The sequence below is a fragment of the Pristiophorus japonicus genome, chromosome 15, assembly GCF_044704955.1.
Source record: "Pristiophorus japonicus isolate sPriJap1 chromosome 15, sPriJap1.hap1, whole genome shotgun sequence".
NCBI lineage: Eukaryota > Metazoa > Chordata > Chondrichthyes > Pristiophoridae > Pristiophorus > Pristiophorus japonicus.
The window spans coordinates 23323098-23558540 of NC_091991.1; the positions used below are offsets into that span (position 1 = coordinate 23323098).

The 235443-nt window shown below is 44.6% G+C and overlaps 2 protein-coding genes and 1 pseudogene across 7 annotated transcripts; 1 reads left to right on the forward strand and 2 right to left on the reverse strand.

Annotated features, from left to right (window-relative positions):
- The first annotated feature begins 106654 nt into the window (after window positions 1–106654).
- LOC139280647 (carboxypeptidase M-like) lies at window positions 106655–178604 on the forward strand. The gene is made up of 9 exons (XM_070900233.1): window positions 106655–106709; window positions 107054–107220; window positions 118490–118587; window positions 132462–132640; window positions 146276–146460; window positions 148619–148786; window positions 164961–165113; window positions 169478–169626; window positions 172916–178604. The coding sequence occupies exons 1-9, from the start codon at window positions 106672–106674 to the stop codon at window positions 173132–173134; spliced, it is 1356 nt and encodes a 451-aa protein (XP_070756334.1). The 5' UTR covers window positions 106655–106671; the 3' UTR covers window positions 173135–178604.
- On the reverse strand, window positions 118378–230001 carry LOC139280645 (E3 ubiquitin-protein ligase Mdm2-like). Of its 6 annotated transcripts, XM_070900231.1 has the most exons (14): window positions 229735–230001; window positions 228854–228974; window positions 228648–228722; window positions 227218–227351; window positions 218742–218791; window positions 214823–214890; window positions 214350–214440; window positions 210974–211134; window positions 208136–208264; window positions 207976–208059; window positions 203751–204078; window positions 193329–193406; window positions 172378–172491; window positions 119973–120048 (listed from the first exon to the last, which is right to left on the reverse strand). In XM_070900231.1, exons 2-13 carry the CDS (start codon window positions 228929–228931, stop codon window positions 172412–172414), a joined length of 1356 nt encoding a protein of 451 aa, XP_070756332.1. In that variant the 5' UTR covers window positions 228932–228974; window positions 229735–230001; the 3' UTR covers window positions 119973–120048; window positions 172378–172411. The 6 variants fall into 6 exon arrangements, with proteins under 6 accessions (XP_070756333.1, XP_070756332.1, XP_070756329.1 ...); XM_070900232.1 differs by lacking the exon at window positions 172378–172491 and having other exon boundaries at window positions 118378–120048; XM_070900228.1 differs by lacking the exons at window positions 119973–120048; window positions 172378–172491; window positions 193329–193406 and having other exon boundaries at window positions 199725–204078; window positions 229859–230001.
- Window positions 146967–147204, reverse strand: LOC139226045 (U2 spliceosomal RNA; annotated as a pseudogene).
- Window positions 230002–235443: the final 5442 nt, after the last annotated feature.

Sequence of the window (235443 nt, forward strand, 5' to 3'; positions counted from 1 at the left end):
CTGAGCCATACAGGAGGGCGGGTATTACGATAGCCCTGTAGACCATGAGCTTAGTGGTGGATTTGAGGGCCTGGCCTTCAAACACTCTTTTCCTCAGGCGGCCGAAGGCTGCACTGGTGCACTGGAGGCGGTGTTGAATCTCGTTGTCAATGTCTGCTCTTGTTGATAAGAGGCTCCCGAGGTATGGGAAATGGTCCACGTTGTCCAGGGCCGCGCCGTGGATCACAAGTCCGACTGTGGCAACTACAGAGGAATCTCCCTATTATCAGCCACTGGGAAAGTTGTCGCTAGAGTCCTCCTCAACTGTCTTCTCCTTGTGGCTGAGGAGCTCCTCCCGGAGTTACAGTGCGGATTTTGTCCCCTATGGGGCAAAACGGACATGATTTTTACAGCGTGACAGATACATGAAAAATGCAGGGAGCAGTATCAGCCCTTATACATGACCTTCAACAACAATGATTTGCATTGATATAGAAAGAAGAAAGGAAGACTTGCATTTCTATTGTGCCTTTCATGACCACCAGACGTCTCAAAGCGCTTTACAGCCAATGAAGTACTTTTGGAGTGTAGTCACTGTTGTAAATGTGGGAAACACACAGCCAACTTGCGCAAACTGCAATGTGACAATGACCAGATAAACTGTTTTTGTTATGTTGATTGAGGGATAAATATTGGCCAGGACACAGGGGATAACTCCCCTGCTCTTCTTCAAAATAATGTCATGGGATCTTTTACATCCACCTGAGAGGGCAGACGGGGCCTCAGTTTAATGTCTCATCCGCAAGACGGCACCTCCGACAGTGCAGCACTTTAACATTGCAATGTAGTCACTGTTGTAATGTGGGAAACAAAGCAGCCAATTTGCACACAGAATAGGCAGGGGCAGAGGTCGAGGGGGATTATAGGGCTGGAGGAGATTACAGAGATAAGGAGGAGCGAGGCCATGGAGGGACTTGAAAACAAGGATGAGAATTTTAAAAATGAGGCATTGCTTAACTGGGAGCTAATGTAGGTCAGCAAACACAGGGGAGATGGTTGAGTGGAACTTAAAGCATCTTAAAGAAGGAAAGAGAGGTAGAGAGGTTTAGGGAAGGGATTACAGAGTTTAGGGCCTAGGCAGCAGAAGGCACGACCACCAACGGTTGAGCGGTTACAATCAGGGATGCTAAAGAAAGAAAGACTTGCCTTTCTATAGCACCTTTCACGACCATCGGACGTCTCAAATCACTTTACACCCAATGAAGTACTTTTGCGTAGTGTAGTCACTGTTGTAATGTGGGAAACACGGCAGCCAATTTGCACACAGCAAGCTTCCATAAACAGCAATGTGATAATGACCAGTGTCATGTATCCTACATGGCTACTGTTGGTACTATCACAAGGTGTGCCACCAGAGGGCACAGCAGTGGGAGACTTGTAGGTTACCTGTACAGGTGTGCCTGGCCTAATATAAAAGGCAGGCCACCAGGTGTGATTCTCACTCTGGAGTGAACAAATAAAGGACTAAGGTCACTACAGTTCAAGTACAAAAAGAAACGTGCATTTATATAGGGCCTTTCAACACCACCATGCCTCATAGAGTCATTATTAGAGCATCTAAGGACACAACAACCAGATAATCTGTTTTTGTTATGTTGATTGAGGGATAAATATCGGCCAGGATACCAGGGGTAACTCCCCTGCTCTTCTTCAAAATAGTGCCATGGGATCTTTTGCATCCACCTGAGAGAGCAGATAGGGTCTCAGTTTAACATCTCATCCAAAAGACAGCACTTCTGACAGTACTTCCACAGTTCTGCAGTGGAGTGTCAGCCTAGTTTTATGTACTCGGCCGGGGTGTTACCGACCAGAACCTCCAGGTCGTAACCCCCTTTTGGCTTCATTGTACACAGAGTCTCTTTTCCCTGTTTCTTATCAATAACCATGACTTCTCCCTCTGCTCCCATGCCCACTGTGCCCCATAGACAGTGATTCCTCAAATCTACTAGGATCTGGCGAGCGATGATAAAATCAGCCCCCAAAATCCCTTTTCCCACCTGCTCCCAGTTCATCAGGACGCACCTCCATTGTGTTTGGAGTGCTCCTAAACGAACTGCGAGCGGGACTGAGAAAAACCCAGCCTTCTCATTACCTGTGAACCCAACTAGTTGATACGGCACCCCGTTTGATAGAGGTGAGGTTGCGGGGTCCTCCGAATGGACTATCGTGCTGGAAGCACCAGTATCCAAAAGGTAGGTACCCAATACACCCTCAACCTCCATCTTGACCCAGGGTCGTCCCCAGGGGTCGTATTCTAGTGGGCACAGGTATGCAGGCTGGGTCTGGGCTAGTCACGGCCTCTGTACTGGCAGGGTTGCTGGTGCTTCCCTGCCTGTTGCCGTGGCTACCTTCCCAGTCCCCTCCAGTGCTGTCCTCACTGCAGCTACTATCTGGTCAAGGGATGGTGAGGAGCTCGCTCCACTTCCCCCACTCTGGGCGGCTCCTAAAGAACTTCTCCCCCCATATCTCTTTACTGGGCTCCTGCAATCTCTTTTAAAATGCCCAGCTTTCCTGCACCCATAGCACACTCCCTCCTTATCATACGAGCGGCCACCCTCCTGGTGCCATTCCCTTTTGGGAATCGGGTTGGGTTTTACTTCATTTACCCGACCTTTGGAGGTTTTCTCCTCCTCCCCTCCTCCATTCCGTTGGACCAGTGCCAGTTGCCTGACCACTGCTTCCTCGGTGAGGTTGGGGTCCCGGGAATCGAACCACAGTTCTGCCCTGGCCTTGAGCCGGGGCAAGCAGTTTGCCACCAGCATCCTCAGCCAGCGGCCAGTCTGTACCGCGGAAAGATTCGCCCAGTCGAGGAGCTCCCCACAAACTGCGTGGTATACCACCCACAGCCTGTCCGCAAACGCCTGCGGGGTTTCCCCTGCGAGCTGCCTTGTCCTTTCGACCCGTTCGAAAGGACTGCCGTCATCGAAGCCCATAGCCTCAAGAACGGCCCTCTGGACCTCAGTAAATGTATGCTGTCCCCTCCGCATTCTGCCGGTAGGGCCTGGTACAGTTTGCTGTCCAGAGAGAAGAGCAGCAGCTTGGCTGTCTCTTCCTCGTCACACCCATTAATTCCCCCTGCCTGCATCACCTCCATGAAGTGGATAGATGGGTCCCCGCTGCGAGTGAGTTTGGCCAAATGGGCCACCATGGCCCTGAGTGATTGAACTCCATGGGGAATAATAAAGTCGCTCTCCAGCGCTCCCCGACCTTGGCCACCTCCCTGTGGAGGACCATACTTGCGCTGCCTGACCGGGCACATCCGCCCTGGTTCAGGATCTTTCTGCGCTGGTCCCTCTACCTCCGGCTGTCCCACCATACCCGGTGCAGCAGACAGTGCCTGGTCGCCTGATCCAGCCCTTAACTGACCCTCGACTGGAGCCTCACATCCCTGCTGCCAAACGGGACACATTGGTCCTGCCCCCAGCCCTGGGTATGCTACTACCTGCGTGCCCTGCCCCTCCTGGTACCCCACCGGACAAACCACCGGTGCCTCAGGAGGTGGTCGGGCGTCTCTTGTCTTTGGATTCTCCCCTACCCCCCAATACTCTCCTTTGTCCCCTGTGGACCCTCCGGGTCCTATCAGGGCGACCATCCCCTTTGCCTGGGATAGAGCGTGGGTGAGAGTTTTAATCCTCTCCTGGCAGGGACCGTGATCTGCAAACTCACTGCTACTGGCCACTTTATTAGCTGCCTGTACGTCTTTTAATTTATTCTCCAGTTCCCAAATTTTCTGGGTGTACCGAGAGTTCTGTTCCCGGAGGGACCCCTCACTACCCTTGGCCTCAGTGACCTGACACTGAAGATAGTCCCGGCTATTTCGGAAGGTCTCCTCCAACTGCCGGTTCCTTTGCTGCTCCCCAGCTAATTCGGCCAGCAGGTTGTCCAACCGCAGCCCGGATAGCAGAGAGCTCCTCTGATTTCTGAAGACTCTGTTCCAAGTCCTTCACCCGCTGGTCGAGCTTTCGGACTTGGCGGGTAAAGCAGATAAGCCAGATGGCCTTTTCCACCCTGTGGTTGTGGTCCTTCCCTGCTGTCCACTGAGCAGCAGCAGCCACTGGGCGCTCTGCCCGAGTGAGGGCTTGTACCCAAGGTTTGGTGAGGCTCACCTTGCCAAAAATGTATGAGGAAATTCTCTCCTCCATTTTAGTTTCCTCTCTTATCACCTCAGCTGTTATATTAACATCTCCTGTTTGCTTATGTCCCTTCGTGGTCGCCATGTTCTGTAAGGGGTTTTCACAGGGTTGTTGTTGTGCCTTGGGTGTCTCTCTCTGGGCTTCTGCCCTCACAGCTTATGCCTGGCCTGTGAGGTACCCTGAGTGCTGCAAGAGCACCCCTGGAGAGACTGTGTCCACAGCTTATGAAGGGGGTTTTGAGACTCGTGCGTCCCCACAGCTTATGCCTAGCCTGTGAGGCACCTGTGAGCGTTTTCGAGGCGCTCCTAGCTTCCCTTACACGGTTCTGACATAAGACTCATGATCAGGAGATGTAATACAATAGAACTGAGACAAGGTGATTCCAAGAGGAACTTTAGGCTTCCAATTTATTTGACAAGGTGTAACTCAACAAACAGCAATACACCAACAAAACAATCCCCCTAAATCCCACTAAAACGGACCCAACGAAAATCTTTACACCAGTTTAGCAGTACAATGCCCAACCTCCCACCTTTCCTGGCCTAACTGAGTTGGGAGTTCTGGGGACCAGAGGTTATACTCACTACTGTGCCTTCCGCAGTCTGGTGGTTTGTTTCTTCTATCTTCGGTGTCTTCGGACACTGGTTTTCCTTCACTGTCGAGAGGCTTGCTGGTTGTGGTTGTTGGATGACGAGGGCAGGGAAAATCATCACTTCTTTCTTCACTACGTCAGAATCCCCTTTTTTTATAGCCAGTTTATCCAGTCCGCCTCTCCTGCTGAAGTCGATTCTTCTCATTGGTGGACTTTTGATTTTGAAAAATGCAGCAGTTTTAGATTGAGGGTTTTTTTTTCCACTGATCTTAACCTACTCAAGGTTTGTGTGGGTGTTGATTGCATTGGCCTCCTGTAGCCATTATGCTAGTGTGGCCTGAGCCAGATATTTCTATGCCTGATGAAAAAGGTGTTGGAATATGTATGTGGCATTGTTTAAATGCTAATGTTTTCAAGGGGCAAGTTTCGAGGGTATACAGTTCCCAGACAATTTGATTAGTTCCAATGTCCAAACTGGCCCTTTTGATATTGACTCCACCCCTTTTCTTGCAGACCCAACATACATCTTTTTAAAAATCCCAAATTCGATTAAAGTTCGTAATTTCTTCCATGTGCACTTTAGGATTTCAAACTTTCTGGTAGATAGTTCCAAATTAAATTCCCTTTCCTATGAGTCCAAACACTGGGGGGGGGGGGGGTCTCCATGAATGCACCCCCTTTTATCCCCTGCAGGCCTTGTCTGCTCTTTTAAAATTCATTTGTGTCCCAAAGTTTTCCTTCCATCGGTTTCAATTCACAGCCCAGACTGATCCCACAGCCCTTTTCCTTCTGGGTAAAATGAGGGGGCTTTCGTCCTCCCCTACATAATGGATGTAAAAGATCCCACAGCACTATTTCAAAGAAGAGCAGTGGGTTAACCCTGGAGTTCTAGCCAATATTTATCCCTCAATCAACATTACTATAACAGATTATCTGGTCATTATCACATTGCTGTTTGTGGGAGCTTGCCGTGTGCAAATTGGCTGCCGCATTTCCTACATTTCTACAGTGACTACACTTCAAAAAGTACTTAATTGGCTGTAAAGTGCTTTGGGGTGTCTGGTGGTGTTGAAAGGCCCTATATAAATGCAAGTGTTTCTTTTTGTTTTTCTGTCATCCCAACTTACATCTACAGAAACAGGCCATTTGGCCCAACTGGTCTATGCATGAATTTACACTCCACAGGAGCCTTCTCCCACCCCTCTTCATGTAACCCTATCAACATATCCTCCTATTCCTTTCTCTCTCATGTGCTTATCTATTTTCCCCTTAAATGAATCTATGCTATTTGCCTCAACTACTCCTTGTGGTAGCAAGTTCCACATCTCTGGGTAAAGAAGATGCTCTTGCATTTATTGGTGGCTATATTTATGGCCTCTAGTTTTGGTCCCCCCACAAATGGAAATATCTCTCCACATAATCTTAAAGACCTTTATCAGCTCACCCCTTAGCCTTTTTTTCTAGAGAAAAGTGCCCCAGCCTTTCCTGATAAGTATATCCTCTCAGTTCAGGTATCATCCTTATGAATCTTTTTTTGCACCTTCTCCAGTGCCTTTATATCCTTTTATAATATAAACAGTACTCCAAATGTGGTATAACCAAAGTGCGATACAAGTTTAACTTGCACAAACTCTATTTTAGGTTCACAGTGGTAGAGAATCTGAAAAAACTTGCAGCTGCTGTGTGTGCAGTTTTTCCATCATGATAAAATTGAGCTGAAATATGTGCATGAGTGATCTTTTTTTAATCAGTTAGCTTCAACTGGACAAATTTGATGTTTATGAGAAAATTAGGGGCAAGGCAGGAAGTTTAGCGGCCATCTGGGACTCATATGATTTCATAGTGTCCGTATCTTCAATTACGTTCAAAAAGTGTTAGAAATTGAATGGAACAGCTGATTTTATTTAGACAAGTTAAATGGAATTTGTTAAAAACGGGTATTCAGCATTCCGGCCTTCTGTAATCTTTGACCCTGCTGCTGTCAACTCAAAATTTTGGCTTTTATTGATATTTGCTAATATCAGTGAATGCGATGGTGCTGTGTTACTGAGGTCAGTTTCCTTTTGTATGACAGCAACACCGATGTTTTATAAATATATTAAGAGCAAGAGGGTAACTAAAGAAAGGGTAGGGCCTATTAGAGGCGGGAGATGTGGGCACGGTTCTTAATGAATACTTTGCGTCCATTTTCACAAAGGAGAGGGGCGATGCAGGCATTGCTATCGGGGAGGAGGAATATGAAATATTAGATGAAATAAACATAGTGAGAGAGGAGCTATTAAGGGGTTTAGCAGCTTTGAAAGTGGATAAATCCCCAGGCCCGGATGAAATGTGTCCCAGGCTGTTAAATGAAGCCAAAGAGGAAATAGCAGAGGCTTTGACCATCATTTTCCAATCCTCTCTGGCTTCAGGTATGATGCCAGAGGACTGGAGGACTGCTAATGTGGTACCTCTGTTTAAGAAGCGAGAAAGGGATAGACTGAGTAATTACAGGACAATGAGCCTAACCTTGGTGATGGGAAAATTATTGGAAAAAATTCTGAAGAACAGGATAAATCTTCATTTAGAAAGATACAGATTAATCAAGGACAGTCAATACGGATTTGTTAAGGGAAGGTCGTGTCTGACTAACTTGATTGAATTTTTTGAAGAGGTAACAAGGATGGTTGATGAGGGTAGTGTGTATGATGTAGTGTATAAGGATTTCAGCAAGACTTTTGATAAGGAAGACTGATCATGAAAGTAAAAGCCCATGGGATCCAGGGCAAAGTGGCAAGTTGGATCCAAAATTGGCTCGGCGGCAGGAAGTAGAGGGTAATGGTTGATGGATGTTTTTTGACTGGAAGTGGGGTTTGGCAGGGCTCAGTACTAGGTCCCTTACTTTTTGTGGTATACATTAATGATCTAGACTTGAATCTCCTGGAACACCGTGGGCCACCTCGACCTGCGAGAGGACACCACCGCAGGTCAGGAGGATAAAAGAGCTGGAGCATGCCACTACAGCTTCCAGCGCAAATTATCCCAAGTGTGCGACGACTTTGAGGTGGGCGACTGGGTGACATGATCAAGGCCCAAGTCGCCGGTTAGAGTGTGGGCAGGAACATCGGCGGGGCCCAGGCACAGCAGAGGAGCGGGAAGGTTGGGGTGGATGAGCGGCAAGAGATCATGGCGGCGGTGCGGCGAATGATTGAGGCGGAGGAGCGGTGAGTGATCGTGGCTGAGATGTGACAAGAGATGAGTGGTGAGAGATCGTGGCGGAGGTACGGCAAATGTTTTGTGGTGGAGGAGCAGTGAGAGATTAGCGGCGAGAGATCGTGGCGGAGGAACGGTGGGAGATCGTAGCAGAGTTGCGGCAAATGAGGGTGCGGGGCTCAGAAGAGCCGAGGGCCCAGGGGCAGCACGGGCCAGCCCACACTGCGATTTGTGTGCGCACTAGGTCCGTGCAGCAGAGCAGGTCTCCAGTCATCCTGGTTAACCCTTGGCACTGGATAAAGGCCTAACTCTGTCAAGCCCGTGTGATGGCTGATGTGCAAGGGTCACCACACGTTAAAAAAATCCACACACAGGCATCTTCCACCCCTAGAGTTCAGGACTGGAATATCGGTCCTCCATTGAAACATCTGTGAATTCATCCCTTTTGGTGTGGAAGCAAGTCATCCTCATTCGAGGGACCGCCTATGATGATGATGATGAGACTTGAATATAAGGGGATGTGATTAAAAAGTTTGCAGATGGATACTAAAATCGGCTGTGTGGTTGATAATGAAGAAGAAAGCTATAGACTGCAGGAAGATATCAATCAACTGGTCAGTAGGCAGAACAGTGGCAAATGGAATTTAATCCGGAGAAGTGTGAAATAATGGATTTGGGGAGGGCTAACAAGGAAAGGGAATACACATGAAATGGTAGGACACTGAGAAGTGTAGAGGAACAAAGGGACGTGTCCACAGATCCCTGAGGGTAGCAGGCCAGGTAGATAAGGTGGTTAAGAAGGCATACGGAATGCTTGCCTTTATTAGCCGATGCATAGAATATAAAAGCAGAGAGGTTATGCTTGAACTGTATAAAACACTGGTTCGGCCGCAGCTGGAGTACCGCGTGCAGTTCTGGTCACCGCATTACAAGAAGGATGTGATTGCACTGAAGAGGGTACAGAGGAGATTTATGAGGATGGTGCCGGGAGTGGAGAATCTTAGCTATGAGGACAGATTGGATAGGCTGGATTTGTTCTCATTGGAACAGAGGAGGCTGAGAGGAGACCCCATTGAGGTATATGAGGGGCTCAGATATAGTGGATAGAAAGGGCCTATTTCCCTTAGCAGAGGGGTCCACAACCAGGGGGCATAACTTTAAAGTAATTGAGGGGAGGTTTAGAGGAGATATGAGGGTAAATCTTTTCACCCAGAGATTTGTGGGGGTCTGGAACTCACTGCCTGAAAGGGTGGTAGAGGCAGAAACCCTCACCACATTTAAAAAGCACTTGGATGTACACTTGAAGTGCTGTAACCTGCAGGGCTACGGACCTAGAGCTGGAAAGTGGGATTAGACTGGATGGGCTCTTGTTGGCCAGCACGGACATGATGGGCCAAAATGGCCTCCTTCCGTGCTGTAAATTTCTATGATTCTATGAACACCCAACGCTACCTCTCTACCATCACCTGTGATTCCATAACTACCTCTCTGTTATTAGACAGCCTCTTTCAGAGCATCCATTCTGCACTGTGGACCATCAGCAGTAGCAGAACTTTATACCACCACAATCTGTGACCTTGTGCCCTGGCATATTCTTCACTCCTCCATCACCATCGAGCCAGATGATGAACCTTGGTTCAAGAAGAGTGTAGAAGAACATGCCGTGAGAGCATCACACGTATCTGAAAATGTGCCAACCTGGTAATGCTACAACACAGAACTACATGCATGTTAAATAGCAAAAGAAGCTTGCTATTGGCAGAGCTAAGCAATCCCACAACCAACGGATCAGGTCATACCTCTGCAGTCCTGCCACATTCGGTTATGAATGGTGGTGGACAATTGAGCAACTAAAGGGAGGAGAAGCTTCATGAACATTATCCTCAATGATGGTGGAGCCCAGAAGGTGAGTGGAGAAGACAAGGCTGAAGCATTTGCAATCTTATTCAGCCAGAAGTACAGAGTGGATGATCCTTCTCGGCCTCCTCCTGAAGTCCTCACCATCACCGATGTCAGTTATCAGCCTATTCGAATTACTCCACATGACATGAAGAAACAGCTAAATACACTGGACACCCCAAAGACTACGGTTCCCAACAAATGGACATGGAGGGATAACTGAAGACCTGTGCTCCAGAATTAGCCATGTCCCTTGACTAAGCTATTCCAGTACACCTACAACACTGGCATCTACCCAACAATATGAAAATTGCCCAGGTATGGTCTGTCCACAAAAAGCAGGACAAATTCAATTGGGTCAATTACCACCTATCAGCCTACTCTCAATCATCAGCAAAGTGATGGAAAAGTCATCAATAGTGCTATTAAACGGCACTTACTCAATAATAACCGGCTCACCGACACTCAGTTTGCATTCCTCTAGGGCCATTTTGCCCCAGACCTCATTACAGCGTTGGTCTAAGCATGGACAAAAGATCTGAATTTCAGCAGTGCGGTGAGAGTGGCTGCCCTTTACATCAAGGCAGCATTCAACCTAGTGTAGCACCAAGGAGCACTAGTAAAACAGAAGTCGATGTAAATTAGGGGATATACTCTGTAGTGGGTATAAAAACGGGCAACTGAGAGAGAGAAACAGGCAGACTGAGGAGAGAGCTTCCTCAAGGTGGATCTCATGCTGGCTTTGACTTTGGTCAAACTCAAACCTCTGAGGTGGATCCCCCATGCTGACTTTGTCCTAACGCCACCACCAGCTCAGGATCTGTTCAGAGACCACCGTTCTGCCTCAATGTCCGTCCGTTCTGTTCCAAGGCCGTAGATCGTTCTCATCTGTCATGGGTTGTATGTCTACTACATCTATCTTAATCGCGTGTTGAATCTGATGATGCTTATAACTGCCGCTCTTCAATAAAACGCCTTACAACTCCTAAGACCCTTTGGGTAATCTGTGTGTGACCTCTGATCCGAATCTTACACCATGGACCCAACCTTCTTCAGCTGTTCCATCAATGACCTTCCATCCATCATAAAGTACTTTCTGTCTCATTTATAGACATCCTTCTGCCTCACCTAGATCTCTGTCATGTTAATGTAACTCAGTAATCCATCCATGTCTATTTGTATATGCATCTCGGATGCTGCTCAGGACTTGAGTTCATCAATCTTATTTTTACTTCCACCCTTTCTAAGGTGCTGCTCTGTTCCTCTTCCTTCCACCAGGCCTCACCACCTTTCATCTCCCTTTTGTCTGGGATCCCCTTTCCCAGCCATCATGACTCTACAATCTACCATCTCTCCTGCAAACATCCCATGCTGAAATCCCTCGTGAATGAGCCCACAACTTCTCTCTGCGCCTGCCTTATCATTCTTCTCTTGGCCCACCATGGGACCCACCACTGGCTCTCTGACAGCAACATCCCAAATTGTTCCATCCTGCGCTCCTGATGACCACCTCACCCTGCAAGGTTGTTGGGGATTAATCTCTCCAATATCATCCCATCCTGCTCGCCGCTTCCACTGCCATCTCCATGATGCTGCTGATAGGTCGATCACTGCCTGTCTCTATATATCCCCCCGAAATATTTCACGTACAAACAAGGCCCTTGCTATTCATGACCACATTGTGGATAATTGAATCGACATCCTGATAGAAGCATAGCAGCAATTCCTTGTTCCCCTCTGTCAATACTTTCCATCATTAGCCCCACTCAAAATGCAATTTAAACCTATTAGTTGATCTCCATGGTATTGCTCACAACAACATTTTTATAACATTAGCGATATATTATACTGTTTTTGCATTGGAAGAGAGAGAGGTGTGCAGAGAAATTATGAAATAGATACTAATTACTCTCCCGTGGCTTTGCAGTGTGTATAAAAAATAAAGGATTTTGTAGTGAGGGTGAAGTATCTTTCACTTTTCTGTCTTTAAGATGTGCACCTTCAAGGTTACTGAATACTTGTTTGGTGTTGGAAGGGAGTTTAGATGTCTAAATACTATAGAAATAAATAAATAAGATTATAGACAAGTGATAGCTCCGATCAATATCACTAAATTACATCTCAAACACTATGCGAAGTTGGGAAGTGGGTGAACAGGGTAGGCAACAAGAGACTAGAGGGACAGGGAAGAGAATTAGGCAGGAAGCAAGCGAGGTTCAGGCCATGATTTGTGGGTGGAGCAGGCAGCTTGTGCTTGTTGCAGGTGGACCTGGGTTTCAGGGAGTGGGGTGGGGGCGGAGAATTAGTGAGGGGTGAGACCTGAAAGCATTCAAATTAACTAGTATATGGAAGTACTTTAAGAGAGTACTTGGGGGCTGGGGTTTGGAGTATAAAGGCACTTGGAGGGCTCTGGAACACTGGTGAAGGGGGCATTTCAGTGTGTGCATTCCCAGAATGGGGCTGGGTTTTGGCAGTACAAAGATGAATGCAAGATGGGTCTAGCTGCACTAAGCACACAGCCAGCACGAAAAGCTAAGAAATATAGGCCTAGAAATTGGGTATCGCCCCGTTTGGGGGTGGTAATACTCGCGAGGCGTAAGACTTTGCGGCAGCTGCAGAAGTCTCGCCCTTCGTGATAAATTTGGGTTACCGCCTCCGAAAGGAAGTGGACCGCTGAATCAAGCACGGCTCAGCAGCGCTATGCACTGGGCCGTGTAAAATGCCGCGTACGAGGGGCTCTTCCCTGAATTAAAGGGAAGGGCCCAAGCTGTACACTCTGCAGAATAGGAACCCATCGACCTGGACCACCGGGGCGCAGGGGTGCCGTGTGATCAGTTCGGCACTCAACTGGAATGCCGGGCTGAGCAATCATGGCACTGACCCCGCAACCAAAGCATCACTGGAGCGGGAAGCAAAACGTCAGATTTTGTCCAGCAGCAGCCCGCCATCTCCCCTTTAAATTTTGCTGCGGTAGTGGCTGATCACCCGGTATGCATCCCCTGAAGCCGGCGCTGTTATCACCCGCTGCAGCTTCAGGGGGCGAAACCCAATTTAGGGGCCAGGGCACTAACGCGGCGATGCGCACGGCGATGATGTCATAATCTCCGGGCGCAGGAGATTGGGGCGCAACACTGTAGCGCCGGCGCTAAACTCTCACCGAATTTAGCGGGAGTCATTAGCGGTGCCGCGTCTGTTCGCAAAGTTATTTGCGCCCAGTTAGCGCTTCGGGAGGCGTAAATGTACCCAATTTCTCCCCCATAATCCCTAGGGTCAATTTTAACAGCAGCCAACTCTGCTAGCCGGCCATTAACTGGGGCCCAAAGGATCATTGCTGCTCTGGAAGAGGACAGATTTGGCAAAAAATAAATAAACTTTGCTTCTGTTTGCACTCTTTTTCACAATTCTCTCTTCCTTTCTCTCTTTGTCCTATTTATATCATTTAACAATACTATTCATTTATTTATTAGATTTTTTAAAATCCATTTTTCTCTCCAACTCACTTCTCTCCTCTCTTGAAGGCATCGATTCCTTAACGGGGTACATTTTTACAGCATCAGATGCCATCTCACTAAAGTGACCATTATTTCCCAACAGTGAGTTTGGGCAGGTTATTTTACCATCCACGGGATCAGAGGGGATCCAGATCCTGATGGCCATGTACACATGTAGTTTCCAGCAGAAGTAACTCAATAGAAATTAGAATTGGAACCCTGGGTCTTCTTTCTACTCTCTCGCACGAGGAAGCATAAACTAATTGTTGCACCCTCATCACCTCTCTGAGATCAGCGAAATCAACACCTGACCAACGAACCAAGCCTGGAACTTTCCAGATCTTTCTGACTCCATTCCACATTGTGCGGTGCATTTACCAACTGAGTCGTCAGGGGAAACGGCTGTTGTGGCCTTTAAAAATGTGTTCAAATTAAGGTTCTCCCATCTTCTGTATTCTACCTTCTACCAAGGTGCACTGCATTCATTCATTCATTCATCCCTTGGCAGATTTTTGTGAATGCCACTCTTGAGATGAACACTAGGGAGCGTACTGGAATTGTGCAGGGTAATTTACCATTTGATTTCCCCCCACCCTCCCACACAAAGGAAATGGAGTCTAAAAGCAGGGAAGTCTTACTACAGCTATATAAGGTATTGGTGAGGCCACACCTGGAATACTGCGTGCAGTTTTGGTTTCCATATTTACGAAAGGATATACTTGCTTTGGAGGCAGTTCAGAGAAAGTTCACTCGATTGATTCCGGGGATGAGGGGGTTGACTTATGAAGAAAGGCTGAGTAGGTTGGGCCTCTACTCATTGGAATTCAAAAGAATGAGAGGTGATCTTATCGAAACGTATAAGATTATGAGGGGGCTTGACAAGGTGGATGCAGAGAGGATGTTTCAACTGATAGGGGAGACTAGAACTAGAGGGCATGATCTTAGAATAAGGAGCCGCCCATTTAAAACAGATGAGGAGAAATTTCTTCTCTCTGAGGGTTGTAAATCTGTGGAATTCGCTGCCTCAGAGAGCTGTGGAAGCTGGGATATTGAATATATTTAAGACAGAAATAGACAGTTTCTTAAATGATAAGGGGATAAGGGATTATGGGGAGCGGGCGGGGAAGTGGAGCTGAGTCCATGATCAGATCAGCCATGATTTTATTGAATGGCGGAGCAGGCTCGAGGGGCCATATGGCCTACTCCTGTTCCTATTTCTTATGTTCTTATGTAAGGCAGTGCCAAGCTTGTGCTCTGTGACTTGCTCTGATGGCATAAGCAGAGATTGCGAATGTACTGAGAACTGAGCTAATCTTTGCAAAAAAGCCTTTCAAATACACTTTGGGCCTGTAATTTTGGCCTGGGGCATGGCGCAACTGGGGAAGATCTCTAGTCAAGGGATTGGCAAATGGGGCAGAATGAAGTTGTACCTGGATTCTGCCCCATTTCTGAGCTCCAACTATTTTCCAGTGTGGTAATGCCATAGGTGGATCTTCTGCCTGTCCTTCTTACATCAAGGGGGCGTTGGTAGGAGACCCTGGCTATCCCAGGAACGTCGCTCTTTATGCCTTTAAAAGACCTCAGTGGAACTCACACCAGCAGTTAGCAAATGTGAGCCCTGCTGAGAACCCAGAAACGACCTTAGACCTTGCCAGAAGTCAGCTAATCGATCTGGAGAGGGTCAATTATCTTACTGTACCAAAGTTTTGATTCTTGTTGCAGCCAAAGATCCCTTGGCCCAGGAAGGGTCTCTGGCTGCCCCATAGTGGAGTGGCTTTGTGACATTCTTCCTTCCTGCTAGCGGATCTGGGTGGCTACCATGATGTATCTTTATAGATGCGATGTGCCCAATCCGAACATACTAATGATCCCATTCCCAGGATTTGGGACAGGGTTGTCATACATGGCTGCAGTCCTCCTTTTCTGGCATGGAGTAGAGACCCTGGAATTTTGGCCCCACAATGTTAATTTCATATGGGAGCCTATATTATGGTAGCATAGTGGTTCTGTTACTGGGCTAGTAAACCAGAGGCTTGGACTAATGATCTGGTAGACATGAGTTCAACTCCCACCATGGCAATTAAATAAATCTGGAATAAAAAGCTAGAATCAGCAATGGTGACTGTGAAATTACTGGATTGTCATAAATATCCAACTGTGGTACACTAATGTCCTTCAGGGAAGGAAATCTGCTGTCTTTACCTGGTCTGGCCTATATGTTACTCCAGACCCACAGCACTGTATTGCCTCTTAACTGCCCTCTGAAATAGCCTAGCAAGCCACTCAGTTGTATTCAAGAAGGCAGCGCCCCACCTCCTTCTCGAGGGCAATTAGGGATGGGCAATAAATGCCGGCCTTATTGGCGACGCCCACATCCCATGAAAGAATAAAAAAAGTTACTCAAATTGTTTCTTGAAAATTTCATATTGATCTTGATTCTTTCGTTCATCTACTCTCTTTCAGGAGTTTAAACTAGTTTCGTTCAAAGAAGCTCCAATCGTGGATTTAGAAAGAACAGCCCTTTTCTCTTTTAGAAAAGAGTTATCAGGACTTCCTTGGTTTTGAATATCTAACAATTTAAATTTAAAAAGGAACTGTCAGTCATATTCAATGTGAACCAATCATAAAGTGTTGTTTATGTTTGACATTTTCCTCTCGCGCCAGCTTGTAACCGATGAAACTTACAGCATTTGTTTCAGAATAGGTTTGGTACAAGATGGCTAAGCTGCCTTTTCAAATCTTTAGCCTGTAAATTCCGTGATTTTGTAGAGGGGGGGGGTGTAAAAATAGTGTCAGAAGTTGTGGTGGGACTCAGACATACCCTGAGTTTCGGCCCTTGAATGCACCATAAATTCTGGTGGAAGTGTGCTCGGGTGGAAGATGCGACTTCCCCCAAAGTGCCGACTCTATGCAAATGGTTGGATAATGAGGGCATAGCCTAATCAATCAAAACGCTATCATTTGAGTCAGTATTACCTAACTCAAGCCTGTATAAAAGAAGCTAAAGTTACCTTCGTGACTTGCCAAACAAGGAGCGGTTGATCTCACAGATCATAGGGCTCAATTCTCCCCGGTCATTTGCGCCACTCTTTTGGTGCGTGCTGTTTTTTCTGCCGTATTTATTTTTTTCAAACTTTCCCCCTGCGATCTGCGTCGTGTAACTGACTTAGTTACAATTTTTCTAAGCCAGTTTTTTTTTACGTCTGCCCGCAGGCGGTGGCGCAGTGTTTCTGGGCTTAATACCAAGCTTATTCGTTCTAACATCTTGGGTACTGCGCACCTCTTGAGGGTGGGGGCATCAGCGTCAGGCGGCAAGTTGGAGGGCCCAGGCGGGAAAATTGGAGGGTCCGGCTTTGGGCTCTTCAGAGGCTGGTGTGGGGATTGGAGTGGGAGTGACAGTTGATTCTGTCAATGGGCGCGGGGTCTGGGCGTGTTCCCTTATTGCAGCAGATAACTCCAACATGCCATCCCTCATGCACCCTGGCAGTGTCTCAATGGCCTGCAACATTCCCTCCCTCATGGCCAGTGACGTGGTTTGCACTACCTCTGACATTCCCTCCCTCATGGGCACTATTCCCTCACTGATGGTCCCGGATATCATTCCCATTTCTCGTGAGAGTGTTGTTACTTCTCACAACAGTCCCGCTAACTCATCACTCACCCAACTGATGGTGTCCAGGAGAGATCGTGTAAGGTCAATGCTCTCCGCATTCAATGACATTATCTGAATCACATCTGTTAGATCCTGCATCTCAAGATAGCGTGGTCAAGCTCTCCTTCCCCTCCTCCCCATGGGTGTGCCTCGCTGTGCCACACCACTGGAACTCGCAGCCTGGGATGGTGGGGCCCTGGGTGTGCCTCGCTGCACCCCACCATTGGGACCCAGAACCTCAGAAGGTGGGGCCCTGCGTATGCCTCGCTGCATCACACCACTGGGACCCGCAACCTGGGAAGGTGTGAAACCATGGAATGTCCCACCAATACTCAAACCACTAGTCACGGAAGGGGCTGTCACCTCCATGAGTGGCACCTCCTCCAAAGTCAGTACAACAGTGGGAGCTTCATCCAGCTCCATCCCCTCCCCCTCACTCCCATGGATGGATTGGAAGATGTTCTCCTCTTCTGGCTCGCCCGCATCTGAATCTTCTTCTGCATCGTCAGGGTTAGCCTCAAGTTCTGCAAAATATAACAGAACAGTCAAATGGTTAGCAGCAGAGGAGGGGGCAGGATGGATGGCATGAGTAGGCTCACACATCGCAGGCCAGGCAGCAGGTTGATTTGAAGGGCCACGATGAATTTGCAGGACTTACCCTCTCCCTCGAGTATGGGCCCAGCTTGTGCAGTACTCCAGGCAGGACCCATCAAAGCAGTGACCCTCTCTTCCAAGGCTGTCAGTGGGGGCAGATTTGCCGGGCCTCCTCCTGTTTGAGTTCTTTCCCTTTTATTATGTGCCACCTTCACCTGCAAAGATGAAAATTGCAATTTTTTAGAGAGGGTGTCTTTCTGCTGGGTGGGACATATACAGCTGGTCACATTTACAATTGCACTGAATAAATGAAAATATTACTTACACTAACTACCTGACCATTTTTTAAATACTGGCCTCCAGATCTCGTGCTGTTCACCGCTGCGCTGTAATCTTCTGCAACTTGGTTCCAGCGTTTCATTTCTTTTGGTGGAACTTTTATGTGACCTCTGCTGGTGTCCAGTTCCTGCCATCTGTTCTCAATCACAGGAACTAGTGCTTCCACTTCTTCCAGTAAGAAATTCTTGGTCCTTGCACTGCGTTGCATCTTGTATAGCTGCAACTGCAATTTTTCCAATGCTTTCATGCAGCACTCCTTCTCTCACACACAACTGGCTCTTTAAAAATGGCAGATTGCCAAATCCGAGCTTTACTGAGCATACGCATCCATTGGAACGATGTCAAAAAGTAACTTTTTCCCGCGCATGCGCAGAAGGTGCGGCATTGTTTTTTGGTGCAGTCAGCAGGCTCCACCCTCGAGGCGACTGGACACGCTGCGCGGAGCCAAATTCGAATTATACATCGGGGGAAGTTTGGCAAAATATTTCTGTCTCATTTCTGGCCTAGAAAAACTGGCGTAACTCTGGCCATACGTCAGAAAATGGGCTTGGGGAAAATTGAGCCCATAGAAAGAAAAGAAAGACTTGCATTTATATCGCACCTTTAAGACCTCATGACGTCCCAAAGTGCTTTACAGCCAATGAAGTACTTTTATGAAGTGTAGTCAGTGTTGTAATGTAGGAAATGCGGCAGCTAGTTTGCGCACAGCAAGCTTCCACAAACAGCAATGTGATTATGACTAGATCATCTGATTTTTGGTGATGTTGATTTAGGGATAAATATTGGCCAGGTCATCGGGGATATCTCCCCTGCTCTTCTTTGAAATAGCACCATGGGATCTTTTACTTAGGAGATCTCGGTTTAACGTCTCATCCGAAAGACGGCATCCCCGACAGTGCATCACTCCTTCAGTACTGCACTGGAGTGTCAGCCTAGTTTTTTGTGCTCATGTTTCTGAAGTGGGACTAGAGAACCCATAATCCTCTGACTCAGAGGCATGAATGCTACCAATTGAGCCATGGCTAACACTATAGAATCATAGAAACTTACAACCATTCGGCCCATTGTGCCTGTGCTGACTCTTTGGAAGAGCAGTCGTACTTAGTTCCACACCCCACATTTTGTTGGTAACTCTATAAATTCCTCATCCTCAAGTCGCTGTCCAACTCCCTTTTAAAACTATTTATGGAATCAGCTTCCACCAGATTTTCAGGTAGCACGGTCCAGATCCCAACAACTTCTCCTCATCTCCCCTCTAGATCTTTTGCCAATGATTTTCACTATAACCTCTGATTATCGACCCACTCACCAGAAGGAACAGCCTTTTCCATCTACTCTATCAAAAGCCCTCAACATCTTGAAACCTCTATTAGGTTACCTCTTAACCGTCTCTGTTCCACGGAGAAGAGTCCTAACAGATTTGTGAGTGTCCATAAATTTGGGGGTAGAATATGGACCTCGTTGCAGCTTGTTTTATAAGCAATGAGGGACAACTTTGGGGACCAATGCCCAGTGCCTAAAGTACGCCTGAAAGAAGTCTGACCTGATATTGGGTCGGGCCACTTTTTAGGCCTGGACGAATATCTAGGCCATAACACTTCAAATCATTTTAAAACAAGCTGGCAGCTTCTGAAGGGCAATTAGGGATAACAGAAAAAACTTGCATTTATATAGCACCTTTCACGACCACCGGATGTCTCAAAGTGCTTTTCAGCCAATGAAGTATTTTTGGAGTGTAGTCACCGCTGTAATGTGGGAAACACGGCAGCCTCCGCCAGTGCAGCACTCCCTCAGCACTGCACTGGAGAGTCAGCCTAGATTGATGTGCTCAAGTCCCTTGAGTAGGACTGTAGAACACTTGTTCGGCAATAGTTTGAGTACTGCGTGCAGTTCTGGTCACCACATTACAGGATAGATATGATTGCACTAGAGAGGATACAGAGGAGGTTTACGAGGAAGTTGCTAAGACTGGAACATTTCAGCTATGAGGAAGGATTGGATAGGCTGGGGTTGTTTTCTTTGGAACAGAGGAGGCTAAGGGGAGATTTAATTGAGGTGAATACAATTATGAGGGGCCTAGATAGAGTAAATAGGAAGGAACTATTTCCCTTAGCAGAGGGGTCAATAACCAGCGGGCATAGATTTAAAGTAGTTGGCAGAAGGATTAGAGGGGAGATGAGGAAAATAATTTTCACCCAGAGGGTGGTGGGGGTCTGGAACTCACTGCCTGGAAGGGTGGTAGATGCAGAAACCCTCATCACATTTACAAAGTACTTGGATGTGCACTTAAAGAGCTGTGAGCTATAGGGCTACGGACCTAGTGCTGGAAGGCAGAATTAGGTTGGGTAGTCCTTTTTTGACTGGCACGGGCATGATGGGCCAAATGGCCTCCTTCTATGTCATAATTTTTCTATGATTCTATGAACCCACAACCTTCTGACTTACAGGTGAATGTGCTACCCACAGAGCCACAGCTGACACTTGGGCCATAAATGCTGGCCTTGCCAGTGATGCCCACACCTCTGGAATGAATTAAAAAAAACGAGGGTAGGTATGATCTCTGGATGAAGGGTTGTTGGAGTGACAGCACCCAGGCTAGTTTAATACTCAATTGGAAAGAAAATCAGGCAGGGTATAAATCATCATCATAGCGGTCCCTCAAACGAGGATGACTTGCTTCCACATGAGTTCACAGATGTTTCAATGAACATAAGAACATAAGAAATAGGATCAGGAGTAGGCGATATGACTGCTCGTGCCTGCTCCGCCATTCAATAAGATCATGGCTGATCTGATCATGGACTCAGCTCCACTTCCCCACCCGCTCCCCATAATCCCTTATCCCCTTATCGTTTAAGAAACTGTCTATTTCTGTCTTAAATTTATTCAATGTCCCAGCTGCCACAGCTCTCTGAGGCAGTGAATTCCACAGATTCACAATCCTCAGAGAGAAGAAATTTCTCCTCATCTCAGTTTTAAATGGGTGGCCCCTTATTGTAAGATCATGCCCTCTAGTTCTAGTCTCCCCCATCAGTGGAAACATCTTCTCTGCATCCACCTTGTCAAGCCCCCTCATAATCTTATACGTTTCGATAAGATCACCTCTCATTCTTCTGAATTCCAATGAGTAGAGGCCCAAACTACTCAACCTTTTCCTCACAAGTCAACCTCCTCAACTCCGGAATCAACCTAGTGAACCTTCTTTGAACTACCTCCAAAGCACGAATAAATCCTATCGTAAATATGGAAACCAAAACTGCACGCATGAAGGACCCGATGTTCCAGTCCTGAACTCCAGTTGAAAGGGTGGAAGATGCCTGTGCGTGGAGTTTTTTTAACGTGTGTTGACCGTTGCACATCAGCCACTACACGGGCTTGACAGAGCTAGGCCTTTATCCAGTGGCAAGGGTCAACCAGGACGACTGGAGACCTGTTAGTGCGCACACTTATCGCAGTGTGGGCAGGCCCGTGCTGCCCTGGGCCCTTGGCTCTTCTGGGCCCCGTACCCTCATTTGCCGCACCTCCGTCACGATCTCTCACCGCTCCTCTTCCACAAAACACTCGCCCCCGCACCTCCGCCACGATCTCCCGCCGCACCTCCACACCAAACATTCGCTGAACCTCCTCCATGATCACCCACCGAATCTTAGTCACGATCCCGCAACGCTCCTCCGTCTCGATCATTCGTCACAATTCCGCCACGATCTTCCCGCTTCCCTGCTGTACCAGGGTCCCACCAATGTTCCTGCCAAAACTCTAAATGCCGACCTGGGACCTGATCACGTCACTCAGTCACCCACCTCGAAGCTCAAGTTGGAAGTTGTAGTGGCATGCTGCTCCAGCACTTTTTGTAGCCCCGAACTGTGGAGGTGTTCTCTCGCAAGTCAGGGTGCCCACGATGTTGAAGGGCTACAAAAAGAGCTGGAGCGCCGGGCCTCTCAATATCAGGGTGTAAAACGGGTTTGCTGACTCACCATTGCCCATTTTACACTACTACCCAAGATCGGTTTCACTTTCCTTATATCGGCACACACTTCCTGTCTACAAATCCTTATTTTCTATTATCTTTACCCTTTTGTGTCAATTTTTTGCATTATTGATTCCTATTTCCACATTTGTAAACTGTCTACCCTGTAATTGCACAAGCCAACTACTTGGTGGCACTATATTAGCTTTTCCGCACCAATCAAACATTTGGACCTGCCATTTGAATTGAAATTTCTTATTTCCAAGATGTAAGGGGGAGCTTGGGGTGTGGGTTCGAATCCACACTCCCCTGAGGTTCTGTACGTGCGGTTTATGAGGATGGGTGAGTAATGAGGCACCAGACACAGTGGGTAAGAGTACAAAATGGCTAATGTTGTTTATTTAGAATAGTAAACACAAAGATAGAGGGCATCGGAAGAGGTCATAAAATAGCAGTAATGGCACAATCTCACTCAACAACACGAAAAATTCTCACAACTGGGAAGGGGAAGATAAGAGATTGAAACATTCCACTCACACACAACCCCACCTCCCACTTCCACCCTTCTTACCAATTCCTATCCTAAATTGAGTCTGTGAGGGGGTTTGGGCTACACTCACAATCCTATCAACTCCGGGGTTCTGGGGGCACTTATTCCAGCTCGGGGTCCCCCTGGGGTGGGTTTTACGTTGTTGGTCGGTTCGGTTTTCTTCCTCGATGTTGCGTCGGTTTCTTCTATTTGCCTCTCGGTTGGCTCCTAAGCAAAAAGCTGCTGGAGTTAAGCACACCTTCCCCAGAGCGAGGGTCCTGTGAAGAGCTGACTCAACTCCCCTTTAACTCAACTCCACCACAATGAAAACTGACTCCCACCTTCTTAACTCAACTCTACAACTCCATGCAAAAGCTGATTCCAACCTCCAACCTCCAAACTCCAACCTCCAACCTCCTTGTGTGTTTTTGCAGCTTTTTCTTATAGTCCATTCATCTTCGCACCAAAACTGCATGCCATTGTCTTGGGTCTTCCTTGAATAAAATGGAGTGTGAATGAATGGTAGTTCGATGTGTATCGATCTGTCTGGAATGGGAGATTAGCCACACCTCCTGTATTCTGTCGCTCGCTGATGGGGTGAATTGTTCACTATCTCAACAGAGGTGCCACTCTGTCTGGGCTGGCCAAAATGATTGCATCAGATCTGTGGGCTTTTGTTTAATTATTCAAACTGACACCCTTTGTGTTGCCTTGTGTATTACTGGGGAGATTTTGCCTGGACATGTTGCCTCTTCTGTGAGGGTTTTACACGAAAAGCTGGAGAAATGTCCTTTTAAAATATAAAGTTGCCTTGTATCCATTTTCCTGGAAGAACCGAATGTACACTCTTCCCCCTTACTGTAGCTGGCTCATCCCCCGTCCGGTTCCGTGCCCCTGCAACACTGTCTGTTACTGTACAGGGTAGCCAGAGTCCCAGCATCCTCCGCGGTTTACAGGTTGTTGGCTGCAGTTGGTCATATTAAACATGGCATCTTCCCATTCTCCCTGCCACATGTCTCTGTGGTTGGTTTTGCAGAACCATACAAAGATAAGAGTTTAAACAAATTTCAAAACTTATGGCTTTCACAATAACATAATTCCATTTGAATGCCTTTAATAAAATTTTTATTTGAATGATTTGGCGTCTGCCAAAAGCCTGGGCATGGATTTTATATTTCTGCCCAGAGCTGTGATGTTGTTCGTTGAATTCAGGTTGTGCAGTCTGAGCATGTGTGGTGTACCCAATTTCTGAGGAGCCATCAACAACATTCAGCCTGTTGAAGTGCTGGAATATTTTTCTTCAGCTTTAGCAGTTTCTGCTCTGTTGTTTTCCCAAATGTTAAAAATTTTATTTATGATGATTTAAAAAAAAAATTACACTAAGTTTTGTTTGATTTTTTTTTTACCCTATTGCTCCTGTTGCAGTAAGGGTGGGTTTGGCTCGGACTCCCATGTTACACTACATCCAATTTTAAGCTCCACTGTCTTCAATGTATTTCTTTAATGTAAAACTAGCATTTGACAGGAACCTGTCACGTTCCCGCCGGCCAGGTTAGGTTAAAATGATCCCCATAGAGGCCGTGTGTGTGTGTGAGAGAATAAGAAAAGAATTACAATATACTAATTATACACCTATTATAGGATTAGTTTGGGGTTTTATAAACTACACAAAGCATATTAGATTGAAAGTCTTTCCTCGTCCTAATTTTAGTACATTTTTTAAACAAAAGTTGAATTTCAAAACAAGGAAAGTCACTGTTTATCTCACCTCTGCTTTGTTGATAGTTAGAACATGTAAAAATTCTAATTGCTGACACCTATGAGACAGAGAGGGTGAGAGACAAAGAGGTATACAGATAGAGAAAGACAGGCAGACTGACCAAGGCCGGGGTTCTCCTCTGCGTACGTAGCAGAGAAGGCCGGAAAATGCCGCCTGAGCAGCCTGACTGGAAGTGACCTCCTTCCAACACAGAGACCTCCGCTGGCCACTCCGTTTCCACCCGCCACATGCCAATTATGGCAGGGGATTGTAGGGCCCAGGTCCCCAGTAGATTTCCCTCCTGTCACTCCTATTTATTGTTCTTTCCTGGGCTCACCATGGGGAAGGCAGCAGTAAGCCCCAGGAAGACCAGTAATAACCTTAGCTTTCCTTGAATGGAAAGAGAGGGCCATGTAAAAGAAAGACTTGCATTTATTGATAGAATGCCTTTAACAACCTCAAGACCGTCCCAAAGTGCTTTACAACCAATTAAATACTTTTTGAAGTGTAGTCACTGTTGTAATGTAGGAAATACAGCAGCCAATTTGCTCGCAGCAAGCTCCCACAAACAGCGATGTGATAATGACCAGATAATCTGTCTGCGTGATGTTGATTGAGGGATAAATATTGGCCCAGGACACGGGGGAGAACTCCCCTGCTCTTCTTCGAAATAGTGCCGTGGGATATTTTACGTCCACCTGAGAGAGCAGACGGGGCCTCAGTTTAACGTCTCATCCGAAAAATGGCAACCCTGGCAGTGCAGCGCTCCCTCAGTACTGCACTGAAGTGTGAGCAAGGATTAGGGGTAGTGACGGGAGTGATTGGGTGATAGGAAGACAAAGTGATAGGTGAAACACGAGTGACGGGGAATGGAGGGAAGAGAGCTGCTGAGGACTACATTTGTCTGCATCATCATCATAGGCAGTCCCTCGGAGTCGAGGAAGACTTGCTTCCACTCTTAAAATGAGTCCTTAGGTGGCTGAACAGTCCAATACGAGAGCCGCAGTCTCTGTCACAGGTTGAGGGAAAGGGTGGGTGGGACAAGTTTGCCGCTCGCTCTGTCCGTTGCCTGCGCTTGTTTTCTGCATGCTCTCGCCGATGAGACTCGAGATGCTCAGCGCCCTCCCGGATGCACTTCCTCCACTTAGGACGATTTTGGCCAGGGACTCCCAGGTGTCAGTGGGGATGTTGTACTTTATCAGGGAGGCTTTGAGGGTGTCCCTGTAATGTTTCCTCTGCCCACCTTTGGCTTGTTTGCCGTGAAGGAGTTCCGAGTAGAGCGCTTGCTTTGGGAGACTCGTATCTGGCATGCGAGCGATGTGGCCTGCCCAGCGGAGCTGATTAAGTGCGGTCAGTGCTTCAATGCTGGGGATGTTGGCCTGGTCGAGGACGCTAATGTTGGTGCGCCTGTCCTCCCAAGGGATTTGTAGGATCCTGCGGAGGTATCGTTGGTGGTATTTCTCCAACGACTTGAGCTGTCTCCTGTTCAAGATCAACGTCTCTGAGCCATACAGGAGGGCGGGTATTACTACTGCCCTGTAGACCATGAGCTTGGTGGCAGTTTTGAGGGCCTGGTCTTCAAACACCCTTTTCCTCAGGCGGCCGAAGGCTGCACTGGCGCACTGGAGGCGGTGTTGAATCTCATCATCAATGTCTGTTGTTGTTGATAAGAGGCTCCCGAGGTATGGGAAATGGTCCACGTTGTCCAGGGCTGCGCCGTGTATCTTGATGACTCGGGGGCAATGCTGTGCGGCAAGGACAGGCTGGTGGAAGACCTTTATCTTACGGATATTTAGCGTAAGGCCCATGCTTTCGTATGCCTCAGCTGCTGAGGACTACATTTGTCTGTAACAGACACTGGTAAATGCACCCTGTAGCTATCAGCAGTTTCTTTCCCTGCCACACCACCCATCATCTACCACCCAAAAGAAAAGAAAAGAACAAGGAAAAAGAATAAAAAGACAGCGAGGAAGAAAAGAGAGAGAAAAAGAGAAAAAGAACAAGAAAGAAAAAAAGAAAGAGAGAACAGCAACACAAAAGCAACAGGAATAGATAAGATGGAGGCTGTGGCCCGTAATTTAATCGAAGCTGCCATAACTTCACCACTAGCGTGGCGGAAACCCCACTAACGCAGATTTGCGCCGCATTTCTGGAGTTTCCTCCTTTTAATAATTTATTGCTCAAACTAACATGCATGCGAGGCACATCGTGCTTACAACTCAGATTTCGTTAGCAAAAATCTCTTGCAAAATTTAATGTCACATTATTTAAACTGGTATTACAGTTTATACCCACAAAATCACAAACAGATTCCTAAAAGTTGAATTGTCATAGCATTCCAAAAGTAAAAAAAAAAAAGATTTGGACTATCTGTCAACAAACAAGCTTCCCTTCCCACAACTTTGTATACCTTAGCGATAATCTTTCGAATACTGACTCATTGGTGACTTATGGAGTAGTAAACTTATGGAGTCAGGTACCTCGACGGCCATTGGTGGTCCTTTGGGCGGGCCGGGGCCTTCACCAATTTCAGCCCCAAAGAAAGGGCGCTAAAATACATGTTAACCAGGACGGCATTTTCCCTAAGGCCGGCCCTGGTCAGACCTGAGCATCTTGAGTCACTTAATTTGATTGACACGGATGGTGGTGAATGCCGCATTGTATGCACAGCCAAGAGTAACAAGGTAGCCCACCAGTGCCGATGGATTGAGGTGAGTGGAGGCAAAAAGTTCCTGTCGGGTTCTGGCATACAGTATGAAAGAGCGCTTTGGATCAGTGTGGATGCTTGTGGGCTTGGTGTTCGTTTCTCAGTTACAGAATGAACTCAGCAGATTGCTTGACTCAAAGTTTTGCCGCAAAATTTTGGGGCGGAATCTATTAAAGAATAAGACTCAAACACCCGTCTACATAAGTGGAAAACACACAAGTTTATTATACGTATACCGAGACTGGGCCAAGCCGGAGCTCCGTGTGCAGCCTGTCACCCCAGAACTCAAATTCTTGCTTGCCAGTATACAGAATTTAAAGCTAAAAGCCACAATCCGCGTGCATCACTTGTTCCATCAACTGACTACAATATCCTTTTGACACTTACAACGTCTCTAGTGATATTGGAGCTTTCCACTTGAGCTACGAGGCAGCAAAGGCTGTTATCCTGTTACTTCACACCTGGCATCACATTTCTTGACCATGGTTGCTATAACGGTCTGTTAGCCTAATTATACCCAGATAGTCTGGGTTGCGGTTTCGAGCAACTGCGCTTAGCTGTGTGCAAAGCTTAGCTACATGCTCTGTCTTTAATTGGTTCTTGCTTATTGTTACTAGGCAGACAAAGCTTGACTATATTTGCTGAGCCAGAAGGCCATACTATAGACGGATTCTAAAATCCTTCTTCACGCATATATTTCAATCATCAGACTGACCAAGAGCATCCTACATGTAGACAAAAAACATAGTGCAATTAAGAAAGAAAACACCAAATCACTGGAGCAGTTCTGATCCATCTGTACTGCCAGTCTGCAAAGCACCGTGATTGATGTTTCCTGTGCAGAAGTTGACCAGCATCAGATGTGTGAGAGAAAGAGGAATCTGTCAGAAATGAGAAAGAAGCAGAAAGAGAGCGATCAATCGGGGGACTGGATCAGCCAAGGTGAGAACTGTAAAGTCCTGTCCCCTCAGTACAGATTCACAGAGGCATATAGTGAAGTCAAGGTCACTCTGGGCCTGCACCTTTATTTCACAGCTCTGGAATGCTGCACTTGCCTGAGACCTGTCCTTATATACCTGTCTCTTGCAAGTGCACCCCTGGTGGTAAGGTATGCTGGTGGTTACACGTCATATCTTATTACAGTCATGTATAGCATGTTAGGATTCAGTTATATATAATAATGTAAGATACACGACAAGAACCAAGAGATATCAGACAGAGAAAGAGAAAGAAACCAGCAGAAGCAAGTTAGCTCAGAGTGAAAAAGAGAAAGTTTAATGAGCAGAATGAGCCAAAGAAAGAACGAAAGATTAAAAGGGGCCAACCAGAAAGGTAGGTCACTGCCTGGTTATGGTGCACAATGACATGCTTGCCTCAGAGGATTATGGGTGACAACAGATCAAATATTGTGTACAAATTTCAAATTGCTAGCTGTGGCTCTGCTCCATCTCTTAGCTTGAATAAATGTTTTCCACCTGCTTGTCGTTGCCAGCCATGGGGGAACCACTGAAGAAACCTAAGGGAGCTGACCCGAAACCTGCCCCGCTCATCATCGACAAGTTCAGATAAGGGGTCCTTCAACAGGCATTAGGCCCAGAATTGACATATTTAAGGGGCCTAACGCCTGATTTAGGCGTCTGCCTGGGACACCTAAAAGCACAGCCTCATAAATTTCGCAGTGGGACCAACACATGAGCAGGTTGGGCGCAGGCCGTCCCACTGCTAAATTGGTTTGTTTTCCACCCGCGTTGCCTCCAAAAAATGGGAACACACCAACTTCTACCCCAGAAAAGCAGTGGCATTAAAAGCCCCCGCAGTGCAGGAATAGAGAGGGCAATTGACCCGCTCCTCTTAACTGCCCCCACCCAGTTTCCAACGGGCAGGGCAGATAAAATTCCCGCCATGTCCTTGGGTGATGTTGTCAAGCAGCTGCATATAGAAGAGGAAGAGGAGGTGATCAACGATAGATCCAGCAGCAATGGTGCAGCGACAAGAAGAGGAGCCATTGCTGCAATAAAAGTAGAAAATGCTGGAAATTCTCAGCAGGTCAGGCAGGTGTGGAGAGAGAAACAGAGCTAACATCTTAGGTCAATGCCGAGCCTATTTCTCTCTCCACAGATGCTGCCTGACCTGCTGAGTATTTCCAGCATTTTCTGTTTTTATTTCAGATTTCTAGCAGCCGCAGTATTTTGCTTTTGCTGGCGATGCATTGGCTACGATTTGATAGACAGGAGTGGAACCAAGCAAGTGTAGTCCCACTGAGCTGGAAAACTCACTCTCGATAACCTCCTCATTTATGTCTACCCCATTGTCTTTGGTCTCCGCCACAAACTGTGTTCCCTGGCCATCGACTCCATCCCTCTCCCTGGCATCTGTCTGAGGCTGAACCACTGTTCTCAACCTAAATGACACATTTGATCCTGAAATGAGCTTCCGGCCACATATCCGCAGCATAACTAAAACCGCCGACTTCCACCTCAGTAACATTGCCCGTCTCCGCCCTTGCCTCAGCTCATCTGCTGCTGAAACCCTCATCCATGCCTTTATTACCTCTAGACTCGATGACTCCAACCCACACCTGGCTGAGCTCCCACATTCTACCCGACGTAAACTTGAGGTCATCCAAAACCCGGCTGCCCATGTCCTAACTCGCACCAAGCCCCACTCACCCATCACCTCTGTGCTCACTGACCTACATTGGCTCGCGATTAAACAACGCCTTGATTTCAAAATTCTCATCCTTGTTTACAAATCCCTCGATGGCCTCGCCCCTCCCTATCTCTGTAATCTCCTCTGAGCCCACAGACTCCCGAGGTGTCTGCACTCCTCTAATTCTGCCCTCTTGAGCATCCCTGATTATAATCGCTCAACCACTGTGGCCATGCCTTCAGCTGCCTGGACCCTAAGCTCTGCAACTCCCTCCCTAAACCTCTCTGTCTCTCTACCTCTCTTTCCTCCTTTAAGGCACTCCTTAAAACCTACCTCTTACACCAAGCTTTTGGTCATCTGCCGTAATTTCTTCTTAAGTGGTGTCAAATTTATTTGTTTTCTCTTATAACACTCTTGAGAAGCACCTTGGGATGTTTTACTACGTTACAGGCGCTATATAAATACAAGTTGTTATTGTTGTACTCCCCTTTGTAAAACATAACTTTTTTGATCAAAAGCAAATGTTTACATCTCTTCCCATTTATTATATCGGCTTTCTTGTGACTAAGAGTGACGACGTCTTACAGCTGTTGACCCTAAAATCCCGGGTCCATACGAACCTGCGCGGCCTCGCAAAAGCCGGTTTTCAGGGCGGGATGTGCATGCGCCAAAAACTGGCTGTTCCAATCTGTCAAGCTATCTCTTGATAGATCCTCCTCATCCCCACAGGAAGGACATTCATGCGGGTGTGATTGGGCTATTTGCCCATCTCATGCCCAGCAAATGTCCTTCAAACTCTTGCGCCTGGTGAAAGCAAGCGCAAAGCCTACTTTTACCAGCGTAAGAGTTTTAAAACATATGGAAATTACATTTTAAAACACATTTTTATGTTAAAAACCCTGTCCACTAAGGTAAGTTAATTTAAACCCTATTAAAACACTTTAAAAAAAATCCCCCAAAAATATATTTTTTCTAAAATATTTAATTAACTTTAATTTCAATTAATTTTAAAATTGTGACATGTTTTTTAATATATTATGTTGTGTTTGGGTATTTTAGGGGGTTATTCTCATTGATAGTAATGAGAACTCGGAGATATGGAGTTCCCATTATTATCTATGAGAATACTGTACCATGATTGGTTGTCCAGGACCACGTAACTCCAGCTTCTATGTCTGAACCTCGAAGACGAGGGAAAGAAGGCCTCCCACTGCAATCTAAGGCGCTTCTGGGACCACCAGGTACTTGCGTTAAAAATTTTCGGGTCGGAGATGTTCGTCCGAAGGAAGCCTCCAACTGGAATTTCAGGGACATTACATAGGGCCCTGGTGAGACCGCACCTGGAGTTTTGGTCTTCTTACCTAAGGAAGGATATACTTGCCATAGAGGGAGTGCAATAAAGGTGCATCAAACAGATTCCTGGGATGGGGGGATTGTCCTATGAGGAGAGATTGAGTTGACTGGGCCTATATTCTCTAGAGTTTACAAGAATGTGAGGTGATCTCATTGCAACAAACAACATTTTTACAGGGCTTGACAGGGTAGATGCTGGGAGGATGTTTCCCCGGCTGGGGAGTCTAGAACCAGGGGTCACAGTCTCAGAATACGGGGTCAGCCATTTAGGGCTGAGATGAGGATAATTTTTTTCACTCAAAGGGTGGTGAATCTTTGGAATTCTTTACCCTGGAGGGATGTGGAGGCTCAGTTGTTGAGTATGTTTAAGGCAGAGATCGATAGATTTTTGGATATTAATGGTATATGGGGATAGTGCAGGCAAGTGGAGTTGAGGCAGAAGATCAGCCAGAATCTTATTAAATGGCAGAGCAGGCTCGAAGGGCCAAATAGCCTACTCCCGTTCCTATTTCTTATGTTCTTAAGCATGTCTCATAGCCTTTTTATTGGGTGCTTCTCTTTTGATACTTCTCTCTGATGCTCCCCCATTAACTTTAGTTCTTCCTGTTGCTCCTCTTCTAAATTCTTCTCTTTTAAATGACCTGGTTCCCAATGCTGCCTCAGGGAGACACTTTTTTCCGTTACCATCAAACCGAGGAAGTTGCAGTCATGGAGGGAGAGAGAGCAGAGCAGTTTTAGATTGATCCAGCAAAGAGCTGGTACAGACACCATGGGATAAATGATCTCCTTCTATGCTGTAAACTTCAACATACTTTTTATCTGTTTCTGATTTCTCAAACATTTGCCATCTGTACACCTCCATACTGTTGGATTGCTTTGGGAGATTGCGGGAATCCCTCCTGAGAATCCCTTCTGTTCAACTAGTAGTAGGGAATGTGCCGTTTAAAGATTGATTACCACAGAGAAAGAAAAGAAAGACTTGCATTTATATAGCACCTTTCATGACCTCAGGATGTCTGAAAGCACTTTATAGACAATTAATTACCTTTGAAATGCAGTCACTGTTGTAATTACATAGAGCCTGAAATTGGCCAGCCCTGCGCTCGTTTGTTCGGCGCTATTTCGCCTTGTTTGACATTAAAAGGTGCTCACTTAAATTGGCCAAAGTTGTGCGCCGGAGGATTTGAAATACCGCTGAAAAGCAGCCTGCCATCGTGCAACGGCAAAAAAAGTGAAATCCTTTAAATTGGCCGTTCGGCGCACCCGTATTCTGGGCGAAAAAAACGGCAGGTAAAAAGCTGTGCTGCAGCTCCAGAAACAGTGGTAAGTACAAAGGCCCACAAAAAAGGTACGTTAACTTTTTTATTTTTCAATTCTTTTGAAGCGATTACTTAGGGGTCTTGTAAGTGTTTTGTGATTTTTGATTTTTTGTTTTTTGCAATTTATTTTCCCTGGGAGGGTGTTTTCCCCCCTCCCAGGGGCCTACCTTTTCAGCGGTAATCGGCCTCAGACTAAAGTTGGCGAGGACCGCGGTTTCCACCGCGAATCCTCGTGCAACGCCGATTTTTGCCATCAGGTGCATTTTGTTGCCAATTTTACCCCTTTAAAAAGTAACGGTATTTTTGCGCAAAATGCCCAAAAAATACCGCTATTGCCGAAAGACCAATTTCTAGCCCTAGTAGTATTACATAGAACTTACAGCAAGAAACAGTCCATTTGGCCTTACTGGTCTAAGCCAGTGTTTATGTTACACACAAGCCTCCTCCCACCTTACTTCCTCTCACCCTATCAGCATGTCCTTCTATTCCTTTCTCCCAGGAAATAAACACTTTTCCATGCACTTAAACACGAGTTTCGGATCATTTTCATTGTTGGCACTATCATTGAAACAGGATATGTGAACCATTGATAAAACAACAGTATAATCCAAATATTGCCCAAACCTCTGCTCTGGTTTTATATTATCACTGACATGTGAGAATCTGTATTTATGTTATTCAGTGACCTTTATAACTAATTCCTGTAACACCATCAGACTTTGTTTATTCCGTTCCATCTGCTTTATTCCTGACTCATTCTCATGTTTCAGTCTCTGCCTGCTTGTACATTTTCTATCATCATCATAGGCAGTCCCTCGAAATCGAGGAAGACTTGCTTCCACTCCAAAAGTGAGTTCTCAGGTGACTGGACAGTCCAATACGGGAATTGCAGTCTCTGTCACAGGTGGGACAGAAAGTCGCTGGAGGAAAGGGTGGGTGGGACTGGTTTGTTGCACGCTCCTTCCGCTGCCTGCGCTTGTTTTCTGCATGCTCTCGGCGAGGAGATTCGAGGTGCTCAGCGCCCTCCCGGATGCTCTTCCTTCACTTAGAGCGGTCTTTGACCAGGGTCTCCCAGGTGTCAGTGGGGATGTTGCACTTTATCAAGGAGGCTTTGAGGGTGTCCTTGAAACGTTTCCTCTGCCCACCTTGGGCTCGCTTGCCGTGGAGTTCTGAGTAGAGCGCTTGCTTTGGGAGTCTTGCATCGGGCATGTGAACAATGTGGCCTGCCCAACGTTAGTGTTCTTGATCAGGCCAACATCCCCAGCATCAAAGCACTGACCACACACAACTCTTTTTCTATATCCCTGTTCTATATCCCTGACCCAGAGGGCAAATCAACTGAAAGATTTGTTGATGCTCTAAATTACCTTTTCCTAACACAACATGTTAGTGAGGAAACTAGGGAGCGTCGATTACTTGTTTTAGTTATTTTTTGCAATCATCTTAAGGAATTACCAGACTCCCATGTGGGGAACATCTGGGCAAAAGTGACCACAATTGCTATGTATAAATAAAGAGTCTGACTGGATACTGTGAGCTCAAAGTAAAGTGTGACCATAGTCTTTTATTTCAGGTCTCCAGAGTGCCTCTCCAGCCTGTGAGGCCTCCTTAAGTACCTGCATTCCCAAGGGATTGTGGGATCCCTTGGGACTCCAGGGGATGAGCCCTCTTGTGGTTAAACAAGGTATTTACAGGTTTACATATATAACAACAACCCCCCCCCCCCAAAGTCAACAATGTAAATATTTACAAGGTGAGTCGATCTGGGCCTTTCTTTCCCTGATTGATCGTCTCGGTGCAAATGCTGGTTTTGGTGAATCGTTTGTTGAGCCCTCACTGGGTTGCTGTGCAGTTGGCCTTGCTGGGCTGCCTGGTGTGGTGAGTCCTGCTGGGCTGCTGCGGGTGATGGATTTTGCTTCGTGGCCAACCGCGGTGTCGGTTGCCACTGGTGTGTATGTTGGGGGGGTAAAAGAAGGTAGAGTCCAAAGTGGGTTGCTCTGGATAGTCGTGAATCTGAGTTTGATTTGGTCCAAGTGTTTCCGATGAGTAAGTCCATTTGACAGTTTGACCCGAAACACCCTGCTTCCCTCTTTGGCCACAATAGTGCCGAGAAGCCACTTGGGACCTTGTCCATAGTTCAATACAAATACAGGATCATTGATCTCAATTTCGCGAGACACATTTGCGCTATCATGATATGTACTTTGTTGAAGCCACCTGCTCTCTACCTGTTCATGTAGATCAGGGTGAACTAATGAGAGCCTTGTCTTAAGTGCCCTTTTCATGAGCAGTTCAGCAGATGGAATCCCAGTGAGCGAGTGGGATCCCTTGCGGTAGCTAAGCAGGACTCGGGATAGGCGAGTCTGCAGTGAGCCTTCAGTTACCCTCTTCAAGCCCTGCTTGATAGTTTGCACTGCTCTCTCTGCCTGACCATTGGATGCTGGTTTGAACGGGGCAGATGTAACATGATCCCATTGCGGGTCATGAACTCTTTGAACTCGGCACTGGTGAAACATGGCCCTTTGTCGCTCACAAGGACATCAGGCAGTCCGTGCATGACAAACATGGCCCGCAGGCTTTCTGTGGTGGCAGCGGACGTGTTTGCCGACATTATCACACATTCAATCCATTGGGAGTACGCATCTACAACCACAAGGAACATTTTACCCAAAAATGGGCCTGCATAGTCGACATGGACTCTGGACCACAGTTTGGAGAGCCAAGACCATAAACTTAGTGGTGCCTCTCTGGATGCATTGCTTAACTGAGAGCATGTGTTACATTTGTGTACGCCGGAGTCTAAGTCTGCATCGATACTGGGCCACCACACGTGGGATCTGGCTATTGCTTTCATCATTACAATGCCTGGGTGGGTACTGTGGAGGTCACTGATGAAAGTGTCCCTGCCCTTCTTGGGGACCACTACCCGATTACCCCACAGAAGGCAGTCTGCCTGTATAGACATTTCATCTTTGCGCCGCTGGTACAGCTTTATCTCTTCCTGCATCTCCAGAGGGACGCAGGACCAGCTCCCGTGAAGCACACAATTTTTTAGGGTCAGTAAGGGGTGCTGGCTCGTCCAGGTTCTAATCTGTCGGGCTGTGATGGGTGATTGCTCACTCTTGAATGCTTCCATAACCATGACTAAATCTGTGGGCTGTGCCATTTCCACCCCCGTGGTGGGCAATGGCAGCCTACTGAGAGCATCAGCACAGTTTTCTGTGCCTGGCCTGTGGTGGATGGCGTAGTTGTATGCAGACAACAGGAGCACCCATCTCTGGATGTGGGCCGATGCATTCGTATTTATCCCCTTACTTTCGGAAAAAAGGGCTATCAGTGGCTTATGGTCAGTTTCCAATTCAAATTTGAGCCCAAACAGATATTGACGCATTTTCTTTACCCCATAAACACATGCTAACGCTTCTTTTTCAATCATGCTGTAGGCTCTCTCAGCCTTAGACAAACGTTTGGATGCATAAACAACCGGTTGCAATTTCTCAGATTCATTAGCTTGTTGCAATACACACCAGACGCCGTGCAACGCCACATCACATGCTAGTACCAAACGCTTACATGAATCATACAACACAAGCAATTTGTTTGAGCATAACAATTTTCTAGCTTTTACAAAGGTATTTTCTTGGATTTTTCCCCATACCCATTTGTCTCCTTTACGCAGTAAGGTGTGCAGTGGTTCTAACAGTGTGCTGAGACCCGGTAAGAAGTTACCAAAGTAGTTCAAGAGTCCTAGAAACGGCCGCAGCTCCATCACATTCTGTGGCCTCGGTGCGTTCTCGATTGCCTCCGTCTTCGAATCGGTGGGTCTGATGCCGTCTGCCGCGACTCTTCTCCCTAGAAACTCCACTTCAGGCGCCAGGAAAATGCACTTGGAGCGTTTTAACCTGAGCCCCACGCGGTTGAGTCGACTAAGAACCTCCTCCAGGTTCTGCAGATGCTCGACTGTGTCCCGACCTGTAACCAAGATGTCATCCTGGAAGACCACCGTACACGAGACCGACTTCAGTAAGCTTTCCATGTTTCGCTGGAATATCGCCGCGGCTGATTGAATCCCAAACGGGCATCTGTTGTAAATGAAGAGAACTTTGTGCGTGTTGATGCAAGTGAGGCCCTTCGATGATTCCTCCAGCTCCTGTGTCATGTAGGCCGAGGTCAAGTCCAGCTTCATGAACATCTTTCCTCCCGCCAGCATTGCAAAGAGGTCGCCTGCCTTTGGTAGTGGGTATTGGGTTTCTCCCTGCAGGGAGAAACAATTGATAGTTACTTTGTAATCACCACAGATTCTGACGGTGCCGTCTCCCTTGAGGACTGGAATAATCGGACTGGCCCACTCGTTGAATTCGATCGGCGAAATGATGGCCTCTCGTTGCAGCCGGTCCAGCTCGATCTCTACCCTTTCTCTCATCATGTACAGTACTGCTCTCGCCTTGTGATGGATGGTTTGCGCCCCCGGAATTAGGTGGATCTGCACTTTTGCTCCTTGGAACTTCCAGATGCCTGGTTTGAATAGCGAAGGGAACTTGTTTAAGGCCTGGGCACACGAAAGCGCTCGGACCTCGTCCTAGTTCCAGCGTATCTTTCCCAGCCAGCTCCTGCCGAGCAGTGTGGGACCATCGCCCAATACAACCCAGAATGGTAGCTTGTACATCGCTCCATCGTAGGAAACCTTTACGGTAGCACTGCCGATTAGGGGAATCCGTTTCTTTGTGTAAGTTCTCAGTTTCGTGCGAATGGGAGTCAAGACTGCCCTTGAGGCCTTGCTGCACCACAATTTATCAAAAGTCTTTTTGCTCATAATGGACTGGCTCGCGCCCGTGTCCAGCTCCATTGACACCAGGAATCCATTTAATTTAACCTCCAGCATTATTGGGGGAAACTTAGTGGTAAATGTGTGAACCCCGTATACCTCTGCCTCCTCGGTCTGAGGCTCTGGTTCGTCGTGATCCGCCATGGATCTGTCCTCCTCTGCAACATGGTAGTTTGCAGGATTAATGGGGTTTGCAGCTCGCCTGCACATATGTTGGAGGTGTCCCATTGTGCCATTGTCCTTGCAAACGTACCCTTTGAAGCAGCATGAATGGAAACGTTGATTACCCCCACAGCGCCAACAAGGTGTTAATGGCCTTGCATTCATCACCCTTGATGGTGGACTCTGAGACATCTGCAGATGTGCAGCTGCACGCATGTGGGGCCTGCCCTGTACGTTGCGATTTGAAAACATCACTTTGTTCATAGTGCTTGTAGCAGCACTCGTGTGCTGAGAGATTTACTTAATATTGTCACTGGTGGCCATGAACGCCTGGGCTATCGCTATGGCTTTACTCAAGGTTACAGTAAAAAGTTTACGAAGTATCACTTCATGGCCAATGCCAAGTATGAAGAAGTCTCTGAGCATGTGCTCCAAATATCCTTCAAATTCGCAATGTCCTGCAAGGCGTCTTAGCTTGGCGACATAACTCGCCACTTCCTGGCCTTTAGATCTTTTGTAGGTGTAGAACCGGTACCTCACCATCAGAATGCTTTCCTTCAGGTTCAGATGCTCCCGGACCAGTGTGCACAAGTCATCGTATGATCTCTCTGTGGGTTTCGCTAGAGCAAGCAGATTCTTCATGAGGCCATACGTTGGTGCCCCGCAGACGGTGAGGAGACTCGCCCTTCATTTGGCAGCGTTCGCTTCTCCTTCCAGCTCGTTGGCCACGATGTATTGGTCGAGTTGCTCCACGAAGGTTTCCCAATCATCTCCCTCTGAGAATTTCTCCAGGATGCCCACTGTTCTCTGCATCATTGGGTTCGTCATCTGTATCTTGTCACCACTTTTTATGTATGAATAAAGAGTCTGACTGGATACTGCAAGCTCAAAGTAAAGTGTGACCGTAGTCTTTTATTTCAGGTCTCCAGAGTGCCTCTCCAGTCTGTGAGGCCTCCTTAAGTACCTGCACTCACAAGGGATTGTGGGATCCCTTGGGACTCCAGGGGATGAGCCCTCTGGTGGCTATACAAGTGATATACAGGATTACATAGATAACAACAATAATATTAGATTGAGTCTGATCAACCAAACAAAAAGGCACTAACAATTTAATGTTAGTTCTGGGTTTCAAGAGGGCTCATTTTTTTTTAAATGGCAGCAGATTTGAAACAAGTAGATTGGAAAACCTTACTGGACATGGAAATTATGAATGCTGATGAATAATGCAAAGCTTTTAAAACTATTTTAAGGTAGAAAAAAGCCATGTATGTCTCTTGGGCCAAAAGAACAGCACATGGTAAAACACAAATTAGGTAGCTAACTGATCATTGGCAAGGATTAATCAGACTTAAAAACAAAATTATTTTTACAAATTAAAAGAAAAGAACTCTCAGGAGAACGGAGACAGATACCAGGCTCAGCTAAAGGCAACAAAAGCTATCATTAAAGCAGTCAAAAGGTTCATTGAAAAGATGTGGATAACTGTGATAGCAATAGCAAAGTCTTTTTAACTATGTTAGGACTCAGAAGATAATAAAAGACTCCATATAGCCATTAAAGGATACTGCAGGACAAACTCTGGTGAACTCCCAGAACATGATGGAAATTTTAAATGGTTACTTTGCAGCAGTCTTCACTCTGGTAACAATGTTCAGTTACCATCAATACAATGCACAGTTAACACTAAAGTTGGGAATATCAAAGTGGATGCAGATAAAATCCAGTGAAGAATAAGGGGTCTGAAATATGATAGTGCTGCTGGGCTTGATGACATTCACCCAGAGTGAACAATCAAGTTTATGCAACCTGTGCTCATAATATGGGGCTAGAACCTCCACTTTCTTTGCATGCTTAATGCCCACGTAACGCCCATTTTACTGCTGAAATGATGTATAACGTCCATATATCGTCCATTCTGACACAAAATGTAAACTGATGGGCTTTTTTAGGAGACTTATTGCCGAGCGTTATTTTCCCAATGGGCTTAACGTCGAGAAAAAATATCACCGCCCGCCCACTTTTTTGGGGCGGAATCAGCAGAATGGGTGAATTCAACGCTCATAATATCGCCCAGCGTTACTTTCCACACGGAATTAACGCCGAGATTCAGTATTAACGCTCGGCCACTGTTTTTTGTCATAAAGAGCATTTTTACCCAAGCTAGCAGCCATGGAGCTCGCCCATCTTCAATTTCACCACCTCGCACACATGTCGCCCACAATATCGCTCGTTCAAAAAACCGCCACAAAAAGTGGAACGAACCAGAACGAACGCCAGCGGTGTGGCTGGCATTTGTTAAATCCCACTCTTATGTGAGGAGCTGATATTGGAAAGATTTGCCTGAAAGAGTACTGATGTGAGTGACAACGCGGACACACTGCTGTGTGTGTGGAACTCAGACATCAATGGTGCCCATCACCTTGGTGCCAGTTAAAGTTTACATTTATTGATGTTAAGTTGTATTTAACCCTTTCATGATAAGGAATCACCAGTGTGTAACGGTACAGCTATCTGAGACAATGCACAACAAGGTTATGTTCAATAACAAATGTTTAATACCAGCATTGGTCTGTAATCATAAGTATCACAGCCAATAACACCCAACCCCCGCCCACACCATACTTTCCCATCATTAACATAAAACACATGTTCAACATGTCCACCAACACAGAATACAAAGGCAAAGCAGGAGCATGGTCCCCAGCCCCCATACATTGCAACAAATTGCATACACCCAGATGGAGATATAACACAGCCATCACCTGCGCACATGCACCTCACTTTCCTCCCCGCCTCTCCTCCTTCTCCTCACCTCTACCCCTTCCCCTCCTCGCTCCACGGCGCCTGGCTGAGGATCTCCTCAGGCGGTGTCTCATTGCGGGGGATGAAGGCAGATGCGATGGTTGCATGGGTGGGGGCTGCCGAGGGGGCAACATTCTTTGATGCAGAAGCAGGATCTTGGTCCTTGCTCTCATCTGTCATTCGCAGTGGTGATGCGGAACCTAGGAGTGGAGTGCCGCGCTCGGGGACCACTGGGAGGCCTGTGGCAGCAGTGTTCCTGGCTATCGCATCCAGAGACTCTGCCATGCGTGGAATGTACTCGGTCATGGTGGCCAGGTGTCAGGATATGCCCTCCAATGCTTTGATGAGCTGGTCACCAATGTCTACAGTCCTCCTGATCAACTCTACCATCTCTCCGCTGTCATGTCGTGCTCGTGGAACAGACTTGCCGCGTCCACGAGGCCTCCCTGTGGTCGGCGCCGTTCTGGGGACAAATGGGGTGCCCTGTGGAGAGGTGCTTGGGGCTGGCACCTCCAGAGTGGAGGCGGGAATGACCAGAGGACCACTAGATGGCCTTGGGGTGGAATGGATTCTGGAGCGTGGCGATGCAGGTTCTTCGAAGTCTGCGCTCTCATCCGTCGAGAACAGACCCAGCGGATTGACGGGCGACAATCGGAGCTCCTCAGCACCTGATGTAGTAGGATCATCCGCTGACTCCTGCCCCGCGCCCCCACCTTCTGGCCTCTCTGGCCTTGCCTGGGGCCGCGCTGCTGGCTGAGCTGTAAGACACAAATGAGGTTATTAGAGGAGAAGGGGGTGCTAGAGTGACAAGGTGAGTCCAGCGCTACACACAACATATGCACGACCAAAGCACCACCGCTATCAAAATCATCACAGACATCACATTTCATGACCATCAACACATTGTGCATTGCAATGATTTTCATTAGGTCAGCATTATTTCTATGACACTTTTAAAAATCATCTATCATATATGATTGTTCGGATATGAGTGGGCGTGGCATCTATTGACTTTACATCACGCAATTGTGTAAGCTTTACTCACGTGGCATCACTTCAGCGTCTGCAGATGCGTCTGTGGCTGTCCGGGGGTGCTTCCCCACGAGCGCTAGCACTCGCTTCTCCATCTCTGTGTTGTCGCTGAGGATTGTTGACTCCCCATCCGTTCGCCTCTGCACGGACCTCATCATCGATAGCTTCTTCTGTAAAAAGTGACAGGGCGACTTGGTATGAGATCATTGCATGATATTATTGCTAGATACTGTCACAGACACTGATACAACATAACTGACAGGTGTAATCATGATTATTATGATTATTATCATTCTTTACCTAAAGACGTACACCGTGACCGCAGGCTTTGAGCAAAACATTCCTGGTAAAAGTGCAAGACGTCACATCTGCTGATAGTCACTCATGACTGTTACAAATCAAATTATATAATACATAAGTACATGTAAATCAATGTAATACTTACTCTTGCGGATCCCACAAGGTCGTTCCATCGTTTGCGGCATTGGTTGTCCTCGCGCATCTCGTTGGTTGCCGACGAGACCACCTCTGTTATCTCGGTCCATATCTTCTGGTATGCCTTTGGGGTGGGCTTCCCACACCCTGCCTGTGTCAAATCACTCCAGCGTGACTCGACCTCCTGCAGGAGGGAGGCATTTGCTTCGTCTGAGAACCTCTTGGCTCTTTTGCGGCCTCCAATGTGCTCCTCTCCCACCTCACTGCTCTCTCCAGCATCAGTCTCCACAGCGTGCTGTGATGCCTCCTCCGCTCCCTCCATTATGGGGCAAATTCAGTCAAATATGTGGCTGGTAACAGCTATTTTTTATTGCCTACTTGCTGTGAAGCTCTAAGGTCGCCCTCCTTACTCCCAAAGCAGCCATACCACACCCAGCCACGCCTTCAGTCCCTCTGAGCTCCCTCTCTCTCTGTCTCCTCTTCTGCCCATGTCATGGTGACCCTTGACCTCCAGAAACGCGGGAATCGAGCATTGCCATGCCGTTGCTAAGGACGGCCACACTTTATGACAGAAGGTCAAAAAAATTTACCGCTTACGGTAATGCCCATTTTCAAACATGTAAGCTTGCTGTTTTGAGAGTGGGCGAGAAGCCGGCGATCTGAAAACCCTTTTTTACCACCCACGGCGGAAATAACGCCCATTTTTGGGCGATAAGCACAAAAGTGGAGGTTCTAGCCCATGGTCCTTTAAATCTTTTAATAATAGCATAATACACCTGACTGGCCCTGATTTTAACTCCGGATGAGTCTTGGGAAGGTGGATGGTCAGGTGAGTTAAATGCCACCAGGCCAATTCCCACCGGAAGTGGCTGCCGACCTGTGAAAAATTGAGCGGCCATTAGGTGGCGGAATCAGGTGCCGGAGGTCTTATATTCGGGACACGGAAAGAAAGAAAATCTGTGAAGGACTTGGGGCCTGCATGTGACAGGCAAGGAAGGAGTGGCCAGTGGAGGCAGGAAATCCTATTCAGGGTGGTGAGGCATTGGTCAACCTCATTGACCGAATTTTCCAACATTCTTCAACAGTGTTTCTCCAACAGTGTGAGCAGCAGGGAGTCCGGGGACGTCGGAGGCCTACAAAAGGCCCAACGCGTCGGAGAGGCAGGAGTTGCGAGCAGCAGGGAGGCAAGAAGAAGTAGAAAGAAATCGAAAGGTGGCATCACAGCCAAGGGGGTAAGTGATTGGCTGGTGATTGGTAAGTAGTTTTTCTTTTTCTTTTCTATATCAGTAAGTAACCTTTAGCATTGTTGTTGCCAATTTAAGTTAATCTAAGGGTTAAGACATGGCTGGAGAGCTCGGACACGTGTTATGCTCCTCCTGTACTATGTGGGAAGTCAGGGACGCTTCCGGTGTCCCTGATGACTACGTGTGAGGGAAGTGTATCTGCCTCCAGCTCCTGATGGACCGCATTGCGGCACTGGAGCTGTGGGTGGATTCACTCTGGAGCATGCACGATGCTGAGAATGACGTGAATAGCACATTTAGCGAGTTGGTCTCACCGCAGGTAAAGGGTACACAGCCAGATAGTAAATGGGTGACCAACAGGAAGAGCAGTGGAAAGAAGGTAGTGCAGGGGTCCCCTGCGGTCATCCCCCTGCAAAACAGATACACCGCTTTGGGTACTGTTGAGGGGGATGACTCAACAGGGGAGGGCGACAGCAGCCAAGTTCATGGCACAGGAGGGCAGGAAAAAGAGTGGGAGAGCTATAGTGATAGGGGATTCGATTGTAAGGGGAATAGATAGGCATTTCTGCGGCCGCAACCGAGACTCCAGGATGGTATGTTGCCTCCCTAGTGCAAGGGTCAAGGATTTCTCGGAGTGGGTGCAGGACATTCTGAAAAGGGAGGGTGAACAGCCAGTTGTAGTGGTGCACATAGGTACCAATGATATAGGTAAAAAACAGGATGAGGTCCTACGAGATGAAATTAGGGAGCTAGGAGTTGAATTAAAAAGTAGGACCTCAAAAGTAGTAATCTCAGGATTGCTACCAGTGCCACGTGCTAGTCAGAGTAGGAATCGCAGGATAGCTCAGATGAATACGTGGCTTGAGGAGTGGTGCAAGAGGGAGGGATTCAAATTCCTGGGATATTGGAACTGGTTCTGAGGGAGATGGGACCAGTACAAACCGGACGGTCTGCACCTGGGCAGGACTGGAACCAATGTCCTGGGGGGAGTGTTTGCTAGTGCTGTTGGGGAGGAGTTAAACTAACATGGCAGGGGGGTGGGAACCTATGCAGGGAGACAGAGGGAAATAAAATAGAGGCAGAAGCAAAAGATAGAAAGGAGAAGAGTAAAAGTGGAGGGCAGAGAAATCCAAGGCAAAAAACAAAAAGGGCCACATTACAGCAAAATTCTAAAGGGGCAAAGTGTGTTAAAAAGATAAGCCCGAAGGCTCTGTGCCTTAATGTGAGGAGCATTCAGAATAAGGTGGACGAATTAACTGCGCAGACAGCAGTTAACGGATATGATGTACTTGACATGGCTCCAGGGTGACCAAGGCTGGGAACTCAACATCCAGGGGTATTCAACATTTAGGAAGGATAGGCAGAGAGGAAAAGGAGGCAGGGTGGTGTTGCTGGTTAAAGAGGAACTTAATGCAATAATAAGGAGGGACATTAGCCTGGATAATGTGGAATCGGTATGGGTGGAGCTGCGGAATACCAAAGGGCAGAAAACGCTAGTGGGAGTTGTGTACAGACGACCAAACAGTAGTAGTGAGGTTGGGGACAGCATCAAACAAGAAATAAGGGATGTGTGCAATAAAGGTACAGCAGTTATCATGGGCGACTTTAATCTACATATTGATTGCACTAACGAAACTGGTAGTAATGCAGTGGAGGAGGATTTCCTGGAGTGTATTAGGGATGGTTTTCTTGACTAATATGTCGAGGAACCAACTAGAGAGCTGGCCATCCTAGACTGGGTGATGTGTAATGGGAAGGGACTAATTAGCAATATTGTTGTGCGAGGCCCCTTGGGGAAGAGTGACCATAATATGGTAGAATTCTTTATTAACATGGAGAGTGACACAGTTAACGGAAACTAGGGTCCTGAACTTAAGGAAAGGTAACTTTGACGGTATGAGGCGTGAATTGGCTAGAATAGACTGGCAAAGGATACTTAACAGGTTGACGGTAAAGGATACTTAACGGGTTGACGGTGGATAAGCAATGGCAAACATTTAAAGATCACATGGATGAACTTCAGCAATTTACATCCCTGTCTGGAGTAAAAATAAAACGGGGAAGGTGGCTCAACTGTGGCTAACAAGGGAAATTAAGGATAGTGTTAAAATCAAGGAAGAGGCATATAAATTGGCTAGAAAAAGTAACAAACCTGAGGATTGGAGAAATTTAGAATTCAAAAGTGGAGGACTAAGGGTATAATTAAGAGGGGGAAAATAGAGTACGAGAGGAAGCTTGCAGGGAACATAAAAACTGACTGCAAAAGCTTCTATAAATATGTGAAGAGAAAAAGATTAGTGAAGACAAATGTAGGTCCCTTGCAGTCGGATTCAGGTGAATTTATAATGGGGAACAAAGAAATGGCAGACCAATTGAACAAATACTTTGGTTCTGTCTTCACGAAGGAGACACAAATAACCTTTCAAATATACTAGGGGACAGTGGGTCTAGTGAGAAGGAGGAACTGAAGGATATCCTTATTAGGCGGGAAATTGTGTTAGGGAAATTGATGGGATTGAAGGCTGATAAATCCCCTGGGCCTGATAGTCTGCATCCCAGAGTACTTAAGGAAGTGGCCCTAGAAATAGTGGATGCATTGGTGACAATAGTCTATCGACTCTGGATCAGTTCCTATGGACTGGAGAGTAGCTAATGTAACACCACTTTTTAAAAAGGAGGGAGAGAGAAAACGGGTAATTATAGACCGGTTAGCCTGACATCAGTAGTGGGGAAAATGTTGGAATCAATCATTAAGGATGAAATAGCAATGCATTTGGAAAGCAGTGACAGGATCGGTCCAAGTCAGTATGGATTTATGAAAGGGAAATCATGCTTGACGAATCTTCTGGAATTTTTTGAGGATGTAACTAGCAGAGTGGACAAGGGAGAACCAGTGGATGTCGTGTATTTTGACTTTCAAAAGGCTTTTGACAAGGTCCTGCACAAGAGATTGGTGTGCAAAGTCAAAGCGCATGGTATTGGGGGTAATGCACTGACATGGATAGAGAACTGGTTGGCAGACAGGAAGCAGAGAGTCGGGATAAACGGGACCTTTTCAGAATGGCAGGCAGTGAATAGTGGGGTGCTGCAGGGCTCAGGGCTGGGACCCCAGTTCTTTACAATATACATTAATGATTTGGATGAAGGAATTGAGTGTAATATCTCCAAGTTTGCAGATGACACTAAACTGGGTGGTGGTGTGAGTTGTGAGGGGGACGCTAAGAGGCTGCAGGGTGACTTGGACAGGTTAAGTGAGTGGGCAAATGCATGGCAGATACAGTATAATGTGGATAAATGTGAGGTTATCCATTTTGGGGGCAAAAACACGAAGGCAGAATATTATCTGAATTGCGGCAGATTAGGACAAGGGGAGGTGCAACGAGACCTAGGTGTCATGCTTCATCAGTCATTGAAGGTTGGCATGCAGGTACAACAGGCGGTGAAGAAGGCAAATGGTATGTTGGCCTTCATAGCTAGGGGATTTGAGTATAGGAGCAGGGAGGTCTTACTGCAGTTGTACAGGGCCTTAGTGAGGCCTCACCTGGAATATTGTGTTCAGTTTTGGTCTCCTAATCTGAGGAAGGACGTACTTGCTATTGAGGGAGTGCAGCGAAGGTTCACCAGACTAATTCCAGGGATGGCTGGACTGTCATATGAGGAGAGACTGGATCAACTGGGCCTTTATTCACTGGAGTTTAGAAGGATGCAAGGGGATCTCATAGAAACGTATAAGATTCTGACGGGACTGGACAGGTTAGATGCAGGAAGAATGTTCCCGATGTTGGGGAAGTCCAGAACCAGGGCACAGTCTTAGGATAAGGGGTAGGCCATTTAGGACTGAGATGAGGAGCAACTTCTTCACTCAGAGAGTTGTTAACCTGTGGAATTTCCTGCCGCAGAGAGTTGTTGATGCCAGTTCATTGGATATATTCAAGAGGGAGTTAGATATGGCCCTTACAGTTAAGGGGATCAAGGGGTATGGAGAGAAAGCAGGAAAGAGGTACTGAGAGAATGATCAGCCATGATCTTATTGAATGGCGGTGCAGGCTTGAAGGGCTGAATGGCCTACTCCTGCACCTATTTTCTATGTTTCTATGTTTCTCAATCTACTTCGCTGTGATCCTGCCCAGTGTCAGATGGGAATTTGGAGGGGAATTTACCTCCTAAACATCCAATAAAGTCAAAGACTGTTCGTTAAAAAAAATACATTTTAAGACTCAGTGCAATGAACAATGGATAACCCACTCGCCAGAAAACTGGCCAATTAAATGAGTGAAAACTATTTTTCAAGTGTTTATAGAATAATAATGGTGTAAACAATTGAACAATCCTGCTAAATATAACTAAAAGTATCAGTTAACTTGCTTAAACATTATTATAAATCTCCAACTATATTTTCCCCATTGGTTTCACCTCTTTCAGGAATCTGGGGATTGGTTTGTGCTCCTTTCCTGGAGTTTAGAATGTTCATCCGGGTCTTCCTTGCCTTTGTAGTCCTGCTCCACGATGACATGCAGGCCGTGATCCTTACCAATGGATCCATTACAGATCCAATCCACATCCGGACCGAGGTCAAATAGGGCTGCATCATCGCCCCAACCCTCTTCTCAATCTTCCTCCCTCGCGGCCATGCTCCACCTCACAGTCAACAAGCTCCCCGCTGGAGTGGAACTAAACTACAGAATCAGTGGGAACCTGTTCAACCTTCGCCGTCTCCAGGCCAAGTCCAAGATCACCCCAACCTCTGTCGTCGAGCTACAGTACGTGGACGACGCCTGCGTCTGCGCACATATGGAGGCTGAACTGCAGGTCATAGTCGCCGTATTTACTGAGGCGTACGAAAGAATGTTTACGCTAAACATCCGTAAGACAAAGGTCCTCCACCAGCCTGTCCTTGCCGCACAGCACTGTCCCCCAGTCATCGAGGACAACGTGGACCATTTCCCACACTTCGGATGCCTCTTATCAACAATATCAGACATTGATGATGAGATTCAACACCGCCTCCAGTGTGCCAGTGCAGCCTTCGGCCGCCTGAGGCAAAGAGAGTTTGAAGACCAGGCCCTCAAATCTACCACCAAGCTCATGGTCTACAGGGCTGTAGTAATACCCGCCCTCCTGTATTGCTCAGAGACATGGACCATGTACAGTAGACACCTCAAGTCTCAGGAGAAATACCACCAGCGATGTCTCCACAAGATCCTACAAATTCCCTGGGAGGAAAGATGCACCAACATTAGCTCCTCGACCAAGCCATTGAAGCACTGACCACACTTGATCAGCTCCACTGGGCAGGCCACATTGTCCGCAATCCATACAGGAGACTCCCAAAACAAGCTCTCTGCTCGGAACTCCTTCACGGCAAACGAGCCAAAGGTAGGCAGTGGAAACGTTACAACGACACCCTCAAAGCCTCCCTGATAAAGTGCAACATCCCCACCGTTACCTGGGAGTCCCTAGCCAAAGACCTTCCTACGTGGAGGAAGTGCATCCGAGAGGGCACTGAGCACCTCGAGTCTCATTGCCGAGAGCATGCAGAAATCAAGCACAGGCAGCGGAAAGAGCGTGCGGCAAATCTGTCCCACCCTCTCTTATCCTCAACGACTATCTGTCCCACCTGTGACAGGGACTTTTACTTGATTTGCATGTATTTTTCATATTGGACGGTTCAGCCACCTCAGGACTCATTCTAAGAGTGGAAGCAAATCTTCCTTGATTCCGAGGGACTGCCTATGATGATAATATTCCGCTTTCTACACCTTCATGCCACGAATGTGTTTCTATGACCTCTATTCCCTCCTCCCTAGTCTCAGGTGGACTCAGTTCTGGCAGGGATGTCTAGGTTGTTTAATTTTAATTTTTGTTGTAGAAAAAGATGGGTAACAGCAAAGCAATATAAAAGCAACAACTCCACTCAATCTTTTACATTGATTGGATGAATAAATCTGGATTACAGCACCAGCACTCAGTATTTAAAAAAATGCATTTGCAATGTACAGTTTTTTTTCAGGATCTGTTAACTTTGTTTTTCTCCACATGATCTTCCCAAGTCATGTGCTAATTGCGTCTCTCTCCAAAACGGTGCTGCAATTGCCAACAACGTGAAACGAAAGTAGATTTAACATGTGACTTATGTTTCAGAAGCATTTGATTTCATAATTACTATTGTAGCAGTTATTTTTTAAATAAAACTTTTACTTGATCTGCATGAATTTTTCTTTGAGGTTTTTCACTATCACTGCAAAAATATACACGACAAACCTTAACAAATATGCTGTTTTCTTGTACATGGTATCTGGACTACATTGTCAGAAATAATGCTTTACTTCCGCCCTGGGAAATATTCCAGATTTAATTTACATGATGCGATTTATCTATTACTCAGATATGGTCACAGTTTCTCATTCAATGAGTAACAATAACTGCCTTGTGGATTGGAAGTCAGTTAAAGTCCAGTTACAATTTTTTATCCTTCTTTGCTATGGTACTGCTCCTTGCATAGAAGCTATTTCACTTCAGAGCTAGTTCAGCTGTGATACTTCTAAATGATTGTACATCCCATTTACATTCATTACATGAGTGTGAAATTGTCATTTTGGCTAATGTAGCCCCTGATCTTTGGTGGTAGACCCATCAATTTCTATGATACTTTCTAGATCTAGAGCTTGCCTTGTAGGATATATAGGATCATCATGCATGCAGTGTGCTCCCTGAAACCTATGGGCCCGAATTTGGTCAAACCTAAGTTCTGTCCATTTACCGTTGCAGAGACTGCTAAGATCCTGATGGTACTTTGGGCAGAAGTTTGGTGAAAAAATGGGGGAAAAACACCCGTCAGAAAAAAATGGGCATTACACGGCAATTCTGGGCAGCAGCGGGCGGTAGGTCTGATTCTGGGCAGCAAATGCAATCCTCGACAGAGTAACTCCAAGGCTGGAGTCGGGCCCAGGGAGGGAGGAATCGCAAAAAAATATATATGTTCAACAAATAAAACGCAAAACATTACCAAACCGTCAGAGAGCCCTTTCAAACAAAATCGTTGCAAAAGCATTTTCAAAAACATCTCACTAACCTTTTCTTGCAGGTTTTCATACCTAGCATCCAGGTAAGGCCTGCTTCCATGCAGCGGTCTTTTGTCCTGCAGGAGCGGAGGACCGCACAGATGAATCTCTGGCAGGAACAGATGGGAGACTTTTTTGGGCGTTGCAGGCCGCGCACGCCAGCGGACGCACCCAGCAGTCCTTTCAAACCACCGGCGTGAGGGCCTCGCCAATCTCGCACGGAGAGGAGAGCACCGAAAAAACGGGGAGACGGCCGAGAAAACAGGGCGGCAGTCGGCAGTAGGGGGATCAAATTTGGGTTGGGTGACTTTGAGGTAAGAGTGTTTTATTCTTTGCCAGGTGTCATGATGTCATCCTTCCTGGCATTCTCTGACATGGTGATCGTTTCTGAGTGTGACTCTGAGCACCAAGCTATAGAAGGAAAGAGAAAAGAAAAATTTCAATGATATAGTGCCTTCAATGATTTCAGGATGTCCCAAAACACTTTACAGCCAATAAAATACTTTTCAAGCGTAGTCACTGTTATAATGTAGATAACGTGGCAGCCAATATACGCACGCAAGGACCCACAAACTGCAATAAGCTAATGACCAGATAATCTGTTTTGAATTATGTTAGTTGAGGGATAAACATTGGCCAGGCCACCAGGAGAAAACCCCTGCACTTCATTTAAATAGTGTCATAGAATCTTTTAAGTCCACTTGAGAGCGCAGTCGAGGCTTCGTTTTAACAACTTATCCGAAAGGTGGCATCTCCCACAGTGCAGCACTCCCTCAAAGGCCTTTGACACTGTCAACCGTGAGGGTCTATGGAGCATCCTCCTCCGTTTCGGATGCCCCGAAAAGTTCGTCACCATCGATTGCCTGCTCCACGACGACATGCAGGCCGTGATCCTTACCAACGGATCCATTACAGACCCAATCCACGTCCGGAGCGGGGTCAAATATGGCTGCGTCTTCGCCCCAACTCTCTTCTCAATCTTCCTCCCTCGCTGCCATGCTCCACCTCACAGTCAACAAGCTCCCCACTGGAGTGGAACTAAACTACAGAACCAGTGGGAACCTGTTTAACCTTCGCCGTCTCCAGGCCAGGTCCAAGATCACCCCAACCTCTGTCGTCGAGCTACAGTACGTGGACGATGCCTGCGCCTGTGCACATACAGAGGCTGAACTCCAGGACATAGTCGCCGTATTCACTGGGGCATACGAAAGCATGGGCCTTACGCTAAACATCCATAAGACAAAGGTCCTCCATCAGCCTGTCCTCGTCGCACAGCAATCCCTGCCCAGTCATCGAGATCCACGGCGCGGCCCTGGACAACGTGGACCATTTCCCATACCTCGGAAGCCTCTTATCATCAAGAGCAGACATTGATGAGATTCAACACCGCCTCCAGTATGCCAGTGCAGCCTTCGGCCGCCTGAGGCAAAGAGTGTTTGAAGACCAGGCCCTCAAATCTACCACCAAGCTCATGGTCTACAGGGCTGTAGTAATACCCGCCCTCCTGTATTGCTCAGAGACATGGACCATGTACAGTAAACACCTCAAGTCTCAGGAGAAATACCACCAGCGATGTCTCCACAAGATCGTACAAATTCCCTGGGAGGAAAGATGCACCAACATTAGCTCCTCGACCAAGCTATTGAAGCACTGACCACACTTGATCAGCTCCACTGGGCAGGCCACATTATCCACATTCCAGACAGGAGACCTCCAAAGCAAGCTCTCTGCTCGGAACTCCTTCATGGCAAACGAGCCAAAAGTAGGCAGAGGAAATGTTACAATGGCAGCCTCAAAGCCTCCCTAAAAAATTAAAAATCCCCACTGTTACCTGGGAGTCCCTAGCCAAAGACCTTTCTAAATGGAGGAAGTGCATCCGGGAGGGCACTGAGCACCTTGAGTCTCATCGCCGAGAGCATGCAGAAATCAAGCACAGGCAGCGGAAAGAGCGTGCGGCAAATCTGTCCCACCCTCTCTTACCCTCAACGACTATCTGTCCCACCTGTGACAGGAACTTTTACTTGATTTGAATGAATTTTTCGTACTGGACGGTTCAGCCACCTCAGGACTCATTCTAAGAGTGGAAGCAAATCTTTCTCGATTCCGAGGAACGGCCTATGATGATAATATTCCGCCTTCTACACTTTCATGCCACGAATGTGTTTCTATGACCTCTATTCCCTCCTCCCTAGTCTCAGGTGGACTCAGTTCTGGCAGGGATGTCTAGATTGTTTAATTTTAATTTTTGTTGTAGAAAAAGATGGGTAACAGCAAAGCAATATAAAAGCAACAACTCCACTCAATCTTTTACATTGATTGGATGAATAAATCTGGATTACAGCACCAGCACTCAGTATTAAAAAAAATGCATTTGAAATGTACAGTTTTTTTTCACGGTCTGTTAACTATGTTTTTCTCCACATGATCTTCCCAAGTCATGTGCTGATTGCATCTCTCTCCAATACGGTGCTGCAATTGCCTACAACGTGAAACGAAAGTAGATTTAACATGTGACTTAAGTTTCAGAAGCATTTGATTTCATAATTACTATTGTAGCAGTTACTTTTTAAATAAAACTTTTACTTGATTTGCATGAATTTTTCTTTGAGGTTTTTCGCTATCACTGCAAAAATATACACGACAAACCTTAACAAATATGCTGTTTTCTTCTACATGGTATCTGGACTACATTGTCAGAAATAATGCTTTACTTCCGCCCTGGGAAATGCTCCAGATTTAATTTACATGATGCGATTTATCTATTACTCAGTTGTGGTCACAGTTTCTCATTCAATGAGTAACAATAACTGCCTTGTGGATTGGGAGTCAGTTAAAGTCCAGTTACAATTTTTTATCCTTCTTTGCTATGGTACTGCTCCTTGCATAGAAGCTATTTCACTTCAGAGCTAGTTCAGCTGTGATACTTCTAAATGATTGTACATCCCATTTACATTCATTACATGAGTGTGAAATTGTCATTTTGGCTAATGTAGCCCCTGATCTTTGGTGGTAGACCCATCAATTTCTATGATACTTTCTAGATCTAGAGCTTGCCTTGTAGGATATATAGGATCATCACGCATGCAGTGTGCACCTTGAACCCTATGGGCCCGAATTTGGTCAAACCTAAGTTCTGCCCATTTACTGTTGTAGAGACTGCTAAGATCCTGATGGTACTTTGGGTGGAAGTTTGGGGAAAAAATGGGGAAAAAACGCCCGTCAGAAAAAATGGGCATTTGAGGCTAGAGTGTTTTATTCTTTGCCAGGTGTCATGATGTCATCCTTCCTGGCATTCTCTGATATGGTGATCTTTTCTGAGTGTGACTCTGAGCACCAAGCTATAGAAGGAAAGAGAAAAGAAAAATTTCAATGATATAGTGCCTTCAATGATTTCAGGATGTCCCAAAGCACTTTACAGCCAATAAAGTACTTTTCAAGCGTAGTCACTGTTATAATGTAGATAACGTGGCAGCCAATATGCGCACAGCAAGGACCCACAAACTGCAATAAGCTAATGACCAGATAATCTGTTTTGAATTATGTTAGTTGAGGGATAAACATTGGCCAGGCCACCAGGAGAAAACCCCTGCACTTCATTTAAATAGTGTCATAGAATCTTTTAAGTCCACTTGAGAGCGCAGTCGAGGCTTCGTTTTAACAACTTATCTGAAAGGTGGCATCTCCCACAGTGCAGCACTCCCTCAAAGGCCTTTGACACTGTCAACCGCGAGGGTCTATGGAGCATCCTCCTCTGTTTCGGATGCCCCCAAAAGTTCATCACCATCGATCGCCTGCTCCACGACGACATGCAGGCCGTGATCCTTACCAACGGATCCATCACCGACCCAATCCACATCCGGACCGGAGTCAACGCCCCAAGTTTCTTCTCAATCTTTCTCGTCGCCATGCTCCACCTCACAGTCAACAAGCTCCCCGTTGGAGTGGAACTAAACTACAGAACCAGTGGGAACCTGTTCAATCTGCACCATCTACAGACCAGGTCCAAGATCACCCCAACCTCTGTCGTCGAGCTACAGTATGTGGACGACGCCTGCGTCTGTGCACATACAGAGGCTGAACTCCAGGACATAGTCGACGTATTTACTGAGGCATACGAAAGCATGGGCCTTACGCTAAACATCTGTAAGACAAAGGTCCTCCACCAGCCTGTCCTCGCCGCACAGCACTCCCCGCCCAGTCATCAAGATCCACGGCGTGGCCCTGAACACCATGGACAACTTCCCATATCTCGGGAGCCTCCCATCAACAAGAGCAGGCATCGACGACGAGATCCAACACCGCCTCCAGGGCACCAGTGCAGCCTTCAACCGCCTGAGGAAAAGAGTGCTTGAAGATCAGGCCCTCAAATCTGCCACCAAGCTCATGATCTATAGGGCTGTAGTAATTCCCGCCCTCCTGAATTGCTCAAAGACATGGACCATGTACAGCAAACTCCTCAAGACGCTGGAGAAATATCACCAACGATGTCTCTGCAAGATTCTACAAATCCCTTGGGAGGACAGGTGTACCAACATCAGCGTCCTCTTGCAGGCCAACATCCCCAGCATTGAAGCACTGACCACACTCGATCAGCTCCGGTGGACAGGCCACATAGTTCGCATGCCAGACACGAGACTCCCAAAGCAAGTGCTCTACTTGGAGCTCCTTCACCACAAACAAGCCAAAGGTGGGCAGCGGAAACGTTACAAGGACACCCTCAAGGCCTCCCTGATCAAGTGCAACATCCCCACTGATAGCTGGGAGTCCCTGGCCCAAGACCGCCCTAATTGGTGGAAGTGCATCCAAGAGGGCACTGAGCACCTCGAGTCCCAACGCCGAGAGCATGCCGAAATCAACTGCAGGCAACGGAAAGAGCATGCGGCAAACCAGACCCACCCACCCTTTCCCTCAACAACTATCTGTCCCATCTGTGGCATAGTCTGTGGCTCCCGTATTAGACTGTTCAGCCACCAAAGAACTCACTTCAGGAGTGGAAGCAAGTCTTCCTCGATTCCGAGTGACTCCCTATGATGATGACAGCAATGAAGTCTCAGTCTAGATTTTATGCTCAAGTTTCTGCAGTGGGACTCAAAATCCAGAAGTTTTTGACTCAGAGGAGATAGTGCTATTACTGAGATACAACTGACACTGTGAATTAGAAAGAAAGAAAGATTATGGGCTGGAAATTCGGCGGTATTTCGGCGGTATTTCTTTGTGTTGGGTGGAAAACGGTGGAAAACGGTGTGGCGGTAAATTAATTGAAATCTTCTACCGGCGGTTTTGAAATACCGCTGGGGAGCGGACCGCCGGCGTGCAACATTGGAAAAAGCGCTTCCGCCCGAATTTGGTCACTGCGGTGACCCGCACATGGGAAAAGAAAATGCTGAGGAAAAACCTGTCGGAGCAGCCAATGGAACGGCGGTAGGTATGAAACCCTGCAGAAAAGGTAAGTTAAAGCTTTTATCTTTAAATTCTTTTGCAGCAATTCACTACAAAAGAGTCTTGTGAATGTTTTGCGATTTTTAAAATTTTGTTCTTTGGTAAAATATTTTTTGTGTTTTCCCCCCTCCCTAGACCCAACTTGCAGCGGTAATCGGTCTCGGACTAAAGTTGATGAGGATTGTGGTTTCAGCCGCGAATCCTCGTGCAACACTGACTTTTCCCGCCGGGCGGATTTTTTCACATTTGTTCATGAATCTTCCGCCTCGAAATCATAGCAGAGTCATAGCATTTTTTTTGGCGGCAAACCAGTGGTATCGGTGTTTGATGAATTTCCAGCCCTATATATTTTATATAAAAACAAAAGAATTAGGAGCAGGAATAGGCCATACAGCTCAATGGCTGATCTTCAACCCCAACTCAACTTTCCTGCCCGATCCCCATATTCCTTGATTCCCCTAGAGTCCAAAACTCTATCTATCTCAGCCTTGAATATACTCAACAACTCAGCATCCACAGCCCTTTGGGACAGAGAATTCCAAAGATTCACAAGCCCGCCAGTGAAGAATCTCAGTCTTAAATGGCCAACCCCTTATCCTGAGACTATGCTGCCAGTTCTAGACTCTCTAGCCAGGGGACCCAACCTCTCAGCATCTACCCTGTCAATCCCCTTCAGAATCTTATAGGTTTCAATGAAATCACCTTTCATTCTTCTAAACTCCAGAGAGTATAGGCCCAATCTACTCAATCTCTCCTCATAGGTCAACCCTCTCATCCCAGGAATCAATGTAGTGAACCATTGTTGCAGCACCTCGAAAGCATGTATGTCCTTTCTCAGATAAGGAGATCAAAACTGTACACAGTACTCCAGATGTAGTCTCACCAAAGCCCTATACAATTATCGTTGCCGAGAGCATGCAGAAATCAAGTGCAGGCAGCGGAAAGAGCGTGCGGCAAACCTGCCCACCACTTCCCCCAACGACTATCTGTCCCACCTGTGACAGAGTCTGTGGTTCTCGTATTGGACTGTAGAGCCATCTAAAAACTTATGTTAAGCGTGGAAGCAAGTCTTCCTCGATTCCGAGGGACTGCCGATGATGATGATGCAATTATAGTAAGCCTTCCTTACTCTTGTACGCCAACCGCCTTGCATTAAAGATCAACATGCCATTTGCCTTTCTAATTGTTTGCTGTACCTGCATGCTAACTTTCAATGATTTGGATGAGGGAACCAAATGTAATATCCAAGTTTGCTGATGATACAAAGCTAGGTGGGAATGTAAGTTGTGAGGAAGATGCAAAGAGGCTTCAAAGAGATAGAGACAGGCTAAGTGAGTGGGCAAGAACGTGGCAAATGGAATATGGTGGAGAAATGTGAAGTTATCCATTTTGGTGGGAAAAATAGAAAAGCAGAGTATTTTTTAAAAGGTGAGCGATTGGGAAATGTTGATGTTCAGAGGAACCTGGGTGTCCTTGTACATGAATCGCTGAAAGTTAACATGCAAGCAATTAAGAGAGCAAATGGTATGTTGGCCTTTATTACAGGAGGATTTGCGTAAAAGAGTAAAGAAGTCTTACTGCAATTACATAGGGCCCTGGTGAGACCGCACCTGGAGTATTATGTATTGTATACTCCCCAGTCAGAGGAAATATATTGGCCCAGAAATCCCGGTTTCTCCTTCCCGCGGGCGTTCGACTGGATTCTAGAAAAAAGAAGCGCACCTACCTGAAGCTACTGCGCCCAGGCGAGATCCTGGTCTGGAGGCCTCCACTCACTGTGTGTCGCAGCACGTGCACATCAGTACGTGCGCAGGGCTGGAGCTGGAGTCACATGGCTCTGGGCAGCCAATCAGTTATAGTATATTCTCATTCATAATAATAAGACTCCATAAGTTGGAGTTCCCATTATTATGAAGGAGAAACAGCCCCCAAAACACACATAGCCAATAATAAAAGAGAGAAAAAAATGCACAACATATTTTTATTAATTTAAATGAAAGTTATTTAAGTGTTTAAAAAATATTTATTTTTCCAATTTTTAAAAAAGTTTTTTTAATTACGGTTTAAAATAAACTTACCATTGTGGGGAGGGTTTTTAACAATAACGTGTTTCTAAAATTTTATTTTACAATGTTTTTGTGTGTTTTAAAACTCTTACACCTGTAAAAGTAGGCTATGTATCTGCTTTTATCTGGCGCAAGAGTTTTGAGAACATTTGCTGGGCAAGATATGGGTAAATACTGCAATCTTGCCCATGCGACTGTCCTCGCTCCAGCTTGACAGATTGGAAAAGACTGTTTTCAGTGGATGCATATTGTGCGCTGAAAACTGGCTTTTCCGATGCCTTCTCGGGTCCGTAGAAACTCCGTACAGACCCGGGAAGGCCGGAATTTCAGGGCCATTAAGGGAATCAAGGGATAGGGGTAGAATGCAGGCGTTGAGGTAGAAGATCAGCCATGGTCTCATTGAATGGTGGGACAGGCTAGAGGGGCCAAATGGCCTACTCCTGCTCCTATTGCTTATTTTCTTATGTTCTTTCTGTGTTTTCTGTACGAGGAAACACTCCAGTCCCTGGAGTGGGACTTGGACCCACAACCTTCTGAGCCACAGCTGACACAACTGACATCATTGTGGAAATATGAAGGAATTCATTCTATGAACTGCAGATGTGTTTATAATAAAACTATTTCAGGGAATAACAATCAAAATGCAATTATATACGTCAAGCATATGGAACAAATATACCATATCATATCCCAAATGTGATTTTCAGAGTCTTTACAAAACATTATTGGTAAACCTATCATAGAAACTTTGTGATATTGCTACCTTGTTTCTTAGTTATGAGTCAGGTTAAACAAAACATGTATAAAAGGCTTACCAGCAAAAAATATACTCCAAAGATATGTTGGCTCCTTCACCTAGAAGATTGAAATGTTTGGCTATCATTTTCTCTGGTTAACTGAGTGTCTTATTGTTGAACAGTTGACTATGTTTCGCTCCATAATGTTCCTTATTGTGTGTCATTTTTCATTCAGACTTGTTTTAACTCTTTGGTATGTACATGAATCACACAAAGTTAACATGCAAGTACTGCAAGGAATCAGGAAGGCAAATGGTATGTTAGCCTTCATTACAAAGGGATTAGGATATAAGTCTTGCTGCAATTATATAGGGTTTTGGTGAGATCACACCTGGAATACTGTGTACAATTCTTGGTCTCCTTACCTAAGGAAGGTTATACTTGCCTTATAGGGGGTGCAATCAAGGTTCACTGGATTGATTCCTGGGATGAGGGGGTTGTCCTATGAGGAGAGATTGAGTAGAATGGGCCTTTTTTTCCTGGAGTTTAGAAAATGAGAGGTGATCTCATTGAAAGATATCACATTCTTCGAGGGCTTGACAGGGTAGATGCTGAGAGGTTGTTTCCCCTAGCTGGAGAGTCTAGAACTAGGAGTCACAGTCTCAGAATAAGGAGAATTTGTTTCACTCACAAGGTTGTGAATCTTTGGAATTCTCTATCCCGGAGGGCTGTGGATGCTCAGTCATTGAGTAGATTCAAGACTAAGATTGATAGATTTTTGGACACAAAGGGAATTAAGTGATATGGGGATAGTGTAGGAAAGTGGAGTTGATGTAGAAGATCCTGAAGCCCCCTGCATTTCTTAGTACTTATTTTTTTTGTTAACTTCACGTGCAATAATGGCCCAAGGTTTTAACAGAATTATGTTGTGGACAATGATATTTTGGTACTGAGAAATGCATATTTGAATGTGATGTGTAGCAGAATTGCTTAATTGAAATTGTAAGTGGTGTAACAGCGAGAGAGAGGGATGATATGTGAGCCATAGGCTCTCATGAGCTCTGTATCCACTTTAAGAAGTTGTATAAAATGTCAGAATGAGCAAGACATGGCGATACAGCTGTAAGAAATCGTTGACCTTAATTGCCTTTAATCAGGAACACCTCCAAGCTAGGAAGAAGAAAAGGCAGGGAAATAGTTCAGTTGAGAAGAGGAAAAAGCGGAGAGTGAGAAGATGTATGCTGGAAAGTAATTCTTGTTATGGTTTTGTTCATTGCCGCACTTAAAGACATAACTGTTATGGGTGAATAAACCTCACTTGTTTTAAACTCTAGTCTGTGTGTCAAGTTGCCCGCTGGGTCGTGGGTCTGCTTCAGCTTGTTACAGTGGCTACAAGAATATAAACTCAACACTTAAATATAACTAACTAACATTTATAATAAGACTCTAGTTGCTGTGCCTGGTTCCTGCTATGAAGCCACTAATCAGATGAATTATTAGACCTCAAAAATCCGGCCCAACTCCATAGCCTCCAAACTGACGGAGAGCACGAAAGGACTGCTTGACAAAAACACCAAGCAAGAGATCTATGGTCAACAACACCGGACCGTGACCTTAATTCCTCCACAAGACCCCACCACCATCAGCGCAGAGGAAGTGAAGGAGGGTTTAGCCGCAATGAAGAAAGGGAAGGTGGCCGGTGCAATTGGTATTCCCCTGGAATTTCTTCATTAGCTATAGTTTAGTTGCTGGTGAAATTGTACACCAAAACCATGGAATCTGGATGCATCCCAAAAGTATGGCGGGTAGCGATAGTCATTGCCATATTCAAACCGGGCAAACAGACCAATGACCCGGAAAGCTACAGGCCAATAACACTCCTGTGCATGATCTACAAACTCTTGAACATATCATCCTTTGGAGAATCATCCCCCTCGCCAAGTCAGTGATCCCTGAAGAGCAAACATGATTCTGGCCTAAATGCAGTTACTGTAACCAGGTTTTGGCCCTTGCAACACACATCAAGGCTGGATCCAAGAAGAAATCCAAGACTGGCCTATGACACAGTCTGGATTAAAGGCCTGATGCTGAAGCCCGCAAGGATCATCCCCTGCCTCAAAACAATGCGTCTGCCATGGACGATGCTGAGCAGTAGGCAACTATTTGTGTGGCAAAGTCAGCTTGCTCCGGTTTCTGAACAATAGATCACCACAAGGCTCAGTACTCACGCCGACGCTCTTCAATGCCGACACAAGCAATACGCTGCCAACGAAGTTGTGCAAATTTGCGAATGCAGGTGACCTTGCAAACAGTCACCTTCAATGACATCAACTCTACCTTGAACAGGGACCTAAACACTATGAAGGAATATTTCTAGAAATGGAGGTTCAAGCCAAACCCCCATAAAACAAATGTCATTGCATTCCACTTTGATAACAAGAATGCTAAGCACACCCTGAAAGTGACCTTCTGTGGCAACGCTGTGCGACATGACTCCACTCTGACTTATGGCTCTGACCTATGACTCTGGCTAAGCTGTGGCTCAGTGGATAGCACCCTTGCCTCTGAGTCAGAAGGTTGTGGGTTCAAATCCCACTCCAGGGACTTGAGCATATAAATCTAGGCTAATGCTCCAGTGCAGTGCTGAGGGAGTGCTACACTGACGGAGGTGCTGTCTTTTGGATGAGGCGTTAAACCGAGGCCCTGTCTTCCCTCTCAGGTGGCATGAAAGATCCCATGGCACTATTTCGAAGAAGAGCAGGGGAGTTATGCCCAGTGTCCTGGCCAATATTTAACTCTCAATCAACATAACAAAACTGTTTATCTGGTCATTATCAGATTGTTGTTGGTGGGAGCTTACTGTGCACAAATTGGCTGCCACATTTCCCACATTACAACAGTGACTACACTTCAAAACTACTTTATTGGCTATAAAGCATCTTGAGACGTCCGGTGGTCGTGAAAGGCACTATATAAATGCAAGTTTTTCTTTCTTTAACTCGGAGTATTGCTGGACAGTACGCTAATCTTCCACGACCACCTGAAGAAAGTAGCCACCAAGACAAAGACAAGGGTCAACCTGGTTCAGAAACTAGGAACTGTAGCAGAGTACTGTGCACCAGAATTAGCCACACTCGACTTGTTGATGCCCAACTGAACACCATAGTTGCCTGTGCTGTCGCACATCGCTCCTCTGTCCATTCACCGTGATGCCGCCATCCTTTGGGAAGGCCAGTGAATCGTGGAAAACAAACATCATCCCATCTACCAGGATCTCAACAATGTCCCTCACCACCACTTGAAGTCGCGCAAGCCTTTTTGGAGCCTCGCCCTTAACCTTTGATAATGCGACTTCAACCCTGATGATGCTTGGAATGCCGAATGGACTTCACAAGAAGTCACAAACAAACACCTCAGGAAAGACCCGAAGTGGAAGTTCCCCAGCTTCAATCTTCTGCGAAGCTTATGGGCAACCCTGAACCGCAGATGCGCATACTTGAGGCACAAATGGAGAATTAAAAACTCTCCAGTGTGCGACTGTGGACACCCAGTACAGACCATGGAACATCTAACAACTCAATGATCGATTCACAAATATGAAAGGGGCATCACAGCAACACACTCAGCTACTCCTGACACAATTATCTGGTTCAACCACCTAAATGTAAAATTATAGTTGTTGCTCTACATCTACATCTACATCAGCCAGCAGTAGTACTGGTAGTAGTATTGACAATGATGTGCAGTTACTGAAGGATTTGAAAGCTTTGATAAGCAGACTTGGATGAAGTAATGAAGAGAGTTGATGAAGTTAGTGCAGTGGATGTTGTATATGTGGACTTTCAGAAGGCATTTGATAAAGTACCACATAATTCAGACTTAGTCGGAAAATAGAAGCACATGGTATTGAAGGGACAGTGGTATCTTGGGTACATAATTGGGTAAGGGATAGGAGGCAGAGAATAATAAGAACATAACATAAGAACATAAGAAATAAGAGCTGGAGTAGGCCATTTGGCCCTCTGAGCCTACTCCGCCATTTAACAAGATCATGACTGACCTTCCAACTCAACTCCACCTTCCTGCACTATCCCCAAATGGTGAATGGATGTTTTTCTGACTGGAGAGAAGTTTGCAGTGGGGTCCCCAGGGGTCGCTATTAGGACCATTGCTTTTCCTGTTGTATATAAGTTACCTGAAATTGGATACAGGGTTTGAAGTTTGTGGACGATACAAAATTTGGTAGCCTAGTAAACAGTTAGCAGGATAGTAGTAGACTTTAGGAGGACATAGACTGGTGAATCATAGTATCATAGAATCATAGAAATTTACAGCACGGAAGGAGGCCATTTCGGCCCATCGTGTCTGTGCTGGCTGACCAAGAGCTATCCAGCCTAATCCCACTTTTCAGCTCTTGGTCTGTTGCCCTGTAGGTAACGGCACTTTAAGTGCACATCCAAGTATGTTTTAAATGTGGTGAGGCTTTCTGACTCTATCACCCTATGAGGCAGTGAGTTTCAGACTCTGGGTAAAGAAATTTCCTCTCATATCTCGTCTATATCTCCCCCCAATTACTTTAAATCTATGCTCTCTGGTTGTTGACCCCTCTGCTAAGGGAAACATGTCCTTCCTATCCACTCTATCCAGGCCCCTCATAATTTTATACACCTCAACCAGGTCTCCCTTCAGCCTCCTCTGTTCCAAAGAAAACAGATCCAGCATCTCTAATCTTTGCTCATAGCCAAAATTCTCCAGTCCAGGCAACTTTCTTGTAAATCTTCGCTGCACTCTTTCTAGTTGTTATGTATGCAATAAAGGTTCAAACTGAGTACTGTTTAACTAAGCAAGGTACAATCTTGCTTCTGCTTTATTTTGGCCCAAAGTGTCTGACTCACAAAATAGCTGGCCTTTCATACCAGAGCAGCACCATGTGCGTGCTGCTTAGTGGCCTCCAGAAATGACACCATCTGGTGGCTATAAACAGCATGTACATACATGACACTAGTGTAATTACATCTTTCCTGCAATGTGGTGACCAGAACTGCACACATTACTCCAGCTGTGGCCTAACCAGTCTTTTATACAGTTCAAGCATAACCTCCTTGTTCTTATATTCCATGCCTCAACTAATAAAGGCAAATATTCTTAACCACCTTATCTACCTGCCTGCTACTTTCAGGGATCTGTGGATCTGCACACCAGGGTCCCTTTGTTCCTGTACACTTTTCAGTGTCATACCATTTAATGTGTATTCCCTTGCCTTGTTAGACATCCCCAAATGCATCACCTCACACTTATCCGGACTGAATTCCATTTGCCAGTTTTCTGCCCACCTGACCAGTACATTGATATCTTCCTGCAGTCCGCAGCTTTCTTCTTCATTATCAACCACACAGCCTATTTTAGTGTCATCTGCAAACTTCTTAATCATACTCCCAACATTCAAGTCCAAGTCATTGATATATACCACAAAAGCAAGGGACCTAACACTGAGCCCTGCGGAAGCCCACTGGAAACGGCCTTCCAGTCACAAAAACACCCATTAACCATTACCCTTTGCTTCCTGCCTCCGAGCCAATTTTGGATCCAATTTGCCACTTTGCCCTGGATTCCATGGGTTTTACTTTCATGACCGGTCAGTCATGTGGGACCTTATCAAAATCTTTGCTAAAATCCATATACACTACATCATACGCACTGCCCTCATCGACCCTCTTGGTTACCTGCTCGAAAAATTCAATCAAGTTAGTCAGACACAACCTTCCCTTAACAAATCCATGCTGACTGTCCTTGATTAATCCATGTCTTTCCAAATGAAGATTTATCCTGTCCCTCAGGATTTTTTCCAATAATTTTCCCACCACTGAGGTTAGGCTGACTGGTCTGTAATTACTTAGATTATCCATTTCTCCCTTTTTAAACAAATGTACAACATTACTAGTCCTCCAGTCCTCTGGCACCACACCTGTAGCCAGAGAGGACTGGAAAATGATGGTCAGAGCCTCTGCTATTTCCTCTTTTGCTTCTCTTAACAGCCTGGAATTCATTTCATCCAGGCCTAGGGATTTATCCACTTTCAAAGGTGGTAAGCCCCTTAATACTTCCTCTCTCACTATGTTTATCTCGCCTAATATTTCACACTCCTCCTCCCTCACTGCAAAGTCTGTATCGCCCCTCTCTTTTGTGAAAACAGATGCAAAGTATTCATTAAGAATCCTCCCCACGCCTTCTGCCTCCATACACCCCACACAGATTTTGTTTATAGTCTCTAACAGGTCCCACTCTTTCTCTAGTTATCCTCTTGCTCTTAATGTATTTATAAAACATCTTTGGGTTTTTCCTCATTTTATTTGCCAACATTCTTTCATGATCTCTTTGCTTTCCTGATATCTTTTTTAATTGCATCCTGCACTTTTTATACTCTAGAATTTCTGCAGTATTGAGTTCTCGGTATTTGTCATAAGCTTCCCTTTTTTTCTTTAGCTTACCCTGTATGTCCCTTGACATCCAGGGGGCTCTAGATTTGTTAGCCCCACCCTTTTTCTTTAAAGGAACATACTTGCTCTGTACCCTCAGGATCTCCTCCTTGAATGCCTCCCACTGCTTTGACACTGATTTATCATCACGTAGCCATTTTCAGTCCACCTTGGCCAAATCCCATCTCAGCTCAGCAAAATTGGCTTTACCCAAATTGGGAATTTTTTTCCTGGTCCACCTTTGTCCTTTTCCATAATTACCCTAAATCTTACTGAATTATGATCCCTAGCACCAAAATGATACCTCTTCCACCTGCCCCTCTTCATTCCTCAAAATCAAGTCCAGAACCGCCCCCTCCCTTGTTGGGCTTGTTACATACTGGCTAAATGAAGTTCTCCTGAGTGCATTTTAGGTATTCTACACCCTTTGTATCATTCACACTACTTTTTTCCCAGTTAATATTAGGGTCGTTGAAATCCTCCATTATTACAGTTCTATAGTTTTTGCACTTTGCAGCAATTTGCTCACATATTTGTTCTTCTATCTCTCTCTGTTTGGGGGCCTATAGTACACTCCCAGTAATGTGATCACCCCTTTTCTGTTCTTTAATTCAACTGATGTGGCTTGTTTGATGATCCCTATAATATATCATCCCTTCTCACAGCTGTAATTGTTTCTGTAGTGTCTCTGCATCTTGCTACAAACTCACAGAAGACATGTATAGATCAGACACGGTCACTCTGTGACCTTCACTTTATTCCCAGGACCAAGGAGTGCTGATCCTGGGTGGGACCTCCCCTTTTATACATGGAAACCCTGGTGAGGAGTGTCTCCCGCAAGCTCACACCCTGTGGTCAGGGTGTGCATTTCAAGGGTACAGGTACAGTGTGCATGAGTTACAGTTACATAACTATTGCCATTGCAAGATGGTGAAATACATGACAGTTTCTTTAATTAATACTGCGACCCCGCCCCATCCTTTTTTACTCCCTCTCTCTTTATCCCGTCTGAAAACCCTGTAACCAGGAATGTTGAGCTGCCATACCTGTCCTTCTTTCAGCCATGTCTCAGGAAGAGCTATAATATCATACACCCGTGTCTATCTGTGCACTTAGCTCATGTGCCTTATTCCCTATACTCCTTGCATTGAAGTACGTACCATTTAGTGATGCCAAACTCCCTTGTTATCAATTTTCCAGCCCTTGTTTCCTCTGTCTTCCAAATTCACTTTCTACTTTTCTGCTGCCCAATTCCTGCTTTGCTTCTATCCCCACTGAAACGATGCACCCTGTTGCCATCCCCCTGTCAAGCTAGTTTAAATCCTCGCCAACAACACTAGCAAACCCTCCCGTGTGCAGACACATGGCAGATTCAATATGTCATGTATCCTATATGGTTACTGCTTGTACTATTACCAAAGGGCACCGCAGTGGGAGACTTGCAGGTTATCTATACAGGTGTACCTGGTCTAGAATAAAAGGCAGGCCACCAGGGTGATCCTCACTCTGGAGTTATCAATAAAGCACTAAGGTCACTACAGTTCAAGTACAACGCATTCCCTCGTGGAGTCATTATCAGAACATCTAAAGACATAACAATTGGCGACGAGATTACGGACCTTTACGAGAAAATGGCTACCCTTGGCACGTTGCAGCAGTTCACTGATGGTGATGATTGGGATGCCTTTGTGGAGAGGCTCGACCATTTCTTCATAGCAAACGACCTGGAAGATGACAATCTGGCCACACTGGCCGATAAGCGCAGAGCTATCCTGGTAACCAGTTGTGGGGCCCACTGTCTATGGTCTCGTCAGGGACTTGCTGGCACCAGCGAAGACAACGACCAAGACGTACGAGTAGCTTGTAACACTGATCCAAGAACAAGTCAAGCCCAAAGTGAGCATCCTCACAGCCAGACACCGGTTTTACACCCACCGACGGCCCGAAGGCCAGGAAATCGCAAAATATGCTGCAGACCTCAGGAGGCTGGCGGCACCGTGTGATTTCGGCGACCACCTCACCGAAGCGCTGCGGGATATCTTTGTCATTGGAATCGGCCATGAGGACCTTCTTCGTAAGCTACTGTCTGCGGATACCACAGTCACATTTTAGAAGGCCATCTCCGTGAGCCAGGCATTCATGACCTCGACCTGCGGCTCTAGGCGGATGATTCACCCTCAGGATTCAAACCCAGCCTTTTAGAGGCTGGACTGTAGAACATGAACCTTCTCAGGGACGAAAGAACAGGCCCCGAGTCCCTTAACTCAGAGTCCGCCGAGGGGGGGCTAACCGAGCAGCTCCATGCTGGCATTGTGGAGGGAATCACAGGGCTCACCAGTGCCGTTTCAAAGACTATGTATGCAAAGGCTGCAGCACAAAGGGCCACCTCCAGCGAATTTGTAAAAGGAATATGACTCACTGTGTTGATGAAGAGTCTGCAGATAGCCATGAATCCAACGCGGTTTATGAAGCGATAGTCAGAAAGACAGCTCAGCCCCACGATGAGGTATATGGCATGTTTACCTGCACCACCGAATGTTCTCCGTTGAGGATGGAAGTCAAGATAAATAGCATTCCAGTCTTCGTGGAAGTGGACATGGGGGTGAGCCACAGTAATGAATCAAGAAGCCTTTGAGAGGCTATGGGACAATCAGGCTGAACAACCCAAGTTGGTCCCAGTTCAGGCAAAGCTGTGCACCTACACCAATGAAATTATCCCAGTCATTGGTAGTGCGGATATAAAGGTACTCCATGATGGCGCGATGCACAAGTTACCTCTGTGGATAGTTGCAGGTGATGGACCAACGCTATATGGAAGAAGGTGGACGGTGAAACATAGAAACATAGAAAATAGGTGCAGGAGTAGGCCATTTGGCCCTTCGAGTCTGCACCACCATTCAATAAGATCATGGCTGATCATTCCCTCAGTATCCCTTTCCTGCTTTCTCTCCATACCCCTTGGTCCCCTTAGCCCCAAGGGCCATATCTAACTCCCTCTTGAATATATCCAATGAACTGGCATCAACAACTCTCTGCGGCAGGGAATTCCACAGGTTAACAACTCTCTGAGTGAAGAAATTTCTCCTCATCTCAGTCCTAAATGGCCTACCCTTTATCCTTAGACTGTGTCCCCTGGTTCTGGACTTCCCCAACATCAGGAACATCCCACCCGCATCTAACCTGTCCCGTCCCATCAGAATCTTATATCCTTCTAAACTCCAATGTATAAAAGCCCAGTTGATCCAGTCTCTCCTCATATAACAGTCCTGCCATCCCGGGAATCAGTCTGGTGAATCTTCGCTGCACTCCCTCAATAGCAAGAAAGTCCTTCCTCAGATTAGGAGATCAAAACTGAGCACAATATTCTAGGTGAGGCCTCACCAAGGCCCTGTACAACTGCAGTAAGACCTCCCTGCTCCTATACTCAAATCCCCTAGCTATGAAGGCCAACATACCATTTGCCTTCTTCACCGCCTGCTGTACCTGTATGCCAACTTTCAATGACTAATGAACCATAACACCCAGGTCTCGTTGCACCTCCCCTTTTCTTAATCTTAGAAGATCCATTGGAGTTGGGAAGACTTCACCCCTCCAGCGATCGACATCTTCCGCGCTCAGAGGCAAAGCAAGCCCCCACCTGAGGTTGGACCCAGCACCAGAGAGCAGACCAGCACAGCATCCAAGGCACAGACCACCCAGCACAACTGCGTGGAGATGATCCAGCTGAGACGACCCGAATGCACCTTCCAGGCTCCAGTGGCAGGACTCAGGAGGAAGAAAATTGGATCCAAAGGCGACTTCCCAGCTTCGGTGGCAGAACCCGGGTAGAAGAGGATCACCGCAGTCGACATCGTGGATGGAGGCACGATAGCGCCCAAACCATGAGATGATGCGCTGAAGGAAAATATGGCGGCGGCCAGACCACGAGGTGCAGCGCTGATGGAGGAACACGTGGCACCAAACGGAGAAGAGGATTGGGGTAAAGATAGCAAGGCTCTCTTAAAGGAGGCCTGCAACCCACCACACTTAAAGGAATAGTTCCACATTCTCAATCAATGTAAGAGCAACTGTGAGTTAGATGTAAAATGTGTAATTGATGATCAGAGTTGTGTACATGCAATAAGCAAAGAAAAGTTGCGCGATCGCGATCAGAGCTACAGGTTATTTACAATGAGTAATGAAACGTTGTATGATATAGGATTTCAACTGCATTCAGTCAATGCAGCGGGCAGACACCCATCGGGAGCACACAGGTCCAGCGAGCTACCCAATGTAGTAGCCTGCGTCTCTGGGACCAAAATCATGCACCATGGAGTGTGGCCACAAGCAGCCAATACAAACAAGCTGCAGAGCAAGCGATCTCAGGAGGGCAAAGGCACCAGTATCAATACCCTGCCCCTGATCAGCTCCACCTCTCAGGCACACAATGGCACCAACTGCCACGAGCCTGAAAGAGCAAACTGTGCTAAGGTGCAGCCCCCAGACCCTATCGCCATCAAGGCCATACCCAGGAATGAAGGTTCACCCACAACAGTTCTCCCAAATGGGACCAGGATCAGCCAGAATCCCAAACTAAATAACACCCAGGCAAGCGAGTCAGCAGTTCCCTGCGCACTGCCAGACGACTGTTCCTCAGGGGACAGCAGCGACCTGGGGCGCAAGGAAAGGACCGGGAGGTCACAGGCATCTGTGAACCTGCTCGATGCTAGGTGCAATGGCAAAGGCCCCGAGAGCAGGCAACTGGATCCAACCGGGTTCCCACTGCCAGCACTGGGCATCGTGCCGCCACCAGACTACCTGGACACTATCCAGCAGTTCTGGCACTAGTTTGTCCTCATGCACCGGTGCTGACTCCTGTACCGATTCCAAATACGTATCAAAAATGTATCTCACCAGTCGAATGTACTTGCCTCATAACTGTACCACAAATGTAATAATGTAAATGCAAATTTTGTTTTCTGGACTTGAATGTATATGAATGTAATGAGCCACCGGCATAATCTATATGTGAGCAGGAGAGAATGGAGTGGTCATGGACACACAAACAGAAACTCTACTGCCAACAAAACACCACCCACTCACCCAAGATAGAAACCGACCCACCAAAGGTCAACCAGATAGAGCTAAGCCCAGAGCACGGTCAATGCAGAGGCGATTTGCAATAAAGGGTTGGGGGAGAGTGATGTCATGTATCCTACATGGTTACTGCTTGTACTATTACAAGGTGTGCCACCAGAGGGCAGAGGAGTAAGAGACTTGCATGTTGCCTGGCCTAGTATAAAAAGCAGCTCACCAGGGTGATCCTCACTCTGGGGTTATCAATAAAGGACTAAGGTCACTACAGTTCAAGTACAACACATTGCCTCGTGGAGTCATTATCAGAGCATCTAAAGACATAACGCAATGTAATGAGGATAAGTGTGAAGTGATGCACCTTGGGAGAAACAACATGGAGAGCCAGTATAATCTAAATGGTACTATTTTGAAGGGGGTGCAAGAGCAGAGGGACCTGAGGGTATACATTCACAAATCCTTGAAGGTGGCAGGGCAAGTTGATAAGGCAGTTAAGAAAGTGTGTGGGATAATTGGCTTTGTAAATAGGGACATTGAATAAAAAAACTAGGAAGTCATGCTAAACATTTACAAATCATTGGTTAGGCCACAGCCGGATTATTGTGTACATATCTGGGCACCACACTATAAGAAGGATATCAAGGCTTTGGAGAGGATACATAAGAGGTTTACCACTGTAATGCATTTGCTTCATGGGTTCTTTGCTTAAGAATTCATAGCAACACATTGCTATTAAAACTGGTTGGTTTATTAACAAAGGTTCAACAATTACAGTACAAGTTATTAGTTCATCCACTCGGCTCACAACTGCATACCTCATCGTGGTTGACCTAGACCCAACTGACTGGGGTTTTATTGAGTCTTGTGAACATCACGTGACTGGCTAAGCCACTCACAATGCAACAGCTCTACAACTATTTTGGTAGAACGTTAATTCAAGTGCCCCCCCTTTTGAAAGGGCACAAAAACCCCACAAATTAACTAAATTAACTAACAAACATTAAAGGAAACCTTGTCAAATCAAATTAAATTACAATTTTGTTCCCTGTTGAAATGATGCACTCCAGTCCCTCTGGTGCCCACCTCTCACGGAAGGCCGCGAGTGTACCAGAGGACACCGCGTGCTCCATCTCCAGGGACACACTGGCGCAAACGTAACCACGGAAGAGAGGCAGGCAGTCGGGCTGAACGACCCCCTCCACCGCCCGCTGCCTGGACCTGTTAATGGCCACCTTGGCCAAGACCAGGAGCAATCCTACGAGGAGGCCCTCCGACCTGCTGGCCCCCGCTCCACACTGGGTGCCCAAAGATCAGGAGCTTGGGACTGACATACGATTCATATGACAGTTTCTTAACCGATAAGGGAATAAGGGGTTATGGGGAGCGGGCAGGGAAGTGGACCTGAGTCCATGATTGGATCAGTCATGATCGTATTAAATGGTGGAGCAGGCTCAAGAGGCCGTAGGGCCTACTCCTGCTCCTATTTCTTATGTTCTTATGTTATCAACCCCTTCTGAGCTATAAGATTCTATGATTTTATGACTTTATCTCTGACGAAGACATCTCCAGGAATGTCTCCAACTGAAATTACTTGAGCCCAATATTCTGAGAATTTGAGGCAGAATAGAAGACAAACCAAAATATCAGAGAGGTAGAGAAGTTTTTGGAGCAAGAGTTTCTGACATTAATCGTCTGCTGAGAGATATAGGGACTGGCAGTGGTAGAGGAAACAGTGGTGACTATCCATAAGTCAGAGAAAGTGAGAAGAAATGCCCAGAGCAAATTATCCTCTCCAACAAGTTGGAAGAACTGGCTTCATGTGGGGAAGATAATGGGCTAGACTTTCCTTTGAGCCCCTCAACGCCTGATTGCCTGCTCAGAAAAAACGCTAACGTTTGGTGAGTAACGCTGGCGAGAATTTCCACTTGAATGTTTAAACTAATTAAAACTAATCGCCCGGTGAGAAAATGGGCATTGCACCTTTATTGTCGGCGGTTTTCTCAGCGGTTAAGTGGAAACTTCGTCAAATGGGCGGTTCTTACCGGAATGGACGGTAAGTATTTAAAATTTAGTCCGAGGCCGCAGTTGGACCTAGGGAGGGGGACATCTTTAAAAAAAGAATTTCAATTCAAAATAAAATAAAAACATAAAAAGCATTCCCAAGACACTGTTACACCTAATTGCCATTTTAAAATTAATAAAAAAATAAAGACCCTTTAACTTACCTTTCTTTGCAGGGTCCCTCCTTACTGCCCTGTTTAAGCAGCTTTTACAGAGCGGCTCTCTCGGCGATCTGGACGTCAGCGGTTGAGGCCAAACTTACGCCCTGGTGATTTTTCTCGCCATTGCACGTTGGCGGTTTGGTGCCAGCGGGCGTGTTCAGATATGGGCGATACCACTAAAAAACTTAGGGGGAAACTTTCGTCGGGCAGAAAAACAGCTGTACCGCCCAGAAAATTGCCGAGGGCCCGCCGAAGATGATAGGAAAATCTAGCCCAATGACTCTGGACAGAACAAAATTAAAGAAAGAACTTCCTTTTATGACTTCAGGGTGTTGCAAGGCACTTATCAGCCATTGAGGTACTTTTGAAGTGTAGATACTGTAAGTAATTATAAGGACCAAAGGAAGGTGCAAGAGGATATTAATAAGATGATAGAATGGGAAAAAACATTGCGGACGGAATTCAACACAGTAAGTGTGAGGTGGTACAATTTGGTTTAAAAAATATACTTTGAATGGGGGAAGGCTAGGTGATGTAGAAACGCAGAGGGATTTTAGGGCTTGGGTTCAAAAGACATTCGAAGAACCACCTCAAATGAATAAGGACATTTTTTTTAAGATTTTGGAATACTGGGTTTTATTTCGAGGTATAGAATATTTTTGAGTTGTAATTATGAATCTATATAAAACAGTAAAACTACAGGTGGAGAAGTATTTGCAATTTTAGGTTTCATACTACATAAAATTACATAGAATATATAACACAGTAACAGGTTATACGGCCCAGCTATGCCTCTTCATCTCACCCTGTCAGCATAACCTTCTGTCCCCTTCTCCCTCATATACTTATCTAGTTTCCCCTTAAATGCATCCATGCTATTCGTCTCAATGACTCCATGTGGTAGCAAATTCCACATTCTAACAACTCTCTGGGAAATAAGTTTCTCCTGAATTCCTTATTAGATTTATTAGGGACTATCTTATATTTATGATCCCTAGTTTTGGATTAGTATGCATAATTTCTTGCAAGTCATGAGAACAATGAATTTGGCAACAGTGCCAAGTTGAAATCCTATAAACATCCTATAACATAATCATGTTTGTACAGGCCAACAAAAGAGATTCTATCTTTATTTAAAAGTATGTAATTAACTTTTCTTTTAAAGTTATTGTTTACTGTACCGTTATGACTGCTTTGTTAGTTTTGAGTAATTATTTCTGTGTAGTTCTGATTATTCTTTTAATACTGAATGTGCAGTAATAGCACAAAGGATAAAATGTACCTTGTTAGATTATATCTGATTTAAAAATAAACTTCTTAATTAAAATGTAAATACTATAAGACTATAGCATTTTTTAATCTCATTATTCTGCCAATATTTATGCTTGCAAACTGTTCCAAGATGGCTGAAAACACTGCTTGACCATTTTTCAATGAAGCAAAATACTGTGTGGTCAAAAGACTTTCTCATGAGTTTTAACATCTCACAGATGCAAAGAGACATTTTCATAGGCAGTCCTTGAATGGTGATAAGGAATGAAAGACCTAACCATGGGAAGGATTTGTGTACGGGCCAGGAAATAAAAGAATGAGAGACCTATTCATGGGAAGGATTAATTTAATAATATTCCTTTGTTTTAAACCTAGACAATTACGCACACAGTGGGCCACCATCCAGAAAAACAGTATATAATGGCTGTAACAAATGCAGTCAAGAGAACTGGCAACGGTTAGTTGCCAAGTGAATCAAGGGGTTAAGTCTTACAATTGCTAACCACAGTCTGGTGTGACTGTCTTTGGGCTAGACTTTTCACTATGATCGCTGTTGCCCAAAAATGGGCGATATTTCTGCCCTTAGTGCTTTTATTTATTTTTCAGGATCGCTGGAATATCGGCCATTTTAAAAAACGCTGGTTTTGCCTTTTTAATTTGGGCGATAGCCTTAGCGATGTGAAATGGGCGATAGCGATGTATTTAGGCGTGCAAGGCTGGCGTCCATAGCAACGGCCGTTCTGCGCATGTGCGTTTTCTTTTCAGGCAAATAACTTTTCCCATGATTCAGGGGGTCAAGGGTCATCTGCGCATGCTCAGAAGGCAAAGGGAAGGAGAGAGAGAAGGAAGCTTTTGAAGGAGTGCTGAACGTAAGATGATGGAGATGTCCCACAAGGATTCGGGAGAAGTCTGCAGGAGATTGCAGGGAGAAGGAGGGCGAAAGCTTTCTCAGATGACACTAATAAGGCCTTAGTCAATGAGGTCGAGACACGGTGGGGCCAATTAACCTGGGGTCCGGTCCACTTTACCTGGACTGTGTGAGTCTCTCCGGCTGCTGTCAGTCACACAGTGACCCAGCCTGGACTGGGGGCAGAGCTGCCCTGGCTCACCGTCTGCCCTGGGACACTTTGGGACATTAGCTCTGGCTACACGGAGGTCTCTGAGCACAGCCCAGGGATATGGTGCCCCCTCCCATTACGGTCCTGTCATTGCCGAGTTCACCAGCGGTCCTGATCCCCTCCCCTCGGGGACCTCCATCGATTTCAATAAACTGCCTCCCTCCCCTCAGGCGCTGAATGGCACGGCCCGTGGATGGGGCCTTTCCTGGAGATTGTACGCAAAAAGTTTGGTGTCAAGCATTAGTTCCTAAACAAAATCTTATTAAATATTTTCTCTAAAGGTAGATGTTATAATCATGTATCCATTGGATACAAACCATATTGGCATCATCATCATCATAGGCAGTCCCTCAAAATGAGGATGACTTCTTCCACGCCAAAAAGGGATGAGTTCACCGGTGTTTCAATGAAGGACCTAATATTCCAGATCCCGAACTACATCTTGAACGGTGGAAGATGCCTGTGCGTGGATTTTTTTAACGTGTGGTGGCCGTTGCACACCAGCCACCACACAGGCTTGACAGAGCTAGGTCTTGGTCCAGTGGCGAGGATTAACCAAGACAACTGGAGACCAGCTCTGCTGCACGGGCCTAGTGCGCACACATATCATGGTGTGGGCTGGCCCGTGCTGCCCCTGGGCCTTCTCCTCTTCTGGGCTCCAAACTCATGCCTCTCCTGGGCCCTGATCACATCCCTCTATGAACTTTTGCCACTCCTTCGCCCCGAATTCACGCCGCTTCTGCTGTACCTGCCCGCACTGCAATCAGCGACCATCAGTATTAGCATATAACGTTAACGTTAATGATGAATAGCATGTGGGGTGACTAATTGTGGATTACAATATCTGTTGTGTTTCCGTAATAGTACCTAGTCAATTAGCTTATGTCATGCTCTTGCCACGTTTGCAGAGGAAGATATCTAAGAATCAGGCGGAGTGGAGGCGGACTGGAGGAGGGCCTGCTGAGCTGCACCCTCTCACTGATCTTGAGGAGCGTGCCGCAGCCCTTAGTGGGCAGACATAATCGTTCTGCCACCCATGGTGGTGCAGATCCCGTTGTTACACCATGTGAGTAATGCGCAAAGCAGCGGTAAACTAGTGGTAATTTAAAGTAATTTAATGCTATTTGATTATAATATATGAATGATGTAATGTTATGCATGCAGCTTCTGTACTCTTCTGTACTCTCATGTTAATCATATGTAATGTCTCTCGTTCACATTGATTGCAGTAGTGTTGCTCCTCATACATAAGCCTGCGCAGCGCAAACCTTCTCATGTCTCTCCTTCTCTTCTACTAACCTCAATTATGTTTTCCAGCTCCCCAGGCTCCCCAGGCACAACGGGAGGCCACTGGAGCAACACCAGTACCACTGCAGATCGTGCTCACCATGGGTGTCGAAGAGCAAACCGAGGAGGAGGAGGAGGATGATGAGCCTGAACTGTCATCTGTGGTACCTGCGACCACGTCATCCTCAACAGAGTCGTCCAATGCCCACGCCAACCCCGTGGAGGTTGAGTCGGCGAGGTTGGCACGCGCTGCGCCGGGCAGATGTCAACGAGGACATGGTGTCACTGTCGAGGGCGAGCGTCGACATAGGTCGAGAGTTCCTCCAGGCGCTTGGTGGGTTGACCGGCAACATTGCCACACTGTCTACCAGAATAACGGAGGGTACGGGGCAGATGATTGGGGCAATGGGGCGAACAACTGTCTCTGTCGATGCCTTGTGGCACGTAATAGTTTCGGGATATGGCACTGCACCCCAAGGTGCCGTACCACCAACCAGTACGGCAGATGCGAGACAGGAGGAAGAACTTCCTTCTGACTCGGAAGACGTTTGAAGACGTTTCTTCGCAAACGTCTTCTCCTTGATCCACTGAGGTCATTATGCTGACATCACCGCACCCCCCCGCCGGTCACCCCCCTCCCCCTCCACCCCCCACCGCCCCTCACAGCAGCAGCCCTTGAGGTGCTCTGCTGGAAGACGTCTTGGGGATTACGTTGGAAACTGAGGGTTACAACAACGGAGGGGGGGTGCGGTAAAGTTAGAGGAGGGAAGCATGGCCACTGGTAAGGGGGTGGGGCTTATATTATTGTTTCGTTCTTATTTAAAAATGTTGTTGATTGTTGACTGTTCGGGATGGTGGGAGGGTGTTTTTGTTATATTGTTGTGTAAAACATTTTGTTCACTGTTGGGGGTTGGTGGCGGGCGGGGGGGGGGGGAGTGTTATACATGTTTGTTAAAAAAAAATTAAAACCAGCTGTTAAATTATTAATATTTCTTATTTAACTTTACAATTGTTGTGAAGTGTCTTCTAATAACATAAGGTAAAACATGCAATACAAGGGTTGCAAACAATGGCCAGGCCAGGCCAGGCAAGGATGAAACGTAACCCGCAACTGTAACTGTCACCAACATAACTTCATGTAGAGCATTAATTTATGAGCTGCTGACGCAAGTGTTTTGCAGCTGCGTAACTACTGTTTTTTTCAGTGGTGTTGGTGGGGGGCTTGGGGGCATGGGTTCGTCGCCAAGCTGATTAACCCCCCCCCCCCCCGGTCCTTCTCCTACTCCTCGTCCTCCTCTTCCGCCTCCCCTCTCTCCTGAGGTGGACTGGCAGTCCCATCTGGCAATTGTTGTCCTATCCTGATAGCTAGGTTATACAACATGCAGCGCACCACAATGAACTCAGCGACCTGCTTAGGGTGGTATTGTAGGTTGCCTCCTGAGTGGTCTAGGCATCTGAAGTGTTGCTTCAGAACTCCAATTGTCTTTTCGACGATATTGCGTGTGGCTATATGGTTTTCAGTGTAGCGCTTCTCGGCTTCTGTCTGGGGCTTAGGCAGGGGGGGTCATGAGCCAGCTGGCTAGAACCTCCAATTTTGTGCTTATCACCCATAAATGGGCATTATTTCCGGCGTGAGTGGTAAAAAAGAGTTTTCAGATCGTCGACTTCTTGGCCATTCTCAAAATACCTAGTTTCCATTTTTGAAAATGGGCGTTACCGCAAGTGATATCAAATGGGCGGTAGCGTTAAATTTTTTTGACCTTCTGCTGTAAAGTGTGGCCGTCCTTAGCAACGACATGGCAACGCTCGATTCCCGTGATTCTGAAGGTCAAGGGTCATCATGACATGCACAGAAGAGGAGACAGAGAGAGAGGGAGCTAAGAGGGACTGAAGGTGTGTCTGGGTGTGGTGTGGTGTGGCTGCTTTGGGAGGAAGGAGGGAGATTTTAGAGCTTCACAGCAAGTAGGCAAACAAAAGGTAGCTGCTACCAGCCACATATTTGAGCAAATTTGGCCTATAATGGAGAGAGAGGAGGAGGCATCACTGCACGCTGTGGAGACTGTCACTGGAGAGAGCAGTGAGGTGGGAGAGGAATACATTGGAGGGCGCAAAAGAGCCAGGAGGTTCTCGGATGAGGCAAATGCCTCCCTCCTGCAGGAGGTCGAGTTACGCTGGGGTGATTTGACACAGGGAAGGTGTGGGAAGCCCACCCCAAAGGCATATCAGAAGCTATGGACCGAGATAGCAGAGCTTGTCTTGTCGGCGACCAACGAGATGCATGAGGGCAACCAAAGCCGCAAACGATGGAACGACCTTGTGTGATCCGCAAGAGTAAGTATTACATACATGTACTTATGTATTATATAATTTGATTTGTAACAGTCATGCGTGACTATCATCAGATGTGAGGTCTGTCATGTATTCAACTATCATTGTAACCCATGTATAAGCTGACCTAAGTTGTACACCTTGAGAACATTGACCACAAGGGGGTGAACTTGTGGGAGACACTCCTAACCTGGACTTTCAGGTATAAAAGGGGAAGCTCCACCCACCTTCATCACTTGAGGTCTTGGTAATAAAGGTAACTGGTCACTGAGTGACCTTCTCTCAAGTATGGGCCTCGTGTGCATTTATACTGTATAGTAAGGACATATCAAGGTCTTTCACTTTTACCGGGAATATTTTACTCAAAGCCTGCGTCACGGTGCACGTCTTTAGGCAAAGAAAGATAATTTTCATAATAATGATGATTACATCTGTCGGTTATGTGTTGTATCAGTGTCTGTGTCAGTACCTAGCAATGATATCACGCAATGATCTCATGCCATGTCATCCTGTCACCTTTTACAGAAGAAGCTATTGGCGATGAGGTCTGTGCAGAGGCGAATGGGTGGGGGGCCACCAGTCCCCAGCGACATCACAAACATGGAGGAGCGGGTGCTCACACTCATGGGGAAGCACTCCTGGACAGCTGTGGACGCATCTGCAGACCCTGAAGTGATGCCACGTGAGTAAAGCTTACACCATTGAGTAATGTAAAGTCAATAGATGCCACACCCACTCATATCTGAACAATCATATATGATAGATGATTTCTAAAATTGTCACAGGAATAATGATGGCCTAATGAAAATCATTGAAATGCAAATGTGTTGATGGTCATGAAATGCGATGTCTGCAATGATTTTGAGAGCGGTGGTGCTTTTGTCGTGCACATGCTGTGTGTAGCGCTGGACTCACCTTGTGACCTTAGCACCTCCTTCTCCTCTAATAACCTCATTTGTGTTTTTCAGCTCAGCCAGCAGCGCGTCCCAAGGCAAGGCCACAGAGGCCAGAAGGTGGGGGCGCGGGGGCCCGACTCGCTGGACAATCCTACATCTGGTGCTGAGGAGCTCTGATTCTCGCCTGTCAATCCTCTGGGTCTGTTCTCCACGGATGAGAGCGCGGATTTCGAGGAATCTGCATCGCCACGCTCGAGAAGCCATTCCACCCCAAGGCCATCTAGTGGTCCTCCGGTCATTCCCGCCTCCACTCTGGAGGTACTGGCCCCAAGCACCTCGCCACAGGACACCCCATTTGTCCCCAGGATGGCGCCGACCCCGCGGAGGTCCCATGGATGCGGCAGGTCTGTTCCACGAGCACCACATGCCAGCGGAGAGATGGTACAGTTATGCAGGAGGACTGTAGATATTGGTGACCAGCTTATCGAAGCATTGCGGGGCATATCCTGACACCTGGCCATCATGACTGAGTACATTCGCGCATGGCGGAGTCCCTGGATGCGATAGCCAGGAACACTGCTGTCACAGGCCTCCCAGTGGTCCCCGAGCGCGGCTCTCCACCCCTAGGTTCCACACCACCCTGTGAACGACAGATGAGAGCAAGGACCAAGATCCTGCTTTTGCATCAAAGAATGTTGCCCCTTCGGCATCCCCCGCTCACGTACCCGTCCAACCAACGCACCTGCCTTCTTCCACCCCCCCAATGAGGCCCTGCCTAAGGAGCACCTTGGTCAGGCGCCGTTGAGCGAGGAGGGGAAGGGGTAGAGGTGGGGAGAAGGGGAGGGGGGAAGGAAAGTGAGGTACATGTCCGTAGGTGATGACAATGTTATATCTCCATCTGGGTGAATGCAATTTGTTGCAATGTATGGGGGCTGGGGACCACGCTCCTGCTTTGTCTTTGTATTCTGTGTTGCTGGACATGTTAAACATGTGATTGATGTCAATGGCAGAAAAAGTGGGGTGTGGGCGGGGGTTGGGTGTTATTGCTTGTGATACTTATGATTTCAGACCAATGTTGGTATAAAATTTTTGTTATTGAACATAATCTTGTTGCGTATTGTCTCAGATAGCTGCACCGTTACACACTGGTGATTCCTTAATATGAAAGGGTTAAATACAACTTAACATCAATCAACGTAAACTTTAACTGGCACCAAGATGATGGGCACCATTGATGTCTGAGCTGCACACACACACAATTGTGTCAGCGTTGTCACTCACATCAACGCTCTTTCAGGCAAATCGTTCAGATTTCAGCTCCTCACGTAAGAGTTCGATTTTTAAAATGCCAGTCACACCGCTGGCATTCGTTCAGAACAGTTCCACTTTTTGTGGGTGGTTTTTTTGACGAGCGATATTGTGGGCAACATGTGTGCGAGATGGGGAAAGTGACGGTGGGCGATCTCCTGGCCGTTAGTTTCGGCAAATGTGCTCTTTACGTCTAAAAAAAATGTGGGCGGGCGCTATTATTGAATTTCGGCGTTAATTCCGTGCGGAAAGTAACGCTGGGAGATATTATGGGCATTGATTTCATCCATTCTGATGAATTCACCCAAAAAAAGTGGGCAGGCAATAATATTTTTTCCCGGCATTAACCAAATGGGGAAAGTAACGCTTGGCGATAAGTTTTCTAAAAATGCTCGTCAGTTTCCATTTTGTGCCAAAATGGGCGATTATATGGGCGTTAGAGGTCATTTCAGCAGTAAAATGGGCATTAAGTGGGCATTAAGCATGCAGAAAATGTGGAGGTTCTAGCACCATATCTTTTGTTCCCCGGCATCCAACTGTGGCCTTGTGGATGACTCTTAAACAGGTCAGAGACAGTGCTCTCACTCAAGATGTGTGCGTCATGGATGCTCCCTGGAAAATGTGCATTTACTGCCATGATTATTTGCTTGTGGTCGACAACGAGCTGCACATTCAGGGAGTGGAATCCCTTTCCTCTGCATCCTGTAAAGGTGCTCGCAGGGCGATGTGCAAATAGTCTATTGCTCCCTGCACCTTGGGGAAGTTTGCTATTCTCAACCCCAAAGCCCTCTCACTCTGTGCCTCCCTGGTCATGGGGAAGTTTATAAAGTCCATCCTGCATGTGTAAAGGGCTTCAGTCACCTGTCGAATGCAGCAATGTGTGGCGTGCTGAGAGATACCTCAACTGTCGCCAGCTGAGGCCTGAAAGGAGCCCGATGCGAAGAAGGAAAGTGTCGCAGTAACCTTAACCTCAATGGGCAGTGCGGTCCTAATGGTGCTGGTAGGCTGTAGATCTCCCTTAATTAGCTGGCATATCTCAACGATAATCTCCTTTCGGAATCGAAGCCTTCTAACGCACGTGTTATCGGACAAGTCCAGGTATGATCGCTTATCCCTGTAAATGCGTTGGCTGTAACATCTCCTCCTCCTCAGCAGTCTGCCACCTCTTTGATTGGGCACATAATGCTCTTCAATGAACCCTCTCCCATCTCTATTCTGCAGCATGTGAGTAGTCATCAATACTGGTTGAGAAATTACAGGCTCCATCACCATAAATCACTATAAATGCCCTAATCTGTCTTCTTAAAATGTCTTCAACAAATACAATGTAAACTGCAAAATAACCACAATGTAATTATATGATTGGCAAGATTCAAAAACGCCCTTAAAATCACTCACAAATTGCTTCTCCGCCCAACCACTTCAAGCAGCCTTTTATTAAAGATCCTCCGAGTTACAAAATGGCGTCCTTAGTGCTGAGTTAAGGTCAGGTGAGTGCAGCTTTTCTTGAGCGTCTTTTGGGGCGAGTGATCATTTAGGCGAATTATGGGTGAAATGCCAAAAGTAGCGTTCAGCGATAATCTGGGTGATAATCGGGTGCTAGTTTCCATTATAAACATTATTCTGGGCCTTGCACGAGGATGACGTCATATATATATTTTTTTAAATAGACCAGGCGATGCAGCTCATTCCTGTATGCTGAAAGTTGCACCGGCGATAAATGGGCTATAATCGGGCGCGAGTTTCCATTTTTCATCAAATATGGGCTGAATCTCAGCGCTTATATGGACGCTAAATGATGTGCCGAAAGTCTAGACCTTCATCGGCAATTTTTAACTTTTTAAAAAGAATTTTAATAGGCTTATAATAGTGTTGGTGTGGGCTAATTGTGCATTTGATGCCATCGTAAATTGCTTGTATTTCCTTTGATTATTTTAAGTAAAGATAACCCCCTGGAGAAGGGTGAGAAAAAGAAACATTCTGAGTCTGTGTCTGTTGTTTTTTCTGTCTCACAAGTTTGAACTCTGTAAAGTGAAGATAAACATTACAGACTAAAACCTGTCTTAGAAACATAGAAAATAGGTGCAGGAGTAGGCCATTCAGCCCTTCGAGCCTGCACCACCATTCAATAAGATCATGGCTGATCATTCACCTCAGTACCCCTTTCTTGCTTTCTCTCCATACCCCTTGATCCCTTTAGCCGTAAGGGCCATATCTAACTCCCTCTTGAATATATTCAATGAACTGGCATCAACAACTTTCTGTGGTAGGGAATTCCACATTCTCTGAATGAAGAAGTTTCTCCTCATCTCAGTCTTAAATGGCTTACCACTTATCCTTAGACTGTGTCCCCTGGTTCTGGACTTCCCCAACATCGGGAACATTCTTCCTGCATCTAACCTGTCCAATCCCCTCAGAATTTTATACGTTTTTATGAGATCCCCTCTCATCCTTCTGAACTCCAGTGAATAAAGACCCAGTCAATCCAGTCTCTCCTCATATGCAAGTCCGGCCATCCCGGGAATCAGTCTGGTGAACCTTCGTTGCACTCCTTCAATAGCAAAAATGTCCTTCCTCAGATTAGGAGACCAAAACTGAACACAATATTCCTGGTGAGGCCCTACCAAGGCCCTGTCCAACTGCAGTAAGACCTCCCTGCTCCTATACTCAAATCTCCTAACTATGAAGGCCAACATACCATTTGCCTTCTTCACCGCCTGCTGTACCTGCATGCCAACTTTCAATGACTGATGACACCCAGGTCTTGTTGCACCTCCCCTTTTCCTAACCTGCCGCCATTCAGATAATATTGTAAATCTGCCTTCGTGTTTTTGCCCCCAAAGTGGATAACCTCACATTTATCCACATTATACTGCATCTGCCATGCATTTGCCCACTCACCTAACCTGTCCAAGTCACCCTGCAGCTTCTTAGCGTCCTCCTCACAGCTCACACCGCCATCCAGTTTAGTGTCATCTGCAAACTTGGAGATATTACACTCAATTTGATCATCCAAATCATTAATGTATATCGTAAATAGCTGGGGTCCCAGCACTGAGCCCTGCGGTACCCCACTAGCCACTACCTGCCATTCTGCAAAGGACCCGATTATCCCGACTGTCTGCTTCCTGTCTGCCAACTAGTTCTCTATCCACGTCAGTACATTACCCCCAATACAATGTGCTTTAATTTTGCACACCAAACTCTTGTGTGGGACCTTGTCAAAAGCCTTTTGAAAGTCCAAATACACCACATCCACTGATTCTCCCTTGTCCACTCTACTCGTTACATCCTCAAAAAATATCAGAAGATTTGTCAAGCATGATTTCCCTTTCATAAATCCATGTTGACTTGGACCAATCCTGTCACTGCTTTCCAAATGCGCTGTTATTTCATCTTTAATAATTGATTCCAACATTTGCTCCACTACTGATGTCAGGCTAACGGGTCTATAATTACCCGTTTTCTCTCTCCCTCCTTTTTTAAAAAGTGGTGTTACATAAGCTACCCTCCAGTCCATAGGAACTGATCCAGAGTCGATAGACTGTTGGAAAATGATCACCAATGCATCCACTATTTCTAGGACCACTTCCTTAAGTACTCTGGGATGCAGACTATCAGGCCCTGGAGATTTATCGGCCTTCAATCCCATCAATTTCCCTAACACAATTTCCTGCCTAATAAGGATATCCTTCAGTTCCTCCTTCTCACTAGACCCTCGGTTCCCTAGTACTTCCGGAAGGTTATTTGTGTCTTACTTCGTGAAGACAGAACCAAAGTATTTGTTCAATTGGTCTGCCATTTCTTTGTTCCCCTTATAAATTCACCTGAATCTGACTGCACTAATCTTTTCGTCTTCACATATCTATAGAAACTTTTGCAGTCAGTTTTTATGTTCCCGGCAAGCTTCCTCTCATACTCTATTTCCCCCTCCTAATTAAACTCTTTGTCCTTCTCTGCTGAATTCTAAATTTCTCCCAGTCCTCAGATTTGCTGCTTTTTCTGGCCAATTTATAAACCTCTTCCTTATTTCCCTTGTTAGCCACGGTTGAGCTACCTTCCCCGTTTTATTTTTACTCCAGACAGGGATGTACAATTGTTGAAGTTCATCCATGTGATCTTTAAATGTTTGCCATTGCCTGTCCACCATCAACACTTTAAGTATCATTTGCCAGTCTATTCTAGCCAATTCACGTCTCATACCATCAAAGTTACCTTTCCTTAAGTTCAGGACCCTAGTCTCTGAATTAACTGTGTCACTCTACATCTTAATAAAGAATTCTATCATTTTATGGACACTCTTCCCAAGGGGCCTCGCACAACAAGATTGCTAATTATTCCTTTCTCATTACACATCACCCAGTCTAGGATGGCCAGCCCTCGAGTTGGTTTCTCGACATATTGGTCCAAAAAACCATCCCTAATACACTCCAGGAAATCCTCCTCCGCCGTATTGCTACCTGTTTAGTTTGCCCAATCTATATGTAGATTAAAGTCGCCCATGATGACTGCTGTACCTTTATTGCATGCATCCCTAATTTCTTGTTTGATGCTGTCCCCAACCTCACTATTACTGTTTGGTGATCTGTACACAACTCCTACTAGCATTTTCTGCCCTTTGGAATTCTGCAGCTCTGCCCATACAGATTTCATATCATCCAAGCTAATGTCCTTCCTTACTATTGTGTTAATTTCCTCTTTAACCAGCAGCACTACCCCACCTCTTTTCCCTTTCTGTCTATCCTCCTGAATGTTGAATACCCCTGGATATTGAGTTCCCAGCCTTGGTCACACTGGAGCCATGTCTTCGTGATGCCAATTATATCATAATCATTAATTGCTGCCTTGCAGTTAATTTGTCCAGTTTATTATGAATACTCCTTGCATTGAGGCACAGAGCCTTCAGGCTTGTCTTTTTAACACACTTTGCCCTGTTAGAATTTTGCTGCAATGTGGCCCCTTTTGCTTTTTGCCTTGGGTTTCTCTGCCCTCCACGTTTACTTTTCTTCTTTCTATCTTTTGCTTCTGCCACCATTCTACTTCCCTCTGTCTCCCTGCATAGGTTCCCATTCCCCTGCCATATTAGTTTAACCCCTCCCCAACAGCACTAGCAAACACTCCCCCGAGGACATTGGTTCCAGTCCTGCTCAAGTACAGACCGTCCGGTTTGTACTGGCCCCACCTCCCCCAGAACCGGTTCCAATGTCCCAGGAATTTGAATCCCTCCCTTCTGCACCACTGTTCAAGCCACGTATTCATCTGAGCTATCCAGCGATTCCTACTCTGACTAGCACGTGGCACTGGTAGCAATCCTGAGATTACTACCTTTGAGGTCTTACTTTTTAATTTAACTCCTATCTCCCTAAATTCAACTTGTAGGATCTCCTCCCATTTTTTACCTACATCGTTAATACCTATATGCACCACGACAACTGGCTGTTCAAAATTTCTTGCAACCGCTCCGAAACATTCTTGACCCTTGCACCAGGGAGGCAACATACCATTCTGGAGTCTCGATTGCGGCCGCAGAAACGTCTATGTATTCCCCTTACAATAGAATCTCCTACCACTATAGCACTCCCACTCTTTTTTTCTGTCCTCCTGTGCAGCAGAGCCACCACGGTGCCATGGACTTGGTTGCTGCTGCCCTGCCCTGACGAGTCATCCCCCCCAACAATACACAAAGCGGTGTATCTGTTTTGGAGGGGGGTGACCGCAGGGGACTTCTGCACAACCTTCCTTCCACTGCTCTTCCTGTTGGTCATCCATTCACTATCTGTCTTTACCTGCTGTAAGACCAACTCACTAAACGTGCTATTCACGACATCCTCAGCATTGTGCATGCTCCAGAGTGAATCCACCCACAGCTCCAGTGCCTCAATGCAGTCTGTCAGGATTTGCAGCAAGATACAATTCCTGCACATGTAGTCGTGAGGGACATTGGAAGCATCCCTGACTTCCCACATAGCACAGGAGGAGCATGATATGTGCCCGAGCTCTCCTGCCATGACTTAACTCTTAGATTAACTTAATTAGGCAACAACAATACTAAAGGTTACCTACTGATAAAGAAAAATAAAACTACTCACCAATCACCAGCCAATCACTTACCCCCTTGGCTGTGACGTCACCTTTCGATTTCTTTCTACTTCTTTATTTACCTTCTGCCATTGCAGCTGCACCAGCTGGCCTCTCCGACGCCTCCTCCCGACTGCCGCTGGGCCTTTTTATAGGCCTCTGACGCTGCCCCGGACTCCCGCCTCTCCGACTTAAAAAAGTCTTTAAAAAGTTAAGTCTTACAATACCAGAAATTTGTTCTGAAACTAAAAGATTTGATTTTTTGGGGGTAGAAATGTTCTTTAAATTTACATTGCAGGAGTATCAATTTGCTGAAAATATTTATTAAACAGCAAAATTGCAAGCTGTTGAAAGGATGTTGAGGCAATAGAGAAGGTACAATGCAGATGCACTAGAATGCTGTCTAGAATGAAGAAATGGAAATACGGAGAAGATCTTTAAATATTGGAGCTATTTTCATTAGGAGAGATTATGATGTGATTAGATAGCGATGTTTAAAATTATGAAGAGACTGGGTAGATTAAAAACAGACTGGTTCCAGTGGCTAATGGGTCTAGAAAGGGGGGGCAAACATAGATATAAGATTAAATGTAATTATTAGAGCAGAGAGCAAGAGAAACCTTCTTTCAGACAGAGGTTTGTAAGGCTTTGGAATGCACTACTGAAGTTAATAATTGAAACAGAGACTGTGTCAACATTTAAGAATGGGTTAGATAGGGAAAGGGGGAATAAAGTGATTTCAGGTCAGAGAAGATGTGGGAATAGGACTACTGCTTGTGTGGAGGATAGAATACTAGGGGGCCGACTTTGGTGGATACCGATGGTCCGCCGAGTTCCCAGTGGTATCGCGGCGGTCTGTTGTTTTTCACTGTCGGCAGACCGTCGAGACTCAAGGCTTTATCTTTGGTCATCTTCTTTTCGGCGGTCCGCTAATGTTGTGCGAGCGTTGTGCAGTGGGCGGTCTGGCAGAGTGGAGTCGAGCCGGAGAAAGGCTTTCCTCGCTCAACGGTGTTGCGGCGCACTGCGCATGTGCGGATTTTTTTTTCTTGTTGAGTTGTATTTCGCCGCGATTTCGGAAGTCAAGGTTCACCTGGGCATGTGCAGAGAGTGGCAGTGAGGAGAGACAGTGAGAAGGAGCAGTGAGGCACTCGAAGGCTGCTGCTTTGATTGGTAATATAATCATAATCATTCAGCAGACTAATAATATTATAAATCATCAAAACACTAATTAATATCATAATGGAACCCCTGAAAAAAATATTAAGCGCAGGAATATTGAGGAGGATGGGAGGTTGAGGGCTCCGGCCTTCGATGACACAGAGCTACCTGCCCTGCTGGAAAACATAATGCAGAGCTACTCTGTTTTAACAAAGGGTGGCCATGGAAGGCTGCACCCAAAGGTGTACAATAAAATATGGGATGAGATCGAGGAGGCTGTCTCCTCAACAAGCTGAATGGTACGGAGTGGAGAGCACTGCCGTAAGAGATGGAATGACCTGATGAGGGTTGCAAGAGTAAGGAATGATTTTAGTTATGGAGCCCACATGTGCCATGTACCATGTAAATGTCTGTGTGTATGTCTGTGTGTGTGTGTGTGTTTGTGTGTGTGTCTGTGTGTGTCTGTGTGTGTGTGTCTGTGTCTGTGTCTGTGTGTGTGTGTATGTCTGTGTGTCTGTGTGTGTTTGTGTGTGTGTATGTGTGTCTGTGTGTATGTCTGTGTGTCTGTGTGTCTGTGTGTGTGTGTCTGTGTGTCTGTGTCTGTGTGTGTGTGTTTGTGTGTATGTCTGTGTGTCTGTGTGTGTTTGTGTGTGTGTCTGTGTGTGTGTGTCTGTGTCTGTGTGTGTGTGTCTGTGTGTCTGTGTCTGTGTGTCTGTGTGTCTGTGTCTGTGTGTGTCTGTGTCTGTGTGTCTGTGTGTCTGTGTGTTTGTGTGTGTGTCTGTGTGTGTGTGTCTGTGTGTATGTGTGTCTGTGTGTCTGTGTCTGTGTGTGTGTGTGTCTGTGTGTCTGTGCGTGTGTGTGCGTGTTTGTGTGTGTGTGTGTGATGTTAAATGGATTGAAGATACTTACTTTGATTTACTTTCATCTATGCAGAAGAAGAAATCTGCAATAGCAGCTGATCAGCGGCGCACTGGGGGAGGACCCCCAATGCAAGAATCCCTCAGTGACATTGAGATCCATGCCCTGTCGCTCGTCGGGGATACCAACCGCGCCACCACCCAAATTGGAGCTGACCCAGGCACCACATAGGATGGTCAGTTCAATACAATGTGTTGCAGGTGTGAAATGTATTGTAATGTTGCTCTCATGTATCGCCATGTAACTTGATTGAACTGCTGAGCTCATGTGATGTACTGCAATGTTGGGGTATGTATTGTCTGTCTGTCTGTGATATGTCATGCAGTAATGTAGCAATGGTGGACATTTAAGTAAGACTGCGCTACATGGACTGTACTCCATATGTAACCCTGACCCCTCCCCTGGTGCCAAGCACTAATCTACTATTTTGTACTTCCAGAGTGGGAGGATTCAAACCACCCCTCTGCACACAGCGCAGAAGACCAACCCACTGCCTCCTCCTCTGGTGTCATGTGCTTTGCGACTTCACCCCTCACAGAGATCTTGAAGACGAAGAGGAAGAGGAACAGCACATCTTCCTCCAGCCAGTGGAGGTGGAGATTGATCTGGTGCCAGAGCAGGACAGACCAACGGCATCTGGCCGAGCTGAAACATTGTCCAGCACCAAATCTGTCTTCCTCGGATTCCTCAATTGCGCCGAAGATTTTGTGGGAACAAGCCGTGTGCAGCAGTAAGACACCCCCAGCATTACATCGCCTTTATCGCAGCGATGGAGGTTGTTGCAGCAAAGGTCCAGTGGTGCTGCCAGACAGATACGCGTGTACCAGGACATGGTGCATCTGTCACAGGACAGCGTGGACAAAGATCGCGAGTTGCTCACGGCCATGGCTACCATAGCCGCAAACATGGCGGCGCTCAACCAAGGACAGTCGGAGGACACGCCATGTCTCATCACCGTGAAGGAGCGAAACACTAACTCCACCGTTGGCATTCAGCAATCGATTGGACTGGAATATGGCATGGAACACCACTGTGTCATAGTGGTCGGGTCTATAGCACCTGAGGGTGGGGAGCTGCTGGCCCTGAAGCCGTGCCTTCCACATCAGGAGCTTCTCCTGAGCTCACATTCATTGCGTCTGCAACGTCTCGCCCCAAACGACTGCAGCAGCAGCCGGGGCGTACTGGTGAATGCCGGCTTGGTGCCACCACGGGGAGGTCTGTGGGCAGGGACACTGGCAAGGGGAGGGGCGAGGATAAGAAAGATGGGGCAGTACGCGGTCGGGGTCGCGGTCGTGGACAGTGATGTTTTCAGATACACTTAATTGTAAAGTTGCTTTGGAAAATATTATTGAAAGTTATAAAAAGTTAAACGTTTATTGAAAGTTGTTAAAGTTATTTAAAGTTGTAACAGTTTGTCAAAAAGCAAATTTTAAAGTTGTAACAGGTTTTCAAAAAGTAGTTAACGTTTTCAAGTTTTAAGTTGTAACACTTTTTCAAAGTAAAGTTTTACAAAGCTTGAAAATGCTTCTATATTTTTCCTATTTCTACATAAACTTTCCGATTGAATTTAACCACTCGTGTACAGTGTCAAACTTTTGGGGTGAGGTTAACAGTCAGCAGGGTCCAACACATTGTCCAGAATACGTTGAAGTGCAGTTCTCCACATTCAAGCAAAGTGTTCATTTATGAGCTATTGGCGTAACAATCTTGCGGTGGCGCACTCTCCTCGAGGTCTACGCTGTGGTGGTCAGGGTGCCATGGCTTCATCGCCAAGCTCCTCCTCATCCTCCCACCCCCTCATCTTCCTCTTCTTCCTCCTCTGTCCGCTGCACTCGCTCCTCAGGTGGTCCCGCAGTCCCCTCTGCCAATTCCTGTCCCTGCATGAGGGCTAGATTATGTAACATGCAGCACATCACTGTGAACTGAGCGACCTGCTCAGGGTGGTATTGCTGTCTGCCTCCCGTGTGGTCCAGGCATCGAAAACGTTGCTTCAATAATCTAATTGTCCTTTCAATAATATTACGTGTGGCTATATGTGAGGAGCAGTGTGAGGAGGACACAAAAAATCTGCAAAAGGATATAGACAGGCTAAGTGAGTGGGCAAAAATTTGGCAGATGGAGATTAATGTTGGAAAGTTTGAGGTCATGTACTTTGGCAGAAAAAAATCAAAGAGCAAGTTATTATTTAAATGGAGAAAGATTGCAAAGTGCCACAGTACAGCGGGACCTGGGGGTACTTGTGCATGAAACGCAAAAGGATAGTATGCAGGTACAGCAAGTGATCATGAAGGCCAATGGTATCTTGGCTTTTATTGCAAAGGAGTATAAAAACAGGGAAGTCTTGTTACAGCTATATAAGGTATTGGTGAGGCCACACCTGGAATACTGCGTGCAGTTTTGGTTTCCATATTTACGAAAGGATATACTTGCTTTGAAGCCAGTTTGGAGAAGGTTCACTAGGTTGATTCCGGGAATGAGGGGGTTGACTTATGAGGAAAGGTTGAGTAGGTTGGACCTCTACTCATTGGAATTCAGAAGAATGGGAGGTGATCTTATCGAAATGTATAAGATTATGAGGGGGCTTGACCAGGTGGATGCAGAGAGGATGTTTCCACTGATGGGGGAGACTAGAACTAGAGGGCATGATCTTAGAATAAGGGGCCGCCCATTTAAAACAGAGATGAGGAGAAATTTATTTTCTCAGACGGTTGTAAATCTGTGGAATTCGCTGCCTCAGAGAACTGTGGAAGCTGGGCCTTGAATAAATTTAAGGCAGAAATAGATAGTTTCTTAAATGATAAGGGGATAAAGGGTTATGGGGAGCGGGTGGGGAAGTGGAGCTGAGTCCATGATCAGATCAGCCATGATCTTACTGAATGGCGGAGCAGGCTCGAGGGGCTGTATGGTCTACTCCTGTTCCTATTTCTTATGTTCTTATATTCTTATTAGAAACATTGTAAGCAATACAGGCTGAGATAATGCAGGCCCCATTATAATTGACAGAGATCTCCTCCAATATACTCAGATCAGCAAATGTATTCCAAAAAGCCTTCTTTGTTTTAAACTGACTATTTCAAGTCACTTACTCCAACTTCAGTGCTCTCCTCCAAATGGTGCTGTTTCTCTCAGGTTTTCCTGATTTTCCTTGATGTCTCCCAATTTTTAAATAAACAAAATAACCTGCAATCCTTCTTTGCCTCAAAAACGCCTTCTTTGCTTTAAAATTGACTTTTTTCCTGCAAATACAACTGCTGCTTCTCCCGATATCCAAATGAATGCACCACGCACTCCGCCCACTTTCCGAAGCATAACAGCTTGTTTTCCAGAACGGTATGCTGCTGGCTGGTACGTTTGCGGTGAGTCACCAATGTTGGAGTTTTCGCCGGTAGTCAGGTCTTCAGCGTCGGCGGATGGTGCGCAAACCGCTCGGCGGTATGTCAGTCACCAAAGTCGCGCCGCGGCGGTATGTTGGTGGTATGCCGCTGTTTTCCACCAAACTTGCAATTCCAGGCGTTCTGCAGGCAGTAGTGGGCGGTATGTCCACCAAAGTCGGCCCCAAGGTTTTATGGCAAGATTTTCCTATTTCCACCTACATAACATTGCCCGTCTCCACCTTTGTCTCAGCTCATCCGCTGCTGAAACCCTCATCCATGCCTTTGTTACCTCTAGACTTCACTATTCCACGCACTCCTGCTGGCCTCCCACATTCTATCCTACGTAAACTAGAGGTGATATAAAACTTGGCTGCTTGTGTCCTAACTCACACCAAGTCCCGCTCGCCCATCACCCCTGTGCTTGCTGACCTACATTGGCTTCCGTTTAAGCAACGCCTTATTTTCAAAATTCTCTTCCTTATTTTCAAATCCCTCCATGGACTCACCTCTGTAATATCATCCAGCCCCACAACCTCCCGAGATGTCTGCACTCCTCTAATTCTGCCCTCTTGAGCTTCCCTGATTATAATCGCTCCTATTGGTGGCTGTTTCTTCTATTGCCCAGGCCCCAAGCTCTGGAACTCCCTGCCTAAACCTCTCCGCCTCTCTACCTCTATTTCCTCCTTCAAGACGCTCCTTAAAATATACCTCTTTGACCAAGTTTTTGGTCACCTGCGCTAATTTCTACTTATGCGGCTCGGTGTCAAATTTGTTATCTCATAATACTCCTGTGAAGCGCCTTGGGATGTTTCACTACTTTAAAGGCGCTATATAAATACAAATTGTTTTTGTTCAAGACCAGACTGGTGAAGCCAAATGGCCTGTTTCAATGTTGCAATTTCTCGGTAATATTATATAATTCACTAAAATATGTGCTTCTCTTTCATTGCAATTTTTGGCCATGACTGACACAAGCAATACATGTCATTAACGTAAGAAAAGTGCTTACTTTTTTTATTATAGCAGTGACTTTGATGACTTTCAATTAATATCCAATTGGATGGCTTAATTTATTGCCGGTGGAAGGTTACGATGCAATGCATTGTAACATGCAAGGTTAGCAGTTTGACAACGGGACTAGATCTTGAATTATTGACTGTGGATGGATGGAAAACCCGATTGTACTTAACTGCAGACAGCTGTCTAAAATGCCTTAAAGCACAAAAACTAAATTGGTCTTTCCCATTACCAAATAACCTCGTCATCTAACTTCTCCCAGATCTCTCCATTGTTACGCAAATTAGTTTCATTACTCCTTTCCACACAGCTGTCCTTTTGCTCCGCTGACCATATATGTTCATGCACGTGTTTCTATTTCAAGGAAATAATTGTTCTCAGTACGTCTAAAGTGACTTGATAGGACGCTGGATGGCCAATATTACAGCATGGGTGGAAGACCACCTGGTTATGACTCATTCAGAAATACAAAGTACCAGAACTTTCAAAATAATAGATACTTTGAGACAACTGCAGCTTCCATTCCTTTTAAAAGAATGAATGTAAGGACAATAGGATGGTCACCAAAAAGTATGAGTGATTACTTTTATTGGACTGCTTTCTTGCTCTTTTTCATTTTGTTGCTTTAAACGTCAGATTACACAGACACTCAGTTGTAGTAATGGCAGGACCAAGTCTTTATTTAAACTTTCACACTGCACAAAAACCAGTATGAAAGTTACTGAGACCTCGGGCTAGAAATTCGGAAAATAGCGCTATCGCCAGTTTTTTGGTGATAATTGCGGCGTTTTTTTAGCGCCGGAATACTGCTATCGCTGGGCACCGCAAAATTTGCCAAACGGTGACCAGCAATAGCGGTAGCGGTAAATCCAGCCTTGCACAATTGCATTTGTGCGCCGGAACCGAATTCACCAATCTGAAAAAAAAACCCGGATCTTCTGCACACGCACAATTGTTTTTTCTTCCGATTTTTCTCCCCCCGCAATTCTGGTGAGCTGTCAGGGAGCGCCCATGCATGCACAGTAAACCCAGGTCTCAATCTGCTATTTTTCAAATACCGGAGAAGATGCGGGATGAATGTAGCAGGCAGACAGCCAAGAAATTTAGTACCGATGCAAATGAGGCACTGATCACAGCAATTGAGAGTAGATGGGGGAAGTTTAATAGGAGGGGTCGAAGTCAACCTCCCCCCCCAGCTGTTATAAGGCGACTTTGGACCTGTGTTGCTGAGGAGGTTTTCTCATTCACAGGGACCACAAACAGTGCAGGAAAAGATGGAATAACCATTGCAGGGTCATGAGAGTAAGTAATATTTTTATTGATGCACTCCTTGATTACTTAAATTGTAAATCGACACATGTTGCTATAGGTAGGCTTAGTGCTGCACCTTATTTATCATGAATGATCATTACACATTATTAAGACTGCTTTTTGACAACTTAAAAGATGTTTTTGCACATCGATGTCTTCCTCATGAACCACGAGCAACTACCAGGGCCATTAAACAGACGACTGCATTAAATGCACACAGTATGGAATAAGTGCTTTGATGGCTATCTGTGTGTGCCACAAGAGCAGAAGGACACTCTGGTAACCATTCATATTGTCATTTTTGCAGGAAAGGTTGTCCTACAATCAGCATGAGCAGCGACACACAGGGGGTGGTCTGCCCCAACACATCCATTAACCGACCTGGAGGAGAGAGTGGCTGGTCTAATTGGTGCCTCCAGGAGGTTAACTACCCATGCGGATGTGAGCCCATGTTCAGAACTGAGGGTAAGTCCTGCAAAATTCCCGGGTTGTGTTGGGACAATGTGATGCAGTGTCTGTGGACTAAGATTGGGGCAATGTGATGCAATATCTGTGGACTAAGATTGGGGCAATGTGATGCAGTGTCTGTGGACTAAGATTGGGGCAATGTGATGCAGTGTCTGTGGACTAAGATTGGGGCAATGTGATGCAGTGTCTGTGGACTAAGATTGGGGCAATGTGATGCAATGCCTGTGGACCAGGGTTGTGGCAATGTGATATAGTGTCTGTGGACTCAGTTCGGGTAATGTGATGTAGTGTATCTTGACGACATATAATGCAGTAGTGGTAGTCCTTCAAAAAAGCCTGTGCTATGTGACCTTACTCATGTTACCCTGCCCCCTCCCCTGCTGCTAACCACTCGTCTGTTGTTTTCTATTTTGCAGCTGAGGATTCTGAGGTGCCACATCCTCCTATCATGTGTGGGTGGAGGAATCAGATGAGGGTCACGCTGAGGACGGGAGGAATAAGATGATGAAGCTGTTGTGGGGGGAGGGGGGGTGGTTGGTGTGGCGGTGGTGGGGGTGGAGGAGCCGATACAGTCACTACCTCTTTTAGCTGCGGCCACAAGTTCCTCAGAGGAAGTCACATTTGCAGGCTTTGTCCCATCCAAGGGTCCAAATCGTGTGCAGCAACGCATCCCCAGGGTACAACCCAGTATGTCATCTCTTCGGAGGTTGAGTCGGCAAAGCTGGTCTGCTGAAAGACAGGCAGATGCACACCTGGATATGATGGGCCTGTCAAGGGAGAGCATCGCGCTCAGCCGACAGCTCCTCGAGGTCCTGGGTGGCATTTCCGTCAACATTGCGGCACTATCTGTGGACATGGGGAGGGCATGTCGCAGCTTGTAGCTGTGACGCGGGAGAATACCGAGGCTGGCAATGCCAACGTGCAATTGATGGTCTCGACTTTTGGCACTGCAGTCCCCAGTGTCACACCACCCAGGCTGACAGCCCCTGTGAGTGGTGAGGCCGAGCAAGAGCCTTGCCACTCAGAAGCCGGGCCTTCCATACCCCGAGCTTCTCCAGGGGGTCCAATGGCATCTCCATTGTCTCTCCCCCAACAACAGCAGCGCTCTGTGCACCTTGCTGCACACTGTCTTGGTCCCAACGCGGGTAGGGGTAGGGGCAAGACGCGAGATGCGGGGGGAGAGGAAACAGGGGTTAGGATGAGAGGGGAGGAAAGGTGGCCACAGTTAAAAGACGTTGGGTGCAGGGGTTTTGTTGTTTTGTTGCTGTTTCGCTGTCGTTTTCCTGTTTTGGTTATTTTATAAAAGTTTTAAAAGCTTTACAAATTGTGTTCGTTTAAGTTTAAAATTGATTTAAGTTTCAAAATAAAAGTTTCAAAGTTTGATAAATTTACAAATGTTTCATAAATTTACACATATTTTATACATTCTTTTGTTCATCTTAGCCATTCTTGTGCAGTGTCTTATTTGCAGAATAAGAGGGGGAATAGTCAAAATGGTGGAATAGAGAGGGCAGGCAATGGTGAAATGTGCCATTCGCTCACTGTTCAAGCAAAGCGTTGAATTATGAGCTGCTGACATAAGACTTTTGCAGTGGCGAAAGCTCCACGAGGCTTCCCCTGTGGGGGGGTGGTGGCATGGTGTTGTGTATGCAATAACTGTTAGACTGAGTACTGTTTAACTCCAAGAGGTATGGCCTTGGCTCTGCTTTATTAAGGTCCGAAGTGACTAATATACAAAATGGCTGGCCTTTTATAGTTGGGCTGCACACACGTGCGTGCAGCCCAATGGCCTCCAACAGTGACGCCATCTAGTGGCTAGTGATCCCAAAAGTACATACATGACAATACCCCCCTCTGAGATATTAACACAGTCTTTTACAAATTGTGACGGTCCGGTGTTTTATGCTCTCGAGTTGACCGTCTCAGTTCAACTCCAGCCTTGGGTGAGTGTTCAGAGTCTGTGTGACTGGTGGCTGGGTGGCTGACCTGGTGGGAGTGGCAATGGCCATGTCAGGGATTGAAAGTCCATTTTCATTGAACATGTCAGTGATTGAAAGTCCTGATTCACTGATGACCACTGAGTCCTCTGATGACTGGGGGTAGGTTGGTTTGTCGTCGATTGTCTCTTCCTCCGACTGTTCCGGTTCGTCTGTGTGCCGCAGCTTTGTCTGATCCATATGTTTCCTGCATGTTTGCCCATTTTACAGCTTGACAATAAATACTCTGTTGCCCTCCTTGGACATGACAGTACCAGCGATCCACTTGGGACCCTGACCATAATTCAGAACATATACAGGATCATTTACAGAAATATCGCGTGACACAGCTGCGCGATCGTGATACCCTTGCTGACTTTGTCTTCTATATTCAACATTATTATTCAAGCCAGGGTGTATAAAAGATAGCTTGGTCTTAAGACATCATTAGTTCAGCAGGCGAGACCCCGGTAAGTGTATGTGGTCTTGTCCTGTAACTAAGCAGTATGCATGTCAGGCGGGTCTGCAGTGACCCTTGGGTTACTTGCTTCATACTCTGATTTATGAATTGGACAGCACGTTCTGCTTGCCTATTGGTTTAAACGGTGCTGACCTTACATGTTTGATAACATTGAGTTTCATGAACTCTTGAAACTCCTGACTAGTGAAGCATGATCCATTGTCGCTAACAACGATGTCAGGCAGACCATGTGTCGCAAACATGACACTGAGATTCTCAATGGAAGCTGTGGATGTGCTGGATGACATGATTATACACTCTATCCACTTCGAATATGCATCTACCTAAAAACATCTTCCCCAGGAAGGGACCTGCAAAGTCTATGTGGATCCTGGACCATGGTTTGGACGGCCATGACCACAGACTCAGCGGCGATTGCGCTGGTGCTTTGCTGAGCTGCATGCAAGTGTTGCACTGATGTACACATGATTCCAGCTCAGAGTCAATTCCCGGCCACCATACATGAGACCTGGCGATAGCTTTCATCATTACAATGCTGGGATGTGTGCTATGTAGCTCACGTACAAATTTCTCTCTCCCTTTTTTGGGCATAACAACACGATTGCCGCACAGTATACAATCCGACTGAATAGACAGTTCGTCTTTGCGACCAATGTAAGGTTTGGTCTCCTCGCACATTTGCTTGGATATGGCAGACCAATCACCTTTGAGGATATAACTCTTCACCACCGATAAAATCGGTTCCTGGCTGATCCAGGTCTTAACTTGTTGAGCCGTGACAGGGGTTCCTTCACTCTCAAAAGCATCCATAATTAACAATAGATCCGCTGGTTGTGGCGTTTCCACCTCCGGTGTAGGCAGATGGCTCAAAGCATCGACACAATTCTCGGTGCCAGGTCTATGGTGAATGACATAATCATAAGCGGATAATGTCAGCACCCACCTCTCGATGCGGGATGAAGCATTGGTATTGATACCTTTGTTTTCAGAGAACAGTGAGATGAGCAGCTTGTGATCTGTCTCCAGTTCAAATCGAAGACCAAAGGTATCTTTTTAACCCCATACACACAGGCTAGTGCTTCTTTCTCTACCATGCTGTAGGCTCTTTCCACTTGAGACAAACTTTTTGAAGCATATGCGACTGGTTGAAGTTTACTGTACTCATTAGCTTGGTTGGAGTACGCAACCAATTCCATATGACAAAGCATCACAGGCCAATACTAAACTGTTACATGGCTCATAATGTACCAGCAGCTTATTAAAGCAAAGCAGATTAGTGACTTTCTCAAAAACTCTGTCTTGAGACGCACCCTACACCTAGTTGTTGCCTTTTCTTAGCAGCATGTGCAGTGGTTCTAATAAGGCGCTCAATTTAGGTAGGAAGTTACCGAAGTAGTTGAGTAGACCCAGGAATGAACGCAGCTCTGTCACATTCTGCGGCTTGGATGCATTCTTGATGGCCTTGGTTTTCGCGTCCGTGGGCCTGATGCTGTCAGCAGCAATTTTCCTCCCCAGGAATTCAACCTCTGGTGCCATGAAGACGCACTTCGAGCGTTTCAATCTGAGTCCCACTTTGTTCAGACAATGTAGAATCTCTTCCAGGTTGTTCAGATGTTCCTCGGAGTCATGACCTGTGATCAGGATGTCATCTTGGAACACGACGGTTCTGGGAACGGACTTCTGTAGACTCTCCATGTTCCTCTGAAATATTGCAGCGAATTCCAAAAGGGTAACTGTGATAAATAAACAGTCCTTTATGCGTGTTAATGCTCGTAAGTCTCTTTGACATCTTGACCAACTCCTGTGTCATGTAGGCCGATATCAAGTCCAGTTTGGTGAACGACTTCGCCCTGCTAGCGTTGCAAACAAGTCATCAGCCTTCGGTAACGGGTACTGATCCTGTTTCGAAACCCTGTTGATCGTTGCCTTGTAGTCTCCACAGATTCTGACTGCCATCACTTTTCAGCACAGGAACAATGGGCTGGCCCATTCATTAAATTCAACCGACGATATGATCCCTTCATGCTGGAGTCTGTCCAGTTCGATTTCAACCTTCTCCCTCATCATATACAGAACTACCCGAGGGTTCCGGAGGGGGGTCATGAGACAGGTGGCGAGGCCGTAACCTTTATCCCCCAGCATCCAGCTCTGGTCTTGTGGCTGACACTCAAACAAGTATGAGACACTGCTCTCACACAAGATGAAAGCATCATGGATGCTCCCTGGAAACTGGGCATTTACTGCCATGATGCGCGGAGTATGGTCGTAAACGATCTGCACGTTCAGGGAGTGGAATCCTTTCGGTTTTGGTAAATCTCTGGATCCTCTAAAGATGCTCGCAGGGTGATATATGTACAGTCAGTGGCAGCCTGAACCTTCGGGATGCCAGCAATTCGTGCAAAACCTATAGCCCTCTCATTTGGTGCCTCTTTGGTCATTGGGAACTTTATAAAATCCATCCTGCTTCCGTACAGTACAGTAGTCAGCTGCCGAATGCAGCTATGTGTAGCGAACTGCGAGATGGAGCATATGTCCCTGCTGATGCCTGAAAGGAACCAGAGGCATAGAAGGTAAGTGTCGCAGTCACCTTCACCTCTGATGCTGTTGGTAGGCTATTGGTCTGTGTTTATCAGCTAGCATATCTCTGTGACCACCTCTTTTCGGAAGCGCAGTCCTCAAATGCACTGTACCTCAGATAACTGCAGGTATAAGCGCTGTTCCCTGTAAACACGTGGGGAGTAAGGCCTTCTCCCCATACTTCTGCGAGCTCTTTACGCTCAAAATGCTCTTGAATAAGCCTCCTTCCAGCTCGATGTGGCATAGAAAAAGCAGCCAGCAATAATGGCAGAGATATTATAACCCCCATTCTTTTAAATGTCCTTAAATAGCCTTAAAACAAAGTATAAACTCACAAAAACCTCAATGTGTAAAACGCAGGCTTCCTCCAAATCTTTTTATGCACTGAACTTCTGCTCCGTTTTTCAAGATGGCGTCATTAGTGCCGGGTGCGTTGTGGGTCCGAGCAGGTACGACTTGATTTTTTCAGGCGTGTTTTTGAGCGGGCAGTAAAAATGATGATATCGGCGAACTTTCCGCCCATGGTAATATTGGAGCATTGCACACCGATTGACGTTATAAAAATAGTAAAAAAAACGGGCAGGCGATAATATTTATTGCCAGCGCAAAACCGCTGCCGAAATTTCTGCTCAGAGGCTAAATTTTGAGTGCCATGTTTAGGGCCAAAAAAAGTACTTTTTCTGCTCTGCCATGGTGGTAAAACGGGCAAAACCTGCCGAATTTCTAGCCCATACACTTCACAAAACCAATGCATGCTCTGCGAGAAACACACTCCAAATTTAGTGTCTCTGCTCAAACAGTCTTCTCTCTCAAATCTTTATTCAAAATCAGGTCTTTGAACCCTATATTCCATGCATACTATCAATGGTACATCAAAAGTACATACAAATAATTAACAAACATCATGTAATTAACAGCAAGTAATTAATGACACAGCATATAGTATAATTCAAATAAATTCAAATAGGGATAGTTTATGAAAACATAAATAACACTAATGCCAAGTTACATAGTTATGAAACCTTAAAAGTGGTAGATTATACAGTATCGATGTCAATCAGTAGTTTTATATTTTAGCAAACTATTGTGCCTGGGCATTTATTCTTTTGATTTTGACTTTATAAAAAAAACTTCAGTGCTGCTTTGTGAAGTGTATGGGCTAGAAATTGGCTCAACAGTAGCTTTGAGTTATAAGGTTGTGGGTTCAAGTCCCACTCCAGAAACTTAGGGGCCGAAATTTGTGAAGGGCAAGGGTCGCCCAAGTGCGCCCAAAGGACCGCCGATGGCCGCCGAGATACCTGACAGTACTCTGGGCGGGGTTTTCGGCAAAAAGATCCTTGAAAGGGCGGCCGGCGGCAGAAGAGGTACTTACGCCATCAATCTGGGCGGCAAAGGGCGGGAGCCCTCAATCGCGGCGGCAATGGCACTTGCTGCCCAAGTGCCGCCAAGGATGGAGTCGGGCCCACGGAGGGTGGAAGAGCTGCAAATAAAAAGCATTAAAAAAAGCATCGGAAGACCTTCAGGGGACCCCATCAAGGAAAGTCGCTGTGAAGAAAATATAAAAAAATTGTTTACGAACCTTTTTTTTTCAGCTCTTCATGCTCACCGTCGCAGCGGGTCCACTGCCGTTCTGGTGCCGACTCCCACTGACTCCCGCCCGCACCAATCTGGCATCTTGGCAGGCGGGAGGTCAGTTGCGCCACTTGGCCGTCTGCCGACGTCAGCGAGCAGTTCCCGGCGGCTCTCTCCTCCCGTCCACTCCAGACCAAATCGAAACTGGCACTGGGCGCAACTCGAGGAAGAATGTCGGCGGCAGTCGGCAGTAAGGCCATCAATTTCAGTCTCTTAATCTTAGCTGACACCGCAGTGCAGTACTGAGGGAGTGCTGCACTGTCAGAGGTGCCATCTTTCGGATGAGACGTTAAACCTGTTTGTCCTCTCAGCTTGATGTAAAAGATCCTATTCAAAGAAGCGTTGGGGCTTTCTCCTGGTGGCCTGGCCAATCTTTATCCCTCAACCGAAACCAGATTATCTTTTCAGTTATCTCATTGCTGTTTGTGGGACCTTGCTGTGCGCAAATTTCCCTACATTCCCTACATTCCAATAGTGACTATATATTTTGTTGTCATTGAAGTACTGGGACGTCCTGGGGCCATGCAAGATGCCATGTGAAGGTCTTATTTCCTTCTAAATGAATCTTACAAGAATTTTGTTGACATCCATTGGGAAATTTTCAGCAGATTTGCTTCTTGCTGGTGGCGGTATCAGCTGTGTGCAAAAGCTTTCAATTTTCATTTGAGTTCAATTATAAAACTAAACTGTATCATCAGTTACAACAGAATCATCGCAAACTCCTAATGATAAACATAACTGAATACAGCTGAAACTCCCACTATATTAGAGTTTTATTGCACAGCTGGCTTGAAGGTGAATAACACACATACAAAGAGATATCACAGAGCACTTTACAGAGTGGTGAATAGTGAATGGACGGTGAAAGAATTAAAGGTGCTCAGAAGGAGACAAAAGAATGGTCAAAGACTAGCTTTTTGAAGAGAGGTGGCATGCTGAGGGAAATAGTTGCAGAGGGTGTGGGCAAGATGGATGAAGAAAAGACTACTGATGCTGGAGTGGAGAACAAGAGTTATGCTGGGGTTGGAGGACCAAAGAGCCCATGCAGAAACATATGACTGAAGGAGATTACAGAGGTAGGAAGAGGTCTTGCTATCACATAGGCAGCTGGGAAATAGGAGACAGTGGTAGGGTTGACCTGGGTGTCACCAGCATCATCGACGGATTGCCGGGGGATAGCATATAAATGATGAAGCAGAGGGGCCAAGGACAGAACCTTGGTGCACCACCGAGGTAACTGTTATGTCTTTAATACTCTTATGAATGACTCCACGAAGTCTAGTATTGTACTTGAGCTGTTGTGACCTTTGCTACAGTTGTACAGGGCCTTGGTGAGGCCACACCTGGAGTATTGTGTACAGTTTTGGTCTCCTAACTTGAGGAAGGACATTCTTGCTATTGAGGGAGTGCAGCGAAGGTTCACCAGACTGATTCCCGGGATGGCGGGACTGACCTATCAAGAAAGACTGGATCAACTGGGCTTGTATTCACTGGAGTTCAGAAGAATGAGAGGGGACCTCATAGAAACGTTCAAAATTCTGATGGGTTCAGACAGGTTAGATGCAGGAAGAATGTTCACAATGTTGGGGAAGTCCAGAGGTCACAGACTAAGGATAAGGGGTAAGCCATTTAGGACCGAGATGAGGAGAAACTTCTTCACCCAGAGAGTGGTGAACCTGTGGAATTCTCTACCACAGAAAGTTGTTGAGGCCAATTCACTAAATATATTCAAAAAGGAGTTAGATGAAGTCCTTACTACTAGGGGGATCAAGGGGTATGGCGAGAAAGCAGGAAGGGGGTACTGAAGTTGCATGTTCAGCCATGAACTCATTGAATGGCGGTGCAGGCTAGAAGGGCCGAATGGCCTACTCCTGCACCTATTTTCTATGTTTCTATGTTTTCTATTCCTGCTTTCTCTCCATACCCCTTGATCCCTTTAGCGGTGAGGGCCACATCTAACTCCCTTTTGAATATATCTAACGAACTGGACCCAACAACTTTCTGTGGTAGAGAATTCCACATGCCCACAACTCTCTGAGTGAAGAAGTTTCTCGTCATCTAAATGGCTTACCCCTTATCCTTGGACTGTGACCCCTGGTTCTGGACTTCCCCAACATTGGGAACATTCTTCCTGCATCTAACTTGTCCAATCCCGTCAGAATTTTATATGTTTCTATGAGATCCCCTCTCATTCTTCTAAATTCCATTGAATACAAGCCTAGATTAGGAGACCAAAACTGTACACAATATTCAAGCTGTGGCGTTACCAAGGCCCTGTACAACTGTAGTAAGACCGCCCTGCTCCTATACTCGAATCCTCTCGCTACGAAGGCCAACATGCCATTTGCCTTCTTCACCGCCTGCTGCACCTTCTTCAAAATAGTGCCATGGGATCTTTTGCATCCACCTGAGAGAGCAGATAGGGTCTCAGTTTAACATCTCATCCAAAAGACAGCACTGCCTCAGTTCTGCATTGGAGTGTCAGCCGAGTTTTATGTACTCAAGTCACTGGAGTGGGACTTGAACCCACATCCTTCTGACTCAGAGGCAAGTGTGCTGCTCACTGTGCCATAAGTGACGCTGACGCTGACACTGACGGGGGTAGAATTAGAGGAGCAGCAGCAACTTGCTCTTTCCTACTTCTGGATACACTCGAGAGAACTTCGGAGATACAATTGGGAAGTCCAGTGTACTCTTTTGTTAAAAGAAATCCCACCTCCACCATGTTTAAGGTTTTCTCCTTTTTTCACATCTAATTTTATCTGTTTTCAGATGTCTTTCAGATCAGGTGGATTATTTCAAAGAAGAACCTGCTGCACCTGCTGTACCTGCATGCCAACCTTCAATAACTGATGTACCATGACACCCAGGTCTCGTTGTACCTCCCCCTTTACCAATCTGTCACCATTCAGATAATAATCAGCCCTCCTGTTTTTACCAGCCAAGTGGATGACCTCACATTTATCCACATTATACCGTATCTGCCATGTATTTGCCCACTCACCTAACCTGTCCAAGTCACCCTGCAGCCTCTTAGCATCTCCTCACAGCTCACACTGCCACCCAGCTTAGTGTCATCTGCAAACTTGGAGATATTACATTCAATTCCATCGTCTAAATCATTAATGTATGTAAATAGCTGGGGTCCCAGCACTGAACCTTGTGGTACCTCACTAGTCACTGCCTGCCATTCTGGAAAGGACCCGTTTATTCCTACTCTCTGCTTCCTGTCTGCCAACCAGTTCTCTATCCACGTCAGTATATTACCCCCAATACCATGTGCTTTAATTTTGCACACCAATCTCTTGTGTGGGACTTTATCAAAAGCCTTTTGAAAGTCTAAATACACCACATCCACTGGCTCCCCCTTGTCCACTCTACTAGTTACATCCTCAAAAAATTCTAGAAGATTTGTCAAGCATGATTTCCCTTTCATAAATCCATGCTGATTGGACCGATCCTGTCACTGCTTTCCAAATGCGCTGCTATTACATCTTTAATAATTGATTCCAACATTTTCCACACCACCGATGTCAGGCTGACCAGTCTATAATTCCTTGTTTTCTCTCTCCCTCCTTTTTTAAAAAGTGGGGTTACATTAGCTACCCTTCAGTCCATCAGAACTGATCCAGAATCTATAGAATGTTGGAAAATGACCATCAATGCATCCACTATTTCTAGGGCCACTTCCTTAAGTATTCTGGGATGCAGACTATCAGGCCCTGGGGATTTATCGGCCTTCAATCCCATCAATTTCCCTAACACAATTTGTTGACTAATAAGGATTTCCTTTAGTCCCTCCTTCTTGCTAGATCCTCGTTCCCCTAGTATTACCACAAGGTTATTTGTGTCTTCCTTAGTGAAGACAGAACCAAAGTATTTCTTTGTTCCCCATTATGACTTCACCTGATTCTGACTGTAAGGGACCTACATTTGTCTTCACTAATCTTTTTCTCTTCACGTATCTGCAGTCAGTTTTTAAGTTCCCTGCAAGCTTACTCTCATACTCTATTTTCCCTCTCCTAATTAAACCCTTTGTCCTCCTCTGCTGAATTCTAAATTTCTCCCAGTCCTCAGATTTGCTGCTTTTTTTGGCCAATTTAGATGCCTCTTCCTTGGATTTAACACTATCCCTAATTTCCCTTGTAAGCCACGGTTGAGCCACCTTCCCCATTTTATTTTTACGTCAGACAGGGATGTACAATTGGTGAAGTTCATCCATATGATCTTTAAATGCCTGCCATTGCCTATCCACCGTCAACCCTTTAAGTATCATTCACCAGTCTATTCTAGCCAATTCACGTCTCATACCGTCGAAGTTACCTTTCTTTAAGTTCAGCACTCTAGTCTCTGAATTAACTGTGTCACTCTCCATCGTAATAAAGAATTCTACTATATTATTGGTCACTCTTCCCCAAGGGGCCTAGCACAACAAGATTGCTAATTAATCCTCTCTCATTCCACAACACCCAGTCTAGGATGGTCAGCTCTCTCGTTGGTTCCTTGACATAGTAGTCTAGAAAACCATCCCTTATACACTCCAGGAAATCCTCCTCCACCATATTGCTACCAGTTTGGTTTGCCCAATCTATATGTAAATTAAAGTCACCCATGATAACTGCTGTACCTTTATTACATGCATCCCTAATTTCCTGTTTGATGCCATCCCCAGCCTCTCTATGACCATTGAAACAATCAACTTTGGAAGGTGGCGAGGTTGAAGAGCTATGTCTGGGTCTTGTGATTGGAACAACAAACGTGAAGACATTAAACAGGTTAACGTTTCACATAGAAGACCTTTCTGATGAAAGGTCACCAACCTGAAATGTGAACTCTATGTCTCTCTCCACATGCTGTCTGACCTGCTGAGTGTTTGCAACATTTTCTGCTTTCATTTCATTCGCAGTAATTTGCTTTTAAACATAGGAGACAATATTATCGCCATTATTCATGCCATTTCTGCTGAAGGAGGTGACTCAACTTCGAGTACTCATCATCATCATAGGCAGTCCCTCGGAATTGAGGAAGACTTGCTTCCACTCCTGAAGTGAGTTGTTTGGTGGCTGAACAGTCCAATTCAAGAGCCACAGACTCTGTCACAGATGGGACAGATAGTCGTTGAAGGAAAGGGTGGGTGGGACTGGTTTGCCGCACGCTCCTTCCGCTGCCTGCGCTTGATTTCTGCATGCTCTCGGCGATGAGACTCGAGATGCACTTCCTCCACTTAGGGCGGTCTTGGGCCAGGGACTCCCATGTGTCATTGGGGATGTTGCACTTGATCAGGGAGGCTTTGAGGGTGTCCTTGTAACGTTTCCGCTGCCCACCTTTGGCTCGTTTGCGGTGAAGGAGCTCCGAGTAGAGCGCTTGATTTGGGCGTCTCGTGTCTGGCATGCGAACAGAATGCATACAGGACAGAAGACATGGTGACTTGCGAACTAATCACTAACAGCAACCGCAGATAAAACTGATGTCCTTATCTCTGAAATAAAGGCAGTTTGTGTGTGTGCGCGGGGAGAGACTCTCCGCTTTGTGTGTTGATTCGCGATCGGGTTGTTAAGGTGGAAACCTCTTGAATGGTATGTATTGGCTACTTCTGCTGTCAATCAAACGAGCCGGGTGCTGGTTGGTGCATGGCATCAGCGCATTTGGCTTTTAAAGAATCAGAAGCCCATCAGTAATGTGAGATGCATGTTTGCTTGAGCCTCTTCAGAAGAATAGCCAGGTAAGGGGCACTTTTCCTCAGTTACCTCTTGAGTGTGCTGACCTATTCATTCCTCATTTTAAGAAGGATTGAGATTTAAAGGTAAATGACAAGACTATAAAAGTTACAGATGTGTTTTTTTTAATTGTCAAAGTTCGAGTGAACTGGAGTTTGGCAGCGGGGAAGGCGCTTATTTATACTCTCGTACATAAGGAAAATACTGCGGATGCTGGAATCTGGAATACAAACAGAAAATGTTGGAAATCTCAGCGGGTCAGGCAGTATCTGTGGAGAGGAAGCAGAGTTAACGTTTCGGGTCGACGACCCTTCGTCAGAACTTATACTGTAACTTATATTTGTTGCAGGATGCTCCGCGGCGTACCGCTTCTGTGGATTTGCGGGATTATTCCCTACACGACTGCTCTGGAATTTGAACACCACGATGGAAAACAATTGGAATCGTTTTTACGTGGCATCAGCACAAAGTACTCCTCAATCACACACTTGTACAGTATTGGGACCTCTGTGAACGGTGGGTGTGTCGGCGAAGCGCTTGTTGCTTGGAATGAAATGCGTTGGTAACGGATGGAAACTGGTGCAATGTGCGAGATGATCAGTTCTCCGGTTCCTTTTTTTAAATTGCCTAATATTACCGTTATGTAATACATATCCTGTAAAACTTCTGCTTATTATTTAATTTAATGACGGACTATAGGGCATGTGTAACACACGCTGGTTTGTGCGTCAATCTTCTGTTACAAGTTTGAGGTTGGCTGCATGTGTCAAGTGGTCGCAGAGTGACTGTTCTTTGCAAAGTGCGTAGTTTCATAATCAAAATTGGTAGTTGCAAAAAAGTTGGTCTCTGATTTCTGCATACATTCAATATAACACACATTGCAAGGCGATGACTTCTAATGTATAAAGTGCTGTAAATCGATCAGTTTAAAGTTATGGTATACAATTAAGACCTTAATTTGCCATGTCCAATTTGAGTAGCATCAGTGGTGCAGTGGCAATTTTAGAAGTAGGCATAATGTACTGTACATGATTTTTTTTCTGTTACTGATATTTGCATTATATTTTTCTGATGACTACTTCATCAATTCTTATACATTTATCCACTAATATTACCAACAGTAACATCTAGGCTTGGGTCTCAATGGATCAATAATATCATAGTACAGTATAAAATAGTTTTTTTAATATAGTAACTTCTATATTAAAGTTATTTTATTTGTTGTTTGTACTTTTTGAACCAGAACTTAAGTATCCAAGTGGGTTTTCCCTGAATACCTTCAATTACATGCTGCCAATAAAGTGTGCAGACTGAGTTTAATGTTAAATGGCATTGAGGATAATAAAGACGAGAATCACTGTTAAGCCCTTTTTAAAAAAAAAAAGCAACAAAAAGACCGGCTCTAATTTGCAATGAAGTCACTTTAAATGGAGCAGCTCTGTGTCGGTAGTCTACATCAGTGATAGGTGTAGATTAAAGAAGAGAGGAGTAAGAATGTAAAAGAACCCCCAGCAGATTTCTATCTGTATATTACTACTGTGGTTGTAAATCATTGGGCAAATTAAACATTTCATTTAGAGGAAAATGTGCCTCAAAAAGAGTCAGAGTCCGTTTTAAGTACCTATGAAACCCATAGCAGTCGACGGGTACGAGCTTAATGGTAAATGAATTGACTTGTCGCGGATTAAGTTAAGCAATTGGTACTTCAGGATCAATGACACATAATAAAATGTACTTGTGTGATTCAATAGATTGAAGATACTCGATAGCAGGTGTCCAGATCATAGGCCGGAGATTATGTGCAGCCGACTAGCCCTTGCAATCCAGCCAATGATGCCCAGGCAACTCTGTTTTATTTGCACTTGTATTTCTTGTTGTTGATTTGTCCTTTTGAATTTTGTGGCCTGAATATTTGGAGCAGGCTGTTAGTGATGTTGCTTTATTGTTCAGTAAATTCTAACTCTGAATACTAATATATATTTGGGTGTTTCTGCTAGTTAGGTGTTGACTCATTTATTTTAAGAGGAATGTAGTATGAGCACATTAAGTGTTTGTATATGAACTTTGCTGATCAGAAAATATATCCCACCAGACAATTGGATAGGTTTCACTGAGTGTTTGTGTATGTGTGTGTGAGCGTGAGAGAGAGAGAGAGAGAGAGAGACAATTGAGAAAACAACTTGAATGTATATGGAACCTTTCATGCCCTCTGGATGGCCCAAAGCAGTTCAGTCAATTAATTACTTTTTGAAGTGCATTTACTGCTATTATGTAGGTAAGCATGGCAGCCAATTTGCAGACCGTAAGGTCTCACAAATAGCAGAATGAAAAACAAAATAGCCACCCAAGCTGTTTTGGTCGTGTTGGTTGAGGGATGAATATTGTCCAGGAGACCTGATTTCATCAAATTGTGTCACCGGAGCTATTATTTCCACCTGAACTGGCAGATTGGATAGGTTCGTGTAGTGGGTTATGGTACTGGACTAGTAATTCAGAGAACAGGAGTTTAAAATCTCACCAGGTCAGTTTGAGAATTTGAATTCAGTCCATATATTTAAAAAAATCTGGAAATAAAAAGCTGGCATCAGTAAAAGTGATCATGATGATGCCAGATTGTCACGAGAACCTAACTGGTTCACTGATGTCCTTTTTTAGGGAAGGAAATCTGCTGTCCTTGCCTAGTTTGGCCTATATCTAACTCCAGGCCCACACCAATGTGGTTGATTCTTACCTTCCCTCTGAAGTGCCCTACCAAGCTACTCAGTTGTATTGAAGCACTACAAATAATATAAATGATTGCAGCAGATTAAGATGGGCCATCACCACCACCTTCTGAGGGTAACTAGGGATGGCCGCATCCTGAGATTGGGGAAAAAAAGACAGGTGCTCAATTTAAAGTCTCGTCTGAAAGATGACATTTCTGACTATGCAGGACACCCTCAGTATTGCACTGGAGAGTCAGCCTAGATTATGAGCTTGAATCCTGGAGTAGGTCTTGAACTCTCCAAGGCAAGAGTTCAGGCAACTGAAGCAAAATGACAACTTGGCAACATGAAGCTGGGAGTTGGGGTTGATCTTTAAAAAGAAATAAATAATGGCTATTCATGATCTTAGAAATTCTTATATTCTTGCGTTATGTATGAGTACAGCTGTTCGAAGTAAGCACTTTTAGTAGTTGTAAAACTGATGCTGAAGGAAGGCAGTGTTTTTCTACATATCCTGTGTATAATGTATTCATCATGGTCTTGGCATTACCAGTCATGTGTTTGTTTTCTTTTTAATCTTGCACATTTTTGTTGCGGAAATGGGCTTTGATATTGGGATATATCAATATATTCATTTCTCACCCTATCTGCAAGCCATGTATTCTCCTGGGAGAGATGAAAAACTAAATTAAAAAAACCCAGGCCAATTAGGCGGAACAAATCTGGAAATTTCCTCTCTGACCTCTTTATAGATCAAAACTAATCCAGGAGACCATTCTAACTCTGATTGATTAATGTTGTACAGTACCTACCTTTTGTACAAAATGATCTCTGCCCCAGCCAGGAACAGGTCCAACTCTCACTTGAAGGAATTTAATGAATCAATGTTCACCACATGTGCCTTGGAGCGACCTAAGAGAGGCCTGGGGGGTGGGGGTGGGGGGGAATCTGAAAAGAAAACACCAAAAACATTCCCAATAAATAACTCACGCCACCACAACGTAAATCGTGCCAAAAAAAAACAATCACACTTGCCTCCAGTCGACATTACTTACCTCACTATGACTGTTACAGCTTGGAACGCCAGCTTCCACAGGCGTTCCCACCAGGGTGCTCTATGGGTTGGGCGCGATCCAAATATCGAGCTGGTGTCACAAACAGGGGCGTTGCACACTAGCTCACCACTTCCGGACGTTAATGCTCCGCGCTCCCTCGAAACCGGCACCAAATGTCCCGGCAGGGCAGTCCGCCCGCCAGAAAGTACTTAGCGCCACCATTGCCGCCCTTCTGGGGCACTAACTGGCTGCAGAAGACTGAAAATGCAGCCCACTAACTTAAAACAAACTGATCTTTTAAAAAAAAAATTCAGTAACATGTGGTTCTGGTAAGCTTGATTCTGTTGAGTTGCATTTTGAAGTCATGTTTCTGTCTCAGCTTCTTCTGTGTACCTGTAGAAAAAGGTGGTGCAAACCTGTCCTAATTATAGCTTTGTGGTATGTAGCATGCTTCTACAGTACTGACCTGGAACTGCTAATCAATGCATGCATTGGTATTACTGACACATGATGGAGAATAATGGAAGGATAAGGTGCTATAAATCCCAAGCTGAGGCCAGGCCTCCCACGTCCCTGCTCCTATTCTTGTCTGTATTTGCAACGTCAGTTCCTCATAAGTGAATAGAGGATATAGGTTTGTCAGTCTTCCTTGTGTTCTCAGTCACTCCTTAAGTGCTCTGTTCTGCAAAAACAGTGACAAGTGCTGAATTGACATTTGTGGCATGACCTACTCTCATAGCTGTATATTCACGTGATACCTCTAGATGTTGGGAAGAAAGAAGCATGCATCATGCAGATGCTGCATATGGATGAAGTTTGCGGGGAAGTGTACAGTTGAGGCTCCTACTGTGGCTTACCCAACAGCAGTTGGTGGAAACGGAACTCATCCTCTGATATTTTCCTGTGCTTCCAGTATATCAGCAGCAAAATTAGAAAAAAAAAGATTTGTTCCGTTAAGCTGTTGCACACGAATTTCCAGCTGTTGGCTAAGTGCCTAATAGCAGGCAGCCCATATTGTGTTAATTAGCTGACTCAGGCAAATGTGAGACAGCGGGCCAACACAAAAACTGGCCCCTCTGTGTTCCTTCTCCTGCTTCCCTTCTGGTGAAAAACATCAACTAATGCTATGAGTGGGTGGTGAGAATGTGGAACTGCCGACCAGAGTGCAGTTGAGGCGAATAGTATAGATGCATTTAGATAAGGGAATAGAGGGTTACGCTGATAGATTTTAGATGAGGAAAGACAGGAGGAGGCTCGAGTGGAGCAAAAACACCAAGCATGGACTAGTTGGGCCGATTGGCCTGTTTCTGTGCTGTATATCGTGTGTAACCTTGTGTAACAAACTTCAATATTTTTTCTCAACATCTAGCTGCTTGTTAAAGGTGCAATTGATGGTGCATAAATGACTGACCAGGTGCTCTAGATTTATCCACATTAAACATAATCTGCCATATTTCAGCCCATTTACACAATTAGTTCTAATGTCTCAAGATAACCAGTGTAGCTTTGAGCCACTCCAAACACCCTATTTTAGATTATGTACAAATGTAATGAACAATAGTGGTTTTTGAACAGATCCCTGTGGAAGTAATTACTGATGACTTTTTCCGAGGCAGGGTTGTATTTTCCGTTTATCCCCACCCTCTGCCTTCTGTGGTTTAGCCAATTCTCAATCCATCTAACCAGTTTGTCATTTATTCCATGAGTCTTGACTTTCCCAGTAGGAACTTAAATCTAAGTAAACAACATTTCTTGGATCAACTAGTTACCTTCTCACAGAATTCTAGTAGGTTTATAACACCATCCTGACTGCTCCTATGCTCTTTAGCAAAGGTCCCGTACATTTTTTTGGGTTATGCGGCCCCTTCTAAATGCCACCCATGCTCGGTTTTCCCATTTAAACACCGGCAAGCCGGCTGGGTGGGAGCTCCAGAGTGCGGCACGGTATGCAGCTTAAAGGGGATGTTGCTGTTTAGGTATTCATTTTCTGGCAACCCGTAGAATGACTGCAAATATATGGTTAGCCAGTCTGTCATTATTGGGCTCACGTATCACTTCTTTTAAAATATTGGAATTAACGTTTGCTATCCTCCAGTCCTTGGGTGTTATTCCGCATTTAGAAACCCTGAAAACTGACTTCATTTAGTATCTAAAGGATTCCAGGATGCAAATGGTCTAAGAGCCTTGGGGATATTTAATACTTCCAGTTTTTGCAGAACATATTTTTAATTGACCCATTATTGCAAAGGGGTTGGAGTACGAGTGTAAGCAAGTCTTACTACAATTGTACAGGACTTTGGTGAGACCTGGAGTACTGTGCACAGTTTTGGTCTCCTTACCTGAAAAAGGACATGCCTTGGAGGCAGTGCAACAAAGGTTTGCAAGATTGATCCCTGGGATGAGAAGTTGTCATAATGAGGAGAGATTGAGTAGATTTGGCCTATACTCTCTGGAGTTCAGAAGAATGAAAAGTGATCTAATTGAAACATATAAGATTCTGAGGGGGATTGACCGGCAGATGCATAGAGGTTGTTTCCGCTGGCTGGAGAGTCTAGTACTCGGGGGCATAGTCTCTGGATAAGGGATCGGCCATTTAAGACTGAGATGAGGAGGAATTTCTTCACTCAGAGGGTTGTGAATCTTTGGAATTCTCTACTCCAGAGGGCTGTGGATGCTGAGCCATTGAGTATATTCTAGGCTGAGATAGATAGATTTTTGGACTCTAGGGGCAATCAAGGGATATGGAGATCAGGCAGGAAAGTGGAGTTGAGTTTGAAGATCAGCCATATCGTATTGAATGGCGGAGCAGGCTCAAAGGAACAGATGACCTACTCCTGCTCCTAATTCTTAATGTTCTTGATGAGGAATCTGTATGGGGGGAGCTGCGGAATACCAAAGGGCAGAAAACACTAGTGGGAGTTGTGTACAGACCACCAAACAGTAGTAGTGAGGTTGGGGACAGCATCAAACAAGAAATTAGGGATGCGTGCAATAAAGGTACAGCAGTTATCATGGACGACTTTAATCTACATATAGATTGGGCTAACCAAACGGGTAGCAATACGGTGGAGGAGGATTTCCTGGAGTGTATTAGGGATGGTTTTCCAGACCAATATGTTGAGGAACCAACTTGAGGGCTGGCCATCCTAGACTGGGTGATGTGTAATGAGAAAGGACTAATTAGCAATCTTGTTGTGCGAGGCCCCTTGGGGAAGATTGCCCATAATATGGTAGAATTCTTTATTAAGATGGAGAGTGACACAGCTAATTCAGAGACTAGGGTCCTGAACTTAAGGAAAAGTAACTTTGATGGTATGAGACGTGAATTGGCTAGAATAGACTGGCAAATGATACTTAAAGGGTTGACGGTGGATAGGCAATGGTAAACATTTAAAGATCACATGGATGAACTTCAACAATTGTACACCCCTGTCTGGAGTAAAAATAAAATGGGGAAGGTGGCTCAACCGTGGCTAACAAGGGAAATTAAGGATAGTGTTAAATCCAAAGAAGAGGCATATAAATTGGCCAGAAAAAGCAGCAAACCTGAGGACTGGGAGTAATTTAGAATTCAGCAGAGGAGGTTAAAGGGTTTAATTAGGAGGGGGAAAATAGAGTATGAGAGGAAGCTTGCTGGGAACATAAAAACTGACTGCAAAAGCTTCTATAGATATGAAAAGAGAAAAAGATTAGTGAAGACAAACGTAGATCCCTTGCAGTCAGAATCAGGTGAAATTATAATAGGGAACAAAGAAATGGCAGACCAGTTGAACAAATACTTTGGTTCTGCCTTCACGAAGGAAGACACAAATAACCTTCCGGAAATACTAGGGGACCGAGGGTCTAGTGAGAAGGAGGAACTGAAGGAAATCGTTATTAGTCGGGAAATTGTGTTAGGGAAATTGATGGGATTGAAGGCCGATAAATCCCCGGGGCCTGATAGTCTGCATCCCAGAGTACTTAAGGAAGTGGCCCTAGAAATAGTGGATGCATTGGTGATCATTTTCGAATAGTCTTACTGACTCTGGATCAGTTCCTATGGACTGGAGGGTAGCTAATGTAACACCACTTTTTTAAAAAGGAGGGAGAGAGAAAACTGGTAAATATAGACCGGTTAGCCTGACTCCAGTAGTGGGGCAAATGTTGGAATCAATTATTAAAGATGAAATAGCAGCGCATTTGGAAAGCAGCGACAGGTTTGATCCAAGTCAGCATGGATTTATGAAAGGGAAATCATGCTTGACAAATCTTCTGGAATTTTTTGAGGATGTAACTAGTAGAGTGGACAAGGGAAAACCAGTGGATGTGGTGTATTTGGACTTTCAAAAGGCTTTTGACAAGGACCCACATAAGAGATTGGCTTGCAAAATTAAAGCACATGGTATTGGGAGTAATGTACTGATGTGGATAGAGAACTGGTTGGCAGACAGGAAGCAGAGAGTCAGGATAACTGGGTCCTTTTCAGAATGGCAGGCAGTGACTAGTGAGGTACCGCAGGGCTCAGTGCTGGGACTCCAGCTATTTACAATATACATCAGTGATTTAGATGAAGGAATTTACGCTAAGCTGGGGGGCGGTGTGAGCTGTGAGGAGGATGCTAAGAGGCTGCAGGGTGATTTGGACAGGTTAGGTGAGTGGGCAAATACATGGCAGATGCAGTATAATGTGGATAAATGTGAGGTTATCCACTTTGGTGGCAAAAACACGAAGGCAGAATATTATCTGAATGGCGGCAGATTAGGAAAAAGGGAGGTGCAACGAGATCTGGGTGTCATGGTACATCAGTCATTGAAAGTTGGCATGCAGGTACAGCAGGTGTTGAAGAAGGCAAATGGTATGTTGGCCTTCATAGCTAGGGGATTTGTGTATAGGAGCAGGGAGATCTTACTGCAGTTGTACAGGGCCTTGATGAGGCCTCACCTGGAATATTGTGTTATGTTTTGGTCTCCTAATCTGAGGAAGGATGTTCTTGCTATTGAGAGAGTGCAGCGAAGGTTCTCCAGACTGATTCCCGGGATGGCAGGACTGACATATGAGGAGAGACTGGATTGCCTGGGCCTGTATTCACTGGAGTTTAGAAGGATGAGAGGGGATCTCATAGAAACATATAAAATTCTGACGGGACTGGACAGGTTAGATGCAGGAAGCATGTTCCCGATGTTGGGGAGTCCAGAACCAGAGGACACAGTCTAAGGATAAGGGGTAAGCCATTTAGGACTGAGATGAGGAGAAACTTCCTCACTCAGAGAGTTGTTAACCTGTGGAATTCTCTACTGCAGAGAGTTGTTGATGCCAGTTCGTTGGATATATTCAAGAGGGAGTTAGATATGGTCCTTAAGGCTAAAGGGATCAATGGGTCTGGAGAGAAAGCAGCAAAGGGGTACTGCGGTGAATGATCACCCATAATCTTATTGAATGGTGGTGCAGGCTCGAAGGGCCGAATGGCCTACTCCTGCACCTATTTTCTATGTTTCTATGTTACAGATCACTTACTATGACTGGAATTTGTTTAATTATCTTTTATGAAAGGTGAAGAATCTATTCAATATATTTTGTATATCCTGATGCTCTGTAAACTTGATTCTTGTATTGCATTATTTGTTATTGGTGCAAATTAGCATATCAGATGATAACTGCTGCAGTATAAGTTCTTTATGTGTGTGTGTGTGTGTATATATATAAAATTCTTATGCATATAATGTTTGTGGTCACTATTGCTATATGGCATTTACAGAGAAGTACATTGGCGCAACTGGGTTCTCATTGCTTTCCTCCTTAGAATCCACCTCTTTGACTAAGCTTTTTGTTATCCTTCCTAATATCATCTTTGCCTTGGCATCTATTTTTGTCTGATGATACCTCTGTGAAGTACTTTGGGACATTGTTCTATGTTATCAGAGACGCATGTTGTTGTTTGCTTTGATAGCAAATTCTATGGGTTTCAATCATAAACAATCACAGTGAGTACTCCTGTTAAATAGGTGTTTGTGTAGTTCCACTGTGTGTTTGAATTATAATTGGCCCACAAGTAGAAATAAAATATAATGGTTAGCCTACATGCTGCTCTGGTTCAATTATTAGAAAAACCCAAAGGAAAGTTAAAGTTATAAATCTTTTTAGTGATGTGATTCCATTGTGGTTCGTTACTTTGGAAACTCTTTGTACTTTTACGATTGTGGAAACACAGCAGTGTTGTCACTTTTTCCCTTTATGGCAAATGATTCCTATTGAGACTCAACTGTTCTGGTTGTAAACCAATATTTTATTTAACTATATTCTACCCCTACTGCAGTAAGAAGTAACCTTGCAGTCAGTCTGTTATTTTAAGTAAAAACAGAAAATGCTGGAAATCTCAGCGGGTCAGGCAGCATCTGTGGAAAGAAACAGAGTTAACTTTTCAGGTCGATGACCCGTCATCAGAACTCTCTTTCTCTCCACAGATGCTGCCTGACCTGCTGAGATTTCCAGCATTTTCTGTTTTTATTTCAGATTCCAGCATCTGCCGTATTTTACTTTTGTATTGCTGTTATTTTAAATGCTCATTAACAACCAAATTGATTCTTATTCATAAAAGGGGTTTGAAATTTGTACACAATCTTGTTTCAATATCTTCGACAAATGGCTAAGGAGCAATTTATCTGTATTGCCAAGTATTGACTGATTAGCAACAGCAGATGGGATTGAAATTCTGGAAAGGGAAGTTCTGCTTATTTGTGTGTTTTTGTTCCAGCTTTTTAATGGTAACCAACAGTTTTTGTACATGGCTTCTTGCTTCCAAAAGTCAGTAGCAAATCTCTGCAAGGCGTCACTTACTTACTCTTTCCAGATTTGAGCTGGTTGAATTATAGTTGTGTGCAGGAAGGTCCATGATGTCATCCCTAATTTGTACTGAGTTATCTGCTCTCAGTCAGGGTAGTGGTCGGTGGCCCTGAGCTAAGATTCTCTTTCTTGATTGTCTTCGAGTGATTTTTTTGTTGTTGCAAGGAAGTATGGGAGGTTTAGGTGAAGATAGAATCAGGCTTGTCTATGATACCACCCATCGTTGAATTGACTTGTGGATCTGTCTCAACTCAGCCATGATGAATGCCTTGGGGGAGAGGGGTGGGTGGGGAAGGAATCTGTCTCCATGGGACCAGCTGCGATCAGCCGCTTCCGGTGAGAGGAGAAAATTGGATGTGGGGAAAAAGAACGACTATCCATTTCAAAGTTCATCAGCAGAAAGTGCTGTAAATACTCAGCAGGTCAGGCAGCACCTAGAGCGAGAGAGCGAGAGAGCGAGAGAGCATGTTCTGTTTTTATTTCAGATTTCCAGCATCTGCAGTATTCTAATTTTGGTCAAAGCTTATCAACATGGATTTTAGTTAGTGAAGAAAATCAGTCAGGGCTTGCATTCTGATAATGTCCAGTGATGCCTGCAAGAAATGCAAATGTATAGATGGCAGGTAAGAAGACGATCAGGCTAATCTCTGATGCCCTGCAGCTGAATAGCTGGCTAACAGTCACAGTCATCACCCACCTGAGAATACTGGCCAGTTGGGTGAACGATATCCTAGCCAAGAGTGAACATCTTTAAAGGAGGTGGGGGATAGAGCAAAATGTTCCTGGAGTTTTGAAGAAAACAAGTTGAAAGGCTGAATACCCTCTTTCTTCTCTTTTGCTCTCCTCCCCTTCCAGAATATTGTAAAAATAGAAATGTCTGAAAGACTGCATAAATTGAAGAGAGTTATCAGGGAATAGGCATATTTTGCTTCAGTGCACATTCCAGATAATGCCTCACTACGCCGCAATATTCCTGATTTATTAATGAGCTCTCAGCAACAACAACTTGGTTATACAGCACAGTTAATATAAAATAAAATCCTGGGATACTTTATTGGGAGAAGGGATGAGAAGAGGAAAAAAGTTTAAAGGAATGAAAAACTGCTGGAATTTGTTCGTTTTTTTAAAGAATAGGTCTTTATGGCCAAAAAGATTTGTGTTGCAAACTTTCTGGTTAATAAAGGTTTTTGTGTCTTTCTGATGTAGGTATTGATCTCTGGGTTCTGGCGATTGGAAAATATCCAAAAGTACACACTGTAGGCATTCCAGATGTGAAGTATATTGGTAACATCCATGGTGATGAGGTAACTTTTTTTTCTCTATGTAACCTATAGTGTTCAATTTATTTTACATCAATGTTTTGCTGGGATTAAGTGTATGTCAAAAATTTGGAAAAATTGCTTTTGACAAAAATAAATACAAATTATCACTCCAAAGTGGATTGACCAAAGTTAATTCCTTTTTAACACCTTTCTTTATCTAAAGACACTGTTACAACTTGGCATAGTCTACATTTACCTTCTAGCTAATACTGGAACAAATATTTAATGAAATAGTATAACATTAATTGGTAGCACAAAGTCTAAATCTGCTGTGCAAAATGTAAATAGCAGTTATGTGTTGCCACTCTCAGTTGCAGAAACAATTTAATTAGCTAATTTTCCATGAATGCCCTTAGAGCTTTAAAGGAATACATGTGGACTAAATTACTACTGAAAATTCCAGTAAATTATTTTCACTGGACTGTCTTGGAAACTACGTCAAAAGAAAGCTGTAGATTTAAAGACTAGAAATTCATTGACTTTGTGAGCGGGTTTTTGGTAGTTGCTGGATTATTTCTTCTGGTTGTTGCTGTAAATCTCTGCATTTTGGGTGCTTTTTCATACTTGTTAAAAGTTTCAATAGTCTACAGGGAAGGGTCTGGCTGTTACTAAAGTACTTTTTGGTGACTTAAAGGTTTAAGCACAAACCAATTGCTTACAGACATGGGGAGGGCATAGTAGGGTTTCCTCTTAGCATTGAGCATGACGGGGAGAAAATGCAGAGGCCATGCAGACCAGGACAAGCTGCTAGAAGAGGGATGAGGAGGAGGGACAGGAGGCCATATCCTTGGGTCTTTAGGGAGCAGATCCATTGGGAACAGATTGCTGGAGTGCTGTGGTGCCCTGGAAGCTCCTTTGCGCACTGGTGCAGAGCCATGATTGCAGGAATCTGCGCTTCCATGGCTGAAACACTCAGACATTTGGTGGATGTTGCTTGTGCTGCAATGGAAGCTGAGACATCGGCCATCAGATGCTGCATCCTGGTGGGCTCCACGGGTGTGTTGATGGAGGTGGCCATGTTGGAAAGGATGGGCTCCGAGCTCTGCGCAAAGCCCTGTACCAAGATGCTCCTTGACATTGAAGGCAGGCTTTCCTGCAGGCTACCTAGTTCACCAAGCATTTGGGTGTGTAGACCAGTCAGCCTTCTTCAGTAGCCTGACCCATTGAAGTCCTCATCTGAGTCCTCTGCAGCAGAACTAGTGTGCGACCTTGCCCTCCAGTGAGCTGGCATCTGCACTATCCTTGCCCCAGCCCTGGCTCCAGCGCACTTGTGCCCAGTTTCTTACCATGTTCAGACCCCACTATCCCATCCTCTAAATTACTTGCAGTGTCAGTATCTGAGCCGGTGGCTGCAACTGTGAAATCCAGTGACGGTGTTCCTTAATCTTCACTTTCTTTCTGGCTCTTCTTCCACTGCCTGGGCAAGTTTCAGTTCTTGAGTATCTGAAATGAAAAAGGGACAAGGGTTGGGTTGTGGTGAGAGGAGAAAGTACGGATGCATGCTTACACCATCAGCAACTTGTAGATCAGAAGAGATTGAGGGAGAAGCGGGATGACACAAGAAGGATTATGTGTGCAGATACCTTCCCCTTCAATGGCTTCAGCCTTGCTGGGACCATGACCTCAGCAATGGCCAGCACCGGCTCCGACATGGAGGTTAGAACATACAGGTGTGCCTCTTCCTCTCCGGTCAGTGAGTATCATGCAATATGTATGGGTGATGTGGCTATCATGGTTGAATAAATGGCGGAACGTGCAAGCTGTGAGATGTGAGTTTGAGGCTTATAACAGTGCTCAGTGTGTGGGGGTGAAATGAAGTGTATGAGTCCTGATTGATCGAGATTGTTGGTAGGTAGGTGATGGGGGTATGGTGAATTGAGCAGAGGCTGAGGCTAGTGGTGCAGTTGGTAGGATATAGCATTTGAAGATGCTATCACTGACCTTGACCACTCGTGTGAGATCATTATACTTCTTACGTTGCATCTGTGTTCTTGGAGCTATACACTTGGCATTGACCTCCTCCACTACCTCTTGCCACAGCTTTCTGAGCATTTGTCTGGAGGACATCCAGCCCCCCTGAGGGTAACCAGGACATCTCTCCTCTGTCCTACCTCTTCAACCAAGACCTTCAGTGCAGCGTCCGTAAACCTCGATGCCTGCTTTCTCCCATAGTCAACCGTGTTGATTGTTGCACAGTACATTAATCCCAATGATCGCAGCACCTCCAGCAGCCGAAATGCACCTTCCTCATTAAGTGGTGCAGGCGAGCTTTAAGCAGTGGTAGGCAGCAACAATATTGGGGCCCCTGCTGATACGTGCAGCCAATGGACAGCGCGGTTAGCACTGGCTGCGCACAGAAACATTATAATGAGCAGTCAGCACAAAGGTGATGTCCTGTCTGCATTCTACTGGGAGTAAAAAATGCGCATCGCGATCCCCGTACCCGTTTTCAAGAGCTAACCAATTTAACCCCCAATGTCTCTATTTATAAAGCCCAGAATCCCATAGTGCTGTATTAACTGCCTTGTTATCCTGTCCTGCCACCTTCAAAGATTTGTGCACAAACTCCCCCTGAGGTCTCTCTTCTTGCACCCACCCATAAAATTGTACCATTTAGCTTGTATTGTCTCTTCTCATTTATCCTTCCAAAATATATCACCTCACATATCTTTAATTCATTCAGGATTTAATTTGGCATAATGGGAGGATTATTTCCTTTCTGGATCAGCTCAGGATTTTGCTTCTATTCCTCACCTCGAAGACCATTCCCAACATTGATCACTCTTTGAAGAAGTTCTTCCTGATATATACCCTAAATTGTTTCATTAGTTGTAATTTGCTGCATCTTATCTTTGGCTTGACTTCAAGTAATGTGCCAGATTTACCTTCTGAATAATATTTAAACTGCTATATGACTTTCTTTATACCTCTTTACAAGGCTTAAAGACCTTCCAATTTCACAAGCCTTCCCTTGTAACTCAACCTTTTGATTCCAGGAATCAGCATGTAGAGGGGCTGGACAACAGGAAATATAGCATAAGATGTCATTCTTTGTCCCGCACTAATTTGCATATCCTCCGTTTTATTTTGATGGTCCTTGGCAGTGCCATTTTGCCAGGAAAAGTGGTAGAAAATTCAGCAGATCAGTGCATGGGTGAAGTGCAATCCTGGGCCACTTTCACCCATGCTTGTCACTTGTATGCTCATTTTCAGGCAGGTGGGAGCCTCTTTTATTAATACCAGTATATTTGCCATGATCGATTGCTGATTTAAAAAAAATATACAAGATGGGGGAAGAGAGAATTCAAAAAGGTTTGCTCTATGGAACCGTTTAATGACTACAGCTTGCAAATACACTGACAGTTTACATAATGAAATTGACTGAAATGCGTGACCAAAAATCATGACTGGAGGATGTAAACGTTGTTGGACGGAAGAGCACACCCTACGCAATATATATATATATAGAAGGACACTTTGTTTCCAATCGAATGGGACCTCCCCCGCAATCATTGACTTCCTTCAGATGATTGGCAGCAAATTTCATCCCCAGTTGCTCTTGGTACCCTGGGATAGATTTCATAATAATTAATTCCCCAGGAACAGCTGAATTGGCTTTTAACCTGCGTAGAACCTCTCTGTTAATGTTGCATTCTGTAAATCTGCTTGGATTACACCCATTAATGTAGGGCATGTTAACAGGAAGCTTATTTTAATGTTTTTGAAAGAAAACTGGGTTGGGCAGTTTTATAAGTGTAGACCATGCAGCTGCAGCAAGATCACTGGTCCATTACTTCAACAGTTGGATATGGTTGATCAGCCTCTAATTGTTCAGGCATATATATTATAAATTGACTACATGGCACTGTGCATTGGACTGATAATATTTTTCACTGTTCTACTCATTCAGCCTTATTTTAAAATGATTTTGTGATGAATTCCTTCTGCTCTATCTTTGGGTTAGGTTGGGTGGTAACAGCAAGCTCGACTGGGAATTATGCCTTTTAAAAGTTTACACTTGAAATTGTGGCCTCAGTTCTCAATCTTTAACTATCATCCATTCATAGGGGGGAAAAAAATCATGATTGACTCAGTGGTTGACTTTTAAATGCCTTCTGGAATGGCTGAGCACTTAGTTGGCAAGAAGAAGCCTCACACTAACTTCTTGGGGCCACTAGGGGTGGGCAATAAATGCTGGTCTTGCCAGCACACTCCCCTCCTGAGAATAATTTTTTTTTAAACTATCTGTTAACAATCAAAGCTGATTGATTAAATGTGAATGAATCAAAAAGTGTTAATGAGGAATGAGTTGTCAGCAGAAAAGGGAAAATCAAAAATCTGTTTTTTCCCCTAAAGCATTCATTTACAAACCAGCATGCATCATAAAACTGGCCAATCAAACTGTTCAAATTATTTCTGAACTATTTTCCCCTTAACTCAAGTGTGTTTATGTATATATCTATAAATAATATTTACAAACGATCAACAAACTTGCCTCAAAAAATTGGTTAGCTGATGTTGTAAATGGTTGCAAGAGGTTTCCCCATAAATAAAGCCCCTGTATTTTGAGCACGTTCACCCTGGGAGGTCGAGAAAAACATTTGTAATGTAAATTGGGAAAAAATGGTTTTGGAGAAGTAAGAACAAAAAGTTACTTGCATTTTGAGCAAGTTTTGTAAAGTAATCGGTAAATAACCTTACATACAGAAATAATAGTTGTATCAGTAAGATGCATATAATGGGCCCAACATTGCCCCAGCCGGCGCGCTGAAAAGAGCGCCAGAAAAAAGGGACCCCATCCTGGCCGCTCTTTGGAGTCCCCGGAGTCGTGGCGTGGCATGCAGTCTGGGGGGGGGAGGCGGAGCAACAGGCCAGCGCAGAAAGCACTGCCAGCACCCGTGTGCATGCTCAGTGAGGGCTGCGCACATGCTCCTGCCCTCCCGGCGCATCCTGAGGGCTGTGAGCAGGAACCGATGCTCACAGCCCCTATCCCCGTCAGAAGGGACGCCCGATCTCGCCGCACTCTATCCCCAGCCGAGTGGCCTCCCGCACTGGCTGGCCGGCCGGCCCGCTGAGTTCCCAGGTGAGGTAGGACTTTGGTTCTATTTTTTATTTAGTGGTTGTGTGTGCTTGATAGTTTTGATTGGGTGGGGCGGGGGTGGGGGGAAGGAGGAGAGTTTTGGGGGAAGGGGAGGAGGAGAGTTTTGAGGGGAGGGAGAGAAAGAGTGTATTGAGGGGGGGTGAAGAGAAAGAGTGTACTGGGGACTGGGGGGGAGGAGGAGAGTTTTTGGGGGGGAAGAAAGAGTGTTTTGTGGCGGGGGGGGGGAAAGAAAGAGTGTTTTGTATACCAGCATCTCTCTCTCTCTCTCTCTCTCTCTCTGGCTACCCCCGCCCCCTGTGACATCGCGGCCAGCAGCTCACATTTCTCTGGTAGAATTTACTTTATTTTTATTAGTATTTTTTAATTGTTTGAACTTTTCCTTACAATGTTTGGTGCTTGGTTGTTGAGGTCCTCTCCAGTTCCCTTCCCTCACTATCCCTGCCCTAATGTCTGTCGAATATGCACTGCTTTTCTCCACTGCCCGCAAGGTTTTTCAGAGCTAGCCACATACGCTGACCTAAGTCGATTTGGAGTAAGTTTTTGATGGCCAAAATTGGCGGAAGTGTCTAGGAACGCCCCCTTTTGGGAAAAAAAAATTGACCTAAAAAAAAAATCATACCTAACTGACTTACTCTGGAGCAAATTTTTTTGGGGAAATGGCATTTTTTAACTTACGCCAGAAAAAAACAACTTGCTCCAAAAAAATTGATGCAAGTCATGGCCAAAATTGGGCCCAATATCTTTACTTTATTTATTTGTGCAATTATGTGTTGTATTACTGTGATTGCCTAAACACTGTTGCATTTAGGATGTATTGGTAAACACTCCAGTCCTGAACTGCTGTTTTTTTCCCCCAAATAATACTGTGTTACAGTATTGAATTAACTCTCTCGTCTGTGTATCACAGGCAAGATATTCAAAGCTGGAGCCTTGCCTTCAAGTTTACAAAACATGCTTCTAATCTTGTATATATAACCTTTAATACTTATCGAATGAGATCAACTGGTTCAGCATCACACATACCAGTCTAAATGTGTTTTGACGGAGAGAACCTGCTAAAGGACAGATTTTATGCCAGAATGAATTTGAAGACTGTATGATGAATGGGCAATTTGTATAGATTGATGAACCATTATAAACAAAGCATTACAAGGGCTGTTCTCTTGCCAACTTTACAGAATACCATTTTCATAATTAAGGTAAGGTGACCATATTTTCTAAACTGAATCCGGGGACACACAGGGTGAGAACACAGCAAAGTAGCCAGGTCGTGTTTAAAGAAAACCGGCATGACGACTTTGTTGCTCCTGCTCGTGGAATACACATCGAGACAACTTTGCATCGAATCTCTAATCTTGTGTGTTCTGGCCATAGTGCATTACCATCTATACTCGTCCCTGAATAAGCTAACTTTCTCAATTTTAAATCTGTTCCAAACAGACTGAGATTTTCCATATAAGATGTGACATGCCCTCTGTCCCAGAAGGTTTCAGAAACCTCTTTAGAGAATTTAGAGCTTGCCTTATTCATAAAAAAAAACACGTGCACTAATCTGAGGTAAAATAAATCCACACACCCATCATCTCTCACCGAGCCCTCGGCTTCTCCCATGCATTTTGAAGGTTCTGCCCTGCGGCCAGTCACTATTGGCTGAAACACGAGGTCAGGGGTGACTCAATCCCCCAGAGTGCAGTGCGGCCCAAGCTATAGATCGGGACTTTTTTCTGCCATGTTGCATTGTGGGAAGGCGGGTTTACCTTCGTCGCCGACGTTTAACTGGCGCCTGGAATCCATTCCTGAGCTCAAACCAAGTGCGAATGGGCCAAGAATCCCCCTGGGGTTTCTGCACATTCGTGTTTTTAAAATTTTACCAGTTTATCCAAAAATAAAGTTAAAATACAACTCCTGCCGACCAGCGGACCAATTAATATGGCTTTACACGGGGATGAGTTTCCTGAACCGGGGACGTTGTTTGCCCGGTACCTAATCTGGGGACTGTTCCTGGAAAACTGGGATGTATGATCTGTCTATAATAAGGGTGCTTGAAGTTAGAGTTTGGATGATTGTTAAAAGATGTTGTCACCTTAGTTGTGCCTCTTCACATCCCTTTCCTCCTTAAAACTTAGCTCTTTTACCAAACTTTTGATTACCTTCCGCCCCCCCCCCCCCCCCCCCCAACACCCAATCACATCCTTTGGCTTGGTGTCCATTTTACTCATGTCTCTGTGAAGCACGTTGAAATATTTTTCTATGTATTCTAAAGTTGCTATATAAGAGCAAGTTGTTTTAGAAATTATTAATCCATAAGAACATAAGAAATAGGAGCAGTAGGCCATACGGTCCCTCGAGCCTGCTCCGCCATTTAATAAGATCATGGCTGATCCGATCATAGACTCGGCTCCACTTCCCCGCCCGTTCCCCATAACCCCTTATCCCCTGATCGTTTAAGAAACTGTCTATTTCTGTCTTAAAGTTATTCAATGTCCCAGCTTCCACAGCTCTCTGAGGCCGCGAATTCCAGAGATTAACAACCCAATTATTATTGGTTTACTGTGTCTAGCTTTCTCTTTTATAATTGTAAACGTTTTGATGGCCTAACCTGTCATCTTACACTTTATAATACGACTATAGGAGGTAGCACAAGGTCAATATGCCACTGGATCTGGGTGTACTGAAAGTGTTAGGCTAGGTGTTTATAGTTTCAAACCAAGAATATGTTCCCTGTCAGATGTTTTATATAAAACAAACTAAAATAGCTAAGTCAAAATTTGCTGTCTAATTTTAGTTTTTTAATCATAATAGGCAGATGCCAAGTCAAGTGGAAACACTGATCTGATACCTCATTCTTATTCCTCAAGAGCAGGCTATAATTAGAGGAAATGGGTGTGGTCATTTGTTTCATCCATGTGTTTTGGGTGTAACCTTAATTAAAAAGTGTAGTGATACTAAGTATTTAGTTGGTATTTTTGGTTTAAGAAAAATAGAATTGTATAGAAAGACTAGAGAGAGACTCAGGCAGCCCCATCTGGAAGGGAGTAAAACAGGCTTGCTGACTGTCCTAAAACTAGTTAAATACATTTTGAACATTTGTTTTTATTACAGTGTGGCTGCTATAAATCTGCTCCTTTTTATTATTTGACAACAGTGCTTCTCTGATGTATTGCTCAGTAAATTGTAAGGACATTCTAATCTGACACCAAATATGATTACAATGCAAACCTTTTTATTGTGTTAAACCAAATCTTTGACACATGCAATGTCTCTAAGCAGTAGACATACAGAGAAACAAACTTAACCCATTTTCCCTCTGGGTAGAGATATAACCTTTGTCAATTATTTCGATCTAGACTCGTTCTATAAATTATGGGAAAGCTCGCGATCTGTTAGGCCTCTGGTCATGCATAATGTCCTAGATGATTCATTATGTCCGGATAACAGTAATTATGAACAAGACCCTCAGAAATGAGCTAATTCCTGTCAAAACACAAGATGCCAACTTGTTAATCATTTAGCATGTAACTCGTCATCCTGAGCTCATTGTCTCGTTTCCTTATCTCAAGGCTGTCTCATTTCCCAATGTATTGACGAAGTTTGGTCTCACAGACATGAATCTCACATCCTGCATCTCAACAGTCAGCTAAATTTTACACTGATGTAACCTGAAAACATCCTGGGAATGAACAAATTAACCATTTCATAATTTCTAGCTACAAAACAAATCCACAAGAAATTTATAAGTAAGAAAGAAAGCAAAAATCCTAATCATATGAGATGAAACCAAATGCTAATCCTACATAGATATGTATACACAACTTGGGTATCTGCACTGCCTGAGTGATGATGATGTGGAAGGAACCAGGCTCAATCTCAAGTCTAGGCTAGGGAAGAGCTTAACAAAAGATCATTTATTGAGTGACCACCACTGAAAGGTGCATTTGGTGGATGTCAGATGAGTGTAGGATTGACCATGATGCCCCATATAATCTAATACGATCTACTATCCAGGATTTCACACAAAGAATAGTTACTTGGGTGACTGTGGCAAAAATCTCTGGAAATGTATCCCTGCGTGCATTGCTGAATTCAGGGGAGTAAACTAGGGGAAATAAATCATTGCCTCCTTTTTTGATGGCAAATGTGTTTTTGTTCACTGACCATTAGTTAGTTGTCTTTGTTATGATTTCTAAGCCCGAATCCCTCTGGAGTTGTGCCTTAATGAATGGAGCATCAGATCTGTCAAGTTCCAACCAGAACTGGCCAATTGCTACGTTACTCCACTTGATCCCAACAGTTTGCTTCCTCCAAGTCTTTGACGACTAAGCTCTGTGTTAGGAACTTGTGCCTCTGTCTGGATCAAGCCGTACAAAACTCAACAACTGTTTCCTGCGTGCTGAGTCACCAGAAGCAGTTATTTTTCTTCTTCAAATTGTCAAAGAGTCTGAACCAAAACTACCCTGCACTGTCTCTCAGTTGGACTACTAGCAATGCGGACTGATCTGTGGAAACAAACTTTCCAATAGACACATTTAACTGCAAGCCAATAGTTTAACATATGTTTGGAGCTGGTGTAGATTAACAATTTTTTTCCCCCATAAGTAAAATGTACTACTAATGCACATTTAGACTGCAGTGTGTAACCGCATTGCAGTATCTTCCTCCTTCCAGTTTTCTCTCTTCCCCTCAAGATGTTGACGTGGTGGGCTGTCATTTTATGGCTGCCAGCCACATTAAAGGTTACTGCACAAGATAAAAGTTCACAGGGTTGGGGGTAATGTATCAGCATGGATAGAGGATTGGCTAACTAACAGAGAACAGAGAGTTGGGATAAATGGTTCATTCTCTGGTTGGCAACCAGTAACTAGTGGGGTGCCGCAGGAATCAGTGCTGGGAACCCAACTATTTACAATCTATATTAATGACTTGGAAGAAGGGACTGAGTGTAATGTAGCCAAGTTTGCTGACGATACAACAATGGGAGGAAAAGCAATGTGCGAGGAGGACACAAAAAAATCTGCAAAAGGTCATAGACAGGCTAAGTGAGTGGGCAAAAATTTGGCAGATGGGGTATAATGTTGGAAAGTGTGAGGTCATGTACTTTGGCAGACAAAATCAAAGAGCAAGTTATTATTTAAATGGAGAAAGATTGCAAAGTGCCACAGTACAGCGGGACCTGGGGGTACTTGTGCATGAAACGCAAAGGGATAGTATGCAGGTACAGCAAGTGATCAGGAAGGCCAATGGTATCTTGGCCTTTATTGCAAAGGGGATGGAGTATAAAAACAGGGAAGTTTTGCTACAGTTATACAGGGTATTGCTGAGGCCACATCTGGAATACTGCGTGCAATTTTGATTTCCATATTTACAAAAGGATATACTTGCTTTGGAGGCAGTTCAGAGAAGGTTCACTAGGTTGATTCTGGGGATGAGGGGATTGACTTATGAGGAAAGGTTGAATAGGTTGGGCCTCTACTCATTGGAATTCAGAAGAATGAGAGGTGATCTTATCGAAATGTATAAGATTATGAGGGGGCTTGACAAGGTGGATGCAGAGAGGATGTTTCCACTGATGGGGGAGACTAGAACTAGAGGGCATGATCTTAGAATAAGGGGCTGCCCATTTAAAACAGAGATGAGGAGAAATGTCTTCTTTCAGAGGGTTGTAAATCTGTGGAATTTGCGGCCTCAGAGCTTGGAAGCTGGGACATTGAATAAATTTAAGACAGAGATAGACAGTTTCTTAAACGATAAGGAGATAAGGGGTTATGGGGAGCGGGCGGGGAAGTGGAGCTGAGTCCATGATCAGATCAGCCATGATTTTATTGAATGGTGGAGCAGACTCGAGGGGCCGTATGGCCTACTCCTGTTCCTATTTCTTATGTTCTTATGTACCCTGTGGTACAGCTGTGGACCATTTTCCATACCTCGGAAGCCTACTATCAGCAAGGGCAGGCATCGACGACGAGGTCCATACCGCTTCCAGTGCATCAGTGCAGCCTTTGGTCATCTGAGGAAGAGTGTTCGAAGAGCAGGATCTCAAATCTGGCACCAAGCTTATGGTCTATAGGGCTGTAGTGATACCAACCCTCCTATATGGCACAGAGATGTGGACCATATACTGTAGAAACCTCAAAGCGCTGGAGAAATACCACCAACGCTACCTCCGCAAGATTCTGCAAATCCCCTGGGAGGATAGATGCACCAACGTGTCAGTGTTCTCGACCAGGCCAACATCCCCAGCATCGAAGCACTGACCACACTCGACCTGCTCCATTGGGTGGGCCACATCGTCCGCATGCCCGACACGAGACTCCCAAAGCAAGCGCCCTATTCGGAACTCCTACATGGCAAGTGAGCCCCAGGTGGGCAGAGGAAATGTTTCAAAGACACCCTCAAAGCCTCCTTGATAAAGCGCAACATCCCCACTGGCACCTGGGAATCCCTGGTCCAAGACCGCCCGAAGTGAAGGAAGAGCATCCGGGAGGGCACTGAGCACCTCGATTCGCATCGCCGAGAGCATGCAGAAACCAAGTGCAGACAGCGAAAGGAGCATGCGGCAAACCCACCCTTTCCTTCAACCACTGTCTGTCCCACCTGTTAGAGACTGTAATTTCCGTATTGGACTTTACAGTCACCTGAGAACTCACTTTTAGAGTGGAAGCAAGTCTTCCTCAATTTCGAGGGACTGCCTATAATGATGTATAAGTCGTCATTCTTCATGTGTGAGCTTAGATAGTAAGCATTGACAGAATGTTTTGTTCTTGGAGAGAGGGTACCACAGCCAAGCTGAAATATGTCCTCGAGAGGGTCTAGTAGAGGCCTCACTTCCTCAAAATGGTCCCCCAGGACTTGCCTTTGTAGGTCTTCAACTGTGCCGGCCACCACTCTGCTCGAAAGAGACTTCCCTGCATCCTCAAAAATTGCATTACTGAGGGAAAAGAAATGGCATATAAAAGTGTTTTCAAAAGGTGTTTTCAGTGAATCAATTGCTTCATCTATTAAGTTTTTTTTACTTTTGGTACTTTTCATAACTGGTCAATTGGTTGTTGCATTTCCAGTTTTTGAGCCATTTACTTAGCTTTTGATTTGTGTATTCAAACTGCTTCAGTTCTGATTTGCTGCTGATTTTTACTTTGAGCCAAAGAGCAAAGTCCGACAGCAAAATGTTGACGTCTTATAAATGTTGACATGCAAAAAGTCTGACCGACCCCCATGACGTAAGAACTAAAGTTAATAGCCGTAAAGTTTGGCACCTTAGTGCTGGCTGTTAAGGCAGGTTTCGAAGGAAAATTGGCAGCCGCCTGACTTCTGGTGAGTTCCGCGGCGGCCGCCATTTTGGGCAGGTCGGCAGTGCGGCCATTGCCTGAAATAGTAATGAGGTAGGTCGTGATGTCGATCAGTGCAACGCTGATGTGACGCATGACCTGCCATTTTCGATGTCGCCGCTTCATTTAACGTCCTCTCCAAACCACGAACTGCTGAACGTGTTCAGCAACAGGAGGGACCCTCCACCAACACTATTTAAAGGGATCAGCAACAACTTGCTGCTAACTTGCTTTTTCACTTCTGCTGGCTTTGTGTAAGTTGTGCAACTGTTTGGAGCTGTCTACAGTTATCTAAAATTGGTGAGGTGCTGGAGAGTATTGCTGCAAGTGGAGAACACCTGGCTTCAGATTTGGGTTCTGCTCACTCCAGTTCTCGGTTCCCGTCATGGGGGCTCTACTTGCATTCACCCTCGCGCTCTAGAATGACTGCGATGGAACAGAAGCAGCGAAACAGATGACCGGCTGCTTGCAAAGTGAGGAGGGCTCTCAGCTGGAGGCCTTGCCCACTTAGGGTCTTCAGGGAGCACTTCCCCTACCTTCACTTAAGCCAGGAGCAGTGCATTTGGCAGCTCTGCTTCACCAAGGAGATGGGCACAGAACTCTGCCACCTCCTGGAACCAGACCTGCAGCCTCTGAGCAGGGCAACGATGGCGCTGCCAGTTGCCCTCAAGGTCACCGTGGCCCTCTATGAAGCTGGCATACCTTCAATTGATGTCTGCAATTAAGAAAATGCTTCACTGATACTGCAAAAGATGGCTATAAACTCCAGCGTTAGTTGCTGCACATGCTCAGTCCCTGCATGTAGGTGTATCACTCAAATAGCCGCCTTTTCAGGCGAGTATACGTGCGATGTCGGTCTTACAATTCCAACTCCAGAGGTGCCTTCACACACTCCTCAGATTGTCTCATGCTCTCTTAGTCCCCAGTGCCACAACTATCTAATTCCTCCCAGGTAAAGGTATCTGAGATGGTGCGTAGGAGTGAAAAAAACCGGGTAACGCAGGGAGTGAGATTGAGAGGCCTGTGAGCGAGGAACATGGGTTAGGATGTTGATCCAGAAACCCATGCGTTGGCTTCACCTCAACATCCTCACTATCTGCCTCCTCCTCCTCGTATTTGTCATCCTTGCTCTTTTCCCTTGTAATAGAATTTATTGTTGCCCTCTTGGCTAGTTTGTGTTGTACTTTCAGATTTAAAAAAAACTGATGATCTTATTGAAACCTTGGAATTGTTACAGTTTAAAAAAAAATGCTCCTCCATTTTTATGTATATGTTGAGTGGTAACTAACTGGAGCTAGTTAATTACATACACACATACTAAAATGTACCCGTACCAGAAAGTAAGCCAGAATCTTCAGTGATAAAATGTAGAGGCCAGGCATTTTGAGGTACAAGGTACAGTTGAACTAAAACTAAATTGTGATCTAATGCAGGTGGTGGGCAGAGAAATGTTGCTCCATTTGATTGAACATCTGGTTCAAAACTATGGAAAAAATGACACCATAACGGCGCTAATAAATAATGCCCGGATTCACATCATGCCATCCATGAACCCAGATGGATTTGAAATCACCCAACTTAAAGCACCAGACTGCAGTTTTTCTCCAGGCCGGTAAGAACATTGCTTTTCGCTGTTCTGTGTAGCTGGATGGATTGGTTTTCAATTGCATGCCACCTTTTGTTCCCATCACTCCTCAGTTGAACACCCTCCAAAGCTGAAATGGGTTATGATCAAGAAGAAATTTTTGTGTAGTTCAGCATTTGAAGGATTAAGCTCAAGTCAACCTGTAGGTGCTATCCTATTTTTGGGGGTGTGTGCATTCCTGGCTTTTCATTTGTGGTTCCCTGTGATAAGACACGTGCAGTTGGTTCTTTCAGAATATCTTTATTTGGACATTTTCCTATCTACATTCTAGCTTGGAGGACTGGAGGAGCGCTTCCCAAGGTTGTTTTAGCATAAACGGCCTCCTCATTCGTATCAGCTCTGGCTCAGTGGGTAGACCCCTCGCCTAAAAGTCAGAAGGTTGTGGATTCAGGTCCCACTGCAGAGGCTTGAGCACAAAAATCTTTGCTCACACTCCCAGTGCAGTACTGAGGGAGTGCTGCATGGTCACAGGTGCCGTCTTTTGGATGAAAGACTTGGAATTTATAAAGCACCTTTCATGAACACAGGACGTCTCAAAGCGCTTTACAGCCTTTACTTTTGGAGTAAAAACAAAAAATGCTGGAAATCTCAGCTGGTCAGGCAGCATCTGTGGAGTGAAACAGAGTTAACATTTTAGGTCAATGACCCTTCAACAGAACTTTGGAGTGTAGTCACTATTGTAATATAGGAAACACAGCAGTCAATTTGCACACAAGCAATGTGATAATGACCAGATAATCTGTTTTTTTTTGTTGTGTTGATTGAGGGATAAATATTGGCCAGGACACCGGGGAACTCCCCTGCTCTTCGAAATAGTGTTATGGGATCTTTTACATTCACCTCAGAGTGCAGACAGGGCCTCAGTTTAACATCTCATCCAAAAGACAGCACCTCCAACGGTGCAGTGCTCCCTCAGCACTGCACTGGAGTGTCGGCCTAGGTTTATATGCTCAAGTCCCTGGAGTGGGACTTGAACCCACAACTTTCTGACTTGGAGATGAGGTGTACTACCCACTGAGCCACAGCTGACACTGCTATCTCAGGTGGATGTAAAAGATCCCATGGCACTATTTCGAAGAAGAGCAGGGGAGTTATCTCCAGTGTCCTGGCAAGTATTTATCCCTCAATCCACATCACAAAAACAGATTATCTGGTCATTATCACATTGCTGTTTGAGGGAGTTTGCGGTGCACAAATTGTGTTTCCTACATTACAACAGTGACTACACTCCAAAAATGTACTTCATTGGCTGTAAAGATCTTTGGGATGTCTGGTGGCCGTGAAGGGCACTATATAAATACAATTATTTTCGTTCTTTCATTCCTTTATTTTCTTTTATTCTTTCATTCATTAAGACCAGAGACCATTGATCCCATATACTGGTGTAGGGTGTTTTAAATGCTCTTATTTATTTAGATTTGACTGGCATAAATGATGACAACAAGGTTATTTGCTTTAGTAAACCAGAACAGTTTATTAAACACACACACACATGCATTACACAAACTTATCGACAGTGAAGTCTCAGTTAAACCACAGGCTTTACTTCCCATACAACCGAGGACAGGGAATGCGTTGACGTGGCATGCTTCGCTGGATACCCTGTCCTCCTTCCTTGAAGTCGCCTCCTCCGTGTGACAAGGGATTTGGATGTTAACTTTCTTATGGATGTGCAAAAAATGGCCACCATACATCACCCTTTGTCTATGATTGGTCTCCTTGGAGGATAAGCCACACCCTGAAGTTTCACTGGAATGTGTAATGGGAAAGGCCCATCCCAAGGTCTCACTGACTTTACAAATTGTAACTCGATCCATTTTGATTTCCTGAAGTGACAGAGGACAGAGCTCCCCAGAAGACAGCAAGAGCCAGCCAAAGTGCCTTACCCCAGTCCAAGTGCATGCCTCCTCCAGCCGAAGTGCCTTACCCCAGTGCAAGTACATCCTTCCCCCCACCCCACCATATATGAGGCAGGTATTGTGTGTGGATTGTTAACAGGTTTATTGGGTATGAAGTGAATAGTGACCAGTGTCGTGACTTCTGGATTTCATACACTCCAACGATGTCTCTTGTAGGGGGTTGGAAGAACGTGATCCTGAGTTCCCTCTCTCCCACCCCTACCCGTGGTCGCTCACTCTCTCCCCAGCCTCTCTCTTTCTCTACCCCAAGCCTCTCTCTCTCTCTCTCTCTCTCTCTCTCTCCTCCAGCCCCTCTCTCACTTCCTTCCTCAGACACTCACTCTCCTCCCAGTCTCTCTCACTCTGCCCCCAGCCTCTCTCTCTCTCTCTTTCTCCCCCCACCCCCAGCCTCTCTCTCTCTCTCTCTCTCACACTCTCTCTCTCTCTCTCTCTCCCACTCTCCCCAAGCCTCTCACTCTGACCCCAGCCTCTCTCTCAATCTGCCTCAGCCCCTCTCTCCCCCAATCTCTCTCCCTCTCATAAAAACATAGAAAATAGGTGCAGGAGTAGGCCATTCGACCCTTCGAGCCTGCACCGTCATTCAATAAGATCATGGCTGATCATTCCCTCAGTACCCCTTTCTTGCTTTCTCTCCATACCCCTTGATCCCCTTGGCCGTAAGGGCCATATCTAACTCCCTCTTGAATATATCCAATGATCTGGCATCAACAACTCTCTGCGGCAGAGAATTCCATGGGTTATCAACTCTCTGAGTGAAGAAGTTTCTCCTCATCTCAGTCCTAAATGGCCTACCCCTTATCCTAAGACTATGTGCCCTGGTTCTGGACTTCCCCAACATCGGGAACATTCTTCCCGCATCTAACCTGTCCAATCCCGTCAGAATCATATATGTTTCTATGAGATCTCCTCTCATCCTTCGAAACTCCAGTGAATAAAGGCCCAATTGATCCAGTCTCTCCTCATATATGACAGTCCAGCCATCCCTGGAATCAGTCTGGTGAACCTTTGCTGCACTCCCTCAATAGCAAGAACGTCCTTCCTCAGATTAGGAGACCAAAACTGTACACAATATTCCAGGTGGGGCCTCACCAAGGCCCTGTACAATTGCAGTAAGACCTCCCTGCTCCTGTACTCAAATCCCCTCGCTATGAAGGCCAACATACCATTTGCGTTCTTCACCGCCTGCTGTACCTGCATGCCCACTTTCAGTGACTGATGAACCATGACACCGAGGTCTCGTTGCACCTCCCCTTTTCTTAATCTGCCGCCATCCAGATAATATTCTGCCTTCGTGTTTTTGCCCCCAAAATGGATAACCTTACATTTATCCACATTATGCTGCATCTGCCATGCATTTGCCCACTCACCTAACCTGTCCAAGTCACCCTGCAGCCTCTTAGTGTCCTCCTTACAGCTCACACCACCACCTAGTTTAGTGTCATCCGCAAACTTGGAGATATTACACTCAATTCCTTCATCTAAATCATTAATGTATATTGTAAAGAGCTGGGGTCCCAGCACTGAGCCCTGCGGCACTCCACTAGTCACTGCCTGCCATTCTGAAAAGGACCCATTTATCCCGACTCTCTGCTTCCTGTCTGCCAATCAGTTCTCAATCCACGTCAGTACATTACCCCCAATACCATGTGCTTTGATTTTGCACACTAATCTCTTGTGCGGGACCTTGTCAAAAGCCTTTTGAAAGTCCAAATACACCACATCCACTGGCTCTCCCTTGTCCACTCTGCTAGTTACATCCTCAAAAAATTCCAGAAGATTCATCAAGCATGATTTCCCTTTCATAAATCCATGCTGACTTGGTCCGATCCTGTCATTGCTTTCCAAATGCACTGCTATTTCATCCTTAACGATTGATTCCAAAATTTCCCCACTACTGATGGCAGGCTAACCAGTCTATAATTACCCGTTTTCTCTCTTCCTCCTTTTTTAAAAAGTGGTGTTACATTAGTTACCCTCCAGTCCATAGGGACTGATCCAGAGTTAATAGACTGTTGGAAAATGATCACCAATGCATCCGCTATTTCTAGGGCCACTTCCTTAAGTACTCTGGGATGCAGACCATCAGGCCCCGGGGACTTATCGGCCTTCAATCCCATCAATTTCCCTAACACAATTTCTCGCGTAATAAGGATATCCTTAGTTCCTCCTTCTCACTAGACCTACTGTCCCCTAGTACAATCAGAAGGTTATTTGTGTCTTCCTTCATGAAGACAGAACCGAAGTATTTGTTCAATTGGTCTGCCATTTCTTTGTTCCCCATTATAACTTCACCTGAATCCGACTGCAAGGGTCCTACGTTTGTTTTCACTAACCTTTTTCTCGTCACATATTTATAGAAGCTCTTGCAGTCAGTTTTTATGTTCCCTGCAAGCTTCCTCTCGTACTCTATTTTACCACTCTTAATTAAACCCTTAGTCTTCCTCTGTTGAATTCTAAATTTCTCCCAGTCCTCACATTTGTTGCATTTTCTAGCCAAATTATATGCCTCTTCCTTGGCTTTAACACTATCCTTAATTTCCCTTGTTAGCCATGGCTGAGCTACCTTCCCCGTTTTATTTTTACTCCAGACAGGGATGTAAAATTACTGAAGTTCATCCATGTGATCTTTAAATGTTTGCCATTGCTTATCCACTGTCATCCCTTTAAATATCATTTGACAGTCTATTCTAGCCAATTCATGCTTCATACCGTCGAAGTTACCTTTCCTTAAGTTCAGGACCCTAGTTTCTGAATTAACTGTCACTCTCCATCTTAATAAAGAATTCTACCATATTATGGTCACTCTTCCCCAAGGGGCCTCGCACAATAAGATTGTTAATTAGTCCCTTCTCATTACACATCACCCAGTCTAGGATGGCCAGCTCTCTAGTTGGTTCCTTGACATATTGGTCTAGAAAACCATCCCTAATACACCCCAGGAAATCCTCCTCCACCGCATTGCTACCAGTTTGGTTAGCCCAATCAATATGAAGATTAAAGTCGCCCATGATAACTGCTGTACCTTTATTGCACACATCCTTATTTCTTGTTTGATGCTGTCCCGAACCTCACTACTACTGTTTGATGGTCTGTAGACAACTCCCACTCGCGTTTTCTGCCCTTTGGAATTCCGCAGCTCCACCCATACCGATTCCACATCATCCATGCTTATGTCTCTCCTTACCATTGCATTAATTTCCTCTTTAACCAGCAGCGCCACCCCGCCTCCTTTTCCTTTCTGTCTATCCTTCCTAAATGTTGAATACCCCTGAATGTTGAGTTCCCAGCCTTGGTCACCCTGGAGCCATGTCTCTGTGATGCCAATTACATCATACCCGTTAACTGCTATCTGCGCAGTTAAATCGTCCACCTTATTCTGAATACTCCTCGCATTGAAGCACAGAGCCTTCAGGCTTGTCTTTTTAACACACCTTTAGAATTTTGCTGTAATGTGGCCCTTTTTGTCTTTTGCCTTGGGTTTCTCTGCCGTCTACTTTTACTATTCTCCTTTTTATCTTTTGGTTCTGACTCCATTTTATTTCTCTCTGTCTCCCTGCCTAGGTTCCCATCCCCCTGCCATATTAGTTTAACTCCTCCCAAACACCACTAGCAAACACTCCGCCGAGGACATTGGTTCCGGTCCTGCCCAGGTGCAGACCGTCCAGTTTGTACTGGTCCCACCTCCCCCAGAAATGGTTCCAATGCCCCAGGAATTTGAATCCCTCCCTTCTGCACCACTGTTCAAGCCACGTATTCATCTGAGCTATCCTGCGATTCCTACTCTGACTAGCACGTGACACTGGTCGCAATCCTGAGATTACTACTTTTGAGTTCCTACTTTTTAATTTAACTCCTAGCTCCCTAAATTCATCTCGTAGGACCTCATCCCGTTTTTTACCTATATGCACCATGACAACTGGCTGTTCACCCTCCCTTTTCAGAATGTCCTGCACCCACTCCGAGACATCCTTGACCCTTGCACCATGGAGGCAACATACCATCCTGGAGTCTCAGTTGCGGCCGCAGACACGCCTATCTATTCCCCTTACAATTGAATCCCGTCTCACTATCACTCTCCCACTCTTTTTCCTGCTCCCCTATGCAGCAGAGCCAGCCACGGTGCCATGAACTTGGCCATGAGCCCTCCGTCGCTTCACTGCTCCCAACTGCCACTCTTGGCTGCCCACGGGTCCTCTCGGCTACAGGCCCACTGCTCGCGGCCCCAGGGTGGGGGGAGGGGGGGGGGAGAAAGAGAGTCAGGAGTCGGTGAGAGGGGGAGAAAAGATAGTCGGGAGCTGGGAAGAGTCAGGAGTCTTGGGGGGGGGGGGGGGGGGAAGAAGAGAAGAGGGCCATAGCTTGAGTGGGCGAAGAGAGTCGGAGCCTCAGGTCCTGCTTCTCGGCACTAGATGGAAGGAATAATTCAAGGCCAGGAGGAAGAAGAGGCAGAGCTTGACATGGGGCGGGCAAAAGTGCAGTACGGGCAATGAAGTGGAGGGGGGTTTGGCAGACGCATATCTGTCGCAAAAAGTGCAGTACAAATAGTTACGTTGCTTTCTTATACCTTTCTTCGATGTACAATCATCACATTCCTTGTTGATGGCTGTCTGAGCTTTGCCGTGTTCTGTTGATGATGCCGAGAGCATGCAGAAACGAAGCGCAGGCAGCGGAAAGAGTGAGCGACAATCCAGCCCCACCCTCCCCTTCCCTCAACAACTATCTATCCCATCTGTGACAGGGACTGCGGTTCCTCTATTGGACTGTTCAGCACCTAAGAACTCATTTTAAGAATGGAAGCAAGTCTTCCTCAATTCCGAGGGACTGCCTATGATGATGATGCAGACATCATAGGCAGTCCCTCGGAATCGAGGAGGATTTGCTTCCACTCTCAAAGTGAGTTCTTTGATGGCTGAACAGTCCGATATGATAGCCACAGACCCTGTTACAGGTGGGACAGACATTCATCGAGGGAGGGGTTGGTGGGGCCGGTTTGCCGCGCGCTCCTTCCGCTGCCTGCGCTTGGACTCTTCATGCTCTTTGCGTTGAGACTCGAAGAGCTCAACACCCTCCCGGATGGACTTTCTCCACCTCGGGCTGTCTTCGGTCAGGGTCTGCCAGGTGTCAGTGGTGATGTCACACTTTACCATGGAGGCTTTGAGGGTGTCCTTATAACGTTTCCGCTGTCCTCCTTTGGCTCGTTTCATCGCTCCAACCCTCTTCTCAATCTTCCTAGTCACCATGCTCCACCTCACAATCAACAAGCTCCCCGCTGGAGTGGAACTAAACTACAGAACCAGTGGGAAGCTGTTTAACCTACGCCGCCTCCAGGCCAGATCCAAGATCACCCCACCTCTGTCGTTGAGCTGCAGTATGCGGACGACGCCTGCGTCTGCGCACATTCAGAGGCTCAACTCCAGGATATAGTCAATGTATTCACTGAGGCATATGAAAGCATGGGCCTTATGCTTAACATCCGTAAGACAAAGGTCCTCCACAAGCCTGTCACCGCCGCACAGCACTGCCCTCCAATCATAAAGATCCATGGTGTGGCCCAGGACAACATGGACCATTTCCCATATCTCATAGAAACATAGAAAATAGGTGCAGGAGTAGGCCATTCGGCCCTTCTAGCCTGCACCGCCATTCAATGAGTTCATGGCTGAACATGCAACTTCAGTACCCCATTCCTGCTTTCTCGCCATACCCCTTGATCCCCCTAGTAGTAAGGACTTCATCTAACTCCTTTTTGAATATATTTAGTGAATTGACCTCAACAACTTTCTGTGGTAGAGAATTCCACAGGTTCACCACTCTCTGGGTGAAGAAGTTTCTCCTCATCTCGGTCCTAAATGGCTTACCCCTCATCCTTAGACTGTGTCCCCTGGTTCTGGACTTCCCCAACATTGGGAACATTCTTCCTGCATCTAACCTGTCTAAACCCATCAGAATTTTAAACGTTTCTATGAGGTCCCCTCTCATTCTTCTGAATTCCAGTGAATACAAGCCCAGTTGATCCAGTCTTTCTTGATAGGTCAGTCCCGCCATCCCGGGAATCAGTCTGGTGAACCTTCGCTGCACTCCCTCAATAGCAAGAATGTCCTTCCTCAGGTTAGGAGACCAAAACTGTACACAATACTCCAGGTGTGGCCTCACCAAGGCCCTGTACAACTGTAGCAACACCTCCCTGCCCCTGTACTCAAATCCCCTCGCTATGAAGGCCAACATGCCATTTGCTTTCTTAACCGCCTGCTGCACCTGCATGCCAACCTTCAATGACTGATGTACCATGACACCCAGGTCTCGTTGCACCTTCCCTTTTCCTAATCTGTCACCATTCAGATAATAGTCTGTCTCTCTGTTTTTACCACCAAAGTGGATAACCTCACATTTATCCACATTATACTTCATTTGCCATGCATTTGCCCACTCACCTAACCTATCCAAGTCGCTCTGCAGCCTCGTAGCATCCTCCTCGCAGCTCACACTTTCACCCAACTTAGTGTCATCCGCAAATTTGGAGATACTACATTTAATCCCCTCGTCTAAATCATTAATGTACAGTGTAAACAGCTGGGGCCCCAGCACAGAACCTTGCGGTACCCCACTAGTCACTGCCTGCCATTCTGAAAAGTCCCCATTTACTCCTACTCTTTACTTCCTGTCTGACAACCAGTTCTCAATCCATGTCAGCACACTACCCCCAATCCCATGTGCTTTAACTTTGCATATTAATCTCTTGTGTGGGACCTTGTCGAAAGCCTTCTGAAAATCCAAATATACCACATCAACTGGTTCTCCCTTGTCCACTCTACTGGAAACATCCTCAAAAAATTCCAGAAGATTTGTCAAGCATGATCTCGGGAGCCTCCCATCAACAAAGGCAGACATTGATGCGGAGATTGAGCATCGCCTCCAGTGCGCCAGCGCATCCTTCGGCCTTCTGAGGAAAAGTGTGTTTGAAGACCAGGCCCTCAAATCTACCTTGAAGCTCATGGTCTACAGGCCTGTAATAATACCCGCCCTCCTGTATGGATCTGAGGCATGGACGATGTATAGAATGCACCTCAAGTTGCTGGAGATATATCACCAACGATGTCTCCGCAAGATCCTGCAAATCCCCTGGGAGGACAAGCACACCAACATCAGTGTCCTCGACCAGGCTAACATCCCCAGTATTGAAGCACTGACCACTCTCAATCAGCTTCGCTGGGCAGGCCACATAGTTCGCATGCCAGATACGAGACTCCCTAAGCAAATGCTTTATGTGGAGCTCCTTCATGGTAAACTGCCAATGATGATGATCTATTGATGATTGAATTAACGTGTTCCAATCTGTTCCCACTTTCTCTGTCTTTTGTGACTATCTTCCAGTCAAGGAGCATTAACCAGCAAGCATAATTACAGTAGCCATTTTCATAAGTTCATTAACAAATCTGACACTAAAGACAAGGTCTCTGTACAGAGCCATTTACAGAAACTGGTATCTGTGTTTCACAGGAACGAAGCCATTAACTATCGAACACAATTACAATGGTCGGACTCCGTGAAACTATAAACATGTCTGGCTTCAAAGACAAGGCCTTTGTTTGAAGCCATCAGAAAACTTGGTGTCTGTTTTTCAGGAAAGAAGCAATCCCAGAAGCTGGTATCTGTGTTTTACAGGAAAGAAGCCTTTAACAGAGGTGGCTTCTGTGACTATTGGTTTCTGTGGAAATATTAACCCTTTACACTGGCTAGATGATTGACTATTAGAAATGGCAGACATGGCATGTAGGAGAACATAAGAACATAAGAAATAGGAGCAGGAGTAGGCCATTTGGCCCTTCGAGCCTGCTCCGCCATTTAATAAGGTCATGGCTAATCTGATCTTGGGCCCAGCTCCACTACCCTGCCCGCTCCCCATAACCCTTCACTCCCTTATCACTCAAAAATCTGTTTATCTCCATCTTAAATATATTCAATGACCCAGCCTCCACAGCTCTCTGGGGCAGATAATTCTACAGATTTACAACCCTCCTCGAGAAGAAATTCCTCCTCACCTCAGTTCTAAATGGGCGGCTCCTTATTCTGAAACTATGCCCCCTAGTTCTAGATAGTCCCACGAGAGGAAACATCCCCTCTTCATCTACCTTGTCGAGCCCCCTCAGTAGCTTATGTTTCTAAACTCCAATGCGTATAGGCCCAACCTGCTCAATCTTTCTTCATAAGTCAATCCTTCATCTCAGGAATCAACCTATTGAACCTTTTCTGAACTGACTCCAATGCAAGTATATCCTTCCTTAAATAAGGAGACCAAAACTGTAAGCAGTACTCTCGGTGTGGCTTCATCGCAGTTAAGGCCACCCACGGTCCAAACTCCCAAGGCCCCACCCCACTGCTGGCCAAGAACAGGGAAACACTCATCAAAGGACACCGAGGTAGTCAGGGTCTGCTCGAAGGAGCACTTCGAAGACCTCCTCAATCGAGACTCTGCCTTTGACTCGAGTTTTTTGACTCCATCCCACAGTACGCTACCCGCCACCACCTCAGTAAAACCTCAAAAGCTGTCTTGTGGCCTTTTCTACCTCGTGCAGTTAAGAATAACAAGGTTACGGGAGCAGATGGAATCCCTGCTGAGGCACTAAAGTATGGCAGAGAGGCACTGTTGGCGCGAATACCTGACCTCATCTCTCTCATCTGGATGGAGGAGAGCATGCCGGGAGATCTCAGAGATGCAATGATTGTGACCATCTTTAAAAAAGGGGACAAGTCCGACTGCGACAACTACAGAGGAATCTCCCTATCAGCCACTGGGAAAGTTGTCGCTAGTTGTCACAGTGCAGATTTCGTCCCCTATGGGGCATAATGGACATGATTTTTGCAGCGTGACAGCTGCAGGAAAAATGCAGGAAACAGCGCCAGCCCTTATACATGGCCGCCTTCGACCTCACAAAGGCCTTTGACACCATCAACTGCGAGGGTCTATGGAGGGTCCTCCTCCAATGCCCCCAAAAGTTCGTCAACATCCTCTGCCTGCTCCACGACGACATGCAGGTTGTGATCCTTACCAACGGATCCATTACAGATCCAATCCACGTCCGGACCGGGGTCAAACAGGGCTGCGTCATCGCCCCAACCCTCTTCTCAATCTTCCTCGCTGTCATGCTCCACCTCACAGTCAACAAGCTCCCCGCTGGAGTGGAACTAAACTACAGAACCAGTGGGAACCTGTTCAACCTTCGCCGTCTCCAGGCCAGGTCCAAGACCACCCCAACCACTGTCGTCAAGCTACAGTACGCGGACAACGCCTGCGTCTGCGGACATAGAGGCTGAACTCCAGGATATAGTCGACGTATTTTACCGAGGCGTACGAAAACATGGGCCTTACGCTAAACATCCTTAAGACAAATGTCCTCCACCAGTCTGTCCTCGCCGCACAGCACTGCATCCCAGTCATCAAGATCCACAGTGCGGCCCTGGACAACGTGGACCATTTCCCATACCTCGGAAGCCTCTTATCAACAAGAGCAAACATTGATGACGAGGAGATTCAACACCATCTCCAGTGTGCCAGTGCAGTCTTCGGCCACCATTGGAAAAGAGTGTTCGAAGACCAGGCCCTCAGATCTGCCACCAAGCTCATGGTCTACAGGACTGTAGTAATACCCGCCCTTCTATATGGCTCAGAAACATGGACCATGTCGACACCTCAAGTCGCTGGAGAAATACCACCAACGATGTCTCTAAGATCCTACAAATCCCCTGGGAGGATAGACGCACCAACATTAGCGTCCTCGACCAGGCCAACATACCCAGCATTGAAGCACTGACCACACTTAATCAGCTCCGCTGGGCAGGCCACATTGTCCGAATGCCAGACACGAGACTCCCAAAGCAAGCGCTCTAATCGGAACTCCTTCACGGCAAATGAGCCAAAGGTGGGCAGAGGAAACTTTACAAGGACACCCTTAAAGCCTCCCTGATAAAGTGCAACATCCCCACCGACACCTGGGAGTCCCTGGCCAAAGACCGCCCTAAGTGGAGAAAGTGCATCCGGGAGGGTGCTGAGTACCTTGAGTCTCATCGCCGAGAGCATGCAGAAATCAAGCACAGGCAGTGGAAAGAGCGTGCGGCAAATCTGTCCCACCCTCCCTTGCCCTCAACGACTATCTGTCCCACCTTGACAGGGACCGTGGCTCTCGTATTGGACTGTTCAGCCACCTAGGGATTCTTTTTAAGAGTGGAAGCAAGTCTTCCTCGATTCTGAGCGACTGCCTATGATGATGAGATGTGGCCTCAACAATACTCTGTGCAGTTGTAGTAGGACTTCCCTGCTTTTATACTCCACCCCCCTTGCAATAAAGGACAACATTCCATTTGCGTTCCTGATTACTTGCTGTATCTGCAAACTAACTTTTTGTGTTTCATGCACAAGGACCCCCAGGTCACTCTGTACTGCAACATTTTGTAATTTTTCTCCATTTAAAAAATAATTTGCTTTTTTATTTTTCCTGCCAAGTAGATAACATCACACTTTCCCATATTATACTCCATCTGCAAAATGTTTGCCCACTCTCTTAGCCTATCTCTGTCCTTTTGCAGGTTTTTTGTGTCCTCTTCACAACTTGCTTTCCCACCCATCTTTGTATCATCAGCAACTTGGCTACATTGCACTCAGTCCCTTCATCCAATTCATTAATATAGATTGTAAATAGTTGAGGTCCCAGCACCAATCCCTGTGGCACCGAGTTACTGTTTGCCAACCGGAAAATGACCCATTTATCCCAAGACTCTGTTTTCTGTGAGTTAGCCAATCCTCTATCCATGCTAATATATTACCCCCAACCCCGTGAGCTCTATTTTTGTGCAGTAACCTTTTATATGGCACCTTATCAAATGCCTTCTGTTAATCTAAATACACCACATCCACTGGTTCCCCCTACTCATTACATCCTGAAAGAACTCCAGCAAATTTGTCATACATGATTTCCCTTTTATAAAGCCATGCTGACTCTGCTTGACTCATAAAATACTAATCTATCAAATGCAATATGAAGAAAAAAGTTGTAAAGTGTTTTTGGGTCGCTCTTGGGCATCCAGTCACAACCGTACATGGTTTCCAGCCTATTCAGCTTATCTCCTCTACTCAGCCTAAATATCTCTGACCTTCTGACAGCCTGACCTCAGAATATCTGCTGTGCCAGACCGGATTTGAGGATTTAAAAATGAACAAATAAGTTTCAGAAGAATAAAGAATGTGTGTGACAAGCTTATAGCAGGAAGATAAAGACCGAGACAAATACAGAGAGTGACTCCCATTGAATGCCAGACATGCAGAGTGGAAGATGTACAACAAGAGAAGGACAGAGTAACTAACACAAAAATGAGATAGGAGGAATGAAAAAGACTTGGACAAATACAGCGATAACGAGTGTCTTCGAGGAAAATACACAGAATTAGAAAGCGAGACAAGTAGAAACACACTTGCATGAGGAAAGACACATATTTTTGTCCTTGAACAAAGTCATAAGGAACATTCCTATATTGCAACAGCATTGTAGTTATTTTAACAAAAAACATAACTTGTTGAAATGATAAAGAACTTGGAAATATTATTTGATCCTACAATGGGTACAATTTGTCCAGAAGAAATCAATCTTGTTGTATTTAACAGAAGGTTGCTGCTAACTTTTGTTCCCCTCCTCAGATACAATAAAGCAGGCATCGACCTGAATAGAAACTTCCCTGATGCCTTTGAAAAGAACACATTACCATTACAACCGGAAACCTTGGCCGTAATGAACTGGATTATGAATGAAAACTTTGTTCTGTCCATCAGTTTGCATGGAGGAGCTGTTGTAGCCAGCTACCCATATGACAACAAACAAAACGGTAATGCAGCTGAAATATATTTGCCTTTTTTTTTAAAAATGCGTTTGCTGTCCAGTAATTGATATTTTGTTGATCTAAATACAGCGGTAGATAATATTCCTTTGAACACGGTTTATTCTTTTTAAGGGAGAAGTGGTAATCAATGTTTTGTGATATGGCTTGCCGTATTCCAGCTCACTACAGGGTCCAGTACTTGAAATGTCAACACATTTGGATATTAATATATACACTTAAAATCTGTTATAAATTATACTATTACTTTTCCTTGCGATGGTAAATATGCATAAATTTGAGAATTATTCGACTTTTTATAAATATTTAAAATTGATTCCACATCTCTTTGTAATTAATTCTCGGGATGTGGGTGTTGCTGGAAAAAACACCATTAATTTTTTTTTATATTCGTAGCCAATCTTTCCAATTCTTTGTCAAATCACAAACGCCAGAGGTCACCTTGCACACATCAAGGATCACTCTGCGCCAATGCTCTTAGCCAAAAGGCCGAGAGCCACTGCACCGTTCCTGGATGTACTGCAATACCAGGTTCGTGCCATGGAGGTGGATGGGTCAGGCCCCCCACACACCTCCGTGGAGGTGGATGGGTCAATCCACCCCACCCACCTTCTATTTCCAAAAAGCATAGGAGAACCACCTTCCTGATCCAGGGAGAACCACTTTGGGGTCATGGTTACTCCCCTGTCAGGTCAGTTACGCATGATCTTAGCCAAAAGGCCGAGAAGCGATCTTACCATTAATTGCCCATTCCTAACTACTGAGTGGCTCCGAGTCACTTCACAGGTCAGTTAAAAGCTAAACATTAGTGTGGGACTAGTCACATTTAGGTCCAAATTAGTGAACTATAGTTTAAAAAAAAAATGTTAACAGCTTTATGGGCACATTTATTGATTTCCCCCCCCCCTCCCCACATTTTTAAAACTGTATTCAGATTCTCAAACTACCATGGTAGGATTTGCATTTGCATTCCCTGGATTCTCTTGGGTTCAGACCTCTGGATTACTAGTGCAGTAACATAGCCATCACAGGTACAGTAGTGCTGTGGTTATGATTTAAACAACTAGAATGGTGTACATAAAGGACGCAGCTGGTCAAGAATGATTCTAGCTGTGGATGTTGTAGATTGGCACTTTTGTTTAAAAGATATAGGGCTAGAATTTCCAGTGTTTCACCGCCCGGTTTCTCAGCGGTTATGGCCATTTTGGGCAAGAACCGGATCAGTGAAAAATTCCCCACACCGGCGGTTTCGAAGTATCGCTGGGGAGCGGACCGCCAGCGTGCACCGTCCACATCACGCTGGCGCGATCTTTGGCTGAACGGGGACCCGTAGGCAAATATATTAATAAATGTTTTATCCGCAGTAGGTAACTAGGTCTGCAAGAAAAAGGTAAGTGATTGGTTTTTTTTACGATTTATTTTCAACATCTGCTGGGGTGATTTAATTTAAGTGTCTTGGGAATGTTTTTAAGATTTTTTGGTTAGGTTTTTTGAAAAATTTTTATTCTTTTTTTGGTGTTCGGTCCAACCAGCAGCCTCGGTGTAAATTTTTTATAAATGTTTTAATTTTTCGCCCATTTTCTTTCGGCACCGCCCAATCTAGCCGAAATTGCACTTTTCCACCCTGATTGGGGGTGCAAGGCCCATATTTTTCGCTGGGCGGATTTTAAAAATTCTTTTCGGGAAGTTTTCGCCAGCGATAATCTTCACAGCCTTAGCGTTTTTTTGGGGCGGCAATCGGGCGCTGGCGGACTGATAGGAAATTCTAGCCCCATGGAAACAGAGTTCTGCCAGCCATTCAATAGGAGGAGCAGATTTGCCATTAAGCCAAAACCTGGAAAGTGAAACAAGATGACTATCTCACACTTATATAAAAAAAATAGAAGAGTGAAGAGTCACTGTTCTACTAGGTTCTGTCCCTGTACTGCCAGATTCAAAACTGAACTTTGCCTCTCTGCTGTCTCGATTAAGAGATATTGAGATGTGCTTTAAAACTTTTGTAAATCCATCTTGTGTATGCACATTTTCAATTTGGAAATTATGCATTATGCTTGTAACCTAATTGCTTAATTTCACATATCAATGGGCATTTTTGATGTCAATTCAGCTTCACTACTAAACTTGAGTTTATGTCTCTCCACAAAAGCCACACAGTTGCCAAGCTACAGCAAATGTCCCGATGATGATGTCTTCATCTATCTTGCAAAGAACTATTCTAATAGCCATTTAAGCATGTCCTATGGAGATGAATGTGAATTGATATCACCTTTCAAGGATGGAATTACCAATGGAGCTAACTGGTATCCTTTTGCAGGTAAACCTTGTATTACTAATCATTTTATTTTGAATTGCCTTTACCTCCTAACCTGAAATAAATGTGAAGAAGAATTGTTAACATGCAGGTTTGTATGCAGTGAGATTTTGTCATTGAAGAAAGGGTCAACATTCCTGTCCTCTTTTAATACCTTGTAGATCTCTTGAAGATTATCCTGAAACAAGTCAAATTTTGTAATCCAGTCCAATCTTGTTTGACACTGTGGGATAGAAATTCAATATTGTTTGATTTTTTTGGGGTGAGTGGCATAAGACCACAGTCATAAATTTAGCAGTGGGAAGGCTCAAACCCAATTTGCCCTTAAAAGTTAGGGCCGATTTTCAAGGCCTTAAATTGATCAGGGCCTTTTTAGGCAGCCCTAGTGGCTGCCTGAAATTAGTGCAGGCCTCATTTCAATATGGAATTGAGGGTCCAGTGCCCATTTCAGGACCCATTCATGAAATTCATCTGCCCAGAGCAAAGCAGGCACCAGACAGCATTATCTGGACTACAAGCAGTCTAACTAGTGGTCCTTAAAGTGACCGCTGGAGACTGCCACCAAAATATAAGTTTTTTTTTTCATACTTGCCTTCCGGCTCCACAGCACTACTCTAGGCAACTGCCATGCTCCTATGTTCCATACCTAACATTTTGCTGACACTTGTAAAAAGCTCCCCATTGGACCATCAGATGCAATGGAGGGAGCCTTTGGCTAAGTAGTAGCATTCCCACCTCAGAGTCTAAAGGTGCAGGGTTCAAACTCTGCTCCAAATAGCCCTGGTGAGTGGAGCTCCTGCTCTGAATACAGGATTAATATCGAGCAGGATACTCCCGTCCCGTGGGTGTGGATAGCCCCCTTCCTTATTGTATGAATTGTGGAATCTCATAAAACCCTCACCCTGGAAAGGACTAACCACTCTATTGATTAACTGGTATGAACATAAGAAATAGAATCAGGAGTAGGCCATTTGGCCCCTCGAGCCTGCTCTGCCATTCAATAAGATCATGGCTGATCTGATCATGGACTCAGCTCCACTTCCCTGCCCACTCCCCATAAACCTTTACTCCCTTATCGCTCAAAGATCTGTCTATCTCCACCTTAAATATATTCAATGACCCAGCCTCCACAGCTCTCTGGAGCAGAGAATTCAATAGATTTACAACCCTCAGAAGAAATGTCTCCTCATCTCAGTTTTAAATGGGCAGCCCCTTATTCTGAGACTATGTCCCCTAATTTTAGTTTCCCCTATGAGTGGAAATATCCTCTCCGCATCCATCTTGTTGAGCCCCCTCATTATCTAATGTTCCAATAAGATCACCTCTCATTCTTCTGACTCCAATGTGTATAGGCCCAACCTACCTTCATAAGTCAACCCCGTCATCTCCAGAATCAACCTAGTGAACCTTCTCTGAACAGCCTCCATTGCAAGTATATCCTTCCTTAAATATGGAGACCAAAACTAGACGCAGTATTCTAGGTGTAGCCTCACCAATACCCTGTACAGTTGTAGCAGGACTTCTCTGCTTTTATACTCTATCCCCTTAGCAATAAAGGCCAACATTCCATTTGCCTTCCTGATTACTTTCTGTACTTGAATACTAATTTTGTGTGTTTCATGCACAAGGACCCCCAGGTCCCTCTGTACTGCAGCACTTCGCAATTTTTCTCCATTTAAATTATAATTTGCTTTTCTATTTTTTTCTGCCAAAGTGGATAACCTCACATTTTCCCACATTATATTCCATCTGCCAATTTTTTGCCCACTCACTAAGCCTGTCTGTATCCCTTTGCAGATTTTGTGTGTCCTCCTCACAATTTGCTTTCCCACCCATCTTTGTATCAGCAAACCTGGCTACATTATACTCTGTCCCTTCATTCAAGTCATTAATATAGATTGTAAATAACTGAGGATCCAGCACTGATTCCTGTGGCACCCCACTAGTAACTGTTTTCCGACCAGAAAATGACCCATTTATCCTGACTCTGATTTCCGTTAGATGGTCTCATCTGTTGCGTCGAGTGTTGGGGCATACGCACTGATGACTGTGGCGCACTGGTTCCGGCTAGGGTGAGCTGGAGTCATGAGACATTCACTTATCTGCAGGGGGAGTCTCTGAGATGGCCCATCAGCTCATTCTTGGATGGCAAAGCCAACTCCATGGAATTGGCGTTCTTCTTCTGGTTTGCCTTTCCAGAAGAAGGTGTAACCACCATCTTGTTCTTTGAGCTGGCCTTCCCTTGCCCGCCGGGTCTCATTTAAGGCGACGATGTCGACATCTAAGTCGAAGCGTCTGACTTCCCGGGCAATGATAGCAGTGCGACGTTCCAGTCTGTCGCTGTTGGGGTTGTCCATGAGGGTCCTGACATTCCAAGTCCTGAACCTCATTTTGAAGGGTGGAAGATGCCGGTGTGCGAGTTCTTTTAACATGGGGTGGCCGTTGCACACCAGCTACCACACGGACTTAGCAGAGCAAGGTCTTGGTCCAGTGGCAAGGGGGTCCAAGACCAGGCTCTATACTCCAGCCTCGAACAATCCATGTCCCAAGTCCCTACGGACAACAAACTGATCCTCCTTGGTGACTTCAACGCCAGAGTCGGTAAGGATATAGACCTCTGGAGAGGCATGATTGGCAGAGAGGGGGTAGGGAAAACCAACTCCAGCAGTAACCTGCTCCTGACAAAATGCCTAGAACATGACCTTGTCATCATTAATACTTTGTTCCGTCAGAGGGACAAGTACAAAGCATCAAGGCAACACCCTCGCTCCAAGCATTGACATCTGCTCGACTAAGTCATCGTCCGAGCAAGGGACCGCAAGAACGTGCACATCAGTCACACCATGACAGGAACCGGTGACAGCTGGATGGACCACCGCTCAATCCGCTCCAGCATTAACATTAATATTGTCATGTATTCAACTATCATTGTAACCTATGTATAAGCTGACCTAAGTTGTACACCTTGAGAACATTGACCACAAGGGGATGAACTTGTGGGAGACACTCCTAACCTGGACTTTCAGGTGTAAAAGGGAAAGCTCCACCCACCTTCATCACTTGAGGTCTTGGTAATAAAGGTAACTGGTCACGCAGTGACCTTCTCTCAAGTATAGACTGTGAATTGGACTGCCTGCTGAGGGAAGGCATCATCTTGCCAGTCGAATCCAGTGACTGGGCGAGCCCGATCGTGCCGGTGCTCAAGGCGGATGAGTCGGTCAAGATATGTGGCGATTACAAGGCCACCATCAATCGGGTGTCACTCCAAGACCAGTACCCGCTGCCGAGAGCGGAGGACCTCTTTGCGACGCGATCCGGTGGCTAACATTTTTCAAAACTGGACCTGACCTCAGCTTACATGACCCAGGAGCTGGCGAGTGAGTCGATGAAGCTGACCACCATCACGACACACAAGGGGTTGTTTGAGTATAACAGATGTCCGTTCGGGATTCGTTCGGCTGCCGCGATCTTTCAGCGAAATATGGAAAGTCTCCTCAAGTAGAGTCCAAGGACGGTGGTTTTTCAAGACGACATCCTCATCACGGGTCGCGATACTGAAGAACACCTCCACAACCTGGAGGAGGTGCGATGCAGACTGGACCGGGTAGGGCTGCGACTGAAAAGAGGTAGAATTCCTGGGGAGGAGGATAGCAGCAGACAGGATCAGACCTACTGCGTCCAAAACAGAAGCGATCCAGAGAGCATCCAGACCCCGTAACACGACGGAGCTGCGTTCGTTCCTGGGATTCCTGAACTATTTTAGTAACTTTCTTCCCAAATTGAGCACGCTGTTAGAGCCGTTACACGTGCTCCTACGCAAAGGTCGCAATTGGGTCTGGGGGGCCAGCCAGGAAAGCGCTTTTGATAAAGCACGCAACTTGTTATGCTCCAACAAACTTAGTATATGACCCGTGTAAGAAACTTGTTTTAACTTGCAATGCTTTGTCCTATGGGGTCGGGTGTGTGTTGCAGCATGTGAATGCCAATGGTCAGTTACAGCCGGTAGCTTATGCCTCCAGAAGTCTGTCCCAAGCAGAAAGGGGCTATGAGATGGTAGAAAAGGAAGCGCTAGCATGTGTATATGCAGTTTAAAAAAAAAATGCACCAGTACCTGTTTGGCAGGAAATTTGAGCTGGAGACAGATCACAAACCCCTAACGTCCCTTTTGGCCGACCACAAGGTCATAAATGCGAATGCATCGGCCCGCATACAGAGGTGGGCACTTATGTCAGCCGTCTATGACTACACAATTCGGCACAGATCGGGCACTGAAAACTGCGCCGATGCAGTCAGCAGGCTCCCACTAGCCACCACTGAAGGGGCAACTGAGCATGATGCTGAGATGGTCATGGCTATTGAAGCTTTCAAAAGTGAACGCTCACCTGTGACAGCCCGTCAGATTAAAGTCTGGACAAATCAAGACCCGCTACTGTCCTTAGTTAAGAAATGTGTCCTGAATGAGGACTGGGCAGCCATGTACGGGGCATGCCCTGAGGAATTTAAACTGTTTCATGGGCGCAAGGATGAACTCTCTATTCAGGCGATTGCCTACTGTGGGGTAAACCGAGTAGTCATGCCCCAGATGGGCAGAGACGTGTTCATCAGAGAACTTCATAATGAGCACCCGGGCATTGTCATGATGAAGGCAATTGCCAGGTCACACGTTTGGTGGCCAAGGATAGATGCAGACCTGGAACTTTATGTTCGCAGGTGCAACACGTGCGCTCAGCTGGGCAATGCACCCAGGGAAGTCCCCCTTAGACCCTGGTCCTCGCCCGCCAAGCCATGGTCACGCATCCATGTGGACTACGCAGGTCCTTTCATGGGAAAAATGTTTTTGGTTGTAGTAGACGCCTACTCCAAATGGATTGAGTGCGCCATTTTAAATTCAAGCACATCCTCTGCCACGGTAGAAAGTCTACAGGCAATGTTTGCCGCCCATGGTCTACCGGATGTCTTGGTCAGCAACAATGACCTGTGCTTCACAAGCACTGAATTCCAGGACTTCATGGCAGGCAATGGAATCAACCATGTCAGAACGGCACCGTTCAAGCCAGCCTCAAACAGCCAGGCGGAACGAGCAGTGCAGATAATCAAATAGGGGATGCTCAGAATCCAAGGGGTTTCCCTACAAAGCCGCTTATCGCGCCTCCTGTTGACCAATAGATCCTGACCACACTCGCTCACAGGGGTTCCACCCGCAGAGCTGCTAATGAAAAAGACGCTCAAAAACCAGGTTATCCCTTATACACCCCACAATAAAAGAAATTGTTGCGAGCAGGCATCAGTCACAATGGGCCCAAGTTTCCACACGATAAAAAACGGGCGCCCCTCCGAGCTGGGCACCCGTTTTTCGCGCAAAAAAAAAAAAAAATTGCGATTCTGGAGCGTTCTGCATCTCCTTGTCTGCCTGGCGCGGCACCCAGGGGGGCGGAACCTACACTCGCGCCGATTTTGTAAGTGGAAGGGGGCGGGTTCTATTTAAATTAGTTTTTTTCCTGCCGGCAACGCTGCGCATGCGCGTTGCAGCGTTCCCGCATGCTCAGTGTGAAAAAAACATTGGCACTCGGCCATTTTTGTAGCTGTTTAATTTTTGAACATTTTTTTAATAAAAGCACATTGCCATCAGCTCATCTCACTGCAGCCTTCTCACTGTCTCCTCCCCCCCACGGGAAGAACGGGCGCCTCCTACCCCCCCCCCCCCCCGCGGGAAGAACGGGCGCCTCCTACCCCCCCCCCCCGCGGGAAGAACGGGCGCCTCCTACCCCCCCCCCCCGCGGGAAGAACGGGCGCCCCCCCCGCGGGAAAGAACGGGCGCTCCCCCCCCCCCCCCGGCTGCCACGGGCATAACGGGCGCCTCCTACCCACCCCCGCGGGAAGAACGGGTGCCTCAGGCTGACTGCAGAATTCTCCGTGCCTGAAGCACTTTCACACAGGTAGGAAGATGGTTTATTTAATCTTTTCTTTGCTTATAAATGTTTATTCAGGTTGGATTTATTTGTATAATATTTGTATAAGTACAAATATTATACAAATAAATCCAACCTGAATAAGGATTTATTGTAGAATTTAATGACCTCTCTCTCTTTCCCCCCCCCCCCCCCCCCCCAATCTCGTTCTGGACGCCTAATTTGTAACCTGCACCTGATTTTTTAATGTGTAGAACAGGTTTTTTCAGTTCTACAAAAATCTTCACTTGCTCCATTCTACTTTAGTTTGGAGTACGTTTTCACTGTGGAAACTTTGAAATCAGGCGTCAGTGGCCAGACACACCCCCTTTTGAAGAAAAAAATTCTGTTCCAAAGTAGAACTGTTCTACCTGACTAGAACTGCAGAAAACAAAATGTGGAGAATTGCGATTTCTGAGATAGTCCGTTCTCCACCAGTTGCTCCTAAAAATCAGGCGCAAATCATGTGGAAACTTGGGCCCAATGTGACTACCATGACAGGTATATGAGGGCATGATGCATTGATGTCAATGACCCTGTTTTTGTCCTTAATTACGCTGCAGGGCCCAAATGGCTTGCAGGCACTGTGATTGCCAAAGAGGGGAATAGGGTTTTGGTAGTTAAACTTACCAATGGACAAATCTGCCACAAACACTTGGATCAAACTAAAAGGAGATTCAGCAACCCCATAGAAGAAGCAGAGGAAGAACACGATGTAGAGTTTACTCCACCACAGGTGTCTGAACACCGGAATCAAGTGGAGGAGAGTCCAGTCACTGTGGACAGGCCTGAGGCACTGCAACAGCAGACACTCAGGCCAGCACCCAACAACCGGAGCCCCAACTCAGGTGCTCTACAAGGGAGCGTAAACCACCAGAAAGATTTAACCTGTGATCCCAGTAAGACTTTGCGGGGGAGGTGATGTCATGTATTCAACTATCATTGTAACCCATGTATAAGCTGACCTAAGTTGTACACCTTGAGAACATTGACCACTAGCTGGTGAACTTGTGGGAGACACTCCTAACCTGGACTTTCAGGTATAAAAGGGGAAGCTCCACCCACCTTCATCACTTGAGGTCTAGGTAATAAAGGCAACTGGTCACAGAGTGACCTTCTCTCAAGTATGGGCCTTGTGTGCATTTATACTGTATAGTAAGGACATATCAAATATAGCCCCAAAGCAGTGATGGCAACAGAAACCATGCCGCAGGAAAATCAATGCTTGGGCACTCAAAAGACCCAGTTTAGAAAACCCTATACAGCCAGTGCCTCACTGCCAACCTGGCGACCCTCGATGAGCCCGAGACGCAGAGTGCCCACAGTGCCTGGTCCATCCTCAAGGTTTCCATAACCAGCGCCTGCGAAGAGACGCTCAGTCACTCAACCAGGAAACACCAAGAATGGTTTGACGAGAACGACCAGGAGCTCCAAGAGCTAATAAGCCGCAAGCACAAGGCATTTCTGAACTTCAAGCAGCAACCCAATTCGGGAGCAGCAAAGCAGTTCTACAGGCGGCTGAAGGCAGAGGTCCAATAAAAAACCTGTGACCTAAAGAATAGATGGTGGGTGGAGAAAGCACAGGAGATCCAGCAGCTGGCCGACAACCATGACGGGCGAGGATTCTTCAGCGCAGTCAAGACCACCTATGGCTCAGCACCTAAGGCCCCACCCCACTACTGGCCAAGAATGAAGAGGCAGTCATTAAAGACACTGAGGCAGTCAGGGCCCACTGGAAGGAGCACTTCGAAGATCTCCTTAACTGAGACTCTGCCTTCGACACGAGTGTCCTCGACTTCATCCCGCAGCATGCTACCCGCCACCATCTCAGCAAAACCCCAGCCATGCACAAGGTAGAAAAGGCCATCCATCAGCTCAAGAGCAATAAGGCATCAGGAGCAGATGGGATCCCCACTGAGGCACTAAAGTATGACAGAGAAGCATTATTGGCATGAATGCATGACCTCATCCCTCTTATCTGGAAGGTGGAGAGCATGCCAGGAGATCTCAGAGCTGCCATAATTGTGACCATCTTCAAAAAAGGGACAAGTCCGACTCCGGTAACTACAGAGGAATCTCCCTGCTGTCGGCCACTGGGAAAGTCATCTCCAGAATCCTTCTCAGTCGTCTTCTCCCTGTGGCTGAAGAGCTCCTCCGAGTCACATTGCGTATTCCGTCCACTAAGGGGTACAACTGACATGATCTTCACTGCACGACAAGTACAAGAGAAATGCAAGAAACAGCATCAACCCTTGTACATGGCCTTCTTTGACCTCACAATGGCCTTTGACACTGTCAACCTTGAGGGACTATGGAGCATCCTCCTCCGTTTCGGCTGCCCCCAAAATTTTGTCACCATCCTCCGCCTGCTCCACGATGACATGCAAGCCTTGATCCTGACCAACGGATCCACCCAGACCCAATCCATGTCCGGACCGAGGTCAAGCAGGGCTGGGTAATTGCACCAACGCTCTTTTCTATCTTCCTTGCTGCAGTGCTCCATCTCACACTCAACAAGTTCCCCGCTGGCGTGACATTAAACTATAGAACCAATGGGAACCTATTCAACCTTCGCCGCCTCCAGGCAAGATCCAAGGTCATCCCATCCTCTGTCATCGAACTACAGTGCGCTGATGACACTTGCATCTGCGCACTGAGGCCGAATCCAAGCCATCGTCAAAACCTTCACTGAGGCATACGAAAGCATAGGCCTTACATTAAACATTCGTAAGACAAAGGTCCTCCACCAACCACACCCGCCACACACCATTGCCCTCCAGTCATCAAAATCCATGGCGCGGCCTTGGACAACGTGGATCATTTTCCATACCTTGGGAGCCTACTATCAGCAAGGGCAGACACCAATGACTAGGTCCAACACCGCTTCCAGTGTGCCAGAACAGCCTTCAGGCACCTGAGGAAGAGAGTGTTTGAAGACCAGGACCTCAAATCTGGCACCAAACTTAATGTCTACAGGGCAGTATTGATACCCGCCCTCCTATATGGCTCAGAGAGTGGACTCTTCTTCTTAGGCGGTCCCTTGTATCGAGGATGACTTGCTTCCACACCAAAAAGGGATGAGTTCACAGGTGTTTCAATGAAGGACCTAATATTCCAGGTCCAGAACTACATATTGAAGGGTGGAAGATGCTCGTGCGGGATTTTTTTTTTTAAAACAAATGATAGCCGTTGCATACCAGCCATCACATGGGCTTGACAGAGTTAAGTCTTGGTCCAGTGGCAAGGATTATCCAAGACGACTGGAAACCATCTCTGCTGCACAGACCTAGTGCGCACACATCACTGTGGGCTGGCCCGTGCTGCCCCTGGGCCCTCGACTCTTCTGGGCCCTGAACTCACGCCTTTCCTGGGCCCCGATCACGTCGCTCTGCAATCTCTCGCCGCTCCTTCGTCCCGACCACCCCGCTCCTGCTGTACCTGCCCACGCTCCAATCAGTGACCTGGATTTTGGTGACTGATTAGTTTAAACCTTCCCCAACATCATTAGCAATCCCTCCTGTGAGGATATTGGTCCCAGCTTTGCTGAGGTGCAACCCCTCGGGCCTGTACAGGTTGCACCACCCCCAGAACCAGTCCCAATGTCCAAGGTATCTAAAGCCTTCCCTCCTGCATTATCTCTCCAGCCATGCCTTCCTCTGCTCGATCTTCCTATTTCTATACTCACTAGCTCATACACTGACACAATGGGCTGAATGGTCATAATTTTTCTATGATTCTTGTGACACCAGAAGTAATCCGGAGATTACTACCTTTTGAGATCCTGCTTTTTAATCTCTTTCCTAACTCCCTAAAATCTGTCTGCAGGACATCCCTCTTTCTACCTATGTCGTGGATACCGATATGGACCACAATCTCTGGCTGTTCACCCTCCCCGCTCAGAATGTTCTGCAGCCACTCAGTGACATCCTTGACCCTGGCACCAGGGAGGTAACATAGCATCCTGGAATCATGTCTGCGGCCGCAGAAATGCCTATCCCATTCCCGTAACTATCAAAACCCCAACTATTGTTTTCCCGATCTTCATCCTCCCCCACTCCCCCAATAGAACTGAGCCACCTCTGGTGCCATGGACTTGGCTCTGGCTGTACTCCCCAGAGAAACCATGGCCTTCACCAGTATTATACCAGTTAGAGAGCAAGATGCACTCGGGACTCCTGCACTACCTGCCCGGTCCTGTTTGTCTGTCTGACAGTCACCCATTCCCTTTCTGCCAACACACTCTTACTGTGTGGGGTGACCACCTCCTGAAACATGCTATCCACATAGCTCCCAGTCTCATGGATACACCGCAGTGACGCTAGCTGCTGTTCAAGCTCCGAAACCCCCGTCCTGGAAACATCCTACTGCGTACATCTCAAAGCGCTGGAGAAGTACATCCCTAGTATTAAAGCACTGACCACACTCAACCAGCTCCGTTGGGCAGGCCACATTGTCCGCATGCACAACACGAGACTCTCTAAGCAAGCATTCTACTCGGAATTCCTACACGGCAAGCGAGCCCCAGGTGGGCAGAGAAAATGTTTCAAGGAAACCCTCAAAGCCTTCTTGATAAAGTGCAACATCCCCACCTTCACCTGGGAATCCCTGGCCCAAGACCGCCCAAAGTGGAGGAAGAGCATCCGGGAGGACACTGAACACCTCGAGTCCTGTCACAGAGAACATGCAGAAATCAAGCGCAAGCAGCGGAAGGAGCATGCAGCAAACCAGACTCCCCACCCACCCTTTCCTTCAACCACTGTCTGCCCCACTTGTGACAGAGACTGTAATTCTCGTATTGGACTGTACAATCATGAGAACAGAGTGGAAGCAAGTCTTCCTCGATTTCGAGGGACTGCCTATGATTGCTTAAGATGGTTAAGATCGTGGAAGGTGCATTCATGTTGTGGCCTGTCAGACTGTTAAGCAGCCAGTGAATTATTCCAGTACTTCACACTATTCTCTCCAAGTGAAAGTATGATAAAATAACAAATCAGTCTGAAGCAACTGGAGCCAGATTTGTCTCTGCTTGTGCCTTCTCCAAACCATTGTCCATGCTGCTTAACACACATGTATTGAAATGCTCAACTGCTGTCTTCTTGCTGGGCAGGCCACATTGTTCTCATGCCTGACAAGACTCCCAAAGAAAGCGCTCTACTCGGAACTCCTTCACGGCAAGCGAGCCAAAGGTGGGCAGAGGAAATGTTACAAGGACACCCTCAAAGCCTCCCTGAAAAAGTGCAACATCCCCATGGACACCTGGGAGCCCCCAGCCAAAGACCACCCTAAGTGGAGGAAGTGCAGCCAGGAGGACGCTGAGCTCCTCGAATCTCATCGCTGAGAGCATGCAGAAATCAAGCGCAGGCAGCAGAAAGAATGTGCGCGGCAAACCTGTCTCACCCACCCTTTCACTCAACGACTATCTGTCCCACCTGTGACAGGGACTGTGGTTCTCGTATTGGACTGTTCAGCCACCTAAGGACTCATATTTTTAGAGTGGAAGCAAGTCTTCCTCGATTCCAAGGGACTGCCTATGATGATGCTTTTCCAGGATCTGCAACTTATTACTTGAATCTTCCTTTCCACAATTCTTTCTTCCTGATTGTGCCTCTTCCAAAGAGAAAGCAGATCTTTCTGGTTTATTTTGTGATTTCAACTGTCACTGCTCAGTCACAGTGATCTGCATTCCAGCTTCAATCCAGGATTTGAACACATCCCAGTTGGCTCTCCAGTCATCATCATAAGCGGTCCCTTGAACGAGGATGACTTGCTTCCACGAGAATTCATAGATGTTTCAATGAAGGACCCACTATTCCAGTCCTGAATTCCAATTGAAGGGGTGGAAGATGCCGGTGCGTGAATTTTTTTAACGTGTGGTGACCGTTGCACATCAGCCACCATACGGGCTTGACAGAGCTCGGCCTTTAACCAGTGGCAAGGATTAACCAGGACGACTGGAGACCTGCTCTGCTGCACGGATCCAGTGCGCACAAATATCGCAGTGTGGGCAGGTCCGTGCTGCCCCTGGGCCCTTGGCTCTTCTGGGCCCCGTACCCTCATTCGCCGCATCTCCACTACGATGTTCCAGGGCCCTGCGCTTCAGCTCTTATTTATAGCCCCGAACTGCGGTGGTGTTCTCACAGGGCGGGGCAAATAGCCATCTGATGGAGTTAGGGGAGCTCCAGGGTCAAGACAGAGGCCACGGAAGGATTTGAAAGCAATGAACAAGTCAATTCACTCGGACACAAACATGCACAAACTTTGAAGGTGCCAAAGATGCAAGATGCCTTTAAAAACGTTTGATTTAGACAAACTCATTTCCAGAGGGAAATGTTTAATTCTCAGCCCAAAGGATAAAGGAGAGCAGCATTTTACTTTGCAAAGTTTTTAAAAGGAATTTCTTCTCTGAGGGTTGTAAATCTGTAGAATTTGCTGCCTCAGAGAACTGTGGAAGCCGGGACATTGAATGTATTTAAGACAGAGATAGACAGATTTTTGAGCAATAAAGGTATAAAGGGTTATGGGGAGCGGGCAGGGAAGTGGAGCTGAGTCCATGATCAGATCAGCCATGATCTTATTAAATGGCAGAGCAGGCTTGAGGGGCCAAATGGCCTACTCCTGCTCCTATTTCTTATGTTCTTATGTAATATAATCCTCCACAATGAGATGAATCTCAGAAAACTATGGTCCAGCTACTAACTTTAAGACGCACGCGGAACCACTTGAGATGATGCACGCGGGGCAAGTGTCAGCTGCAGAGTCCGAGGTTTGGAGTTCACGGTAAAACACGAGGGGACGGTGTGGGAAGCACTTACCCGGTTCTGGTCGATAACATCGACAATAGCCACCAGCTTACTGGCGTGTGGGCCAAAGGCAATGGATACCACGCGGCCAGTCTCCACGTATCGCTTGGAGAGCTGCATTGAGGAAGTGCAATGTTGTTGGAGTTGTGAATCATTGGATATTAAATAAAGATCCTGTCCAACTGTTCCAATAGCTCGAGTGGACATTAAAAGATTCCATTGCACTATTCAAAGGGCGGGGAGTCTTTCTCTGTGCCCTGACCAACATTTCTCCCTCATACAACAACACTAAAATCGCTCCCCATGTGTGCCTCAAAAGTTACTCCTATTCTGCTTCCCTTCAGTATCTCTCTCTTATTCTATCTTTCCTTCCCAATGGAAATTATGTCTATACAATGTTTCCTTTTTCCTGTTTTCTGTAACCCACCTTTCATTTCAGTGCTATCAGGTCATTTGTCCCCCAATCCATCACTACTCCCCTGCCTTCTGAGTTTTCAGCTATTGATTCATGCTATCCTGGCACACTTTTGGCATTCTCTGTAGGGACCATTGAGGCATCAATCTCTGCCTCATTAGAAACAGCAACTCCAACTTCTCCATCCTCTCTCGCCGACCTTCTTACCCAGTGAACCTGCTGGGGATAAATGCTCCTCAAACTCCTGCTCACCCCATCCATCACTACACCCCCGCCCCACCCCCCACCTTGAATTCTGCTCTCAGATCAATGTCACTCACTATTTCCCTCCAGGATGTCCATTCACTCGTGATCAAGGTCCTTGGCATCAACCATCTTATTGTGGATGATTGTATTGACATTCTGGCTTTGACTAAAACTCATGTGTGGCCCATACTGAAGCCTCCCAACCTGGCTATGCTTTCCCCCACCTGCTGCATCCAACCACTGTAGCAATGGCATGACCTGTATCACCAAGCCACATCTTGGTCTCTTCCCTCGACTCCTCTGGCATTTATTGCTCCTCCGAGCACCTCCTGTTCCACTGCTCTTGCATCACTCCAAGCTCCACCCCAAGTTTCTTACCGGAGATATCTTCTCTCGGAACTGAACAACCTCATCCAGTGATTTCAAACTCCTTCTCACCTCCCCATACTGTTTCTGCTTTGAATTCACTGTCCTCCTGCCAGCCCTAAATCTCAGCCTCCATATAAACTCTCGTACCAATATTCATTGCCATCCACTCAACTTTGTCATCTCCAATGGTCCTGCTCAGTGACCACTTCATTGTATCCCACAGCCCCTTCCTTCCCCCCCCCCAAAGGACTTCAACTCCACTTCCTTCTGCACTGCCCCTGGAAAAACTCCATCAAGTCACTTACAAGTACACTTTAATACTTCTAGCTGTCAACCTTTGGCCCTCATTGCTACAATAACTCTGCAAGATCAATTTCTCCAACTATTTTCTCTGCACTTTTAATGCCCTTGTCCTAAGCAAAACCTTGTGTCTCCCATCTCAGTCATTCCTCTAATCTGGCCCCCATTCTTCATTCTCTCAAGTCCAAGGTGCACACTCTTGAGCATGTCAGGCACTCAAGAGGCTTAGCCATGCATTTCCAGATCGGTTTGGATCACATCAAACTCTACTGGGCTACATTCCCCTCTGCCAGGACCACCTACTACTTTAGGATTGTCCTGAAGAGAAAAGATAACCACTGGATTCTTTACTCCACTACCAATTGCCTCCTTAAGCCTCTCTCCCTTTGTATGTTCACCCTGTGCTCCAACAACAATTGCAAGGCTTAGAAAAAAAATGGACACCAAGCCAAAGGAGGGGAACAAAGAGGTGGATTTTAAAAAGGGACTTAATGTGGGGAAGGAGATGGAAGAGTTTAGGGACAGTCATTCCAGAGCGTGGCTGAAAAGGCTGACACTGGCCTCTGTGTAACTATGGCGATGAAGATAGATGTGTCAAACTTCATCTTGACCATCATCAACTAAACTTGTAAATTATCATTGCCTCAGTTGATGCTGGTGGAAGTCAAGCTTGTACTAGTTTATTGATAGAATGCCTGCATGATTTTATTTTCTTCAGCTTTGTTGCTCCCCCTACAGCGATGTGGCATCCGCTTGGATATCCCCACATCAACACTAATTTAGAGTAATGTTAAACAAGCTGAGTAAATAGCAAACTCACCACATTAGATAAGAACATAAGAAATAGGAGCAGGAGTCGGCCATATGGCCCCTCGAGCCATTCAATGAGGTCCTGGCTGATCATCTACCTCGACTCCACTTTCCTGACCGATCTCCATATCCCTTGATTGCCCTCGAGTCCAAAAATCTAACTATCTCAGCCTTGAATATACTCACTATGGCTGTGAATTCCAAAGATTCACAAGCCTCTGTCCTAAATGGCCTACCCCTTATTGTGAGAATGTGCCCCTTAGTTCTAAACTCTCCAAACAGGGGAAACAACCCCTCAGCATCTATCCTGTCAAACCCTTCAGAATTTTGTATGTTTCAATGAGATTGCCTCTCATTCTTCTAATTCCAGGGAGTATAGGCCGATTTGACACAATCTCTCCTCATAAGACAGCCCTCTGATCCTAGGAATCAATCTAGTGAACCTTCGTTGCACTGCCTCTAAGGCAAGTTTATTCCTTAGATAAGGATGTCCTTCCTTAGATAAGGAAGATATTCCCAACAGGTCGACACTAAGCAAATCTACTCCTCTTGCCATGAAGGAGTTTACTGATCGGCATTATTGAATGATCTCCCCTTGCTTTAAAAAAAAAATCCGTTTGATGATCAGTTTTCCTAAATCAGCAGAACATTGCACTGGTGTGCGAACAAAAGTTCACAGGGCAGGGTCAAAGGTTACACAGGGCCTTGGGAATTCTGTAACAAATTCCATTTTAACAACTACGAGGGGACATCACAACTGAACCTAAACCTGTCCTCGACTGGAGCACTGAAAGAATGATCAGGAGCGGGAACTCTGGTTAATTTCCCTCTCCTAACTTGGAGGCACTGAGGATCATTGTCGCACTGGCCAAGATCAGCTAGCCCAGCTAAATCATGGGCTTTCCTCGTTATTTTGACTTATTTTCTCACTGAATACACACAATGGAACGATGTGTTTTAAAAGAAATACTTGGTGACCCCACTAATTCATATCCTTAATTCGAAGGATGCCACTTTTGTCTTTATTGAGGCTTATTAAGTGCAATTTGCACATTTACCATTGATGTATTACAGCTGCAAAGCCATTTTTGCATTACCAGTGCTGTATCTCCAGAGTGAAATATACAGTTATATATTGTGTCCTCTATTAATCACTTGTGGATTTTTAATGTATATTTAAATAGATTTCTTTTAGGTTTTCAGCAGACACAAGACTAAACAAATATAACTATTGTATAATTTCTGTTGTTTAAAACTACTAAAATTGCACTTTAAACCTTTTTTGTTAGGTGGAATGCAAGACTTCAACTACATTTCAGGACAGTGTTTTGAGCTAACTGTCGAGCTGTCGTGTTGTAAAAATCCACCGGCAATAATGCTGGAGGAATACTGGACTGAAAATAAAGCCTCCCTGATGAATTTCCTCAAACTTACTCATCTAGGTTTGTGCAGGGTCTCATTCTATTATTATGTATCTTTGTGGCAACAACTAATAATATAGACTGCTGAGACTGCATAGATATCAATTTATTTTGTCATAAACTGCATGATCTGTAAATTCAAAGGACTAAATCATTACATCATTATTTAACATTCTAGCTCATTTTATCCAATTATTGACCCTTTGTGTGTCAAGTCAACTTATTAATTGGTTATAGTTCTAAAGAGCCACTGAAATTCAACCTAAATAACATTTTCACCCAGACGAAGTAGAACTTCCCATTGGTCTAGAAACATTTAGTAGTAATACAGTGGATAGTCAAGGGGCTTTGGGGGTGGGTGGGGGAGAACTTAACACAATCACAATCACTAAGGAGGTGGTATGCAGTAAGATAATGGGACTAAAGGCAAATAAATCCCCTGGACCTGATGGCATGCATCCTAGGGTCTTGAGAAGTAGCGGCAGGGGTAGTGGATGCATTGGTTGTAATTTACCAAAATTCCCTGGATTCTGGAAAGGTCCCAGCAGATTGGAAAACTGCAAATGTAACGCCCCTATTTAAAAAAGGAAGCAGACACAAAGCAGGAAACTATAGACCAGTTAGCCTAACATCTGTGGTTGGGAAAATGTTGGAGTCCATTATTAAAGAAGCAGTAGCAGAACATTTGGAAAAGCATAATTCAGTCAGGCAGAGTCAGCATGGATTTATGAAGGGGAAGTCATGTTTGACAAATTTGCTGGAGTTCTTTGAGGATGTAACGAACAGGGTGGATAAAATGATTTTAAAATGTCAGGGCAACTGCTGTAGGCCTAGTACAGTTCAGGTCATTTTAAAACACCTTCAATCTGGTTGTAATCCAGAACAGGGTGGTGTATTTGGACTTCCAGAAGGCATTTTACCAGGTGCCACATAAAAGGTTACTGCACAAGATAAAAGTTCACGGCGTTGGGGGGTAATATATTAGCATGGATAGACGATTGTCTAACTAACAAAAAGCAGAGAGCCAGGATAAATGGTTCATTCTTGGGTTGGCAAACAGTAACTAATGGGGTGCCGCAGGGATCAGTGCTGGGACCCCAACTATTTCCAATCTAGATTAACAACTTGGATGAAGGGACAGAGTGTAACATAGCCAAGTTTGCTGACAATACAAAGATGGGAGAAAAAGCAATGTGTGAAGAGGACACAAAAAACCTGCAAAAGGACATAGACAGGCTAAGAGAGTGGACAAAAATTTGGCAGATGGAGTACAATATTGGAAAGTGTGAGGTTATGCACTTTGGCAGAAAAAAAGCGAAGAGCAAGTTATTATTTAAATGGAGAAAGATTGCAAAGTGCTGCAGTACAGCAGGACCTAGGGGTCCTGGTGCATGAAACACAAAAAGATAGTATGCAGGTACAGCAAGTGATCAGGAAGGCCAATGGAATCTTGGCCTTTATTGCAAAGGGAATGGAGTATAAAAGCAGGGAAGTCTTGCTAGAGTTATACAGGGTATTGGTGAGGCCACACCTGGAATACTGCATACAGTTTTGGTTTCCATATTTACGAAAGGATATACTTGCTTTGGAGGCAGTTCAGTGAAGGTTCACTAGGTTGATTCCAGGGATGAGGTGTTGACTTGTGAGGAAAGGTTGAATAGGTTGGGCCTCTACTCATTGGAATTCAGAAGAATGAGAGGTGATCATATCGAAACGTATAAGATTATAAGGGGGCTTGACAAGGTGGATGCAGAGAGGATGTTTCCACTGATAGGAGAGACTAGAACTAGGGGGCATGATCTTAGAATAAGGGACCACCAATTTAAAACTGAGATGAGGAGGAATTTCTTCTCTGAGGGTTGTAAATCTGTGGAGTTTGCTGCCTCAGAGAGCTGTGGAAGCTGGGTCATTGAATAAATTTAAGACAGAGATAGACAGTTTCTTAACTGATGAGGGGTTATGGGGAACGGGCAGGGAAGTGGAACTGAGTCCATGATCAGATCAGCCATGATCGTATTAAATGGCAGAGCAGGCGCGAGGGGCCGTATGGTCTACTCCTGCTCCTATTTCTTATGTAATCTATAATCGGATCTACATATACTTAAATGCAATTCATCCCTCATTCTTTCCTGTGTAAAGCATCTTGCTATTCTTGTGGTGTGCTTAGCTGTTGTGCAACATTGATAAACTCACCTTCTTACACTTTTGGGCTTTCAACTAGTTTCACAGTCAAAGTTGGATATTCTGTCTCGTCAGTAATTTTAACATAGTGACTCCTGCATTCTGTGAATAATTTTTAAGCTCTCCTCCCTATGGGTATATAGGTCTGATGCTCTTTCAACACAACTTGGCCTGCATTTTCCTCCACTATCTCTCTCAACTCAGGTGGGATAGTGGTAGAAACACTGGGGAGGAATCGGAGCTTAGGTCTACCACCACCTCCCACTCGAACATTTTCCCCCCCTCCACCGCGGCTCCAGCAGGGAAGATCATCAGCAGCCCCTTCACTGCATGTAAATGGCAACCCAGTGTATTTACCGACCTGTCACTGACCCGAGGGATGACCAGAGGAGAGGTGCTGGTCGTCCCTCGGGTAATGTTGTAACACCTGGGAGTCCCTGGCCAAAGACCGCCGTAAGTGGAGGAAGTGCATGCGGGAGGGCGCTGAGCATCTCGAGTCTCATCACTGAGAGCATACAGAAATCAAGCGCAGGCAGCGGAAAGAGTGTGCGGCAAACCAGTCCCACCCACCCTTTCCCTCAGCGATTGTGACAGGGACTGTGGTTCTCGTATTGGACTGTTCAGCCACCCAAGGACTCATTTTTAAGAGTGGAAGCAAGTCTTTCTCGATTCAGAGAGATTGCCTATGATGATGATGGAGTGTTGTAAGATCAGCTAGACCTCGCTTTGGGAGAGGGCTTAGTCACTCACCAGATGAAGGCCTAAACAAAACATTGAATGCTGACACAAAAGGCAAATGCTGGAAATCTGAAATACAAACAGAAAATACTAGAAATAATCAGCAGGTCAGGCAGCATCTGTGGAGAGAGAAACAGAGTTCTGCTCCCTTTGGTTTCCTCCTCTTTGGGGGCTGCAGCAGCAACGGGAAACCTACTGGGAGACTGCCCTGTCTCATTAACTAATGACCCCCAATGCAAGATAATGAGTTGAGGTCAGTGCAGCAACAGGCAGACAACCCACCCCAACTCTCTCTGGGTGTTTTGAAGATAATCCAGGCCTGTGATTCTACAGTTGTTCGCTACAGATTGTACATGTGGCTATTGAGGCTATTGACCTTTTTCCCAATTTACATTTTTTCTTAATTTGTAAAATTAGAATAGATTTATGAGGAGAGACAGAAACTAAACTGTTCAGTTACCACAATGCATGTTTGTGAGGTGGGTTTTAAGATTTGTACAGGATTGAGAGCAATAATCCATCGCTTGGGTGTTGAATATGGTTAAGAGTTTCAACCACAGTCATCTTGAGGAATTAATTGAGTTTCTAACTGGTACCTATCTGATTCTACAGGAAAGGGACTGTTTGAAGGATTCCAAGTTACCATAGCTATATGCCCTTTCCCCCCCAAGGAATATTGTCATAAGCACCATATGCACGGTAAATAGTTGAAATTGGGTTATGACCAAGGAGGGTCGTCCAGCTGGGTGGGACTGCGCTCGCCTGGTTCCACTCACATATATCTAATCATAGCCAGAGAATCACCAGCTTCTCTTCAAGCCCCGCATCGTTACCTCTGGTGTCCCCCAAGGACCTATCCTCGGCCCCCTCCTATTTCTCATCTATATGCTGTCCCTTGGCGACATCATCCGGGTACACAGCGTCAGTTTCCACATGTACACTGATGACACCCAGCTCGACCTCACTCCCACTTCTCTCGATCCCTCCATGGTCTCTAAATTGTCAAACTGCTTGTCCGACATCCAGTTCTGGATGAACAGAAATTTCTCCAGTTGAATATTGGGAAGACCAAAGCCATTGTTTTCAGTCCCTGCCACAAACTGCGTTCCCGAGCCACCGACTCCATCCCTTTCCCCAACTTCTGTCTGAGGCTGAACCAGACTGTACGCAACCTTGGTGCCATATTTGACCCTGAAATGAGCTTCCGACCACATATCCGCAGCATAACTAAGACCACCTTCTAGACTCTTAAAACCTCCCTCTTTGACCAGGCTTTTGGTCACCTGCCCTAATATTTCATGTGGCTCGGTGTCAAATTTTGTGTCCTATAATACTCTTGTGACGCGCCTTGGGACATTTCACTACATTAAAAGGCACTATACAAATACAAGTTGTTGTTGTTTAGATTACAACAGTTCTCCATGCTAATCTATTATCATTTATTTTTATCATCTCCATTTATACAGGTATAAAAGGGCAAGTTCTGAATATTAATGATGCCCCCATAGAAAATGCATTGGTGGAGGTTCAAGGCAGAAAAAACATCATTCCTTTCCAAACTAATAAATGGGGAGAATATTACAGACTCCTGCTGCCTGGATTGTATACCCTGAATGTAAGTTCAATTTAATCATTCTTGTGCCCAGCTACATTTGTCTTGCTGTAATTAATAATAAACGCCTAAAGGCACAGGGAATAATGGGCCAAATATTCACGGACGGATATCTCCGACCAAATTTTTTTTTTTACGAAAGTACTTGGTGGTCCCAGAGGAACGAACTCTTGCGCTCTGAGGCCGAGATGCGCAGCCCAGCGCAGAGGCCCACGCATCCCAGGCAGGAACCCCAACCTGGGATCACATGGGCCTTGACCACCAATCACAATGTAAAAACATAAGAAACAGGAACAGGAGTAGGCCCAAAGTTCTAGTCTCCCCTATCAGCGGAAACATCCTCTCTGCATCCACCTTGTCAAGCCCCCTCATAATCTTATACGTTTCGATAAGATCACCTCTCATTCTTCTGAATTCCAATGAGTAGAGGCCCAACCTACTCAACCTTTCCTCATAAGTCAACCCCCTCATCTCCGGAATTAACCTAGTGAACCTTCTCTGAACTGCCTCCCAAGTATATCCTTTCATAAATATGGAAACCAAAACTGCATGCAGTATTCCAGGTGTGGCCTCACCAATATCCTGTATAACTGTAGCAAGATTTCCTTGCTTTTATACTCCATCCCCTTTGCAATAAAGGCCAAGATTCCATTGGCCTTCCTGATCACTTGCTGTACCTGCATACTAACCTTTTGTATTTCATGCACCAGGACCCCTAGGTCCCACTGTACTGTAGCACTTTGCAATCTTTCTCCATTTAAATAATAACTTGCTCTTCGCTTTTTTTCTGCCAAAGTGCATGACCTCACACTTTCCAACATTATACTCCATCTGCCAAATATTTGCCCGCTCACTTAGCCTGTCTATGTCCTTTTGCAGATTTTTTGTGTCCTCCTCACACATTGTTTTTCCTCCCATCTTTGTATCGTCAGCAAACTTGGCTACGGTACACTCAGTCCTTTCTTCCAAGTCGTTAATATAGATTGTAAATATTACCCCCAACCCAGTGAATGTTTATCTTGTGCAGTAACCTTTTATGTGGCACCTTGTCAAATGCCTTCTGGAAGTCCAAATACACCACATCCACTGGTTCCCCTTTACCCACCCTGTTCTTTACATCCTCAAAAGAATTCCAGTAAATTTGTCAAACATGACTTCCCTTTCATAAATCCATGCTGACTGTACCTGAATTACCCAACCTCATTGATAATAATGGTGCGTTCCATTTGTATGAGCTCCCATTACTATCAATGAGAATACTCCACAAAACACAAACACAACACAATAAATTTTAAAAAACATGTCACATTTAAAATTAATTGAAATGAATAAATTAAATGTGAAGAAAAAAATATTTTTTTTGAAAATGTTTAAAAAATGTTTTAATAGGGTTAAAAATAAACTTACCTCCATGGACAGGGTTTTCAATATAAAAATTAGTGATAAAATGTAATTTTTCTATCTTTTAAAACTCTTATCAGGCGCAAGAGTTTTAAGGACATTCGCTGGGCAAGAGTTGGACAAATAGCCCAAATCTCCACCCACGAAGGCCCTTCTCTCGGGGATGCATTGGAACTGTCAGAAGAAATTGTGACAGTTCGTAAGTGTCGGCTTTGCGCGCCGAGACTCGGAACGTGCGGGGCCTCTTCGGGCACGTGCACACACCATATGCACCTGGAGAGGCCAAATGTCAGGGCCATTAGCACAATTCACTTCACCTTGTATAAAGACGAGCTGTCATTCCATAGGTGACATTTACTTCTGAGCAACAAAGCATTTACTCAGATGTTGCACAGGCTTTGTGCTTGTAATTTTCAGTTTAAAAAAAATAAAATAAAAAATCTGGATAGAAATTGGTGATGCATGCAAGGCAAAATTTTCTGTGTGGCTTCATGGAAAATTCCGTATGCACTGTTAATGGCATGGGGTCTCAGAAAATCACACACTCAGTATTGAAACGGTATTGCTAATTCTTTTAAAACACTTCTGGATCAAAGACCATATGCTTTGAAATAAAATCTGCAGTGGTTATCCATAGAATCTTGCAGCACAGGAGGCCATTCGGCCCATGGTGCCTGTGAAAGAGTGATCCAGTTAGTCCCATTGCAATGATTTCACTAGGTCTACTCCTTTCACTCAGCAGAAAGAGAGGAGAGTGATGTTCGTCAGTGAGCTATGTTAATTTGTATTGTTTCATTTTTTTGGAAAGTACACTTGGACACAAGAAAATAAACTGAAATACCTGTATTCACTAGTATAATGAAGATCTACTGTGAAATGGATGGTTAAGTCTAATTTTCAGTTCTTTTTTAAAATAAAATGCCCGATAGCAGTTGGAATTAATAATATTTCAGCTGGACTAATGTGCGCTTTAGAAGCCTTTGCTGTGCTACTTTCAATTTACAATGGGTTGGACTATAGGTAACCATAGCAATCCCAGCATGCAGTGGATAGTCATGATCTGAAAAAAGCTGGCTTAATTTTTGGGTTGCATTTCTTTAACACTGTTAAACATGTTGTCTGCAGAATCATATGAACAAGAACAGGAGGGAAAAAAACAATTGGTCCATTCTATTTGTCTTATCTAGCCTACATGCACCATCAAACCACCACCCCCGCCAATCACAACACAATCCTCTGCAAGAGGCAAATGGAGAAAAAAAACCCTTAGGGCAATTTAGGACCCACAAAGGAACTGGAACAAGCTCCATGAGTCTGCACCAAATGATACCAGTGGCTTCTGACTCCACCTACCTTCTGTAACTCAGTGTCTTGCACTCGCTTTTACTCATCCAGCTCCTTTTTGAAGGCCCGTAATGAACCCAAAATTCACTGTGTTCTTGCAATCTGTTCGAGGTTGATGATTCTCTGTGAAAAGAAATGCATCTTGGCATCTATGTTTTCTTATTTTGTACTGATACATTCTCGGCCTCCCTATCCAGCGCATAAGCAAAGGCTTCATATATCTCGTTGCATGGGCTGACAGAAACTGATTATGTGACCAATAAATGGCTGGCAGCTAGGTTAACATATATTCCTTTCAAACAGAAATAGGAGGGGGATTTGTTGACCCAAGTAAAGGGAACAGGGCTTTGTTCAACATAAAACCGTAGCTTCCCCTCCCATTCCATGCTTTGATTCTTTCATTAACGATACATGCTTAAAATCTATCCTTTCAAAGCAGGGCTTTCAGAGTAAATTGCTGAAAATGTTCTAAATCCTGTGTTGATCTCAAAGGAAGGTATCTTGTTGGTGGTTGTGATATTATAGAAAACTTTTTCTTTTCTTCAAGGTTACCGTGCCGGAAATTGGATCAAAAGTAGTTGAGCTGCAAGTTTTAAATAACCCGTCGAATTTCTCCGCATTAGTCTTTGACTTTCACTTTGACACCAATATTACACATATGCCATCTCTTGCAGATCGTACTTATCAATTTGGCACTGCCAGCATAATGCAACAAAACACAATTTTGTTGATCACTTTTGTGTTCTGCTCAGTTTTAATTTATTAGTTAATGGATGGAGGTGTTCTGATGCTATAATTATAACCTGTAAATCCTGCTACATAAAACCTGGTCAGACTCTTGTAACCTGCTAATTATAAATGTTAACCTTACAATGAAGACAAGTCCAAACTGATGAAATTTGAATAATTTTATTTTAACATCTGGGTAAGATCAAATTTCAACTAAAGGGTGGAATTATACATTACCATGGATTTATCATGTTGGTATAATTGAAGTACTATTGGCTGCAATGCGACACCCCTATAGGAATCCTCAACTACCTTAACCTAACTACTGATGTTATTAAGCATAAAGAGAGACAATAATTGAGAAGTTTGAGAGGAAAGCCATGTGCTATTCTAGAATTTGTTAGAAAGTACTTGGGGAAACTATCATTTTAATGTTTGCAGTTGTTAAGATGTTTTTTTGAACATGTATAATGTTTAACACTGGGCCATCAAATTGGAAGAGTTCCATTTGCCAGTGAGCACCAAATTTAGTAAAATGTTGAAAGGTTTACATAGTTACATTGAGTTTACAGCACAGAAATAGGGTATTCGGCCCAACTGGTCTATACTGGCGTTTATGCTCCACACAAGTCACCTATCATCTTACTTTATCCAACCCTATCACGTGTCCTTCTATTCCTTTCTCCCTCGTGTGCTTATCTAGTTTCCCCTTGAATGCATCCATGCTTTTGTATCTATACTATTTGCCTTAACTATTCGTGAAAGTGTGATCCACATTCTTACCATTCTTTGGGTAAAGATGTTTCTCCTGAATTCCCTATTGGATTTATTAGTGGCTATCTTGTATTTATGACCTCTCGTTTTGAACTCCCTCACAAATAGAAACATTTTCTTTACATCTACCCTTTCATTATCTTAAAGACCTCTATCAGGTCTCCCCACAGCCTTCTCTTTACTAGAGAAAGGAGCCCCAGCCTGTTCTGACAAATACATCCTCTCAGTTCTGGTATCATCCTTGTGAACCTTTTTTGCACATTTCCCAATGATTCTATATCCTTTTCATAATTTGGAGAGCAGAACTGTGTACAATACTCCAAAAGTGTGGTCTAACCAAGGTTCAATACAATTCCTGCCTTGTGGTGGAAAAATTAGAGTGAGGTGATTTGCATTTTCACAGAACAAATCGCAGATGCAAGAGGAATAAGATGTTGAGTAATATACCAGAATTATATCATCTAAAAGAAACGGTTTTCTATTACTTATTCTCAGGATGGGGCAATGTGGGCAAGCCCAGCATTTATTACTCATCCTGGGTTGCCCTGCTTTAGTAGTTTAATAAAAACGGAGTGGCTTGCTAGGCCACTTCAGAGGGCAATTAGGAGTCAACGTTGGTGAGGGAGTCATATATAGGCCAGACAGGGCAAGGATGGTAGGTTTCCTTCCCAAAGGACACTAGTGAACCAGTTTGGTTGTTAACACCATTCCAACAGTTTCATACTTGCCTTTGCTGATACCAGATTTTTATTTCCAGGATTTTAAAAAAAAGCTGAATTTAATATATCAAACTGCCATAGTGGGATTTGAATTCGTATTCTCTGGATTATTAGTCCAGGCCTCTGGATTACTGGTCCAGTAGCATAACCACTAAACCATAGAGTGAGCCTTTTGTTTAGTGGTAGTATTTCTAAGTGAGTCAGAAGGTGCAGGGTTTGAAGCCTACTCCAGACCATCCCGGTGAGTGATGACTGGAGCTCTGGCTCTGAATTCTGGTTGACATCCAGCAGGGTACAGCTGTCCGATAGGTGTGGCTGGTCCCCCTCAATGTTTGGGTTGTGGGAGCCCATAAACCCTCACTTCCCCACTGCATAGGCTGAACCACCCTCGTGGCTGGTATAAGGATGGTTATAGTCCTGGAAGGAGCATTCACATTGCGGCCTGTCAGACTGTTAATCCAAGGGTGTGAAGATTCAGTAACAGCCCCACTACATTTTAAAATTAAAACTACCACTAAATTTGACTCTTTGATGTGGATCTAAGCTGTACAAACTAGAAAATCCTAAGTTTGATCCTCTGCCTTTACTGAGCTAGCTATGTCAGTTGGCTCAGCAAATGAGGCGCTATAATTTGATTTCAATGGCCCTTGACAAAGGAAGGGAAGGGAGCATTTCTGAAGGATTATTATTATCCAGTGACCTGTTAGAAAGTACATGTGTGTGGAACATAATTGAGGACAGGATCAGGTTCAGCTGGGCGAAATGTAAATGCACTCCAGCAGCAGCTAGCACCTTCAGGAGAGAAGAGGGAAGAAAATACCCAGAAGAGCTATTCAAAATACACTTAATTGCAGTATAGAAATGGAACAGAAGTGAAGTGGTGTTTCAGTGTAAATTGTAACTGTGAGAATGTAAAATAATCCAAATGCGTCAATTTATGCACCTAACTAAAATTTCCCGTGACTGTATTCTAAAGTCCTCTCCTTGCTGGAGTACAGTGTCTGTGACCATTATCCAGATTAAGTTACTCAAGAATTCGCAAATGTAATGACAACATATGAAAATTGAAGCGCCAATGATGGTTGGGATCTACAATCAGGAGATTGGACCTCAATGCCATAATCAGAAATTAGTTAAATTCATTGCAAACAGGCATTTGAGCTTGTAGCAGATGATAAAGTGCTGTACCTAAGTCAATCATGTCATCACCTGATGTGAACAAATATTTTGCTGCATGGTGATTAGGAGTGGGAACCCCAATGGTTTTACCCTCCCTAGTTCAGGGACACGAAAGCCAATTGTAGCAGTCCTGACACTATCTTAATGGAGATTAACTAACTCAGCACACACCAAACCTGGGATCTTTCTGCTTTGTAACACTCATCTACTCATTGGATAAATACGTTGAGCTATTGAGGGAGTGACAACGACTGACTGATTTCATGGCACATTCAGTTTGTTTAAAGAATCTCTTATGAATTGTTTTTTACGAGATGGCATTTAACAAGTCCAAATAGTTTTTGTCTACTTTCAAATATTATACAATTCTGCCAATCATATCCATATACACTGTGCTTTTATAGATCACAGCCCAGATTCTCCACTTCTGTGCACTTAACTAAAGTTTGCCTTGACAGTGGACTAAAGAAAATAATAGTATGAATGTAGCACCCAGTCACTTTAATGGGAGGAAAATCATCAGCTGGCGATCATAGAAATTGAAAACCCCAGTTATAGACCCGACTTGATATTTATATCTGGCAGGGATATAGTAAGAGTTAAATACATATCGGGCTAGATTCAGGTTTTAGTGACAGAAGAATTCCAAGGTAACTGATGCTACTGTAGTTACCTAGATGCAGTGTAATAACATAGTCTTTGTTGTTACTCTGTAGTATTAGGAATCCAAGAAAACCAGCATTAAAATTTATGGAAAATTTGGGGGATTTTTTCCTAATCAGAACATCAGCAACGTAGAAGATTTGATGCATGTCACCATACATGACTTCTGATACAATGCCGCCAACACAGAGCTATGTTCGGTTGGATTTTGCAGTGGATAATAACGGCAAACTAACAACGTTCGCCGTTATTACTCCATTGAAACTGACCACAATTTAGGATTTAGCGTATCTAAACACGGAAATCCTGAAGTTGCGGTCAGTCATTCACTGCTCCGACACTGACTGCGTTGTGGTTCTCCACCATTGCAAGTTGTGAAATTGAATTCAATGCATTGTCATTTGTAGACTGGCACCAGAAAAAAAAAAATGACTATGAAAGCTGCTGGATTGTTGTAAAAACCCAAATGGTTCATTTAATGTCATACTTGATCTGGGCTACACGTGACTTCAGTTCTACACAACATGGTGATTCTTTTGCCCTCTGAACTGGTCAAGCAAACTGCTCAGTTGTAAACTATGGATGTGCAATAAATATGGTTTTTACCAATGTTGCCTGCATCTGTCAAATTATGAACAATTGCTTAGACAGGTTCTATGCAATATTTTTATTCCACCAGCTCTTTATACATTGTCAAAATTAAGTATTTTTTCAGCTTCTTTACGAAGAAGACACCAATAGTGAAGAAACATGGATTGTGTGTGTATATCTGTTTAAAAAATATATATTTATATATATTCTACATCCTTTGTGGCAGATGTTAGATTGTGTTAATGAGCATGCAAGCCCAAATGACTGTTTTCTTTATTTTTTTTCTTCGTTGAAATTGTTCATGATTGTAGGGCTATAGAACCCAATGGATTAATTCTTAGAATTAGATTAAAAGCCATTACATTTTTTAAAAGTTATATATCTACAGTTTAAACCTGGAAAGCGCAAGGGAATAAATTTGAACGCCATAACTATATATATATATATATATACAGCACCTTTCATTACCTCAGGATGTCCCAAAGCACTTTACAGCCAATGAACTACTTTTGAAGTGTAGGCAGTGTTGTAGTGTAGGAAATATCAAGAGAATAATTAATCTAGTGCATCTAACTCTGGAAAATGTTCAGCCTCTCTGCACAATGTATTCTTACCAACATTGAATTCGGACCTTGCAAGCCTTCTTTTAGTTTTACCCAGTCTCCGGATCATGCAAGGATAAGTACCATTCTACTTGCACTCTCATCAACACAATTCAGTTTCTGGTGCCACCTAGAGTATATGGGGAGAATGGAAAGAGAGGAGCAGCTTCTGCCTAATCAGTTGAGATCTGTGGGAAAATGTATTTTCTTGGCCCAGATCAGCTATTGGCAGTTCCTAATCTGAGGAACCCAAAATATGCAAAGATTGGTGGCATCAATTAAAAACTGTCGATAAGCCACTGAGTATTTAATCTCTGCCAACCAGTTTCATACCAGTAGAACTTAACTGTTATAGGCAGGGAATGAGTTATACTAGTTCACTTGCATTGCTCTCAAATCCAAGGAAAAATGTAGAATTCTACATGTGCCTTTAACACGTGTCCAAGTCCAGCTACCAGTGATAGTTTTATTGTTAGTGAAGGGTCGACGGTCATGTTGGCATTTTTATAATATTTTTAGAATTGTCCAATGGAGTGTGTTGGTTGTCAAGTTTTAAAGTTACATTTTTAAAAGATGACTTTTTAAACAGTTAGTTATGAAAGTGATGTGAAATTGCTTCCGAGGGGATCGCACATCTTACGCCAAATCCTGAACTCCTCCCAGTTCAGCTGCACTAATATTGCATATTTTATGTGAATCAAACTGCTTTTCAAAATGTATAAGAATAAAATAAGAATAAGAATACATTTTGTGTTATTACACCTGGTTGGGAACACTTTGAATTCAATTAAAACAATGTTCTAATCTAGTGTCACTATGATTAATGTATCAAGGGTCAATGATATATAAAATGTGTTACAAATTCATTTTTACCAACTTTTGCAATTACATCTTTATGCAGCATATATTACTAATAGGATGTGATATTGCTTTTAATATGTTAACATTTTATACATAATTACCTTGTTGATTTGAAAAGTTGAAGGAGTTATTTTGTTAAACTTAAAATAAATGTTCATGCTTTGCTTGTATTCATCCTGTACTGAATATCTGGAACAGCGACATTCTCGAAGGTATTTGTGGAATTACATTTTGCTGTGCATTTGTACGAATTCCTTCATTCACAATTTTAACTAAGGTGTTAACCAGTTTATTCTTCTCTGTTCCTTGGACCTTTCCATGCAACACAACATCTCTGGCCATAAAATCTGCTCTTGGGAATTAACAAATGTATCTTTGGATCTCCTGCTAAGAGATGTGCAAGAACAGTCTGAGGTGATACTTCACTCAGATTTTTTCATTAAGTTGCATGTCTGGGTGTGTGATTGGGGGCGGGAGGGCTGGATTTTACAAACTTTGGTGGATCCGTGGCGGGTGGTGCCGCGGTGGGCGATGTCAGTGACAGGTCCCAACGCCGCTGCTGCCTTCATCCCGGCCTCTGAAATGAATTTGCTGTGATTGGACATTTTAAGCCTGCCCAGTGTGTTTCCCAGCCAATTAGAGGAAGTGGATCTGGTGACTTCATTTGATGACACGTCATCAACTGGTTTCCTTAAAGCGACCATGGCCAACTTTCCTTAGGCATTTATGCTGTCAGTGTTCTAGAACATGGGGGTGCTGAAAACACAAACAAGCACTGCACAGACATGCAGGACTGCACTCAGGCTCTCCCATGACACACTCCACATGTTCATGGAGGGGGTCATAGCACATAGGGAGGTCCTCTTTCTTTCCTATGGGCAGAAGAGACCTCCCCAGAAGATCAACATAGCCTGGTTGCACATTGCAGAGGAGGTCACAAGCAGGGATGTGGTCAGGAGGATATGTGAGCAGTGCCGCATATTTCTCAATGATCTCAGTAGATTATGAAACGTTGGTACAAAGTCATACTCAACCTCATGTGCTTCTCATCACATCCCCATCACTCTGCTTTCCCTATCCTACCCCTGCACATCCTTACACCAATTTACCTTGCACCTTCACCCATCCCTTTACGTAATCACTTCCTCATCTCACTAGCCACCCCAAACAGTCACCCTCATCATACCAACCAACAACACACCAGGGTAGGCACTTTTATGTTTTATCCAATGTTCATGTAAAGTTTCTGTTAATGTGCTGTCAAACATTGAAACCTTTATTTTCAACACGAAGCTACTCCAAAGGTGCACACAAATCTGTCCAAGTGGCAGTGAGTTGCAGTGAATGGTGAGACATAACAGTAGCCCCGGCAATGGTCATGAGCGTGAAAGGAATGGCTTGGACATTGTAGGGATGCTTTATGGTGTTGAGCTAGCCTGGCGCATCATGTGTCAGCATCAAGTGAAGTAAATTTGGCCATGGTGAGGCCATCTCTGGCCTTCTGGGCAGCAGTGTGGTCAGATGGTGATACCTTATGTCCTGTCCAGCATCAGTTGATTATGGTGGTGTTGTTGGTGCTGTTGATGCTGGTGTTGGGGCTGATCGTGATGGGATTCTGAGCACCAAGATGAGAGAGTTCAAGGGCACCCATGATTGAACAGATGGCAAGTGAAGCAGAGATGACAGGAGCAATCTGTCAATGGTGGGAAAGGTGATGAGGTGAGACTGGATGGAGACCAGTGTAAAGACTTGCAGCGTTCTGAATCTGTAGTGAAAATGCAGTTTAGAGAAGCTAGTGGTTCAGGGAACATTTCTCAATCAGCTGCAAGCTTTTTGACGTGACATTTGAAGGTGTGAACTCATCAGCTGATTCAATGGCCACTGACCTCTCACCTCAGCTTCACAGACGAGGTTGAAGCACAGTGGGCAACCTGTCAAATCCAAAAAGCTGGGGGGGGGTGGGGGGGTGGAAAAAGAACTGATAAGTGGCAGTAAACAAGCCACTAATGATTTGAATCGCCTCCCCTATCTCTGCGTCGGGTCTACTCAACACTCAGAACCGAGATTTGGTAAAGGCAGGTGCCGGTGGGTTCACAGCGGGCCCTGAACCACCACCGATCACGCCCGTTGACCCCCCAGAAAATTCAGCCCAAAGTGTGCCTGGCCTTTGCGTGATATTTGGTTAACTGTGATGGATTGCCAGTGTCAATGCCATGTGTCCCACTGATGCACTCTTAATGACCTTTCACTGTATTTTAAGGCCCCAATACAATTCATCTTATTATGGAATTATAAAGTAAATTTAATTTGTTTTAAATGGGCGGTACACATTGTGGTTCTGCAGCTCTGGAATGAGTTATGAAATGTAGCTTTATGCTAACTTCTCCAATTTCACAATTACAATATGATCAATTTTACCACACTGAAAATGTTTAGTCATTGATTTCTTCATTTCAAAAATTAGACTATAATTGTTGAAGGGATCTTACATGTTTCTTTGTGAATAACGAAGATTGCTGAAGGAGACTGGCTCCCCTTTTCTTCCCCGCCCCCCCCCATAGTTCTATATTTCTTTTGACAATTATAACCAAATGACACTACTCTCATGCCAATAATTAAGAATGAGATTAATAATCTCACGGCAGCTCACATTAAATTTAAAAATGAATTATGTTGTATTCATTTTGAAGTATTGATATAGCCCTGTGGCTCGAGTTCCAGTTGAGAGATTCTCAATATGGCTGCCAATCCTCTCAATAGGCGCAGGAAGGGTAACCCATCTAATTAAATGAGAGTATACGAGCCTTCTATGGTTCATAATCCCCTTAAACTTAAGCACCTTAAAAAGGAAGGTTATGCACTCAGGTTTTAACAGAATAAGTCACTGGAATTCTTAAGCTTCAGGATTTTGCAGCAATAGAATTTTCTTCCCCAGCAAAGTTACAATTTTCTTTAAATATAGATTTTTTCTTTATTCATTCACAAGATATGGGCGTTGCTGGCAAGGCCAGCATTTATTGCTCATCCCCAATTGCCCTCGAGTGGCTTGCCAGCCAATTTCAGAGGGCAGTTAAGAGTCAACCACATTACGATGGGTCTGGAGTGACATATAGGTCAGACTGGGTAAGGACAGCAGGTTTCCTTCCCTAAAGGACACCATCAGTGAACTAGATGGGTTTTTACAACAATCCAGTAATTTCATGGTCACCATTACGGATACTAGCTTTTTAATTCCAGATTTATTTAATTAACTGAATTTAAATTCCCCAGTTGCTGTGGTGGGATTTGAACTCACATCTCCGGATCATTAGTCCAGGTCTCTGGAGTACTAGTCCAGTAACATTGCCACTAAGCTACCGTTCCCCAACTGTGCTGTCACTGTACTAAATCAATTCAAATCACGGGGTCCACACCATGATATTGCAACCCAGCACTCCGCTTCTGTGCCAGGCTGCTGCCACAGCACCCCACTCCCTGATAGTCAACTATTTACAATCTATATTCAATAACTTGGATGAAGGGACTGAGTGTAATGTGGCCAAATTTACAGATGATAAAAAGATAGGTGGGAAAGCAAGTTGTAAGGAGGATGCAAAGAATTTGCAAAGGGATATATATAGATAGGCTAAGTGAGAGGGCAAACATTTGGCACATGGAGTATAATGTGGGAAAATGCAAAGTTATCCACTTTGTTGGGAAAAATAAAAAAGCAAATTATTTAAATTGGGAGAGATTACAAAATGCAGCAGTACAGAGGGATCTGGGGGTCCTTGTTCATGAAACACAAAAAGTTAGCATGCAGGTACAGCATGTAATTAGGAAGGCAAATGGGATGTTAGAAACACACAAACATAGAAAATAGGTGCAGGAACAGGCCATTTGGCCCTTTGAGCCTGCACCGCCATTCAATAAGATCATGGCTGATCATTCAACCTCAATAACCCTTTCCTGTTTTCTCTCCATACCCCTTGTTTCCTTTGGCCGTAAGGGCCATATCTAACTCCCTTATGAATATATCTAACGAACTGGCCTCAACAACTTTCTGCGGTAGAGAATTCCACAGGTTAACAACTCTCCGAGAAGAAGTTTCTCCTCATCTCGGTCCTAAATGGCTTACCACTTATCCTTAGACTGTGTCCCCTGGTTCTGGAACTCCCCAGCAACAGGAACATTCTTCCTGCCTCTAACCTGTTCAATCCTGTCAGAATTTTATATGTTTCTATGAGATCCCCTCTCATTCTTCTAAACACCAGTGGATACAAGCCCAGTTGATCCAGTATCTCCTCATATGTCAGTCCTGCCATCCGGGAATCAATCTGATGAACCTTCGCTGTAATCCCTCAATAACAAGAATGTCCTTCCTCAGATTAGGAGACCAAAACTGAACACAATATTCTAGGGTGTGGCCTCACCAAGGCTCTGTACAACTGCAGTAAGACCTCCCTGCTCCTATATCAAATCCTCTCGCTATGAAGGCCAACATGCCATTTGCCTTCTTCACCGCCTGCTGTACCTGCATGCCAACCTTCAGTGACTGATGTACCATGACACCCAGGTCTCGTTGCACCTCCCCTTATCCTAATGTCACCATTCAGATAATATTCTGTGTTCCTGTTTTTGCCACCAAAGTGGATAACCTCACATTTATCCACATTATACTGCATCTGCCATGCATTTGCCCACTCACCTAACCTGCCCAAGTCACCCTGCAGCTTCTTCGCATCCTCCTCACAGCTCACTACGCCACCCAGCTTAGTGTCATCTGCAAACTTGGAGATATTACATTCAATTCCTTCATCTAAATCATTAACGTATATTGTAAATAGCTGGGGTCTCAGCACTGAACCTTGTGGTACCCCACTAGTCACTGCCTGCCATTCTGAAAAGGACCCGTTTATTCCAACTCTCTGCTTCCTGTCTGCCAACCAGTTTTCTATCCACGTCAATACATTACCCTCAATACCATGTGCTTTAATTTTGCACACTAATCTCTTGTGTGGGACCTTGTCAAAAGCCTTTTGAAAGTCCAAATCCACCACATCCACTGGTTCTCCCTTGTCCACTCTACGAGTTACATCCTCAAAATATTCCAGAAGATTTGTCAAGCATGATTTCCCTTTCATAAATCCATGCTGACTTGGACCGATCCCATCACTGATTTCCAAATGCCCTGCTATTTCATTTTTAATGATTGATTCCAACATTTTCCCCACCACCGATGTCAGGCTAACCGGTCTATAATTCACTGTTTTCTCTCCCTCCTTTTTTAAAAAAGTGGTGTTACATTAGCTACCCTCCAGTCCATAGGAACTGATCCAGAGTCAATAGAATGTTGGAAAATGATGACCAATGCATCCACTATTTCTAGGGCCACTTCCTTAAGTACTTAGGGATGCAGCCTATCAGGCCCTGGGAATTTATCGGTCTTCAATCCCATCCATTTCCCTAGCACAATTTCCTGACGAATGAGGATATCCTTCAGTTCCTCCTTTTTGCTAGATCCTTGAATCCCAATATTTCTGGAAGGTTATTTGTGTCTTCCTTAGTGAAGACAGAACCAAAGTATTTGTTCAATTTGTCTGCCATTTCTTTGTTCCCCATTATAAATTCACCTGATTCTGACTGCAAAGGACCTATGTTGGTCTTCACTAATCTTTTTCTCTTCATGTATCTATAGAAGCTTTTGCAGTCAGTTTTTATGTTCCCTGCAAGCTTCCTTTCATACTCTATTTTTCCCCTCCTAATTGGACCCTTTGTCCTCCTCTGAATTCTAAATTTCTCCCAGTCCTCAGTTTTGTTGCTTTTTCTGGCCAATTTATATGCCTCTTCCTTGGATTATCCCTAATTTCCCTTGTTAGCTACGGTTGAGCTACCTTCCCCATTTTATTTTTATTCCAGACAGTGATGTACAATTGTTGAAGTTCATCCATGTGATCTATAAATGTCTGCCATTGCCTATCCACTGTCAACCCTTTAAGTATCATTTGCCAGTCTATCCGAGCCAATTCACATCTCATACCATTGAAGTTACCTTTCCTTAATTTCAGGACCCTAGTCTCTGAATTAACTGTGTCACTCTCCATCTTAACAAAGAATTCTACCATATTATGGTCGCTCTTTCCCAAGATTGCTAATTAGTCCTCTCTCATTACACATCACCCATTCCAGGAAGGCCAGCTCTCTAGTTGGTTCCTCGACATATTGGTCTGGAAAACCATCCCTAATACACTCCAGGAAATCCTCTTCTACCGCATTGCTATCAGCTTGGTTAGCCTAATCTATATGTAGATTAAAGTCGCCCATGATAACTGTTGTACATTTATTGCACGCATCCCTAATTTCTTGTTTGATGCCATCCCCAACCTTACTACTACTGTTTGGTGGTCTGTACACAACTCCCACCAGCGTTTTCTGCCCTTTGGTATTCCGCAGCTCCACCCATACCGATTCCACATCATCCAGGCTAATGTCCTTTCTTACTATTGCATTAATTTCCTCTTTAACCAGTAACGCTACCCCACCTCCTTTTCCTTTCTTTCTATCCTTCCTGAACGTTGAATAACCCTGGATGTTGAGTTCCCAATATCATAATCATTAATAGCTGCCTGCAGTTAATTCATCCACCTTATTACAAATACTTCTCGCATTGAGGCACAGAGCCTTCAGGCTTGTCTTTTTTAACACTCTTTGTCCCTTTAGAATTTTGCTGTATGTGGCTCTTTTTGATTTTTGCCGTGGGTTTCTCTGCCCTCCACTTTTACTATTCTCCTTTCTATCTTTTGCTTCTGCCCCCATTTTATTTCCCTCCGTCTCCCTGCATAGGTTCCCATCTCCCTGCCATATTAGTTTAAACCCTCCCCAGTAGCACTAGCAAACACTCCCCCTAGGACATTGGTTTCGGTCCTGCCCAGGTGCAGACCATCCGGTTTGTACTGGTCTCACCTCCCCCAGAACCGGTTCCAATGTCCCAGGAATTTGAATCCCTCTCCCTTGCACCACTCCTCAAGCCACATATTCACCCTAGCTATCCTGCTATTTCTACTCTGACCAGCACGTGGCACTGGTAGCAATCCTAAGATTACTACCTTTAAGATCCTACTTTTTAATTTAACTCCTAGCTCCCTAAATTCAACTTGTAGGACCTCATTCCGCTTTTTACCTATATCGTTGGTACCTATATGCACCACGACAACTGGCTGTTCACCCTCCCCCTCCAGAATGCCCTGCAGCCGCTCCGAGACATCCATGACCCTTGCACCAGGGAGGCAACATACCATCCTGGAGTCTCGGTTGTGACCGCAGAAACGCCTATCTATCTCCCTTACAATAGAATCCCTTACCACTATAGCTCTCCCTCTCTTTTTCCTGTCCTCCTGTGCAGCAGAGCCACCCACAGTGCCATGAACTTGGTTGCTGCTGCCTTCCCCGGTGAGCCATCTCCCCCAACAATATCCAAAGCGGTATATCTGTTTTAGAGGGAGATGACTACAGGGGAGTTCTGCACAGCCTTCCTACTGCTGCTCTGCCTGATGGTCAGCTTTTCCCTATCGCCTTTGTAATCTTTACCTGCGGTGTTGGCCTTTATTGGTAGGGGGGTGGAGTATAAAAGCAGAGAAATCCTGCTATAACTGTACAGGGCATTAGTGAGACCACACCTGGAGTACTGCATACAGTTTTGGTCTCCTTATTTAAGGAGGGATATACTTGCATTGGAGGTAGTTCAGAGAAGGTTGTCGAGGTTGATTCCTGAGATGAAGGGGTTGTCATATGAAGAAAGGTTTGGCCTATACTCATTGCAGTTTAGAAGACAGAGGTGATCTTATTGAAACATATAAGATTCTGAGAGGGCTTGACAGGGTAGATGCAGAAAGGATGTTTCCTCTCGTGGGGGAATCTAGAACGAGGGGGCATAGTTTCAGAATAAGGGATTGCTCATTTAAAACAGAAATGAGGAAGAATTTCTTCAGAGGGTCGTGAATTTTTGGAATTCTCTACCCCAATGAGCTGTGGAGGTTGGGTCATTGAATATATTTAAGATGGAGATAAACAGATTTCTGAACGATAAGGAAGTCAAGGGTTATGGGGAGTGGGCACGAGTAAGGCCACGATCAGATCAACCATGATCTTATTGAATGGCGGAGCAGGCTCGAGGGGACAGACGGCCTACTCCTGCTCCTATTTCTTATGTTCTTATGTAAGTACCACATAAAAGGCTGGTTAACAAAATTGAAGCTCATAGAATAGGAGGGTCAGTGTCAACTTGGATAAGAAATTCCCTTAAGGACAGAAAACAGTGCGTTGTGGTGAATGGTTGTTTTTCAGACTGGAGGATGGTAGACTGTGGTGTTCCCCAAGGGTCAGTGCTAGGACCACTGCTTTTTTTGATATATAATGACTTGGATGTTCGAATACAGAGTAAAATTTCAAAATTTGCCGATGATACCAAACCTGGAGGTATGGCAAACATTGAGGATGATACAAATCGATTGCAACATGACAGATAGGCTAGCAGAATGGGCAGACAAGTGGTAGATGGAATTTAATACAGACAAGTGTGAGGTGATGCATTTGTCAGAAGGGATAGGGAGAAACAATACAGACTTAATTGCACAATTCTGAAGAGTGTGCAGGGACAGAGGGACCTGGAAAACATAGAAAATAGGTGCAGGAGTAGGCCATCCGGCCCTTCGAGCCTGCACCACCGTTCAATAAGATCATGGCTGATCATTCCTTCAGTACCCCGTTCCTACTTTCTCTCCATACCCCTTGATCCCCTTAGCCACAAGGGCCATATCTAACTCCCTCTTTAATATATCCAATGAACTGGCATCAGCCACTCTCTGCGGTAGGGAATTCCATAGGTTAACAACTCTGAGTGAAGAAGTTCCTCCTCATCTCAGTCCTAAATGGCTTACTCCTTATCCTAAGACTATGTCCCCTGGTTCCGGACTTCCCAAACATCGGGAACATTCTTCCTGCATTTAACCTGTCCAGTCCTGTCAGAATTTTACATGTTTCCATGAGATCCCCTCTCATCCTTCTAAACTCCAGTGAATACAGGCCCAGTTGATCCAGTCTCTCCTCATATGTCAGTCCTGCCATCCCAGGAATCAGTCTGGTGAACCTTTGCTGCTCTCCCTCAATAGCAAGAACGTCCTTCCTCAGATTAGGAGACCAAAACTGAACAATATTCCAGCTAAGGCCTCACCAAGGCCCTATACAACTTCAGTAAGGCTTCCCTGCTCCTATACTTAAATCCCCTTGCTTTGAAGGGCAACATACCATTTGCCTTCTTCACCACCTGCTGTACCTGCATGCCAATCTTCAATGACTGATGAATCATGACACCCGGTCTCTCTGCACCTCCCCTTTTCCTAATCTTCCGCCATTCAGATAATATTCTGCCTTCATGTTTTTTCACCCAAAGTGGATAACCTCACATTTATCCACCTTATACTGCATCTGCCATGTATTTTGCCCACTCGCCTAACCTGTCCAAATCACCCTGCAACCTCTTAGCGTCCTCACAGCTCACGCCGCCGCCCAGTTTAGTGTCATCTGCAAACTTGGAGCTATTACACTCAATCCTATCATCCAAATCATTAATACATATATTGTAAAGAGCTGGGGTCCCAGCACCGAGCCCTGCGGCACTCCACTAGTCACTGCCTGCCATTCTGAAAAGGACCCGTTAATCCTGACTCTCTGCCAACCAGTTCTCTATCCACATCAGTACATTACCCACAATACCATGTGCTTTGATTTTGCACACCAATCTCTTGTGTGGGACCTTGTCAAAAGCTTTTTGAAAGTCCAAATGCACCACATCCACTGGTTCTCCCTTGTCCACTCTACTAGTTACATCCTCAAAAAATTCCAGAAGATTTGTCAAGCATGATTTCCCCTTCATAAATCCATGCTGACTTGGATCAATCCTATCACTGCTTTCCAAATGTGCTGCTATTTCATCCTTAATGATTGATTCCAACATTTTCCCCACTACTGATGCCAGGCTAACTGGTCTACAATAACCAGTTTTCTCTCTCCCTCCTTTTTTTAAAAAGTGGTGTTACATTAGCAACCCTCCAGTCCATAGGAACTGATCCAGAGTCAATAAACTGTTGGAATATTATCACCAATGCATCCACTATTTCTAGGGCCACTTCCTTAAGTACTCTGGGATGTAGACTATCAGGCCCTGGGGATTTATCAGCCTTCAATCCCGTCAATTTCCCTCACACAATTTCCCGCCGAATAAGGATATCCTTCAGTTCCTCCTTCTCACTAGACCTTCGGACCCCTAGTACATCCGGAAGGTTATTTGTGTCTTCCTTTGTGAAGACAGAACCAAAGTACTTGTTCAATTGGTCTGCCATTTCTTTGTTGCCCATTATAAATTCACCCAAATCCGACTGCAAGGGACCTACGTTTGTCTTCACTAATCTTTTTCTCTTCACATATCTATAGAAGCTTTTGTAGTCATTTTTTATGTTTCCGGCAGGCTTCCTCTCGTACTCTATTTTCCCCCTCTTAATTAATCCCTTTGTCCTCCTCTGCTGTATTCTAAATTTCTCCCAGTCCTCAGGCTTGCTACTTTTTCTGGATAATTTGTATGCCTCTTCCTTGGATTTAACACTATCCCTAATTTCCCTTGTTAGCCACAGTTGAGCCACCTTCCCAGTTTTTTTTTTACTTCAGACAGGGATGTACAATTGTTGAAGTTCGTCCAGATAATCTTTAAAGGTTTGCCATTGCCTATCCACCGTCAACCCTTTAAAGTATTGTGTACAGTTTTGGTCTCCTAACTTGAGGAAGGACATTCTTGCTATTGAGGGAGTGCAGCGAAGGTTCACCAGACTGATTCCCGGGATGGCGGGACTGACATATCAAGAAAGACTGGATCAACTGGGCTTGTATTCACTGGAGTTCAGAAGAATGAGGGGACCTCATAGAAACGTTTAAAATTCTGATGGGTTTAGACAGGTTAGATGCAGGAAGAATGTTCCCAATGTTGGGGAAGTCCAGAACTAGGGGTCACAGTCTAATGATAAGGGGTAAGCCATTTAGGACCGAGATGAGGATAAACTTCTTCACCCAGAGAGTGGTGAACCTGTGGAATTCTCTACCACAGAAAGTTGTTGAGGCCAATTCACTAAAGATATTCAAAAAGGAGTTAGATGTAGTCCTTACTACTAGGGGGATCAAGGGGTATGGCGAGAAAGCAGGAATGGGGTACTGAAGTTGCATGTTCAGCCATGAACTCATTGAATGACGGTGCAGGCTCGAAGGGCTGAATGGCCTACTCTTGCACCTATTTTCTATGTTTCTATGTTTCTAGTATCATTTGCCAGTCTAATCTTGCCAATTCGCACCTCATACCATCAAAGTTACCTTTCCTTAAGTTCAGGACCCTAGTTTCTGAATTAACTTTGTCACTCTCCATCTTAATGAAGAATTCTACCATATTATGGTCACTCTTCCCCAAGGGGCCTCGCACAACAAGATTGCTAATTAGTCCCTTCTCATTACACATCACCCAGTCTAGGATGGCCAGCTCTCTGGTTGGTTCCTCGTCATATTGGTCTAGAAAACCATCGCCAATAACACTCCAGGAAATCCTCCTCCACCGCATTGCTACCAGTTAGGTTAGCCCAATCAATATGTAGATTAAAGTCGCCCATGATTACTGCTGTACCTTTATTGCACACATCCCTTATTTCTTGTTTGATGCTGTCCCCAACCTCACTACTACTATTTGGTGGCCTGTACATAACGCCCACAAGCGTTTTCTGCCCTTTGGTATTCCGTAGCTCCACCCATACCGATTCCACATCATCCCAGCTAATGTCCTTCCTTACAATTGCATTAATTTCCTCTTTAACGAACAACACCTCCTTTTCCTTTCTGTCTATCCTTCCTAAATGCTGAATACCCCTGGATGTTGAGTTCCCAGCCTTGGTCACCCTGGAGCCATGTTTCCGTGATGCCAATCACATCATACCCGTTAACTGCTATCTGCGCAGTTAATTTGTCCACCTTATTCCGAATACTCCTCGCATTGAGGCACAGAACCTTCAGGCTTGTCTTTTTAACACACTAATACCCTTTAGAATTCTGCTGTAAAGTGGCCCTTTTTATTTTTTGCCTTGGGTTTCTTTGCCGTCCACTTTTACTATTCTCCTCTCCATCTTTTGCTTCTGTCTCCATTTTATTCCCCTCTGTCTCCCTGCATAGGTTCCCATCCCCCTGCCATATTAGTGCTGTTTGGGAGGAGTTAAACTAACAAACACTCCTCCTAGGACATTGGTTCTGGCCCTGCCCAGGTTCAGACCGTCCAGTTTGTACTGGTCCCACCTCCCCCAGAACCGGTTCCAATGTCCCAGGAATTTGAATCCCTCCCTTCTGCACCACTGCTCAAGCCATGTATTCATCTGAGCTATCCTGTGATTCCTACTCTGACTAGCACGTGGCACAGGTAGCAATCCTGAGATTACTACTTTTGAGGTCCTACTTTTTAAATTTAACTCCTAGCTCCCTAAATTCGTCTCGTAGGACCTCATCCCGTTTTTTACCTATACCGTTGGTACCTATATGCACCACGACAACTGGCTGTTCACCCTCTCTTTTCAGAATGTCCTGCACCCGCTGCGAGACATCCTTGACCCTTGCACCAGGGAGGCAACATACCATCCTGGAGTCTCGGTTGCGGCCGCAGAAATGCCTATCTATTCCCCTTACAATCGAATCCCCGATCACTATTGCTCTCCCACTCTTTTTCCTGCCCTCCTGTGCAGCAGAGCCAGCCACGGTGCCATGAACCTGGCTGTTGCTGCTCTCCCTTGATGAGTCATCCCCCTCAACAGTACCCAAAGCGGTGTATCTGCTTTGCAGGGGGATGACCGCAGGGGACCCCTACACTACCTTCCTTGCACTGCTCTTCCTGTTGGTCTTCCATTCCCTATCTGGCTGTGGACCCTTTACCTGCGGTAATACCAACTCACTAAATGTGCTATTCACATCATTCTCAGCATCGTGCATGCTCCAGAGTGAATCCACCCGCAGCACCAGTTCCACAACGCGGTCCGTCAGGAGCTGGAGGAGGATACACTTCCCGCACACGTAGTCGTCAGGGACACCGGAGGCGTCCCTGATTTCCCACATGGTACAGGAGGAGCATAACATGTGTCTGAGCTCTCCTGCCATGACTTATCCCCTAGATTAACTTAATTTGGCAACAATGCTAAATGTTACTTACTGAAATAGAAAAGAAAAAGAAAAGCTACTTACCAATCACCAGCCAATCACTTACCCCCTTGGCTGTGACGCACCTTTTGATTTCTTTCTACTTTTTTGCCTCCCTGCTGTAGCTGCACAAGCACGCCTCTCCGACTCCCCGAGCTGCCGCCGCATTGGGCCTTTTATAGGGGGTTCATGTGCATAGATCTTTGAAGGTGGCACGACATATTGGTGGAAGGTAGAATTCGGCTGGGCAGCTCTTTTTTGACCAACACCGACATGATGGGCTGAATGGCCTCCTTCTGTGTCGCAATTTTTCTATGATATGTGCTCTCCCCATTCTACCAAAATGTATTACTTCACATAGGCTATGTATGTTTTGGGGGTATATCGCTCCATCAGAACTGAAGACTAAAAGATAAACAGCCATTATAGTAAGGTTGGAAAAAATTGAGAGAAAAAGGATGGAAGGAGAGAAAGAAACAAAAACAAAACAACAGATACACCAGTCAGAGCCAAGGAATAAATGTGTGGAATGACCTGCAAATTGCTCAATAGAAAATTGTTAAGTGACACAAAAGATCACTGATGAGGTAATCGAGAAAAATTCAAAGAACAAAAACAAAATGCAAATTGCGTAGGGTGAAAAGACACACAAGTGGCCCACACAAACAAAGAAGTAAGAAACGAGCACAAGGAAGGGAGACAATCAAAAAACAACTTCCAAATGCAGATGCGATCTGAAGTGTAAAAAAGACTAGTAAAACACAATGGAGTTGAACTTCTACGGGGCTTCTCCTGATCTCCTGCTGTATCGTTGGCAAAAGAAAAGTGGAAACTACTGAGAAACAGCATAAACAACCTTTCATACCATTTTTTGGGGGTTTCCTTCTGCTGAAGTTACGATAGCAGGTTGGAAAAAGCCCCCATGGAAATGCTAGATGGGCAAGTGCCAGTCTTGAGAGAGAAATACAAGTCAACATCGCAGGCTAAGACCGCTGTGTTCTGAAAAAGGGTAGCCGCCACTTCAAACTTCAATGCGTCACCACCCTCCCCTCCCAAACAGACAGACCAATCCCACAGCACAAATACGACCTGCTGTAAAGGAAATGGAGGATATAGCGGAAGCATTTTACAATGAAACCGAGATTAGGCGATTGCTTCGCTAAAGATTTTGGTTCCTTCTGCAAGTTTGACCCGGATCTCTATATGGCTCTCCCACTTTAAATTCTTCACTCTGACTTGTGTTTGATCTCTTGCATTGTTCCAACAAAGCGCAACGCAAGCTTCAGAAACTGTATCATCCTTCTGCTGAGTACTCTGTTACCCTTTGCTCTGTACATTTTATTCGGTAATTTCACAAGTATGTAACTTTAAAAAAAAAAATCATTCTTGGGATGTGGGCCATTAGAACTCGTATTCAATTCTCTTGATTAGTAGTCCAGTAACACAATCACTGCATTACCATACCTGGTGAATACTCATTCACACAATCTACTTTCTTCTGTGCACAATGCCTTGGTTAAGCAGGCTGTCACCGACGACCAGCTTTCAGCCTCTACCACTCTAATTTGTTACATGTGTGTGAAAGCTTACAGTAACTCACCTTCCAGTGTTTCCCTTCCTCTCTTCACTTGTGGAAGTGGCTGGCCTCCAGAAAAAGACAAGACGACTGTTCGCCCAGCTAAATGAGAAAAAAAAAATAATTTATGAAGGCAGTACAGTATGACTTTTTGCAAAAAAGTAATAATTATGACCACAACACAAGATATATTGAAAGGTGGGACCAAAGACTGACATTTCAGTTTGCAAATCCTCTTACTCCATGTGATAAATACCCATTAGTTGGGCCTGGCTGTGAAAACTCATCCTATGAGTGTTCTGAGGATATTGGATTTACTGACTATTATTGGCAATGCCTCACAAGACAAAGACTAGTCATGTTGGTTTTGGCCAATGGAGAAAACTGAATAGCTCAGGCACAACCAATATCTTCAGCTGGAAAATGTGAAAACTCCCGTCTTTTTGGAAACTAAAGACATATAAAAAGTGTTTAAAAAAAAACTGAACAGAACCAGTTAAAGTAAAACATTTCCTAGATATAAGCAAATATTTTACACTTCGTCCTCTGCATTTCCACTTTACCAACTGCAAGTCAGTAAGATTAATAGATGGTTCTGTTTTATCACAAAACTTTCCTTATGACCTAAAGCTAAGACTTGCAACATCATGTTTTACATAGAAATTACAACGCAGACCCAAGCCATTTGGTCTAATCTGTCTGCATTGGTGTTGATCCTTCATATGAGCAATAATCCTTTTTACATATGCTCAACCTGTTCCCATATCCCCTTATTTCCCTTCAACCACCCATCTAATCTATTCCTCATACCTGGACCAAGGATGTACCATGACTATAAATTGACAGCCATGTTGTCTTTATGAAGCTGAACAGAGCAGTTTCCTTTCCTTAATCTGTTTTGTTTTCTTGAATTGCACTGTTTCGTATCCATTTACTTCTATTTATTTTTGATTTGACATAAATTTGGCTAGGTACAATAAAGAGACTTCCCGCTAATGCATTTGGAAAGGAATTTGCACCAGGCAGCAGGTCCAATTAAAAGAAAAAGTAAACCATTTTGCTATTGAATGATTATAAATTCTGTTGCTACATTTCAATATGTACAAAAATCACATTCAATTGTAAAGAGCATGATGTTACTTTCCTATGTATAATTACAATATTTGTAAAATTAGCTAGAGATTCACTAGTCCTTCTAATAGTATTGAAAATATTATAAATTCCCCACCATTTTAATTCTCAGAATACTGAATATCAAAATTGAAAAAAAGCATTACTCTTCCAGTGTTTGTAACTTCTATAAGTTTGACAGAGAACTATTTCTTCCTTGCCAATTTTCCATCAGTTCAAATTATGAGGACTGATGTTTTCTATTGATATTGGTGCCATAATGGAAGAAAGTACTTGGAAATATAGAAATGATGAAGCTGCACAACTAAAACAAGGATTTCTTCACTCTGCCCTCAGTGATCAGACAATATTGCATCTGGGTTCATGAGATGGAACTGCCATTGTTGACATTTCACGACATGAAAGATATGAGAATGAGAAATTTATAATTAAATGGTTGTTACACTTAAGACATGCTGATAATTTTAGCTGGATATTTAGAATTTATGAGAAAGGATTTTTGACTATAATTAATGAGGTGTTTCAGCAGATATAGCTCAACAACAACCTGCATTTATATAGCATCTTTAATTTAGAAAATATCCCAAAGGACTTCACAAAAAATGGACACAGTCAAATAAGATATTAGGAGGCTCAAAAGCTTGGTCAAAGAGGAGTTTTAAAGAGGATCAAAAGAGCAAACGGAAGTGAATAAGTGTTGGAGCTAAGGGTGGAGGTAAAGGAGCAAAGGATGCACAAAAGGCCGGAGTCAGAGGGAATTGAGAGTTTTTGCATGTTGGGGATGGGGGAGGTAGGGATAGGTTGTCGGGCTGGAGGAGATTACAGTGATAGGGAAGCCATTAAAGGATTTAAGCTTAAGAATCAGAATTTGACACATTGGAACCAGGAACCAACGTCAATCTGCTAGGATAGCATTGATGGACAAATAAGACTTGTTGCAGTATAGGATACGGGCAGCAGTGCTTTGGATAAGCTGACATTTAGAGGCTGGAGGATGGGAGGCCAGCTAGAACAGCACTGAATAAGAGAATCTGGGGGTGACAATGGCATGTGAGATTAATAGAGGTGTTCAAAATTATGACGGGTTTTTATCTAGTTGATAGGGGAAAAACTGTTTGCACTAGCAGGAGGGTCGATAGCCAGATGACGCAGATTCAAGATAATTGGCAAAAGAACCAGGGGTGGGAAGGTGAGAATTTCTTTCTTAAGCAGCGAGTCATTAGCATCTGGAAAGCGCTGCCTGAAAGAGTGGAGGAAGCAGATTCAATAGTAACTTTCAAAAGGGAATTGGCTATATATATAGGAAAAAGAAAAACTTGCAGTGCTACAGGGAAGAACAGGGGAGTGGGACTAATTGGATTACTCTTTCAAAGAGCTGGCATAGGCATGATGGGCCAAATGGCCTCCTTCTGTGCTGTAAGATTCTATGATGGTTTCAATGGCAGGTGGGCTGAGGTAAGGGCAGAGGCAAGTGATGTTATGGAAATTAAGTAGGCATCTTTGTGACGGAAAGGATGTGGGATCAAAAGCTCCGCTTGGGCTTGAATAGGATACTGAGGTTGCCAACAGTCTGGTTCATCCGGAGACAGTGATTGGGGTGAAAGTTGGTGATGAGGGTATGGATTTTGAGAGGCCACAATCTTCCGACTGTTTAGCTTTAGGAAATTGTGCCTCATCCAAAAGTGGATGTTGAATAAGCAGTCTGACAACACAGAAGGGCTGGAGAGGTAGAGCTGGTTATCATGACCATACATGTAGAAGCTGACTCCACATCTGTGGATAATGTAACCAAGGGGGCAGCATAGAGATAAGAAACAGAAGGCTAAGTATAGATTCTTGTGGAATTATGGAGGTAACATTCAAGGGTAAGAGAAGAGAAGGCATTGGCATTGACACTACCTACAATTGGAACTAGATCGAGGACAAGAGAGCAGTGCATTGAGGAGGATGGTGTGGTTGAATGAGTTAAAAATTGCAGAATGGTCAAGGACAAAGAGGGCAATGCACTATGGTCACAGTCAGAATGTCATTTATGACTTTAGCTAGGACCATTTTGGGACTGTGGGAGGAACAGCAATCTCTTGGCGATTTAAACAGGGAGTAACTACAAATTTGAGATGCAATATGTTCGAGGATCTCAGCGAGGAATGGGCATTTGCAGATGGGGGTTTTAGGTTGTAAGGATAGAGGAATCGAAGGAACAAGAGATGGGTCTTACAATTGAGATGAGTTCAGAGAGGGCATGAGGGGCGAGAAGAGCAACACTAGAGGGTTTCAGGGCAAGGGGTAAAAATGGAGGAATATTTGGCTTGATGGCCCAAGAGAAGAGAGGAGGGGGTGGAAAGCAGCAGAGGCAACTCAATGGATTGTTTCTATCTTGGTGACAACAAAAGATGATGAGCTCCTCACACTTGTTAGAGGCGAGGGTGGAAAGGATTGGAGAGTGAGGTGTAAAAGGGGTAGCTGGTGGTGGAGAAAAGAAGCTGGGGGGGGGGGGGAGGCTGGGGTGGTTTCTTGGATGATCCTAGAGTAGTGGGTGTTTTACAGAAGAGAATGAGGCCCTGTTGAGCTTGATGTGGTACAATCAGATCTGGCGATGGATAGCTAAACCAAGTGCGCATCAGATACACTCCAGTCTGCATACGCACGGGGCTGAAATTGCCCCTTTTCTAAAGACCTGTTAGTGTCTCTGGAAGGCGGTATCGGGGCGATAAGGACTTTTAGCCAGGGGACGAGCAGCAGAAACGAGCCTCTCGGAATTGTCACCGGGATGACAGTTGTAAAAACGGTTTTGCGCCACCCCCCCATAGTTTTTGCCACAGGCAGCGGCGCACATGGCGATGATGTAATCACCATGCACACTGATTCCCTATTGCTCCGCACCAACCCCTTTACGCCCCACGGGGAAATTGCCCTGCGGGTGCAAAGTTGGCACAGGGCTATGCCGACAGCTTAGCGGGTCGCAAAGAGGTGGTGGTTGGGGCACCCGGTCTGGGGAGGGCCTTGCGCCATGGCCACCATCTTTTTTTGGGGTCGGCCGACTTTATAGTTGGCACAATGGCGGCCAAGCCACCAACAGGCAGCCCAGCATCCCTTCTTGACTTGGTCAGCGCGGTGCTGAGCGACATCCCCGCACATCCACCCCTCTCTCACCCCGCTACTGCCATGCGCCTCCAATGCTGCCCAGATGCTTTTTCATGCGCCCAGATGCTTTTTCATGCACCAAGACCCCAATTCCAGGTCATTTAGGTTCTGCTGGATGATAAATATTTTAAATTTAATTTAAATAGTATGCCATAAACAGGGCAATTTCAGCCCCCCGTATTTAAGGTTAAAAATCGTATATTAAATATGTATTTTCATTTATGTATGAAAGAATAAATAGGTTTACAGGTGGAATTGTAAAATAATCCTCGGAAGTTTAATTTCCAATCTAAACCAGTGTTTAACCAAACCCCTTAAAAAAAGTTTTAAACCGGTTTGGAAACTGAACATTTCATTTGAGCTGGTCATATCACAGGACAACCAGGTTAATTGAGCCATGAAAATCAAGTTGACACATGGCAGCTCAGGTACCCAAATTTTGTATGAAGTAGGAATTTTTTTTTATATATATAAAAAACAGTGGGGGAAAAAAGTAAAGACCAAAAGAAATAATGGTTACAACCCTAATTTTGCAAAGCATGTAGAAATCCCATCTGGTGAGAGGAAAAAAAACAATTAGCTTTAAGGCACTGGAGTAGCTGAGCCAGGTCAGGAAGGCCATAAGGTTGATCCCTGGTCTGTGCAATTAGCCAGCTAGCAAGGTCACCCCAATGATACAGCAGAGAAGGAGACTATTTAAAGCAAAGGAAGGAGTAGAAACAGGAGGCTATTCTGCTAATCATGCCTGTGCCAGCTCTTTGAAAAGACCTATCCCAATTAGTCCCACTCCCCTGCTCTATCCCTATAGCCCTGCAAATGTTTCCACTTCAAGTATTTATCCAATTTCCTTTTGAATGTTATTAAATCATCTTCCAGGACTCTTTCAGGCAGTGCATTCCAGATCATAACTCCCTGCAAAAAATGTTTCTCATGTCGCCTCTGGTTCTTTTGCCAATTACCTTAAATCTGTGTCCTCTAGTTACCAACCCTTCTGTCATAGGAAGCAGTTTCTCCTTATTTACTCTATCAAAACCCTTCATGATTTTGAACACATCTACACCTTCTCTGCTTCAAAGAGAGCAACCTAGTTTCTCCACACAACTGAAGTCTCAATCCTGGTACCATTCGAGTAAGTCTCCTCTGTACCCTCCAAGGTCTTAGCATTCTTCCTAAAGTGTGGTGCCCAAAATTGGCCACATTGTTCCAATTGGGGCCTAACCATTGTTTTCTAAAGGTTTAGTATATCTGCCTTGCTTTTGTACTTCATTCCTCTAGTTATAAAGCCAATGATGCCGTATGCCTTTGTAACAGTCTTCTCAATTAATCCTGCCAGCTTCAAAGACTTGTGTATACACCCTCTGTTCCTGCACCCCTTTAAAATTTTACCATTTAGTTTATATTGCCTCTCATTCCTATTCCAAAATTAATTATTTCACACTTTGTTAAATTGCATCTGCAGGTGTCTGCCCATTTCACCAATCTGGCTATGTTCTCCTTACGTCTGTTCATATCCTCCTCACTGTTTCATGTCATCTGCAAACTTTAAAATGATGTCCTGTACACAAGTCCTGGTAATATAATACTTATCAAAAAGAGCAGTGGTCCAAACATCAACCTCTAGGGAGGGGGGACCCCACTGCATACTTCCTTGCAGTCTGAAAAACGGTTAACCACTACCCTCTGCTTTCAGTCCCTTAGACAATTTCGTATCCATGCAGGACTTTCCCATTAATCCCATGGGCTTCAATTTTGCCAACAAGTTTGTTATGTGGTACTTTATCAAACGCCTTTTGAAAGTTCATATACACATCAACTGCACTACCTTCAGCAACCCTCTTACTTCAATTTGACATTGAATTCACCCACCTTCCTCTTTCACAATACTTTAACCTTATGGATTAAGGAGATACACTGCTTGTTCTGTTGTTCATCAATGTCCCAGATGCCCTGTGGCCCTCGCTGTGCCATTATCAGCCAGCAATGTTGTGGGCAAACTTTTTAAAACCTAAACATGCATGAACAAATCAAAGCACGCGGCAAGATGGCCTGGTCCAGCCAATTCTGGTCCAATGATTCTAGTATTTAAACATTTACCTCTGAAACGCTTATGTATTTTATTGGGTAAATGTGGAATGCGTCAAGCAGTTTTTTTCCTCAAAACCAATTTATTCAATCAACTACACAGAAATTTGAAAATAAAGTTTATACTCTTAACTTAAACAGCACCTGCTTTACAATGGCAGGTCAACCTGCCCATATATTTAATTCTTCTGACTTTTTATATTAAATATATATATTTATTGAACATTGTAGTTACTTTATACATTTTTTATATCACCAACATGGTGATATAAATCATTGCAACATGCCACTCCAACATACACAACAAACTCAAGCCAGAGAGGTTTTTAAATGTTGTGTTAAATTTCAAAATATTAAACCAAGTATTTTAGTCATCATCATAAGCAGTCCCTTGAATCGAGGATGACTTGCTTCCACGTCAAAAAGTTCGCAGGTGTTTCAATGAAGGACCCAAAATTCTAGGTCTCGAACTAAATCTTGAAGGGTGGAAGATGCCTGTGCTTGGATTTATTTAAAAAAAACGTGTGGTGATCATTGCACATCAGCCACCACACGGGCTTGACAGAGCTAGATCTTGGTCCAGTAGCAAGGATTAACCAAGATGACTGGAGACCAGCTCTGCTGCACGGACCTAGTGTGCACACATATCGCAGCGTGTATTACCAAACCCATTTTCTGGAAATGGTTACCATTTTAGACCAACTTATGGAACTTTTACCTAGATCATAAAGCTGCAACAGCAGCTCCACAGAAAACAAAATTTAAGCAAAATAGGCAAGATGCAAATTGCCCACTAAATGTGCAAACTAAAAAATCTTACAAGAACTCAATTTTCTTCACTTTGCCAAGACACTTAGAACTTCAGAAGCTTTATGCAAGAGATATTTTAGGTTGTGAAAGTCCAGACAGCCTCTTTCTTGAAGACGCATTATCACATATCGAATGGGTCCATTTCTGAGGCAACTCGTCATGGATCAAAATGTTTCCTTGCGCAATGCTAATCTTTTCAATGTTGCTGGTGTACTGGGATTGACATTTGAAGCTTGCAAATGTACTTACCTACACTTGCATAATATTGTGACCATCAATTAGAGACCAAAACAAGTCACTGAAGTTGGTTTTATTACAGCTGGAAGACAAGTTATGAATTTTGGATGCTTCTAGCTAATAACAGAAAATCCTCAGATTGGAAATTAATTTCTCTGTTAAGGAGTAGCTTCAGATGATGGAGAGAGAAAAATCTCTGTTCACTTTCCTGGTGTTGCAACATTCCTTCATTTAAAGTCTGAAATGCCAGCACGGGCAAGATTTATGCTATATTTACTTCACAATACTGTCACCATCAGAACCACCAATTCAGAGGCTGTACTACAAAGTAAATGGGGTGGCAAGGCTTCCTCCAAGAGTTGGAGTGTCATCTAAATAGTGGTTTTCATCAGAGCCAGCAACAGTGAATACATTGCCCTGGAAGCATATGCTGGCCACAGTTAGGTGTCGTTTTTGTTGCTTGCTGGCCTCCACAGCTATTTGGAATATCTGATAGCTAAAATAGTAGGGACAACTTACAACTATACAAAAGCAAAATTGCCTATTTTTCAACTTTCATCCATCCAGTATTTCAATTTCTACTATGTAATCTACCCAGTAGGAAATTAGGCAGATTCCACAGCATTGGAAACATCAGTCTGTATTACAGAACTGTTTCTTTATATTGCAGAACCATTTCAAGAAGAGCATAAAAGTACATTCCTCTTCAGTAAATTGCTCCAAACTTTGCCGATGTAAGGGTTACAACAAACCAGGTTGTTGCTCAGAATTCACTGTTCTTCCCTCCCAAGGCAGCTGCTGTTCTAACCAAGACCTGTTCATTACAACAGATCAGCAATTTACTCAATGAAGGCTTCACAGGCATGAACTTGCAAACCACCATTTTCTAGCCACCGCACAGCCTTTTCACTTAATAAATGAGGCTGCAACTTACTTTTTTTGAGGGTTTTTTTTTTTGATTTGAAGAATGGAAGAGAAATCAAAACATAAAAGCTATTTTGTCTACTATTAATAAGATCTGTAAAATCTGTAGTTTGGCAGAAAGCTAGTATTACGGGAAAGACTATCAAGGGGTCAATTATATGGACTAGAACTAAAACTCAAGCTCTTCTTCCCTTAATCATTCCAGGCTTTGAAGTCATTTTTAATGTTATCCAACTCTTCATTTCTTTCTTTTTCTCAATGTAGTTCCCATCCCAAATTCAGTTAACAGCAGTATATTTCCAATTCAGGCTCCCCCGAATCGCTATTAAACCTTTTGGTCAAATTGATTTCTCAACCTGTGCTACAGTACTTCAACCTCATCTCAGGAAACATTTCCCAATGTGGCACTGTTTTTGTTTCACAAGTGTGGAGGGGATAACACAACTTAAATAAAAGTCCCAAGATCACAAGAATAGTCTAACATAAATCAACTTAGCAAAAGCAAAATACTGCAGATGCGAGAAAGGTCATCGATCTGAAATGTTAACTGTTTCTCTCTCCACAGATGCTGCCTGACCTTAGAGTATATCCAGCATTTTCTGTTTTTATCAAATGGAACACAGCAACCTCAAAATCATGCAATGTTTTGTAATGAAGGAAATTGTGCAATTGAGATTCATTATGAAAGTTGTTGAGGCCAGTTCGTTAGATATGGCCCTTATGGCTAAAGGGATCAAGGAGTATGGAGAGAAAGCAGGAATGGGGTACTGAAGTTGCATGATCAGCTTTATGTAGTCTTTTTTTTGTTAACATGACTCCTTCAATATTTTCTTCCTCTTAGCTGTTCCGTACCAGGCAATTTCCAGAGGTAACATTGCCCAGGCATTCACCAATACAGCTGTGAAACCATCTACTCAAATGTGCAAAAGTGGCCCAAGATAATTTTTATCTACCCCCACCGAGCATCTGGTTTTCGCTCCATCCTTTCTCAAAAGCACAGTTGAATTCTATGATTCTACGAACATCTCACTTTGTGGAGGGCTATGGGTTAGAATGGCACTCTTCGGTTAAATTGTAGTGCAGTGTGGTAGAGCAAAAAACAAAGAAAAAGAGGCTTTCCAGAATGTCAGATATGGATGTTTCCAACTCATCAAGTTACAGATTCTAAACCTCAAGGTAGAAATTTAAATCTACACTTTGCTCCAAGAAATATACATCAACATCGAATAAGAGTTTCCTTACATTACAACAGTGACTACATTTCAAAAGTACTTCATTGATTATGAAGCACTTTGGAGTGTGAAAGGCACTACACAAATGCAAGTTCTTTCATTGTGTACATGTACAAGCTAAACTGAGCGTCCAGCAAAGGACTTGGGCATTTTCATTGAACTGCTCAACAAAATATTACAAAAAAAGTGATACCTGAACTCTACAAAAATTTGTATTAATAATTTCCCATTTTAACCAGATCAAAGAATTATATAAGCTTGATGAGAAGGAAATTACTGAATTAAAATCTGAACTTTTAATAAGTTTAATCGTATTAATGGAAAGCTATGTTCTTCATTAAGTTCATATTATCCCAACAGGATCCTCCAATGTCGCAGAATGTTGCAAATGATATTTAAGCACAACCCGGACTTGTGTTCATTTTGAAAATCTACTTTAAAAATCAAGTGCATTCTTAAACACAAGATGTTAAAGTGTGAATTATAATTAATTTAACAGCACAATGGACTACTTTTTCTGATTACCACACCAATGGTAAAATTAACAGGTTACCATTATGATAATGAAACCTAGATCAATATATTTATATGGTGTACTACTTAAAACAGTAGTCAATCTAGATGTTTCCTGAAGTAGTAACTGCCTCAAGAAAAGTTAAAGCTACACCATCAATTATAAATAAATACATTTAACTAAAATAGGTTAACACAACCATTTGGATTGGCTCTCTGCACAAAGGGCATGGTTTGTTTCTCCTTTTCAGCTTCTTTGCACAAGTGTAACATGCGAGGAGATGGCCTGTCCTACCATGAACAATACAACCATTCTTTGGTCGAGTCTGACATATAACACAAGCTTCCAGAGGTCCTGAAGTGTTCAACTCGCCTTTGTCTCCCTTGTCCGCATTTTCTTTGTCAGTCTCCTGGCTGCAGCAGATGAAGCTACCAGATGTAGAAGGTTGCGAGCACTCGGTTTCTTGTGACTCTGAGCAATGAGAAGCCTCACTGATCAAATCTGAACAGTTGGATCCCTTTGACTCTAGTGATATTGACTTCTTGCAATCGGGAACGTCAATACCTTCATCCTGCACGGTGTCACACTGTTGAAGTTTAGGCTTATCTGGAAGCCAGTCTTGGCGAAGTGACCAGCATCGATGACAGTACCGTGGCAATGGAGGATTCAGCTCTTCACATTTGGAACATTTCCAATAATCCTGTAATTGAATTTTATTGCTGTAAGTCGATTGTTTGAAATGCAAGCAAACATACAAAGGAAATGGGTAGCATTACTTAATTGTTGACGTGATAGAAACATAGAAAATAGGAGCAGTAGGCCATTCAGCCCTTCGTGTCTACACCGCCATTCAATATCATGGATGATCCTCTATCTCAACACCATATTCCCGCTTTTTCCCCCAGACTTTTTGATGCCTTTTGTTTCTAGAAATCTATCTATCTCCCTCCTAAATATATTCAGTGACTTGGCCTCCACAGCCTTCTGTGGTAGAGAATTCCACAGGTTCACCACCCTCCGAGTGAAAACATTTCTCTTCATCTCGGTCCTAAATTTCCTGCCCCATATCCTGAGACTGTGACCCCTTGTTCTAGACTTCCCAGCCACGGGAAACATCCTCCCCGCATCCAGTCTATCCAACCCAGTCAGAATTTTATATGTTTCACTGAGTTCCCCTCTCATTCTTCTAAACGCTTGTGAATACAGGCCTAGTCGACCCAATCTCGCCTCATAAAAAAGTCCTGCCATCCCAGGAATCAGTCTGGTGAACCTTCGCTGCACTCCCTCTATGGCAAGTATATCCTTTCTTAGGTTAGAAGACCAAAACTGTACATAATACTCCAGGTGCAGTCTCACCAAGGCTCTGTATAACTGTAGCAAGACATCCTTGCTCCTGTACTCAAATCCTTACAATGAAGGCCAACATATCATTTGCCTTACTAACTGCTTGCTGCACCTTCATGTTTGCTTTCAATGACTGATGTACAAGGACACCCAGGTCCTGCTGTACATTGACACTTCCCAAGCCATCACCATTTAAATAATACTTTGTCCTTCTGTTTTTCCTACCAAAGTGGGTAACTTCACATTCATCCACATTATACTGCATCTGCCATGTGTTTGCCCACTCACTCAACCTATTCTAAATCGCCTTGCAGCATCTTTGCATCCTTCTCACAATCCCACCTAGTTTTGTGTCATCAGCAAACTTGGAAATATTACATTTGGTTAGAACATAAGAACATAAGAATTAGGAACAGGAGTAGGCCATCTAGCCCCACGGAGCCTGCTCTGCCATTCACTAAGATCATGGCTGATCTGGCCGTGGACTCAGCTCCACTTACCCGCCCACTCCCCATAACTCTTAATTCCCTTATTGGTTAAAAATCTATCTGTGATTTGAATACATTCAATGAGCTAGCCTCAACTGCTTCCTTGGGCAGAGAATTCCACAGATTCACAACCCTCTGGGAGAAGAAATTCCTTCTCAACTCGGTTTTAAATTGGCTCCCCCGTATTTTGAGGCTGTGCCCCCTAGTTCTAGTCTCCCCGACCAGTGGAAACAACCTCTCTGCCTCGATCTTGTCTATCCCTTTCATTATTTTAAATGTTTCGAAAAGATCATCCCTCATCCTTCGGAACTCCAACGAGTAAAGACCCAGTCTACTCAATCTATCATCATAAGGTAACCCCCTCATCTCCGGAATCAGCCTAGTGAATCGTCTCTGTAGCCCCTCCAAAGCTAGTATATCCTTCCTTAAGTAAGGTGAGCAAAACTGCACGCAGTACTCCAGGTGTGGCCTCACCAATACCCTGTACAGTTGCAGCAGGACATTCCTGCTTTTGTACTCCATCCCTCTCGCAATGAAGGCCAACATTCCATTCGCCTTCCCGATTACCTGCTGCACCTGCAAACTAACCTTTTGGGATTCATGCACAAGGACCCCCAGGTCCCTCTGCACCGCAGCATGTTGTAATTTCTCCCCATTCAAATAATATTCCCTTTTACTGTTTTCTCCCCCCCCCCACCCCCAAGGTGGATGACCTCACATTTTCCGACATTGTATTCCATCTGACAAACCTTAGCCCATTCGCTTAACCTATCTAAATCGCTTTGCAGCCTCGCTGTGTCCGCTACACAACCCACTTTCGCACTAATCTTTGTGTCATCTGCAAATTTTGTTATACTACACTCTGTCCCCTCTTCAAGGTCATCTATGTATATTGTAAACAGTTGTGGTCCCAGCACCTATCCCTGTGGCACACCACTAACCACCGATTTCCAACCCGAAAAGGACCCATTTATCCCGACTCTCTGCTTTCTGTTCGCCAGCCAATTCTCTATCCATGCTAATACATTTCCTCTGACTCCGCGTACCTTTATCTTCTGCAGTAACCCTTTTGTGTGGCACCTTATCGAATGCCTTTTGGAAATCTAAATACACCACATCCATCGGTACACCTCTATCCACCATGCTCGTTATATCCTCAAAAAATTACAGTAAATTAGTTACACATGATTTCCCCTTCATGAATCCATGTTGCGTCTGCTTGATTGCACTATTCCTATCTAGATGTCCTGCTATTTTTTCCTTAATGATAGCTTCAAGCATTTTCCCCACTACAGATGTTAAACTAACCGGCCTATAGTTACCTGCCTTTTGTCTGCCCCCTTTTTTTTTTTAAACAGAGGCGTTACTTTAGCTGATTTCCAATCCGCTGGTACCTCCCCAGAGTCCAGAGAATTTTGGTAGATTATAACGAATGCATCTGTTATAACTTCCGCCATCTCTTTTAATACCCTGGGAAGCATTTCATCAGGACCAGGGGACTTGTCTACCTTGAGTCCCAGTAGCCTGTCCAGCACTACTCCCCTAGTGATAGTGATTGTCTCAAGGTCCTCCCTTCCCACATTCCCGTGACCAGCAATTTTTGTGTCTTCCACTGTGACGACCGAAGCAAAATAATTGTTTAAGGTCTCAGCCATTTCCACATTTCCCATTATTAAATTCCCCTTCTCATCTTCTAAGGGACCAACATTTACTTTAGTCACTCTTTTCCGTTTTATATATCGGTAAAAGCTTTTACTATCTGTTTTTATATTTTGTGCAAGTTTACTTTCGTAATCTATCTTTCCTTTCTTTATTGCTTTCTTAGTCATTCTTTGCTGTCGTTTAAAATTTTCCCAATCTTCTAGTTTCCCACTAACCTTGGCCACCTTATATGCATTGGTTTTTAATTTGATACTCTCCTTTATTTCCTTGGTTATCCACGGCTGGTTATCCCTTCTCTAACCGCCCTTCTTTTTCCACTGGTTCCCTCATCCAAATTATTTGTATATATTGTGAATAGCTGGGGCCCCAAGCTCTGATCCTTGTGGTACCCCACTAATCACTGCCCGCCACCCCAAAAAAGACCCGTTTATTCCTACTCTGACATGAAACAGTTAACCAATTTTCAATCCTATGTGCTTTAATTTTGCACACTAACTTCTTATGTGGGACTTTATCAAAGGCCTTCTGAAAATCAAAATACACTACATCCATTGGTTCTCCCTTATCTATTCTAATTAGTTACATCCTCAAAAAACTCCAGTAGGTTGTGATGCAGTAGACTGACCATGGCAGTAGGAATGCAAGTTAACCATTGCTATTTAGCTGGTGATCTTGGCTGCATTGCAGTACGTAGAATGTAGGAAGTAAGAGAAAAAAAAGTTGTCTCTGGGTTACTCCTGCATGCCGAGCATACTTGGGAGCAAGCGACTTATCCACATTGTCACAGGTGGTATACTGCCCAGATAGTTCAGTAAGAAAAAAGTTACTCAATTTGGAAAGAAAACATTTCGCCGTTGTTCACCACCGCTCAATGACGCAGCTGTGATTAAACCTCAGCATGTGGGTAGCTGTGAGCAGTCTCTGTTCAGTAACCGGTTAAATCATTGTGCTCCTGCTGGGGTTTTCAGAAAAAAAAGGAATTGGGGCTGGCAGTTAGGTGGATGTGGGAAGGAGGAAGAGGAACATGACCAATGTAAAGAAAGTAATACTGCAATATAAAATTACCAGCTCACCCCACCCCTCCAAAAAACATGCAAACTTACAGCTGCAGATATTTCTGGATCAATGTCTTCAATAAAGGTGCCCTCATCACTGTCAGAAGCTTCATAAATGGCAACTTCATAAACCTGCAAGAAAGCTACTCTTAGTATCTTTCATTTTCTATACAGTTTGAAATCAACAAATTTGTTGTTTGAAGCTTGCCTCTTCGTCACTTAGGTCTTGTGAATCCTCACTGAAATCACTATAATCATCAGAGTGAATTGACTCGACCTCAAACTCAACGCTGAACTTATCACTGGAGTCTTCACCTTCTGCACCAACATTAAGGTCCTACAAAAGAAAAGCAGACAAGCTAGTGTCAACAACAACAGAAAAAATGATGCAAAATAGATCAGGATTCACGAAGGATAGCATAATCTGGCTGCTTGGAAGTAAACACATAGATCATCTCTCTCACACACACAGTATTGAGTGCTCGGCTAGGTTTCAAGTGAAATCCAAAATATATGACATTTTAATTAATGCAGTTTAATCTCAATTTAATTTTAGTTAAATTTTCTTGTATTAAAAAAGGTCCTCCTCAGCAAGAAATTACAACATTTCATCATGACTTCCATTAATCCACCCAATTTTTGATAAAATGTTTTTTTTTAATTATGTAAGGATTCATTGTGTTTTGGCTTATTTTGATTCTGAATCACTAAAAATAAAAAAAAGTTAGTGTTTCATGTATTTAATAAGACTTCATTCGCAGCAAAATTATATTCCCAACACCAAAAGACTGCCTGCAATTTTACAACTTCTGATGACTTTTAAAAATCTCAAGTTTTGGGCTTCCTGAAATGAAGCTTGCAGAGATGTTAAATGAAACATGTCATGGGCAAAAAAAAGACCCCTGACGCTCTTTGTGGCACTGTGCTCCTCTTCTGTCACATGCTTCTCTGTCCTGAATGAGGTGACTTTATGTTGGGTATGGTTCCAAAAGCAATGGCAGTCATCTGATATCTTGCACAAGTGCCCATTCTTCATGTAGAATAAGGAGTGGCAGGCTATTTAACTCCAAGGCATCACAACCTAGCCTAATCCTATTTTCAGTTGACACCCATAGATACGCGTTTTTGTCAGCAGGAATTATTGGTTAGCAACCAGGACTGGGAAACCTGGCTGATTTTCCTCGCACTCTGTCTTTGAGATTAATTGTAGTGCCCCAACTAAAATCAATCAAAGAGACAGCATTTCTGCCATTCAACCATCTTGCTTGCTTTGTTTACTACATTAGAATCATAGAATGCTTACTGCACAGAAGGCCATTCGGCCCATCAAGCCCATGCCGGCTCTCTGCAAGAGCACCTCAGCTAGTCCCAATTCTTCGCCCTTTCCCTGTAGCCCTGCAATTTTTTCTCTTTCAGATTCTTATCAAACTCTTTTTGAAAGCAGTGATAGAGAGTCTGCCCTCACCATCCTTTCAGGTAGTGCATTCCAGATCCTAACCATTCGCTGTGTAAAAAAGTTTTTTTCTTGTATTGCTTTTGGTTCTTTTGCCAATCACCTTAAATCTGTGTCCCCTGGATTGTGACCCTTCCGCCAATGGGAATAGTTTTTCTCTCCCGACTCTGTCCAGACCACATGATTTTGAACACCTCTATCAAGTCTCCTCACAATTTTCTCTGCATCCTTGAGGAACACCACTGTATACCTTCCTCCGATCAGAAAGACTGTTCACATTACAGTAGTGCCACTACTTCAAAAGTACTTGAATGGTTGTAAAGAGTTTTGGGACATCCAGAGATCATGAAAAACGCTATATTACTGCATTTCTTTGACAATCATTTGCCTACAGTTGTCACTAATGTCTCCAATTATGGAGCAGGATTAAATACAAAACAGAACTAGGAGTGGATAATAGCAAACAAAAAAAAGTGTAAAAAAATAAAATTGTAATTTAAGAAAAAAGATTTCACCACGTCATCGGAGACAAGACTAGAATATAAATATAGCACATGACTGGCTTTGGTGTACAACACAAGATTCTCTAACAAAGTACTTTCCCTTCCTGTATTCCATAGACAAGAATTAGAATCTAAGGCATCATTAGTGGATGAATATTGTGAACCATTTTTGCAAGCATCCTCAATTCCTCAGCGTTTAGAACAGGTCATGCACGACAGGAAGTTTTGTAATGCAACTGGCACCAATTGTGCATTACCCAACTGAAGAATCTTGAGCAGAATAGGACACTCCTGAATCTCAAGACTATTAACTAAGAAGGAACAGAGCAAGCACACCACGAGCTAATGTAGATCTCACCAAATACATCATGTTCTAAAACTAAAAGTGAACACTACTGACGCAAAACCAAAAAAAGCTACAAAACAAGTCACATAAATCACAAACAAGCTTTAAACATAACAATGGAAGAAAACATAAGTTTCTCCAATAACAAGCAGTCTTTCATATAATTGCCAAACTAATGTCATTGACAAAATAAAATCAGATGTAAAATCAAAACAAGGTCTTGTGTTTTTTTTTTGGGGGGGGGGGGAGGGGGGTCGGGGAGAGAGAAAGAGAAACAAGCTTGCACCAATTGTGCATTACCCAACTGAAGAATCTTTTGTGAGGAAGAAAAAGGTTTTCATCAGGAAGTATGTGAAGGTTCAAGAACTGCACAAGATGAAAAACTGACAAATTCAAACAGCAGGGGGAGCGAAGCTAACAGTGAAAAAACAGACTATGTTGACAATGCTCACCAAGGCAGTCAGCATCTGTAGAAATTAACATTTTGAATGCAGACCCTTCTTCAAATCACTTGTGTTTGAAAGAACCAGAACATTAACTTGCCTGTTCCCTTCTCAGGTGTACATTTTCATAATTTTCAGTTTTGGTTTCATATTTCCAGCATTTTGCTTTTTAGTCTTATTTTGTGCACTCTACCAATTTAAGTACAGTACTAACTAAATCAAATATAGATTTGCTTTCATACAGGGAAAAAAAAAATGTAATGTTGATCTTAATACTGTAGATGTTTGATGTTTTACAAACCAGATGACTAGGAGAATCTGATGATTCGCTGTTTCCATGTTCACGACGCAACTTGCTTATCAGGCATAAAGACAGATCATCCCAATGGAGAGAAATGCTATCTGATCGATGTCGTTTTCGACGTCTGGTGTAAAACCCCTCATCAGATGAAACGTCATTATCTAAAATACAAAGCTCACATCAGTTTTTAAGAAAAAGAGCAACTCCAACAACGGCCCAGTGGGCAAGTTCACTGTATGGAGCGATACTATGCATGCCTTGCCAGATCATCAATTCTATTGTTAAGAGTAACAGTTCTGTGCATCAAATATAACATACTAAACCTAACTGCAATTAGTAACACTAAAATAAGTCAAACACAACTGTGTCAATAAATGAGCCTTTCTGCTCCATATTCCAAGTTATATATTCCTGCAGAATCCTAAACCTAAGCAGGGTATAAGCTTTTTGTATTCTTTCATCCAACTCAGAAGCAACTTTAATCATAGTTTGGGCAACCGTCACAAAACCCTCAAACTGAAAAAAAAACAGCCCCCCCCCCCCCCCCATTCATTCATGGGATGTGGGGGTCACTGGCAAGGCCAGCATTAATAGCCCATCCCTAATAGCCCTCGAGAAGGTGGTGGTGGCGAGACCTGCAGTCCGTGCGTTGAAGGTACTTCCATGGTGAGTTCCAGGATTTTGACCTAACAACGATGATATATTTCCAAGTCAGACTTGCAGGTGATGGTGTTCTAGGTGGTAGAAGTTGAGAGTTTGGGAGGTGCTGCCAAAGAAGCCTTGGCGAATTGCTGCAATGCATCTTGTAGATGGTACACACTGCTGCCATGGTGCGCTGGTTATACCTAACCACCAAATGCTTTGATTTTTTTTTTAAAGTCGAACAAAATAGTGCAGCATCCCTGAAAGAGCACATGTATAAAATCAACCATGAACTATAACTGACAATTTTGATGGCATGTAGTTTCTTCTACTTATCACTAGACATTTCAGAATATTTTAATCAGGAAGCATCAGCTGGACAGGGCACATAGCTTTCTTGTGTGGCAGACTTTTTCAAGTGTAGGGCATTGTAGATAACCTCAATCTGGGCATCAGAGCCCCAATCTGCACATCAGGTCCTTCCATATCAACCTCATGGCTTACATGAAAGAAAAGGTTTGCACTTAATTACTGTCCAGATGATACCTGGCCAAAGAATGATGATGATGTATGCCAGGAGCAATTAAACAGGATTGTACAGTAATCAGCATTGCCTGCATTATCTGAAGAAGTAGCACGGAGAGGATTTTGCCTCAATGACTGCTGATCCACTGAAAAACCTCCCAACAGCAGAGCAACATCTTGGCCTGGATGCTTCATTTGTTTGCTTTTCCTTGGTTGCCACCTTAATCTTCAAGAGAAGTACTCCATCCAGCTTTGACACAATTAAAAAGTGCGCAGAAGAACAATGGCCAGGCACAGTGCCTCACATGGTACCTTACAGAAGATATAATGGTTCCCAAGTTTGGGCCATATTTTATGGATTCCAAAAGAAATGCAGTTATCTTTGCCTTCCTCAGGATACTGAAATGTTCATTTGAAGCCAGGCCAAGGGACTGCATTGACTCAAGTCAATAACTTGCCTTCATGCAAGGTGCACCTCTGCTTTTACTGTACTGTGACTTTTCAGGCCCAAAAGGCACCCTCCTTTGATGCACTTGCTGCAACAGGGCCTCCAACATGAGCACCAAAAGTAACAGTGCTGCCCAGGTACAAAAAGTGACCAAAAAGGTTAATGAAATGTTGGCTTTTATTTCAAGAGGGTTGGAATTCAAAAGTAAGAGAGATAATGCTCCATTGTACAGAGTATTGGTCAGACCCCTCCTGGAATACTGCGTTCAGTTTTGGTCACTGAACCTCAGTAAAGATATATTGGCTGTGGAGTGGGTACAGCACAGATTAACCAGAATGTTATCACATTTTAAAGGGTTTATTATATAACAGGATGCACAAATATGGTTCATAGTCCCTTGAGTTTAGAAGGTTGAGGGGTGATTAGATAGGGAATTAGATAGGGTAGATATAGGAGAAGCTATTCCCTCTGGTGGGAGAAAATAATCTTAAAATGACATCCAAGCCATTTAGGAGTGAAATCAGAAGCACCTTCTCACACAAAAGGTAGTGTAAATCTGGAACTCTTCTTCCCCTACCCACATCCTACAATCCCAAAAGGACTGTGGATGCTGGGTCCATTGAAATGTTAAAGACCTAAATTGATAGATTTTTTGTTAGGTAAGGGCCTTAAGAGATATCGGCTGATAAAGGGAGTTAAAGTACGCATCAGCCATGTTCTAACTGAATGGCAGGGCAGGCTAAAGGGGCTGAATGGCCTACTCCTGTTCCTATGTTCCCATGTTCTTATGTGCCTTAACTGTGCCAACTATTAGTCAGCTTTTCTGACACCACTATGATTTCCCTTTTAATGGTGCGTACTGCTCGTAAGATTTTCTGTTCCCCAGTCAAGTGTACTAAAGACAAGCTCACTAAGCCATCTCAAGCCCATTTTTTGTTGGACTTGTAAAGTGTTTACTTAATAAAAATACCCAGCATAATGCATTGAATAGCAATAAGGGTGGATTGAACTACGCCTGATTTAGGATGCTAAAAGAGAAAACACAGCACAGCTTGACTGCCTGCATTTCGGTCTCCATTTTCAAGTGCTGCTTTCAGAGTGTAGAACCATGCACTGGACCCCAATGTCCCATGCCACAGAGTAGGACGGCAGCAAAGGTTGTGAAGGAGAAGGACTATGCCATTAAAGAAATCTAATTACAATTTTTGAACTAGGCTTTTCACAGCTGCTTAGACATTGTGGGATGATCAGGATTTAAATTTGCATTGATCTGAAATCGGAAGCACTAAATACATGTACAATTTATTCCACTGTGTATACAATGTATGTGCACCACATTTGATGTTGAATTCATCATTTGGCACAATCTTGTGTTAAATTCTTTACCAATGTTGTTACCACTCACCATTTAGTCCAAGCTGGAATATGGTTTCAGAGGCACTCTATGCCCTCCTGTATCTTATCTAAATGTCCATTATTCATGCACAAGCTTGGCTTGCTACCATTTGTAGGTCATTCAAGTGTATGCAAGATGGGGCCACGGGAGTGGGAGAAGGAGGACCTCACACTTCAATCTAATCCTGTCTTGATCAGATATCAATACATGCACTGGATAGAGATCAAGAGTGAGAACCCAGGACAATTAAGCTAACTGCAATTCCCTCATCAGCACTGCTGCGAAGTCAGCTAACCCCGCACAGACCACAGATCCAAGTAGTCCACGGATCTGTTTTACATACAGATAGCCACCATAGTACTTACCAGAGTCACTGTAGTTGGATCTTCTACCTGGGGCAGGAGAATAGGAAACATTGCATGATGTGCATGCATTCCCATCATTTGACCTTCCTGTCTAAAAATAAGGTAGAACAAACATTACTTAGTGGCACTGAGCAAGACAAAATGGTAGAATACAATGCTGAACTTAATGGCAAGTTAAACATGTCAGAGTTCAAACACAAAGTTTAAATTAGAAATCACTGTTCTGGTAAAATTCACAATGGAAAATACGACAATGCAAAAGAAGTGCACAAAAAAGGCATCAGGTCTTGCGAACTATGCTGCAATCAAGCCATTTACTTTACTTCAGGGCGAAAAGTTACTGCTCGTCCTCAAAAGGGCTTAATTTACACAAATGCACAAAAACTGCATCACAATCAATTTACATTACATCAAAAGTATACTGCTAATGGGAAAATGTGCCCAGAGCTTTCAACAAGTCAAGAAAATCTTACCACGAGACAATCTTCACCCGCAAGCTGGTTGGTAATCTCCTTTCCAAGATTGAGATCATTTATAGAATCTACATCACACAGAAAACCTTCTCAACATGTGCTTGCAATTGTTAAAATCGAAGAATTCTTTACAAAGGGTAATTTAGTGAATTATGGAGTAGATCAGAACTTTTAAAATGATGGGAAACTTGAGAGTTAATTCAAGTTTCCATAACATTACCATGCTGTAATACAAAGACAATATGACAATAGATAGATGGGAAACTTTTAGGGATAGCATGAACATGTGCAAGTTTCCAATGGAAGGAAAGAGAAAAACTGGAAATGAGTGTGACTCAAGGAGGTCCAGAATAGAGGCACACAGCTTGAACATAATTGGTGGGATTATCAAGACGAGACATTTTGGAGTCTAGACACTAGAGGATCTGTAACACAAGGTAGGATCGGACTTTATTGATATGGTTCTCCCCCTCCCTCAATATATAATGGGAAATCGACATTCTGGAGAAGAATGAAAAGACTTACTATAATAGCTCATCACATCTCAAAAATGCTTCAATTAATTGCTTTTAGTACATTGTTGCTATGTAGGTAGCTATGTAGATAAGCACAGCAGCAAGATCCCACGAACAACAGTGAAATAAACGATCAGTTAATCTGTTTAGTGGTGTTAAGTGAGGAACAAATGTCGGTCAGAAGATAGGCAAACCTCTCTGCTCTGAATAGCATGATAGAATATTTTAACGTCCACCCAAAAAATGTAGGAACATTTAAGACAGGACCTTGATTTAACATCTAATGGTTGGTAGAATCCTGTGATTTAGAAGTGACTGTACTACGAACTAATCCAAATTGAAATAAACCAAAAAGATCTTTCCCTTTGGAAGAGGTGGCAACTGTACAATCAAGAAAAACAGTGGAAGAAAGACTTGCATTTATATAGCGCCTTTCACAACCTGGACAGCTCAAAGCGCTTTACAGCCAATGAAGTACTTTTGAACTTTAGTCACTGTTGTAATGTAGGAAACACAGCAGCCAATTTGCACACAGCAATGTGATAATGATCAGATAATCTGTTTCAGTGATGTTGATTGAGGGATAGATAAATATTGGCCAGGACACTGGGGATAACTCCCGTGCTCTTCTTCAAAATAGTGCCATGGGATCTTTTACATCCACCTGAGAGCAGATGGGACCTCGGTTTAACGTTTCTTTTGAAAGACAGCATCTTTGACAGTGCAGCACTCCCTCAGCACTGCACTGGAGCATCAGCCTAGATTTTTGCACCCAAGTGGGACTTGAACCCACAACCTTCTGACTCAGAGGCAAGAGTGCTACCCACTGAGCCACTACTGACAAAGAAGATTCATAGAACAAGGTGCAGATCCTAGAAAGACAGGAAGACAGCATGTGAGCATTTAAATCAAATTGTGTTAAGCAGCTGTGACAGTGGTTTGCAGAAGGCATAAACAGTGGCTCCCGATATTTCAGATCGATTGCACCTTCTGATGTAATGGGAAGGCTTTTGCAAGAAACAGCAAAATGGCAAGTATGATGGAATCAAAATGTAATGCCAGATCTGACAGAGAAGAGGGGAGTATAAATCTTGCATGAACACTTGTTACTTCACTGGTATGGCTGAAGGGTCAAAAGAGTGAATAAGAATTCCAATTGGGTTATGTATGGTAGCATAATGGTTATGTTACTGGACTAGTAATCCAGAGTCCTGGACTCATGGTCCAGAGACACAAGCTCAAATCCCACCATGGCAACTGTGGAATTTAAATGCAATTAAAAAATAGTGACCATGAAACTACCGGATTGTTGTAAAAACCCATCTGGTTCACTAATGCCCTTATGGGAAGAAAATCTGCCATCCTTACCTGGTCTGGCCTATATATTACTCCAGACACACAGCAATGTGGTCGACTCTTAACTGCCCTCGGAAGTGGCCTAGCAAGCCACTCAGTTGTATTCAAGGTGGCGGCTCACCACCTTTGAGGGCAATTAGGGATGGGTAATAAATGCTGGCCTTGCCGACGACATTCACATTTCGTGAATGAATATTTTAAAAATGCATCGTACCAAACAAGTTCAGATTACAAAGCAACACTTTTTTCAAGATAATCCATAAGACAGTTAGGAGATGCAACAGGAGAAAAAGGGTAAAGAGCAACTTTGGTCTTTTTTCAATGACAACAAAGCCTGAATGCAGGTCAAGCAAGCATGTGACTGATAAAATGTGAATGCATTCAGCTCTCCTAAGAACGCAATGGAAGTCATCTACATGCGAGTCAAGGATAAACCTTTAGCCAAAATAGGGAACTGCAGTTTAAGCCCACACCATTCTGCCTGGTGGGGAAGTCATCCTCTCTGTGTGTATTCCTTTTTGCCAAAGCCTCTCACAAGGACTTGCATTAAATAGTTGGTAGTTAGTAAGCCTGGCACATCGCAATGGACCATGAACACCAAGGTACCTAGCATGATGCAAGATGACCTATGTAGGGCCTTTCATCACACTAATGGATTAAGTCTATTATGTCACTGATAAAAAAGCTCAGACTTCAACAGCTGCTGATCATTACCTAGAGGCTGAGTACAAGAACAAATACTCAAATCCATGGATCAGCGTCCAGCACAATTAAGCTGCACAGGCTGTGACTAAAACATTGCACACCCAAATGGTGGCAACACCAATCAATGTAATACGACATGTCCATGCTGTGACCATGGGCGATTGCAGCATTTTATAATGAATTGTACAGTTACTAATTGTGCCACTTGTAAGGAGCACCAGGTATTTTTTCTCCTTTCCAGTTATGGCACTTCTTTAAATGACCATTAGGGACTACCTTTCTTGTTGGGGTGGATATTGGGGGAAAGAGTGTCTTTTGGGGTTGAAGAGTCTCTATGAAGACATGCTGGTGATAAAGATTGAATCAGAGTTAATACTATACTCAGTAATAGTTAGATGAAGTCCTTACTACTCGGGGGATCAAGGGGTATGGCGAGAAAGCAGGAAGGGGGTACTGAAGTTGCATGTTCAGCCATGAACTCATTGAATGGCGGTGCAGGCTAGAAGGGCTGAATGGCCTGCTCCTGCACCTATTTTCTATGTAATCATATCCGATACCAGGTAGATCTCCAGTACTGCAGCACGTGGAATCTGGAGGAAGAGACATGTCCCTGAAGGTTGGAGTTCTTTCAACTCTGCTCCAGATAATAATGTAAGCCAATGCCCTAACAGGTAGCATGGTCCTATCTGGACAAAGAGTGGAAAATGTAATGTTCTGGTAAGCAGCAGTTTCAGCTGGACCACCGTCACCCCCCCCCCACTAAGTCATTAAACAAGACACTGAAGACGACTGTGCACACCATTCACTAGGCATCCAAGCTGCTAAGAATTCACAGCAGATGCATCTTCAAATGGATTTGAAAAAGAAAGCACTTGGAGGGGGCAATATTTTTTTCTGGCTACTCATTTTCCAAACAGCCTTTCTTGTGGTTCAATTGTTATTTCAGCAGGTAGGAATAGAGGCACAGGCACTGACCCAACTTCTAATTCAGGGAAGCACAAACCATTTGCTCTATACCTACGCATAAGATTTGTAACTGAAATGCATGCAGATCAAATTTGTTATGTTGCCAGTTGTGCCTCAACATACTATGCAACCAGAATGATTATTGGCTGTAAATATTCCCAAAGGACAGATATCTACTTCAAGAAACAATGCACTATATTCAATGTGAAATTGGTTATAAAAACTAAAGTAATTCAGTGAGGAACTTACATTTTGTTCCGGTGACCATAAATTAAACAGATTTCTCCTGAATTTCCCCCTCCCAAACCTTTTCCTTAAAGTAATACAATACATCAAGTAGCTAATGCAGAAACATTAATGCAATTAAAATTACATACCTTCATGGTTCACAGATGTCAAATTTTTTGAGAGCATTGCATATAATGTCCTATGAAATATAGAATTAAATGTTATTGTAGATTGTGTGTTAAGCCCAAAATTAAACGATCTGCAGTATAAATGATAAATTGAGACTAACCAGCTTTTGGACTAACTTTACATTAACTTTTCACTATGCTGTTCCGAAGCAGAAGCTGTTCTCTGTATTAGATATTATGGCAATACTGCTGATACCAATTCTAGGTCCTGTCTGATGCTAGTTTTATTCTGGGGGTGGACTATATGCCACTCGCTGCAGGAGGGAATTGCTGATTTGGCAAAAATTGATGGACCAGGAATTACTGTCCACATCACATCCTAAAGTGAAGCAACAAGAGCTAGAACCAGCAATAAGGAGGGAGAATGTCTCTGAACTGGGGTGAAGAAGGAAAAAAGATACAGAGGGTTAAGAGCACAAATTTGTGTCTGTAATGTGGGAGGGGAAAAAAAACACATGCCTCTAAAAACTTTCGGTTTTCTTTCACCCCTTGTTGACAAATTGGAATGAGAATAGCAATTAAAAGTAGGCCCAGTCTTTCAGGCAAAAAACACTGAATCAATCATTAATGAGATTATTCAGGAGACTGCACTACTAGGTAGAAGCAGCAGGTGGAGTTAATAAGGTGCATCAGCGAGGCTTACCTGGATAGCACGTTTCAGGAGGTGGTTACCCCGCAACTTAAAGGCGTGCAGGTGGATGGGAAGTTGGTGACCCCCCCCCCCCCCGCCGCTTTCAAATCAATATTCAATTCTGAGTATCGGTAAGGACAATGCTGCCTCTGGGGAGTGCAGCCAGAGCCAATTCCAAGGCACCACAGGTGGCTCAGCTGCACAGGGGGGAGGGACGAAGAACAAAAAAGCCCTAGTGATAGGGGATTCTATAGTTAGGGGAACAGACAGGCGTTTCTGCAGCCGTAGAAGTGACTCCCGAATGGTTTTGTGCCTCCCTGGTGCCAGGGTCAAGGATGTCACAGAGCGGATGCAGGGCATCCTGGGGGGGGGGGGGGGGGGAAGGGAAGGCAAACAGCTAGAGATAGTGGTCCATATCGGGACCAACGACATGGGTAAAATGAGGGATGAGGTCCTACAGGAAGAATTTAGGGAGCTAGGAAGAAAATTAAAGGGTAGGACCTCAAAAAGGTAGTAATCTCCAGGTTACTACCGGTGCCACGTGCTAATGAGTACAAGAATAGAAGAATAGAGATGATGAACACATGGCTGGAAAATTGGTGTAGGAGGGAGGGCTTTAAATTCTTGACGCATTGGGACTGCTTCTGGGAGAGATGGGACCTGTACAAATCGGACTGGTTGCACCTCAACAGCGCCGGAACCAATATCCTCGCGGGGAGTTTTGCTAGTGCTGTTGGGGAGAGTTTAAACTAGCTTGGCAGGGGGATGGTAACCCGAGAACGAATTCAAAAGGGAAAGAATTAAAAGCAGAAGTTGGATAGCAAGAATCTAGAAAGCGAATCTGTAAGACAGAGGAAACAGGGCTTAGTATGTAGTAAGCAAGGAGGTCTTCCTGTGCTGAATGGTATATACTTTAATGCAAGGAGTATAGCGAATAAGGCGGATAAGCCAAGAGCACAGGTAGACACTTGGGAGTATGACATTATAGCTATTACAGAAACATGGCTGAAAGAGGGGCAGGTTTGGCAGATTAATATTCCTGCCTACAGGATGTTTAGATAAGATAGAGGGGGTAAAAAAAGGTGGGGGGGGGGCGGAAGAATTAAAAAAAAGGGGGGCGTGTGGTTGTGGTACTGATTGAAGAAACTATTACAGCGGTGAGGAGGGATGATATGTTAGAGGGATCATCAATTGAGGCCATATGGGTCGAATTGAAAAATAAAATAGGGGCGATCACACTGCTGGGAGTGCATTATAGACCCCCAAATAGTGGGAGAGTATAGAGGAACAAATATGTAGGCAAATTGCTGTGAAGTCTAAAAACCATAGGGTAGTAATAATAGGGGATTTTAACTATCCAGATATTGATTGGGACAAATTTAGCGTGAAGGGTATCGAGAGTGCGGAATTATTGAAATGCATTCAAGAGAACTTTTTTAGTCAGTATGTAGCAAGTTCAACACGAGAGGGGGCAGTCTTGGATTTAGTTTTGGGGAATGAAGCTGGGCAGGTTGAAGGGGTATTAGTGGGGAGTATTTGGGTGCCAGTGACCATAATTCAGTCAGATTCAAGTTGGTCATGGATAAGGACAAGAATAGGCCTGGAATAAAAGTTCCGAATTGGGGAAAAGCTAATTTTGCTAAGTTAAGGAATGATTTGGCCATAGTGGACTGGAAACAGCCACTTGTGGGTAAATCTGTGTCGGAACAGTGGGAGGCATTCAAGGAGGAGATGCGAAAGGTTCAGGCCAAACAAAAAGGCTGGAAAAAATAATTCTGGAGCCCCCTGGATGTCTAGGGACTTACAGGGGAGGATTAAGAAAAAAAGGGATGCTTATGTCACATATCAACGGCTAAATACTTTAGAATCTTTAGAGGAATATAGAAAGTTAAGAGGCAAAATTAAAAAGGATATTAGGAATGCTAAGAGAGAGCACGAGAAATTCTTGGCCAGTAAAATTAAGGAAAACCCGAAGATGTTCTATATATTAAGAGTTTGTTAAGAGGGTAACTAAGGAAAGGGTAGGGCCTATTAGAGACCACAAGGGTAATCTTTGTGTGGAGGCGGAAGATGTTGGTAGGGTTCTTAACGAATACTTTGCATCTGTTTTCACAAAGGAAAGAGGTCATGCCGATACTGCTATAGAGGAGGAATGTGATATTCTGGATGAAATAAATAGAGAGAGAGAGGAAGTATTAAGAGGTTTAGCAGCTTTGAAAGTAGATAAGTCCCCAGGCCCGGATGAAATGCATCCCAGGCTGTTGAGCAAAGTAAAAGAGGAAATAGCAGAGGTCATGACCATCATTTTCCAGTTCCCTTTGGATATGGGAATGGTGCCGGAGGATTGGAGGACTGCTAATGTAGTACCTTTGTTTAAGAAGGGGAAAAAGGGATAGGCCGAGTAATTACAGGTCTGTCAGCCTAACCTCAGTGGTGGGAAAATTACTGGAAAAAATCCTGAAAGACAGGATAAATCTGCATTTGGATATGCAAGGATTAATTAGGGACAGTCAGCATGGATTTGTTAAGGGAAGATCATGTTTGACTAACCTGATTGAATTTTTTGAGGAGCTAACCAAGAGGGTCAATGATAGTAGTGCATACGATGTAGTATATATGGACTTTAGCAAGGCTTTTGATAAGGTCCCGCATGGTAGACTATTCATGAAGGTTAAAGCCCATGGGATCCAGGGCAAAGTGGCAAGTTGGATTCAAAATTGGCTTGGAGGTAGGAAGCAAAGGGTAATGATTGATAGATGTTTGTGTGACTGGAAGGATGTTTCCAGTGGGGTTCCGCAGGGCTCAGTACTGGGTCCCTCGCTTTTTGTGGTATATATCAACGATTTAAATAGAGAGAGTATGATTAAGAAGTTTGCAGACGACACTAAAATTGGCTGCGTGGTTGATAATGAAGAGGAAAGTCATGGGCTGCAGGAGGCGATCAATCTACTGGTCAGGTGGGCAGAGCAGTGGCAAATGGAATTTAACTCAGAAGTATGAGGTGATGCACTTTGGAGGGGTAATAAGGAAAGGATATACACATTAAGCGGTAGGCCACTTAACAGTATATTAATAAAAAGGGACCTTGGAGTGCTTGTCTACAGATCTCTGAAAGTAGCAGGCCAGGTGGGTAAGGTGTTTAAGAAGGCATACGGAATGCTTGCCTTTATTGGCCAAGGCATAGAATATAAGAGCAGGGAGGTTATGCTCAAATTGTATAATACTTTGGTTAGGCCACAGCTGGAGTACTGCGTGCAGTTCTGGTTGCCATATGATAGGAAGGACATGATTGCACTAGAGAGGGTGCAGAGGAGATTTACTAGGTTGCTGCCTGGAATGGAGAATCTTAGTTATGAGGACAGATTGGATAGGCTGGGTTTGTTCTCATTGGAACAGAGGAGGTTAACAGGAGACCTCATTGAAGTATACAAAATATTGAGGGGCCTGGACATAGTGGATAGTAAGGATCCATTTCCATTGGTGGAGGGGGCTATTACGAGGGGGCATAGTTTTAAGGTGGTTGGTGGAAGGTTTAGAGGGGACTTGAGTGGGGGGGGGGGGGGGGGGGGGGGCTTCTTCACGCAGAGGGTTGTTGGGATCTGGAACTCGCTGCCTGGAAGAGTGGTGGATGCAGAAGCCTTCACCACTTTTAAGAGATAGTTGGATGGGCACTTAAAGTGCAGTAACCTGCGGGGTTACGGACCTAGAGCTAGTAATTGGGATTAGACTAGATGACCTTTTGTTGGTCGGCGCAGATATAATGGTAAGTACTGCAGGGAACAGAATACGGCCAAGATGATCTCATGGACTAGTTTTGATCGCCTAGATGGGGCGGAGAGGAATTTTCCCAGAATTTGTTCTCCCTAAATTGGCCTGGGTTTTTAAATCTGGATTTTGCCTCTCCCAGGAGATCACATGGCTCCGGTTGGGGTGGAGTGTCGATGCTTTTAGTATAAGGGGTGTTGCAGTGGTGTGGGGTGGACTGGTTGGGCTGGGTGCTCTTTACCTTTCCGTCATTGTTCGTGGGTTTGTATGTAACCTTTAGGGCTGCTGATGAAGGGCCATGCGGCTCTTTGTCGGCCGGCGCAGACACGATGGGCCGAAATGGCCTCCTTCTGCGCTGTAAATTTCTATAAGCATATAAACAATAACCTACATTGACAGTGCTTTTATTGCAGGAAAACAACCCAAAGCACTTCACAGGAGGAATTTATATTGAGCCAAAAAGGGAGATATTAAGAAGGTGACTTTGTCAAAGAAGTATATTTTAAGTCAGGTCTTAAAGGCAGAGAGAGGTGAAGAGATTTAGGAAGAGAATTACAACACTTAGGGCCTAGACACCAATGGTGAGGCAAAGGGAAAGTGGGATGCAAAAGGGGTCAGAGTTGTTTTTTTCCACATTCTGAACTTCTGGGAATAAACAATTCATTTAGTTTGTGGATGTGCAGTGGCAACAAGCTTTATAATGCACAAGCACTGCAATGAATTGCAAACCTTTCATAAATGGTGCAAGTTCCATGAAAACTACCTTGTACGCACTTTTATGACCGCATTTTAAATACTGGTGTAGCACTGTAAAACCTTACGAGTATGGAGAACTTTTGTGATTTTTGCAATAGAGGGTAGGTGGAAAGGAAACGGTACAGATATGAAAATGGTTAAGAACTACTGCTTTGATTACCTGTCTGCTGACATAACCATTATGTAGTTAGGGTACCATTATCGCACAGGTATTGATTGGAATTTTAAAATTCAAACGAAAAGTAGCAGCTTTAAAAATCTAACAGCTGCAGTAGTAATTTTTAAAATGCAACTTTAAATTGCAGGCATTGGGGACCAGAAGCTCGGGTTGGTCAGCGAGCACAAACGTGATGGGTGAGCAGGACATGGTGCAGATTAGGATACAGGCAGCAGCGTTTTGGATGAAATGATCCATTGGGCTAGAGTACTACCAAGCGAGCCAAGCGGACAGTCCTATGGGCACACTTATCATAGAAATTAGCCTATTTTCCTTAAAAAAAAAATGGAACTCCTCCATAAGCTGTTAACACATAGCGTAATGGCAATTTCAGAGTACCAGTGACGGGGCAACACACAATGCAGATACACAACAGGGAAAAGCAGATGGAAACAGTAAAGTGTTACCCAAAATATAGAGCAGGAGTAGGCCATTTAGCCTTTTCTGCCTGTTTCTCAATCAATTAGATCATGACCAATCTGTACCTCAACTTTATTTACCTGCCTTTGAACAATATCCCTTGATACCCTAACCTAATAAACAATTGTTGATCTCAGTCTTGAAAATTTCAAATGACACAGCATTGACAGCCTTGAAAGGGCGGAAGTGTATTCCACATTTCCACTACCTTTTCTGAAAAAGTGCTTCCTGACTTCAGTCTTAAATGGCCTAGCTCTAATTTTAAGATCATGCCCCTTCTTCTGGATTCTCCCACCAGAAGAAATGCATTCCCTGAATCTACTCTATCGAATCCTCTATTATTTGAAATACCCCAATTAGATCACCCCTCAACTGTCCAAACTCAAGGCAATACAACATGATTTTAGACAACCTGCCTAAATAATTTGACTAAGCCCTGGTATAATTTTGGTGAATCTACAGCCAATATGTTCTTCTAAGGTGAGGCACTCCAGATGGGGGCTGACTAAAGCTCTGTATAACTGAAGCTTAACTTCCTCCCCTTTGTATTCCAACCCTCAAAATAAAAGGCCTTCATTCCATTAGCTTTTTGAACCTGTGCACTAGCTTTTAGTGATGGGTGTGCATGGGCACTCAATTCACTTTGCTCCCCCAGAGTCTCTAGTACCTCACCATTAAGAAAATATTCTGATTTGTCTTTCTTGGATCCAAAGTGGATTACCTCACACTACCCACATTGAAATTCATCTGCCGTGGTTTTGCCCACTCACAGTCTGTCTATGTGTCTATGTCCCTATGTCACTTCCTGCTCCCATCTACACAACTTACTGTGCCTCCTAACTTAGTGTAACTGTAAACTGGGATACATAAACACTCTCTTTTGCTTCATATAATGGTGAAAAGCTGAGGCCCAGTACAGAGCTCTGGGGAACACCACTTGTCACATTCCGCCAATCAGAGTAATTCCTTCTATCCCTACCCTGTCGCCAACCTGCCAATTATCAACCCATGGCTCAAGGTTACTTACTCGAGTGTGCTCTCATTTTTGCTAATCATTCCTTGTATGAAACCTTATCAAACGCCTTCTGGATGTCCATAGACACTTCCCTATCCACCTTGTTAGCAACCTGCTCAAATATTCAACCAGATTGGTCAGGTCCATACTGTCTCTGATTAGCTCCTACCTGTTCAAATGCTCAGTCATTCTGTCCGTGATAAAATTCTAGTAACTTCCCCACAACTGACATTAAATTAACAAGTCTATAGCTTCCTGGTTTCTCCCTCCCTCCAGTCTTAAATAATACAGCGACATTTGCAATTTTCCAATCTAAAAAAGGCAAAGTTCTCAAATCTAGACAGCTTTAGAAAATTATTAACAATGCATCTGCAACTTCCCATCTGTTTTTTTTTTAAAAACACTCTAGGGTTGGAACAATCAGGTCCTGGAGATCTGTTTACCTTAAATTCCATTTTTCTTAAAACTTGCATTAAACCCACTAAGTTCCCCCCATTGACTTATTTTTAAGAATAAAGCTTAAACAACAACTTGTATTTATATAGCGCCTTTAAGGTACTAGTACAGCTCAAGGTGCTTCACAGGAGCGTTATCAAACAAAATTTGATACTGAGCCACATGAGATGATATTAGGGCAGATGACCAAAAGTTTGGAAAAAGAGGTAGGTTTTAAGGAGCACGTTAAAAGGAGGAGAGGTGGAGAGGTTTAGGGAGGGAATTCCAGAGTATAGGACCGTGGCAGCTGAAGGTACAGCCGCCAACAGTGGAATGATTAAAAACAAGGATGTTCAATTAGAAGTGTATTGATATCTCGGAGGGTTGTAGGGATAAAGGAGATTGGAGATAGGGAGGGGATGAGGCCATGGAGGGATTTGAAAAATATCAAAGCGCTGCTTAACCGGGAGCCAATGTAGGTCAACGAGCACAGGGGTGATGGGTGAATAGGACTTGGTGCAAGTTAGGACATGGGCAGCAGAGTTTAGATGACTTCACAATTGCGGAGGAAAGGAAGGAAAGGGCATGCACCAAATTTCACATTTGAAAAGCTCTTTACAGCCAATGAAGTACTTTTGGAAATGTAGTCACTGTTGTAATGTAGGAAACAGAAAGATCAGAGTGGGAGCCTGGCCAGGAGTTCGTTGGAATAGTCAACTCTCGAGGTAACAAAAGACATGGATGAAGTTTTCAATAGAAGATGAGCTGAGGCAAGAGCTGAATTGGGCAGTGTAATGGAGGTGGAAATAGATGGTCTTAGTGATGATGCAGATATGTGGTCGGAAACTCATCTTGGGGTCAAATATGACACCAAGGTTATGAACAGTCAGGTTCGGCTTCAGACAGTTAGCAGGAAGAGGGATGGAGTCGGTGACTAGGGAACAGAGTTTGTGACAGGGACTGAAGAGAATGGCTTCAGGCTTTCCAATATTTAGTTGGGAGGACATTTCTGCTCATCCAGTACTGGATGCTGGACAAGCAGTCTAACAATTTAGACCCAACCAAACCATAGTCCTTGATGTGGGCAAAAAACATTAAAATTGGTTTGAAATTACATAATGAATCTATAAAGTTTTTCAATCCTCTCCATGTATTCACAGCATACATTTTGTAATTCCATATTCAAAATTTACTTTACCGTGGTTCTTTAACTGAAAAGCTCTGCACTCCAAACAAGTGACTCAGCAGATCATCTGAACAATGGACTATATGTTGCTGTTTTTCATCATATAACTGCTTAGTCATTATATATTGTCCTAAGTAGTACATTACCTGTCAACAAAAACATGAAAATCAACCTTCAGTCCAAGACATGAACACATCACTTGTAATGGGAAATTACAGTAGCTTCTTTAATGAGAAGACTCAGTTACAACAAACAAATGTTTCCACAGGCAAAAGAATGCCGTGAACATAGTTCACTGATAAGCGAGGGGATCGGACTTATTACACTTCCATTCGTTTTGCAACATGGTACTGGTTGCGACAGAAAATTAGTTTAATGGGAGTGTATTATTTTTGATTTTTATCCATGGCTCGGCCAACATGGTTCCCTCAACCAACATCACCAAAACAGATTAACTGGTTGTTTATCTCACTTGCTGTGCACAAATGGGTTGCTACATTTGTACATACAACAATTACTGCATTTTTTAAGTAGTTAATTGGCTGTTGAGCTTTTTAAAATCAGTGATTCTCAAACCTTTTGATTGAAGAACCCCTTTTCAAAATCAAATTAGTAATGTCTCCCACTTAGTTCTGGACAATTTTTAAAGCCGTCAGCTGTCAGCAGGCTGGCCAAGGTGAGCGAAAACACAAGCACCCTTGCACATCCTGGGATGCTGCTGGAAGCATGATTCACCACCATTCTGTCCCACTGGCATGTTCTGTAACAGCTACACTATGGAATTGTATGTATTTGCGTGAACACCTTCATTCACGTATTTGAAGGCCCCCCGCAGGCGCTCTGATCATGTATCGGGAGGATGGCACAGGGTCGGGCCATCGGCAAGAGGAATCAGCTCAACCGGGAGGGAGTGCTCATTGCAAAGTGAGTGAGAGCTGTGGGCCTGTGAGGAGGCAGGCCCAGCCATTTGATTCAATTCTTGTGAATTGTTCTCGTGTCGATTTTATAAAGAGAAGGCTTGCAATTACCTCTGGCCGTGGAGCCCCTGGGAAGTCTCTGCCAACCCCTGGGGCTTTGTGGACCCCAGTTCGAGAAACACTACTGTATAATTACCAGGACACCGGGGAGAGCCTCTATGCTCTCCTTCAAATTGTGCCATGGGATCTTTAATATCCACCCGAAAGGGTAGACATAGGTTTAACGTCTCATCCAAAAGACAGAACATCCGACAGCTCAGTACTGCACTGGGAGTATTGGCCTGGATTATATGCTTAAGCCTCTGGAGTGGGTCTTGAACCCATGATCTTCTGACTCAAAGGTGAGCTGCAGCAGACATTTAAAGTGCTAACTATTGTACACGTGTGGTTCAGCAAACACAAGCAATGCAGCTAACGCCTCCAAAAATCACTTACAGAATAAATCCACCTAAATTGTAGACTAACCTCCTTCATCGTAAAGATTTCATTCTGTGCACCTGCAAACCGCAACAGCTTAAGTAAAAGTGGCTTGGGTTTCACCTGAAACATTTGCAGGAAAAAAAAATCATTCTAACAGGTTTAAAAACGATTGAATCATATTCTTAAAGCATTCTTCCTACAGAACCTATAGAATTCACAACTAATCAAACAAGCAAAAAAAAAACACATACTTGACTTTCCTGCTCTGCAGTTAGTATCTGATCATCTTGTGAGGTGCCAAAGCAGGTTGTTGATCCGTTTGTTGCCATTTCTCCAATATTCCTTTCAAGCAAACATTTGTACCTTATACATCTGGTTAAAAAGAAACACAAATTAAATCAACCAGCTTTAAAAACATTCTAAAACGCACCCAACTCGAAGGGCGAACTCCACATACGTGTAAAAACTGGTCGAGCTTCCCCCCCTTTTTAAAGCCAACCTGACGGAACTGGTGAAGTGGGGGGGGGCAAGTCAGGGCGACATCCTGTCGGCGAAGTCTGTGTGCAGAGTCCGCCGGCTGACATGTCCGAGCATGACCCGATCGACAGAAGCAGCTGAGCCGGAGCTCCTGCTGAATCACCCGGGTGGGGGCTGGGAGCTCTGCCCGGGCATGCCCGAGCACAGCGGGAGGGCGGGATCACAAACACAAACCCCGGCAATCAAAGCCAGCGCTTGGCCAACTCTTGCAAGTAACAGCACCAGGAGGACGCGCAATAAAAAGATCTTCTCCTCCTCGGTTATTTAATCAAACGTGGCGGGTGGTTTCATAAGTGCTCCCATTGCATCTAGTGGAGGAGGCTTGGTGCGGGGCCCTGGTACCGCCAGCCTGGCCTCACTCATCGGGCCTCCAAGCGCTTTTCGCTACAAACTCTCCCTCCATTCACCGAGTTCACGTCGTCAGGTGACTCCGCATCAACCCCCCTCCCCGCTTCGGCCTCATTTTTAAAATTGGTCCCCTCGTGGAAAACCCACCGCGCCGATCCTGGTTCCCAGAAACCAGGCCCGGGATCCGCTTAGGCCTCGGGCTCGGTTTCTCTCCCCCGCCCCGGCGAGACACGGCTCCGGCACTTACCCACCCACGTTACAAGACGGGGCGGAGAGATTCCATGCCTTTCAGCAGCGGCGGCGGAAGCTCTCGCGGCTCAGCAGGGAGCTGCGCTGCCGTGTGGGGGGGAATAAAATGTAGGCCCGGTTACCATGGAAACCGCGAGCCAACGGCCGCACGCTCCAGGATTCTTATTCAAACATCGGTAGGATTCCAATTTAGAATCTCTCATCCCCCAAGATTCCAAACCGAGTTCTATCGATTAGGGACGGCCCGGGTTAGCGCCAATGGCTTTTCGCCCAAATCTCGCGAGGGCTTCCACTTACTGTGGGGGGGTCGACAATTGAGTTCAGCGCACCTAGGTTAGGCAAAGTGAGGGAGGAGACACAGTGAGGGCTTTTTTCATTCATTCATGGGATGTGGGCGGGAGAGTGGGACGAGGACTAGGGTTGATGAGGGCAATGGGTTGGCATGGTGTAAATGGACTTCCAAAAAGCGCTCGGCAAGGTGCCACATAATAGGCTTGTCAGCAAAGTTGAAGCCCATGGACTAAAAAGGACAATGGCAGCATGAATACGAAATTGGCAAAGTGACAGGAAACAGGGAGTAGTAGTGAACGGTTGTTTTTTGGACTGGAGGAAGGCATGCAGTGATGATCCCCAGGGGTTGGTACTAATGACTTGGATGTGGGTATACAGGGTACAATTTCAAAATTTTCAGATGACACAAAACTTGGAAGTACAGTGAACAGTGAGGAGCATAGTGATAGACTTCAAAAGGACATAGAATGGATGGACATATGGCAGATTACATTTAATGCAGAAAAGTGTGAAGTGATACATTTTGGTAGAAAGAATGAGGAGAGGAGATACAAACTAAAGGGTACAATCCTAAAAGGGGTGCATGAACAGAGAGACCTAAGGGTATATGTGCAGGTTGAGAAAGCAATTCAAAAAGCTTATGGGATCAGGGACTTAATGAATAGAGGTAGAGAGTATAAAAGCATGGAAATTATGATGAACCTGTATAAAATACTGGTTCGGCCTCAACTGGAGTATTGTGCCCAATTCTAGGCTTTAGGAAGGATGTGAAGGCGCAGAAAAGATTTATGAGAATAATTCCATGGACTTCAGTTACGTGGATAGACTGGAGAAGCTGGGATTGTTCTCCTTAGAGCAGAGAAGATTGAGAGGAGATACGGTTGAGAGGAGATCTGATAGAGGTGCTCAAAATCATGAGGGGTCTAGACAGAGTAGATAGAGAGAATGTTTTCATTGGCAGAAGGGTCGAGAACCAGAAGACGCATAGAAACATAGAAAATAGGTGCAGGAGTAGGCCATTCAGCCCTTCGAGCCTGCACCACCATTCAATAAGATCATGGCTGATCATTCACCTCAGTACTTCTTTCCTGCTTTCTCTCCATAGCCCTTGATCCCTTTAACCGTAAGGGCCATATCTAACTCCCTCTTGAATATATCCAATGAGCTGGCATCAACAACTCTCTGCGGTAGGGAATTCCACAGGTTAACAACTCTCTGAGTGAAGAAGTTTCTCCTCATCTCAGTCCTAAATGGCTTACCCCTTATCCTTAGACTGTGTCCCCTGGTTCTGGACTTCCCCCAACATCGGAAACATTCTTCCTGCATCTAACCTGTCCAGTCCCGTCAGAATTTTATATGTTTCTATGAGATCCCCTCTCATTCTAAACTCCAGTGAATACAGGCCCAGACGATCCAGTCTCTCCTCATATGTCAGTCCTGCCATCCCGGGAATCAGTCTGGTGAACCTTCGCTGCACTCCCTCAATAGCAAGAACGTCATTCCTCAGATTAGGAGACCAAAACTGAACACAATATTCCAGGTGAGGCCTCAACAAGGCACTGTACAACTGCAGTAAGACCTCCCTGCTCCTATACTCAAATCCCCTAGCTATGAAGGCCAACATACCATTTGCCTTATTCACCGCCTGCTGTATCTGCATGCCAACTTTCAATGACTGATGTACCATGACACCCAGGTCTCGTTGCACCTCCCCTTTTCCTAATCTGCCGTCATTCAGATAATATTCTGCCTTCGTGTTTTGGCCCCAAAGTGGATAACTTCACATTTATCCACATTATACTGCATCTGCCATACATTTGCCCACTCACCTAACCTGTCCAAGTCACCCTGCAGCCTCTTAGCATCCTCCTCACAGCTCACACCGCCACCCAGCTTAGTGTCATCTGCAAACTTGGAGATATTAGACTCAATTCCTTCATCTAAATCATTGATGTATATTGTAAATAGCTGGGGTCCCAGTACTGAGCCCTGCAGCACCCCACTAGTCACTGCCTGCTGTTCTGAAAAGGACCCGTTTATCCCAACTCTCTGCTTCCTGTCTGCCACCCAGTTCTCTATCGACGTCACTACACTACCCCCAATACCATGTGTTTTAACTTTGCACACCAATCTCCTGTGTGGGATATTTTGAAAGTCCAAATACACCACATCCACTGGTTCTCCCTTGTCCACTCTATTATTCTAGAAGATTTGTCAAGCCTGATTTTCCTTTCATAAATCCATGCTGACTTGGACCGATCCTGTCACTGCTTTCCAAATGCGCTGCTACTTCATCTTTAATAATTGATTCCAACATTTTCCCCACTACTGATGTCAGGCTAACCGGTCTATAATTACCCGTTTTCTCTCTCCCTCCTTTCTTAAAAAGTGGTGTTACATTAGCTACCCACCAGTCCATAGGAACCGATCCAGAGTCGATAGACTGTTGGAAAATGATCACCAATGCATCCACTATTTCTAGGGCCACTTCCTTAAGTACTCTGGGGTGCAGACTATCAGGCCCCGGGGATTTATCGGCCTTCAATCCCATCAATTTCCCTAACACAATTTCCCGCCTAATAAGTATTTCCTTCAATTCCTCCTTCTCAGTGGATCCTCGGTCCCCTAGTATTTCTGGAAAGTTATTTGTGTCTTCCTTCATGAAGACAGAATCAAAGTATATGTTCAACTGGTCTGCCATTTCTTTGTTCTCCATTATAAATTCACCTGAATCTGACTGCAAGGGACCTATGTTTGTCTTCACTAATCTTTTTCTCTTCACATATCTATATAAGCATTTGCAGTCAGTTTTTATGTTTCCGGCAAGCTTCCTCTCATACTCTACTTTCCCCCTCCTAATTTAACCCTTTGTCCTCCTCTGCTGAATATTCAATTTCTCCAAGTCCTCAGGTTTGCTGCTTTTTCTGGCCAATTTATATGCCTCTTCCTTGGATTTAACACTATCCTTAATTTCCCTTGTTAGCCATGGTTGAGCCACCTTCCCCATTTTATTTTTACTCCAGACAGGGATGTGCAATTGTTGAAGTTCATCCATGTGACACAGATTTAAGGACATTGGCAAAAGAATCAAAGGCGACATAAGAAAAAACTTTTTTACACAGTGAATGGTTAGGATCTGGAATGCACTGCCTGAAAGGGTGGTGGAGGCAGACTCAATCACGGCTTTCAAAAGGAAGTTGGATACGTACCTGAAGGAAAAAGATTGCAGGGCTACAGGGATAGGGTGGGGTAATGGAACTAGCTGAAGTGCTCTTGCAGAGCGCCGGCATGAGCTCGATGGGCCGAATGGCCTTCTGTGCTGTAACCATTCTATGATTCTATGGGCATCACCGGCGAGGTCAGTATTTATTGCCCATCCCTAATTGCCCTCGAGAAGGTGCCAGTTGGCCATGGTCTTGAACTGCTACAGTCCACGCGGTGAAAGTGCTCCCTCAGTGCTGCTAGGGAGGGAGTGCCAGGATTCTGACCCGGTGACGATGAAGGAATGGCGATATATTTCCAAATCAGGATGGTGGGTGACTTGGAGGTGCTGGTGTTCCCATGTGCCTGCTGCCCTTGTCCTTCTAGGTGGTACAGGTCGCGGGTTTGGGAGGTGCTGTCGAGGAAACCTCACCGAGTTGCTGCAATGCTTCTTGTAGATGGAGCACGCTGCAGCCACGCTGTGCCGGTGGTGGAGGGAGTGAATGTTTAACATGGTGGATTGAGTACTGATGAAAGTGAATGTGAGGGTCAGCTCAGGATAAAATCCCCTCTCGTGGTTGAATGGCCTGTCAAGTCTCACTGCGAGCTCAAAGCGCCATTTGGGCAAGATACTGGTGGGTGATGTACACCTACAGAATTGTGCTGCATAAAGAATCAATGCTTTCAATAGGGCAGAGAACAAAATGATTGTTTTTTCAAAAAGAAAGTGACCTATTTTCATTTACATCACTCAATAGATTTTAAAAAAATGCACAAGCCAGCACCTGACCAAAGGAGGGAATAGGATGAGTTTGGGGCAACAGAGTACGAAAACCAATAAATGCTTGCCATCAGACAAAGGACTCGAGTTATTTTTTAATTATTTTATGGACACATTTTACTCCTCTAATCACTCTTCATGCGCACGTAAAGTAGCATCACATGGGGAGATTGTAACAAGAAACAACCACAAAAAATAGGCTACAATGCAGGTGTCAAATTCTGTGAAGCGCCCTGAGACATTTTACTATGCTAAAGGCGCTATATAAATGCAAGGTGTTGTAACTTGAAAAAGGAAAGTTATGGGGAAATACTTCTTGTTTGAAGTTCTTCCCAATTTTGTACAACAAAATAATATTTGAATGGAATTTGTTTTTGACGCTGTTGTACAAAATGTTACATTTCCTGTCATCAGAGAAACCCTTGAGTCAGATCCCTATGTCCCTGCCCACCTCAATATGCATATCCAAGTGGCTCCAGAATAAATAGCAATGGCCCTGGCACTTTCCTGGAGCCATTCAAACTACGAAAGCTCAAATATCTGCATTCCCAGGTTCGTGACATTGGATGGCACTGCAATAACTCTCAGGCTGGTCTGAAGTCACCCTACAGCTACTTTCTATGGAGGCTTTCTCGTATACTCTCATCGGTGCCATCACCATAGCAGCCGAGCAGTGCAGGAGATCTGGCTGGAAGATTCCTTTACTGATAAGAAATTTCAAAAGAAATTCTGCTTAGACTGTTTTCTTCTGTAAAATGGGGGTGGACTTTGGAAATAAAAATCCTCACGAAAGTCATTGTATCGGAATCAAAGTTTCTCGGCGAGCAGATAACTTACTTAAAGTACTCTCGTACATAAAAAATGATTCTTGAAGACAATAAAAGTGGGCAATAAAAATATAGAACAAAGTTAAAACAATGTTACATTAAGAATTAATTTTTCTCTATATACTGGTACAGTAAAAAAACTCAGGAGCCAATTAGTTGGCAAAGTCCATGTGGATTTGTTAACTGAGGCTGCTTAGCTTCTAACCTGTACCAAGGAACCATCTGAGCTCCAATCATCTGCCTTCCTGAGATTTTTCTTATTATGGCTCATTTTGGTACACTTATTATAATGGCTCCAACCATTAGCTTCTCCAGAGCAATGGAATAATGTTTTGACATCTCTTCAAGGCCTTTTGTATCATCAAAATCAAACTCAAAAGGAATAATTATGAGCTTAATCACAAATCTCTTCTATTTTTAAACCATGAACCTTTTCTTCCATTAAGTATTTAAAACCATCAACAAAAAGTAATGGCTTATTTCCAGTCCATATAGATTATTTGCTTCAATGTACAGAAATTTTCCATTACCAGAAGGTGAATCAATGTTTAATGTAGAAAGACATCTTGAAACTTTCGACCCATCACAGAACTTATTTGCCCATTTG

What these genes read in the sequence shown, in the direction of transcription:
- LOC139280647 (XM_070900233.1), top strand. Translation starts at nt 106,672, where the DNA reads ATGCATGTTTGCTTGAGCCTCTTCAGAAGAATAGCCAG. An exon ending in CTCTTCAGAAGAATAGCCAG is followed by an intron (nt 106,710 to 107,053) that starts GTAAGGGGCACT and finishes TATTTGTTGCAG; the next exon opens with GATGCTCCGCGGCGTACCGC. An exon ending in CTGGATTGTATACCCTGAAT is followed by an intron (nt 169,627 to 172,915) that starts GTAAGTTCAATT and finishes CTTTTCTTCAAG; the next exon opens with GTTACCGTGCCGGAAATTGG.
- LOC139280645 (XM_070900228.1), bottom strand. Translation starts at nt 228,931, where the DNA reads ATGGCAACAAACGGATCAACAACCTGCTTTGGCACCTCACAAGATGAT. An exon ending in TTTTCAGTTAAAGAACCACG is followed by an intron (nt 218,792 to 227,217) that starts GTAAAGTAAATT and finishes TATATTTCATAG; the next exon opens with GACATTATATGCAATGCTCT. An exon ending in AAGACCTAAGTGACGAAGAG is followed by an intron (nt 208,060 to 208,135) that starts GCAAGCTTCAAA and finishes GCTTTCTTGCAG; the next exon opens with GTTTATGAAGTTGCCATTTA.